This window comes from Dendrobates tinctorius, unplaced genomic scaffold (genome assembly GCF_039654945.1).
Source record: "Dendrobates tinctorius isolate UK_male_01 unplaced genomic scaffold, ASM3965494v1 ptg000015l, whole genome shotgun sequence".
Lineage (NCBI taxonomy): Eukaryota > Metazoa > Chordata > Amphibia > Anura > Dendrobatidae > Dendrobates > Dendrobates tinctorius.
Genome location: NW_027361683.1, coordinates 32,776,743 through 33,065,100, shown reverse-complemented (window position 1 = coordinate 33,065,100; position 288,358 = coordinate 32,776,743). Strand labels below are relative to the sequence as shown.

Below are 288,358 nucleotides of genomic sequence, written 5' to 3'. Positions count from 1 at the left end.
GGAGAGGAGGGACAGAGTCCGGAGGCAGTCAGAAGGTGAGAATATGTAAAAAATAGAATTAAAATAAAAAATAGTGATATACTCACTGTCCAACGGCCCCCGGACTCTTTCATTCCTCTCACCACTCGCCCGACACCTTCCGGTCCCAGTAATGTTTTGCGCCAAAGACCGCTGATGATGTCACGCTCTCGCGAGAGTGACGTCATCTCCGGTCCTTCGTGCTAAGCCTTACTGGGACTGGTAAATGCCGGGAGCATGGTGAGAGGAGGGAAAGAGTCCTGGGGCGGTCGGAAGGTGAGTATATAATTTTTTTTAATTTTAATCTCCCGCTGGCCATATTCTAGAGTACACGATGCTTTAGAATCGGGCCACTATCTAGTCATATAATAGTTGTCATTGATGTGATAATTTCATTCTATCAGATTGGACCGAGTTATCTCTATATATCACTTTCCTAATTATTTTTATGCTTATACAGTTTTCATAAAAAAACTAAAACACTTGATTTCTTCCTCCATGCTGTTTGTAAGGTCTTGGCAGAAAACAAATAAAACACTGCTTTTGCACGTTATTTTGAAGTAAAAGTTGTTCTAACAGTGCCGTTTTTGACCAATATATGTTATTTTCTGTGCACTTTTTATGCAAATGTACTTGGTTTCGCTTCTGGTGATTTTTTAGGTATGGTTGGGGTTTTGGTTATCTTGATGTTTTAGCCTAATTCATCCTTTGTGACTTTTCCAAATGTTGCAATATTTTGACACTCATGTACTCTAGTACCCAAGTGAAGTACAAAATCTTTCTATTTTTTTTTTATTTATTTTTATGCAAAGTTCAAAAGCGCAAACACAACAAAAGAGCACAGAAAAGGCATTTTTCAATTTGTGCAAAATTTATTAGACATTATGTAACATTTTGATTAATTTGACTCAAAATTAGCCAGCAGAAAGAGAATGATAAAACAGAGAAGTGGTATAAAAACCCTGCAAATGATGCCCCATAGTTCATTTGCCTTTGAACACATTGTGATCCTTTGTTAAGGCAATAAGCAATTGGTTATTTTGGTGACATGAGCATTAAATTGAGAAATCCTAGAAACAGGCACGGAAGAGATCATTTTCATATTTTCCTACGTAGAGCAATATAGTACAAAGAATTGAAATAATACCTCTCAGCAAGTAATAATATCTGAACATTATGGCACCCTAGCATTTGTTTTCATGCCATCAAGTACATAGAGAACCTCGCAATGGGTCTTGGGATACCCCTTCTCTACCAATGAGAGTTTCATGCTGGGAATTACAATTAAACACTATAGGCTCCTGCCTCACAGATTTCTTAAAATTACAGCCCCCACTTCCAGCTGACAGTGTAGAATAAACACTAGTTCTCCTTCACTGTGTGCAGAGTAATTAGAGAGCCATTAAGATCTAATTAAATATTCCCCTGCTCTTTTCCAGACTCTGTTTTCTATTCCTCCAGAATGTATTTAGCTGTAGAGCATAAATATTGTTCCGCCCTCAAGGCATTGGAAATGTGAATGATAGCGTTATGTTCCGCAGGAGTCTGACAGTGATCACTTTACACTGACATGTTCTCAGAGCTTACATGGCAGGTAAGGGTTACCTTCGACATTTCCTAAAGTGCCATGGCTCGCTTACATTACCAATTTATTCTTGATAGCAAAAGTAATGGGTGAAGTTTTCTTTACCTTGAATAGTATGTTTGTTAAGTGATCAAATTGGTCAAATGAACTGATATAAGAATTTTGACCCAATCTGGATTTATGGCTCAAATTTTGTGATTCTTCAATAAATTTACCGGCCTGTTAATTACCTCTGTGTTATTGGGAATGTAATGCTGTTGTTCTTTGAAACAACATTTTTAGCTTGATATGTGAAAAATGTTTTTTTTTCTGAATCATAAATACATCTGTAGTTTACAGTTCTTCCATAGCTGCAAGGAGATAAAGCACATTTTTGTCTTAGCTAGACTTTTGTCTTAAGGTACTGTCACACTTAGCGATGTACCAGCGATCCCGACCAGCGATATGACGCTGTCAGGATCACTGGTGCATCGCTAAGTGGTCGTTAGTGAACTGCCACACAGGCAGATCTCACCAGCGACATCGCAGGGGTCGGGGGTTGCTACTTACCTGTCAGACGAGGCGATCCTGACATCCTCCCGCCCGCGTCCATGCGTCGCTCGTCATCACAGCAGGAAGCCCAGCAGGAAGCTGACGATGAGAAACGGTCCAGGACGTTCTTGCGCGATCAGCGATAACCAGCGGGGGAGCCGGTCGGAGGTAAGTATCAGACATAGCGATATTGCTAGCGATATCGCTATAACGTCACAAAAACCAGTGACGTTATAGCGATATTGCTAGCGATATCGCTTAGTGTGACAGGCCCTTTAGATAGACAATAGACTTTCAAAATGCTGAAGCTATCTCATAGGTCAAACTGCAGCAAGTTGCATAAGTAGCACTGTTTAATCTGTGACTGAAGCATCTGATGCCAGGGCCACAATTAGGGCATTACTGCACTTACTAGCTTATGGGGCCCGGTGAACAGAGGGGGACTCGGACCTCTTTTTTGCTTCTGCTCACATGATCCTGCAGGTTCACTAACTGAACGTGCATCCTCGTCATTGTCATGCGCCGGTGTTTTTTTACTTCAAATTATTATTATTTATTTATATAGCACCATTGATTCCATTGGTTGAGCTGATATCTCCAGTAGTGGTGAGGAGGTAGCGGGGTCATTGCAGGCTGTAGGCTTTCTTGAAGCGTTGGGTTTTCAGGTTCCGTCTGAAGGATCCGAATGTGGTTGATAGTCGGACATGTTGGGGCAAAGAATTCCAGAGGATGGGGGCTATTCGGGAGAAGTCTTGGAGGCAGTTGGGTGAGGAGTGAATAAGTGTGGAGGAGAGAAGGAGGTCTTGGGATGACCGTAGATTACGTGAGGGAAGGTATCGGGAGATTAGTTCAGAGACATATGGAGGAGACAGGTTATAGATGGCCTTGTAGGTCAGTATTAGCAATTTGAACTGGATATGCTGAGGGAATGGAAGCCAGTGAAGAGATTTACAGAGGGGAGAAGCAGAGGAGTAGCGAGGAGAGAGATGATTTAGTCGGGCAGCAGAGTTAAGGATGGACTGGAGAGATGCGAGGGTGTTAGCAGGGAGACCACAGAAAAGGATGTTGCAGTAGTCGAGGCAGGAGATGATGAGAACGTGCACAAGCATTTTAGTAGATTGAGGGCTGAGGAAAGGACAGATTCTGGAAATATTTTTGAGCTTGACCCAACCGCTATATCCAGCTATCACCCCATATAGCTGCTCCCATTTGCTTCCAATCTGTCCATGCCGCACTTTCCTTCCACCTCTCATCTAACTTAGTCTCCGACAACCTATAATCTGGCTTCCATCCCCAACATTCCACTGAAACTTCCCTGACCGAAATTACCAACAACATACAGCCAAAGCTAACAGATATTTCTCTATACTCCTCCTTCTAGACCTGTCCTCTGCCTTTGACACAGTTGACCACTTCCTCCTACAACAGATCCTCTCTCCGTTTGGCGTCAAGGATGTTGCCCTATCCTGAATCTCTTCAAACCTTTTCCAACCGCACATTTAGCATCTCCCACTCCCACACTACCCCTTCACCCCATCCTCTCACTGATGGGGTTTCTCAAGGCTCTGTCCTAGGACTCCTACTCTTCTACATCTATACCCTTGGCCTGCGATGACTCATGGCTTCCAGTATCACTTATACACTGACACTCCTATTTACCTCTCTCACTCAGACCTCACCTCTGTGTTGTCCAGAATCCCAGCATGTATATTAGCCATATCCTCCTTATTCCCCTCTGGCATCCTCAAGCTCAATGTGAACAAGTCTGAACTCTTTATTTTTCCTCCATGTCACGCATCTTCCCTACCTGATCAGTCTATCACAATAAATGACACCACTGTACAGAAAATCTGAGCCTCGGAGTAACCCTTGATTCTGCCCTGTCCTTCAAACTGTAAATCCAAGTTCTCTCCACCTCCTGTTGCCTCCAACTGAAAAAGTGTAGATCTGCTGTCAAAACCTTTAAAACAGGATGAAAGAGACATTGGTACATGCTTCATTACAACTTACAACAATGGAGCTATAGGTGTAAGATCTATTCTGGAAAAACACTGGAAAGTGTTAAAAATGAACAATAATATCAGTGAATTATTAACATCATACCCACAAATCACCTACAAGGAAAGCAGGTCACTGAAGGACCATTTCGTCCACAGTCATTTTTCCAATCCACACGAATCCACATGGCTAAGGCTGGGGTCACATAGCGCTTGGCAGGTCTGTTTAACGGATAGCGTTACACCGAGGCAACATGATGTAACGCATCCGTTAATGCTGCCATTCACTCCCATTACCAAGCGCATCGCTAACGCATGTCCTAAGCGGCATGCGTAAGCGATGTGTCGTCATTCTGTGACGGACCCTCGGACGCGGTCTGCAGCGTTCGGGGGTCCGTCACAGCTAGCGCAGATAGAGAAGCTGCGCTAGCATGATCGGTAAACGCGATCACAATATGACAGTAGCGTTAATGCAGTCCGTCAACGCTATGCATTGAACGGACTGTATTAACGCTATGTGAACCTGGCCTAACTTCTAGAACCACTGGCTGCTACAGATGTAGCGATTGCATTGTATGTACTACCCTCAAGGTGGGCAAAGTTTTTCAGAGCCAAGTCACCAAAAAAAGAGTATAAAATCATATCCTTCTTAAACTGCAGAAGTGAAGGCATAATCTATAAAGCAACCTGCACCTGTAAACTTGAATACATTGGAGAGACAAAAAGAGAGTTGAGGAGGCGAATAGGAGAACATCTCAGGGACAATAATAAAAAAAGAGATACCCTCCTAGCAAGACATGTGCATCAAGTACATGGTGAAATCGCTTCTGTGGTTAAGTTTATGGGGATGGAAATAATCGAGAAGTCTTCACAGGGAGGTGATTGGGATAAATGCATTTTGTAACATGAAGCAAGATGGATCTATTGGCAGAAAACCGTGTCTCTGCTGGGTCTAAACGAACAGTTTACATTTGCCTATTTCCTCTAAATTTCTAATGTAGGGTATACTAGGGAGGGATAGATGACTTGGAGTGGGGGTGCCTTTGCACAGTAATTAGGGTGCCGACCTCCACTGTCAGGTAGGGCCTTTTTTCTCCCTATATCCCTCCATGCTCCACTAACTTGGGACAGTATAGTATTTTCCTCTGATTCTTAATCTCTCCCCCTGGATGACTCAGATTAGGCTTTCTGGGGGGCTAGTGTGTGTGGCCTATCCTAACCATTTCTCAAACAATCATTATTCTAACATATACAGTATTTACTAATGTATCCCCATTCGGGTAATGCTGTCACCCCTGTGGGAAAAAATCTCTTCTTTATTTACTACTTACCAGCTCAATTGAGCTTATTGGATACCATGATATTGTACCATCTCATAATTTAATAATATGATTTGGGATACCTATATATTTTGGTAATATATGACACACTGTGTTACCTTTATCCAAGACTAATGTTTTATTTGTTATGGATTTAGACTCTCTGGGTAACATTTATACTGATCTTCTCCCCTTGATATATAATCACGCTGTAGTGGCGCACCCCCGTTATTATGGAAATATCATCATTGCGGCTCAACAGCGTTCCATGAGGTGTAAACGACATACACTCTACTAATAGTCCTGGGTGTATACACCCAGAGAGGATCTTATCATTGGCTGCAGCTATCGGAAATTAAGTGTAATGACGTACATTAGGTTAGTGCTCTGGAGTTGTAATCCTGCAGTCCAATAGGAGGAAGTGACGTCGACACTTCTGGTGGCAGGAGCGAGAATACTGGAAGTGGATTCTCTGAGCTTCAAAGGGAGGAAGTATTGTGCAGAACACACCTCCCGGAGACAAGGGATGGGCGCAGACCACTGTCAGTCGCCTCTCCGAACATGCACAGTGATTGACGGAAGTGACGTCTTCAGTGTCTGGGAGCCGAGCACTCTATTATTATTTAAAATGGAGGTTGGGAACTGTCCTTTACAGCAAGGTGAGATTACGGACCTACCAATCAGATTATTGGATCCCCTGATGAATCCTTGAGCGGGAAGAAATTCTTTGGGAGATTGCGTCTTCTGTCCTACTAGTATCCCTCTAGTTGCCCTTTTTTTCACGTTTTTTAAGCGTTTTTACAGGCAAAAATGCTTAAAAAAAGCTTACAAGAAGCTTCCCATTCATTTTAATGAATTCTGCACTTTTTATGCATATTAATGCTTTTTTTCCACGAAAAAATGTATCGCGGTAAAAATGCAGCATGCTCATTAATTTCATGGAAAAATCCACATTTCTAACTATATTCTATGAGACTGGGGATGCTCTGGAAAAAAACGCGCAAAAATCGTGCAAAAAAAGGTGTGGAAAAAACGCACGTTTCCTGGGAAGGAGTCCGGTTTTTAGTCAGGAATTTTCTGCACACGTGGGTACATAAAAAATGGACGTGTAATGGAGATAATATATTTGCCTCTACGTCCTGATGGGCGAAATATAGGGGTGATATCCACCAGTCTGGACTTCTGTCAACCTTTGGGCGAGAGAGTTCCGTTCCAGTTATTTAAAATGGTCATGTATATGACAAGGTAACATTTACTCATCAGTAGCTGTATACCACAATAATGTTTGTATTATTTAGGCTATGGTCCTACCTTCATTATTTTTGTACACTTTAATGTGGTTGTAGATGACTTATGCATGCTGGAAGCTTGAGCCATGCCAATTTACTATATCACAAATACTTAAGCAATAGTGTCAGAGGCATATTGCCCTCCTGGTACCATTATTGGATAATAGCTTCTTTTATGGTGCATATTTTTCACCTGTTGTGTCATTAAACCTAATTTGCTGCATAAAAGGAGATAATCTGTTCTATCTTCCTTATCTTGCTTTCAAGGTAAACAAACAGTTACCTGACCCTGTACATTGGGTTGTGTTGTATGTTTTGTGTGTCTTAAGCCCCTTTCTCACATAGCGAGATCGCTGAAGCGTCACCGATTTTGTGACGCAACAGTGACCTCGCCAGTGATCTCGCTACATGTGACACGCAGCGGCAACCAGCCCCCCCCGCTGGATATCGCTGATCGTGCTCAAATGTCCTGGGCCATTTTTTCGCCGTCGGCGTCCCGCTATGTTTGACGCCGACGAGTGACCTTGTTGGCAACGCTGAACTCAGGGACGCAGGCGGGAATCATCTGAAAAGCTCCTGTGTGATAAGGTATCAATGACCAGCGAGGTCGTTACAGGGATCAACCAGATCGTTGCTGTGTCGCTGAAGAGATCTGCCTGTTAGGTCGTATCATTGTCGGAATCGCTGATGCATCTCTAAAGGTACTGTCACACTTAGCGATGTACCAGCTGGTACATCGCTAAGTGGTCGCTAGTGAGCTGCCACACAGGCAGATCTCACCAGCGACATCGCTGGGGACGGGGATCGCTACTTACCTGTCACACCAGGCGAACCTGCGTCCTCCCGCCCGGCTCCACGCGTCGCTCGTCCTCACAGCAGGAAGCGCCACAGGAAGCTGACGACGAGAAACAGTCCTGAACGTTCTCGCGCGATCAGCGATAACCAGCGGGGGAGCCGGTCGTAGGTAAGTATCACACACAGATATCGCTAGCAATATCGCTATAACGTCACTAGTTATAGCGATATTGCTAGCGATATCTCTTAGTGTGACAGGCCCTTAAGTGAAACGGAACCCTAATTGTGTGTTGTTTTTTTTATCTATTTTAATTTACGTAATAAAAGTTATATGCTAAAAATCCTTTTACTGTTTTAGCTATTGTTTACTATTAGGATTCCGTCCTTATTGTCCGGTTTTTGGCCTTTTCAAGAAAGAATAACTTGCCGACTTATCACATGCAAACTTCTCGCAAATGATGTCCCTTATGCAATTTCAACCCAGGGCTCCAATGCTATAAAGCAGCAATGCTATAAAGCAGCAATGCTAACCACTGAGCCACAATGCAGCTTATCCTGCAGTATATCACACTCCTCATCTATATACTGCCATATCCTTGAGTACATCACTCCTCCCAACAATATTCTGCTTCATCCTAAAGTACATAATTCCTGACTTCTACATGTTGCTCAATTCTGTACAATATCACTGCTTTCATCTGATAAGAACGGGAGGTTTTTCTATACTTGAATCTGCATTGCAGGCTCAGAACACAGAGGCAGATTATACTGATCTAAAAAGACACCTTGGTACAGTACATTGCAGGGTATTTCTCTGTACCTGTATTCCAATGGGAAAATAAAAATCAGATTTTTATCATCCTGTAAGATTACTACAAATTAATGGAAAACAATCACAAAAATGATTATTTTTATATGTTTCTTGAGATCTGGTGTCAACAGAAATCAAACCCACAACTTAGATCATTGCAGGTAGCAGGTAAAGCTGTGTGCCACAGCCTGAACTGAGCAGGTTAGGAAGCTTTTGTATATTTGGAGCTGCCTTGCAGGCTGTGAACTACCAGGTAAATTATACAGCTACACCGTATTTTCATGGACCTGGTTTGTGGAACCACTTTGCCACAGACTGCGGAGAGCCTGGAGTGGCATGACTAAGCATGCACTGGACTGTTCACTAGAGCATCTGATGGTGAGGATAGACTTGGCTCCCGATAAATGCCAGGTGCCACTCCAGGACAGACAAACTGTCGCGCAGCAGCTGGGTCCAGAAGGACAGACTGGATGGAGCAGCAGGTATAGTTTGTATCAGAGTACAGTAGGCAGAGTTCATATCATAGTGCAGCAGACAGAGATTGTATCAGAGTGCAGTAGGCAGAGTTCGCATCAGAGTGCAGCAGACATATTTTGTATTAGAGTGCAGCAGGCAGGGTCTGAACCAAAGTGCAGCAGGCATGATCTGCACCAAAGTGTAGCAGGCAGGATCTGCAACAGGATGCAGCAAGGACTGTTATGCAATCTTACGCAACTTAGACTGCAAAAGAGGAAGGTACTCAGGCACTTCCAATGTTGGGAGAAAGCAATATATACTTAATGCCACTCAGTCAATGGCTGGGGAGGAAATAACAAGTGCACATGCTAGCCCTTTAAGGAAGCAGATGTGCGCGTGCATGCCCTAAGGACATGGCTGAAAGTCCAGCTGGGAGCATGCAAAGCATGGGGAAAGGAAGAACCGACCACAGCGCGAGTGAGTGAAGTGACACACTGGAGACCCTACCTGTCAGAGCAGGACTCTGGTGTAGTGCTAACAGTACCCCCTTCACGCCCCTCCTCTTCAGGCCATCGAGGAAGTTCTGGAGGAGAATCGGAGCATGAATGTTCTCCCTAAGCTCCCAGGATCTCTCTTCGGGGCCAAACCCTTTTCCTATCAACCAGGAAAAAGGTCTTGCCTCTCACCTTCTTCATGGCCAGTATGTTCTCCACTTCAAAAACATCATCAAAGGTGGTTAGCATGGGCGTGGTACTGGGATCCTTGAAGAAGAGACTCAGGATGACCGGCTTCAGCAGAGATATATGGAAAGAATTCGGAATCCGCAATGAAGGCGGCAACTTCAGTTTATAGGAGACCCCGTTGATCAGCTTCAGCACTTTGAAAGGCCTGATAAAACGAGGACCCAACTTGTAAGAGGGAACCTTCAGCCGGATGTACCTGGACGAGAGCCATACCTTGTCGACGGGGCGGAAGCACGGAAGATCCAGATGCCTTTTGAGGGCAAGTCTCTTCATACAGGCGGAGGATGCTTCTAATGTGGCTTTGGTATTCTCCCACAACTTTACGAAATCCTTGGAGAAGACATCTGCCCCAGGAACATCAGAAGGAATCATCACTGGGAGGGGAGCCTCAGGTTGCTGACCGAACACAATGTAGAAAGTAGACTCTCCCGAGGCTTCTCCAACGTGATTGTTGTACGAAAACTGAGCCCAGGGAAGTAATTTCACCCAATCATTGTGGTAGGCATTGACGAAGTGTCGCAGGTAGTTGCCCAGGACCTGGTTTACATGCTCCACTTGCCCATTGGACTGAGGGTGATAGGCAGAGGAGAAATACAAGACGATATCCAGATGTTTAGAGAGAGCTCGCCGGAATCTGGAAGTGAACTGCGAACCTCGATCGAACGAAACGTGACAAGGAAATCTGTGCAGGCGGAAAATATGTTTGATGAAGCTGTCAGCCAGTTCAGGAGCAGATGGAAGAGCAGCCAATGAGGTAAAATGCGCCATTTTGGAGAAGCAATCCACAACTACCCAGATGATGGTGCAATCCTCAGATACTGGCAAATCGGCAATAAAGTCAATTGTTATGTGCTGCCATGGACCAGATGGCACGGAGAGAACCGGTAGGAAGTCGTCCAGGGACTTTATTGCGGGCACAATTCGAAGAGGCAGCCACATACACATAAATCTCCATCCTCATGGATGGCCACCAGACGTAGCGAGAGATCAATTGTAGTGTATTCCTTTGTCTCGCATGACCAGCCACCTTGGACGAGTGGCCCCATGACAAAACTCGCTCCTTTTCGGAGTCAGGCACAAGGATTTTTCCTGGGGCTATTCGCGACAGGCTGACTGGAGTGACAGCAACCATCTTGGATGGTTCCATGATAAATTGAGGATCCTCCTCTTGGTCCCCGGAGAGAAATGAGCAAGAGAGGGCATCAGCTCTGACATTCTTGTCACCGGACCTGAAATGTAATAAAAAGTTAAAATGGGCAAAAAACAAAGACCGCCTGGCTTGGTGTGGATTAAAGGGCCCTTTACACATAGCGATATCGCTAGCGATATCGTTAAAGCGTCACCGATTTTGTGACGCTAGCGATATCGCTACATGTTATACTCACCTCCGACCGGCTCCCCCGCTGGCTATCGCTGATCGCGCGACATCGGCCTGGTCCATTTCTCGCCATCGGCTTCCTGCTGGCACCGACGAGCGAGACATGGACGCGGGCGGAAGAAGACATCATCGCTGCGTCTGAAAGGTAAGTACGACCGCCGAGCATCGCTGCATCGCTAGTGAGATCTGCCTGTTTGGCAGCTCACTAGTGACCATTTAGCGATGCACCAGTGATCCTGACCGGGTCGTATCGTGGTCGGGATCGTTGGTGCATTGCTAAATGTAAAGGGGCCTTAAGTCTCTGGGCAGACTGGTGGTACACCAGGTTTTCATGGTCCATGTAGATTACCACTGGATAGACTGCACCCTCCAGCAGGCATCACCACTCCTCCAAAGCCATCTTAATGGTGAGTAATTTCCCGGTCACGAATGGAGTATTTGAGCTCTGTAGCAGAGAAGGCCTTAGAGAAGAAACTGCAGGACATGCGGTGATCCAAAATAGATTTCTGAGCGAGCACAGCTCCAGTCCCTAACAAGGATGCGTCTACCTCTAGGAAGAACTGTTTGTTCAAATCCAGATGATGCAGAATGGGGGTGTTGTAGAAGGATCGTTTAAGAGAGTGGAAGGCTTCCTCAGCCACGGAGGACCAGTTCTTTGGATCGACTCCTTTTCGGGTCCTAGCAGAGATGGGGCGGTCAGAGTGGAGAAGTGAGAAATGAATTGTCGATAATAGTTAGCAAAGCCAAGGAATCTCTGTATTGATTTGATTCTAACGGGCTGCAACCATTTAAGGTTGGAAGAGACTTTCTCAGGATCCATCCTGAGTCAGGTATCTGAGATAATGTAACTCAAGAAGGGAAGGGTGGACTGATCAAAAATGCATTTCTCATACTTGGCGTAGAGTCGATTCTCCCTAAGATGCTGAACATGCCAAACTGCTCGTCTATGGGAGGCCAGATCCGGGAAAAATATCAAAATATTGTCCTGATGCACAACAACGCAGGAATAAAGAAGGTCCCGGAAGATATCATTGATGAACTCTTGAAATACTGCGGGTGCATTACTGGGACCGAAGGGCATCACTCAGTATTAATAATGTCCATTCCTGGTGTTGAAAGCCATATTCCATTCGTCTACAAGGCGAATGTGGATTAGATTGTAGGCGCCTCTTAAATCTAATTTGTGCAGATCCTGGCACCTCTTAATCGGTCAAACAACTCAGGCATCAGTGGGATAGGGTATTTATTTTTCACCGTGATCTGGTTGAGACCCCGATAATCTATACAGGGTCAGAGTGATCTAGCTTTCTTTTTAATAAAGAAAATCCTGGCCCCAGCAAGGGAGGAGGACTTCTGAATGAACCCCCTAGCCAAATTTTCCTGAATGTAGTCCAACATGGCTTGAGTCTCAGCTGGGGACAGAGGGTAAATTCGGCCTCTAGGGGGTGTAGGTCCGGGAATCAAGTTGATAGGGCAGTCATACGGCCTGTGGGGCTGCAAAGTCTCTGCTTCCTTTTTGTCAAATATATCAACAAAGGACCAATAGGCAGATGGCAATCCGGGTAGCGATGCTGGAGAAGACTGAGCCTTAGCTGGATGTACTGGAGCCAGACACTTCACATGACAGGAATGTCCCCAGTGGAGCACCTCTCCAGTAGTCCAGTCCGACACAGGTTCATGCTGTCGAAGCCATGGTAGCCCTCAAAGAAATGCATGAGACATGTGGGAAAGAGCATAGAAGACTGTTCTGTCAGTATGAAGCATCCCAATACGGACCTCAAGCAGCTCAGTAGCCAGACGAACTGTTTCCTGAAGTGTTCTCCCATCGATGGATGTTATTGCTAGAGGGTTTTGGAGCGGACCAACTGGGATCTGGAACAGATCCACTACAGCCTGGAGGTTAAAATTTCCTGCTGCCCCGGAATCCAAATACGCTGACTCAATAAACTGGGATTCATTGGTTGTCACGGCCACAGTAAGGGTCAAATATAGAGATGTCTTTTCCATCTAGGGAGGCCTCTCCTACCGACCCTAGATGCTGAAGTTTCTTCGGCTTCACCGGACAGGCTCGAAAGGAGTGACCCATGTCTCCACAATACAGGCACTTGCCTTTAGTGCAACAATCCCTCTATTGCTGACTGGCAAGGGCAAAGCAGTGAACCTGCATGGGTTCAGGTGAGGCCTCGACAGGAGAGTGCGAAGGAACCAGCAGACTTAGAAAAGATAGAGCCAGGTGCCGCGGTCCTCTTTCATGTGCCACCTCACAGTCACGCTCTCGGAAACAAAGGTCTATACGGATGGCGAAGGAGATCAGGTCGTCGAAAGTAGTTGGTCTCGACCAGCTAGCTCATCCTTAATGTCTCCGGAAAGTCCCTCCTAAATGTTGCCACGAAAGCCTCGTTACTCCATCCGAGTTCGAACACCAGAGTGTGGAAGCGTACCGCATATTGTCTTACAGATGAATTGGACTGATGCAAAACGGAGAAGAGCGGAAGGTGAAGAATTGGTTCGCCTGAGTTCATCAAATGCTTTGCGAAAAGCCTCCAAGAATGCAGGCAAATTGGAGATAATCGGGTCCTCCCTCTTCCATAATGGGTTCAACCACACCAGGACCTCACCTCCAAGGTGCGACATAAGGAATGCCACCTTTGCCCGGTCCAATGGGAAGTGGTGAGCAAGGAGTTCAAAATGTAGCCCGCACTGATTGATGAACCCGCGGCAGAGCTTTGGATTGCCTTCAAAGCGTGGTGGAGCTGCGAGTCGGGGACCTGGATCTTGAACTTAGCAGGCAGTCTGAGAAGTCTCCGGGGAAGACATGGCTGCTTCAATATGCGGGAACTCTGGAGAGATGTTTAAGGCCTCCAACTTGGTAGTCAAAGGCTGCAAGTGCAAGGACATCTCCTGTGTGTCTTTCCGTTGGCAGACCTCCTCGTACAAGGTCCAAACAGGCAGGATCCGGGGTCCAACGGGGTCCATGGCGTGAGCAAACTTTCACGGACGTGGTTTGTGGAACCACTGTCTAATGGACAGCGGAGAGCCTGGAGGGGCGTGACTAAGTGAGCACCGGACTGTTCACTAGAGCCTCTGATGGTGAGGTTAGACTTGGCTCCCGATGAATGCCAGGTGCCACTCCAGGACAGACCAACGGTAGTGCAGCAGCTGGACAGAGAAGGACAGACTGAATGGAGCAGCAGGCAGAGTTTGTATCAGAGTGCAGAAGGCAGAGTTCATATCAGAGTGCAGCAGACATAGTTTGTATTAGAGTGCAGCAGGCAGGGTCTGAACCAGAGTGCAGCAGGCATGATCTGCACCAGAGTGTAGCAGGCAGGATCTGCAACAGGGTGCAGCAGGGACTGGTATGCAATCTTACACAACTTAGACTGCAAAAGAGGAAGGTACTCAGGCACTTCTCCTGTGGGGAGGAAGCAATTTATACATAATGCCTCTCAGCCATTGGCTGGGGAGGAAATAGCAAGTGCATACGTTGGCCCTTTAGGAGGGCGGAAGCGCGCACATGCCCTAAGGACATAGCTGGAAGCTCTGCTGGGAGCATCCAACCATGGTGAAGGGAAGAACCAAATTCGTATCAGAATTCAGCAGACAGAGTTTTTATCAGAGTGCAGCAGGCAGGGTCTGCACCAGAGTGCAGCAGGCAGAATTTGCACCAGAGTGCAGCAGGCAGGATCTGCACCAGAGTGCAGCAGGCAGGATTTGCACCAGGGTGCAGCAGACTGGATCTGCACCAGGGTGTAGCAGGCAGAGTCTGCACCAGAGTGTAGCAGGGACTGGTAAGCAACCTTACACAACATAGACTGTGTGAAGGAATACCGGTTCCTCCCATGTCACCAATGTGACATAACTACACAGGCACAGCTCTCTGGCGCCCCCTTTGTCTCTCAGGTCAGTAAGGGAACTGCACCTAGAGCAAATGGCCACTGGGGAGGATGTCCTGTTACCCGCTGGGTATTCTTAGATCTGTAATCAGAGTAAAAGCATCAGCCCAAGATTACTTTTATGGTTTAATAGCCTTAAGGGCGCACTAGATAATTACAGAAATATACAGTAAGCTATACAACGGAATTACAGTGGATTTACAGTCAAAGTAAAAATATAACAATAATGGTACAAGACTAAGAGATATTAAGCTGGAGGTCATTTTACCAGGTTGTAGATTGCATGTGGATGCCGGGAGCTCTGCAGTCCACAGGTACAAGAATCTCAGTTGCCGGACAGACCCCAAAGCGCATGCCGCTGCTCCCTTGGCAGATCTGTCCCCAATTCCTTCTTAGATCATCATCATCTGGTTCTTCTGTGAGAGAGAGAGTCTCTGCCATGTGCTCCCAGTTCTTAAGCATGCTGGGTTCCTCCCCCCTGTGTCAGAGGGTGGGCTAATAATCTCCACCCTTTAGATCCCTGCAGAACTTACTCCCAATATCTAAGAAAGGGGGTAAATTTCTGCAGGATGATCAGATCTGGACACGAGAGGAACCAGTGAATGCGGTTTGTTTTGCCTGTCGTGTGGAGAGCAAACATGGCCCCATTGGGTCACTGTGGATGGCCAAACTCTATATCTCAGGTCCCAGAGCCCTCACCGACTCAGGAGTCGCACCTGCCAGATGTGCAATTTCCTCAGGGTCACGCGGATATTTTTTATGAGTCTGTAACTCTAAAGATGTGGTCATAATCCATGATAGTAGGATGGAGTCGGAGTGGCTGGGAGAGACAATGGATGTGTATTTCTGTGTCCAGCTGGCAGGTATATTTTAATTGAAGCCCCCAGGCACCTTCATGCCCCATGCTGGCGTGGCTCCTACTCAAGCTTTGAAGTTCTGTTTTGGCCTTATCTCATTATCATACTAAAACACCTTGCTATTCAACATTGGAGCACTAAATCCTGCTTTCTTTAATATGCTTACAGGCCAAGGGGGGGAGCAGTTAGCTGTCAGACAAACTGGCATCACTGGGGCAGGCCAAGCTCAGACATGAGGCGAGCATTACGCCCCATATCCAAGATGGCGGCTGCTCCTTCATCACAGATTGCAAAACAGGAGCAATTTATACATAATGCCTCTCAGCCTTTGACTGGGGAGGAAATAGCAAGTGCATACGTTGGCCTTTTAAGAGGGCGGAAGCACGCGCGCATGCCCTAAGGACATAGCTGGAAGCCCTACTGGGAGCATGCAAGCATGGGGAAGGGAAGAGCCAACTGCAGCGTGGGTGAGTGAAGTGACACGCCAGAGACTCTGACTGTCAAAGCAGGACTCCGGCATGGTGCTAACATATATAGAGATACATCTGTATATAGCAGTGTATTTCTATGTCCCTGTATTCTAGATAAAAAATAAAAATCAGATTTTTTTTCTTTCTATAAAATTGCTAAAAAAATGCAAAAATATTACATAAATGTCATTAGTGATTAGCTTTTTAAATAAATAAAATAAATAATATAATAAAATAATAAACATCACAAATCAGCAAATAACAGATATATGAAACCAAAAAAGTTTCTTGAAGGCTACCTTTGGTGCAGATATGAAGCAGTGTTTTTAATGCTTTCATAATAGTACAGCTTTGATTCTGCACTAAAAAATGTAACTGCAATTATTTATTTTTTACTTGCGTTTTTTTTTTGGCTCCACAAAAAAGCCTATTGAAAAAAATGCACCAAAACTGTACATTGAGTCACCAAGCTACCCGCACTGCCCCTGTTAAAGAACCTGCCAGCATGAATCTAGTGACAGATTCCTTTTAATGCATACCTTTGATTAGTGGTCAATAGGTTAAAACCATAGCATTAAAGTTACCTGCCTCATACTGTGTAGGACCATCCTTTGCCAGCAAATTCTATTATCCCTTCTGCCTCAGACTTGTGACCTATAACAATATCTTGCCATATAAAGCCTTTCAGAATAAAAACTAATTTGTATAAAGTCTTGTAATGTATGAACAATATAAATGAAAACCTTAGGCTAACTGCACCTAAGGAATATGCTGCTGTGCCCATTGTCCATGCTTTTTCATTTCTCTAATGTCAATTACAGCTGGACCAAATGTAATGCTAATTGCCAACATGATCAGTCAGAAAATATAGTGTGGCTTAATATAGTATGCAATTATCTGTCTACCTTTAGTATTATACTAAATAGAATTGCAATGAGCTTACCACCGTGTTTAACAATATATTTCTGTCCGAGACATAATTAAATTCCCTCTTACACTGAGTGCTTGTAACTGTCCCTGTCCGTACTCTACAGCTACATGTGTGCCCTCATCTATGACATTGTGCAAGAGCTGTGACTATTTGATTAAGACAAGCACAGTGTACTCCAGCTGCAGGGTTTGTGTGTTTTGGGTTTAATTAGGGCCTTAATCTGCACATCAATCATCAAAGAAATGTTCCTGCCTTATACTCTAGACATCTACATATTTTACTATGTATTAATCATGATTACTTAGTTTACATGTTACACAGTTTCATCTGAACAGCTAGGCGCAGTGTATTAATTGTACAAACGATACCAAATTAGGAATCCATAATAGTAGCACATTAGATATGCAGTATTCTGTAATAAGTAAGATGTACCTTGACACTCCAAGCGGACAGCTTTCAACTGTGGTGCCATACAATGCTGATTCAGTGTGGCTAATTTACGGGTGTCACATTACCGCATGGAAGAAAGGCCTGAGAATTTACTTTTGTATTATGCCAGGAAAACTTGATGGAGAGTGCAACTAATGAAATTCAATATAGTTTGGGAAGATGCACCCATATGTCGGGATGCACTCGGCAATCTAATAGGGAAGAGAGGATGGTCGACCCTAGTATGATCAATGTGTGAGGAGACTGCAGGCATGTAGGATACAGTAACGGACTGTACACAGAGCAAGGGTGAAAGGGGTTTATTATACAGTAGAAACTCCATGCAGGGAGAAAACGGAGGGATAATATTCCCTAATACAGCAAAAGGCTAATGGGGATAACAGGGACACGTAAAGCCGACAATACAATAAAATATAACTTATCACTCAGGCGCCAGTCACGGTTGAACTTCCGTCTGTGACTGGTGCTGCCTAGATTGCATCGCAGTGGGGGTTTGTCACAATCTTGAAGTAAATTATGTAGTATCTTTTGATGTTGCGGTGTCCTCCTGTGGTCCTGAAGATGGCGAAAACTTCTCAGGATCCTGATGCGGGTCTTGGGTCCAGCAGATGAGGTGATGAAGAGGGATACGTCTTTATCCTCAGCGTTGAGTGTCCCAACACTACCGAGATTTGCAGCACTGCCCAAACACAGTTTACAATGGGCAGCCCGGTTTGCTGTGCCAAATTGACACACGCCTTAGGGTACCGTTACACATAGCGATGCACCAGCGATCCCGACAACGATATGGATCGCTGGTGCATCGCTAAGTGGTCGCTAGTGAGCTGCCACACAGGCAGATCTCACCAGTGACATCGCTGGGGTCGGGGGTCGCTACTTACCTGTCAGATGCGGCGATCCTGATGTCCTCCCGCCTGCGTCCACACGTCGCTCGTCGGCGCCACAGGAAGCCCAGCAGGAAGCGCCCGACGAGAAATGATCCAGGAGCTTCTCGCGCGACCAACGATGAGCAGCGGGGGAGCTGGTCAGAGGTAAGTATCACATGCAGCGATATCGCTAGCAATATCGCTTCAACGTCACAAAATCGGTGACTTTACAGCGATATTGCTAGCGATATCGCAGTGTGTAACGGGGGCTTAAGTCCCGTTCACAGACCTTGTCTCTCAAGGTCAGTACTGTCAGCAAAGGCGGCTGTGGCAGCGTTGGCGGCTGTGGCAGTGGTCTCAACGAGGGCAGTGATGTCGGCTGGGACAGCGGTATCTGAGCAGTACTCAGTCGACGGTCTCCTGTCAAAGTGCTCTGAAGTCCCAGGCTCTGCTCTGTGCAGATGCTTCTCAGCTAATTTTACCTCATAGGCGTCCCGCGCGCCTGAAGTTCCCGCCCAAACTGGTCACTCACGCTCTGCAGCTCTGTCCACTTAGCCATGCCCCCTTTTCTCAAACACAGAGTATGGTCGAGTCTTAAGTTTTCTACCCTGCAATATAGGTGACAGCCCTAACGGTTCCGGACCCTTCATGGATGAGACATGCCTAGTTAGTTCCTTCCCCTTACAAATGCTCATGAGGCGCCAGGATTAAAATCGCAAGGAAGTCTTTGTGCTGATAATGCTTGGTCGAAAGAGAAGGTTAAAAGCACAGAGAACTCATGAAGTTAGAAACTTGTAATATGTAAACCATGAACCAAGGCAAGCTCAACATTGTGAAATGAACAGAAAAGTACTACACTTGGAATTAGTGAATGAAGATGATGTCAATCTAGACATTTCCAGTCAAACGTACATTGGGTCTGGCAACGATAACAGAAGGAGAATTGGTGTTGCTTTTATCCTCGACCAAAGATTGGCTGCAACTGTCCTGAAGTACAATGCAGTTAGCGATAGAATCATCTTGATATGAGTACAAGGAGCATCAATCTATGTCACAGTTATACACATCTACTCACCAACAACAGATGCCGAGGAAGAGGACATAGAATTATTCTATGATCAAGTACAAAAGGAAACTGACAAGTTGTCAAAACAAAACTTATTCTTAATCATGGGAGACCAGAGCTCCAAATTTGGCCACAGCAAACATGGAAACAGTGTTGGAATATTTTGGCTTGGTGAACAAAACAAGACTGGAGGAAGATTCATTGACTTTTGTATGACAAATCAACTACCCATCATGAACACCTTCCAACATCACAAGCGGAGACTCTACCCATGGAAATCACCGAATGGGGCCTATAAGAATCAGATTTAGTACATATGTAAAGATGGAAGTCGTCTATCATTACCGTGAAATGTAGGCCAGGAACTGATTTTGGAACTGATCATGAACTTTTGACAAGAAAGATTAGAGTTAAGCTGCTCAAACAGATTAGGCAACAGGCTCTTTACAACTTCAATATGACCAACATACCTGAAGTTTTTTGGAACCGTCTGCACAACCAAAAACATCACTGGACACGGATGAAAGAAAGTCTGAGGAATTATGGACACATATAAAGACTATTATTACTGAAGAAACCAGTAAGACAATAAACAAGGGAAAAAAGAGACCCCCGCAACATTGCTTAACAGAAGATACCCTAAAGATCTTTGAAGAAAGACAAATGGCAAAAGGTGACAACCAGAAAGCAGACATCAGTAAAAGACTAAAGAAAGTCATTCGAGCAGATAAAGAATTTTATTATCAAATAATATTTACACAGATAGAAAGGAAACATCTGAAGTGCAAGACTAGGAAGGCATACGTAAAGATCAAAGAGATACAATGAAAGTTTCAACCTAGAGTGGGCATGCTGATAGATGCCAACAGAAAAAATGTAAATGAGCCACAACAGATCAAGGAAAGATGGAAATACTGCATGGAGCACCTCTACAAGAACAACTCAGTAATGTGGGAAGTAACAGAGACTGTAAATTATAGAGAGCGGAACATCCTGAAAGGTGAAGTCATTGTTGTGATAAAGCTTCTGTTAAACAACAAAGTTCCTGAATGTAATGATATTCCAATGGAGCTAATAAAGTCTTCTGAAACAGCAGTTGATGTCATCACACGCCTGGGTCAACAGATATGGACAAATGGTAAAGGCCCAATGACTGGACATGATGTGTGTTTATACCTATTATGCTCATACCTCATGCCAGCAAAATACTATGAATATCCTACAAAGACACTTAGGGCCCCGTCAGGATCGCTGGTGTATCGCTACATGATCGCTGGTGAGCTGCCAAACAGGCAGATCTCAGCAGCGATCAGGACAGCGATGGCACGGGTACCAAGCGTGCACGTCGCTTAGCTACCCGCTGTGTACCTTAGATACCAGCGTGCTGGTGCAGGGAGCTGGTATCCAAGGTAAACAGCGGGTTACTAAGCGCCGTGCGGTGCTTAGAAACCCTCTGTTTACATTAGATACCAGCTCCCAGAACGCTGGTATCTATGGTACACAGCGGGTAACTAAGTGACGCGCGCCCTTAGTTACCCGCGGTTTACCTTGGATTCCAGCTCGCTGATCGCTGGTCTCCCACCTGCCACACGCAGCGATGCATGCTGGCCAGCGGGAGACCGACGATCAAAAAAATGTCCATGGATTTCGAGCACGATCAGCGATACCCGGCGGGGGGGGGGGCTGTCGCTAATACGTGTCACACACAGCGATGTCGCTGGTGAGTTCGCTGTTGCGTCACAAAACTTGTGACTTAGCAGTGATCTCGCTAGCAATCTCACTGTGTGTGACGGGGGCATTACAGTACTACATTGACAAAGAACTGCCAGAGGAATAAGCATGATTCAGAAAAAGACAGAGGAATAAGAGATGAGATTGCTAACATTAGATGGATAATGGAAAAGGCCAAAGAATACAACAACGAGATCTATTTTTGCTTATTTGACTACAGCAAAATCTTCAACTGTGTTAATCACCAGAAACCTTGGAATGCCATAAAGGATATAGGTGTGCTGAACCATCTGATCAGTCTCATAAGAAACCTTTACACTGACCAAGAAGCAACAGTCTGAACGAAACACATGGGCACTGCATGGTTTAAAGTAAAGTGAGACGTCAGACAAGGAGGATGCATCCTGTCACCGTTTCTCTTCAATTTATATGCAGAAGCTATTTTCAGGAAGGCTGGACTTGCCATAAAAGAAGAAAGAATAAAAATTGTTGGACGAATCATCAACAATCTTAAATACACAGAAGATAGAGAAGCTCGTACATGGGACTGTTACTCAACATAAAGAAGACAACGATATTGACTACTGCCAGGTATGACAGAGACACATTTAAGATGGACAGACAGAAAATGGAAGATGTAAAGGACATCAACCTACTCGGATCAATCTTAACTCAAGATGCAGCAACAACATCAGAAGTCTGTAGAAGAATAGCCTGTTGTTCAAAAGTAGGGGCTCCTGTAGCATCCATGATTTTATAAAGGCTCTAGCTGAAGAGCTCGGCATTGCCCGTTCATAGTAACTAACTGAGGTTAGCTATAACAAATTATGATGATTATATCTATATTTAAACTGAGTGCATAGCCCCGCCCACTCCGCATAGCCACACTCATTCTAATATCCCACATCATTCCATCAGCCAGACCCATTGGAATGCTACCCTTAATATTCCACATCTTCCCCTCAGAGCCACTGGACTACTATCACTAATATCCCACATCATCCCGTCAGCCAGAGCCACCGGACTACTACCACTAATATCCCACATCATCCCGTCAGAGCCACCGGACTACTATACCCAAATATCCCACATCATCCGGTGTGCCAGAGCCACTGGAGTACTATCCTTAATATCCCACATCATCCCGTCAGCCAGAGCCACTGGACTGCTACCACTCATATCCCACATCATCCCATCAGAGCCACCAGACTACTACCACTAATATCTCACATCATCCCGTCAGAGCCACCGGACTACTACCTCTAATAATAGACCCATCGGAATGCTACCCCTAATATTCCACATCATCCCCTCAGAGCCACTGGACTACTATCACTAATATCCCACATCATCCCGTCAGCCAGAGCCACCCGACTACTACCCCTAATATCCCACATCATCCTGTCAGCCAGAGCCACTGGACTACTACTCTTATTATCCCACATCATCCCATCAGCCAGATCCACTGGACTACTACCCTTAATATCCCACATCATCCCGCCAGCCAGAGCCACCAGACTACTACCACTAATATCCCACATCATCCTGTCTGCCAGAGCCACCAGACTACTACCCCTAATATCCCACATCATCCCGTCATCAAGAGCCACCGGACTACTACCACTAATATCCCACATCATCCTGTCAGCCAGAGCCACCGGACTACTGCCCCTAATATCCCACATCATCCCGTCAGCCAGAGCCACCGGACTACTACCACTAATATCCCTTATCATTCCATCAGCCAGACCCATCGGAATGCTATCCTTAATATTCCACATCATCCCTTCAGAGCCACCAGACTACTATCACTAATATCCCACATCATCCCATCAGCCAGAGCCACCAGACTACTACCCCTAATATCCCACATCATCCCATCAGAGCCACCGGACTATTACCCCTAATATCCCACATCATCCCATCAGCCAGAGCCACTGGACTACTACCCTTATTATCCCACATCATCCCATCAGCCAGAGCCACTGGACTAATACTCCTAATATTGCACATCATCCCGTCAGCCAGAACCACTGGACTACTACCCTTATTATCCCACATCATCCCGTCAGTCAGAGCCACCGGACTATTACCCCTAATATTGCACATCATCCCATCAGCTAGAGCCACCGGACTACTACCACTAATATCTCACATCATCCCATCAGAGCCACCGGACTACTACCCCTAATATCCCACATCATCCCGTCAGCCAGAGCCACCGAATTTCTACCACTAATATTCCACATCATCCCGCCAGAGATGGTGATCAAGAAGATGTGCTTATGAAATATATTATATATATATACACTGTATTTATTAGATTAGATATTATATGCTGTATATCTATATTAGATATTATACGGGTATTTACGTGTGGAGTGATTGTGGCTATGTGGAGTGGGCGGGGCTAAGTGGAGTGGGCATGGATTGATACACATACACACATACATTCATACATTCTGTACATACAAACACTCAGTTTTATATATATAGATAAGTGTTAGTAAAGGGTAGTAAGTAGTGATGAGGGAATGTGCTCGCCACTACTCGTTACTCGCCCGAGTATCACTGTGCTCGGTGTACTCGGCGAGCACCGAGCATATCCGGGATTACTTGACGGAAACTCGGGTCTCCACCCAGCATTTTTGGCGGACGTTAGAGACTCAATCATGCTGCAGGGATTGTCTGCCAGGCTATGAAACATCGCAGCCATCTTTGTTGTGGTCATGCACTGATTGGCTGGCCGCACAAAATCATCAGGGGTATAAGAGAATGGATGCTGCCCTGCTCAGCGCATTCAGCTCTGGATTGAGAGAGTGTAGAGAGAGTGGCTGCCTTGATAGGGTCAGAATTGGGGATTTATTAGTTAGTGTGGGGTCTACCATCCTAAATACTCACATCCAGCTAAACCAACTGTCCTTCTAAGGACTAATTCCGGAGTATATAGGTTCCGGTGTTAGGCAGGCAGGGTAGTGTACGTCTCTCAATACACATCAGTGCAAGGCCTGCAGGCACTGTATGTGTGTATATAGATCATTTCATACATCGAGAGGGTCATTCCCTTCCTGTGTTCTGGTGGTGCTGCTGCTACCTGTGGGATATATTAGCCGTATATAGCTAGCGCCAGGTGTAATTGGAATACAGGCCACACATTCTTCGGTGTGGTATCTGCTGCCAGCTAATATCTGTGTGTGCTCAAAGTTTGGCCAGTTTACGGCTGTTTTCTTTTTTTTGCCTGGCTGTCACTTTTGGTTAAGTACAGCAGTATTTAGCAAAAAAAAAATACAGGCCACACATTTGTCGTAGTGGTATCACCATTGTAGCTCATATCTGTGTGTGCTCAAAGTTTGGCCAGTTTACGGCTGTTTTCTTTTTTTTGCCTGGCTGTCACTTTTGGTTAAATACAGCCGTATTTAGCCCCCCCAAAATATAGGCCACACATTTGTTGTAGTGGTATCTCCATGGCCGCTCATATCTGTGTGTGCTCAAAGTTTGGCCAGTTTATGGTGGTTTTCTTTTTTTGTCCTGGGTGAAACTGTACTTATCTACAGCACTAGTTACCCAAAAAAAAAAATTAATACTGTCTGTTATCTCAGGCTGAGGCCTGGTGTAAAAATCTTTGCTTCGCAGGCATATGTTGCATAGTTATGTCTGCTAGCCTTGTTCTACTCTTTATTTTGTGTTTTCAAAAGTTAACACAAATCCTAAAAAAAAATTAATACAGTCTGTTATCTTTGGCTGAGGCCTGTTGTATCTGTGGTGGAAAAATCTTTGCTTTGCAGGCATACTGAGTGGGAGAAGAGGGTTGCATTGACAATCCAACACAATGGGCAGCACTTTGAACACATTTTATAAGTGGTCATAAACTTGTAAATAACTCATGAAAGAATAAATTTACGTTAAAACCAAGCACACCATTGTTTTTCTTGTGAAATTCTCAATAAGTTTGATGTCACATGACCCTCTTCACACTGAAAAAAATATAGTTAGATCCAAAATGACCGACTTCAAAATGGCCGCCATGGTCACCACCCATCTTGAAACGTTACTAATGTGCCACAAACAGGAAGTTGATATCACCAACCATTCCCATTTTATTTAGGTGTATCCATATAAATGGCCCACCCTGTATATTGCCTCCCAGTTCTTTTACTTAACACTATTCTTTAATAAATTAAAATTCAGATACAAGGATAAAGGGTTAAAAAGAGAGCATTAACATGTTTACAATGATAAAACTACAGAACAGCAAGGTAAGAACAGATGTTTTAATTTAAGGTTTTTTTGGCAGTGAAATCAGTTTAACATTTTAAATAATTAAAATTTGACAAGCAGAATTCATGATTCATGAGGACAGAAAAGTGAATGTTTAATATAAAAAAATCAAATATTTATATATTATATATACATTATATATATTATTTTTTTTTTAAACAAGGAAAAGCAAATATTCCTTCCAAAACGAATACATACATATAACAATGTATGTACAGAGATTATTATAAATATGCAAATGTAAGAATTGCGTCATCGCGTGAAAATTGGTAATGTGATGTCATAAATCACTGTGCGATATTTCATAATTCTGCTAAAAAGCCTGTTGAGAGAGAGAACGTATATTAATGTGTGTCAGAATATAATGCACTATGGAAGCGTGCAATGCGTATTGTGGAGACAAGGAAAGTGCTACTGTGTGTGCTTGCCATTATTTGACCTATTCGGGTAGCTCGCCTCTGGGTATAGAAAGGTTTTCTGAAGCTAGTTTATTTCCCATGCAAGCAATACACCAAAAGTTAGACCTAGAGTTTTGGCTGGTGTAATGTTTGAGTTATACTTGATACATAGAAGTGTGTAGAAGAGTTAATTTGCTTATTTATATATACACAAAGTTTAATGTATTACTTATTTTTGGATAGCTATGTATAAATGTGAAATTATTTGACATACATGTATATAAATATAACATATATAGAGACATATATCTGTATACGTGCAGCACATATAGATATATATATCTATCTTTTTATATATAGTGAAGTGTATATACATGTGTCTAGGCACTTTTTACATCTAATCCGGAATAGGTGGTATCTGTTCGCCAACGGTCACAGGATGCAGTATGATCATCATCAGTGTGACAATACAGTTGGTCTAATGTCGCCAGCAACCCATGGTCTTTCATCATCCATGTGACAGTTTAGGGATAGAAGTTCTTTTCACATAGGCAAGAAGTAGGGAATGATCTTTACCCTCAAGAAATTAAGGGGGTTTGAAGCCCTGGGATGAGTCCTGAACATTAATGGAGCAAAGGGACCTCTTTTCTTCAAACAGTGATTTTATTCTCCAGAGCGGTGATTCTCTTGGACACAGCATCGAGTGAGAAAGGAGTTAAAGAAATACAGACTCAAAATAGATTTCCGTACAACTAATTGCAATCAAACATTCATACATGCAAACAGTTTTAGGATTTACCTGGTTGAAGGTACCTTCATAGTCATAACCAAGTCTAGAACAACTATCACAACTATCCATACTTGTATCATTATACTACTGCGCTATTCCGATGCTGGTGGATTACTGCTCAATAGACTATCCTTTTAATGTGATGTCACTGTCTTTATTTGTCCTCCGATATTCCTATTTACATTATTTTTTCACTCTGGTATCACTGTGTGCAATAGAATTGTACGGTAACATCTTTATTATTACATGTGTCCAGTGAAATTTCTCAGTAATATCATCATCTCTGAGGAAAGAAGCTGTACTCTATCACTTTCTGGAGGCATTAAGAGTCTTTAAAGACTAATAAAATAAAATTGTATAGAATGTGTAAGAAGATGGACATACTGCTCACATTTCCCCTTGAAGACATATATATTGTTGCAGTGTGTTTTAAGGTGTATGTGAATTCTGATGTGTTCTTAGTGTTGGTGTTGTATTAATTACAGATAATGTTTGGGACTAGCTCAGAGTAGGAGGGGCTAAAGTGTAGGGAGAGAGACAGATTCCTGTCAGGATGTTAGATAGGGCCCAGGGTGCCACAGAAGCAGACGTAAGGTCTGACTAGTCAGCAGAGCCGAGTGACGTGGGTGTTCGTGACGTGAGTGGTGTCCTAGCCAGTGAATAGCGTGATCCTGAGTAGAGAGAGAGAAGTGATCAACTGGAGTAGGTTCATGGAACAAGATGGTTAACAGTACGGCCCTGAATTTATAACTCGGAGAGGTAATGGGCCAGGATTATACAGAGCACGTGATATGAAGAGTGCCCCAGTAAGGAGTTCCAAGGCATCAGAAGCAGAGAAGCTAAGTACTAGCCATATTGGCAAACTAGTTCCCTTAAGAGACAAGAGGATGCAGAACCGTGAATTGAGAATAGGACTCTCACTTACTGGACTGTATGACTGTACTGGGTAGTGGTGAAGATATAGGATGGAGTGAGGTAGAACCGAGTCATTCTGAGAAGGACAAGAAGAATGTATGTGAAGATACTGAAGGTGCGCCTAGTATTAAAGGAAACATTTGTGAAGTATCTACTGTACATAGTTCCCACCAAGTTACTGTTTGTAAAACTCTGTTCATTTTGAGTGGTGGTCTCCCTCATTTAACTGTTCAACATCCGATCCTGGTCAGCCGAAGTTACAGCATCATTCGGCCTGCAAAGATGTAGCATCCCCAAAGCACAAGTCCACACACTCAGCAAGCAATTCCATACACTCACTCCATCTTCATGTAACGCTTTGAGGTGTAAGGGACGAGTACCTCGCTCACAGGTTAAAAAAAAATGACAATTTGCTTACTGAACAAATTATTTGTGAATTATCTGCTCAATTTTGGTCCTCCTCTCTAGCACGTGAGCCACAATCTGACACTCCGAATCATACAGCGTCTTGACTCTGGAATGGTAGTTGGTTGCTTTCTGCTTTCTCTGGAAGCTCTCATAGGAATGCATTCTGAAACTGACTACTTTTCCACACATAAGATGCTATTTGATTTGGAGAGAAATGTAGGTCGCCAAGTAAAGTAGATAACCAAACTGAAGCGGATAGGTCATGAATAGAGACAGTGTCGGAATAGGGTGTCGAGGATCAACAAGTAGCTGTCCACTCTGCAGCTATTTGCAACTATTTAATGACCCTTATTCACAAGTGTAGATATGCTTTCTATATAATAATAAAATCAGTAGCTTGTTATATAAATGATGAGATGCCACCTTTGTCTGTACAAAGAGCATCAAGTGCTCATATAGGTGTGTGGTGGCCCACAGAAGGATTCCACTGTTTCTTTGGGAAGCAATACAAGCCTGTATAATGATCTTGGAATGTACATTAACAACACCACTATTACTATTACAAAAATGGCCTCTACTCATCATTTCTGTTTTTTCAAACTCACTTTTCTTTTTGTCTTGGGGTATTAGTTGTTGGTTCTGGCACCAAACCTTCAAAATGGCACACGTGATTCATGAATTTGCTGCAAAGTCAATATTGGTCTTTTTCGCTCACTTGAATATTTTTTTGTTTTACTTTTAGGGACGAAAAGTTACATGTTTCTCAAAATGGCACACAAATTGTTCCAAAATACTGTCATACTCAAAAAAACACCAGAGGGGAACTGGAGTGGAATTGTTCCAAATTTGCAACTTTTTAAAAAGTCACAATTGATGAGTCAGTCAACAAGATTTGAAATTACTAAACTCAGCTAACAAAACGGGCGAGCACATATAAAATAGACTTAAAAAAGCACAAGTAAAAAAGAAATAGAACACACAAAAATGGACCTTAACAGATGCAAAGGAAATGAACAAAAAATTCCGGAAGTGTTTTTTTAAACTAAAATTAAACAGTCTACCATGGACATGTCCTTGATTTATGGCTCATGATTATAAATTATTTACTACTTTTATATAAAATGGGAACTTTTGAGTTCCCTTTTGTGTAGTGCACAGGGTGGCGATTAGAGCATGGACAGCTGGGTAAATGCCCACAAGTCCCATTTACTTCAGAGTCCCAAGGACAGGATGAAGCCCGCTGGCAGCCACACTACTTTCAACTCCATCACTGCTTTATATCCACAGGGATTTCACAGTAAATCCCTCATCACCCTACAATTGTCCAGTAGTTATCTTCTGAGTATGATGGTATTATTGGGGATTGAATAGCAAATTAATATAATAATAATTTGGGCACTGCATTATTTTTTCACACTATGTAACAGTGTTATATAGGAGATTAATATGAATTTTATTGGCATGCTACATATCAGGAACTATAGTGGTAATTTAGATATTTGAGGGCATTACGTCTGAATTGAATGGTGGCCACTAGAGATGAGTGGATCATTGTGCACAACCCCCGTCCATGGTCTAAGTCAGTGCTTTCTGGCTGTAGACCGTAATTACACGAATTTCCTTACCTCCCGAGATCCTAAGCTTGGTTTATTGTTTGCCGGCTGCCACGCCATTACCTTTGTAATAGATGATGTCATGCCAGGCATTCGAATCAAGTGATGCATCAAAGGACCCGGAATCTGAGGAAACTTTGACAGCTCTTGTCCATGGCCAGAGAGCGCACTGATCTGGACCATGGACAGGGGTAGCACAAGGTTATCCCCTCATCTCGAGTGGCCACTATATGGTAATATTATTTGGATACTGTATAGAGGTATTATTCATTTACTGTCTGTCAGTTTTATCAGGACACTGATTTTCAGTATTGTTTTGCAAATGTAAGGAAGTAAAATTATTATGATATTTTTATATAAATATCTAGGTAACAGATGAAAATATATTCGATTTTATTAAGCATTGCTGTAACATTATAAAAAGGATATTCTTCCTTGTTAGTGCCTGGATGAGCTCTTCCACTTTGGTCTGGAACTTAACAATAGCTTCACATTCACAGGGGTTTTCTTCTGATATTTTGAAAACAAAGACATGTTATTGTTATTTATGCATGAGCCTTAGTACCCACTAAAGTAAAACTGCCTAGCACTTACCAACACAGATTTTCATCTGAAGCTTTTTGCCAATCTCTTTCATGGCTTTGAAGTCAGCTGTGTAAAAATAGTGCTCATTCACAGGTTCAGAGGCAATCATCCGTAACTCATCCTCCACAGCATTGCCCACGCCAACTGCATACATCTTGTAACCTGTATAAGATGTACAACTTTAATTAAACGTAATGTTTAGGAATAGGAGCTTGTGTGAGGACAGACTCATGCAAAAGGCCCAATGATAAATCAAGGCAGTTGATATGTATAAAGACATTCATCTGTGATTGCCTGGTTACTTGTCCAGAGACTGGATAAAAGAAAATAAAAAGCCTGTAAGACTATAGGGAGATTTACTAAATACACATTGGCAGACAACTTTTCCCACTGACCTTGCTTGGTCATCTAGTTTAAGATATGTAATAAAAAACTGCAGGACATAATATTTCCTTACCTAGTTCCTTAGCCTTCAGGGCAGCATCATTGATGTAATCCTGGGAACGACCATCGGTGAAGACAATGCCAACTTTAGATACGCCTGGTCTTCCACCATTGGAGATGGTAAAGGTGTTGTCAATTAGATACGAGAGGGCTTGGCCAGTCATGGTTCCTTTCTCCATGTACGACATCTTTTTTACAGCAGTTTTAATGTCCTTCTTGGTGTTATATCTACCCAGGGGGAACTCCTGCCTTACAGCACTGGAGTACTGGACGAGACCAACATGTGCCTTTCTTTCCCCTACATCCACAGACTCTACAATCTGATTAATGAATTGCTTGACAAGCTCAAAGTTCTCTGGACGAACACTTTTAGAGCCATCAATTAGAAACACCAGGTCAATAGCTGAGGCACCACAGGCTATAATAAAGAAAAAAAAATACATACGATGATCATATACGCTTAGAGAGCAAAACAATTCTGCATCATATGTTTTATTCAAGTCATACCATTGCAGGTCTTTCCATCCTCATTTAATGTATATCCTTCCCTGCAGGCACAGGTGTAGGACCCTGGGGTGCTAACACAAATTTGCTGACAGTCATGATCTCCAGTGGAGCAGAGATCAGCCATTTCTGGGTAAAAGAATTGTAAAAAAAATGTATTAGTACATTCTTAGTTACATATACATGCAACTCTATATTTATTCCATATAAACGTATGGCCTTAGAGGTGACTGTAAAGGGAGAATCTTTTTCCGCTGTGAAGAGCGCGCAAGGCTGCATTTCAGCACAACCATGAGTCAGCAAAATGTTAAAGGGAATCTGTCACCCTTTTTTTGCCCTATTAGCTGCCGACATAGACATCGGGGGCTTGTCTACTGCATTCTGTAGTGCTGTAGATAAGCCCCCGATGTAACCTGAAAGAGAAGAAAAACACGTTATATAATACAAACCCAGGTGGGCAGTCCGGTCCGATGGGTGTTGCGGTCCGGTCCGACGCCTCCCGGACTTCATGCGATGATGTCCTCTTCTCTCGTCCTGTAATGGCTCCGGCGCAGGCGCATTGCTCTGCCCTGTTGAGGGCAGAGCAGAATTCTGCAGTGCGCAGGCGCCAGACCTCTCCCGACGCCTGTGCACTGCAGGACTCTGCTCTGCCCTCAACAGGACAGAGCAGTGCGCTTGCGCTGGAGCCATTACAGGACAGGAGAAGAGGATGTCATCGCATGAAGAAGGGAGGCGCCGGACGGGACGGCGACACCCATTGGACCGGACCGCTCACCTCGGTGAGTATAATATAACATGTTTTTCTTCTCTTTCAGGTTACATCGGGGGCTTATCTACAGCACTACAGAATGCTGTAGATAAGCCCCCGATGTCTATGCCGGCAGCTGATAGGCCAAAAAAAGGGTGACAGATTCCCTTTAAAGGGAACCTGTCAGCAGTTTTGGCCGCTATAAGATGCATGCAGCCACCGCCTTTCAAAGCTTATCTATGGCATTCTATAATGCTGTAGATAAGCCCCCGGTATGACCAGGAAGATTAGAAAAATAAGTATTATTATACACACCCGGGGGCGGTCCGGTGCGATGGGTGTCGCAGGTCCGGGTCCGGCGCCTCCCACCTTCTTGCAATGCCACCCTCCTGCTTGCTTCCTCACTCCCAGCATTGCACTTCTTCGCAGGCGTACCTCTCTGCTCTGTTGAGGGCAGAGCAAAGTACTGCAGTGCGCAGGCGCCGGGAAAGGTCAGAGAGGCCTCAGCGCCTGTGCTGCGCTAACGACTTTCCCTTCTAAAGTGTAGCTCCATGATTTAAAAGAATAAGTAGTGCACTGATTTTCATAAAAAAGCAAACCCATCAATTGAATACCATGGTTCTGGCTACTGAAACCCCCTATTGTTCGGTTATTGTATTGCAATCGTGAGTTGTCAGCAACCATTTTGTATGCGTCGTTGTTTACTATTCTAGCTAATAGAGATAGGTGACACTTCTTTCAAAGCCATACAACTAAACAGGGTATATGGGGTGTGCTACACTTGTGAGACTGTGCTAAAGGGACAATCATGGAAAGAGAAATATTCAACTTTTATGCATTTTAATAGTGGTTCTTTAAACTACGCTTTTCTGCTTTTTGCATTCTATTGGACAGTATTGTTTATTTTTTGTCAAACTTCATAATTAAACAAGATACAGGAGAACACAAATATGATGCAAGCTACTTTTTTCTGTTCTGTTAAAAATAGGTCCCAAATGGATCCTGTTTGCTGACAATATTTTTAAAGGAAACCTGTCAGGAATTCCTCCACACCCAAAACAGGATACATGTGTATGTACTTGTTGAAAATAGAATTGAATCTATAACTATATATGCTCACAGCATTGTTCTCATGTTGAGAAATAGCTTTAGAAGCTAAAGAGGCTGGCATTACATTGGGGTGTAATGCTCTTCCATTGTCTCAACCCCCTATAGTAATCTCTGCTGAACACCACCCTCCACTAGTTGAATAAAACTTAGTTATGAGTGTCTTCATGCAGCAGCTCTGGAAATTATCTAGTGTTTGGCAGAGAATATTCTGAGGACCTGAGGGAATGGAAGAGCTTCACGTCCCAATGCTACTTATATAAAATGATTCTGTGTACAAGTAGTGCCAGTTCTTCACAGATTTCATAATTTCATTATCTCTTTTTGATGTCATTGTTGTTCGCTGTGTATAAACACCTGCCCGTACTGGTGCGCAGCTAGTTACATACGTGACTGTTGTGTCTTGTACCCGGGTAGAGCAGATATAAAGCGGATGCAACTGCACAGTATCTTGAGGGCAATTAGTCCTGTTTCTTGTAGCCTGTGGCTTTGTGGGGTCCATGGCCAGATTACCCTCATCATGTGCGGTGCGGTGCGCAGGGAGCGATCCGCTGCCTTCAAGAGAGAATGGCAGCGGAGCTGCAGGAACACATCCTCAGCTTCCTGCTCAGCGCCCAGTAGGACTGCCCCCAGTTCTTTGTTAGATATAAGCCTAGTCCATTAATGGGATTTTATTGGGCCATAAAACAGCCACAGTAGTATTGAAAGTTAAACCGATAATACGGATGTGTGAATATGTGCATCGAGATAAAAGAGCCGCTGAAGGTTAAATGAAATATTTAAACGCCTTAAGGGCAAACTAGACAATACACTACATACACAATGGTTCATATACAATGGTCAGATATGCAAGGGAGGGGGGTTTTGGTGCCATCCGATTCGGCTGAGCCCCTGCTATGAGTTGAGACCAAACACAGCTTTTCTACCTGGCACCTACTAGCCAGTCTATGTATTTACCCACCCTGTCATGTAAGAATGGATTGAGTCTTTGGGAGACGTTTGGTCCATTCCAAAGATCTTGAAAATGTAACCGGTGTGTGACCAGGATGTATAAGTCCGTAGTCTCCTTATGAAATCATAGCTGACTCAACAAAGCAGTTAGACTGCATAGTATCTACAGAGGGGTCTTCCTGTAGGAGCTTGATACTACAGTAGCTAGCTGGTGGGGGTGTGAATTTCTTCTCCTGAGCCCCCCTGCTGAGTCAGGTGCCCTGTTACCCAATGTAAAATTCATTGGGTGTGGAGGAGGGTTCTAAGTCCCTGATAGCATCATTCTCCCCATCCCACAGTTCATTATGACACTATCAGGGACATCAAAATCATTGAGGAGTGGGAAAGGAGATGGTAAGGTGCATAGGACACTTTATAATGTATTGAAAAGTGCATAATGAATGGGGGGACACAGGACAGGACTAAGGCTATGTGCACACATTCAGAATTTGCCGGAGAAAATTTAGCTGCATGTCCTGGCAGGGACATACAGGTAAAATACATTTTTTGCCACATTTTTTGCAAACTTTTGCTGCATATGTTCCCCCACTCACTAGTAAGGGTGAAATACATATATATATAATCCTCTCTTGTTAGATATAAAATGACTGCTAATGGAGCAGCCGGTAACCAGACCAGTCCATCAGCTCCTCCAATAGAGAAGAAGCTTCCCATGCTCCATCATCAGTCATTACATTATATATCTAACAAGAGAGGACAGTATTTATTAAAGACAGTGGGCGCTATAAATAATCGGATATGTAAGAGACGGAGCTGTACATAACAAGAGAGGACACTGTGTAATAAGGGACAGTAATATACTGTACATAATAAAGGAGACTATGTAAGATATATATGTGTGTTGGGTTATATATATATATATATCTGTAGCTTTGTCGCCGTAAAAGGAGGGGGGCCCAGACACATTTCTTGCACTGGGACCCCAAGCTGTCAGTATACGCCTCTGTACCTGAGTGATTATCACATTGAACAGGGCAGATGTTTATCAGCAATGAAGGAGCCTCTTGACTCCTGGCAAACAGTAAGCTAAAAGCAATTAATTTAGAAATTGTACATGAAATTTAGTTATCTTTTATTCATTACTTTAGGTAACAAATAATAATTATTTTATAAAAGCAAAAGAGCCCTGCATGACCTACCACAGAATGCTTCCTGAAATTTCTTGCTGAGTTTCTCGATCACACTGTAGCTTTCCACATAGTCCACATGTTCATCCAGGGGCTCACTTGCAATCTGACGCAGGGTGGTCATATCAACACGTCCAACTCCGATGGCAAATAGCTCCAGTCCACTTTCTCGAGCCCTAGCAGAAATGTCCTTTACACCGTCCTGAGGCCGACCATCAGTTACTATAATAGCTACCTGAAAATAGTTAAATAGCAAATTTATTTCATTACTTTCAGAATGATGTGTTCTGACCTTACACTTTCTGGTAACATTCCAGTGCATTGATGACATTTATTCTAACCATTATGCATTAATGACAGCTATTGCATGACAAAGATTTGTGTGTTCCCAAATCCAGTTATGCTACACCTCAAGAGGGGCCCAGTGCCATCCGTTCACAGCTCTGGCTGATAACACCTGGGACAAATCTCTGTTTAGCTTTATCAAAGCTGCATTCCTCAACTGACTGTTCTACAGGTAGGGAGATATCACTCTAAGGAAATATAAGAAGTGTACAAGACATTTTACTACCTGGCTCAGGAATGTACAAATGGCATAAAAGTGCATGGGAACGATTTTTGATGTTTGGCATTATTACATGAAAACATTTGCAGCAGTGATTTGAATAATGTCAGACTTCTAGTATTAGTAGTAATCAAGATTTGGCAGGAGCAAGGGGAGAAAGAGGTGATTCATTTCGTCCTGGAAGTTAATCCAACTAGTGAGTGCTTTAGTTTCCTATGACTGACTGCATGTTTATTCAATCAACTGGAAATTTTACGATGAGGCATGAAATGCTCTTAAGGCGACCTCAAAATCTTTCATTACCTTTATTTTAGTATATTAAAAAGGGACTGTAGCTAAGATCATACTACCCTGACCACAGTCTGATATAGTGATAGGTCCCAAATCATAATGAGTTATGCTAAACTCCACTACGAGGTTACATGAAGGGTATTTAGGAGTGTGCGCAAAGTGTTTCCCCTCCAGAGGTCCTTGTCGGACCTATAATATTTGACAGATCTCTCACTATACACAAAAATGAATTCACGGGTAGAAACTTTTCCCTGATTGTTGCACATATGCCGATCACACAATTTCACCCTATACCAAACTACCCATGGTCAAGGCAGCATTATCTTGTCGACTGGCTCCCTTTTAAAAAGGAGCTTGCAAGCATTTGCAATTTGACAGCATCATCAAGTTTTCTCATGCAGTAAATGATTGATTCTATATTGGCAACTAGTAGCATGCTTCATATCTATATTACTCACCTTCTTTACACCGGGAAATTTGAGCCTTGCTCCTTCTCCCTCAGTGAAAGCGTGGTTGATAGCATATTGGATAGCAAGACCGGTCATTGTTCCTGTAGACAGAGGTTGGACCTTTTTGACTGCTTGAAGTAGGGCAGCCTTACTTTTGTGGGTTTTGAGGGAGAACTCATTTTTTACCGAGCTGGCGTAATTCAGGACACCCACTCTTGTGTTATTTACACCAACGTCCAGAGATTCAACCACCTGAGACAAGAAAACCTTGACCTGTTCGAATTCAGAGGGTCGTACACTACGAGAACTGTCTATGATGAATACCAAGTCAGTGGGATGAGTCCTGCAATTGGGGCCTTTTTGGAAAAGAAATAATAGATTAAAAAATCAATCCAAGTCTATGTAAAAGCAGACAGCATATTTACTGTGAGAACATTCTCTATACTCGTGTAGCTGTTAGTAGTTTGCATCAATCCTGCCGTCAACATTCAAGCATTTACTCTCTTGTCTTTTATAAGTGCCAGTTTCTAATTGTATTACTCCCATGATAATAAGTAGCATAATTTTCAGGATGATACATTAGAACAGATGGCTAGAGCGATGATAGTGTATACTATAATCTAATTTTTATGTTCAGACCCTCAAAGCCAACACTATGTGAGTTTTACCTAAACTTCAAACTTATGACATTATTATCCTGATTAGATTTTCTCATCCATACGTTATATACTTGTATGTTCTTTTTATATACTGCATATAAACTTTGCCTTGTTGATGTTCTAGTCGATGGTTATCTGATAAGCATGACATTCAATTTTCATGGGACAGCTTGATCTCCGTAATGGCACCTGGTTCTAGAAATCTGGCAAATGTTAGCAGCCTGTTTGAGTTGGAACCCATTTAAAATTTTTACAGACTACATTTTGCAACAGTTCATTGCTTAAAGTTTTTCCTTAGCTCTATACATGAGTCTCGGCACCTTGACATATTTCATTTAGAATTTTTAGAGCAAAACATATTTAAATTAATCTTAATAATAATAATAATAATAATCTTTATTGATCTTAATGTCAGGGATGGCGAAAGCCTATGCGTTATATTATACTTATTTTCTATATTATCATCAATATTATGACAATTGCAGAAGATGCCTATTTGCGATGACATAAATGACTATTACACATGCTGAAAACTAGAAATAATAGGCAAGCGGAGTTGCTTCAGTGTACTTATATATAGGAAGAAATGATAAATTTCCCACAATATTTTATCATTACTTTTATGATAATATCTGAATAAATACATTATTAATTTCCACTTAACCAAGGGCAGCTAGATTCAGAGAAGAATAAAAGTTTTCAGTTCTGCCCTCATCATTTACTGACTATAATAAATCAACTTTTTCAATAATTCCTAGAAAACCACCTTCATAATAATCTATGATAAGCAATAATTTCCTGTAGCCTAAACTTTTTTTATAAAAAGAAACCACATTAATGAGTTCATTATTAATGTCTTAAATTAAACTTTGCAGAATATATATGGGTGCTAGTTATAGCATAAAGGGTTGAAAAGCCATCGTTGGCTGGTTCTCAAGTAAGCTTTTTTTTGTTTTATCATTTTTCTGTTTTTAGTTATTTCTTCTTGTTAAGGGTATATCTGGAAAAATATATGTCATATGATGTGGTTGGCATTAATGTTGTCTTCTGTTTTGACTAATATACTGTAGTTTCCATTGCTCAATATTATCAACCTTTAAGAGCTGAAAAACGAGTACCGATATTTTCCAAAAAGCGCATTAATATGAAAATGATGAATTTTTTGCTTTATGCAGGAGTTAATAAATTTAATATCAATTATATTATTTCTAAGCCCAAAACACTCACCTCTGAGCTGCTGCGGCACTGCTTCCACTGCAACATAGCTATAGCAGCTGAATAATAGGAAGGTGGAAAGTAGACACAGATAAGTCTTCATGATGTCCGGAGAGGAGTCAGAAAGCAGAGTGAGAAGGATGGAATGGGTAATTTGTGTTCAAGGTATCCTACCTACACACCTCCAGGTGTACCTCCCAGTTAAGTGACTGAAAGAGGGGTGGGATGGGTGGAGATTGGCAACAAATAGGTATATATAAGGGGAAAGGCTCTGTGGAAAGATCGTTGTCCTTTTGAAAAGCCACAACATTCCAGTTAAGTCTGTAAACTTTTTATATAAGAGGGAAAAAGTTTCATATTTACAGGACATTAGGTATACTATGAATTGGCCAAACAGTATTATGTCTAGCATAACGTAGATGTAGACTAATAGAGGTGGCTGTTCATCTGTCTGGTGCTGAAGCTTTGGGCTGAACAGCTGAGCTGGTGAGAACACCCATGGGACCAGCTGTCAAATACACTATTCACAAGTCCAGGATTTGTAAGAGCAGGCGTGAAATGTCTGTAAGTTGTAATCAGTGCTTCTGCTACCATTGGGTTAATCAGGTGAACGTTACCTAAATGAGATCCTTTCAGTGTGACTTATAAAAGAAGGCCTGTATCTGCAGAGAAGACATAAAGGTCTCTGTTCAGCCACAGGGCTAATGCTAGGCTTTCCACACAAAGTATCTGCAGAGCTCGATATGCCACAATTTATTGCTGCTGTGGTGCGGTGTATAATGTCCTACCAGCAATGTAAGATAGGACTGAAGAAAGTATCTGGAGGTACGGCACATATGGAGTTAAAAGGTATTTCGGAAACACTTAATGTTCCTGAATGGATGCAGTGTAGCACGTTACTTTTACTGAACAATCCAAACAAAACAGTAACTGTTCCTATGTTCTGGATATATGTATGGCACAAGTCTTCCTTTCTGCCCCGCAGTCCATTCAGTCCGTTTCTTTAATCAATCTGCAGATTATTAGGTTTACTTCTCATATAAGTGCTCCCTATATAAAACTCAGCCATCTCCAGAGTGTCGTTTTTGTAAGTAAGCAATGCTGTGAAAATAAAGCCTAAAGTGCTGCAGAAATAGAAAAATAAGTGAGCGACACGTGAACACATGAAATGATATACCGTACTGGCCTGAAACTAAACAATATATATAATGCTGTGCCTGGATGATATATATTATACTGAACACACAAAGAGCTGGATCTCATACTGTTCTCTGCATTATAATACTAACTATCCCAACATATACCTTATAACAAATCATTTAATAATCAGATGGCACAAAAAGTCTTACCCATTGGTATTCACATATTGACAAATATATTCTCCCCATGTCAGAACACTGGCCATAAATCATCACTGCGTAGGAAAACTGATCTAATGTGATGAATAGGCAGTAATCTGAATTTTAGTTACAAAATGTGGTGGTCCTACACCTAACAATCACTCTGAGCTGCTGACCACTAGATGGCTCCCTTCTGTCTAACTTGCAGTTGTCAAATCTGACCTCTCTCTAGCCACAAAGACTGTAAGACTGATTGCAGGTATTGGGACCGGTCTGTATCTCTCTGTTACTGATCTCTCACCTATCATACTGCATACAGGCAACATTTCAGCTCCTGGCAGCCCAGTAATTGGAGAATGACACAGTAGCTGTGGCGACTAGTGGACCTCCAAGGGTGGCCCCACTGCACCATGACAGCGAACCTCCCTTGGACGAGCTGACCAGGTGGACCACCCCCTATACAGGGACCGTTTGGGGCAGGCCTGAGGGAGACTATCACCATGGCAGCTGGTACCCGGGGTAGAACAACAGGAGCCTCAGCGAAAGACAAGGCGGACTGGCGGCAGACTGGCACGGCTGCGACACGGGAATACAGACGGGACGGAGACACTGGCAGCTAAGACACGGGAACACAGGCAGGCTGGCGACACTGGCAGGAAGACATGGCTGGGACACAGGAACACTGGCTGGTAGACGTGGCGGAGACATGGGAACATGGGTAGGTCATGGAGACACAGGTGGGCAGGCACTAGGAGAAAGCACATGGAGGGCGTAAGGTCAGAGGCAAGGTGGGAAGGGCTAGCGGCAGAGAAGACAAGGAGCGCCGAAGGACGTGGGGCCAGGATCACTTGTGTAGCAAAAATGACATTCAGGCACAGCCAGGAGGAAGAGGTGGCCTGATAAGCAGAGAGCGCAGAGGACTTCCGGGTCAGGGTCCTCCAGATCATAGAGCAGGCTGGAGAGAGAGGCAAGGTTGCTAGGAATGGTTACTAGGGACGGAGCGCGTACACGCCATTGAACTCAGTGCGCGCACGCCCCCGACGGGAGACAGGAGCTGGAGTAGGGACCAGAGCGGGCACGCGCCAGGACGCCGAGGACTGGTAAGTGCACCGGGGCTCGGAGGGAGGTGGTATGACAGGGAGAGGCAGCAGTGAGACAGGAGCAGGCCGCGGCGGCAGCATCGTGACAGTAGCATTAGCAATGTATGTGGGGAAGTGAGGAAAGAAGGTTCCAGCTCTTTTAGTGCTGGTAACATTCTGCTTGGGAAGGCCCACCCACTAAAAAGAATAGAGTTACAGAACTTGAGATAGGGACTGTAGTTTCAGCTTGTGAAGGATGACATAGCAACACAATGTCTTTCTACTGGTTTATGTAAAAGAGAGTTTTAAGTTTCCCTGATTTTTATATTTAATATATTCTAATCTGGCTAGTCAGCTGATAAAAAATGTACATTATAAAAATAGATTCATCTTGATCCCAACTTTTGTTGAGTTATTAGACTGAGGATACATATGAATATAGTGCTGAGATTGCTGGACACTGACCAACTGCTTAATTCTCAATATCATAAATGCATATAAAAAGTGTCCCTTATTGGCCATTAACAGTATTAGATACCTGTTACAATTGTTTCAACTAGACACACTGGGGGAAATGTATCAAAACCGGTGCAAATGAAAAGCAGAACTGCCAATGACAATGTCCACTTCTCATTATTCCGAGGTCCTTTACATCTTCTCCTTTATATAAGTAATCATGCAATTTAGATTCCTTCATTCTTTCATAAACAAGATCACCTAAGATTCACCATTATATAATAGATAGCAATAATTCAATTCACACCATCAGGACTCTATATGTTTGATGTCTTTTTTTTACTTCATCCACAATACATGGTCATCATTGCTAAAATGTGTGCATTAAAAGGGTTTTCCAGTGAAGATGAGTTATCACTTATCCAAAGGAAGGGTGATGATAACTTATTGATCTGTGGGGGTCTGACGGGTGAGACTCTCACTGTTCGGCAGAGCGGTTTGTTTTTATCCCCATTAGAATGGAGTGGCGATGAGCAAGATCGACTGTTACTCCATTCATTCTCTATCGGGCTGCCAAAAAAAGTCAAAGGCAGCACTCAAAAGCCTTACAAGTAATGAATGGAGCAGCCGTCAAGCATGTGCACTACCTCTACATTCTAACATTGATAAAAGTGACCCGATCTGGTGATTGTTGCAGGTTCCATCTGTTAGAACGCCACCAATCTATAAGTTATCACCTATTAACTATTTTCAGTAACAGAAAGAGGATTCTACAAAATCAAAAAATAGAACTGCGTCAATAGTAAGAAATAAAATTGCCAGTGCTTCTTTAAGCAGTTTGACAGCTTTTTATTAATTACATTATTAGCAATGATTATTGAAGGAAAAATCGGCAATTGTTGGCATGCTAAGGTTACAATTGCTTCAAAAAATCCTATATTTAAGCTTTTCTTATTAGAATCTGTAAAATATTCTTCAGGAGACTGACAAAAATATCTAGACATAATCAGACACTCAAATTGCTTAGAATTGAAAGAGTTTCCTGCTTTTATAAAAAATAGACATAAAGGATTATTCCACCTCAGCTATAAAATTATAATTACCATCTATGGTGGTACAACAACTGCAAACCTGTAGCTTCATTCTTATACCTGTAAAGGAGAAGCTTGGATTTTTTTCCCAGTAAGAAAGATGCTAAATTGATTGGTAACAATGGACACATCACTGGTCAACACAAAAAAATCATCAGCAAAGGTAATATGTCTGTTTTATGGAGATTGATGTGCTGATTCAAAAAAATATGCTTAGTTTTGCTCTATCACATAAAGTTTCAGAGATAGAAGTATTTTTGTTATTACATTATTTCAGTATTTTAAATGTACGTGGTTTTTCTTGGGTTATTCCCATTTCTTTGCTTGTCTTACCTAATTGTGAATTTTCTTACAGAAACAACATCAATAATGGTTTTAGTGAGTTTTATGGGAAGGATTATTGACAGTGCAGTCAACCAATGACTGCTTCTCGGAAAGTCATATTATGAGGAGGAGCTTACTGTTATGAGGCGGTTAGATTTGAGTCAGTCAGAGAAGGATGGTGATGGCAGCAAGGACTGGTATGTGAGACTCTGACAGGAGACAGGTCTCTACAGGGATCTGAGCCCTGCCACATAGAGATAGAAGGGGAGGCAGCGGACAGCCGCCATTGTGAGAGGAATCTCACTGCATTTCTGGGAGGGCAAGTTGCCTCAGAGGGAAGAAAACAGCTTGGCCACTGAGGTGTAACTGAGTGAGGACCTCCACAGAGAGAGAACCTGAAAACTGCCAATATCACACTGAGAAGCTGCCTGTCTGCAAATGTTCATCTGTAAGGAATAGGCTGATCCGTTTACCTCACAACTGTATATAGTTATCTATCAGATTACCTCCAGTAAAATCAGTTCTAAATACAAGCTGCCTCTGTCATCTGTGGGGAAATATCTACATATAGTCGGTTGGCTGATCGCATTTTTTTTTGTCACCACCATTGAACTGAACTTACTCTACTGTTTGATCTGATTTAAAGGAGAAAAATGCCCCAACAGTGCATTCATCATCCAAACAGATTCTGCTATGTGTGTGGTTCTTTTACACCAAAAGGCCAAGTACGTTCAATCACTCATGATATTAAAAATATGTACCAGATGTACATTAAGTGTCCACTTGGTGATCAAGACAAAAGCTGGGCCCCTCATGGGATCTGCTCAAGTTGTTCAAATGGTCTTCGTGACTGGTTGAATATGAGGAAAGTGGCTATGCCATTTGCTGTTCAAATGATTTGGAGACCCAAAAATCATAGTGATGACTGCTACTTTTGTTTGGTCAAAATGAAGGGCTTTTCTACAAAGAACAAAGATTAATTACCCTGAACCTGAATCTGAGATTAGGCCAGTTCATCTACCACTGTTGTCTGGATTGGATGAAAATGAAGTAGAATATGAAGAATATGGAGCTGAAGCTAATGGCAAAGACATGGAGACCTCAAGGCAAGATGAGTGTGTACCTGATGGAGCAGCCAGAACGCTTTACTCAACATGAATTAAATGATCTCATCAGAGACCTTTCATTGTCAAAAGATAAAGCTGAACTTCTTGCATCTAGGTTGAAATAGAAGAATCTTCTTCTTCATGATGATGTCAAAGTGTGTTATTACGGAAACAGAAGTAACACTATAACACAATTTTTCACAGTTGATGGACCAATGATGTACTGTAACATGTAAATGGCCTCTTTGAAAAACTGAATAAAGAGTATTTTGTTGCAGATTGGCAATTATTTATTTGACTCATCCCACAGAAGTTTGAAAGCAGTGTTGCTTCACAATGAAAATATGGAACAATCAATCCCTATTGCTCACTCATGTCATCTAAAGGAAAGTTATGAAAATCTGTCAGCTGTTTTGGTTGCTATACAATATAAACATCATCAATGGAATATCTGTGGAGATTTGAAAGTGATTGGTCTGCTAATGGGAATGCAAGGAGGTTTCATAAAATATTGTTGCTTCTTTTTGTTTATGGGACAGTAGAAATACTGTAGAGCATTATGTTCATCATGATTGGGGACAGAGAAACATCTAAGCTCCAAGTAGAGACAATGTTCAGCGTAATCCTTTAGTTGCCCCGAAAAAATCTTTCTTCCTCCACTACATATAAAGTTTGGATTGATCAAAAACTTTGTGAAAGCCATGTTAAAGACAAATTCACAAGGGTTCCAATACATTTCACAGAAATTCTCCAGCATTTCAATAGCAAAACTGAAGGAAGTGGTATCTGTTGATCATCAGATCAGAGAGCTTATGAGAGATGATGTGTTTGAAGGAACTCTAAGAGTATGTGCTCACGTAGTTTTTAGGTGCTGCGGATTTCTCCCCGTGGATTTTGTAAAATCCGCATGTAAATTTCAGGTCAAAAGACCTGCGGCTTACCTGCAGATTAGGCTGCGGTTTTGCCCTGCGGTTTATCACCTCTACAATGGAGGAGATGGTAAACCGCAGCAGAATCCGCAGAAAAGAAGTGACATGTCATTTCTTTCTGCGGATTTGAAACCGCAGCAAAACCGCAAGGAAAATTCCGCAGCATGTGCACAGCGGTTTCCATTTTACACAGAGTAAAATGGTACTGTACAACGCAGCAGATTCTGCTGCGGACCCGCAGGGCCAGAAACACTGCGGATCGGCAGCAAAATCCGCAGCGTGTGCACACACCCTAAATGATAAGGAATTGAGATTATGGAAAAGCTTCAAGTGGATCTGTGAAAACTCCTTAGGAAAGAAAAAAATCTCCAGAACATGTTGAAGGTGTTGAGGAACTGTTAATTACACACCAGTGTCTTGGATGTCACATGTCTCTGAAAATACACTTTTTGCATTCACAGTTAGTTTTCCTCCCTCAAAATCTTGAGGATGTAAGCGATGAACAAGGTGAGCGGTTTCATCAGGACATTAAAGTAATGAATGGAACACCACTACCAGGGTTTTTGGAATGACTCAATGATGGCAGATTACTGTTGGATGTTCGATAGAGACAACCCTGAAAAATCGTATCAACAACAGTCTAATGTCAAGCACTTTAATTTCTGCTCATATTTTGGTTTCTATTTTGCGTGTGAAATTATTTTGGTTCAATAAAAACATTTTTGTATGGTGAATCATTTTTTTTCCTGTTTTCTTAATGTCGCCAGTATATTTCCTATACCTTATAATAATGATGCTGCTCCATGGAAACTATACGTGCTACAGAAAAACTATATACATTTTTGAAATCAGGACAAAAGGTGATCTAGAAAAGTACAAAGTCACCTGCGATGATTACAAAATATGTTTTTTGTAGACCTGTGAATCCAAAAAGAGTGAGATTCGGACCCAGAACACTGATAATATTAAAAAAAATGGATATCTGAATGGGGTCTTAAAGAAATTTTTAATGTCTCATTATTTAATTATGGGCCTTAACAGTCAATTCAAAATTTATATGCAAATTGTCTTTTTGGAGAGGAAGTGGACTTGAACTCTAGTGCCATCTATTGGAAGTAGCAAATCGAAAAGTCAATATTGACCCTTTAACAAGCCTTCCAATATGACTTGGGATAAAAGCCAAATCAGAATCTCAATTTGCAGACACGGTGTTTCGGGGTATTGTCCCTCGTCAGTGCAAAGTGTGAGATCTGATTTGGCTGGGTGAGAGGCTAAGACTATGATCTAAGGGGTAACGTTTCACCTTGCAGAGAGTGACAAGCCAGGTTTGGCATGTTAGTATGAGGAGACTTAATACTTTGCATGCTTCTCTGGGAAATTAAATTTGCAAATTGTCTCTTCTGAGAGGAAGAGGACTTGAACTATAGCGTCACCTGTTGGAAGTAGTGATCCTGCAAGTCAATATCGACCCTTTAACGAGCCTTGCAATATGACTTAGGATAAAAGCCAAATCAGAATCTCAATTTGCAGACAATGTGTTTCGGGCTATTGGCCCTCATCAGTGCAAAGTGTGACATCTGATTTGGCTAGGTGAGAGATTTAAAATTTATGACACTGATAGAAACAGACTAGTGCAGCTTCATGCAAACTCCTCGTAGCTGCAGCTTTGTATGTGTGGGTATCAGGGTTCCCCTATTAAAGCAACTTCAATTGACATTTCTTTATCAGTCATCCAATAGATAGATGGTAAATGCTTTTAGCTGGAATACTCCTTTATACACTTTATAATGAAAAGTTGTGTAGCTTTCTACTGTACTTTTTTCTATTTCTCATCTTCTTCGTGATCACTGCTTGCAAGTTAGAGAATGGTAACATTTTTATTTTCATCCAGAAACAGAAAACCTTTCCTGATCTTGTGTAACTGACAAAGGGGTCTAGCTTAATATGTTGCAGATAGCACAAAGCTTTTTCTTATGGGGGACTTGCAGAAATCTTTGTGTTTTCTTCAGAGACAACCCCAGCTTAGATGCAAGGAAATACATTTCAGTCAAAGAAATTTCAGCAGAAAATCTACCCTCATAATACGCTATGTCTCCGTGTCTCCTGTATGATCAGAACAGGTTGAAATTAATTTAACAGACATAGTGGTACTGTTCTATATCAGGACGTTGTCTTCAGGTGAAATCCATTTTCTATTTCTTGGTGCTCTTCAATGCTTTTATTTCATTTTTTCTGAAACAGGAACCACATGCCCCTGTTCTCCTTGATGCTTGTTTGCTTTCAGTGGCAGAGGCATTGCAGTGCTCCATTCTCTCAGCAACGCGCACAGGATTATACAAAGCTTTTAAACCAGAAGCAGCTTATTTCTTTTAGTATATTTGTAGTTACACTGTGGAGTATGGAGGGGGTAAATGCTTGGCTTCCATTATTGCCTCCTTGTAGGATGGAAGTGATGCCTGTAAAACACAGCACATGGCTTAAGAGAACATACAATATTAAGAAAATATGAATAACTTGTAAGTGAAATATAATATACATCAACATTATCACAATGAAGAATCATCTTCTTGATGTCTGTGACCGTTTTAATATGACTCTGTAGTATTTTACATATTTATCTTCTACCTTGTTTACAACATAGTTTACATACAGCAATTCCACGGAATGTGTTTAGATATGTTCATGTGGATGAGGTGATAAAGGAGTTTCCCTTTAAGAATGATTACAGAACGTAGTGAACAATTACAGTCTTTATTTTTTAACAAAGTGGCACTCAAATGCCTAAGTGGAACAATGAGCTTGGCTGTGGCAGGACAGACTTACAGGCACAGAACAATAATTTTCAAAACGTAAACCCACATTTATCAAGGGGCTCTTCACGCAGACTGGGTACCAACTCCACCGATCCACTGTGAATCTGGTTGTTCCCGCAATAGTTATATCCTTCATTGACCTTGTGAGTCTTGAGGAATGCTAACTCTGACCTTCACCATGCCCCTCTCAGGTGGTACTCACGGAGTGACTCTAGGCACTATGTATTAGGCAATAGCTCAGGAGGTCTAAATGACCACAGAGTCACTACCTGTGACTGAATTATTAACAGAAACCCACAGTACCGAGTGTGTTAACATGCAGGACACTAAATTTCTTACCACCATATGACTCAGTTCACACATACTTTTACTGTATGCAGGGTTAATTTCTACCTTCCACAAATAGAGAACCCTTCTGTCTTATTGCAGTGTTCTCCATCAGTCCACTAGCCAACTGCACCTGATTAAACTTAGGTTACTTTGCTGGCCCGTGATATGCAGGGACACTTGCACACTTCATGAATGGAAGAGCCCACATAATCCACTTAGTCCTTAATATAGCTTGAAACTGGGTGGAGTTAAAGCGAACCTGACAGCAGGATTTTGCTAAGTACACTACAGGCATTGTCATGTTGCCACTGTTATACTGATTAAAATAATACCTGGGGTAAAGAAATCTGTCTTGTGGTTCTTGTGTAATCAGTGTTAGAAGTTTTCAGTTAATGAGATGCACTTGCTCCGGGGTGGTACTGTAGGCTGAGTCTTATCTTTATCTTAGTGATCTAGAGAAACCAAGAAGAGATCTGCTCACAGGCTGCCCTGAAGCACAGACAGTCTGTCTCGCTCTCTGTCTCAATGATGAAGAACATGTTTGTGCTTTGGGGCAGGCCTGTAGGCAGGTCTTAACTTGTTTTATCTGGCCTAGAGCAGAAAGATAAGACTGTATCTACAGTCCAACCCTGGAACATATATATATCATTAACTGAAAACTTCTAACACTGAATACACAAGAACCACAAGATGGATTTCTTCAACACAGGTATCATTTTAATCAGTGTAGCAACGCTAACATGACAATGCCTGTAGATAACTTAGCAAAATACTTCTGACATGTTCACTATAATTTGCACACCTAGTCTGCACAGTTTCTCAGAACTGGCATCACTTCAGACTGAAGGTTTTATACAGCTCAACACTACACAGGACACTTTTCCTAGCCAGCTTATAAACTGTTTGTGATGGTACTATGTGCCACTTCTCCAACTCTGTGACCATAATTGATCTTCAGCATACACCTTTACTTCACACGGCTTTTATCTCAACAATAGATTTTTTATGGACAAATTCCAACATTGCTGGGTTTTTTTGCAGGCTATAGTACCTCTCAGGCACTTTAGGTAGTTTCATGGCACATTCTTCAGGTTATGACTTTTTCACTACTTGAGCTCTCTCCCTTGGACCAACAGTCAACTAAGCTAGACTCCCAAGAAACTACAAGTAGTATCAGCCGCACACTACCTCTCTTTCCTGTTACAAGACGTATGTATAACCTGACCTTCTTATGGTTCCTGTTACAACAGAACCATTTAGTGGTAACATTCCACATTTTTGCTCCAACTCTTCTACCTTGGACTTCGAACAACAGTGTTGGGCATAGCACAGCAATATCTATATATATAATTGCCTTAAATTGTCTGTCATCCACTTCCGTCGGGATGTCCCTGAATCCCACAATCCACTGCGCCGCACTGGAAGTACGCCAACCGCTATTTTGGAACATCCAACTGATGCCACTCGGATCCAGGACGCAGCTGTTATCCCGAACGCCGCTGCGATCCTGACCGCAGCTCGGATCCAGGACACCGCTGCGATCCCGAACACCGCTGTGATCCCAACCGCTGCTGGGATCCCAGCTGCCGCTCGGATCCAGGCCAACTATGTGATACCAACTGCCGCTGGGATCCCAGCTGCCACTCGGATAGAGGCCACCACTGCGATCACGAGGCTGTGAAAGGGGTGAAACGAGGGGGATATAACAAGAGGGGTGTAATGAGAGGGTGTAATGAGGGGGTGTAATGAGAGGGGAGTAATGAGAGGGATGCTGCCGCTGGACCCCCGCCAGGACCCACCACCTCACTACATGCACTGGATCCCGCCGCTGCCTGCCCACCCACCTCCATGCAGTCACAGCTAGCAGGAAAGACCGCAGCTTGAGGCCTGTGCTGGATATTGGGTGCGGTCACCCTCTGGAGGCACCGCACACCATCTCCAGCACAGGCCGCAAAACACCGTCTTTCCTGCCATTTGTGACTGCACGGAAGTGGGTGGGCTGCCACCCCCAGCGCCACAAAGCTGCCCCCATCGTGATGTTAGTGCCCTCCCGATGCGATAGCATCAGGCATACATCTAGTAATATATAATTCATATATACATGATAATCACAGAAGTACACCATCATCTTAAAATGAAAGTCTTTTTTGTAAGGAAGGAAGCCTGGGTTTACCAAGCTTATTAGAAACATAATAATAATAATAATAATAATAATAATAATAATAATAATCATAGCATCTGATTGTAAAGGTACCTGTTGTTTGCTGAATTATGCTGCCTTTAAATTTTCCCTGATCCATTAAGTAACTGATTTATTACTTATTGTCAATTCAATTAGTGTTTTGGTGGATCAGTTAGAATATAAGCATTTTTGAGAATGAGGGGCGTAAACACTCTATCAATGGCTGGCTTAACCAAGAGCATCAAGAAGAACCATCGATCTCCCTTGTTACAGCAAATAATGTTTTAATTCGGTGCATCATTGAAAACATATTTTGAAAATGGGTTGGGTACAAGCAGAATTGTCCACAGCATTACTCCTGATTTGCTAAGCTTGATTAGCAGTTCCCTAAATAAAAGCAAATATAAAGACACATGTCAATCAAGCCATGGCTGTAGTCAGATTCTGTGTGCTGCCGCACTTACAAGTTACTCTTGCAAAGAGAACAAATAGACAGAAGTAATGTTTGACTACAATCAAGTGGCACAAGACACATGGTTTGTCTGTAATGGAGACAACCATGTCTGCACACGCTAGAGATAAAAAATTATGGGAGATACTTAATACCGACAAACTTCGTTAAATTTTTATTTTAGATCCACTGCATAGTCATAGCAGAGTTTCCTACTTGTATATTAGTAACATCATACTCTCACAACATAAGCTCAACACTGAAATTTCATCATCAGGAGGAAAGGTGATGAAATTATGGAAATCAAACAGCTGCTGCATATGTTAATTATATGCAAATGGTGAAAAAATGGAAACAAAATTTTCAAAACATTTATTCAGTATTGCGCAATAGTGCCATATTACAAAAATACACACACATCTTGATATGCAATCAATGAGGTTATTAACCCCTTAACCCCCAAGGGTGGTTTGCACGTTCATGATCGGGCCAATTTTTACAATTCTGACCACTGTCCCTTTATGAGGTAATAACTCTGTAACGCTTCCATGGATCCCGGTGATTCTGACATTGTTTTCTCGTGACATATTGTACTTCATGTTAGTGGTAAAATTTCATTGATATAACTTGCATTTATTTGTGAAAAAAATGGAAATTTGGCGAAAATTTTGAAAATGTCGCAATTTTCCAAATTTGAATTTTTATGCCCTTAAATCACAGAGATACGGCACACGAAAAAACTTAATAAATAACATTTCCCACATATTTGCTTTACATCAGCACAATTTTGGAACCAAAATGTTACGAAGTTATAAGGGTTAAAAATTGACCAGCGATTTCTCATTTTTGCAACACCATTTTATTTTTACAGACCACATCACATTTGAAGCCACTTTGAGGGGTCTATATGATAGAAAATACCCAAAAGTGACACCATTCTAAAAACTGCACCCATTAAGGTGCTCAAAACCACATTCAAGAAGTTTATTAACCCTTCAGGTGCTTCACAGGAATTTTTGGAATATTTAAAAAAAAATGAACATTTAACTTTTTTTCACAAAAAAAATACTTCAGGTTCATTTTTTTTATTTTACCAAGTGTAAAAGGAGAAATTTGACTGGAAAAGTTATTGTGCAATTTGTCCTGAGTACGCTGATACCTGATATATGGGGGGAACCATTGTTTCGGTGCATGACAGAGCTCGGAAAGGAAGGAGCGCCGTTTGACTTTTTCAATGCAAAATTGGCTGGAATTCAGATCGGATGCCATGTCACGTTTGGAGAGCCCCTGATGTACTTAAACAGTGGAAACCCCCCACAAGTGACCCCATTTTGGAAACTAGACCCCCAAGGAACTTATCTAGATATGTGGCGAGAACTTTGAACCCACAAGGGCTTCACAGAAGTTTATAACGTACAGCGGTACAATTAAAAAATCATATTTTTTCCACAAAAATGATCTTTTCACCCCCAATTTTTATTTTCCCAAGGGTAACAGGACCTTAAAAGTTATTGTGCAATTTGTCTTGAGTACGCTGATACCCCATATGTGGGTGTAAATGACTATTTGGACGCATGGCAGAGCTCGGAAGGGAAGCAGCGCCATTTGACTTTTTTGGCTGGAATTGAGATCAGACACCATGTCGCGTTTGGAAAGCCCCTGATGTACCAAAACAGTGGAAACTCCCCACAAATGACACCATTTTGGAAACTAGACCACCCAAGGAACTTATCTAGATGTGTGGTGAGAACTTTGAACCCCCAAGGGCTTCACAGAAGTTTATAACGTAGAGCCGTACAGTTAAAAAATCATATTTTTTCCACAAAAATTATCTTTTCACCCTCAATTCTTACTTTCCCAAGGGGAACAGGACTCTAAAAGTTATTGTGCAATTTGTCCCGAGTACACTGATACCCCATATGTGGGTGTAAACATCTATTTGAGCGCATGGCAGAGCTCGGAAGGGAAGCAGTGCCATTTGATGTGTTTGGCTGGAATTGAGATCGGACACCATGTCGCATTTGGAAAGCCCCTGATGTACCTAAACAGTGGAATCCCCCCACAAGTGACCCCATTTTGGAAACTAGACCCCCTAAGGAACTTATGTAGATGTGTGGTGAGCACTTTGAACCCCCCAGTGCTTCACGGAAGTTTATAACGCCCGGGCATGAAAATAAAAAATCGTATTTTTTCCACAAACATGATCATTTAGTCCCCACTCCCCAATTTTTTTATTTTCCCAAGGGTACCAGGAGAAACTGGACCCCAAAAGTTGTTGACCAATTTGTCCTGAGTACACTGATAACCCATATGTGGGAGAAAACTACTGTATAGGCACACGTCGCGGCTCAGAAGGGAAGTAGTGATATTTTGGAATGCAGACTTTGATGGAATGGTCTGCGGGTGTCATGTTGCCTTTGGAGAGACCCTGATATACCTAAACAGTGGAAACCCCCCACAAATGACAACATTTTGAAAACTAGACCCCCTAAGGAACTTATCTAGATGTGTGGTGAGCACTTTGAACCCCCAAGTGCTTCACAGAAGTTTATAACGCCCAGGCGTGAAAATAAAAAAATCATATTTTTTTTTCCACAAAAATGATATTTTTGCCCCCAATTTTTTATTTTCCTAAGGGCAACAAGAGAAATAGGACCCCAAAAGTTGTTTTGCAATTTGTCCTGAGTAGGCTGATACCCCATATGTGGGGGTAAAACACTGTTTGGGCGCATGGCAGAGCTCGGAAGGGAAGGAGCACCATTTGACTTATTCAACGCAGAATTGGCTGGAATTGAGACCAGACGCCATGTTGCATTTGGAGACCCCCTGATGTGCCCAAACAGTGGAAACACCCCAATTCTAACTCCAACCCTAACCCCAACACACCCCTAGCCCTAGCCCTAACCCTAGCCCTAGCCCTAGTGGGAAAATGGAAATAAATGCATTTTTTAAATTTTATTATTTTTCCCTAACTAAGGGGGTGATAACGGGGGGTTTGATTTACTATTTATGGCGGTTTTTATATTTGGCAGCTGTCGCACGCAAAAGACGCTTTTTATTGTAAAAATAGTTTTTGCATCACCACATTTTGCGAGCTATAATTTTTCCATATTTTGACCCACTGAGTCATGTGAGGCCTTATTTTTTGCGGGACGAGTTGACACTTTTATTGGTATCATGGTCGGGCACGTGACATTTTTTGATTGCTTTTTATTCCAATTTTTGGGACGCAGAATGAACAAAAACCAGCGTTTCATGAATTTCTTTTGGGGGGGTGTGTTTACACCGTTCCGCGTGTGATAAAATTGATAAAGCGGTTTCATTCTTCGGGTCAGTAAGGTTACAGCGATACCTCATTTATGTCATTTTTTTATGTTTTGGCGCTTTTATGCAATAAAAACCATTTTATATAAAAAATAATTATTTTTGCATCGCTTTATTCTGCGAGCTATAACTTTTTTATTTTTTCTCTGATCATGCTGCGTGGTAGCTCGTTTTTTGCAGGACAAGATGACGTTTTCAGCGGTGCCATGGATATTTGTATGCGTCTTTTTGATCGCGCGTTATTGCACTTTTTGTTCGGCGGTATGATAATAAAACATTATTTTTTGCTTCGTTTTTTACTTTTATTTTTTAAGGGGTTCACTAAAGGGGTTAACTAATGGGAAAATTTTATAGGGCAGGTTGTTACGGACGCGGCGATACCAAATATGTGTACTTTTATTTTTTTTTTATTTTCAAAAAATGTATTTATTAGGGAATAATTTTTTTAAAAAATTTATTTAGCAATTTTTTTAAAATTATTTTTACACTTTTTTTAACTTTATTAGGTTGTCTCAGGGGGGACATCACTGTCCTGTGACATATCGCTGATCTGTCACAGATCAGCGATCTGTCAAAGGCATTGAAGAAGACTTCCTCTTGCCTGCGCTTTGCAGGCACTGAGGAAGCCAGCTCCCTGCAGGCCCCCGAAGGTCCCCGTCGCCATCTTGGATTCGGGGACCTACAGGGATGGAGCCCCCCACAGCAGCGCTGCACATTGCGCTGCTGTGGGGGGCTCAGGGAAGCACGGAGGGAGCACCCTCCCTGCCGATGCTTCCCTTTAACCCCCGGTACACCGCGATCGTGTTTGATCGCGGTGTGCAAGGGGTTAACATGTCGGGGGCGGTCCGTGACTGCCCCTGACACATTGTGCCAGGTGTCAGCTGTGATAATCAGCTGACACCCGGTCACAATCAGCGGCGCTCACCACGTGGGCGCTGCTGATCGCTGTGACGTACTATCCCGTCCCTGGCAATTAAGTCCCAGGGCACATGGACGGGATACTACATCACATGGCAGTAAGGGGTTAATGGTTGTCTGAGAAATGTTCTGACATGCTGAATGTACTTCGGCACACAAATCATTAAGACACACAGCAGTTCCCTTTGCAATTGCTGACCAATGATGTCCCAGATTTGCTCAATGGGAGACAATTGTGGAGATGCTGCAAGTCACAGTAGCTAATTTGCATGTTTAGCACGTTCAGGCTGCTCATAGGAGCACAAACAACAAGCGGCTGGGCCTTCTGGTGTTCAAAAATGACTGCTGGGACTCTTTGGAGAAATAGCAGTACCACTGGTTCCACCACCAAATCAAAGCAATGCTTAGCTGTTAGTGTCCTTGGAAGGAAGACTTAAAGGGGTCTAGCTACCATACATTATTCCATCCAAGACCCTCATCTTTGTAGTAGGACCAGAGTGATGCTTCATCATAAAGGTCTCTACATAGCATTTCGCACATGGTCCCGCCTTTGTCTGCACTTATAAATGGTCTGGAGATCACATCATCAGCACCATGAAGAGGTCTTCCCGTCACACTCCTGATATTATGGTATATTTTAGCATCATTTATTATAGCCGGGCCCCTCTAGTCTTTATTCTAGGTGCACCGTTCAGTGTTACATTGATTTGGTGGGAAAACCAGTGCTACGGCTATTTCTCCAAAGTATCCCAAGAGCCTTTTTTTAACATGACAATGCCAGGCCATATGTGGCTCGTGCTACTGGGAGCAGCCTACATGGTCTAAACATGTTGCCATAGCCTGTAAGAATACTGGACCTGTCTTTCACTGAGCACATTGGTTACACCGTTGGTCGGAAATTTCAAAGGGAGCTGCAAGAGGTGTATCTTGATGATTTGCATATCCAAGTGCATTCAACGTGGCAGAACATTCCTCAGACAACCATTACATTGATTCTGTAACCAGATTTTTGCTACCTAATCTGAGAGTATGAAAACCACAGAATGAGGAAAGAATCCTCCAATATTTGAGAAAAAAAAAACAGGCAGAGATGCTTACTTGTATAAACAGGCCTCAATACAAATGCACTAACAGGGTGCAGCGGACCCAAGTAAAATGACAGCTGCACCGGTGCAATAATACCAAATGAAACAGCCAGCCTACTATCAGGGATTGGCCGTGTGGTACACCAGTGCAGAAGAAATAATCCGCATGTGGCAGTGTTCACACAGGGAATGCAGGGCTTCTGGTTCACAGCCTCTTAGTAACACCATATAGGGTGGCTGCCCAGTGCTAACTAAAATGCATCCCGTGTGAACAGAGGCCACAAGTTTGCAGAACCATTTGGGCCCAACTGCACCCTGAAAGAAATATAAAAACTGCACAAAAAACATATCAGTATATAGGCTGTGAACCATATGCTCTGCATTCCCTGTGTGAACACTGCCACATGCGGATTATTTCTTCTGCACTGGTGTACCACACGGCCAATCCCTGATAGTAGGCTGGCTGTTTCATTACGTATTATTGCACCGGTGCAGCTGCCATTTTACTTGGGTCCGCTGCACCCTGTTAGTGCATTTGTATTGAGGCCTGTTTATACAAGTAAGCATCTCTGCCTGTTTTGTTTTTTTCTCAAATATTGGAGGATTCTTTCCTCTTTCTGTGGTTTTCATGTTAGAGTAGGACTGGCAAGTGTAAGGAACTTTAACGTAGTTTGCCAGCTTACGTATTATGGCCATAATACCAACCAATACCTTACATATATTGATATGTTTTTTGTGCACTTTTTATATTTCTTTCAGGGTGCAGTTGGGCCCAAATGATTCTGCAAACTTGTGGCCTCTGTTCACACGGGATGCATTCTAGTTGGCACTGGGCATCCCCCTATACGGTGTTACTAAGAGGCTGTGAACCAGAAGCCCTGCATTCCCTGTGTGAACACTGCCACATGCGGATTATTTTTTTGCACTGGTGTACCACACAGCCAATCCCTGATAGTAGGCTGGCTGTTTCATTAGGTATTATTGCACCTTGGCAGTTGCCATTTTACTTGGGTCCGCTGCACCCTGTTAGTGCATTTGTATTGAGGCCTGTCTATACAGGTAAGCATCTCTGTGTGTTTTGTTTTTTTCTCTAATCTGAGAGTAGCATAATATAAAACCCTTATATCAGTAATATATGACTTATTGGTCTCCTTAGTGTAGTTTTTCTAAAATCATTGTTTTACCAACAGGATAGTATCACAGAGGCATAGTAAACCTGCTGCCATGTAGTCCAAGCACATCCCCACCAATGATTGCATAAGCGGAAAGCTGCTAAAGTGTACACATAAAGCATTCCATCAGTGGTGTGCGCGGGGTTATACAGAGCTCAGCTTTCAGAGAACTGGCAGTTTTGCAGCATATACAGTATATCAATGTACAACAAGCAACCCAGTAAGTGATATATCACTGGAATCAATGTGTCTGCTCCCACTTCAGGCTGCAGGTGGTGTAGCAAAAGCCTGGTGACAGATTCCTTTTAATAACCACATTAATAGCATGCCAAAGTGTGTAATTGCGGATATTTCCGCAGGTGTTGCTCATACTTGATTGTGACTAAATCAAAATGTTTACTTTTTTAATTCCATTTCTTTTATCATTAAAATGGCAACAGATCCCGTGAATTCCATAATACCACAACATTTCTTTCTTGGAGTTGTAATTTCAAGTTTGAGGAAAGTATTTGTCACGACTATTGTCGGCTGTCCTAGAACCAGGGGCTCCTTCCCTGTCCCTAAAGCTAGGGGCACCCTAGCTCGCCCTGTTCCCCTGATTACGTCTGATGGTGATGATGCCAGGGCCATGTACCTTGCCTTAATTCTTTAATCTGCACACAGTCTGTACCCTTCCCCCACCCAGGGAAGAGGGGAGTAATAATGTACCGTAATACACCAACCAGACTAACAAGTAATAATGTACCGTAATACACCAACCAGACTAACAAGACAGAATCAATGTAATGGTTGTCTGAGGAATGTTCTTCCACATTGAATGCACTTGGATATGCTAATAAAGGAAAATGCCAATCACACAAAAATACTCACACAAACAACAGAGGTAAACACAGGAGAGTAGAGGATGGGATTAAATCAAAGTAAGAGAAGAAAGGGAATTATCACACATTCAAAACCTAGCAATAGTCACAGATAAATCTACTAAAACGACTTCTCCAATAATAACCAACAGCATTATCCAGCCATGCAGCATAAGCTATTCTGACAATGAGTGCTAGCCAGGACACAGTTTATATAGTATATGGGAGTGGCTAAAAGTGCACAGCTGTGAACCTTAATGCAAAAAAGCTTCCAGGAGCTCTCAACTGAGCAGATTAACCCCTGAACTGCTAAAAGAAACTTACACCATTTAATATGGAGGTGAAGTGCTTTTAATCAGTGCAAGAGTAGGAGAAATCAGACTCTGTGGTCTTCTGGCTCCTCTCTGTCACTGTAAACCCGGCCGTGACAGTGTTTACCAATACTAAACAAAGTGGAAAATTGCTCTCTAATATCTGAGCTAGATAGACAAACAGTACTGTACAGTCACACACTACAGATATATGCATTTTTCTTCCTCAAGGGGTTCTTGAAGATGATGTAATGTTAATGTCAACTTCTTAACCATGATCTCTGAGATCTACCTGCTTTGATGTCTGCCAGCGGTTAGAGGGAGCATTTCATTTAAAGACAACTTTTACCAGTTTTATGAAGATCCACTTACTTTATCAGTGTGATATTTTTAACTGTATGACTGCAGTTGTATCTTTAATGAGCTTTCGCTAGGTGAAAATAATAAACAAAGCTGCTACTGCCACAGAATCACCGCTGAGCCCAGTGATTGGCTGCAGCAGTTATATGCTCAGTGTTGGTGATGTTGCTATTGCAACAAAGACAGGAGCAGTGGAAGAGAGGCCTCTATTGAGACATCAAAGGTGAGAAGCAGCTTTGTTTGTTATTTTCCCAGAAGATCAACACAAAATAATTATACATGGAAAACTCTTTCAATCCTGATATGTAGACATTACCTTTGAGACTCCTTTCAGAATATGTTTGTCTTTTGAGGGATTCTTTGTTGAATCATTTGAACCCTTGAAGACTCTCCAGACACATGAAATCATAAGTGCCTATAGATGAAACATTGAGTTATTTCAATCAATTTCAAGTAATTTCAAGTCTAAATTTAGATTTACAATCACTGATCACTGAGAGAGCAGGCAGGGAAAGTAGAGAACAGATGGGTGCAGCAGAGAGCAGGCAGCGGTATCAGCACAGGCAAAGGCAACAGAGAGCAGCCACCGACAGGTGCAGGTGTACCAGAGTGCAGATATAAAGGAATATGCTCTCTATCCTGGTATATGCTCCCCCCATCTGGTATATGCTCCCCCACATCCTGGTATATTTTCCCCCATCCTGGGGTAAGGTCCCCCTATCCTGATATATGCCCCCCATCTTGGTATATGCCACCCATCCTGGTTTATGCCTCTCATTCTATATGCCCCTCATCCAGGTATATGCCCTTAATCCTGGTATATGCACATCCAACCTGGTATATGCCCCTCATCCTGGTATATGCCCCCACACTGGTATATGACTCCCATCCTGGTATATTCCCCTCCCATCTTTGTACATGCCCCCAATCGTGGAATATGCCCCTTCATCCTTGTATATTCCCCCATCCTGGTATATGCCCTTTATCCTTGTATATTCCCCCATCCTGGTATATGCACTTCATCCTTGTATATGTAGGGGGCATATACAAGGATGCAATGCACACACTGTCATGATTCCCCTGTATTTCCCATGTGGGTGGGTGCATATTTGCGGCCATGTGCCAACTATTCTCATCTGTCTTCTTTCAAAAAAAGAGAATTGGAAAAAGCTAGATGAGACTAGTCAGAACATGACTGCAAATACAGTATGTAAATTGCATACATGCAGTTACGCGATAATTCACTCCCACAGGGAATTCAGGGGAATTGTGACAGTGTGTGCATCACATACTTTCACAATGTGTCAGTCTGAAGTGATAGAGTGACTGCAGACTTGTGTGGAGACTGGATGACCCTTTTAAAAAACCTTAAAAATAATTTATTCCAATGATCAATCCATTTGCTCACTCATTGGATGATTGGCAGCCTGAATAGACTTGTTGATATTGGGATTACAGCCAATTCATATTGTCACAGGCTTACCGCAACAGTGTGGAGCCAGAAGACTGATGCGTCTGATTGCTCCTACTCCTGCACTGAAAAGAAGCACTTCTCCTTCATTTTAAATGTCTTTATTTTTTTCTGGCGGAACAGGGGTTAATAGGCCATGTTGGAAATCCCTTTGCTCACAGCTGAGCTCAGTTATTCACTACTTTCTCCTTTATAATCTGGGCTTTGTTACTAATCCTTGTCAGAGCTTGCTTTATTGCTGCATGGCTAATGGAGGGAGAGGAGTTCTTATGAGGAGAGTTGGAGGAGTTATTAGTGAATGTTGCTTGGTTTGAATGTGTGGTAATTCCTTATCCTTGTCTATTTTGGTTTATTCCGCTACCTTGACACCCCGGTGCATTCCTCTTTGATATGTGAGTGAATATTTTGTATGCCTGGAGTTTTCTGTTAACCCTTGCTTGTGTTGCCTTGTTTGTCGGGTTGGTGTACTACTTTGCACAGTAGTGCCCCTCTTCCCCGGGTGGGGGAAGAGAACAGATGGGGGCTAACTCAGGAGGTAAGGCAAGGGTAGAGGACCCAGCATCTTCACCTTCAGAAGTATCCTGAGGAGTAGGGCAAGTGAGGGCGCCACCTAGTGTTAGGGACAGGGAAGGGACCCCTGGTTCCCCTTCACCCTACAGCTATATAGTGACACCTATCTTCCTAACTGGTTATGATAAGCCTAAAATAAAGATGGGGCGGCAATGGAAGTAGCTGCAATGTAAGTGTGGATGTTAGGGCTGGCGTAACACACCAAATTATAAATAATAGTAGGTGCGTTCGCTGCCCGGGGTCCACCGTGCAGAGGTGGTACACTGCTGCTAGGTAATGGCGGAAGAATAGAGCGGCGTGAAAACAGTCACCCTGGGTTACGTCACCCAGTGTGAACAGGAGCGAACTCTGTTGACTCACAGAGCCGCACAGCTGCTGAATGCAAATACCGGAGCCTGTTTAGCTCACAGAGCCCGGCCAAAAAGCTTACAGAAAGCGGCCACAGAACTCTACCCCAAGGACACGGAGTTAGAGTTCCTCTAGGCCCTCTGAGCGCACGGCGTCGCTGCCGCGAAAGCCGCTATAGATGCTGGCTACGGAGTGTGGAGCACATGCACTGTGGTGTGCCGAGTAACTGATGGGGACTAATGCCTGACTCCGACTCTGCCCTACCTACACCTAAGCCTGGGTGCTAGCAGGCTACGCTGCACAACACATGTGTACCAAGGGTAGGGGTTTCTTAATGAGTCAGTCACCAGAGATATTCATACGTGCATACAACACTCACTCCTCATGGTCTAAAAATACAGAGTATCCTAGCGCATGGCCAAGTGGCAATGCGAACCTTTTATAGCCGCGAGCGTCCGGGACCTTCCTGGCTTCTCGGATGGGCCATTCCGAACAGGAGCAGGACCTGAGCACGTGACCTTCGATCTCCAGTGGGAGATCACTCCACGGGCATGCTCAGTGGCCCGACATGAGGACTTAGTCCCTGGAAAATCTCGCTGATGAGCAGCCTGCATTGCCATAGCTGTGCCAGAGGTGGCAGCAGCAAGCAAACCCACGGAGGTGGTTTGGGCAGAGTGCCGGGACCGATGAGTTTGCTGAGCAACCTCCTCTGCGGCTGGGGAGGAATGGGAGACCGCTGGGAGCAGTGCTTGGGATTCCTGCTGTGCAGCAACAGGAACCCGACGCCTAACAGTGGACATGACATTGATTTTGGAAGAAGAAGGCTAGTAAAAGGTTAATATGTAGTTTGGGTAGGAGAGGGTTAATAGCTGATTTTGTATGGCCACAGAATAAAATTAAAGTTAAAGTTAAGTAGGGTTAGAGTTCAGGTCACATGAGTAGGGATTTAATTTAGGATTGAGTAGTAAGTTGTGGGAGGGATTGTAGAAAAGATGATGGTACCTTAAAAAAGAGGAGGAGCCTTTGTAACATTGTCTTACGTGCGGAGCCGGGACCAGTGAACGACTCAGACACCCTCCCTTATGCCCTTTTTTTAATTTTACTAACATAAAATTCTGGCGGTGGGGAGGTCAGGGAGGGTCTTGGTTAATGGGGAATGTTGACCCTTCATTGTTGAGTTATGGTTTAGTTCCTGCTGGGACGGTTCCAGGGAAATAGGTTAAAAATTTGATAGGGTACAGCACCATGACATTTGTACATTTGTCAACCATGAGTTAGAGCATTGCAACTGGGGAGTATTTATTCTGGTGGTGTCCAGTGTTGTTAGGTCATCCATGATCTTCTCAGAGAAAAAAGTATATTATGTTTGATTTGATATATGTAATAATCAATAAAGGCTGCTGTGGCCATGTATTTCCACGTCACTCAGCGTTTGTTTTATTACAATGCCATAGTCAAGGCTTTCTATCCCCTATACAGAAGCTGTGTCTCCGATATCTTTGAGGTTTTGTTTGTAGGCTGTAATCATGCTGATTGCCAGACTAAGGCCTCATACCCATTGGCGATTAAAAAAACGGTCCGATTTCTGGACTGGAAAAAAGGGTGGAGTGTTATGCCAGGGTCATGCGATTTGTATGTGATTTTTTAGTTTTCCATCCGTTTTCCATCCGTTTTTTTTTCCCAGCCACTCTTTTTCTACAGTCATCTACAGCAGTGGTCCCCAACCTTTTTTGCACCAGGGACCGGCTTGAAGCAAGACCATTCTTCCATGGCCAGGCAGGGCGGGGATGGAGGTGTGACAGGGGCGGGGCTTTGGTCATAAGGGGGCGGGGCTATGGACGTGGTTGTAGTTTAGCAGTACATACTTATAATTTAATTATAACATTTTTAATGTGACTCAACTCACTATAGGTTTTGAATGAGTGGGAGCACCTGGCTTGTTTCTCTGTTTCAGTGGGAGCACTGGGCTACTTCTACTGATGATCGTCACTGCTAATGATGATTGGAACCTACAAGGAAATGGAGCATTGAGCACTTAAGAAAAATTGTACTGGAGTTCTGTACATGCTGATTATTTTCTAATCATCAGAAAATGTATGTGTGGTTCCCCCCGTCCTGTCCAGCTCTGTGTGGCTTCCCCTGTTGTATGCATGGCTCCCCTGTCCCATCCTTGTATACATGGCTCTGCTCCCACCCTCCCATCCTGTATACATGGCTCTGCTCCCACTCTTCCATCCTGTATACATGGCTCCCCTGTCCCATCCTGTATACATGGCTCTGCTCCCACCCTCCCATCCTGTATATATGGCTCCGCTCCCACTCTCCATCCCTTGTATACATGGCTCCGCTCCCACTCTCCCTCCCCTGTATATATGGCTCTGCTCCCAGTCTCCCTCTCTTGTATATATGGCTCTGCTCCCACTGTCCCTACCTTGTATTGTATATATGGCTCTGCTCCCACTCTCCCTCCCTTGTATATATGGCTCTGCTTCCACTCTCCCTCCCTTGTATATATGGCTCTTCTTCCACTCTCCCTCCCTTGTATATATGGCTCTGCTTCCACTCTCCCTTCCTTGTATTGTATATATGGCTCTGCTCTCACTCTCCCTGCCTTGTATATATGGCTCTGCTTCCACTCTCCCTCCCTTGTATATATGGCTCTGCTCCCACTGTCCCTCCCTTGTATTGTATATATGGCTCTGCTCCCACTCTCCCTCCCTTGTATATATGGCTCTGCTTCCACTTTCCCTCCCTTGTATATATGGCTCTGCTCCCACTCTCCCTCCCTGGTACATATGGCTCTGCTTCCACTTTCCCTCCCTTGTATATATGGCTCTGCTCCCACTCTCCCTCCCTTGTACATATGGCTCTGCTTCCACTCTCCCTCCCTTGTATATATGGCTCCGCTCCCTCTCCCTCCCTTGTATATATGGCTCCGCTCCCACTCTCCCTCCCTTGTATATATGGCTCTGCTCCCACTCTCCCTCCCTTGTATACATGGCTCCGCTCCCACTCTCCCTCCCCTGTATATATGGCTCCGCTCCCAGTCTCCCAGTCTCCCTTGTATATATGGCTCTGCTCCCACTCTCCCGGTCTCCCTTGTATATATGGCTCCGCTCCCACTCTCCCTCCCCTGTATATATGGCTCCGCTCCCACTCTCCCTTCCTTGTATATATGGCTCCGCTCCCACTCTCCCGGCCTCCCTTGTATATATGGCTCCGCTCCCACCCTCCCGGCCTCCCTTGTATATATGGCTCCGCTCCCACTCTCCCGGCCTCCCTTGTATATATGGCTTCACTCCCACCCTCCCGGCCTCCCTTGTATATATGGCTCCGCTCCCACTCTCCCGGCCTCCCTTGTATATATGGCTCCGCTCCCACCCTCCCGGCCTCCCTTGTATATATGGCTCCGCTCCCACCCTCCCGGCCTCCCTTGTATATATGGCTCTGCTCCCACTCTCCCGGCCTCCCTTGTATATATGGCTCCGCTCCCACCCTCCCGGCCTCCCTTGTATATATGGCTCCGCTCCCACTCTCCCGGCCTCCCTTGTATATATGGCTCCGCTCCCACCCTCCCGGCCTTCCTTGTATATAAGGCTCCGCTCCCACCCTCCCTCCCTTGTATATATGGCTCCGCTCCCACTCTCCCGGCCTCCCTTGTATATTTGGCTCCGCTCCCACTCTCCCGGCCTCCCTTATATATGGCTCCGCTCCCACTCTCCCTCCCTTGTATATAAGGCTCCGTTCCCACTCTCCCTCCCTTGTATATATGGCTCCGCTCGGCTTCCCCATCCTCCCCCATCATACTTACCCTCACATTGCTGACCTTCCTTCTGCTGAACTTCCCTCCCTGCATCTCGCGGCGCTTCAGCTCCTGTGCGGAGCGGTCACGTGCTACCGCTCATTAAGGCCTATGAATATGGACGCCACGCCTATGGGAGATGAGTGGCGTCCATATTCATGACCTTAAATGAGCGGCACACGTGACCGCTCAGCGCTGGATGAAGCCGCCGCGGGATGCAGGGTGAGTATCAGCTGCTGCACCGCCGCCGGCTCCCCTTCTGTCCGCGGACCGGCAAGGGCACTGCAACGGCCCGGAGCTGGGCCGCGGACCAGTGGTTGGGGACCCCTGATCTACAGGACCATTTACAGTGTTCTATACCACAGAATGGTGATGTAGCCATTAAAAACGGATGGAAAGCGGATGGTCCGTTTTTGGTCCTTTTTTTATTCGCACCCATTGACTTCTATTATGCAAAATCACTGCAAATCGCAGCATGCTGCAATTTTTTTCTCAGACCGATTTTGGCTGAGAAAAAAATCGCAAGTGAGATGTCACCCATTCACTAACATGGGTCAGAGTGCAATCCGATTAAAAATCGGATTGCAATCGTCCGATTTTATCGCCAGTGAGTATGAGGCCTAATGTCGCATGTCATATAAGATAAGAAATATTGTAATCAGATTACCTGGCCATTAAGTATGCGTTAATGCACTACATTTTTTATTATTTTTTCTGGGTAGGTCTGAACAGTACAAAACAAAACCATTGTTGTCTTTTTTGCATTTTGTTTTCAAGAAAGCGAGTTGCAAAACTGCAGCATTTCACGGTTAAATGTATGTGCTCTCCTTCACGATCGCACTCCATCGATCTACCTTTACACTCAGCTTTTCAGATTGACAATTGACTGAGTGAATAGAAATTGGTCTGAAATGTGAAAGTGTAAAGGCAGCCTGAGTGTCCTGTTAGAGTTTGTAATAACTTAAAAACAAGATTAATTCAGCAAACTCTAATCCTAGTTATGGACTCCAAGTAGAAGGTAACAAAGACTTCACAAGATTCACTGTTGACAGCAACAGAAATGGAAGATTTGTGCTTCTTTATCCGTAAACAACTTTCTCATCCAATTAAATGTAGATAGTTTATTTGACCCAATAAATAATTTGCTTTTTGGAACAGAAATCTCTATGTGCAGAACACACTGATTTTCTTATGCGGCTAAGTAAATATTTTGCCATTAATGCTGTCATTCATTAAAAAAGGCAAGATCAGCATTTATTTCATCAGCAATCACAGGTCAATTGAATGGAAAGGCTCATTATCTATAACTCACCTAGCCGTTTCGACCCGTTCCTGTATTTACATATTGCTGTTTCTTACGGAACATGTGACATATTTTTTAACAGACCGGTAAATCCTTTTAAAGAGACATAATATAAGGGCTTCTTAGTGTTCCATTTATGAGCCATTGCAGAAAGATCTGGGATATCATTGGCACCCACTCTGGCAGACCTGATCTATATATGAACTTCACTGATGACCGTTTAATTGAATAGCTGCTATGCAATACTACATGTCTCCTATAGTGGCCACTGCACAGAATAAGCATAGCTGGCTGCAAATTCATTGTATCACTGGGGGGAAGTTGAGAAGCTGGATTTGCAGCAGTCACCTGATTGATGCACCCCTTTATATTTCCATTAGGTTTGATCCCAGAAAGTCACTTCCTGTACATTGACTTTGTAATATAGTCTGTACAACCCATTAGCACCCATTACAACTCGAACACAAGGGGCTGAGACATTGCATATGGAAACATATTATTATCCACTTTACACTTACCTCCAAAAGAAAACAGAATTTAAAGGAATTTTGAACTCGGGTTTAAAGATTACAGTGTGAAGTCATCCCAATGAAAGAAAAACACATGCTATACTTATGACAGTAAATTGCCCCTGCTCCTGTGGTCTCCACTAAAGCAGATGAGATGATATTCGACCACCAGTAACCTGACCCTGCAGCTAGTCAGTGGCCTCAGTGATCAAATCACTCATAGTTGTAATGTAATCACTTGTAGTACGTATCTTTTTTTATTAGGATGTCTTCCCATTATGAACTCTAAAAATTGGGAACTTTTAATGGCGGGAAACCCCTTTATTCCTAAAAGCCCACAGGATAACAGGGAATGTACCGTATCTTTCAAACTTCCTCCTATAACATCAGGAAAACATGTCACAGGACACCTGTTTGATGGCTGTACTTTATAGCAATATTATTTGAGTGCTTTTGGGGCCATTATATTTTTTGGAGGGATGTGGGGATCATTATTCTGTGTGTTTGCCTTTATACTGTCTGGAGAGCTGTGTGTGGGGGACCATTATACAGTGAGAAGGTCATTATACTAAGTGGAAGGCTGTATGGTGGCCATTATAGAGTATAATGGTCATCCATACAATATAATGACTGTGTGGATGGTTGCTTGGGGGTCCCATACCTAGTGGAACTGTATGGGGAGCTTCATATTGTTTGTATGGCCATCATACTGTAGGATTGTGGTATCCATCATACTGTGTTGTGGGACTGTGGGGCCCATCTTACTGTGTTGGGGATCACTCAGGGCCTCATAAAATGCGTGGGGGACTGTGTGAACATCACTGTGTTGTGGACACTATAGGGGCATTATACTGTATATGTAGAGGGTAATGTGGAGGAAATATCTGTGGGGGTATCATACTGTGTATTAGGGGGGCTTTTTGTTTGTGTCCTACTTTATGGGGGCAATGAAAGGGGTATCATAGTATCTAAAAAGACCAAAAGATTTCAAATCTGGGCAAAATTAATTTGTAAGTGCTACAATAAATGTCCTTCTCTACAGTTGTGCGCAAAAGTTTACATACCCAGACAGAATTTTTACTTTCTTGGCCTTTTTTCAGAGAACATGAATGATAACACCAAAACTTTTTCTCAACTCATGGTTAGTGGTTGGCTGAAGCCATTTATAGTTAAACTACTGCGTTTGAGGGGCACTTCAATCCTTTATTGGATGCCCCCTGACTGGTGTGCCCCATTTACAAGTGGTTAAAGTTTGTGACCCAATGTCCTTTGCATCTCCTTATCTCCTCCTTTCCTGTTTTTGTTATGGCAACGTCACTCTGTTTCTCCTCCCTTTGTGCCCCTTATAAATGATGTCCCAACATCTTCCTGTCTCTCTCTTCACAGCAGATGTCCTTTGCATCTCCTTATCTCCTCCTTTCCTGTTTGTCGTTATGGCAACGTCCCTCTGTTTCTCCTCCCTTTGTGCCCCTTTATAAATGATGTCAAAACATCTTCCTATCTCTCTCTTCACAGCAGAGGACCCGGAGACTGCGTTGTCCCACACTCCCTCCCTTACCTTTTTTATTTGTTCACGGTGTTTTGATTGATATGTGTAAGTCACAGCAGTGGCCAATTTGTTATACCATAAGAGTTTTGTATGTATGAAGTGTTCAGCTGGGCATATCGATTTGTACCTGTTTCTTATGGCCCATTGTGCCTCATCGGTCATTTTGATATTTAATTTCTGTGCACGCCCCTGTCACTGTGACCAACCTTCACTCATTAAAAGAAAAAAGTGTTTTGGTTAAAAATGTGTATTGTTGTTGTTGTTTACATAGAACACCCCAGGGAGAAAGCATGGTTTTGTGGGTCTCACCAGTCTTCTCTTTTTAAATCATAATGGCAACCCAAAACATCCAAGTGACCTCAAAAGTTAACATACCCTGGTGATTGTGGCATGATGGCATGCACAGAAGTTGATACAAATGGGTTTGAATGGCTACTAAAGGTAACATAACATTCTCACCTGTGACCTGTTTGCTTGTAATCAGTGTGTGCATAAAAGCTGAGTGAGTTTCCGGGATCCAGACAGACTCTTGCATCTTTCATCCAGCCACTGACATTTCTGGATTGTGAGTCATGGAGAAAGCAAAAGAATTGCCAATGGAGCTACGGGAAAAGATAGCTGAACTTTCCCCTTTTCACATGTAAAGGGCCATGGAATAAATGGCACTATATAAATGCATAATAATAATAATAACTGTATAAAACAGGAAAGCGATACCAAAAAACATATAAGGAATTGATAATGCCAGTCAGCAACGTTCAAACTGTGATTAACATGTGGAAAATCAGGGGCTCTGTAAAAATAAAACCATAGTCAGGTAGATCTACAAGAATGTTGTCTACAACTGCCAGGAAAATTGTTAGGGATGCAAAGAAAAATCCACAAATAACATCAACTGAAATACAAGGACTCTCTGAAACCTAGTGGTGTGGCTGTTTCAAGATGCACAATAAGGAGCCACTTGAAAAGAAATGAGCTACATGGTCGAGTCACCAGAAGAAAGTCATTACTACGCAAATGCCACAAAGTATCTTGCCTACAATACGCAAAACAGCACAAAGACAAGCCTCAAAACTTCTAGAACAAGGTAATTTGGAGTGATGAGACCAAAATTGAGCTTTTTGGCCACAACCATAAACGTTACATTTGGAGAGAGGTCACCAAGGCCTATGATGAAAGGAACACCATTCTTACTGTAAAGCATGGAGGTGAGTCGCTGATGTTTTGGAAATGTGTGAGCTACAAAGGCACAGGAAATTTGGACAAAGTTGAAGGAAAGATGAATGCAGCATGTTATCAGAAAATACTGAAGGCTAATTTGCACTCATCAGCCCGGAAGCTGCACATGGGACGTACTTGAACATTCCAACATGACAGCAATCCAAAATACAAGGTCAAGTCGACCTGTCATTGACTACAGCAGAAAAAGTAAAGATTCTGGATTGGCCATCTCAGTATCCTGACCTCAATATCATTGAGCCACTCTGGGGAGATCTCAAGTGCGCAGTTCATGCTAGACAGCCCGGGAATTTACAGGAAATTGAGGCTTTTTGCCAAAAAGAGTGTGCCGCTTTACCATCTGAGAAAATAACAAACCTCATCCACAACTACCACAAAAGACTTCAAGCTGTCATTGATGTTAGAGAGGGCAATACACGGTATTAAGAAATGGGTATGTGAACTTTTGATCAGGGTCACTTGGATGTTTTTGGTTGTCATTATGATTTAAAAGAGAAAGCACAGTAGTTTGACAATAAATGGAGCACTAACCAAAAGTGGAGAAAAAGTTTTGGTGTTATCATTTATATTCTCTGAAAAAAGGCCAAGAAAGCAAAAATTCTGCCAGGGTATGTAAACTTTTGAGCACAACTGTATATTTAAAAGTTGTGAGATACACCCTTCTGTGTCTATACTATGCGACATGTTCCTGCCTAATCTGGCAAAAAAATTTGTTATTGGGTGATCTGGGGGACCCAAATAGGACTTTTTTTTATTGGGCCTATAATTTCTACATACACCCCTATGACAACACCGCGTTTGTTCTTAATTATGCCAGCCATATTATTCAGTATTCCCAGGGACATGAGCTATTGTTCATGTAAGCTTGAACACTGACTCTTGTTGTAGATTGAATTGATGTTTGTTGATTTGTTGAATGGCTGCATTTGTTGTAGATTGAATTGATGTTTGTTGATTTGTTGAATGGCTGCTGATTACCTATTGTATCAGCCCCTACAGCTTATTGGTCTGCTTTCCTTGAGGGACAAAGGCACAGGTTAATTGAACAAGCTTTGTTTGTTAATTTGATGAATGCCTGCTGACTACCTATTGTATCAATCTATGCAGCTTGTTGTTCTGCAAACACTGAAGGACAAATATGCAGGTTAATTGAACACTTGAACAATGAGAGATAACCTCTTCCTACCTTCCCTGAAACCTGTGGATAATGGCCTGAGGCACAGCTTTGGGTATAAAAAGGGTCCTCTCTTCTTCTTCAGAGAGTCTCTAAAAGACAGCAGCCAAGGAACCATGGCTTCAACTGGAACCGGAGGAATACAGATTTCATTCACATATTTCATTCTGAAGCTTGCCGCTACCTCCTCTTTGTGGGTGCCCAGCAAAAGTGAAGTGCTACTGGTTGGGGTAGTTGGCCCTCGAAGTCCAGAAATAGCAGATGTTCCAATTCCCAGCAAGCCAGTGGAAGGGTGAGACTCTGTAATTTGCACCATCTTATGTACTTACTGGGTCTGTACTGTATGTTATTGACTGTTGTTGAGTGAGGGGTGTACTGGGACCATGTAATATCCCACTACTTTCCTTGGTGTTATAACAATGCTGCTATATACATAATGTAATATTTGTTGTTTCTTGTACCTGTTATTAGGGAGAGTATAGTGCCCGTTTCTGGCCACTAGATGGGGCAGTATAGTGAATGTAGTATAGTATAGTGAAAACCAGTTAGCAAATAGTTAAACATAGGAGGGGTCAGCTGCAGCTAAGAGAGGGAGAACTTCCTCAAAGTAGTCAGTCGGGCCACTGTGCCAAACCTCCTGCACAGGCTTAAGTGCCCAGAATGATAGCAGTCACCACACAACATTTGTCAAGGGAGAAACCCAGCCATCCACAGCATCAGGTCAGAACAGCAGCAGTTTGGGAACCAAAGTTTAAGACAGAAACAGTATGGCAGTACGGGGATGCAGGTGGCTCCATAATGTGGTAACTTATTGCAAGGGCTGACGCCCTCAGATCTGGGGAGAAATGGCTGAGGAAACTCCCAGATGCAGTGAGTTTGGACAGGGAAGATGCTGTGTCACCGCAGGAGACAGTACAGATGGTCAGGTCACGCACCATGTGGCAGCTGACTTCAGAGACTGAAACTCTCATGTCTGGGGCAAAACAGACTAGGGAATGTCTAACTGTAACAGAGGTGTACAGGGAGGATGCTGAGGAACCGTATGAGATGGTCCAACCCAGATACGTGCTGTGTGACAGAGAGAGACATACAGGGAAAACGGAAGAAATGTGCAATGCTGTGAAGAATATGGATGTTCTGTGTAAAGAAACCAGTAAAGTTGTTCTTTTGAAAGTTGAAATGGACTGTGTCTCTATTCATGCGGAACCGTCTATAGGGAGCCTTCAGCAGCGCAGAGAGGACCCTGACAGCGCAGAAGATGGAGCCACAGGTATGCAGAGTAATGGTCATGTGATGGGAAGACAGGGCACAGAAACACCGGTGTCCTCGGCCATGACTACGATCCTGTCCCTCTCTCACAGTTGATCCAATAAATTATTACCATAATGTGTTACCCTCACACTTTGTTGTCTGAGCAGTACTCTGCCCACGGGAAAGGAGTACGGGCGTTCAGTGGGATGAGCCCTGGTCCATGTGGTTTTTCTAAAGACAGCCAGGCCAGCTGATAGGAGCACCCATTGACCCTCATGTCATCACAGCCCTTAATTAGAGCATGGCTGAACCAGGTGACCACTTCTCTTTAAATAAATATAATAATGCCTTAGAATAAAATGATAGGCCATTTCCTGTTGTTTCCAAATACGTAGGAATATCTTGTAGCATTCCCTTTGTGTTGCTCCACAGCACTGTATAGAGACATCAGAGCTATTCAACGAGCCTCAATGATGCCCGATATTACATTAGTATGGAAAATATGGAAACAGTGATTTACCGGTGCAATTTGCAGTCCTCTATAGTAAATTCAGTGTGGCAGGAGTTCACAGATAGCGGGAATTATTAGTCTGAGATTTAGTGTCTTCAGAGATCTTTACCCATTGGTCTCTTAATAACGTAGTGCTGGACATTATTCCATGTTTATTTCTACCAGTTCCTTGTGCTCTGCTGGTGCTAAGTAAGGAAGTTTATGGAGCGGACATGGTATATATTCCTCCTGCTAATTGCATTGCACAGAGCTGCTGAATCATCTTTCTCTGGCTTACTCATTTTAATTACACTGCTCACTGTAAAGTTTATAAATGTATAGTCAGAAATGAAAATGTTACCTTATACAAGATCACAGCAGTATGGAGCAATGAGAAGATGATCATTTTCTTGATGTATTTCTCAGAAGACATGCTTGCAGAAGGGTAAGTCTAAGATAAAGAGCTGAGTTTATTACGATTTCACCCTATAAACAGAATTGCTAATGCATTTTATAATCCCATAGATTTAAGATAGATAATAAAGAGCATAAGCTTCACCACATCTTTTAAAGTAGCCGGAATATTGATTTATTCTGCTAGCAATATGGAGTTCAAATCTAGATCATCTTTACTTTTCTATTGCTTTTCACTTAGAGTTATACTATATGAACTGAGAATAATGCTCTTATAGAGGCGACAGAGCTACATTTGTCAGTGTAGCAGGTAAATATGAGCAAATCTATGAGATTGGAATCTAATTAGTTTTGAATTGTAGGAAATTCACTGTACCCTGCAAATCTGAACAATTTTTAATTCAATTTGTGAAAATTGCCAAAAATGCCCTTCACTTTTTTGCACAATGAATAAGATTGCTTGTCAGAGAAGGCACACATGACATGCTCAACAAAACCGCTGTAAAACCGCTTACCTGTCTATACCATGACTAAGGCTTATCACCAAAACGCGTAGGTTTCTCATATGTGCATCATCGGTAAAATTACCCATTTTGGTTGCATACAATTTAAAGTGGTTTAAATAAAAAGTTTTTATCCCATTTTTTCAGCGCTGTAGAACTTTCCTTTATTTTAACCCTAACTTTAGCCCAACCCTAACCCTAACTTTAGCCCAACTCTAACCCTAACTTTAGCCCAACCCTAACCCTAACTTTAGCCCAACTCTAACCCTAATGGAAAAATGGAAATAAATACTTTTTATTTTATTATTTTTACCTATCTAAGGGGGTGATAAAGGGGGGGTTTGATTTACTATATTTTTATTTTGATCACTGTGATAGACCCTATCACAGTGATCAAAATGAACCAATAGAAATAACTCCCTATTGTTGCCGGCTGGCAGATCTCGGTGGGCGCACTGCACATGCACCCACCATTTTCTCCCAGAAGAAGATGCCAGCGACCTGGGGGACATCATGGGGGGGATGCAGGGACTCCGAAGGTACCAGGGGGATCGGGGGAATCCATTTCTCTTTCCACTTATTTCTCAGAGCAGTTAAAAAGCTGCGCTGAGGCATAAGTACCCTTAACTGCAGCTGTTAAAAGGCGCATCGGCGGTTGTTAAGGGGTAAAGGAGCTGTGTGAGGGCATCTATTTTGCGTGTCATTTTTAATGTTAGAATTTTGGGGTACATAAGATGTTTGGTGGGAGATAACAAAAAAATGGCAATTCTGGCATTTTAGTTTATTCATAAGTTACATAATTTTATAGTTTGAAATATTGGACTTCTGTGGATGCTGCTATGCAAGGATTGTGTGTGGATGTATATATAGTGGCATCTCAGGGTATGTGCCACGCTGCGGATTCTGCTGCAGATCCGCAGCGGTTTGGGCCCTGCGGATCTGCAGCAGAATTAGCTGCGTTGTGCAGTACCATTATATCCTATGGAAAATGGAAACCGCAGTGCAGACGGTGCAGAATTTTCCTCGCGGTTTTTGCTGCAGTTTCCAATCCACAGAAAGAATTGACATGTCATTCTCTTCTGCTGATTCAGCAGCGGTTTGCCATCTCCTCCATTGTAGAGATGATAAACCGCAGGCCAATCCGCAGACCAATTTGCAGTGTGTGCACATACCCTAAAAGTTTAGGCACCGCTGGTCAACATTACTGTTATTATGAACATTCAAACAAGTTGAAGATGAAATGATCTCCAAAATGCCTAAAGTTAAAGATGACACTTTTCCTTTATGTTTTAGGCAAAAAAAATATATGTAGTCGTTTCTTACATTTTAAAAATTACAAAAAGGAAAATGGGCCAATGCAAAACTTTGGGCACCCTTGGAGATTTCTGTGCTCAGATAACTTTGACCAAAGTTTCAGATCTTAATCCCTTAACAACCAGAGGTATTTTTGGTTTTGCATTTCCATTTTTTGCTCACCTTTTTCCCAGAACCATAACTTTTTTATTTTTTGGTCAAAATGGCCATGTGGGGGCTTGTTTTTTGCGGGACAAGTTGTACTTTTGAACAACGCCATTGGTTTTACCATGTTGTGTACTCGAAAATGGGAAAAAAATTCCAAGCGCGGTGAAATTGCAAAAAAAAGCGCAATCCCACACTTGTTTTTTGTTTTGCTCTTTTTACTTTTTTTACTAGGTTGACTAAATGCTAAAACTGACCTGCCATTATGATTCCCAAGATCATTACGAGTTCATTGAAACCAGAGATGTCTATTCTCTTTCTTGGTGAAAAAAGTGAAAAAAATTCCAAAATTTGTTAAAAAAATATAAAATTGCACCATTTTCTGATGCTTGTAGCGTCTATATTTTTCGTGATCTCAGGTTGGATGAGGGCTCAGTTTTTGTGCGTCAAGCTGACGTTTTTAAAGATACCATATTGGTCCAGACACAATATTTTGATAGCCCATTATTGCATTTTAATGCAATGTTGCAGAGAACAAAAAAACGTAATTCTGGCATTTTGACTTTTTTTCTCGCTACGCCGTTTAACGATCAGGTTAATCCTTTTTTATTGATAGATCTGATCAATTTGGTTATACCAAATATGTGTATGTATGATTTTTTTATTGTTTTATTTTGAATGGGGCGAAAGGGGGGTGATTTGAATTTTTATATTTTTTAAAATATTTTTTAAAACTTTTTTTTTTACTTTTGGCAAGCTTCAAAAGTCTCCATGGGAGACTAAAAGCTGAATTTGTCTGATCCGCTCTGCTACATACAGGCATACAGGCGCTCATAGCAATCCGGCAGTGACAACTATAGAGGCCTCCAGGATACTTCTGGTTGTCATGCCAACCCATCGGTGACCTGCGATCTTGTGACGGGGTCACCGATGGGTGGATTTCCAGCACGATTGCAGGAAGCACATGTTAAATGCCGCTGTCAGAGTTTGAGAGTTTGACAGTGGCATTTAGCTGGTTAATAGCGTGCAGAGACCGATTCCACCCGTGACTGTTCCGGGCACATGTCAGCTGTTCCAAACCGCTGACATGTGTCTGGAAAGATGTGGGCTCACCGCTGGAGCCCACATCAAAGGGAGGAAGTCCGACATCAGCATAAATTTATGTCCGATGTCGTTAAGGGGTTAATAAGCCTGTGGGGGTTATGGCTTATTGACTATTATCATTAAGAAAGGCCGGATGATGTAAATTTCCCAGATTCATTAAAACCCAGCCTCCTCTAAACTTGTGTCAAAAAATAGCAACCATGGGTTCTTCTAAGACGCTGAATACCACTCTGAAAATGAAAATGGTGGAGGACCAAAAAACAGGAGAAGGCAATAAAAAGATAGTAACATGTTTTCAAGTTGCCCTTTCCTCAGTTTGAAATGCAATTAAGAAATGGCGGTTAACAGGAACAGTGGAGGTCAAGATAAGGTCTAGAAGACCAAGCAACATTTCAGTGAGAGCTGCTCATTGGATTGCTAGAGAGGCAAATCAGAACCCACGCTTTACTGCAAAAGACCTTCAAAAATATTTAGCAGGAGTTGTGGTGCATTATTCTATAGTTCAGAGACACCTGCACAAATAGGACCTTCATGAAAAAGTCATCAGAAGAAAACCTTTCCTGTGTAGTCACCATAATATTCAGCACTATCATATATATACAGTGGGGAAAAAAAGTATTTAGTCAGTCAGCAATAGTGCAAGTTCCACCACTTAAAAAGATGAGAGGCGTCTGTAATTTACATCATAGGTAGACCTCAACTATGGGAGACAAACTGAGAAAAAAAATCCAGAAAATCACAATTTCTGTTTTTTTTTCATTTTATTTGCATATTATGGTGGAAAATAAGTATTTGGTCAGAAACAAAATTTCATCTCAATACTTTGTGATATATCCTTTGTTGGCAATGACAGAGGTCAAACGTTTTCTGTAAGTCTTCACAAGGTTGCCACACACTGTTGTTGGTATGTTGGCCCATTCCTCCATGCAGATCTCCTCTAGGACAGTGATGTTTTTGGCTTTTCGCTTGGCAACATGGACTTTCAACTCCCTCCAAAGGTTTTCTATAGGGTTGAGATCTGGAGACTGGCTAGGCCACTCCAGGACCTTGAAATGCTTCTTACGAAGCCACTCCTTCGTTGCCCTGGCAGTGTGCTTTGGATCACTGTCATGTTGAAAGACCCAGCCACGTTTCATCTTCAATGCCCTTGCTGATGGAAGGAGGTTTGCACTCAAAATCTCACGATACATGGCCCCATTCATTCTTTCATGTACCCGGATCAGTCGTCCTGGCCCCTTTGCAGAGAAACAGCCCCAAAGCATGATGTTTCCACCACCATGCTTTACAGTAGGTATGGTGTTTGATGGATGCAACTCAGTATTCTTTTTCCTCCAAACACGACAAGTTGTGTTTCTACCAAACAGTTCCAGTTTGGTTTCATCAGACCATAGGACATTCTCCCAAAACTCCTCTGGATCATCCAAATGCTCTCTAGCAAACTTCAGACGGGCCCGGACATGTACAGGCTTAAGCAGTGGGACACGTCTGGCACTGCAGGATCTGAGTCTATGGTGGCGTAGTGTGTTACTTATGGTAGGCCTTGTTACATTGGTCCCAGCTCTCTGCAGTTCATTCACTAGGTCCCCCCGCGTGGTTCTGGGATTTTTGCTCACCGTTCTTGTGATCATTCTGACCCCACGGGGTGGGATTTTGCGTGGAGCACCAGATCGAGGGAGATTATCAGTGGTCTTGTATGTCTTCCATTTTCTAATTATTGCTCCCACAGTTGATTTCTTCACTCCAAGCTGGTTGGCTATTGCAGATTCAGTCTTCCCAGCCTGGTGCAGGGCTACAATTTTGTTTCTGGTGTCCTTTGACAGCTCTTTGGTCTTCACCATAGTGGAGTTTGGAGTCAGACTGTTTGAGGGTGTGCACAGGTGTCTTTTTATACTGATAACAAGTTTAAACAGGTGCCATTACTACAGGTAATGAGTGGAGGAAAGAGGAGACTCTTAAAGAAGAAGTTACAGGTCTGTGAGAGCCAGAAATCTTGATTGCTTGTTTCTGACCAAATACTTATTTTCCACCATAATATGCAAATAAAATGAAAAAAAAAACAGACAATGTGATTTTCTGGAATTTTTTTTCTCAGTTTGTCTCCCATAGTTGAGGTCTACCTATGATGTAAATTACAGACGCCTCTCATCTTTTTAAGTGGTGGAACTTGCACTATTGCTGACTGACTAAATACTTTTTTTCCCCACTGTATATATATGTATATATATATATGTCACGGTCCTGTTAGGGTCGGCATGCAGTCACCGCTGAGCAAGGACTCACCCACACTGCAGAGGGGCCCGGGGTCAGATACGGCCAGATAGTTCAGGCAAACAGGACCTGGAGAAGCTGAAGTCAGTGAGCAGTGAAGGACCAACAGTCATGTGACTGCAAGGGGGCGGGGCTTAGCATCCTGCTGCCAGAGATAGGCAAAATACTATACAGGCAAAATACTATACAGGAATGCTCAAAGTCAGACAAACCGGGTCATACACAGAGATAACAGTAAAGTACCAGGGATGAGACAGAACAGATAGTCGGGGACAGGCAGTGGTCAAAGTCAGACATAGAAGGTACCAAGCAGAATCCAACAAGCAGTATCCAGAGAACAGGCCGAGTCGTACACCAAGTTATCAGGCAAACAAGAACACAGCACAAACACACTCATTGGTCAACACACTCTGCCAAGGGCCAAAGTATACCTGAAGGGGATTGAAGCTTCCTGAGACCATAAGAAGCCTTCCCAGAACCAGGGAGAGGCCACAATAATGAGACCCAGGTGTGCAGGTAAGCCTGCACTGGGATCATAACCTTTAACCCCAGAAGTGCCAGTCATCAGCACTGGTTCCAGACATTAACCCCTCATGTGCGAGTCAAACCCACACTGAGATCATGACATATATATATGTCAGAACTCTAATGTCAGGACCCTGTCACCATCGGCAAACTGCCACGCCGAGCAGGGTGACTTACCCACACTATGGGCGAGCACGGGGTCCAATACAGTAGTGACGGTTCAAGCAGACAGGACCTGCGGCACTGAAAATAGTAAGGAGTCCCAGGACCTAGATCATGTGACTGCAGGGGGCGGGGTTTAGCATCCTACTGCTGCAGATCATATAATGTACCTACTGCAGGGAAACTGTAGAGGAGGAGAGGAAAACGCAGGTTAGACAAGCGAGGGTTCGTACACGGAGAGGGCTGTGCGGTACCAGAGGGACGAGCAAAGAATAGTCAAGTCACAGGCAGACAGGCAGAGGGTCATACACAGAGAGGTAGCACAGTACAAGAGGGACAGGCAGAACTTGTAACAGGGACAGAACCGGGTCAAAACCAAACAAGCAAGCAAGATATCAGGCACAAGGCACACGTACGCACGAGGTCAACTAACTCAGCCGAGGGCAGGAGTATAACTGACACTGGACCTAGGTCCAGTGAGCATTAAATAGCCGGCCTCTGCCAGAGAGAGGCAGAAACAATTAACCCCTGTCTGACCAGGATGGGCCAAAGACAAAGCCCATCCAGGATCATGACAGTACCCTCCTCTCAATGGGGGGCCACTGGACTGCGTACGTGTGCCTTGTGCCTGATATCTTGCTTGCTTGTTTTGGTTTTGATCCGGTTCTGTCCCTGTTACGAGTTCTGCCTGGCCCTCTTGTACTGCGCTACCTCTCGTGTATGACTCTCTGCTTGTGACCCGACTTCTCTCTGCACGTCCCCTTGGTACCACGTCACCCTCTTGTGCATGACCTTTGGCTTTGTCTGTTTGTCCCACCTGTGCCTCATTTGCCCGTACTGTTGTGACCTCCGTTTTGCCTGACTCTGAGTTGTTGTATGGTGTCCTGTCATATCTGAAAGCAGGATGCTAAGCCCCGCCCCCTTGCTGTCACCTGACCATAGGTCCTGTGTCAGCTTGCTGATTTCAGTGTCCGCAGGTCCTGTGCCTCTTTACCTTCCGGCGCTGACTGGACCCTGACACTAATAGTTTGAAGCACGCATTGTCACCTCTGCTGACCTGCCCACAGGTATCTTTTAGCACTGTTTCTGTACTCAGGACATGCGCACTGGCTCTGTGAGCGAGTGCAGAGTGGTGTCTCTGACATTATAACTGACCCATACCATTTTTTTTTCTCTGCTCCCATTCTCCTGTGTATGTGATGGATCCTATGCACGCGCTTTCTGAGCAGGTGAGACACCTGACTCAGATTTCTCAGAAACTCCTTGGAGAACAACGAGTCCTGGCTCAGTCTCAGCAGCTGATCGCTGACACTGTGCAGGGGGTATTCTCATCGGGGGCTCGGGATGTTAAATTAGTTTCCCCTGAGTCTCCGGTTAAGTTACCAGATACCTTTTCTGGAGATAAAAGGAAATTCAGAGTTTTCAAGGAGGGCTGTAAGCTTTTTTTTTTCATTGAGACCACACTCTTCTGGGGATGAAGGTCAGAGAGTGGGGGTCATTATGTCCCTGTTAAGGGGAGCCCCCCAAGCTTGGGCTTTCTCCCTTCCGACCACTGCCCCTGAGTGTATGAATGTGGATGCATTTTTTGAAGCCCTGGGGCATATTTATGATGAGCCTGATCAAATGCGTATGGCTGAGGACATGGGGATGAGTTTGTGCCAGGGAAAGCACTCAGCCGAGTGGTTTTGCTCAGAGTTCAGGCGCAGGGCTGCTGAGGTCTGCTGGAATGACGCCGCCCTCTGGGGTTTGTTCCATAGAGGCCTGTCTGAACATCTGAAAGATGCCTTGGCTCTCCACCCTCCGCCTGATTCCCTGGAAGAGGCTATGACACAGGCCGTCCAAATGGATCGCAGGCTATGGGCGAGGGGAGTGGTGCAAATTGAGAGACCGTTATTCTCCCAAGGAAGGGGAGCCAGTCATACATTGGAAGTCATGGAGATAGGAACCTTCGACCTCAAAGAAAATGAAAGGAGACAACGGCGCATGGGAAAATGCTGTTTTCACTGTGGCGATTCTGGACATTGGAAAAAGGATTGCCCCTCCAGTCCACTGACCAACAAGCGACTGAGCCCGGGTGATTGTCATGGAGGTCACCCAGGCTCTCAGGTACCCTTTTCTGCCTTCTCTAAAATGTTGTTACAAGTGGAACTTTGCTGTGGGAGTGTCTCTACATCCACTTCTGCCTTCATGGATTGCGGTTCATCATTGAACATTATTGACTCGGACTTGGTGGCCAGGTGTAAGTTAGGGACAGTTAGGTTGGAGACTCCTATTTACATTGTTGCCATTGACAAAACACCACTGGTTAAGAATAACGTTATGTTTTGCACTGAAGAGTTTCTCCTTAAAGTGAGTTCCTTACACCAGGAACATATTTCATGTTTTGTTATGGACAACCTGCCTGCGGGACTGGTGTTAGGTTTCTGCTGGTTACAATTGCATAATCCTGTAATTAATTGGGAATATCGAGACATTGTTAAATGGGGCCCCTATTGTTCTGAAAAATGTCTTGTTACAGTGTCTGTGTCGTCCGTGGGTCTGGAAGGTATTCCGGAGTGCCTGAAAGACTATACGGATGTTTTCTCCAAAAAAGAGACTGAGGTTTTACCACCACACCGCCCATTTGATTGTGCCATTGACCTGGTTCCAGGTGCTAAATTGCCCAAAGCCCGCTTGTATAACCTTTCGGGTCCAGAACGGGCCGCAATGAAAGAATATATTTCCGAGAGTCTCCATAAGGGACACATTCGTCCTTCTGTTTCTCCCGTAGTGGCGGGGTTCTTTTTGTAAAGAAAAAAGATGGTGGTTTACGCCCATGCCTCGATTTTCGTGAGTTAAATAAGATAACTGTGAGGAATACGTATCCCCTTCCACTTATTCCTGATTTATACAATCAGTTGTCCGGAGCTAAGTGGTTTTCAAAGTTAGATCTACGGGGACCGTATAACCTTATCCGAGTCCGGGACGGAGATGAGTGGAAAAGCGCTTTTCTCACTACTGAAGGGTTGTTTGAAAACTTGGTCATGCCTTTCGGTCTGACCAATGCTCCAGCGGTTTTCCAAAATTTCATTAATCACGTGTTCTCTGATTTCATTGGACGTTTTATGGTTGTATATTTGGATGACATATTAATCTACTCTCCTGATAAACAGGCTCACATTGGTCATGTTCGGGCAGTTCTCCAAAGGCTCCGGGAGAACTGTCTCTTTGCTAAATTAGAAAAATGCTTATTTTTTGTCCAGGAACTGTCTTTTCTGGGGTTCATTGTGTCTGCTGAGGGGTATCGCATGGAACATAATAAGGTGCAGGCCATTGTCGAGTGGGTTCAGCCTTGTGATTTGAAGGCTCTGCAGCGTTTCCTAGGATTCGCCAATTATTACCGTAAATTTTATAAGGGGGCTCTCACAGGTGGTTAAACCCCTCACAGACATGACTCAAAAGGGGGCCGATATCAAGAACTGGTCAACCGCAGTGGTAGCAGCGTTTCAGTTTTTAAAAAAATGTTTCATGTCTGCCCCGGTTCTTATTCAACCGGACCCGTCGGAACCATTTATTGTTGAGGTAGATGCCTCAGAGGTGGGGGCGGTATTGTCCCAGGGACCCGCCACTTTGACCAATTTGAGACCTTGCGCCTTTTTCTCAAAGAAGTTCTCCCCTGCGGAGAGAAACTATGATGTGGGAAATCGAGAACTTCTGGCCGTAAAGTTGGCTTTTGAAGAATGGAGGCATTTTTTGGAGGGGGCTGTCCATCCTATAACAGTAATTATGGACCACAAAAACCTAGCTTACATTGAGTCAGCTAAAAGGTTGACTCCTAGACAGGCTAGATGGTCACTTTTTTTTTCCCGGTTCAATTTCTCAATCACTTTTCAGCCAGGATCTAAAAATGTCAGATCCTTGTCACGCAGTCTAGATCCGGTGTCCCCCCCGGAACCTCTGTCCTCCATTCTTCAGCCTGGGGTAGTGGTGGCAGATATTTCTAATATGTTGGAACGGGAGATTCGGGAGGCTCAGTCTCTGGCACCTCCGACTAAGCCGGTGGATAAGCTTTTCGTGCCAGCTCAGTTTCGCCTCAAGGTCCTCCAGGAGGTCCATGACTCAGTTCTGGCTGGACATCCAGGGATCTCAGCTACCCGGAAGGCCATTACTAGAGTGTTCTGGTGGTCTGCTTTAGCCTCTGATGTTGGGGAATATGTGTCTGCTTGTGATGTTTGTGCCGGAGCAAAAACCCCCCATAACCGGCTGGCCGGGGAATTGGTACCACTGCCAATTCCTGAGAGACCATGGACTAATTTGTCCATGGATTTCATCACCAACCTTCCCCCCTCCAAGGGTAATACCGTCGTTTGGGTTGTGATGGACAGGTTTAGTAAGCAGGCACATTTTGTACCTTTGGCAGCTCTACCTAATGCGGAAACGCTGTCCAGATTGTTCGTTGAGGATGTGGTGCGGTTGCATGGGGTACCCTTGAATGTGGTGTCTGATAGAGGAGTGCAATTTGTTTCCAGATTTTGGAGGGCTTTTTGCAAGAGGTTGGGCATTGGTCTATCCTTTTCATCCGCTTATCATCCTGAGACTAATGGGCAGACCGAGAGGACCAATCCATCTCTGGAGCAAATTTTGCGTTGCTTGACCTCAGCCCGACAGGATAATTGGTGTTCTGTGTTACCGTTGGCCGAGTTTGCATTTAACAACCGCATTAACCAGTCTACGGGTACATCTCCCTTTTTCTGTAATTATGGGTTTCATCCTCATTTTGGAGAATTTTCCCGTTTGAATTCTGTGTGTCCTGGGGCGGATGAGACGATCCAGCGGTTGGGGAAGGTATGGCGGGAGGTCCAGAGTAACATTACGAAGGCCCAGGACAAAATTAAATTTTTTGCGGACAAAAAACGATCCGCGGGACCGGTGTTTCAGATTGGGGATAAGGTATGGTTGCCCACCAAGAATATAAGGCTCAATGTCCCCTCTGCGAAGCTTGGACCCAAGTTTATAGGTCCCTATGTAATTACCGAAGCAGTTAATCCGGTGGCTTTTCGGTTGCGACTCCCGCCATCTCTGCAGATCCCAAATGTTTTCCATAAGGCCCTTTTGAAACCTGTGAGGTCCGGTGGGGAGTGATCATCAGCTTCCCCACCACTGGTTTTGGTAGACGGGCAGTCGGAGTACAAGGTGGAACGAATCGTCGACTCTAGGTTGGTCCATCGTGCCCTTCAATATCTGATACATTGGAAAGGCTACGGTCCTGAAGAACGGTCGTGATTTCCTGCTCGATCGGTCCATGCGGATCTGTTGGTCCGGGCCTTTCACGCCAAGTACCCTGAGAGACCTGGGTGTCCGGTGGCCCCCCATTGAGAGGAGGGTACTGTCATGATCCAGGATGAGGTTTCGCTTTGGCCTGTCCTGATCAGACTGGGGGTTAATTGTTCCGCCTCTCTCTGGCAGAGGCCGGCTATTTAATGCTCACTGGACCTAGGTCCGGTGTCAGTTATACTCCTGCCCTCGGCTGAGTTAGTTGACCTTGTGCGTACGTGTGCCTTGTGCCTGATATCTTGCTTGCTTGCTTTGGTTTTGATCCGGTTCTGTCCCTGTTACGAGTTCTGCCTGGCCCTCTTGTACTGCGCTACCTCTCGTGTATGACTCTCTGCTTGTGACCTGACTTCTCTCTGCTCGTCCCCTTGGTACCACGTCGCCCTCTTGTGTATGACCTTTGGCTTTGTCTGACTACCCGTCTGTTTGTCCCTCCTGTGCCTCGTTTGCCCGTACTGTTGTGACCTCCGTTTTGCCTGACTCTGAGTTGTTGTATGGTTGTCATGGGCGGCATCGTTACCAGCCTCGAGCTGTGCCATAGCCGCTTGGAAAAGGGCCTCCGATCTGGACAGGCTGGGGTGGGCGGTGGTGGGCAGTCCACTGCGGGACTGAGCACGGGGGTCTGGCTCCTTGGGGAGCCCTGGCTGAGCTCCCCCTAGCCTTCATTGGTATTGTCCTCCACCACCTCCTCATAGACCATACATTGGCCTCCCTCTTTGTCCTACTCCTGGTGCCATCCGCCATCTTGGGAACCTCTGGTTACTGACACAGCTGCAACCCTGGCCTCGCACACAACTTATTATATTTGCACTCTGACCATCTAGTGCTGGGCTGACCTTAAGACCCCAGCAGTGAAAGTTACTGCTGGTAGTCTCTAGTGTCTGGGAGTAGGGGTCCCACGCACACTATTACTCTGATCCCACTGCTGCCACCAAGTGTGGAGGAACACACACAGACCCGTTACTCCCACATCACCACCGTGATGTAACTACACAGGCACAGCTCTCCGGTGCCCCACCTTGTCTCTCAGGTCAGTAAGGGAACTGCACCTAGAGCAAATGGTCACCGGGGAGGAGGTCCTGTTACCCGCTGGGGGTTCTAAGATTCGTGATCAAAGTAAAAGCATCAGCCCAAGATTAAGTTTATAGTTTAATTGCCTTAAGGGCGCACTAGATAATTACAGAAATATACAGTAAATTTACAGTCAGAGAAAAGTTATAACAATAAGGGTACAAGACTTAAGATATTAAGCTGGAGGTCAATTTACCAGATTGTAGGGTCATGTGGGTGCTGGGGAGCTCTGCAGTCCACAGGTACAAGAATCTTAGTTGCCAGACAGACCCCCAAAGCATGGGCCGCTGCTCCCCTCGGCAGGTCTATCCCCAGGTCCTTCTTACATAGTCATCGTCCGGATCTTCTGTGTGAAAGAATGAGTATCTGCCAGGGGATGCTAGTCCTCAAACACACTAGGTTCCTCCCCCTGTGTCAGAGGGTGGGCTAATAATCCATGCTCCTAGGATGGAGCCAAAGCGTCTGGGACACACAAAGGACGTATATTCCTGCGTCTGCTAGCAGGTACATTCTAATTGAAGCCCTAGGCTTTTTTCCGGCCCCCTGCTGGCATGGCTCCGTACCTGAGCTTTGAAGCTCTGTTTTGGGCCTATCCTCATTATCACACCAATGGCCCTGGCTAATTAGCACTGGAACACTAAATCCTGCTTGTATTTACTAAGTACACAGCACTTGGGGGTATAGAAGCCTTTAGCTGCCTGTAATTCCTGAACTTAGACCAAAATGGATGCCAAGCTCAAACATGTGGCCTCATATCTAAGATGGCGACTGCTCCTTCATCACAATGGTGTCCTGTCATATCTGAAAGCAGGACGCTAAACCCCGCCCCCTTGCAGTCACCTGACCATAGGTCCTGTGCCAGCTTGCTGATTTCAGTGTCTGCAGGTCCTGTGCCTCTTTACTTTCCGGCGCTGACTGGACCCTGACACTAATAGTTTGAAGCATGCATTGTCACCTCTGCTGCCCTGCTCCACAGGTATCTTTTAGCACTGTTTCTGTACTCAGGACATGCGCACTGGCTCTGTGAGCGAGTGTAGTGCGGTGTCTCTGACACTAGGTTCTTGTGGTCTATAATTATGGCTATAGGATGGACAGCCCCCTCCAAAAAATGCCTCCATTCTTCAAAGGCCAACTTCACGGCCAGAAGTTCTCGATTCCCAACATCATAGTTTCTCTCCGCAGGGGAGAATTTCTTCGAGAAAAAGGCGCAAGGTCTCAAATTAGTCAAAGTGGCAGGTCCCTGGGACAATACCGCCCCCCCACCTCTGAGGTGTCCACCTCAACAATAAATCGTTCAGACGGGTCCGGTTGAATAAGAACCGGAGCAGACATGAAACATTTTTTTAAAAACTGAAATGCCGCTATCTCTGCGGCTGACCAATTCTTGATATCGGCCCCATTTTGAGTCATGTCTGTGAGGGGTTTAACCACCTGTGAGAACCCCCTTATAAATTTGCGATAATAATTGGCGAATCCTAGGAAACGCTGCAGAGCTTTTAAATCACAAGGTTGGACCCAATCGACAATGGCCTGCACCTTATTAGGATCCATGCGATACCCCTCAGTAGACACAATGAAACCCAGAAAAGACAGTTCCTGTACAAAAAATAAACATTTCTCTAGTTTAGCAAAGAGACAGTTCTCCCGAAGCCTTTGGAGGACTGCTCGATGACCAATGTGAGCCTGTTTATCAGGAGAGTAGATCAGTATGTCATCCAAATACACCACCGTAAAACGTCCAATAAAATCAGAGAACACGTGATTTATGAAATTTTGGAAGACCACTGGAGCATTGGTCAGACCAAAAGGCATGACCAAATTTTGAAACAAACCTTCAGTAGTGAGAAAAGCAGTTTTCCACTCATCTCCTTCCCGGACTCGGATAAGGTTATACGCTCCCCGTAGATCTAATTTCGAAAACCCCATAGCTCCGGACAACTGGTTGTACAAATCAGGAATAAGTGGGAGGGGATAAGTATTTCTCACAGTTATCTTATTTAACTCTAGAAAATCGAGGCTTGGGCGTAAACCACCATCTTTTTTCTTTATGAAAAAGAACCCCGCCACCACGGGAGAGACAGAAGGACGAATGTGTCCCTTACGGAGACTCTTGGAAATGTATTCCTTCATAGCAGCCCGTTCGGGACCCAAAAGGTTATACAAGTGGGCCTTGGGCAATTTAGCACCTGGAACCAGGTCAATGGCACAATCAAATGGGCGGTGTGGTGGTAAAAACTCAGCCTCTTTTCGGAGAAAACATCCGTATAGTCTTTTAGGTATTCTGGAATACCTTCCAGACCCACGGATGACACAGACACAGTAGCAAGACATTTTTCAGAACAATAGGGACCCCATTTAACAATGTCCCGAGATTCCCAATTAATCACTGGATTATGTAATTGTAACCAGGGGAACCCCAACACCAGTCCCGCAGGCAGGTTGTCCATAACAAAGCATGAAATATGTTCCTGGTGCAAGGAACTCACTTTAAGGAGAAACTCCTCTGTAAGAAATACGACGTCATTCTTAGCCAGTGGTGTTTTGTCAATGGCAACAACATGGATAGGAGTCTCCAACCTAACTGTCCCTAACTTACACCTGGACACCAAGTTAGAGTCAATAAAGTTCAACGACGATCCGCGATCCACGAAAGCAGAAGTGGGTGTGGAGACCCTCCCACAACAAAGTTCCACTTGCAACAACATTTTTGAAAATGGAGAAAAAGGTACCTGAGAGCCTGGGTGACCTCCATGACAATCACCCAGGCTCAGTCTCTTGCAGGTCAGTGGACAGGAGGGGCAATCCTTTTTCCAATGTCTGGAATCACCACAGTGAAAACAGCATTTTCCCAAGTGCCGTTGTCTCTTTTCTTTCTCCTTGACGTCGATGGCTCCCATCGCCATGGTTTCCAATGTAGGACTGGCTCCCCTTCTTTGGGAAAATAACGGGGTTTCAATCTGCATCACTCCCCTGGCCTGTAGCCTGCGATCCATTCGGACGGCCTGTGTCATAGCGTCCTCCAGGGAATCAGGCGGAGGGTGGAGAGCCAAGGCATCCTTCAGACGTTCAGACAGGCCTCTACGGATCAAACCCCAGAGGGCGGCATCATTCCAGCAGACCTCAGCAGCCCAGCATCTGAACTCTGAGCAAAACCACTCAGCTGAGTGCTTCCCCTGGCATACACTCATCACCCTATCCTCAGCCATACGCATCCGATCAGGCTCATCATAAATATGCCCCAGGGCCTCAAAAAATGCATCCACAGTCATACGCTCAGGGGCAGTGGTCAGAAGGGAGAAAGCCCAAGACTGGAGAGCTCCCCTTAACAGAGACATAATGACCCCCACTCTCTGACTTTCATCCCCAGAAGAGTGTGGTCTCAATGAAAAAAAAAGCTTACAGCCCTCCTTGAACACTTTGAATTCCCTTTTATCTCCAGAAAAGGTATCTGGTAACTTAACCGGAGACTCAGGGGAAATTAATGTAACATCCCGAGCCCCCGATGATAAAACCCCCTGCACAGTGTCAGCGATCAACTGCTGTTGTTCCCCCAGGAGTCTCTGAGACATCTGAGTCAGGTGCTTTACCTGCTCAGAAAGAGCGTGCATAGGATCCATCACACACACAGGAGAAAGGGAGCAGAGAAAAAAAATGGTAACGGTCAGTTATAATGTCAGGACTCTAATGTCAGGACCCTGTCGGCATCGGCAAACTGCCACGCCGAGCAGGGTGACTTTCCCACACTATGGGAGAGCGCGGGGTCCAATACAGTAGTGACGGTTCAAGCAGACAGGACCTGCGGCACTGAAAATAGTAAGGAGTCCCAGGACCTAGATCATGTGACTGCAGGGGGCGGGGCTTAGCGTCCTACTGCTGCAGATGATATAATGTACCTACTGCAGGGAAACTGTAGAGGAGGAGAGGAAAACGCAGGTCAGACAAGCGAGAGTTCGCACACGGAGAGGGCTGTGCGGTACGAGAGGGACGATCAAAGAATAGTCAAGTCACAGGTAGAGGGTCATACACAGAGAGGTAGCACAGTACAAGAGGGACAGGCAGAACTCGTAACAGGGACACAACCAGGTCAAAACCAAACAAGCAAGCAAGATATCAGGCACAAGGCACACGTACGCACGAGGTCAACTAACTCAGCCGAGGGCAGGAGTATAACTGACAATAATTGACCTAGGTCAGGTGAGCATTAAATAGCCGCCCTCTGCCAGAGAGAGGCAGAAACAATTAATCCCTGTCTGACCAGGACAGGCCAAGACAAAGCCCATCCTGGATCATGACATATATATATATGGTGAAGTAAAATATAACTTTTATTTTTCCATTAAAAAAGGGACCTGGAAGAAGACACATTTAGTGTCGAAACATGTCGTCCAAAAGAGATTGACTATTTGCAAAATTGTTACTGAAGAAACATGGAACTTTTTTAATGGAAAAATAAAAGTTATATTTTACCCCACCATTGGACTGATCGCTGGAGAAACCATACTATTTCCTTTACATGCAAGGATTTATCCCTATCTGTTTTCCGTGTGAACTGCTACCACAGACTGGACTTATTTCTGGTTTTCTTCAAAGCGGTGAGCTGGCTGTACCCCAAAACATTTTTTTCACATATATATTTATATATAGTCTTAAAAGTGGACCCACTGGATCGCGGTACTTACTCACACTTGGTGAGCTGGCCAGGTGGAAATTACCCCTATACAGGGACCATTAGGGGGCAGGCCCAGGAGGAAGGTATACCGCAATAGCTAGTGCCAGAGGATCGGCTCAAAGGCAAGGAGAAGAATCAGGGTACTCACCGTGAATGAGACAAAGCTGAGCAGCTGCAGAGAGACTCGGTATCCAGTACAAGGCAGAGTTCACAAAGGGTGTGAGATCCTGGCCAGAGAAGAGCACGCCCTGGCAGGTGTACAGGAACAGAGCAGAGCAGAGCACACACTGGAAAGTGTACTGGGAAAAATCAGAGCAGAGCACGCACTGGAAGCATACAGGGACAGAGCAGAGCACCTACACAGGCAAGTGCAGGAAATAATAATCAGGCGCCAAGGAACGGCTGAAGCCGTCTGATATACCTGACACTGGGCGCCCAGCGAGATCACCTCCGGGTCAAGACTCTGGCAACAGCCTAGTGCACCCGGCAAGCGCGCTGCTGAGGCCTAAGAGTGCGCATGTGCAAATAGCGAGGAACCTGGGCAGGCTGCAAGGCCGATGGCACAGTGACAGCACGGCATGCTCCAATCCCAGCAGCCCATCGGGAGACCGGAGCGCCGGGAGCGCGAGCGTACATGGCGGTAATAGTACCCCCCCCTTGCACCCGTCCTTCTTACGTCTGGAGAGGAACCTCTAGAGAATAAGGGGGGAATGAATGTTCTCTCGGGGCTCCCAAGATCTCTCCTCAGGACAGAAACCCCTCCAGTCAATCAAAAAGAAGGCTCTCCCTCTAACCCTTTTTGAGGCCAGTATATCTTTTACCTCAAAGACATCCCTGGTGTTAATGGATGGAGGAGAGTGACTGGATGTGGCATGGAAGCGATTGAGAACCATGGGCTTAAGGAGTGATACATGGAAGGCGTTGGGAATATGAAACGAGGCAGGCAACCTCAGTTTGTAGGCAATATCATTGACTCGCTTCAGGACTTCAAAAGGGCCGATGCAGCGAGGACCCAATTTGTATGACGGAATCTTGAGCCTGATATACTTGGATGCAAACCAAACCCTCTCACCTCATACATAGGGGAAACCAAGCGTCTCTTATCTGCGTATCTCTTCATCTTGCCGGAAGCCCTCTCAAGCACATCCTTAGTCTCCCCCCAGATCAGAGAAAACTCCTTTGACATGGAGTCAGCTGTTGGCACGCCTGAGACAAGGGAAACGGGAGTGGCATGTTGGGGTGTTGACCAAAAACGATGTAGAACGGAGACTAGGTAGAAGATAAGCTGGGATGATTGTTATATGCAAACTTTGCCCAGGGAAGAAGGCTAACCCAGTCGTCCTGATGGACATTAGTAAAGTGCCGAAGGTAAGACTCTGGACCTGGTTGACTCATTCTACCTGGCCATTAGTCTGAGGGTGATAGGCCGAGGAAAAATCCAGTGTTACCTTCATGAGTTTGCAGAGAGCTCTCCAAAAGCGAGAATTAAATTGTGCACCTCTATTTGATACTATATGTAGAGGGAAACCATGAAACTTGAAAATGTGACTAACGAAGATCTTCGTCAATTCTGAAGCAGATGGTAAGCCAGGTAGGGGAACAAAATGAGCCATTTTCGAAAAACGGTCCACCACCACCAAAATAACCATACGTACAATCAGAGGAACGAGGCAGGTCAGTAATAAAATCAATGGCAATGTGTTGCCATGGAGCCGAAGGTACCAGAAGGGGATGCAGGAGCCTGGAGGGAAGTTGCCTTGGAGTCTTGTTCTTGGTGCAGGACGGGCAAGAGGTCGTAAAATCCTCCACATCTTGAAGGAGGAAAAGCCACCAGTAGTAGCAAGAGAACATGGCCAGCCAATTTAGAGCAATGATCCCAGCAAAGTACCCTGACCCTTTCTTTCTCTGTCATGAAAGTCTTACCCAGTGGTGGTGTGGTAACCCTGAGTGGAGCCACGGTGATTACCCTAGAAGGGTCGATGATGTGATAGAGATCCTCCTCATTGTCCTCCGACTGGAAGGACCTGGAGAGAGCATCTGCCCTAGCGTTCTTGATGCCTGGCCGAAAGTGGAGTTCGAAATCAAACCGAACGATGAACAGGAACCATCTGGCTTGTCAAGGTTTAAGCTTTTGGGTGGACTGAATGTATGACAGATTCTTGTGGTCGTTGTAGACAATAAAAGGATGTATGTTTCCTTCTAGAAGATACCGTCACTCCTCCAATGCCAACTTAATGGCCAATAACTCTTTGTCCCCGATGGAATAGTTGTGTTCTGAAGTAGAGAGTCCTTTGGAGAAGAAACCACAGGTGACTAATCGACCGTAAGAAGACTTCTGGGAGAGAACAGCACGGACACCCATGGATGAAGCATCCACCTCGAGAATGAATGGCTTTCTAGCCACAGGACGATGCAATATAGGAACCTCTGCAAACCTCCGCTTCAAGGTAAAGAAAGCCTCTTCCGCCTCAGATGACCAGACTTTGGGATCGGATACATTGCAGGTGAGATATGAGATCGGCTTAGTCAGTGACGAGAAATGAGAAATAAATTGTTGGTAATAGTTCACGAAGCCAATAAAGCGTTGAATGGCCTTAATCTCCTGAGGATGTGGCCAGTTGAGAATGGCAGACACCTTTTCAGGATCCATTGTGAGACCAGAATCGGAGATAATATAACCTAGAAAAGGTAGGTAAGTCTGTTAGAAAATGCACTTCTCGAATTTGTTGTAAAGCTGATTCTCTCATAGTCGCAGCAAAGCCTGGCGAACATTTCTTCTGTGGGTGGGCAAATCCAGAGAAAAAAAACAGGATGTCATCCAGGTAAACCACCATGTAGGAGTATAACAGATCATGGAAGATGTCATTCACCAACTCTTGAAAAACCGCGGGAGCATTCCAAAGACCGAAGGGTATAACTAAATGCTCGTAATGGCCATCCCGGTTGTTAAGTGCGGTTTCCACTCATCCCCAGAGAGAATTCGGACTACAGTAAGTTATAGGCCCTGCAGAGGTCAAGCTTAGTGAAGATCCTAGCTCTTCGCAGATGATCAAAGAGCTCAGGGATAAGCGGTAGTGGGTAGTTCTTGATGGTAATTTCATTGAGACCTGTAGTCAATACAAGGACGAAGTGAGCTGTCTTTCTTTTTCACAAAGAAGAATCCAGCGCCTGCGGGTGAAGAGGACTTTTGGATAAAACCTTTGGCCAGATTCTCCTGAATATACTCCGACGTGGCTTGCGTCTCCGCTGGGGACAGAGGATACATTCTACCCCTGGGGCATGTAGAGCCAGGAATGAGTTCAATCGGGCAGTCATATGGCCGTTGCGGAGGAAGACTCTCCGCCTCTCTCTTGCAGAAGACTTTTGCAAAGGGCTAATAAGCCGCTGGAATCCGACAGGAGCGGAGACGGGTCGAGACACTCCGAATGGATGAACCGATAACAGGCAACAATCATGGCAGTGCGGACCCCAACGTAGAATGTCCCCTGAGCGCCAGTCAAGGATAGGTTCATGCGCCCTCAGCAAGGGTAGCCCAAGGCGAATTGCAGGGGACAAATTGGGCAGGACGTAGAACGTGATTCTCAATGCACAGCTCCCACTTGCAACTCCACCTCCTCCATAACCTTCGTGACGGTCTCACGCAATGGTCTTCCATCTACTGAGGAAATCAGCCGTGGTTCCTCCAGAACCCTGACTGGAATCTGATGCTTTCTGACCTCTTCAAGACTTATGAGTTTGCCTGCTGCGCTCAAATCCACATACACCAAATAAGAGTAGCGCCTATTCTCAAAAATTATTTGGACAGACATGGTTAAGCGTAGAGGAGTCACACACACCTAGGGAGGCCTCTCCTACCTGACCTATGCAGAGGAGTTTCCCGGCCGCTCGGGGCAAGAATGGAGGAAATGCGAGGCACTACCACACTAAAAACTAAGGCCTTGCGCGACCCTCTCTTTCTGAGATCCACCATTTTGACTCGATCCACCTGCATAGGTTCAGGTGTGGAAACGGAAGGAGATGCCGACGACTGTGGACTGGGAGCCCTATGGGTGACAGGGACTGGACGATGGTACCTTCTCTCTGGAGCGGACTACCGTGAACGCTCCTGGAAGCGTAGATCAATACGTGTGGCCAGGGAAATTATATCCTCTAGGGAGGTAAAAGTATCCCGACCCACAAGTTTGTCCTTAATTCGACCCAACAAACCCCGCCAGAATGCGCTGACCAGCGCCTTGTTATTCCACCCCAGTTCCAAGGACAGAGTACGAAAACGAATGGCATATTGCCTGACGGTGAGGAAGCTTTGGTGGAGGTTAAAGAGAGACTGGTTCGTCAAACACTCTGCGGAAGGTCTCCAAAAAGGTTGACAGCTGAGAGGCTATGGGATCATCCCGCTCCCACAGAGGATTAACCCAAGCCAGATTCTCCCCCTCTAAATAAGAAACCACAGACGCCACCATAGCCTGATCGGTGCAGCATTGATGCGGAGATAATTCAAAATGTAGGCGGCATTGATTCAAAAAACACCGGCACAGCTTGGGATTGCCATTATACCAGGGTGGTTTACCTAGGCAGGTGCTGGATGGAATCGGGATTACGAGACAGAGCTTGTTCAGAAGCCGAGGTGGCAGACTGAAGGGATAACAGATGGTCATCCACAGACGCCATATAGCTTAAAATGTGAGTCTGGGTGTCATGCTTCTGAACAAGCTCCTGTTGGAGACTGGCGAGCTGGGAAACATTTCTTGGGTCAGAGGCCTGTGAGGCGGACAACCGGGATTCCATGGACTTCATAAAAGACACTAATATATACACATCTGATTTGACCACCAATTCCATTTGAGCAGCAGTCGAGGCACTGGCAGGGTCCATGGCCTGATTATTCTATAATGAAACCTAGAGTGGACCCACTGGATCACAGTACCAACCGACCGACATTGGGCGAGCTGGCCAGGTGGGACCGACCCCTATACAGGGACGGTTAGGGCAGGCCCAGGAGGAAGGTATACAGCAATAGCTAGTGCCAGAGGATCGGCTCAAAGACAAGGAGAAGAATTAGGGTACTAACCGAGAATGAGACGGAGCTGAGCAGCCACAGAGAGACACGGGAAACAGTACAAGGCAGAGTTCACAGAGGGTGCAAGATCCTGGGCAGAGCAGAGTATGCCCTGGCAGGTGTACAGGAACAGAGCAGAGCATACACTGGAAAGCATACTGGCAAAAGCAGAGCAGAGCACGCAATGGAAGCGTACATTGACCTGGGAGAGCACCCACACAAGCAAGTGCAGGAAATAATAATCAGGCGCCGAGGAGCGGCCGAAGCCGTCTGATATACCTGACACTGGGCACCCAGTGAGATCACTTCTGGCTCAAGTCTCTGGCAGAAGCCTATTGCACCCGGCAAGCATGCGGCCGAGGCCTAAGAGTGTGTATGTGCGGACAGCGAGGAACCTGGGGAGGCAGAAAGGCCGGGGGGCACAGTAACAGCGTGGCGCATCCCTATCCCAGCAGCCCGAAGGGTGACCGAAGCGCGGGGAGTGTGAGCGGACATGGCAGTAATATATATATACTAGATGGTGGCCCGATTCTAATGCATCGGGTATTCTAGAATATGTATGTAGTATATTTATGAAGATTTAAGAATAATGCAATGAATACACAGGATTTTCCAGGTAAAACATGTTCAGCTAACGTGACTGAACTACGTGCCACTAGAGTTGAGCGAAACGGGTTGGCCAAATTCAGAATTCACTGACTTTTGCTAAAGTCGGGTTTCGACGATCAAAACCCAACCATAGCGTGAGGTCGGCCATGAGGTCGCCGACTTGAGCGCCAAAGTCACGTTTCCCACAATGCTTCCTGTACCTTTTCTCAGCCAATCATCAAGGATGCACACTGTGGGCAACGCGATTACATAGGCAGTGGCCCCCACCATCTTAGAGAATGGCATCCAAAGTGATTGGCTGGCTTTGAGTAACGTCACAGTGGCTATAAAAGGCTGTGACCGCCGACCACCATCTTACTTCTGCCGATCTTAGCATAGGGAGAGGTTGCTTCTGCTCGTTCTCAATAGGGAGAGTGTTTAGGCAGGCAAAAAAAAAATTGCTTCTGCTGATAGCGAGTTTCACTGTACAACACAACTGAATAGTGTGCAGTGACAGGGGAGGCTATATTTGTGTGTAGCAGCTCTGTTGGTTATTAGGCTGCCTTATAAGGCTCCCTGATAGCTGCATTGCTGTTTGCACAGTGCTGTGCAGAGTGCTTTTTTAAAAGCAAAAAAACTTTTATTCCTTTTCTCTGCACAGCAGTTACTGAGCGTAAATTTTTGCACACACCGTATAGAGGTGTACGCTCCTCACATACTACCGTGTACCGGCTGGTATCATGGACAAAAACATGCTATATGTATGTAACTCTGTAAAAAAATACACGGAGATTAACATTTTTTCATACATACACCATATAGAGGTGTCCGATTCTCAAACAGTATCGGATATCTGCTGTTCTTATTACGGTCACATCTACACAGAGTCAGCATGTGTGTGACATTCCCTAAATACATATATGGACATTTCCATTTCTCCATACACTGTATTGATCTGTCCAATTCTCAAACAGTATTGTATATCTGCTGTTCTTATTACGATCACATCTACACAGAGTCAGCGTGTGTGTGTGACAGTCCGTAAATACAAATACGGACATTTCCATTTCTCCATACACCATATTGATCTGTCCGATTCTCAAACAGTATTGTACATCTGCTGTTCTTATTATGGTCACATCTACACAGAGTCAGCGTGTGTGTGTGACATTCCCTAAATACATATACGGACATTTCCATTTCTCCATACACTATATTGAGCTGTCCAATTCTCAAACAGTATCGGATATCTGCTGTTGTTATTACAGTCACATCTACACAGAGTCAGCGTGTGTGTGTGACAGTCCGTAAATACAAATACGGACATTTCCATTTCTCCATACACCGTATTGATCTGTCCGATTCTCAAACAGAATTGAATATCTGCTGTTCTTATTACGGTCACATCTACACAGAGTCAGCGTGTGTGTGGGACATTCCGTAAATTCATATACCGACATTTCCATTTCTCCATACACCGTATTGATCTGTCCGATTCTCAAACAGAATTGAATATCTGCTGTTCTTATTACGGTCACATCTACACAGAGTCAGCGTGTGTGTGACATTCTGCAAGTTCATATACGGACATTTCCATTTCTCCATACACCATATTGAGCTGTCCGATTCTCAAACAGTATAGGATATCTGCTGTTCTTATTACGGTCACATCTACACAGAGTCAGCGTGTGTGTGGGACATTCCGTAAATTCATATACCGACATTTCCATTTCTCCATACACCGTATTGATCTGTCCGATTCTCAAACAGTATCGGATATCTGCTGTTCTTATTACGGTCACATCTACACAGAGTCAGCATGTGTGTGTCACATTCACTAAATACATACAGTATATGGACATTTCCATTTCTCAATACACTGTATTGATCTGTCCGATTCTCAAACAGTATAGGATATCTGCTGTTCTTATTACGGTCACATCTACACAGAGTCAGCGTGTGTGTGGGACATTCCGTAAATTCATATACCGACATTTCCATTTCTCCATACACCGTATTGATCTGTCCGATTCTCAAACAGTATCGGATATCTGCTGTTCTTATTACGGTCACATCTACACAGAGTCAGCATGTGTGTGTCACATTCACTAAATACATACAGTATATGGACATTTCCATTTCTCAATACACTGTATTGATCTGTCCGATTCTCAAACAGAATTGTATATCTGCTGTTCTTATTACGGTCACATCTACACAGAGTCAGCGTGTGTGTGTGACATTCCCTAAATACATATACGGACATTTCCATTTCTCCAAACACCGTATTGATCTGTTCGATTCTCAAACAGTATCGGATGTCTGCTGTGCTTATTACGGTCACATCTACACAGAGTCAGCGTGTGTGTGTGACATTCTATAAATTCATATATGGACATTTCCATTTCTCCATACACCGTATTGAGCTGTCCGATTCTCAAACAGTATCGGATGTCTGCTGTGCTTATTATGGTCACATCTACACAGAGTCAGCGTGTGTGTGACATTCCGTAAATTCATATATGGACATTTCCATTTCTCTATACACCGTACTGAGCTGTCCGATTCTCAAACAGTATCGGATATGTGCTGTTCATATTACGGTCACATCTACACAGAGTCAGCGTGTGTGTGTGACATTCCCTAAATACATATATGGACATTTCCATTTCTCCATATACTGTATTGATCTGTCCGATTCTCAGTGTTGTATATCTAATGTTCATATTACGGTCACATCTACACAGAGTCAGCGTGTGTGTGTGACATTACCTAAATACATATACGAACATTTCCATTTCTCCATACACCGTATTGATCTGTCTGATTCTCAAATAGTATCGTATATCTGCTGTTCTTATTACGTTCACATCTACACAGAGTCAGCGTGTGTGTGGGACATTCCATAAATTCATATACTGACATTTCCATTTCTCCATACACCGTATTGATCTGTCTGTCCGTTTCTCAAACAGTATCGGATATCTGCTGTTCTTATTACAGTCATATCTACACAGAGTCAGCGTGTGTGTGTGACATTCCCTAAATACATATACGGACATTTCCATTTCTCCATACACCATATTGATCTGTCCGATTCTCAAACAGAATTGTATATCTGCTGTTCTTATTACGGTCAAATCTACACAGAGTCAGCATGTGTGTGTGACAATCCCTAAATACATATACGGACATTTCCATTTATTCATACACCGTATTGATCTGTCCGATTCTCAAGCAATATCGGATATCTGCTGTTCTTATTACGGTCACATCTACACAGAGTCAGCGTGTGTGTGTGACATTCCGTAAATTCATATACGGACATTTCCATTTCTCCATACACCGTATTGAGCTGTTCGATTCTCAAACAGTATCAGATATCTGCTGTTCTTATTACGGTCACATCTACTCAGAGTCAGCGTGTGTGTGTGACATTCCGTAAATTCATATATGGACATTTCCATTTCTCCATACACCGTATTGAGCTGTTCGATTCTCAAACAGTATCAGATATCTGCTGTTCTTATTACGGTCACATCTACACAGAGTCAACGTGTGTGTGTGACGTTCCCTAAATACATATACGGACATTTCCATTTCTCCATACACCGTATTGATCTGTCTGATTCTCAAACAGTATCGGATATCTGCTGTTCTTATTACGGTCACATCTACACAGAGTCAGCGTGTGTGTGACATTCCGTAAATTCATATATGGACATTTCCATTTCTCCATACACCGTATTGAGCTGTCCTATTCTCAAACATTATCGGATATCTGCTGTTGTTATTACGGTCACATCTACACAGAGTCAGGGTGTGTGTGTGTGTGATATTCCCTAAATACATATATGGACATTTCCATTTCTCCATACACCGTATTGATCTTTCCGATTCTCAAATAGTATTGTATATCTGCTGTTCTTATTACGGTCACATCTACACAGAGTCAGCGCGTGTGTGTGACATTCTGTAAATTCACATACGGACATTTCCTTTTCTCCATACACCGTATTGATCTGTCCGATTCTCAAACAGTATTGTATATCTGCTGTTCTTATTACGGTCATATCTACACAGAGTCAGCGTGTGTGTGTGACATTCCCTAAATTCATATACGGACATTTACATTTCTCCATACACCGTGCTGAGCTCTCCGATTCTCAAACAGTGTTGTATATCTGCTGTTCTTATTATGGTAACATCTACACAGAGTCAGCGTGTGTGTGTGTGACACTCCGTAAATACATATACGGAGATTGACATTTTTACCTACAACGTATACAGCTGTACACCTCTGATACAGTACCGTATATCTGCTTGTTGGATTACGGTGAAATACATGCTGTGTGAGCGTCTGTGACTCACAAAATATATACGGAGATTTCACTTCTTACATACACCTTACACAGCTGTACGCTACTCATATAGTACCATTTCTCTGCTGCTTTTTTTGGTACATTTTCCCAAACATGAGGAAGTCTGGTGGAAGAGGCCACGGATGTGGGCGGGGGGCGCAGCTGGTACTGATGGTGGTGGTGGTGGTGGTGCATAGGCTGGTTCTGACAAAAGCACAATAGCAGCTAAGGCAGGAGGTGTTGAGCCTGCGTCATCGTCTGGCACAAGAAGGCCTTTAAGGTTCCCTTTTCTGGGAGTAGGTAAATCGCTTTTACATCCGGAGCATCAGGAACAGGTTTTGGCTTACATTGCCGAAACAGCCTCAAGCTCTATTGCCTCCTCTTTTGAAGTTACAAAAACTGCAAGCACAGAGTCATCAGTGCAGGCTTCTGGTCAGGAACAACACCTTTCCTTGTGTCCATCACCCACACAAAAAGTGAAGGATGCCGCAGCACACACTTCAGATTATTCCATGGCGCTCTTTTCACGTACCATTCCTGGGTTATCAAGTCAAATCCTGAATTCCCCAGTCCAAGATGAATCTGACATGGAGTGCACTGATGCACAGCCACTGCTAGATGATTCTGCTGGTACATTCACGCACAGCACTACATTGCCCTCGCAGTCTACTGAGCCCGAATCAGACCCTGAAGAAACTCAGGTGCCCCTTCTCGCATACTATACCACCTTACACGGTGACACAGAGGAAGGTGCAGATGACATTGAAGACGAGGTCATGGATGACCCAGTTGTTGACCCGGATTGGCATCCATTGGGGGAAGAGGGTGCCAGTGACAATAGGTCAGAGCAGGAGAAGGATCCGCAGCAGGCATCGTCATCGCAGCAGCGGTTATCCGGCAGGCCCGTAGCTGTCAAAAAATTTGGTAAGAAAACTAAAAGAGTTGCAGGACAGCTTGGCCAGATGGTCAAATTAGCACAGCGTGCAAGCCCTGAAAATTTGTACCATAGTAGGAAGAGTACAGTGTGGCACTTTTTTTAGCAAAATCCTACAGATGACGCAAAGGTTATCTGTAAGAAGTGCCATAGCCATAGGACCTTTAGCAGAGGGAAAAATCTACGAAATTTGAATACCAGTTGCATGCTTAGACATTTAACCAACATGCACTTGCAAGCGTGGACGGACTACAAAACCTCAGGTAGCACATGTGCACCTGCTCCGACTGAATTTAGCTGGCAACGCTCCATCGCTTCCCCCACTGTAAGGCCAACGCTAAGCACACCATCATCAAGAAATGTTGAGGTGTCGTCGCTAGGCCAAAGCAGTCAGGCAATCACTATATTTTCGCGAGGAAACACTGAATCTATGCCATCAACACCCTCACCATCACCAACCCCTTCTCAGTCCATCATGTCCAATGCTAGTTCTCCCATATGCAGCTCTCAAGTCCAGCTCACCCTACCAGACACTCTGAGTAGGACAAGAAAGTACTCATCCTCTCATTCGCATACACTGGCTTTGAACACCTACATTGCCAAACTGATCTCATTAGAGATGATGCCCTTCCGTTTGGTAGAAAGCGAAGCTTTCTGAGAGCTCATGGCCTATGCTGTCCCACGCTATGACCTACCCAGTTGGCACTTCTTTTCTCGAAAAGGCATCCCTGCCCTCCACCGGCATGTGAAAGACCGCATTGTCCATGCACTAAAACAATTAGTGAGTGGAAAGGTGCACCTCACAACAGATGCATGGCCAGTAAGCATGGCCAGGGCCGTTACGTGTCCATCACTGTCCTTCAACTGAACAGATATACTTTTCTAAATTATTATTATGCGGCTAAATTACAATATACAAAAGAGATGTGCTATTCTAAAAATGTAGTATAGTACTGTGTGACAAAAAAATCAGAATTAGGCTGGAGTCAGAATAGTGTACAGCATCGGAAGCGAGCGGGAGCCGAGTGTCATGCTACTGTGCTCCGAGCCTCTCACCCAGAGAGGATCGGCGCACTGCTGCAGAGGAGGCGGAGAAAGTAATTTCTCCATCTTCCCTGCTGTTGGTGTATATCGCTCCACAATTGGATGAAATCAAAGTGCTGTGCATTGTGTCATTCGCGTCCATAGACTTATATTGGTGCAAGTGAGCCAAGACTCGGCCGAGTCTCGGTGCCAATTGCAGCATGTTGCAATTGTTCTCTCATGCCGATTCGGTATGAGAAAATAATCGCAGATCCGAGCTGGTCCATAGAGTAACACTGGGCCAAGTGATATGCAATGTTTTATAGCAGAGCACTTGGCACTGGGTTAATGTGGTGGATGCAGGCTCCACAGGGGTGCTGCCTAGCCCACGGTATAGGAAACAGTTGGCTGTAGGCGTTCGACCCTCCTCCTCCAGAAGCGAACACTCGTCGACAGAGCGCAGTCGTACGATCACTCCATCCACATCTGTCAGTGTTGCACACGAGGTGTCCCACTATCGAACAGCTAGTGGTAAGCGGCAGCAGGCTGTTTTAAAAATGATGTCTTTGGGTGACAGCAGACACACCGCGGAGGTACTGGCCGACTACTTGCATTGACAAACTGAGTCATGGCTGGGCAGTCTACATCTTGAGCCAGGCAAGGTAGTCAGTGATAATGGGTGGAATTTTGTGGCAGCCATAGCCCTTTCAAAACTCACACGCATACCTTGCCTGGCTAACACCTTGAACCTGGTGGTGCAGTGCTTCCTAAATAATTATCCGGAGTTAACAGCCCTGCTCTATAAGGTGCGAAGACTGTTGTGAGTTCATTTTCCCCTTCACTACTGAGGCCCGAGGAACTCCCTCTTCTGGTGAAGAAAGGTAGTGAGCCTGATTGTCAAACACCTGGGGCTGATGATGATGACTGGCTGAGTGGCGTTAATGACTGGATATAAGGCTGCCGACACCCTTCTGGCCTGCGGGTGATTTCTCTGTGGACTTCTAGGAAACCAGTCTGATTCCTGCTCATCTAAAGCTAAGTTTTCTGCTTTGCCTTTTGGCATTAGTGTTTTGTTTTCCTTGCTTTTCTGAATTCTGCCATTCCCTGCTGGGGTGAGCTGAATCTCCTTTTGCCTGGGGCTCTGTCTTCAGAATATTCCTGAGTACTGACATAGCCTTTTTTGAAGCCTAGCGTCTTCAGGGCCTTTTTACTGTCAGTTTGTTGGCTCTTATTTTCATAGGGTTTTTCACGGATTGCAGACAGCAGCCTTCCTGTCCTTTCCTATCTAAGCTAGCTTGGGCCCCATCTTTGCTCAGTCTATCTTTCTGTCTGTGTTTTGTTCTTTCTTCTTGCTTCACCGTCATTATATGTGGGGGGCTGCCTTTTGCTTTGGGCTCTGCTCTGGGGCAGTTTAGATTTCCCTTTCTGTCTTTAGGCTATGTAGTCCTCCGGCTGTGATCGAGGGGCCTAGGGCATCGTAGGAGCCCCCCACGGCTACTGCTAGTTGTGTTGATAGGTTCAGGGGTCTGCAATCCGATAGCTGCCAACTTCTCTGGTTTTCTGGACTTAGCTAGCATTTCTATTTTTGCCTCCTACGGTGACTCAATCACAACAGAATCACCCGCCATACCGCATATCCTAGGGTACTCAATTGCAGGAAAGAATTGTATAAAAAAAAAAAAAAAAGTGTGTATATTTTTTCCTCTATATCTCTGAGGCCGTAGGGGGAATTTTTTTTTCTCTCAATGGAGATAAAGCAATTGTCTGATCGTGTGGAGCAGCTCGCTGCGGAAGTGCGGGGAATTTCCGCCTACCTTGCTCATTCACATGCTGCTGAACCAAAGATTCCTACACCTGATGTATTTTTTGGGGATCGGTCTAAATTTTTGAATTTCAAAAATAATTGTAAATTATTTTTTGCCTTGAAGCCTAACTCGTCAGGGAGCTCCGCGCAGCAGGTTTAAATTGTCATCTCTTTGCTGCGTGGTGATCCCCAGGATTGGGCGTTTTCTTTGAAACCAGATGATCCTATTCTGACTAATGTGAATGCATTTTTTCAGGCCTTGGGGTTGTTGTATGATGAACCTAATGCCATTGATCAGGCTGAAAGGACCCTGCTGGCATTGAACCAGGGTCGTGATTCTGCAGAATTGTACGGTCAAAAATTCCGAAAGTGGGCAGTACTTACTACCTGGAATGATAATGCCTTGGCTGCTCTCTTTCGGAAGGGGTTGTCAGAAGCCGTAAAAGATACTACGGTGGGATTTTCTGTTCCCTCTGGTCTTGATGATTCTATGTCTTTAGCCATTCAGGTTGATCGGCGTTTGCGCGAACGCAGAGCTGCATGAGAGGTGTTGCCACCTGTTGAACAGATGTCTGAACCTATGCAATGTGATAGAGTTTTTTCCAGAGAGCAGCGTCAGGAGTTCAGAAGGCGTAATAAGTTGTGTTTTTTCTGTGGAGATGCCTCGCATATTATTTCTGTCTGTCCTAAACGCGAGAAACGCCTTGCACACACGTTTTCTGTTGGTGGTGTTCAACCTAAGTTTCTTCTGGCTATTACTCTGATCTGCTCCCTGTCCACATTTTCCGCCAAGGCTTTTGTGGATTCGGGAGCAGCTCTAAACCTAATGGACTTGGATTTTGCTAAACGTTGTGGATTTCCGATGACACCTCTGCAGACGCCTATCCCTTTGAGGGGGATTAATGCTACTCCTTTGGCTAAAAATAAACCTCAGTTTTGGACCCAGGTGGTAATGCGGGTCGCCCCAGTCCATCAAGAAAATTGCAGGTTTTTGGTGTTACATAATCTGCATGATACTATTGTTCTGGGGTTTCCCTGGTTACAAATTCATAATCCAGTTTTGGATTGGAAATCTGTGTCTGTGGTGAGTTGGGGTTGTCGGTGTGCCTTTAGTGAGGCTCCGGTGTTTTCCACCTCTCCTCAGTCGCATGATGTTCCTGATTATTTGGCGGACTTTTATAATGTATTTAGTGAGAATGAGTCTGCATCTCTGCCTCCTCATAGGAGTTATGACTGTGCAATTGAACTGAGCCCGGGGTGTAAATTTCCCAAGGGTCGGCTCTTCATTTATCTGTACTCGAGCACGAGGCTATGCGATCCTATATTAAGGAGGCGTTGGAGAAGGGTCATATTAGACCATCCTCGTCACCCTTAGGTGCCGTTTTTTTTTTTTGTAGCCAAAAAGGATGGATCATTAAGACCTTGTATTGATTATCGTGCTCTCAACAAAATTACTGTTAAATATCAGTATCCGTTACCCCTGATTTCTGATCTATTCACCAGAGCTAAAAGGTGCTTGCTGGTTTACCAAGCTTGACCTCAGGGGGGCGTATAATCTTATTTGCATTAGGCATGGGGATGAATGGAAGACGGCGTTTAATACTCCGGAGGGACATTTTGAGTACCTGGTGATGCCTTTTGGGCTCACTAATGCCCCTACTGTCTTCCAGTGCTTCATGAACGATATTTTCCGAGATTTTGTCGATAAATTTTTGATTATCTGTCTGGATGATATTTTGATCTTCTCCAAGGATTGAGATTCTCATGTGGAACATATTCGGACTGTGTTCCGGATCTTGAGGGAGAATTCCCTGTATGTCAAAGGATCTAAATGCCTTTTTGGTGTACAGAGGATTTCTTTTTTGGGATTTATTTTGTCCCCGTCAACTATTGAAATGGACCCGGCCAAGGTACAGGCCATTTACGATTGGGTTCAGCCCACTTCTTTGAAGGCCCTCCAGAATTTTTTGGGTTTTGCTAATTTTTATCGGAAATTTATAGCAAAATTTTCTAGTATTGCCAAGCCATTGACTGATTTGACTAAGAAGGGTGCTGATGTGTTAAATTGGTCTCCGGAGGCTGTTTATTCCTTTCAGGAGCTGAAGCGAAGATTCACCTCCGCCCCGGTTTTGCCGCAACCTGATGTCTCACTTCCGTTCCAGGTAGAGGTGGATGCTTCTGAGATTGGTGCAGGAGCTGTTTTGTCCCAAAAGGATCCTGTAACATCTAAAATGAATCCCTGTGCTTTCTTTTCCCAAAAGTTCTCTCCATCTGAACGTAACTATGATGTGGGGAATCGGGAACTGTTAGCCATGAAATGGGCATTTGAGGAGTGGAGACATTGGTTGGAGGGAGCTAAGCATCAAGTCGTGGTCCTCACTGACCACAAGAATTTGATTTACCTAGAGTCGGCTAAGCGCTTGAACCCTAGACAGGCTAGGTGGGCCTTGTTTTTTACACGTTTTGATTTTGTGGTTTCTTTTCTTCCTGGAACTAAGAATGTCAAGGCTGACGCCCTCTCTAGGAGCTTCTTTGCTGATTCTCCTGTGGTGACCAAGCCTGCTACCATCTTAGGCGAAGGGGTAGTTCTTTCTGCCATCTCGCCCGATTTGAGACGTGCTCTGGAAGAGTTCCAGGAGGACAAACCTGAGCGTTGTCCCAGTGTAAAGTTGTATGTTCCTGACCTGTGGAAGAAGAGAGTGATGTCTGAAGTTCATTGCTCTGCTTTGGCTCGTCATCCAGGTATTTTTGGTACTAGAGATCTGGTGAGTCAGTCTTTTTGGTGGCCCTCCTTGTCTCGTGATGTCAGGAATTTTGTGCAGTCCTGTGGGACGTGCTCCCGGTCTAAACCTTGTTCTCGCTCTAGTGGGTTGTTGATGCCTTTGCCTGTCCCCAAGAGGCCATGGACCCATATTTCAATGGATTTCATCTCTGATATGCCTGTCTCTCAAAGGATGACTGTTATTTGGGTGATTTGTGATAGGTTCTCTAAGATGGTTCATCTTGTACCACTCCCTAAGTTGCCGTCTTCCTCTGAATTGGTGCCCCTGTTTTTACAACAGGTGGTTCGCTTGCACGGGATTCCTGAGAACATTGTATCTGACAGAGGAGTCCAGTTTGTGTCTAGATTTTGGAGAACTTTCTGTTCCAAGCTGGAAATTCAGTTGTCCTTCTCCTCTGCTTTTCACCCTCAGACCAATGGGCAGACAGAGAGAACAAACCAGACCTTGGAGTCATATTTGAGATGTTTTATTTCTGCTGATCAGGATGATTGGGTTTCATTTTTGCCCTTGTCCGAATTTGCTTTAAATAATAGAGCTAGTTCTGCCACTTTGATGTCACCTTTTTTTTGTAACTTTGGGTTTCATCCTCGATTTTCTTCAGGGCAGGTGGAGCCCTCTGCCTGCCCAGGTGTTGACACTGTGGTGGAGAGAATGCACCAGATCTGGGACCAAGTGGTGGATAAGTTATCTCTCTCCCAGGAAAAGGCCCAGCGGTTTTCCAACCGACATAGGACCATTGGTCCCCAGTTTAAGGTTGGTGATATGGTGTGGTTATCATCAAAAAATATTGCTATGAAGGTGGCTTCTCCTAATTTTAAGCCTAGATTTATTGGACCTTACAAGATTTTGGAGATTATTAATCCGGTCTCTTTTCGTTTGGTTCTTCCTGTCACATTTAAAATCCATAATGTGTTCCATAAATCTTTGTTGAAGAGGTTTGTTGAACCTGTTGTTCCGGGGGTTGCACCTCCAGACCCTGTATTGGTTGAAGGTAACATGGAATATGAGGTAGAGAAAGTACTGGATTCCCATCTGGCTAGACGGAGACTCCAGTATTTGGTTAAGTGGAAGGGTTATGGTCAGGAGAATAATTCCTGGGTCTCTGCCTCTGATATTCATGCCAAAAGATTGGTGCGTGCCTTTCATCGGGCTCACCCTGATTGCCCTGGTGGCGTGGTTGAGGGTTCGGTGACCCCTCCTCAAGGGGGAGGTACTGTTGTGAGTTCATTTTCCCCTTCACTACTGAGGCCCGAGGAACTCCCTCTTCTGGTGAAGAAAGGTAGTGAGCCTGATTGTCAAACACCTGGGGCTGATGATGATGACTGGCTGAGTGGAGTTAATGACTGGATATAAGGCTGCCGACGCCCTTCTGGCCTGCGGGTGATTTCTCTGTGGACTTCTAGGAAACCAGTCTGATTCCTGCTCATCTAAAGCTAAGATTTCTGCTTTGCCTTTTGGCATTAGTGTTTTGTTTTCCTTGTTTTTCTGAATTCTGCCATTCCCTGCTGGGGTGAGCTGAATCTCCTTTTGCCTGGGGTTCTGTCTTCAGAATATTCCTGAGTACTGACATAGCCTTTTTTGAAGCCTAGCGTCTTCAGGGCCTTTTTACTGTCAGTTTGTTGGCTCTTATTTTCATAGGGTTTTTCACGGATTGCAGACAGCAGCCTTCCTGTCCTTTCCTATCTAAGCTAGCTTGGGCCCCATCTTTGCTCAGTCTATCTTTCTGTCTGTGTTTTGTTCTTTCTTCTTGCTTCACCGTCATTATATGTGGGGGGCTGCCTTTTGCTTTGGGCTCTGCTCTGGGGCAGTTTAGATTTCCCTTTCTGTCTTTAGGCTATGTAGTCCTCCGGCTGTGATCGAGGGGCCTAGGGCATCGTAGGAGCCCCCCACGGCTACTGCTAGTTGTGTTGATAGGTTCAGGGGTCTGCAATCCGATAGCTGCCAACTTCTCTGGTTTTCTGGACTTAGCTAGCATTTCTATTTTTGCCTCCTACAGTTACTCAATCATAACAGAAGACTGTGTTCGCACATCCGTCGCTCAACCGTCCACTCCAGTCGTATGCAGAAGCTGCAGCGATCACTCAACCTCCCCAAGCACCGCCTAATCATAGACGTTGCTACAAGATGGAACCCTACCATGCACATGGTTGAGAGGCTGTGCGAACAGAGGCAGGCTGTAATGCATTTGTGGGAGGATACACGGGCAGGCAGTTTGAGGGCAGACATGGAATTGTCGGATGTGCAGTGGTCAAAGTTGAAAGACCTCTGTAAAGTCCTTCAGTGTTTTGAGGAATGCACACGGCTGGTAAGCTCAGACAACGCCATCATAAGCATGAGCATACCACTTATGTGTCTGCTCATGCAAACTTTGATGCACATTAAGGATCAGGCATCTGCAGCTGAGGAGCAACAGGAGGAGGAGGAGGGAAGACTTGATGACAGTCAGCCATTGTCTGGTCAGGGAACTGGCGTGGACGAGGTGGAAGAAGAAGAAGATGAGGAGGAGGAGGGGGATGATTATTTTGGGGAGGAGGATGTTTCTCAGGGGGCAAGAGAAAATGTGGGCGTGCCAAGGTCAGGTACAGGGTTTGTGCGTGACTGGAGGGATGTGGATTTGCCAGAAAGTGCTCCTCCACACACCACTGGCAGTGCAGCATTGACACCTGGAACATTGGCCCACATGTGTGGCTATGCCTTGCGGATCCTAAAAAGGGACCCACGCATTGCCAAAATGATGAGGGATGATGACTACTGGTTGCCTAGCATCCTCGATCCACGCTATAAAGGCAAATTACACAACATTATGCTACAGGAGAACCTAGAGCTAATATTGGCTAACAAACAAGCAACTCTGGTAAACCGGTTGTTTGAGGCATTCCCAGCACACAGCAGCGGAGCTAGTTCTCACGAGCCGTAGTGGGCAAAATGGAAGAGGTGTTCGTGGTGCACACACGCTGAACTGGCGTTGGAGACAGGGGTTTCCTGACCATGTTGTGGTCTGATTTCTCAAGTCCCACGCACATGACAGCTAATACAGAATCGATTGCAAGTGACAGGAGACAGCAGTTTTCAACTATGTTACAAACTCCTTCTCCCATATCGAGGTTCTCAAAACTGGACACATGGCCTGAATTGGCACAATATGCCTTACAGGAGCTCGCTTGCCCTGCTGGTAGTGTGCTATCTGAAAGAGTCTTCAGTGCTGCTGGATCAATCCTGACAGAAAAAAGAACCCGTCTGTCGACCCAAAATGTTGATGATCTAAACTTCATTAAAATGAACCATGCATGGGTTTCCAAAGATTTTGCCCCACCCTCCCCTGATAACACATAGGTTGCCAGAAAAAAGGCTCGCTTTTGTCCTTCTCTTCCTCTGACTTCTCCAATTCCTCCATTTGCAGCAGCTGAAAGTACAGCCTACACATCAACATATGCCATTTTTTAACCTCCCTAAATGAGCTGCCCCCCCACCCCAGGACCGGGGTCACCACCTGCCACACCCGGGCAAGTGCTGTTGCCCTGAACAGGTGTGTGGCCCCACCCTTGGGACAGCACTGGCACAGGGCCTCTCATAGTACAATAAAGTGTCTCTGACAGTGGAGGGGGCCCACTCGCCATCAGACAAACTGGCGTACTATGAGGGGCCCTGTGCCAGTACCGGCGCCCACGAGTGGGTCCCCCCTGCTTGCTCAGGGACACAGCACTTGCAATACTTACCTCTCCCTGCTCCACCACTGTGTAGTCTGGTCAGTTAAATTCATCACAGGGATGGCCACTACAAATTTGGTGTACTGATCGATGATGGTTAAGATGTAGCTATGTCCTGTCCTGCTGGCCTCTACCTTCAGATTACCAATGGCTAACATTTCTAATGGACATCAACTCCCATTCGGATGCAGTGTTGCTTTTTGATTACCTTTCACATTTTTCATAGTCACAGATGTGTGACATTCCTGCCACCATTTTTCAATGTATCCCCTCATGGCAATCCAATAGAATCCCCTACGGCCTGTGGCTTCTGTGTTTTGCACTCAAAAGTGACCAGACAGATCATGATAGGCTGTGAGGACCATGTCTACAGCTCTCCCTGTGATCACAATTTGATGGAGACGAGTAACGGTGATGGGATCGACGCTACTGCGATACAGCAACCCTTTCATCACTAATTTGCATTTTAGCTGTATCCACAGTAAAAGTTATTGAGGGTCAGCATCGCCTCTGTGAATTCTCCCGGGAGGTTTTCCCGTGATTAGTCATTCCAACACTTCTGAAATCACCGACTTTACGTCTGTACTTTAATCCATCTAGCTTCCTTTAGCGGAGAGACTGGACTGGCTGACTGACACTGAAATATAAAAGAAGATTTCAAAGTACTCCAACACTGTATACTGGTGTAAGTTTCAAATACATTTCCCTTTTTCTCATTTTTATATTCTGGTGTAACCAATACTGAGCCTGTGAGAGTTTGTGTCTTACTCTAGTAAAATATAAGGAGATTTAAAAGGACACCAACACTGTATGCAGCTGAACGCTTGTAAAACATTACCCTTTTTCAAGTTTTTATATTCTTGTGTAATCCATACTGAGCCTGTGATTGTCTTTGTCTGAAGCCTGAAGTATAGCTGGATATTTACAATTACCCCTAGACTGGAAACACTTGGGATCTGCTGACAGTACCTTTTTCCAACATTTTGTATCATAGTTAAATCCACACTGACTGATAGATCGACCAAGGAATAGAAGACAGAGATGCCCGTATCTGAGACCCCTGAGACCACCTTCCAAAGCCTGGATGGACTCAACGAATCACGCTTCTTCCGCATCCAGGCACAATTACCGAAAACGCTACCACTGTGAACGAGATCAAGAATCAGCAATGGAATTCCTAATACCTGGCCACCTGAGAAGCCGTCACATGAGCATTAAGCGTTAAACAAGTCAAAATTAAGTGCCACAGGACTCGATTCACTGGAGGAGAGGACGCCGTCAAACTGTTAATGGAACACACAACTCCCATGTTGTTACAATTAAAACAGATCCTTCTGTCCCAAAACTCCTCCTTCTATAGGTTCACAGCCACCAGTATAGGCAAAATATCCAACCAAGCAATATTCCTAACAAGGCCCAGCTGAAACCACTCCTCAGGTCACGCAGCCGCGCACCACAGGCCCCTAAAATATGACCAAAAACACACTCCATCATACGCATCTGTGAACAACTACAAGTCATCATTTACAACTGCCTCCTCCATGAGCCAAAAATGTCCGTTGTATTGCTCCAAAAATTGTCCCACAAGTCCAAATCAGCCTTATGTTCACTGTAAAACCGAACAAAATGATGCGGAGTCCGCACTCCCGCCGTAGCGCTCGCCCACCGCCGAGAAAAGACCTGACCCATTGTAATAATGCGACAACCAAAAGTCAAATTCACAAGTAGTGACCGCATCTATGTCAACGACAATGTCTTCAACCGCCTTGCCTGAGACACCTCATCCTGCAACGCCTTCACCTTATCCTCTGTCAAACGGAACTCACATTTTAATGAATCAATCACGATTCACAAAAACGATAGGCACGTACAAGGCCCCTCTGTTTTACCGGGAGCAAGTGGTACAACAAAACGCTCCACCACCCATTCCGTCGCTCTAAGTAACCTCCCCCAACAACCAGAATTAGCCCGACCGATACACAAACAATCATCCAGGTAATGAATCAAGGAATCAAAAGCCGATACCTCACGGACAACCCATTCGAGAAAATAACTGAATGCCTCAAAAAATGCACAAGACACCGATCCACCCATTGTCAAACACCTATCAACCCAAAAAGCACCACCCCAGTAACACACCAACAACTTAACACTATCCGGATGAACAGGAATCAACATAAACGCCGACTCAATATACGTTTTAGGCAAAAGTGCCCCCTTCCAACATTTTCGCACAAACTTTGCCACCTCCTCAAATGAGTTATAAAACAAAGAGCACAGCTCCGAGTCAATTCCATCAGTCACCGGCCTACCAAGAGGGAAATACAGATGATGAATGAGCCTGAACTTATGCTGCTGTTTCTTAGGCTCTACACCCAGGGGCGAGATTACCAAATCATCAAATGGAGGATCCCTAAACGGCACAGACACCCTTCCCAACATAACCTCCTTCCCCAACTGTTACGACACCACCTCAGCATATTGGTCAGCTGACCTCAGATTGTTAATCACCCGTGGTATCTCAAAAGGAGGCGTGGGAATTTTAAACCCGTCACTGAAAACGTACAACAACAGTTCCGACTTAACCCCATCTGGAAACCTACTTACATAAGGGACCGTCGCGTCCAGGTTCAATGGCGTATACCCCTTTTGAATTAGCACTCTCACTCTGCTTCTCCTTTCTGCTTCCTAAAGCATCTGGAAGCACCATGCGAGGTTCCTTTGCAATGGGATGAAAGGTGCTTGAATTTGCAGCAATGTAGCCCCAAATTTACACTGGCCATCATTCAATTGCCAGCAGAGACCCTGCTTCTGGCTGACCGATTGCCCTGACTGACCCCCTTGCCCCTTGTCCACTGCTTTGTGCATTTCACGAACCGGCACCCCCGGCACCCCCAGGAAAGGAATGGCTGAACTTAGTCGGCGTCATAACCTTCAACCACAGATGTATGTCTTTCTTTTCCCACCGAATTGCCAGACGAAACGCCTTCCTATGCCTAAACTTTTTGTCTTAACGGAGCCAAGCCTGAACCCCCTACACCCTATAAGCCTCCCCAATCAAATCCAAAAAAAAAAAAAGAGGAGAACAATTCTCAGGCGCCTTCTCTCCAAACACGCTAGCCAAAATATCGAATGCCTGTAGCCAATTAGATAATCTGTGCGGAATCAATCGCCATCTCCGTTTTTCCTCCTCTTTTTGGCTATCATCCTTCTTCCCTTTGTCCAAGTTCAACTTTTCCAAAGGAAGCAGTGACAAAATCGCAACATATTCGTCCTTCTATATCTTTTCCCACACCTCCTTCTTACGATGAGCGCCCAGTGGACCCTCAAAGCATACATATACCTCCCCATGTGCCCTGTCATCTACATTGATCTGACATTCCTGTTCCTTCTCGGTCTGAACCGAAACAGACACAGGGTCAGCTCGGCCAACTGACACCCCGGTAACCGCCCCTGACAAACTGGTCCCTAGCTCCTGCGACCCCACCCAAGCGGCTAAATGCGCCGGGTGCCCTCCAAATCCCTCTATCCGCGACAACAAATCCCACATGGAAGTCAACATTTCCCCCAGCCCCCCAATCCATGAAGGAACTTGGCCACAACTCCCTGACCTAACACCACCGGCCAGCACCCCAACCCACTCCAGACCACAGGGGACCTCAGTAGAGATGAGGACAAACAAGACATGGAGCCATACTCACTGGGCTGCGATGATGCTGTGACTCCTCCAGCTGCCAATCCCATATCCCGCTGGGCATCGACTATGGAGCTTCCCCTCATACCCTCTGTCCCCAGAGGTCTGCCACCTTGTGAAACAGGCTTTCTTGATGCCACCACCCTCACAGGGAACTCCGTTCAGGGTTGTTTGGTTTTCCGGCCCCCGCTGAGGCAAGCGGGCTGCACAGCCACGGGGGCTTCCGCCTGCGGACACCCACCCCCCCGCAAGCTCCACTGACTGTCTGATGCACCATCCATGCTGATCCACCACCGTTGTTCCGGTCAGGGTGCCAGAGGTACTGGGCATAGCTGACAGCCTCGGGCGAAGGGGGCTGCTGCCCGACAACCCCGCCCTCTGGGAAACTCCCACCGCCGCCCAAAGAAGAGGAGGCAGACCGCCCGGCTCCAAGACAGCCTGCCATGACATCATTGTTCATCGCCGACCCAGTGAGTGCAGGCCCCGCCTCCCGCTCTGCTCTAGGAGAAGGACTTGCAACCGCCACTGGACCCCGCCCGGCTCGTGGATTCCTCCCAGACTGGAGCCTGCCTGCATGCTTACCAGCAGGCACCCGACCCGGAGGGTCCCTGGAAGGGGCTCCTTCGCCAGCGCTGGGTCCTGGGATCTGCATCGGGGGATAAACGCTCCGTGGCCCTTGACCGCCACCTCACATGGGAAGAGACACCAGCGGCCAACCCACTGCTTCCACCGATGATCCCCGTGACCTGCTCCTCGATCCACACTGGCAGGCTGCAACTACGCTGCAGCGCGCAGCCTCTCCAATCCAGCTGATATGGACTGCATGCCATCTGGGCATGGGACAATCTCTGCGGCTCTGTAGCGGGAACAGAGGTAACTGCCCCATAAGCCGACTTCAAATAACCCCCCTTATTTCCATACTCCACCCCTCAGGGACAGTTAACCCCCTCTCTCCAACCCACTGTCATGTGGGCCTCCAATTACGCCTCTGGGGGGGGTTGGCTCGCTCTGGACCCTGTCTTTAGGGAGACACTTAGGCCTGTAAACAGAAGTTATTATGTGCTTGTGCTGAACACAATTGTTGGGTACAGCAAGGGTGCAGTCACAGGGGAGGATTTTCTTGTGTGCAGCAGCGCCGATTATTAGCCTGCCTTATAGAGAGTATTGCTGTGTGTACACTGCTGTGCAGACAGCTTTTTACACAGCACTAAGGCCTCTTTCACACATCAGGTTTTCGCCGTCAGGCGCGATCCGGCGCTTTTGACAGAAACCGGATCCGGCGAAATGCAATGCCGGATCCGGTTTCCCCCCCATTGACTTGCATTTGCGCCGGATCGCGCCGGATGGCCATGCGTTTCATCCGGTTTTCGCCAGATCCGGCAATGTGTCGCAATGTGTCACGATCCGGCGTCTGGAAAAACGTCTACTGTAACGTTTTTTGTCTCCGGCGAAAAAGCCGTACCCGCCGGATCCGGCGCGTCCGGCTTTTTCACACAATGAAAGCCTATGAGCGCCGCAATGCGCCGGATCCGGCGAAAGCCGGATCCGGTGGCCGGATCCGTTTTTTTTGGTCTGAGCATGCTCAGTAGCTCTGCCCACAGGAGATATATAAAAGCAAGACAATGGGACCCTCAGCCACACCCAACATGCCACCCAAGCCAAGAACCAGGAGCAGGAGAAGGCAGCAGACATCTGCAGCAGCAGCACCATCAGCACCACCCCAAATGGAGCAGCATGCTGAACGGGAGGGGAGTCCAGAAGCAGATGAGAGACGGTAATTATCAAATCCCCCATTCCTCCAAACTAGGGCCATGGAATATCAAGATATTCATTGGCCCTTTGTTTCTCTTTATTCAACAGCCACCAAAGAGATGCAGCAGCAGCAGCAGCAGAAATGGCATCACTGGCAGCAGCAATACCCACAGCCATGGAGTCTGGCCATCAACAGGACAGCACATCTTCTTCTGGGAGCCCTCCCTCGCATCGTCAGCGTTTGACGGTAAGTTTTTATTTCCAAAATCCATCATCTCTGTAATATATGTCTATTCATTGCCTTTTATTTCAAAACAGGAATCACAAGATGAAGAGGAGCTCCCAGAAGAAGAAGGAAGGGGTGGACAGACACCTGGAGTGGGCTCACAATTCGTAAGTTTTTTGCATCAAACGCAGAAACACAACATCACACTACACACAACACATAGAAAACAATGTTCTGCAGACCACACACAGCAAACAAATGCCTACATCCAAAGACATAACATTTTTTGTTTTCTTCTCTAGTCTTCCCAATCTGGTGCTCGGCCAAGAGGTCCTCGCAGTGCCTCCCAGGGTCGTCGGCGACAGCAACGCGGCGGTCACCAGCGTGTAAGTATAAATATTTTTGCTTTGTTTTTTTGCACTTTTTATTTCATTTCTTTTGTGGAGACTAATTATGTTATTTTTGTCTTTTTCTTTAACAGCCTTCACAGCGTGCTCCCGACTCTGACGGTGAGGATGGAGGGATTGATGTGGACCGCCTCATCGATCTCGTCAGAGAAAGGAAGCCGCTCTGGAATATGGCTGACCGCTGCCACGCTGACCTGATCATTACCCGACGACTCTGGGAGGAAATCTGTTCTCTCCTTGTGGGCCGCTGGGAGGACCTCGAAGCTCGGGCCCAGATTAAAGAGCGTAAGTATATACATTAACGGTTGCTTGATGTAAACCAGTGTTTCCCGAACTCCAGTCCTCGTGGTCTCCACGGATCATGTGTTCAGGATTTCTATTTACTATGGAAATCCTGAAAACATGACCCCTGGGGACCATGAGGACTGGAGTTTGTGAAACACTGATGTTGTATACTAACCACTCCTTTCTCGTTTCAGGGAACAGAATTGTGAATCGGTGGCGGTCTGTGAGGGATCGTTTCAAGAAGGAGTTCAATAAAGAGATGCGGGCCCCGAGTGGATCTGGAGGACGCAGGAGCAAGTACAAGTACGCACAAGCCCTGTCGTTCCTCCGGGAAACAATGCTCACCAGAAGGTAAATATTACACACCACATGTGAAAAAAAATGTTAGATGTAACTTTTTTTTTCCAGCCAGGGCCATACCATGTCAGTATTTTAATTGTTTTTTTTTCTCTTTATTCCACAGCACGGTGAGCAGCACTCGGGAGCCTGCACGATTGGACCCTTCTGAGGCGATCCCTGAGGAGACCGGCACCGAGGGACACTTCGACCGCCCCGGTACATCTGCACCTTCCCAGCCTTCCCACACATTCGACCCATCTGTCCCATCCACCAGCACAGGAGCATCGTGGCCGCCTACATTACATGAAGCTGCTGGTGAGGAGATCGCTTTCCCTTTACCCCACCCTTCTGCCCCTGCCGCCTCTAGTACACCTGCGGGTACTGGGCGGCAGCGGCAGAGGGGTCAGGAAAAGAGTTATGCGCAAGAGTTATTGCATCTGAATGCATCTTTCCAGAACTGTCTCAAAGTCTTGTCAGAGCAAATCTCCGCAGGCTTTCAGCAGATCAACTCCAGCATTCTGGAGGTGAAGACACTTCTGCAAACCATGCATTCAGAAGCAAGATCTTCGCCAAACCACACCTTTTTCAGGTCTGTTGTGGAGCGCATGGAAACACTATCTCCTACCCAGCAGATGCATGTAATGCATTCGTGCCACGGTGCTCTACAGCAGGTTACCTCCCAACCTCCACCTCACACCACTGTAGTTCCTCCACCTGCACCCCCTCCAGCCACTTTCCATCCTCCCCCTCCTATTACATCTGCACCCCCTCCAGCCACTTTCCATCCTCCCCCTCCTACTACATACCAGCAACCTGCCCAGTACCAGCAACCTCCCCAGTACCAGTCATCTCCCCACTTCCAGCAACCTGCCCCGTACCAAACTCCTTCCCCGTACCAAACTCCTTCCCCGTACCAAACTCCTTCCCTATACAACTTTCCATCAACATCATCTGCTCCTACAGTCCCTGCCCAACCCTCCACTCCACCACCCACCACCTCTTCTGCTTCCCACATGTCCACCCATTCTGTAGTTTTTTCCACACCTTCACCTCTAACTGTTCCTTCCCCACCATGATCCCAGTCCTCTCTCCACACACCCAGTGTCGAAGTGTCCCGCAGCCCCTCCAGCAGTATTTCCACCCCACAGTACACAGAATTGTAATGTGTGTTTTTTGTAATAAAAATGCCCATTGGGTTTAAAACCTTTATTAAAAAAGTTTTTTGCACTTTAAAAACATTTTACAAAAAAAAAAAAATTTAAATAAAAGTTAAATTATCGTTTCACAATGGTTGTCTGTCATTTCTTTCTGCGGCGAACTATGTTTTAAAAAAAGGTTAAATACAGGGTATTTCAAAGGTAAAAAGGTATTCAAAACCAGGTATAACTGTGGGTAAATTTTAGCTTTTTGCCACAGTTGTGTTCCTGGTTGTGTTTGAAGCAAAGTATTTCACCGAAAAAGTTGTGTTTATTGTTGGTGATTTCTTACCAATGTACACAACTTTTGTTAAAAGGTGAAATACTTTGCATAAAACACAACCAGGTACACACCTGTGGCCTAAAGGTAAAAATAGTAAGACCATGACAAGATAGCCAACTTTGGTTGGCAAAGGTATATACTGTTGGTCCAGAAGGTACACAAGTTTAGGGCAAAAATCTCTCACACTCTGTCATCCCAGTGTACTCTGCCTTGAGGTGACATAAAGTATAGTGGAAAATTGTCCCTGAAACCGTCACAGAACTTCTAGTGGTAATATTTCCAATGACAACATCCATCTTCGCCAGTAACTTGCTCTTCTCTCCAACCTGCACTTTCTTCTCTACAACCTGTCAAAGAAGGGCTGTAGGAACATGCTATATCTAGTTTTCCAGTAGCCAATCCCGTTCGGAAGGTCACAAGGGTCAATTTTAAAAACCGGATCAGGCGTAATCCGTCGAAAAACGGATAGAAAAACGGATAGAAAAACGGATGAACCGGATGAGACGGATCCGGTTTTGTCTGTCAAGAACAAGACGGATCCGGCAGAAAACCGGATCCGGCACTTCCGGTTTTACAAAACATTTGCCGGATCCGGCATTCCGGCACGACGCCGGATCGCGCCTGACGCCGAAAACCTGATGTGTGAAAGTAGCCTAATACTTTAATTCTTTTTTTCTGCACAGTGAACGAACGTTCACTATTTCCCACACCGTATACAGTTGTACGCTCCTCACACAGTACCGTGTCCCAACTGGTATCACGGAGAAATACATGTTGCCTATCTGTATGTGACTCCGGAAATATATAGGGCGATTTACATTTTCACTTATACTATATACACCTGGTATCTGATGATACTGTACCTTTGTTCTAAATTTTTTAGTATGGTATAATCCATAGTGAGTGAGCATGTGTGGTTTAGTCCTTCAATATATACGTAGATAAAAAGTGTACCCTATACTATATACACCTCCTATCTTGTGATACAGTACCTTTGATCGACATGTTGTATTATGGTCAAATCCATAGTGAGTGAGCATCTGAGGGTGACTACGGAAATAGATCCCAAGATGTAAAATTTGCCCAACACTGGAAAAAGCTGTACGCTAATGATACATTACCCTTTTTTGCTATTTAGATTCTGGTGTAATCCATACTGAGCCTGTGAACGTCTGTCTGAAACTCCAGAAATATATTTGTAGATTTAAGATTACCCCAACGCTGTATACAGCTGTACGCTTGTGATACCTTACCCATTTACTGCTTTTTATATAGTGGTCTAATCCATACTGAGCCAGTGAGAGTCTGTTTCTGACTCTGGAAATATATACTGAGATTTACAATGACCCCTACACTGTATGCAGCTGTTCGCTTCTGATCCATTACCCTTTTACTGCTTTTTATATTGTGCAATCCATACTGACCCTGAGAGCGTCTGTGTCTGCCTCCTGAAAAAATTAAGGAGATTTATAATGTTTAAACAATACTATATGTACTTTGTAACTGGTGATACAGTAACCTTTTTATACTTTTTATATTCTTGGCTAATGCATACTGGGACTGAGCGCGTCTGTGTCTGCCTCATGAAATGTCTATGGAGATTTAGAATGTTTAAACTATACTATATATACCTTGTATCTGGTGATACTGTACCCTTTTCAACTTTTTACATTATTGTCAAATCCATATTGAACGTGTGAGCATATGTGTCTGCCTCCTGAAATACATACGGAGATTTTTGGTATTTTAAGTATACTATATATACCTTGTATCTGTTGATCCAGTACCCTTTGTGCCCGAAATTCATCCTCCACCCACCACTCAAAGTGCATCATTGACACCTGGAACATTGGCCCACATGTGTGATTATTTCTTGCGGATCTTCTTTTTATATTATGGAGTGATCCATACTGAGCCTGTGAGAGGCTGTGTGTTACTCTTGAAATATATATGTAGATCGCCAAATGACCCCAACACTGTATACAGCAGTACGCTTGGGATCCATTCCCCTTTTTTCTGCTTTTTATATTGTTGTGTAATCCATACTGGGCCTCAGAGCATCTGTGTCTGCCTCCTGAAATAAATACGGAGATTTTGAATGTTGAAACTATACTATATATACCTTGTATCTGGTGATACTGTACCCTTTTTCTACTTTTTAGATTACCGAATCCACACTGGCCATGACAGCATCTGTGTCTGTCTCCTCAAATATATACTGTACATAGATTTATAATGTTGAAACTATACAATATATCCCTGTCATCTGGTGTTAAAATTAAATGCCACGCAGGGCCGGGGGTTACTCAGTACCGGGCCTTTCAGGCTCTTTTAAGGGGGAAGTATGTCACGGTGGTGATTGGGACCCGGTCCGTGGCCCTGGGTGTCCAATAAAGAAGATGAGAGTTCAGATGAGGGGGAAGATGGTATGATAATTAATTTGGAAAAGGGGGATCATGACGCCACCCATGGTACTCGGCTAGGGTAGCCGATGCTGCAATGCAGATCCTCTGGGCCGGTGTTAAAGCAACCAAGATGATGAAGCTCTCTACAGCCAGAGCTGTATCCCAGGGCAGATGAGATGGTGTTTGTGAGCTGTTGACGGTGATGGTGAGTGTAGCGTGTGTAGCAGGCGAGTTGTAAAAGACACCAAGGACACATTTGGGTGCATTTTCTGAGATTTTCCTCAAAATTTTTGTGCACAAGATGACCCGATTGGTACTGTGTCATCCGAGGGAGGGGTCCATCAAACTCTAAGGTAGATCAGGAACACCTGTTCAAGACTTCTCCTTGTGTATCCTTTCTAGGCCGTGTCTCTGCGCTGATCTCTCCCTTCCTTCCTGCTGTGCGCCTTCGCAAACAGTGTCCCAAGCCGGCAGCCACGGATCACACAGGGTGGTGTGGGTCAGGCACCTGGGTCCTTTTTTCAAACTGCTGCCTTTTTGAGTATTGAATGCGGCTGCGACTGAAGCACTTAAAGTTACCTCAGCCTCCGTCTTTCTAGTTGAGCCCTGTATTTCTCCACTACCTTCAGGAGCCACCTTCCCCAACGAGGCCTGGTCCTTCCTTCTCCAGAAACGGGCTTCACAGGTGGTTTATTGCACTTCCCGTGCCCCAAAGACCCTTTTCTTCCAGTCTAGGAGCTTGAACAAGATTTTTCTCTCTTCTCTGACCCTCAGCCCTCTCACAGCAATCCTGCTCTTACTCTGTCCTGTCACCGACTGACAACTCTTTAGAAATATCCATTTACCTGAGACTAGCTCCACCCACCAACTGTCACCTCGTTCTCTCTGATTGGATTCCCAAAATCACTCCACTACCTAAGCTCCTCCCACTGTACCTACCTTCCACACTAACCCCCAACACCCTTTCCTAGTCAGTCTGGGATGAGGCCATCCTCCCGCCAGGTACACCCAGAAAGCACTGACTAACTAGTGTGTGTGTTGAGTGCAGGGTTAGGAGTCGTGAGTGGTGATCCCTCCTTACGTGAGGGTGGGACACCACACCTTTGGATGAGGTGCAGTACCTCTGTGGTGACCGTACCCTCAGGAGCACCATAGTACCCTTTCTCAACTTTCCATATTGTTGTCGGATCCATACTAGGCCTGAGATCGTCTGTGTTTGCCTCCTGAAAGGTATACGGAGATTCAATATGTTTTAACTATACTATATATACCTTGTATCCAGTGATACTGTAGCGTTTTGCAAATTTTTATATTATTGTCTAATCCATACTGAGTCTGTGACCGTCTGTGTCTGACTCATATAAAATATATACGGAGATTTACAATTATCCCTAGACTGTATAGAGCTGTCCACTTCTGAAACAGTACCATATATCTGCTGGTATTTTGAGTCCATTTTCACAAAAATTATTAGTATGGTGGAAGAGGCCGCGGACGTGGGTGTGGGGAGGCCAGCTGGTACTGATGGTGGTGCATCTGCTGGTAGTGCCAAAAGCACAATAGTAGCTAAGGCAGGAGGTGTTGAGCCTGCATCATCAACTGGCACAAGAAGACCTTTAAGGCTCCCTTTTCTGGGAGTAGGTAAACTTCTTTTAAAGGCGGAGCCTCAGGATCTGGTTTTGCCTTACATTGCCGAAAAAGCCTCCAGCTCTATCGCCTCCTCTTCTGAAGTTTAAAAAAATGCAAGCACTGAGTTGTCAGTGCAGGCTTCTGGTCAGGAACCACCCCATTCCTTGTCTTCTTCACCCCCACTAAAAGTGAAGGATGCAGCAGCCCACACTTCAGATTACTCCATGGAGCTCTTTTCACATGCCATGCCTGTGTTATCAAGTGAAATTCTGAATTCCCCAGTCCTACATGAATCGGAGATGGAATGCACTGATGCACAGCCACTGCTAGATGATTCTGCTGGTACATTGACCCATAGCACTACATTCCCCTCGCACTCTACAGAGCCAGAATGTGACACTGATGAAACTCAGGTGCCCCTTCCCGCATACTATACCACCTTACACGATGACACAGAGGAAGGTGCAGATGAAAGTGCCGGTTCCCTGAGCAGGTGGGGGTGTCCTACTCGTGGGCGACGGCAGTGGCACAGGGCCCGTCATAGTATGCAAAAGTTTCTCTGATGGTGGGAGGGCCCACTTGCTGTCAGACATACCGTCCTACTATGAGGGGCCATGTGCCAGTGCCGTCGCCCAGAGGCGTATCCAGGGGGGGGCAGCCGGGGCAGTTGCCCCGGGCGCAGGCAGCAGGGGGGTGCAGTCAGGCCGCCCGGCCGCCTAATGCAGCGGTCCGCAGTGTCTCCCCCCAGCGGGTGCGTTCTGCCGCTACCAGTCCTGGGAGTCGGCGGTTCTCTGTGTCGGCTGTCAAGCTGACAGCCGACGCAGAGAAGTAGGCCACGCCGACTCCCAGGCAGCAATTGTGCTGGCGCCAGTACAATTGAAGCCCTGACCGCCGGGTCAGAGCGACGTCAGCAGCGTGATCAGGTCATGTGATCATGCTGCTGACGTCACTCCCGGCGCCCAGAGCGAACGCTGGTGGTAAGTGTGCTCCACTGTGGAGCTGAAGAACCACCAAAGATGGGAGATGGGGGTTAATGAGTGGAGATGGGGTTAATGAGTGGGGGGTTAATGAGTGGATATGGGGGTTAATGTGTGGGGGTTAATGAGTGGGGATGGGGGTTAATGTATGGGGATGGGGTTAATGAGTGGAGATGGGGGTTAATGTGTGGGGGTTAATGAGTGGAGATGGGGTTAATGTGGGGATGGGGGTTAATGAGTGGGGGGTTAATGAGTGGAGATGGAGGTTAATGTGGGGGTTAATGTGGGGATGGGGGTTAATGTGTGGGGTTAATGTGGGGATGGGGGTTAATGAGTGGGGGGGTTAATGAGTGGAGATGGGGTTAATGAGTGTGGGGGGTTAATGTGTGGGGGTTAATGAGTGGAGGTGGGGGATTAATGAGTGGAGATGGGGGATTAATGAGTGGAAATCGGGGTTAATGTGTGGAGGGGTTAATGAGTGGGGATGGGGGTTAATGTTTGTGGGGATTTGGAGTGGGGGTACATAATGTGTGGGGGGATTTGGGAGTAGGGACGAGGGGTTATTGAGTGGGGATGGGGGGTACTTAATGTGTGTGGGGGATTGGGGATGGGGGGATTTGGAGTGGGGATGGTATTTAATGTGTGTGGGGAGATTTGAGGACAAAAAATGAAGAGTATGTATGAGGAAACAGTATGGGGGATGGGTGCAGACAGTATGGGGAGCGAACGGGAACGGGACGGGTATGTGGACACAGTATGGGGAGTCAGGAGTATGTGTGAGCAGACAGTATAGAGAGTGAGGGGGTAAATATATGAGGAGACAGTATGGTGAACAGAGGGATGTTAGAGGAGGGAGGGGAATAGTGTGAGGCCACAGTATATTGCAGATATTTTTATTCAGGAGCATTATAATGACACTTCTATCTTTAAGGGGATCGTGTGGGGATTTGCTGCAGAAGACCGTAGAAGATGGAAGTCTGCAGAGACGACTGTGGATGAGAAAACTCATCATGGGGTCTGGACAAGACGAAGAAAAGGAGAACGAATGCAGAGACGACGTCATCTATAAGGTACCTGGATGTAAATATTATGTGTGATACTGACTAATTCTCATGTTTTTATTTGTTAGGAGTAGAGTTGAGCGATACCGTCCGATACTTCAAAGTATCGTATCGGATGGTATCGGCCGATCTTTAAAAAAAGTATCGGTATCGCCGATTCCGATACCGGAAGTCCCATTCAAGTCTATGGGACTTCCGGTATCGGAATAAGAAAAACCCTTTCCTGCCCTTGTACAGCCTCTCTGGGGTCTGTACGGGCCTTTCGGGGGGCTGTGCCGGCCTGCCAGGGGGTCTGTGCAGGCTCCGGTGGTCTGTGCCGGCCTGCCGGGGGGCTGTGCCGGCCTGCCAGGGGGGCTGTGCAGGCTCCGGTGGGCTGTGCCGGCCTGCCGGGGGGCTGTGCCGGCCTGCCGGTGGGCTGTGCAGGCTCCGGGGGGCTGTGCCGGCCTGCCGGGGGGCTGTGCCGGCCTGCCGGTGGTCTGTGCAGGCTTCGGGGGTCTGTGCAGGCATCGTCCGATGGGACTACAAGTCCCATCGGGCGATGCCTGCTACCATGACAGTGATTGACACATTAGCCAATGATGGGACAGTAATAGTCCTATCATCCGGCTAATGTGTTGAATGTAAAAAAAAAAAAAAATTACATGCTACATACATACAACATGCATACTACATACATGCTACATTCATACTACATGCAACATACATGCTACATATATACTACATACATACTACATATATACTACATGCATGCTACATACATACTGCATGCTACATACATACTACATGCTACATACATACTACATGCTACATACATACCACATATATACTACATACATACTACATACATACTACATGCATGCTACATGCATGCTACATGCTACATACATAACACATATATACTACATGCATGCTACATACATAGTACATGCTACATGCATGCTACATACATACTACATGCTACATACTACATATATACTACATGCATGCTACATACATACTACATGCTACATACATACTACATATATACTACATGCATGCTACATACATACTACATGCTACATACATACTACATATATACTACATGCATGCTACATACATACTACATGCTACATACATACTACATATATACTACATGCATGCTACATACATACTACATGCTACATACATACTACGTATATACTACATACATACTACATACATACTACATACATACTGCATGCTACATACATACTACATGCATGCTACATACATACTACATGCTACATACATACCACATACATACTACATACATGCTACATGCTACATATATACTACATATATACTACATGCATGCTACATACATACTACATGCTACATACATACTACATATATACTACATACATACTACATACATACTACATGCATGCTACATACATACTACATACATACTACATGCTACATACATACCACATACATACTACATACATACTACATGCTACATACATTCATACATATATACTACATGCATGCTACATACATACTACATATATACTACATGCATGCTACATACATACTGCATGCTACATGCATGCTACATACATACTACATACATACTACATGCTACATACATACCACATATATACTACATACATACAATACATTCATACAATACATACATAGACATACAGTACATATAACATAGAGTAACATACTTACCAATACTTGTCACATTGTTCCCCGAAGTCATCTGATGCTGCAGTTCTCTACCCAAGATCGTCGTGGGACACACTCGTGGACTGCTTCGGATCGTGGGTGAGTATTTTTGTGGTTTGTTATGTTAATATTTATTCCGGAAAAGACAATGGCTTCGGGGAACAATGTGACAAGTATTGGTAAGTATGTTACTCTATGTTATATGTACTGTATGTCTATGTATGTATTGTATGAATGTATTGTATGTATGTAGTATATATGTAGTATGTATGTAGTATGTATGTAGCATGCATGTAGCATGCAGTATGTATGTAGCATGCATGTAGTATATATGTAGTATGTATGTAGCATGCATGTAGTATATATGTAGTATGTATGTAGCATGCATGTAGTATATATGTAGTATGTATGTAGTATGTATGTGGTATGTATGTAGCATGTAGTATGTATGTAGCATGTAGTATGTATGTAGTATGTATGTAGTATGTATGTGGTATGTATGTAGCATGTAGTATGTATGTAGCATGTAGTATGTATGTAGCATGCATGTAGTATATATGTAGTATGTAGTATGTATGTAGTATGTATGTGGTATGTATGTAGCATGTAGTATGTATGTAGCATTCATGTAGTATGTATGTAGCATGCATGTAGTATGTATGTAGTATGCATGTAGTATGCATGTAGTATGTATGTAGTATATATGTAGTATGTATGTAGCATGTATGTGGTATGTATGTAGCATGTAGTATGTATGTAGCATGCATGTAGTATATATGTAGTATGTAGTATGTATGTAGTATGTATGTGGTATGTATGTAGCATGTAGTATGTATGTAGCATGCATGTAGTATGTATGTAGCATGCATGTATGTATGTAGCATGCATGTAGTATGTATGTAGTATGTATGTAGTATGTATGTAGCATGCAGCATGTATGTAGCATGTATGTAGTATGTATGTAGTATATATGTAGTATGTATGTAGCATGTAGTATGTATGTAGCATGTAGTATGTATGTAGTATTTTTTTTTTTTAACATTTAACACATTAGCCGGATGATGGGACTACTACTGTCCCATCATTGGCTAATGTGTCAATCACTGTCATGGTAGCAGGCATCGCCCGATGGGACTTGTAGTCCCATCGGACGATGCTTGCACAGACCCCCGGACATCAGCACAGCCCCCCGGCAGGCCGGCACAGCCCCCCGGCAGGCCGGTACAGACCCCCACAGGGTGCACAGACCACCGGCAGGCCGGCACAGCCCCCCGGCAGGCCGGTACAGACCCCCACAGGGTGCACAGACCACCGGCAGGCCGGCACAGCCCCCCGGCAGGCCGGTACCGACCCCGGGCAGTCCACACAGCCCCCCGGCAGGCCGGCACAGCCCCCCGGCAGGCCGGCAGAGACCCCCGGAAGGCCCGAAATGACGGCGCATCATGATGCGCACACACCGCGCATCATGATGACGTCAGGCCGTCAATCAACTGAACTTCCGATTCCGATGCCGAATTCCGATATTGAAAAAATATCGGAAGTCGGTATCGGAATTCCGATACAGCAAGTATCGGCCGATACCCGATACTTGCGGTATCGGAATGCTCAACACTAGTTAGGAGCATTAAAGGGGTTGTCCAGGTTTTTGATGAGTCTGGAGTCATTCCTTGTGACTGCAGACTTCTGAATTCTCACATTGCTCACTGAACGCTGTCAGGATTCTCTCGTGCCGGTAATTTACATACATACGGTCATATGCTGCCTAGACATGTGTGGCCTCACTCAATGAAAATGAACGGAGCGTGGCCAGAAGTATACAAATCACATACTTGTGCTGACATGACTGTATATCGGCAAGGGAGAATCCTAAAAGTGTGCAGTGCATTCGTTGTGAGAATTCAGAAGCTGTAATGTCAGGATTCAGCTCTGCAGGTTCCAGTAGTCATCACATGGACACTTCACTCATATGCGATTTTCTTAGTTATGGTCCTGTAACAACAAGCTTCTCTTCCTGCTTTCAGTTTTTTACTGAACATTGAGAGCGTTAGGGAGAGCAGCTCGTGGGTACATGACTAACTGTGCAAGTCGCATATGTACTTGGGGGGGGAGCCGAACCAAATTCTTGCCCCGGGTGCCAGAAAGCCTAGATACGCCTCTGCCGTCGCCCACAAGTGGGCCCCCCATGCTTGCTAAGGGCCACAGTACTTGCAATACTTACCTCTCCCTGATCCACTGCCATGACGTCTTCCACCTTTCCTGACAGTGACATTCAGGTTACAGAGCGCGATGACATCACGTTTGTATGCCCTCTAACGAAACAGTAAAAGTGCAGAGAGCTTGAAGATGGCAATGCTGAGGAGTCCAGAGTAGAGCAGTGCCCAGTGAGGAGAGGTATTTAATTTTTTTAAATGTTGGGAGCATTTTTGGGGGAGCAATATACACTGGAGAATGATATATGGGGCCCATCTTACACTGGAGCATCATCCATTTGGCCCATCATATACTGGAGCATTCCAAATGGGGGACATCAGACACTGGAGCAGCATTTATGGGGCCCATTATACACTAGAGCATTAGAAATGGGGCCCATTATGTATGGAGCAAAATTTGGGCCCATAACACACTGGAGCATCGTCCATGGGGACAAACATATACTGGAGCATTCCAAATGGGGGACATCAGACACTGGAGCAGCATTTACGGGGCCCATTATACACTGGAGCTTTAGAAATGGGGACCATTATATATGGAGCAAAATTTGGGCCCATAACACACTGGAGCATCGTCCATGGGGACAAACATATACTGGAGCATTCCAAATGGGGGACATCAGACACTGGAGCAGCATTTACGGGGCCCATTATACACTGGAGCATTAGAAATGGGGCCCATTATATATTGAGCAAAATTTGGGCCCATAACACACTGGAGCATCGTCCATGGGGACCAACATATACTGGAGCATTCCAAATGGGGGACATCAGACACTGGAGCAGCATTTATGGGGCCCATTATACACTGGAGCATTAGAAATGGGGCCCATTATATATGGACTCTACGGAGCATTATTTGGTCCCATAAGACAGTGGAGCATCATCCATGGGGACCAACATAGACTGCAGCATTATGTGGAGCTCATCATATACTGTATGGAACATTATATGGGACCAATTATTCTGTATGGAGAAATATATGGGGCTTATTATTCTGTATGGCGCACTAGGTGGTGGCCATAATACTGTATGGAGTAATATACTGTCCGTTTTTTGAGCTATTGTAGACTTTAAAATAGATATCAGTCATGTTATGTAAGCAGTAAAGTATTTTTCATTGTGCTATACCTATATTTCTGTGCCGTATCGAAGCATTAGGAATTGTGGCATGTGTTAAAAGGGTGCACTGACACAGGGCACACGAAAACCTGGTGCCAGCACTACCCCCCCCACAACTTTAGCCAAATAACCCACAGTTTTCAATGCGCAACTATTATTATAAAGTAAATTAAGGTTGACAAGCTTAAGTAATAAGAATTGATGTCGTTAGCATTGAAATGGGCACAGTAGGTGTGTTTACTGTCCTCCACTCCCTGCCGACTTTGCTTCCCCATTGACTTGCATTGGTTTTGCGTTTCAGTTGGACCCTGACTTTTCCCTATAGTCGGGCCGATTTCGTTCGACCCGACTTTTAAGAAAGTCGGTTTTCATGAAACCCGACTCGACCAGAAAAAAAGGCAAAGTCGCTCATCTCTACGTGCCACTATGACTGACAGAACATCTTCAGTAAACTTGGCTGAACTATGTGGCACTGTGGCTAACAGAACGTCTTCAGTAAACATGACTGAACTACGTGGCACTATGGCTGACAGAACTTGTTCAGTAAACGTGACTGAACTACGTGGCACTATGACTGACTGAACTTGTTCAGTAAACGTGACTGATCTATATGGCACTGTAGCTAACAGAACTTGTTCAGTAAACGTGACTGAACTACGTGGCACTATGATTGACAGAACTTGTTCAGTAAACGTGACTGAACTACGTGGCACTATAACTGACAGAACTTGTTCAGTAAACGCGACTAAACTATGTGGCACTGTGGCCTGTCGTTGATTGGTCGCGGCCGGCCGGGCGCGACCAATCAGCGACGCAGGATTTCCGTTACAGATAGACATAATTAGATGATTATATAGTAGATATATATATATACATATATGTATAGACCAAAATATATATACATATGATGTCAATGGAAATAGCATGTAAGTACATCTTGCTGAGGGACAGAGCGTTTGGAAGTTGTTATTTCCATTGACATCATATGTCTTGGCATTCACAGGGTGCTGCTGTGCCTTTTTCATATATGTTTTGCAGTCACTGCAGCTTGCACCTATTCACACTTAGGAGGTGCTGGTCAGGTTTTTTGTGAAGCTATTTTGGGGGGTGACTCCCTCTGCTCTGACACTTGCACTCCTCCCATTAACCTGCTGGTGTTCTCAACCAGTTCTACTTGCCCATTCAAATTGTAGGCTTGCAGCCCAGGAGAGACATGTTTGTCCATTATAGTAGGTTTTTTAACCAGAAAGTGGCATATACAGTAGGATATGGAAGGGTTTAGACAGGACCCGTCAGAGAAGTGTCACCTTGCCGCGGTTGACGGGCACACACGAATTGGCCAAATCATGCACTAAGATCCCTTGCTTTTGTAAGTACATCTTGCTGAGGGACAGAGCTTTTGGAAGTTGTTATTTCCATTGACATCATATGTCTTGGCATTCATAGGGTGCTGCTGTGCCTTTTTCATATATGTTTTGCAGTCACTGCAGCTTGCACCTATTCACACTTAGGAAGTGCTGGTCAGGTTTTTTTGTGTAGCTTTTTTGGGGGGGACTCCCTCTGCTCTGACTCTTGCTCTCCTCCCATTAACCTGCAGGTGTTCTCAACCAGTTCTACTTGCCCATTCAAATTGTAGGCTTGCAGCCCAGGAGAGACATGTTTGTCCATTATAGTAGGTTTTTTAACCAGAAAGTGGCATATACAGTAGGATATGGAAGGGTATAGGCAGGACCCTGTTATGATTGGGTCACCGAGGAGGAAAGCAAGACCAAGCTAAGCCACAGAAAACCAGAGAGGTTGGTAACTAAGCGGATTGCAGACGCCTGATCCTATCCACACAACTAGCAGTAGCCGTGGAGCGTACCTACAATGATTCTAGACACCTCGACACAGCCGGAGAACTAAATAAGCCTAAAGCAAGAAAGGGGAAATCTAAACTGCCCCAGAGCAGACCCCAAAGGAATAGACAGCCCCCAAACATATATTGTTGGTGAGACAAGAAGAAAACACAAACGCAGGTAGGAAAATAGACTGAGCAAACGATGGGGCCCACACTAACTAGACAGGACAGGAAAGGAAAGACACTGTCTGCAATCAAGCAAAAAACCCTGCAAAAAATATCCAACGCGTCTGATAGAAAAATACTGAAGTCACTCGACTTCACCCACTATATCAGCACTCTGGCATATTCTGAGAGCAGAGCAAAAAGAGGCCAATCTAATAAGGGACAAAAACAAACTGGCACAAGCAGTAACATAAGGATGGAAATTCAGCACAGCCCCAACTGGGACTGGCTGACCACAGTGATATCAACTTCCTGTTTGTGGCACATTAGTATAGGGGAGGGGTAAAACTTTTCAAGATGAGTGGTGACCATGGTGGCCATTTTGAAGTCGGCCATTTTGGATCCAACTTTATTTTTTTCAATGGGAAGAGGATCATGTGACATATCAAACTTATTGAGAATTTCACAAGAAAAACAATGGTGTGCTTGTTTTTAACTTTATTCTTTCATGAGTTATTAACAAGTTTATCACCACTTATAAAATGTGTTCAAAGTGCTGCCTATTGTGTTGGATTGTCAATGCAACCCTCTTTTCCCACTCTTGACACACTGATAGCAACACCACAGAAGAAATGCTATCACTGGCTTCCAGTATCCGTTGTTTCAGATGCTGCACATCTCGTATCTTCACAGCACTGACAATTGCCTTCAGATGGCCCCAAAGATAAAAGTCTAAAGGGGTCAGATCAGGAGACCTTGGTGGCCATTCAACTGGCCATGATGACCAATCCACTTTCCAGGAAACTGTTCATGTAGGAATGCTCGGCAAGATGGTGCACCACCACATTATGGGTGTCAGGTCTGAACATTTCTACATGAAGTTTCCTGGAAAGTGGATTGGTCGTCGTGATATAACACACTAGATGCTACAAACTATTTGAAAGTCATGTCTCCTACTGTATGACACTAGGAACAGAAGAAATTTTTGTGGCCTCTGTATCAGGCCTCTATAACACCCTAGGTCAGTGATGGCAAACCTTTTTGAGACCGAGTGCCCAAAATGCAACCTAAAACCCAATTATTTATGACGAAGTGCCAACACGTGCCAAATGCCCCATCATGATCCCTTTCTTGAAGTAATATGCCCGATCATGATCCCCTTCATGCAGAAATATGCCCCATCATGATCCCCTTCATGCTGAAATATGCCCCATCATGATCCTCTTTTTTTCCCCTGATGCCCGGGGCAACGCATGACGCTCTCTCTACACTGTCTGCCCTTCGGGTGGTCAATGCGCATGCGCCGCGCCAAACCGCTCTGATTGGCAGATTGGAAACCATGTGATTTGTCACATGGGTCTAAGCAGGTCCTGTGCGCACTCCTTTGGGTAGATAGTGCGCATGTGCCGCTCCAAACCGCTCTGATTGGCCGATTGGAAACCATGTGACTTGTCACATGGGCTTAAGAAGGTCCTGTGTGCACCTCCCGGTATACTGCCCTTGAGAAAGCGTGCTTGTAGTCACGCGAAACGCGCATCGGGCGCTTGTTCTACCTGGTCCTGGGCTCACTCAGCCTCCATGTATATCTGGTAAGATATCTCCTTAAACTGGCCACTTTTAAATTTACCTATGCACACTAGGTGGTCACAATGGACTGATAATGTGGCGCAGTGACCCCCAATTGGGGGGATGGGGAACTAGCAGACATTTGCTATCCACATAGATGTGGTTATTCTCTATATATATTGTTATATTACTTGATATCCTGTGGCTGGGTGCTTTTCCCGGGTATTCTGTTCTTTCATCTTGTGGTGTCATTTTAATCTTTGTATTTTTGTATTGAATGATATACATGTTAACTAATAAAGACGTATTTTTATTATATTCACCTAGTTACTCAATCTTTCTCTTTGCATGCATACTTATTGGAGTGGGTGTTTCAGGTGTTTTTCCTGATTTAGGGTGGCTATTTATAGCCTTAAAACCCTATTCTTTGACATAGTGATAATGTCACTGAGGTTTTTGCATTTAATGATCCTCTTCATGTAGAAATGCCCCATCATGATCCTCTTCATGCAGAAATATTCCTTATCATGATCCCCTTCATGCAGAAATATTCCCCATCTTGATCCCCTACATGCAGAAATATGCCCCATCATGATCCAATTCATGCAGAAATTCCCCATTCCATCACCTCCATCATTTCCTCCTCCCCATCACCCCATCATTGCTCTCTCTCCATCATTCCCATCATTGCCTTCTCCCCATCACTGGCCCTCTCCCCATCACTCTCATCATTGCCTTCTCCATCACCCCCATCATTCCCCTCTCCCCATCACTTCCCTCTCCCCATCACTCCAATCATTGGCCCTCTCCCCATCACTCCCATCATTAGCCCTCTCCTGATCACTCCCATCGTTCCCCTCTCTCCATCACTTCCATCATTCTCCTTTCCCCATCTCTCCCATCATTAGCTCTCTCCCCATCACTCCCATCATTGGCCCTCTCCCCATCACTCCCATCATTCCCCTCTCCCCATCACTCCCATCATTCCCTTCTCCCCATCACTCCCACCATTCCTCTCTCCCCATCACTCCCATCATTGGCCCTCTCCCCATCACACACACACCAGCAGCCACACTCACACCCACACACACACACAACAGTGGCCCCACACACACACACACACACACCAGCGGCCACACACACACCAGTGCCACACTCACCTCTCCGCGCGGCGGCAGCTTCCTTCCTCTCACTTCCTCTCACACACTGAGCTGCGTGGCCACGGCTGGATGACATTATCATTCAGCTCTGTGGCCGCACCGCTCAATAAGTGAGAGGAAGTGAGAGGAAGGAAGCTGCAGCTCCGGAGCAGTGAAGCGAGGCCGCGTGCCAGCTGAGAGGACTCTGCGTGCCCTCTCTGGCACGCATGCCATAGGTTCGCCATCACTGCCCTAGATGCTAGAAACTATTTGAAAGTCATGTCCTCTACTGTGTGACACTAGGAACAGAAGAACTTTTGTGGCCTATGGATCAGGCCTCTATAACACACTAGATGCTACAAACTATTTGAATGTGAGATGTCCCTTACTGTATGACACTAGGAACAAAATAATTTTTTGGTGGCCTCTGTATCTGGTCTCTATAACACACTAGATGCTGCAAACTATTTGAAAGTCAGGTCTCCTACTGTATGACACTAAGAACAGAGATTTTTTTTGGTGGCCTATGGGTCAGGCCTCTGTAACACATAACACACTAGATGCTACAAACTATTTGAATGTGAGATGTCCCCTACTGTATGACACTAGGAACAGAAGAATTTTTGGTGGCCTCTGTAAAAAGCCTCTATGACACACTAGATGCTATGAACAATTTGAAAGTCAGGTCTCCTACTGTATGACATTAGTAACACAGAAAAAGATTTTTTATGTCCTCTGGATCAGGCCTCTATAATACACTAGATGTTACACGCTATTTGGATGTGAGATGTCCCCTACTGTATGACGCCAGGAACAGAATAATTTTTGGTGGCCTCTGTAACAGGCCTCTATAACACACTAGATGCTACAAACTATTTGAAAGTCAGGTCTCCTACTGTATAACACTAGGAACAGAAAAAAATTTTGGTGGCCTCTCTATCAGGCCTCTATAACACACTAGATGCTACAAACTATTTGAAAGTCATGTCCCCTACTGTATAACACTAGGAACAGAAGAATTTTTTGTGGCCTATGGATCAGGCCTCTATAACACACTAGATGCTGCAAACTATTTGAATGTGAGATGTCTCCTACTGTATGACACTAGGAACAGAAGTTTTTGATGCCTTCTGTATCTGACATCTATATCACACTAGATGCTACAAACTATTTGACAGTCAGGTCCCCTACTGTATGACACTAGGAACAGAAGAAATTTTTGTGGCCTCTGTATCAGGCCTCTATAACACCCTAGGTCAGTGATGGCAAACCTTTTTGAGACCGAGTGCCCAAAATGCAACCTAATCAGGCCTCTATAACACAAGATGTTACAAACTAATTGAAAGTCAGGTCTCCCACTGTATGACATTAGTAACACAATAATTTTTTGTGGTCTCTGGATCATGCCTCTATAACACACTAGATGCTACAAGCTATTTGAATGTGAGATGTCCCCTACTGTTTGACACTAGGAATAGAAGAGTTTTTGATTGCCTATGGATGAGGTCTCTATAACACACTAGATGCTACAAACTATTTAAAAGTCAGGTCTCCTACTGTATAACGTTAGTAACACAAGAATTTTCTGTGGCCTCTGGATCGGGCCTGTATAAAACACTAGATGCTACAAACTATTTGAATGTGAGATGTCCCCCACTTTATGACACTAGGAACAGAAGAATTAATTGATGGCCTCTGTATCAGGCCTCTATAACACACTAGATGCTACAAACGAGAGAGAGAGAGAGAGAGAGAATTTTTTTTTTTTGTCCGGCACTCAAAAAGAATTTCGGGTTAAATGAGTGTCTGGATTTTTTTCAAAACCTGGCGGATTGTGACTGATTGTAAAAAACTGAAGTGTGAAAGAGGCCTAACTAGTGTAAAAATATTATTTAGAATGCTATACTCATGCATAGAGCACAATAGAAGCATTGCACAACACACTTGTAGGACATGTGCCCTGCTGGCTTTATATGTGGACCTCAGTAATGGCAAAAAAAGTGCTTAAAGGTAAATTTAGCAGCCGCACTGGACTGAAGCTAGCTACACTATGTGACTGATATACAACAGTCTAGCTAACTAGGTAAAATCTTGCTGCTAACAGTTCCAGCACCAGGAGCAGCCTCTCTGCACTGTTACAGTGTCAAAATGGCATTAAAACAAGATATCCGCTATTTATATGAAGGACTTGTGATTTCAGCAGCCAATGACACAAGCCGTTGTGGGTGTTTACTGCATCCTGATTGGCTAGCTGCAATGTGCACACATAAAGTTAGGGGGAAAAAAATGACTGTGTACAAGAACGCAGCTCTGCAAACCCCCTCCCCTAATCAAACACGTGCCAAACACTCATGATACACCACCATTATAGTTGCTAAAGTGCTGAAAATACTTTTGTGGCAATGTAAATATTATCATGCACTTTTACCAAATATTACTGATTTTTCCCGATTTTATAAAATTTTGCTCGTGTTTCCGAATAAATCTGAATGTGCCATATTCATGCCGAATTTATACTTGGCGATCATTTTCCGAACAATTTTCCTCATCACTAATCGTAATGTCCGCTGACATCAAGCCTAGGCAGTTAGAATAGGGACCCATTCGATTATGAGATTACCTTGACGTTGGTGAATGGGTTAACATCTTTTGGCCAAACTTTGTGCTAAGTATCTCATATGTTTTTTCTAAATTTCAAAAGCCATTATGCTATTCACACTTCATATATTTCATATTGACATGTCTTAATGCAATTGAGTGCAACCATTTCCTCATTTTTATATGTAAGCTGTTTTTTGGTATGCACTTATTCAGACTAGTTCTAGATGTACCGTCAGTTTTTCTGTCATTTGTATGTTAGCTTTCTGACTGAGCACTCTGCCCTTCATCAAGCTGTAATTTTAATTACATCCAATCACATTTTGGTTCCTATCTTCCTATAAATACAGGCTTTACCATGTTATTAGCCAGAGGTTAGTTCACACTAGGCAGTTAGAATAGGGACCTGTTCAATGAGATCACCTTGACGTTAGTGAATGGGCTCACATCTTTTGGCAAAATTTTGTGCTAAGTATCTCATATGTTTTTTCTAAATTTGAAAAGCCAATATGCTATTCACACTTCATATATTTCATATTGACATGTCTTAATGCAATTGAGTGCAACCATTTCCTCATTTTGATATGTCCCATAATATTACTACAATCCATGGTTCTATGTTGCTTTGTTAATTATGTTAATATCTATTTAATAAATTGGAATTTTTATTAAGATTTATGATCAGTGCTCCTTCTTCTTTCTTTGTATTTTTGTAACTAAATTTTTTTGAGGGGATCATATTATTGTAGATGAGGAACTCTATTGGCTTGAGGGCAGATAAGTACGCCTGCACAGGAGCGTGATGCCTGGGAGCCTGCAGCAAGCAGGAACGCGGCATCGCAAGAAGATGGGAGGTGCCGGACCTGGACCTGCGACACCCATTGGACCGGACTACCCTGCAGGTGAGTATAATAAAAGTTTTTTTTTTTCTTTTTAGGTTGGTTCAGGGGGCTTATCTACAGCAGTATAGAATGCTGCAGATAAGTCCTGAAAGGCAGTGGCCGTTTCTTATATTGGCCAAACCTGGTGACAGGTTCCCTGTAATAATAAAGACCTTCATTTAAGAACTGCATGTTGTGATTACTTGTGTTATCTTTGTCTAATATTTAAATTTGTTTGGTGATCCGAAATATTTAACTGTGACAAACATGCAAAATAATAGGAAATCAGGAAGGGGGCAAACACTTTTTCACAGAACTTTATATAATAATAAGCATTATTCCAATAGTTTTACCTCAGCATTTGTAAGCCAAAACCAGTAGTGGGTAACAAAATGCCAAAGTGGTTTACATGTTTCTATTATACTTTTCTTATGATTTTTCCACTCCTGGCTTTGGCTTACAAAAACAGAGGTAAAAAACTTACCGTACCCAATATTCAAGGTGTGCATGCCATACAAATTAACAAAGCCGCCAGCTAAAATGTATGGCATGGTATCAGCTCCGAAGACAGCTTGATAGATGTGCACCCCATGTTTGCCCCTGATGCTAAATGTAATTTCAGTCTTATCTGTGCTGATCCAGCAAAAATTATTTATGACCTTGCCATAGTTTTAACAACTGAGCAGAAGATTTTAGGTGACTTCTCATATGAAATGGTGGATAGTATAATTTATATAAAGCATAACACTGTATAAATATCCATTACATACATTGTAATTTGTACGACTTAGGTTTATGAAGGTGGGAACTTCAACATAACAGCTACAGGTAATCATCAATCTAAGGCACATCTGAAAAGAACTCCAATGCGTTGACTCAGTCTCCAGCTTGGATATTGCCTACAAAAAAACAACAAATATCATAGGTATTCACATTTAGGCATTCTACACACACTCACACATAGACAAGCTCCAGTTTGAATTATATCAGGGACGACATTTTATCTTTTTCTAAAAGAACCCCTTTAAAGATGCCTCTTATAAGACGAAGAGGTTCTGAAATCTACTGCCAGCTTTTGAATGTAGCAGTTCTAAAAGTTAATATCGATCCTTTAACACCTTCACCCAGAAGCCTGTTTTCTCTTTCCCGGCCAGGCCAAATTTTGCAATTCTGACCAATATCACTTTATATGGTAATAACTCTGGAACACTTCAACATATCACAGTGATTCTGAGATTGTTTCTTTGTGACACATAGTACTATGTTAGTGGTAAATTTATGTTTGTGAAAATATTTTTATTTTATTGCAAGTTTTTAAAATTTAGCAATTTTCTAACTTTCAAGTGTTATATTCTTAAACTAGTTAGTCATGCTGTATAAAATAATTTATAACTAACATTTCCCATATAGCTACTTTACATTGGCATCATTTTTCAAACCCAATTTTTTTGTTAGAAAGTTAGAAGGTTTAAAAGTTTATCTGCAATTTCTCATTTTACTTAAAAAAACTTTTTTTTACAGGCCACATCACGTTTGATATGACTTTGAGGGGCCTAGATGACAGAAAATACCCAAAAGTGACACCATTTTAAAAACTGCACCCCTCAAAGTACTCTAGATCACATTTAAAAAGTTTATTAACCCTGTCACATGGGTAACAGGAGATGCCTAAACAGTGGAAAACCTCCACAAGTGAGTCCATTTTGGAAACCACATCCTTTAAGGAATTCATCTAGATGTGTGGTGAGTACCTTGAATGCTTGAGGTGCTTCACAGAATTTTATAATGTTTAGCTGTTAAAATTAAAAAATACATTTTCCCAAAAAACATGTTAATTTAGCCCCACATTTTTCATTCTCAGAAGGGTAAAAGGATTTGTTGTGCATTGTATCTTGAGTACTTTATATGTGGTGTAAAACTACTGTTTGGGCATACGGCAGGACTGGGAAGGAAGGAGCACCAATTGAATTCTGGAGCGGAATTTTGGCTGGAATAGATAGCTGATGTTAGAGGTATGGTGAGCACCTTGAGCCAACAGGTACTTCACAGAATTTTATAACGGAAAATGAAAAAATACATATTTCCAGCAAAAATGTTGCTTCAGCCCCAAATTTTACATTTTCACAAGAGTAACAGGAGAAAATGGATGATACAATTTGTTGTGCAATTTATCCTGAGTACACCGATACACCACATGTGGTGGAAAACTACTCTTTGAGCACACAACAGGGTTAATAAGGGAAGGTGCGGCAAGTAAATTCTGGAGTGCAATTTTGTCTGGATCAGATTGCGGATACCATGTCACATTTGAAGAGCCTCTGACATGCCAAAACAGCAGAAACCCCCACAAGTATAACCATTTTTTGAAAATATAACTCTTGAGGAAGTTATCTAGAGAATTATTGAGCCTTTTTAATACTCAGAGGATTCACATAATTATTTAACATTGGGCTAAGTCAATGGAAAATTACAATTTTTGCCACTAAAATGTTACTTTGGCCTCAAGTAGTCATTTTTCAAATGGACCACAAAATATGTTATGCAATTTCTCATGAATGAGCAATGTGGTCAAAAAACTACTTTTGAGGCACAGTACAAAGCTCAGAAGGGACTGAGCACCATATTGCAGTGCACATTTGGCTGAAATGGTTTGAGGATGTCATGTCACACTGACAATGCCCTTGAAGTGCCAAAACAGCAGAAACCCCTCCAATTAAGTGACCTCATTTTACAAACTACACCTATCTGTAAATTTATATAGGGTTGCAGTGATCATATTGACACCATGTGTGTCACAGAATTTCTTACCATTGGGCGGTGTCGAAAAAAAATACATTTTTACTACAAAAATTTTGTTTTATCCCTAGATTCAACTGCACATTGTGACGCATGGAAATGGGTAAAAAGGACACCAAAATTTGTCATAATTTCTGAATGTGGCAATGTATAGCATCTGTTTTTACATGTACTGAAGACACATATCCAAACATACCCATTACAACGTGCGGGGCTAGGAAGTGGGAACCTTTTTTTAATAAAGTGGTGAATAGAGTTGAGCGACTTTGGTCGGATCGGGTTTCATGAAACCCGACTGAAACAAAATTTGTTTCAGATGAAACTGGTCCGACTAGGGCAAAAAAAGTCGGAGTTTCGTCCGAAACCCGACCCCAATGCAAGTCAATGGGATATAAAAGTTGGCATTGAGCGGATGACATTCATCCACTTGGCTCCTTTTCCTTTCCGAATCCAAGAAGGCGACGGGGGCCTTTGGGGGCCTGCAGGAAGCTGGCTTCCTCAGTGCCTGCAAAGCGCAGGCATGAGGAAGCCTTCTGCACTGCCTGTGACAGATCGCTGATCTGTCACAGTGATCTGTGATGTGACAGATCAGCGATCTGTCACAGAACAGTGATGTCCCACCTGGGACTATTTAATAAAGTAAAAAAAAATAAAAATAAAGTGTTAAAATAATTTAAAAAAAATCGCCAAATAAATTACAAAAAAAAAAAAAAATATTCCCCCAAATAAATCCATTTTTTGAAAATAAAAACAAAACAAAACAATAAAAGTACACATATTAGGTATCGCCGCGTCCGTAACAACCCGCCCTATAAAACTGTCCCATTAGTTAACCCCTTCAGCGAACCCCTTAAAAAATAAAAATAAAAAACGAAGCAAAAAATAATGATTTATTATCATACCGCCAAACAAAATGTGTAATAACGCGCGATCAAAAAGACGCATATAAATATCCATGGTACCGCTGAAAACGTCATCTTGTCCTGCAAAAAACGAGCTGCCACACAGCATCATCAGCAAAAAATTAAAAAAGTTATAGCTCGCAGAATAAAGTGATGCAAAAATAATTATTTTTTATATAAAATAGTTTTCATTGCATAAAACCGACAAAACATAAAAAAACGACCTAAATGAGGTATCGCTGTAACCGAACTGACCCGATGAATAAAACCGCTTTATCAATTTTACCGCACGCGGAACGGTGTAAACGCACCCCCCCAAAAGAAATTCATCAAACGATGGTTTTTGTTCATTCTGCGTCCCAAAAATCAGAATAAAAAGCGATAAAAAAAATGTCACATGCCCGAAAATGGTACCAATAAAAACGTCAACTTGTCCCGCAAAAAATAAGACCTCACATGACTCAGTGGGTCAAAATATGGAAAAATTATAGCTCTCAATATGTGGTGATGCAAAAACTATTTTTACAATAAAAAGCGTCTTTTAGCATGCGACAGCCGCCAAACATAAAAACCGCCATAAATATTAAATCAAACCCCCCGTTATCACCCAGTTAGTTAGGGAAAAATAATAAAATTAAAAAAATGTATTTATTTCCATTTTTCCATTACGGTTAGGGTTAGGGTTAGGGTAGGGTTAGGGTTAGGGTTAGGGCTAGGGCTAGGGTTAGGGCTGAGATTAGGGTTAGGGGTGTGTTGGGGTTCGTGTTGGAGTTAGAATTGGGGGTTTCCACTGTTTGGGCACATCAGGGGATCTCCAAATGCAACATGGAGTCTGATTTCAAATCCAGCCAATTCTGAGTTGAAAAAGTCAAATGGTGCTCCTTTCCTTCCAAGCTCTGACATGCGCCCAAACAGTGTCTTACCCCCACATGTAGGGTATCAGCCTACTCAGGACAAATTGCAAAACAATTTTTGGGGTCCAATTTCTCTTGTTACCCTTAGGAAAATAAAAAATTGGGGGCAAAAATATCATTTTTGTGGAAAAAAATTATTTTTTTATTTTCACGTCCGAGCGTTATAAAATTCTGTGAAGCACTTGGGGGTTCAAAGTGCTCACCACACACCTAGATAAGTTCTGTGGGGGGTCTAGTGTCCAAAATGGGGCCACTTGTGGGGAGTTTCAATAGTTTAGGTACATCAGGGGCTCTCCAAACGCACATGACACCCGCAGACCATTCCATCAAAGTCTGCATTCCAAAACGTCACTACTTCCCTTCCGAGCCCCGACGTGTGTCCATACAGTAGTTTTCTCCCACATATGGGGTGTCAGCGTACTCATGACAAATTGGACAACAACTGTTGGGGTCCAATTTCTCCTGTTACCCTTGGGAAAATGAAAAAATTGGGGACTAATTGATCATGTTTGTGGAAAAAATACGATTTTTTATTTTCATGCCCGGGCATTATAAACTTCTGTGAAGCACTTGGGGGTTCAAAGTGCTCACCACACATCTAGATAAGTTTCTTAGGGGGTCTCATTTCCAAAATGGGGTCATTTGTGGGGGGTTTCCACTGTTTAGGTACATTAGGGGCTCTCCAAATGCAACATGACACCCGCAGAACATTCCCTCAAAGTCTGCATTCCAAAACGTCACTTCTTCCCTTCCGAGCCCCGACGTGTCCCCATACAGTAGTTTTCTCCCACATATGGGGCGTCACCGTACTCAGGACAAATTGGACAACAACTTTTGGGGTTCAATTTCTCCTGTTACCCTTGGGAAAATAAAAAAATTGGGGACTAATTGATCATGTTTGTGGAAAAAATACAATTTTTTTATTTTCATGCCCGGGCATTATAAACTTCTGTGAAGCCCTTGGGGGTTCAAAGTGCTCACCTCACATCTATATAAGTTCCTTAGGGGGTCTAGTTTTCAAAATGGGGTCACTTGTGGGGGGTTTCCACTGTTTAGGTACATTAGGGGCTCTCCAAAAGCAACATGACACCCGCAGACCATTCCATCAAAGTCTGCATTCCAAAACGTCACTACTTCCCTTCCGAGCCCCGACGTGTGTCCATACAGTAGTTTTCTCCCACATATTGGGTATCAGCATATTCAGGACAAATTGGGCAACAACTTTTGGGGTCCAATTTCTCCTGGTACCCTTGGGAAAATAAAAAAAGATCATGCTTGTGGAAAAAATACGAATTTTTTATTTTCACGCCCGGGCGTTATAAACTTCTGTGAAGCCCTTGGGGGTTCAAAGTTCTCACCACACATCTAGATAAGTTCCTTAGGGGGTCTAGTTTCCAAAATGGTGTCATTTGTGGGGGGTTTCCACTGTTTTGGTACATCAGGGGTTTTCCAATCGCGACATGGTGTCCGATCTCAATTCCAGCCAAAAACGTCAAATGGCGCTGCTTCTCTTCCGAGCTCTGCCATGCGCCCAAATAGTGGTTTACCCCCACATGTGGGGTATCAGCGTACTCAGGACAAATTGCACAATAACTTTTACGGTCCTGTTACCCTTGGAAAAATAAGAATTGAGGGTGAAATTATCATTTTTGTGGAAAAAATATGATTTTTTAATTGTACGGCTTTATTTTATAAACTTCTGTGAAGCCCTTGGGGGTTCAAAGTTCTCACCACACATCTAGATAAGTTCCTTAGGGGGTCTAGTTTCCAAAATAGTGTCATTTGTGGGGGGTTTCCACTGTTTTGGTACATCAGGGGTTTTCCAATCGCGACATGATGTCCGATCTCAATTCCAGCCAAAAACGTCAAATGGCGCTGCTTCCCTTCCGAGCTCTGCCATGCGCCCAAATAGTGGTTTACCCCCACATGTGGGGTATCAGCGTACTCAGGACAAATTGCACAATAACTTTTGCAGTCCAATTTCTCCTGTTACCCTTGGTAAAATAAAAAAAATTGAACCTGAAGTACTTTTTTTGTGAAAAAAAGTTAGATGTTCATTTTTTTTTAAATATTCAAAAAAATTCCTGTGACGCACCTAAAGGGTTAATAAACTTCTTGAATGTGGTTTTAAGCACCTTAAGGGGTGCAGTTTTTAGAATGGTGTCACTTTTGGGTATTTTCTATCATATAGACCCCTCAAAGTGGCTTCAAATGTGATGTGGTCCGTAAAAATAAAATGGTGTTGTAAAAATGAGAAATCGCTGGTCAACTTTTAACCCTTATAACTTCCTAACAAAAAAAAATTTTGGTTCCAAAATTGTGCTGATGTAAAGTAAACATGTGGGAAATGTTAGCTATCAAGTTTTTTGGGTGCCATATCTCTGAGATTTAAGGGCATAAAAATTCAAAGTTGGAAAACTGCGAAATTTTCAAAATTTTCGCCAAATTTCCGTTTTTCTCACAAATAAACGCAAGTTATTTGAATGAAATTTTACCACTAACATGAAGTACAATATGTCACGAGAAAACAATGTCAGAATCACCGGGATCCATGGAAGCGTTCCAGAGTTATGACCTCATAAAGGTACAGTGGTCAGAATTGTAAAAATTGGCCCGGTCATGAACGTGCAAACCACCCTTGGGGGTGAAGGGGTTAAAAAATCGCTAAATAAATTAAGAAAAAAAAAATATTCCCTAATAAATTCATTTCTTGGAAATAAAAAAAAAAAAAAAAATTAAAGTACCCATATTTGGTATCGCCGCATCCGTAACGACCGGCCCTATAAAACTGTCCCATTAGTTAACCCTTTTAGCAAACCCCTTAAAAAATAAATAAAAACGAAGCAAAAAATAATGATTTATTATCATACCGCCAAACAAAAAGTGCAATAACGCGCGATAAAAAAGACGCATATAAATATCCATGGTACCGCTGAAAACGTCATCTTGTCCCGCAAAAAGCGAGCCGTCATCACCAAAAAAATAAAACAGTTATAGCTCGCAGAATAAAACGATGCAAAAATAATTATTTTTTATATAAAATTGTTTTCATTGTATAAAAGCGCCAAAACATAAAAAAGACATAAATGAGGTATTGCTTTAATCGTAATTACACGAAGAATAAAACAGCCTTATCAATTTTACCACAAGCGGAACGGTGTAAACGCACCCCCCAAAAGAAATTCATGAAACGCTGTTTTTTGTTCATTCTGCGTCCCAAAAATCGGAATAAAAAGTGATCAAAAGATGTCACATGCCCGAAAATGGAACCAATAAAAACATCAACTTGTCCCGCAAAAAATAAGACCTCACATGATTCGGTGGATTGAAATACGGAAAAATTATAGGTCTCAATATGTGGTGATGCAAAAACTATTTTTACAATAAAAAGCATCTTTGAGCATGTGACAGCTGCCAAACATAAAAACCGCCATAAATAGTAAATCAACCCCCCAGTTATCACCCCCATAGTTAGGGAAAAATAGTAAAATTAAAAAAATGTTTTTATTTCCATTTTCCCATTAGGGTTAGGGATAGGGTTAGGGCTAACCAACTTCTGCACCATTACAGAAGATCGACTCTCCACTCTACTCTCAAGATCACATCTCACCACCTGTGCACTTGACCCGATCCCATCCCACTTCATACCAAACCTCACCACAGTCTTCATCCCAACCCTAACCCATCTCTTCAAACTATCACTAACAACTGGTGTTTTCCCCTCAAGCTTTAAACATGCCTCCATCACACCTATCCTCAAAAAGCCCTCTCTTGACCCATCCTCTGTATCTAGCTATCGCCCTATATCACTTCTGTCCTACGCCTCCAAGCTCCTGGAACAACACGTCTACCTTGAACTGTCCTCCCATCTCTCTTCTTGCTCCCTCTTCGACCGCTTACAATCTGGCTTCCGGTCACACCACTCCACTGAAACTGCCCTTACTAAGGTCACCATTGACCTCTTAACCGCCAAGAGCAAGCGACACTACTCTGTCCTCCTCCTCCTGGACCTGTCGGCTGCCTTTGACACACTGGACCATTCCCTATTATTACAGACTCTCTCATCCCTCGGCATCACAGACTTGGCCCTATCCTGGATCTCATCATACCTAACAGACTGGACATTCAGCGTCTCCCACTCACACACCACCTCCTCACCTCGCCCCCTATCTGTCGGAGTCCCACAAGGTTCAGTCCTTGGGCCCCTGCTGTTCTCTATTTACACCTTTGGCCTGGGACAGCTCATAGAATCTCATGGCTTTCAGTATCATCTCTACGCTGATGACACACAGATCTACATCTCTGGACCAGATATCACCTCCCTACTAACCAGAATCCCTCAATGTCTGTCCACTATTTCATCCTTCTTCTCCGCTAGATTTCTGAAACTCAACATGGACAAAACAGAATTCATCATCTTTCCCCCATCTCACGTGACCCCCCCCTACGAACCTTATCAATTACAGTAAATGACTGCCCACTCTCCCCAGTCCCACAAGCTCGCTGCCTCGGAGTAATCCTTGATGCTGATCTCTCCTTCAAACCACATATCCAAGCCCTTTCCACTTCCTGCCGACTTCAACTCAAAAATATTTCACGAATCCGTTCATTCCTCACCCAAGAATCTGCAAAAACCCTAGTCCATACCCTCATAATCTCTCGCCTTGACTACTGCAACCTCCTGCTCTGTGGCCTCCCCTCAAACACTCTCGCACCCCTCGAATCTATTCTAAACTCTGCTGCCCGACTAATCCACCTGTCCCCCCGCTATTCCCCAGCTTCTCCCCTCTGTAAATCCCTTCACTGGCTCCCTATTGCCCAGAGACTCCATTACAAAACCCTAACCATGACATACAAAGCCATCCACAACCTGTCTCCTCCATACATCTGTGACCTCGTCTCCAGGTACTTTCCCGCACGCAACCTCCAATCCTCACAAGATCTCCTTCTCTACTCCCCTCTTATCTTCTCTTCCCACAATCGCATACAAGATTTCTCTCGCGCATCACCCCTACTCTGAAACTCTCTACCACAACATATCAGACTCTCACCTACCATCGAAACCTTCAAAAAGAGCCTGAAGACCCACCTCTTCCGACAAGTCTATAACCTGCAGTAACCACCGATCGACCAAACCGCTGCATGACCAGCTCTACCCTCGCCTACTGTATCATCACCCATCCCTTTTAGATTGTGAGCCCTCGTGGGCAGGGTCCTCTCTCCTCCTGTACCAGTTATGACTTGTATTGTTTAAGATTATTGTACTTGTTTTTATTATGTATCCCCCTCCTTACATGTAAAGCGCCATGGAATAAATGGCGCTATAACAATAAATAATAATAATAATGCTAGGGTTAGGGCTAGGGTTAGGGCTAGGGCTAGAGTTAGGGCTGAGATTAGGGTTAGGGGTGTGTTGGGGTTATGTTGGAGTTAGAATTGCGGGGTTTCCACTGTTTGGGCACATCAGGTGCTCTCCAAACACAACATGGCGTCTGATCTCAATTCCAGCCAATTCTGCGTTGAAAAAGTCAAATGGTGCTCCTTCCCTTCCAAGCTCTGCCATGCGCCCAAACAGTGTTTTACCCCCACATATGGGGTATCAGCCTACTCAGGACAAATTCCAAAACAACTTTTGGGGTCCAATTTCTCCTGTTACCCTTAGGAATATAAAAAATTGGGGTCAAAAATATAATTTTTGTCGAAAAAAATATGATTTTTTTATTTTCACGCCCGGGCGTTATAAACTTTTGTGAAGCACTTGGGGGTTCAAAGTGCTCACCACACATCTAGATAAGTTCCGTGGGGGGTCTATTTTCCAAAATGGGGTCACTTGTGGGAAGTTTCAATAGTTTAGGCACATCAGAGGTTCTCCAAACGCACATGACACCCGCAGACCATTCCATCAAAGTCTGCATTCCAAAATGTCACTACTTCCCTTCCGAGCCCCGACGTGTCCCCATACAGTAGTTTTCTCCCACATATGAGGTATCAGCGTACTCAGGACAAATTGGACAACAACTTTTGGGGTCCAATTTCTCCTGGTAGCCTTGGAAAGATAAAAAAATTGGGGACTAAATGATCATGTTTGTGGAAAAAATGCGATTTTTTTATTTTCATGCCCGGGCATTATAAACTTCTGTGAAGCCCTTGGGGGTTCAAAGTGCTCACCACACATCTAGATAAGTTCCTTAGGGGGTCTAGTTTCAAAAATGGGGTCACTTGTGGGGGGTTTCCACTGTTTAGGTACATTAGGGGCTCTCCAAAAGCAACATGACACCCGCAGACCATTCCATCAAAGTCTGCATTCCAAAACATCACTACTTCCCTTCCAAGTCCTGACGTGTGCCCACACAGTAGTATTCTCCCACATATGGGGTATCAGCGTACTCAGAACAAATTGGACAACTTTTGGGGTCCAATTTCTCCTGGTGCCCTTGGGAAAATAAAAAAATTGGGGATTAAAAGATCATGTTTGTGGAAAAAATACGATTTTTTTATTTTCACGCCCAAACATTATAAACTTCTGTGAAGCACTGGGGGGTTCAAAGTGCTCGCCACACATCAAAATAAGTTCCTTGGGGGGTCTAGTTTCCAAAATGGTGTCATTTGTGGGGGGTTTCCACTGTTTTGGTACATCAGGGGCTTTCCAAACGCGACATGGTGTCCGATCTCAATTCCAGCCAAAAACGTCAAATGGCGCTGCTTCCCTTCCGAGCTCTGCCATGCGCCCAAATAGTCGTCTACACCCACATATGGGGTATCAGCGTACTCATGACAAATTGCACAATAACTTTTAGGGTCCTGTTACCCTTGGAAAATAAGAATTGAGGGTGAAAAGATCATTTTTTTGGAAAAAATATGATTTTTTTAATTGTACGGCTGTACGTTATAAACTTCTGTGAAGCCCATGTGGGTTCAAAGTTCTCACCACATATCTAGATAAGTTCCATGGGGGGTCTAGTTTCCAAAATGGGGTCAATTGTGGGGGGTTTCCACTGTTTAGGTACATCAGGGGCTCTCCAAACGTGACATAGCGTCCGATCTGAATTCCAGCCAATTTTGCATTGAAAGAGTCAAACGGCGCTCCTTCCCTTCTGAGCTCTGCCATGCGCCGAAACAGTGGTTTCCCCCCACATATCAGGTATCAGCGTATGGACAAATTGCACAATAACTTTTGCAGTCCAATTTCTCCTGTTACCCTTGGTAAAATAAAAAAAATTTAACCTGAAGTATTTTTTTTGTGAAAAAAGTTAAATGTTCATTTTTTTAAATATTCAAAAAATTCCTGTGAAGCACCTGAAGGGTTAATAAACTTCTTGAATGTGGTTTTGAGCACCTTAAGGGGTTCAGTTTTTAGAATGGTGTAACTTTTGAGTATTTTCTATCATATTTCCCCCTCAAAGTGGCTTCATATGTGATGTGGTCCGTAAAAATTAAATGGTGTGGCAAAAATGATCAACTTTTAACCCTTATAACTTCCTAACAAAAAAAATTTTTGTTCCAAAATTGTGCTGATGTAAAGTAAACATGTGGAAAATGTTACTTATTAAGTTTTTTTGTGTGCCGTATCTCTGTGATTTAAGGGCATAAAAATTCAAAGTTGGAAAATTGCGAAATTTTCAAAAATTTCGTCAAATTTCAATTTTTTTCACAAATAAACGCAAGTTATTTGAATGAAATGTTACCACTATCATGAAGTACAATATGTCACAAGAAAACAATGTCAGAATCAACGGGATCTATGGAAGCGTTTCAGAGTTATTACCTCATAAAGGGACAGTGGTCAGAATTGTAAAAATTGGAGTATAGCATGTGATGCTCCACCTATGGGGTGCCTGTGGGAAGGTATTTTCAGGCTGGGAAGGGACGAATATATAGGAACACTGAGGGGATCCCACGTCATTTTTTTCATTTATTTATCTGGTTAATACATGTACAGTAAAAAAACACACGGCTAGTAAAAACATATCGTCTCACATGAACGTTTTTTTAAGCGGACTCATGAAGGGGGACTTAGTTACATGTTTGGCACTGGTGACGCTTTCTTTCACTTTAAACAAGCTCTAGCAGATTTTCTTGCAGCTCTATGTCTGGCCCATAGATTTACACAACTCATTTACATACAAAGAAAAATGTAGATTTCGCTGGAATAAAATTTCTCATTGCAGATATCAAGATATCATTTTATACAGCTACCTATGACCTACATGCCCACTTAGATGGCTTAGGAGGGGTTTATCCTACTGACAGATTCCCTTTCAAGAGGTATATAATATCTTAATAGCTTTGTTAACTCACCATATTGTTTTGTATGAAAGTTTCTTGGCTAAAGGGTATATTACTATAATTGGTAAAGAACATTAGAAAACTCAGTAGGAAATCCATTGACTGTAAAGCCAAAAATGGCATAACAAGAGTTCCTCGATTCTAGAATATAAAAGAAGACCTAAATTATAAATTGAACAAAACATTACAATGATGTAGCCACGTGTGTTTTATTATTTCACTACTATTTACTATTGTAATATTTTGTAATCTTTATACCTAAAGATAAAGAATTCAAATTTATAAAATTCTTAAATGGGGTGTTTCATGATGAAAGTTCATTTTAATCAATAGATCTTAGAATAATAACAAGTTCTACAATTGGATTTGTTAAAAATGTTCCTGTGCTGAAATAATCAGAGGCTCACAGCTGCTGCTTTCTAAGGTAACACATTTACTTGTCTGAGGTAACCCATTTTCATGCCGGTTGTATCACAGAAGTGAGTGTTTCTGCCACGTCTTCATCCCTTTTAGCTCATCATACAGTAAATCAAGTCAGTGATATTGGAGCTCCAGAGACTGAGCTTTTATATCACTGACATAATTTATGATGAGCTCACAGGACTGGGGACAGGTCAGAAACACTCGCTTTTAAGATAAAACAGACAGGGAAATGTGTTAACTCAGAAAACAACTGTTGCAAGTCCCTGTTGTTTCATGTATATGCTCACTTATCATAAGAGACTTATGCTTTCTCCTTAGCTTATTATCATTCTAAGAACTATTATTTGTACTTCATTCATGGGACAACCCCTTTAAGCAATTTTTAATATATTTGTATACCATCGAAATTCCAAAACCAAGAAGGAAAAATCATGTATATGTGAAATCAGGGAATCAATACACGTTATTGATATGCAAATTATGGAAAAATAGAAAGAAACATTTTGAAAATTTCACAATTTATTCTCCACACAGTCTCTCATTATTCCCCATTCCCCACACAGTCCGTCATCAATCCCCCATTCCCCACACAGCCCTTCATCATCCCCCCATTCCCCACACAGCCTGTCATCACCCCCCTTTCCCCACACAGCCCCTCATCATTCCACCATTCCCCACACAGCCCTTCATCATCCCCCCATTCCCCACACAGCCTGTCATCACCCCCCTTTCCCCACACAGCCCCTCATCATTCCACCATTCCCCACACAGCCCGTCATCATCCCCCCATTCGCAACATATCCCCTCTTCATCCCCCCATTCCCCACATATCCGCTTGTCATAATCTTCCCTTTGCATGCCCACTCAAGTAACATCAACCCCTTTCCAAAATCCATCCTCAAAATACTCACTCTGAGTCCTGGGTCCTCATACCCATTTGTACAAGGGTCCATGGTGCAGCCCCTCAGTCCTATCCTCACACAGCTCCATGGTGTGCAGCCTGTCATTCCCTGCTTCTCTGTTCCAGCAGCCTAAGCAAAATGCAGTTTCCTGCTATGAGGGCCTCACTGGACAGAAGGAGGCCCCGCCCTTTCCGTTGACATCATCACCTCAAAAAATCACCTCCATTCTAGTCCCTGCCATCATAGCTTCAATTGTACTCGCATCTGTAAGATGCGAGTACAATTGATAACTGGGAGCCGGCGTGCTGCATCTTCTGTGTGTCGGCTGTCAATTTGACAGTCAACACAGAGAACAGCCGACTCCCAGTCCGGGGGGCAGCAGAATGCAGCTGCTGGGGGAGACACTGTGGACCACCGCATTAGGTGGCCTGACTGTGCCCCCCCTGCTGACTGTGCCTCGGACACATGCCCCAGCTGTCCGCCCCTAGATACGCCTCTCACTTTATAGCATTTTTTCTACACCAACCTAAAACTCTTTCAGTGTATACTATGTGTATATAAATAAATATATACACTCTATCTATCTATCTATCCATCTATCTATCTATCTATATTACAATATATACAGTGCCATTTTAAAAAATATATATATAGATATACAGTATACATAAATATATTGTATAATATATAGTCTGGAAAATAAATGAGTTATTAATGCAGTTTAACCTAAATAGGTTTCACTCTATGATTTGCAGTTATAATTCATTGGATTTGGATGAAAAAAAGACATTTGTGAACTGTGGTACAATGTACATTTGGAACTCATTCACATCACACACATGGCAAAAACAAAAAGTGTTCCTTATAGAACTAAGCAAGGAATGAAAATGTAAAATGACTAAAACCAGACAACAAATTTCAGCCTTGATATTACATTTATTCATTTAGAAAGCCCTATTAGTGAAATCACCTAAGTTGTAATATTTTCTATATTTTATACAGGTTGGAATAAATTGGTCTCAGTATGCATTGCAATATTTTTTATATTTTATATAGGTTGGAATAAATTGGTCTCAGTATGCATTGCAATATTTTCTATATTTTATATAGGTTGGAATAAATTGGTCTCAGTATGCATATGCATCATTTAAATATAAGAAATACATTACATAAGAGGAGCAGTGAAAACTTCCAACCTTCCTGACAAGTATATGTATATTTATATTACCGATACTTAAAAAGTTGTCATTGACCCAACACAGAATGCTGGGAGATTACATCTCAGAAGCCTGCAAAACTGAAAATGCAATTGAACCTCTGAGATCATAACCTTTTCATAAAATCTGCAACCGGATCAAGCATCTGAACTAGCTTTAACAGAAATCAGACAGACACCTGTTGTGAATTCTCTTACTTATGAGTCAGGGCTCCCTCTGGTGGTTACTGTGGGTAGTGGAGCTGGCCGGATTGACAGAGGTCTGCCACCTGATGATGATGATTGGAAATCTGGGGTTACTGATTGGGAGTATTTAAGTGAGCAGGCTTCCCTCAATTGTTGCTGGTGATTAGTTCTTCCTGTGCAAATTGAGGTCTGCTGTCTCCTGCCTGAACCTGCATTTTTCAGTTAAGTTGTCTATTTGCTAATCCTTTGCATCTGATCTGGTTTTGCCTCTTTTTGCTTTTCTGTGCGGGTTCAGCATGCTCCCTGCTGGGGCTGTGCTGGACCCCGCTCCATAAGTTACAGCTTGTGTCAGTGTGATCAGTCCCCTGATATATTAGTCTCTTTTGCTTTGCTGCCAGTTTACACCAGAATGCTGATATAGTGGGAGAGAGGTCATGAGACCTCAGTGTTTTTTGTACATCAGATATGTTGGATTTTTTAGGATTTTTGCGTAATTGCAGACAGTGTCTTTCCTTTCCTATCACATCTAGACAGTTTGGGCCCCATCATTTGCTCAGTCTATTTTCTGCCTGTGCTTGTCCCTCATCTGGTCTCACCGACAATATATGTTTGGGGGCTATCTATTTCTTTTGGGGTTCTACTCCGGGGCAGTTCAGATTTCACCTTTCTTGCTTTAGGCCTAATTAGTTCTCCGGCTGTGTCGAGGTGTCAAGGGCATCGCAGGTACGCTCCACGGCTACTGTTATTTGTGTTGTTAGGATTAGGGGTCTGCAATTCACTAATTGACCAACCTTTCTGGTTTCCTGGTGGCCTAGCCTATTCCTGCCATCCTCCTTGGTGACCTGTTCACAACAGAATCTCCAGCCATAATGTAGACTCTAGGGTACTCTAAAGAAAGAAAGAATTGTAAAAAAAAAAAAAAAAAAAAGTGTCTGAAATTTTTTAATATATTTTTTCCTCTTTTTCTCTGGGGCCGTAGGAGGATTTTTTCTCTAATGGAGACTCAGCAATTGTCCAATCATGTTGAGCAGTTTACTGCTGAAGTGTGGGGAATTTCTGCCCATCTTGCTCAATCATCTGCTGTAGAGCCAAAGATCCCTACTCCTGATGTGTTTTCTGGGGATCGGTCTAAATTTTTGAATTTTAAGAATAATTGTAAACTGTTTTTTGCTTTGAAACCTAACTCATCGGGGAGCTCTGTGCAGTAGGTTAAAATTGTTATCTCCCTGCTGCATGGCGATCCCCAGGATTGGGCTTTTTCTTTGACACCTGAAGATTCTATTCTGGCTAATGTGGATGCGCTTTTTCAAGCCCTGGGGTTGTTGTATGATGAACCTAATACTATTGATCAAGTTGAGAAAAGCTTATTGGCATTAGGATTGGCGTCAGGATTCTGCAGAGTTATATTGTAAAAAATTCCGAAAGTGGGCGGTCCTTACTAAATGGAATGATGATGCCCTAGCAGCTCTCTTTCGGAAGGGTCTGGCAGAAACCGTAAAAGATGTTATGGTGGGATTTCCTGTCCCCTCTGGTCTTGACGACTCAATGTCATTGGCCATTCAAATTGATCGACGTTTATGTGAACGTAAAGCTACATGAGAGGCGGTACCGCCTTTCGAACGAACTTCTGAACCCATGCAATGTGATAGGGTTTTGTCTAGGGTGCAACGTCAAGAGTTTAGAAGGCGTAATAAGTTGTGTTTTTTTTTGTGGGGTTGTCTCTCATACTATTTCAGTCTGCCCTAAATGAGAAAAGCGTTTTGCTCATGAATTTGCGGTGGGCAGTGTACAGCCTAAGTTCCTTTTGGCGGTTACCTTGATCAGCTCCTTGTCTACATTTTCCGCTAAGGCTTTTGTTGATTCAGATGCAGCTTTGAATCTGATGGATTTTGACTTTGCCAAACGTTGTGGTTTTCCCATGGTACCCCTGCGGACTCCTATCCCTTTAAGGGGTATTGATGCTACTCCTTTGGCAGAGAATAAACCCTAGTTTTGGACCCAGGTGATAATGCGGGTCGCCCCAGACCACCAAGAGAATTGTAAATTTTTGGTGTTGCACAATTTGCATGATATTATTGTACTGGGTTTTCCTTGGTTGCAAACCCATAATCCTGTCTTGGATTGGAAATCTGTGTCTGTGGTGAGATGGGGTTGTCAATGTGTTCTTAGTGACACTCCTGTTTTCTCCACCTCTCCCCAGTCTCATGATGTTCCTGACTATTTGGCTGATTTTTCTGTTGTATTTAGTGAGAGTAAGTCTGCATCTTTGCCTCCTCATAGGAGTTATGACTGTGCAATTGAGTTAATGCCGGTTGTAAATTTCCCAAGGGTCAGCTTTTCAATTTATTGGTACCTGAACAAGATGCTATGCGATCTTATATCAAGGAGTCATTGGAGAGGGGTCATATCAGACCATCCTCTTCACCTTTAGGTGCTGTTTTTTTGTGGCCAAGAAAGATGGCTCATTAAGGCCATGTATTGACTACCGTTCCCTTAACAAAATCACTGTTAAATATCAGTACCCGTTACCCCTGATTTCTGATTTATTTTCCAGAGTTAAAAGTGCTTGTTGGTTTAACAAACTTGACCTCAGTTGGGCGTATAATCTTATTCACATCAAGCATGGGGATGAATGGAAGACGGTGTTTAATACTCCAGAGGGACATTTTGGGTACCTGGTGATGCCTTTTGCGCTCACTAATGCCCCTTCCGTCTTCCAATCTTTTATGAACGATATTTTCCGGGACTTTGTGGATAAGTTTTTGATCATTTATCTGGATGATATTTTGATCTTTTCCAGTGATTGGGATTCTCATGTGGAACATGTCTGGACTGTGTTCTGGATTTTGAGGGAAAATACTCTGTATGTTAAGGGATCAAAATGTCTCTTTGGTGTACAGAGGATTTCGTTTTTGGGATTCATTTAGTCCCCGTCTGCTATTGAAATGGACCCGGCAAAGGTACAGGCCATTTATGATTGGGTTAAGCCCACTTCTCTGAAGGCTCTCCAGAAGTTTTTGGGTTTTGCTAACTTCTACCTTAAATTTATAAGTATTTTTTCTTGTATTGTTAAACCACTGACAGATTTGACCAAAAAGGGCGCTGATGTATTGAATTGGTCTCCAGAGGCAGTCTCGGCATTTCAGGAGCTTAAGCGGAGATTCACTTCTGCTCCGGTTCTATGGCAACCTGATGTTTCACTCCCATTTCAGGTGGAAATAGATGCTTCTGAGATTGGTGCAGGAGCCATTTTGTCCCAAAGAGATCTAGTAACCTCTAAGATGAATCCCTGTGCCTTCTTTTCTCGAAAATTCTCCCCATCTGAACGTAACTATGACGTGGGGAATTGGGAATTGTTGGCCATGAAGTGGGCATTTGAAGAGTGGAGACAATGGTTGGAGGGAGCTAGACATCAAGTTGTGGTCCTCACTGACCACAAGAATTTGATTTATCTTGAATCAGCCAAGCGCTTGAATCCAAGACAGGCTAGGTGGGCCTTGAATTTCACGCGTTTTATTTTTGTGTTCTCCTTTCTTCCCGGCACTAAGAATGTTAAGGCGGACGCCCTTTCTAGGAGTTTCTTTGCGGATTCTCTTGATGTGACCGAGCCTACTTCCATTCTAAGAATCATAGAAACATAGAGTTGGAAGGGACCTCCTGGGCCATCTGGTCCAACCCCCTGCTCAAAGCAGGATTCGCTAAATCATCCCAGTCAGATGTCCGTCCAGCCTCTGTTCGAAGACTTCCATTGAAGGAGAACTCACCACTTCTCGTGGCAGCCTGTTCCACTCATTGATCACTCTAACTGTCAAAAAGTTTTTTCTAATATCTAATCTGTGTCTCCTCCCATTCAGTTTCATCCCATTGCTTCTAGTCTTTCCTTGTGCAAATGAGAATAAAGTTGATCCTTCTACAATGTGACAGCCCTTTAGATATTTGTAGACAGCTATTAAGTCTCCTCTCAGTCTTCTCTTTTGCAAACTAAACATTCCCAAATCCTGCAACCTTTCCTCATAAGACAGGGTTTGCAGACCGGTCACCATTCTGGTCGCTTTTTTCTGAACTTGCTCCAGTTTGTTGATGTCTTTTTCAAAATGTGGTGCCCAAAACTGGACACAATATTCCAGAAGAGGTCTGACCAAAGAGGAGTAGAGGGAAATAATGACTTCACGTGATCTAGACTGTATGCTTCTGTTAATACATCCTAGAATTGCATTTGCCTTTTTTGCTGCTGCATCACACTGTTGACTCATATTCAGTCTGTGATCTATTAGTATACCCAAGTCTTTTTCACATGTGCTGTCACGTAGCCCTATTCCTCCCATTCTGTATATGCTTTTTTCATTTTTAATGCCCAGATGTAGTAATTTGCATTTCTCCCTGTTAAAAACCATTCTGTTAGTTGCTGCCCACTTCTCCAGTTTATTTATATCTTTTTGAATCCTCTCTCTCTTCTCTAGTATTAGCTATCCCTCCTAGCTTTGTGTCATCAGCAAATTTAATCAGTTTACCCTCAATTCCTTCATCTAAATCGTTGATAAAGATGTTGAACAATACAGGGCCCAGCTAAGATCCCTGTGGTACCCCACTTGAGACATTCCTCCAACTGGATGTGCAGCCATTTACGACCACTCTTTGGGTCCGATCACTAAGCCAGTTATGAATCCACCTAACAGTTGCCTTGTCCATTCCATACTTAGTCATTTTTGCAATAAGGATTGTATGAGAGACTTTGTCAAATGCTTTGCTGAAGTCAAGATATACTATATCTACAGCATTTCCTTGATCCACCCAATCAGTGATTCCGTCATAGAAGGAAATTAAGTTAGTCTGACATGACTTATTAGTTACAAACCCATGCTGACTCTGTATAATCACTTCATTCTTATCCAGGTACTGACATACATGTTGTTTAATAATTTGTTCAAAGATCTTTCCTGGTATAGAAGTCAGACTCACCGGCCTATAGTTGCCTGGGTCCACCTTCTTCCCCTTTCTGAAGATAGGAACAACATTTGCTCTTCTCCAGTCTTCTGGCACTTCTCCTGTTCTCCAAGAATTTTCAAAGATTATGGAGAGGGGTTCAAAAATTTCTTCTGCTATCTCCTTCAGTACTCTGGGGTGTAATTCATCTGGACCTGGAGACTTGAATTAATTTAGGTTAGCTAAGTGTTTCCTCACTATCTTTCTGTTTATAGATATCCTGGATTCTTCTATTCCCTTAATAGGACAGTGAAGAACAGTTGATGTTACATTTCCTTTCTGAGAGAAAACAGATGCAAAATAGGAATTTAAAAGTTCGGCCTTCTCAACATCCTGTCTTACCATTTCATCATTTTCATCCTGTAAAAATCCTATAGCATCTTTGACTTTTCTTTTACTTTTGACATATCCCCAAAATCCTTTATTATTTCTTTTGACATCTCTTGCAAGCCTCAATTCATTTTCAGCTTTAGTAATCTGATTTGTGCCCTGCAGCTTCTGCAGACAGCATTATATTCTTCTTTAGATATGCCTCCCTCTTTCCATTTTATAAACATTTTTTTCTTCCTTTTTAGCATGTGCTTAAGTTCTGTGTTCATCCATCCTGGTTTCCTTAAATGCTTCCTACTCTTCCCTCTTTTCGGAATTGTTAACAACTGTGCTTTGAGAATTTCATTTTTCAAGATTTCCCATCCTTCCTGGACATTTTTGTCTTTAAGGATATCCATCCATTGGATCCCTCCAATTCTCTTTCTGAATCCCTTAAAATCTGCCTTTCTGAAATCTAACCTTGACGTCTGAGTCTTCACAGGTCTTCCGCCTCTAGTTATCCAAAATTCTAAAATAGCATGGTTGCTACCTCCTAGGGTCCCAGCCACTTTTACCTCCACAACCATTTCCTCCCTGTTTATAAGGATTAGATCCAAGGTAGCAGTTCCCCTTGTTTTCTCCCCTACCTTTTGGAAGATAAAGTTGTCAGCAAGAGAGGATAAGAATTTCCTTGACCTGTTAGTTTTGCCTGAGAGAGATTCCCAACAAATGTCTGGATAGTTGAAATCTCCCATGACAACTATGTCATATTTTTTGGAGAACTTGGCCATTTGATGCATAAAGAGTTCATCCATATCTTCAGCTTGCCCAGGCGGCCTGTAGTAAATGCCTACAATGGTGTCCTTTCCATTGTTCTGTCCTTGTATTCTTACCCAAACAGTTTCCACAGAACTCCCAGTCTCTGAAGCTTCAATCTCTGTGCACATATACGCGTTTCTAACATACAATGCGACACCTCCTCGTTTATCAAGTCTGTTTCTTGCAAATAAGTTGTATCCTTCTAGTCTTGTATTCCAATCATGTGTATTGTCCCACCAAGTTTCAGTGATTCCAATGACATCATATTACTTTTCCTGTGTTAGTAGTTCCAATTCTCCTTGTTTGTTGCCCATGCTTTGTGCATTAGTATAGAAACATTTTAGTTTGTGATAGGTTTCTCTTTCTAAATGAGGGTGTAGTTCTTTCTGCCATCTCACCCGATTTGAGACTTGCCCTGGAGGAATTTCAGGAGGACAAACCTGAACGATGCCCTATGGGAAAATTGTATGTCCCTGACCAGTGGAGTAGAAGAGTAATGTCTGAAATTCATTGCTCTGCGCTAGCTGGTCATCCAGGTATTTTTGGTACCAGAGATTTGGTGAGTCGGTCTTTTTGGTGGCCTGCCTTATCTTGTGATGTCAGCAATTTTGTGCAGTTCTGTGGGACTTGTTCTCGGTCCAAGCACTGTTCTCGTTCTAGTGGTTTGTTGATGCCCCTGCCGGTGCCCAGGAGGCCATGGACCCATATCTCAATGGATTTTATTTCTGATCTCACTGTCTCTCAGAGAATGACTGTTATTTGGGTAATCTGTGATAGATTTTCTAATATGGTCCATCTTGTACCACTCCCAAAGTTGCCATCTTCTTCTGAGTTGGTGCCCTTGTTTTTACAGCAGGTGGTTCGTTTGCACCAGATTCCTGAGAACATTGTGTCGGACAAAGGAGTCCAATTTGTTTCCAGATTTTGGAGAGCTTTTTGTTCCAAACTGGAAATTCATTTATCTCTCTCCTATGCATTTCATCCTCAGACCAATGGGCAGACTGAGAGAACAAACCAGACATTGGAATCCTATCTGAGATGTTTCATATCTGCTGATCAAGATGACTGGGTCTCATTTTTGCCCTTGGCCGAATTCGCGCTAAACAATAGGGCTAGTTCTGTCACTTTGATGTCTCCTTTTTCCTGTAACTTTGGGTTTCATCCTCGATTTCCTTCAGGGCAGGTGGAAGCTTCAGCCTGCCCAAGTGTGGATTCTGTGGTAGAGAGAAAGCAGCAGATTTGGGACCAAGTAGTGGTAAAGTTGTCCCACTCTCAGGAAAAGGCCCCACGGTTTTCCAATCGGCATAGGACCATTGGTCCCCGGTTTAAAGTGGGTGATATGGTTTGGTTGTCTTCAAAAAATATTCCTATGAATGTTGTGTCTCCAAAATTCAAGCCAAGGTTCATTGGACCTTATAAGATTTTGGAAATCCTTAACCCCATTTCCTTCCGTTTGGCTCTTCCAGTTACGTTTAAGATTCATAACGTTTTTCACATATCTTTGTTGAAAAGGTTTGTGGAGCCAGTAGTTCCCATGGCGGCCCCCCTGACCCTGTTTTGGTTAAGGGTAATTTGAAGTATGAGGTAGAGAAGATATTGGATTCTTGTCTGGCTAGACGGAGACTCCAATACTTGGTCAAGTGGAAAGGAAAGGTTATGGCCAGGAGGATAATTCTTGGGTCTCTGCTTCTGACATTCATGCCGAGAGATTGGTTCGTGCTTTTCACCGGGCCCATCCTGATTGGCCTGGTGGCATGGATGAGGGTTCAGTGACCCCTCCTCAAGTGGGATACTGTTGTGAATTCTCTTACTTCTGAATCGGGGCTCCCTTTGGCGGTTACTGTGGGTAGTGGAGCTGGCCGGATTGACAGAGGTCTGCCATCTGACGATGATGATTGGAAATCTGGGGTTACTGATTGGGAGTATTTAAGTGAGCAGGCTTCCCTCAATTGTTGCGGGTGATTAGTTCTTCCTGTGCAACTTGAGGTCTGCTGTCTCCTGCCTGATCCTGCATTTTTCAGCTAAGTTGTCTATTTGCTAATCCTTTGCATCTGATCTGGTTTTGCCTCTTTCTGCTTTGCTGTGCGGGTTCAGCGTGCTCCCTGCTGGGGCTGTGCTGGACCTCGCTCCATATGTTACAGCTTGTGTCAGTTTGTTCAGTCCCCTGTTATATTAGTCTCTTTTGCTTTGCTGCCAGAATGCTGATATAGTGGGGGAGAGGTCGTGAGACCTCAGTGTTTTTTTTGTACATCAGATGTGTTGGATTTTTTAGGGTTTTTGCGTAATTGCAGACAGTGTCTTTCCTTTCCTATCCTATCTAGACAGTTTGGGCCCCATCACTTGCTCAGTCTATTTTCTGCTTGTGTTTGTCGCTCATCTGGTCTCACCGACAATATATGCTTGGGGGCTATCTATTTCTTTGAGGTTCTACTCCGGGGAAGTTTAGATTTCACCTTTCTTGCTTTAGGCCTAATTAGTTCTCCGGCTGTGTCGAGGCGTCTAGGGCATCATAGGTACTCTCCACGGCTACTGTTAGTTGTGTTGTTAGGATTAGGGGTCTGCAATTCACTAATTGACCAACCTTTCTGATTTCCTGGTGGCCTAGCCTATTCTTGCCATCCTCCTTGGTGACCTGTTCATAACAGACACCATTATAAGTCAAAGAGGTTTGGCTCATGCCGACAAAGTTTATCATGTAATAAATCTATTGCTGCCATTAGCTGAGCTATTCTATTCTGAATAAAGCACAGAATAATAACAATCTGAACCATGGTGTAAAAACAGCCAAAAGAAGTTTTATAATTAATTAAAATTGTGTATCGATAATTTAAATGCCGTAAGACTTATTAAAGTTTTGTCTCAAGCTGAGTAGTCGATTTAAGCTAATGTGATGAGCAGTCACTAGAATTGTCTGAAAGAATAGATGGATGAGCAAATCAATTCAAGTGTCATCCCTTTAACTTGATCCTCCTAAATACTTTCATCACTCATCTAATTGTCATGCAGTAGCATATGCACCTTATGCATTTCATGCATTGCAGTTTACTTTGTATAAGCGATACATGCATTCCACATGATTTTGTTTGCATATATGCTCCATTCCTATATATTGCATTATGATTAATTATTACAACATTGTTATTCTCTCAATTTTTTTTTATTTTTTTGTGTCTATGGCTATGTTATTAATTATCCTGTCCTCAGTTTAATCATGTTTTTAATACTTAAGTTATGCTAGCGAATTCCATTCTTTATGTAGGTTATAATCCTCAGCTGTGCTATCCATGCAGGAGAAAGCATAATCATGCTCTGAAGACCCTCATGAAGTGGAGTTTGTTAACAGAAATGAGTATTGGTCAAATAGTGGGTCACAGTCACTACATTTAAAACTATCAATGGTCACCCCATCCATGTAGATACAAGTTGTCCATGTTGAGATATCTATCTCTATAAGAAAGCATACAGGACAGCTTTGGGTGGGCCTGCAGCACTTAGAGGAAGCAGTCTGCTGCTGTGAAATGTAGCTTTAACAGACTAGAATCAGACCAATCATTCAGCAACAGCAATAACAAAGTAATGAGATAGAAACTTTATGTTAGACTTGAACTGTGCATTTCCAATACTTTTTCACATACTGACGATTGCAAAATAAATGCAGTCATTGTGTTTTTCAAAAGCTAAAAAAATACTTTTTTAATCTTTGAACCTCATTCTAAAATGTCTTTAATTCAAATATTTTCTGCATTTTTTAGATTGGTGTTATAACCAATGATAAGAACGCCTCAGAGAAAGTAGTACCCATGGCCCCTCGCGTGTCTATGTGCTGACTTGCTTTCATTTCTATGTTAAAGATTTCTAACATGGCTCAGACTAAGCATGTCACTTACAATTATCACACCAGTCAGTAATGAGAGGCTGATCAGAAGCAGGGCTAGAAGAAGAAGGTAACTTGAAACTGTATCTGTTGAAAAATAGGAAAAAAAGTCATATTTCATTCTACTGATCTATCTTTAGAAATACCTAGTCCATTTGTCATACTTATAGTCGTCAACATAATTGTGTTAGTAAGATGGAGTTAATTAAAAATGTAAAGAAATTGAATAATAGTTTAATACAATTTAAAAGGAAATGAGTGAGTGAATGTGGCTAAACATACTTTGATTTTTTCTTGTATTTGCTCGTTATTTATTTTCAAACCAAATATTATAGATTTGGTAAAATCAGTTATTTCCATAGAATTTGCAGTAAGTATAGTTATTAGTATTAAGCACGTAAGGGAATAACGGATGAGTTATGGCTTGTAATGTGCATTCCAGTAATCATAATATGTATGCCAATTCATTCCCCAATTACAGCTCTTCAATTATGGTGTTCATGTACTCTTCCCACTGTCTTCACTGCCTTTCATTTACTGTCTTTCTCATTTAAATTCTTTTAACAGTAGAACCGTAAAAACTGAAAATACTGCAATAATTGAAAGATTGTCCAAAAATATCTGTGGCCATCATCGTTCTCTCTGTCTCTCATTCTTTATTTAAAGGGATTGTCCAGGACTTTAACATTGATAGCCTATCCTTAGCATAGGTCATCAATGTCTGATCTGTTGGGATGCGACAGCCGCCACACCTGTCAATCAGCTGTTCTCAGTGTCAGCGTCAGCAGGAACTGCTCAGAGTAGTGGCTGTGGCCAGATACTTAACATCACCCCGCTACTGATTTGAATATGGGGCGGCTATGCAGTTTGCACAGCTGGGCTGTGCAGCTCTAGAAATGGGAGAATTCTGGTCAAAAGTGTGAAAAGTCAATACATCATGATTCATAACAATGTATCGTGCGCTGTGACCTTGTGCCCACATGTGCAGAAGCTTGGGATTTCAGCACAAGCGGCATCAGTCTAAAAACAAGTCAAGGACCAAACAGTTGACAGTGAGCATCAGAGAAAGCGAAAAAGTGAACAGTGAAGTGCCCATAAGCATTTATTTATGGTTTTACATCTTTCCTTTAAAAAGCTCTGGGATTTGTTGGAGAATGACTTTTCTGATAATTGCATTTCCCAGAAAAGTCCATGAGAACAGACAAATTTGAATTTTGACTGATCCACTGATCCTAAGTGGTGAGATTGTAGTACATGTTTTGGATCCCGGTAGAGACTGAGTTAAAGTGGCATCTTTTTTTTGTTGAAATCCATTAAATTACTTTATAAATTATTAAGCGATGACTCCTGAAAACCTTATTTTATTATTAAATGGGCCGAAGAACTTAATACAACAGTTAATGAATCATACATCTTAAAATGATCAATAATCTATTGATCAGTATCTCAATCAAAAGACAGAGGCATGAATGCTATCCTTCAACAAGACGTTGGTGCGTTATCTCTATGTCTAAATACCCTTGTTATAGTAGTCAATATGGGTAGCGGTCAAAAGGGAGCGCCAAGAGGGCGGTGAATGAAGATGATTAGAAATAAGTGATCCACTGCAGCTCTATCCATAGGCCTCCAATGGAGGATAGTATGCTAGGACAATGTGAGTAAACAGTCACAGGAGCGCTAGGAACACAAGGACAAAGTAATAGTTTCTTTAGCCCACAATGCATTGTAGGCTAAAGAAACTATTACTTTGTCCTTGTGTTCCTAGCGCTCATGTGACCGTTTACTCACATCATCCTAAACACCCTTGTTAGGCACAGTGCCCTCCCATCGTAGAAGGAACATTTTCACTACCAGCCTCTCTAACAATGAGGTTATATCATATTTAATATATTAATTCTGGAGCTGCCTAAGTAGATTACAAACATATCTTTGGTGACCTTGATTGCTATAGCTACCCTTATGATATATAGTGAGTAATCATACATTATGGAATATGAGGCTGATGAATCTACACATTGTGTAATGAGCCCGATTCTCTTCTTACATTGTTTTTATCTCTATTTTTACTGGGTTTTATTGTTTTAATGCAGTATAGAACATTTTGTATGAAAAGCAGTATAATCACTCAACGACTGAATTCACGAGTTTGGGTAAAAGCTTGCAATTCCCCACTTCTTGGCCTGCATATGCGCTATTTATTATGTGCTGTTTCATTGTTTGTCTTTAATAGGGATGTGGTAATTGTAACACCAACTGTCTATGCATGTTACATAATTATCGCTGTAAACAGTTATTACAATAATGATAATCTGGCAAGAAAGATTGTGTCTGGAATGGAAAGTATTCTCTACATATGACAAGTTTTCATTGATTTTAGAAAATAAAGATGTGTGTTATTGATTTATAGAAGGGATTCTGTGTTCAGTAATGATAAAAACATTTTGTTTTATGTCATAAAAAATTAGTCTTGATTTTGTTTATTTAGTCGTATTCATTCTGTAATTGTTTTTCAATTAAGTTTCTAGAAATTGCTTTAAACTGCCATCAAAAACAAATGGGTATTTTGTAGCTACATCTATTCATCATGGGCAAGAGGAATAGTGGAATTTCAGGCATTGTAAGTTGAAAAAATGCTTGTATACATGGAAAGATTGATCTTATAAAATGATTATTTTATGAGTTCAAAGCAAGTTGAATCCATAAAATGTCTAAAAATTTATAGTTCATGACTATCTATAGATCTATCTATCTACAGTATCTATCTACCATGTATTATCTATCTATCTATCTATCTACCTATCTATCTAACTATCTCATATCTATATCTCTAGAAAAACAAACAGCACTTCTAATGATGTGAAAAAGTGAAGGACTCGCAATTGGCCCATGCATCAACATTTCAGTTTCATAATTAAACCGATCTATCTTTTCTATTTATCACATATTTACAGTATAAAGATAAATGGTTAAGAGTTGTGTCCAATACTTTTGTCTATATTGTGTGTATATATATATATATATATATATATATATATACGATAGAGACAAAAGTATTGGACAAAACTCTTAACCATTTATTTCTATTTTTTCATTCAGTCCCATGATCACAAGTGTATAAAATCCAGCTCCTGTCTATTATGAACTCAGATGGGTAACGGTAGAAGGAAAGAACTTACAAATAGAGTTAACTTGTCCCTGAACAGACTTAATCACAACACTAAAAAACACCTCCTCAGGCCTGTCTCCTTAGAAGGCCGACGAGGGTTTTCTCATTCCTCCTGAGGGACCAAATGGGAGTCGACAACACAAGTCCTACAAAGAGAAGGGAGAGTGTGCAGGGAGACATGAGAACCCAGGATAAAAATCTAAACATGTTCACACAGGGTAGACAGAGGAAATACAAAGAACAAAAAAATAAATGGATAAATGAAAAACCTCCCAGACCCTCTAACATAAAAGAAACAGAAGGGTGCTGGGAAGAAGAACTCACAGTGCGACCTCAGGAACAGCAACTTGGGAACATCATGCAAGATAATCTCTAGTTAAAGGGAACCTGTTACCCTCCCCAGGCGTTTTTAACTAAAAGAGCCACCTTGTGCAGCACTAATGCTGCATTCTGTCAAGGTGGCTCTTCTATTTGTTGTCCTTTCCACCCCTGAAATTATCGTTTTTATAATTTGTCCGTCATACCTGTAGTTTGTCCGGGGGGCAGGTCTTTCCCCCCGGACACAGACGCTTCACATCCATCAGTCATTTCCTCCTTTCTTGTGGGCAATGCCTCCTCAGCGTTCATTTATTTTCCTGGCACCTGCGCTGTAATCTTTTTTCTTGGGCATGCGCAGTTAGCGCTGCCCGTCCACTGACATCACATGATGTCTTCCTTATACCAAGATCCCGCCCTGCAGTCTCTTCTGATTTAGTCACACTGCGGTGCTGGGAATCTTGGGCATGCGCAGTAGTTCTCTGCGGCTCTTCCTCAAATCTCACAGCAATTAGTGATGAGCTGACGATTCCTATGATGCTGCACAGTAGGAAAGAGGCGGAGGGATTTGAGGGAGAGCCACAGAGAACTACTGCGCACGCCCAAGATTCCCAGACCTGCAGTGTGAATAAATCAGAAGAGACTGCGGGGCGGGATCTCAGGCCGCGCGTCCACACAAGCGCTATAATGAAGGCACATTATGTGTTACCATGATGTATTATATTATGTTGTATGCCATATTATGCCTTTGTATTGCTGTATAGATTAGGGAGTTTGTGTATCCTTTGGGAACATTAGAGGAGGGCACTTGTAGTATATAGTATTCATAGATGGGGTAGTGTAGTTTTGCAAAGGGCAACTAGATGGGGGTACGCTAGTGGGCCTTTTTAGGTACAGTTGATAGATAGTTCATATACGGGTTAACTGTAGGAGGAGCTGTTGTGGATTAAGTTAGTGTAGGTTATAGGAATAGTTCAGAGGGGCGAGCCCACCCGACAAGTCCACAAGGACTCTAGGCCCAGGACTCCACAGCAGGTGTGTAACATTGTGGCAAAGCAGAAAAGCACGGGCACAGGCAGTCGGGTGCTGTATAAGAGCGGAGCACCAGTGGAAATTACAGTTTGAGACAGCAGCGGAGACAGAAAGGAAAGAGTGGTCTAAGAGTCATGCAGGGCGCAGAGGATTCACTATGTGGAAGATCTTAAATAGGGCTGAGACCTGCAAGTCTGAGGCGAAGCAGATGAACGAGTTCCCCTATGGATTGAGGTCTCACTGGAGTGATGCTGTGGTACTGCCTGGGGCCGTACTACCCTGGACTGTGCATGAGGATGTAGAAACTAAGCAAGGAAAAGTGCAGGAGGAAGGCTGTGTGAACTGTAATGTAACTGATGTGTCCGAGACCGTTGAAGAAGAAAGTAAACTCGTTGGTTTGGCATCAGAACCGGTATCTGTGTCTATTATTTCAACCCATAGCACTGGAGTTAAGAGTGCAGGAGCTGTGCAACACCACTGTGGAATCCCTGATGATGGACCAGCATCTCGAACAGGTACGCTGGTAGAAGCTGCTGTTTTTTTTGTGGGAGGAGGTCAGGACACCAGAGCCCCGGTGTCCTCGGCTAAGACTACCATCCTGTCCCCTTCTTACAATTACATAAAAAGAAAAGCGAGTGCAGCAGCAGAGAGCTTGGCGCCAACCCGAAACAGTGCGTGATCAGTTGAGCAGCGCGCTTTGTCCCCCAGTACTGGCACTGCGACAGGCCGCATTGGTTGGGCCCCGCCGTCTGCAGAGGGATCGCTGCGCTGAGAGGTGCCATGCACTCAGTGACTGCTGGAGATAGAGGTGCCTTGCGCTCCGTGACTGTGCTTACTGCGCACGTGCAGAGGAGGGGAAGCCAAGTACCGGATGGACTTCTGCAGCTTTCCCTGCCACTTGCTCCACAACCATTCCTGTTGGACTCCAAAGGTGCTGTGGCCTTGTTTGCTCTGACCGCATGTGTTTATGGACTAGGGGCTCAGTGGAAGGTACTGGAGACCGACCGCTGCCGCCAGAAGATGGACCACCGTGTAAAGAATCTCCCATCTGAGGACATCACCCCCTGGACTCTGCCAGAGTTATAAGCCCTGCGGGATCATCTCCTACAGAGAATCATACAGGACACGATAAGTTCTTTCTTTGGACTACCCTTGTTTTACAGTTATTATTCCTACCATTCACCCTTTAACCGTTTACCTCCCTGCGAGGAGTGAAAACTCTGTTCTATTAAATTGTTACCTTTCGTTAAACCTTGCTCTGCCTCCTGCCTGACACTTCATCCCGCAACATGCTTACATAATGATCAGAGGAGCTTACATAGACTATAATGGGAATGGACCTAGTACTGAAAGTGATATCTGTGAATTTCAGACATAAAGGCACTAACAGTCTTTTAAGTGCTAGATAACAAGAACAATATATCATATATACTCGAGTATAAGCAAATTTTTCCGAACTTTATTTGTGCTGAAACCGCCCTCCTCGGCTTAGACTTGAGTAAAGGCCCCGTCACACTAAGCGACTTACCAGCGATCCCGACACCGATATCAAGGTGTCAGGATCGCTAGTAAGTCGCTATGTGATCGCTGGTGAGCTGTCACACAGACAGCTTCACCAGTGATCAGCACAGCGATGCCGAGCGCGCGGCATCGCTGGCCATCGCTGTAAAAAATAGAATCAAAATAAAAAATATAGTTATTCTCACCTTCCGACGTCGCGTTCAGCCATCCTGCCCCTCTCCACGCTCCGGTCCCAGTGATCCTTTGCACGAATGACCGCGAGATGTCACGGTCTCGAGGGATAACAAAGTCTCGCGGTCATTCGTGCAAAGGATCACTGGGACCGGAGGGTGGAGAGAGGCGGGATGGCTGAACGGGACGTCGGAAGGTGAGAATAACTATATTTTTTATTTCTTTTATTATTTTTTACACCTGATCGCTGGTCTCCCGCCTGTCACACACAGCGATGCGTGCTGGCCAGCGGGAGACCAGCGACCAAAGAAATGTCCAGAGGTTTCTTCCAGCGATCAGCTATACCAGCAGGGGGGCCGCTCGCTGATCGCTGTCACACACAGCGATCTCGCTGGTGAGATCGCTGTTACGTCACAAAAGTTGTGACTCAGCAGCGATCTCGCTACCGAGATCGCTTAGTGAGACGGGGCCTTAAGGGTCTCAGAAGATGAAGGGAGAGTGGCAGCAGCAGAGCAGCGGGTCACAGGAGGCAGGAGCCGTCTGCTGCAGAAAAATGGGCCCTCTCCTATAGGCGTGGAGAGAGGTGAATATTCATTTCTCTTAAGAAGAGGCACATGTGACAGCCCGGTGGCTGACACTCTGCACACTACTTAACACTCACTGCCCTCCATGCACATGGTTCCAGCGTGGGAAGTGATGAGTATTCCGGCAGCTGTACACTGCTTGTGAGCAGCGCATGATGTCCCTGCTCACAAAGCAACTGCTGGCAACGGAAGAAGACGCTCGAGAGCACAGGAAGGTACTGTAAGTATGTTTTTTTAATGTTTTTTTGATGAAGGCCTATCATACCAGTATAAGTATGGGGTCATGCATACACCGATAGGGATGGAGCCATGCATACATGGATAGGGATGCTGCCATGCATACAAGGATAGGGATGGAGCCATGCATTAAAGGATAGGGATGGGGCCATGCATTCAAGGATAGGGATGGGGCCATATATACAACAGGGATGGGACCATGTATACAAGGATAGGGATGGGGCCAATCATACCAGGATAGGGATGGGGCCCATGCATACAAGGATCGGGATGGGGCCCATGTATACAAGGATAGGGATGGAGCCATGCATACAAGGATAAGGATGGAACAGTGCATGCAAGGATAGGGATGGAGCCATGCATACAAGGATAGGGATGGGGCCATGCATACAAGGATAGGGATGGAGCCATGCATACAAGGATAGGGATGGAGCCATGCATACAAGGATAGGGATGGAGCCATGCATACCAGGATAGGGATGGGGTCCAATCATGCTAGGATAGGGATGAGGAGTCATGCAGACAAGGATAGAGTTTAGGAGCCATGCATACCAGGATAAGAATGAGAATACATGCATACCAAGATGGGGATGAGGGGACAATGCATACCAGGCTTATACTCAAGTCAATAAGTTTTCCCAATTTTTTGTGGTAAAATTAGGTGCCTCGGCTTATACTCGGGTCTGCTTATACTCGAGTATATACAGTATATAATAAAATATTGAATAGATAGAATATTAAAGTTGGAAGTTAACTCAAGGGTCACCGCATCCAACCCCTTGCTCAATGCAGTATGTTGTATTTAGTCACTTCTCTGTGTCATGATATACTGTTTTGACCCTGTTATCGCCATATAGTGCTTACCTGTATAAATACACTGCTCAAAAAAATAAAGGGAACAATTAAATAACACATCCTAGATCTGAATGAATGAAATATTCTGATTGAAAACTTTGTTCTGTACAAAGTTGAATGTGCTGAAAACAAAATAACACAAAAATCATCAATGGAAATCAAATTTATTAACCAATGGAGGCCTGATTTGGAGTCACACACAAAATTAAAGTGGAATGTAATGTCCTTAAAACAAGTCAAAATGAGGCTCAGTATTGTGTGTGGCCTCCACGTGCCTGTATGACCTCCCTACTGTACAATGCCTGGGCATGCTCCTGATAAGTCGACGGATGGTCTCCTGAGGGATCTCCTCCCAGACCTGGACTAAAGCATCTGCCAACTCCTGGACAGTCTGTGGTGCAACATGATGGTGGATGGAGCGAGACATGATGTCCCAGATGTGCTCATTCGGATTCAGGTCTCGGGAACGGGTGGGCCAGTCCATAGCTTCAATGCCTTCATCTTGCAGGAACTGCTGACACACTCCAGCCACATGAGGTCTGGCATTGTCTTGCATTAGGAGGAACCCAGGGCCAACAGCACCAGCATATAGTCTCACAAGGTGTCTGAGGATCTCATCTCGGTACCTAATGGCAGTCAGGCTAACTCTGACGAGCACATGGAGGGCTGTGCGGCCCTCCAAAGAAATGCCACCCCACACCATTACTGACCCACTGCCAAACCGGTCATGCTGAAGGATGTTGCAGGCAGCAGATCGCTCTCCACGGCATCTCCAGACTATGTCACGTCTGTCACATGTGCTCAGTGTGAACCTGCTTTCATCTGTGAATAGCACAGGGCACCAGTGGCGAATTTTCCAATCCTGTGTTCTGTGGCAAATGCCAAGCGTCCTGTTGGACTGTGAGCACAACCCCCATCTGTGGACATTGGGTCCTCAGACCATCCTCATGGAGTTAGTTTCTAACTGTGCAGACACATGCACATTTGTGGCCTGCTGGAGGTCATTTTGCAGGGCTCTTGCAGTGCTCCTCCTGTTCCTCCTTGCACAAAGGCGGAGGTAGGGGTAATTGTCTACTCCATTTGCACAACAGCATGTGAAATTGATTGTCAATCAGTGTTGCTTCCTAAGTGGACAGTTTGATTTCACAGAAGTTTGATTTACTTGGAGTTATATTCTGTTGTTTAAGTGTTCCCTTTATTTTTTGAGTAGTGTATATATACTTGTAAATAGATTTTCCTTTTTGTGTCAGTTAAATAAATAGTGTTGGTTAAGTACCACTATCTCCTCAGTGTCTTTTGCATCCAGAAAGCTGCTTACAATAGCGTAGGCGCGCTATACTAATAGCTTGTGCGCCATGGCTGTTACTTTGAGGATTGCTATATGACTATATGTCAATCTAGTTTATTGTGATCTCATATGTATATTATATGAATATTACATAGAAAAGTCAAACAGTTTGCTAAACATTCTTACATACACTGCATAGAAAAGTGGTTCCAGTGCAAAAAAATAAGTGTCCGCATTATACGGTTTGCACAGGCTATGGCGACACCATTGGTGCTTAATATGACAGTGTCAATATGTTGGCAGTGGATTATTCTGGATACATAAGAAGTGTTATGCTTCGAAACGCGTAGGGATTAAAGGGTTAACTTTTTAACCTTGTGTGGCTATGGAATTTGTCTGGCAGCGCACCTAAAAGTCCAAGAATTTATTCCTAAGAAATCTTGGTTCAGCTAATGGCTTACCGAAATCTTCCAAAAGTTGTTTCAACCACATTACTACTTGACTTGCATAAGCTGCAGATCAATATTCTGCTTCTGTAGAAGGTAATGCGACTGACACTTGTTTTCTGCTGGACCAAGAAATTGAATTTTCTCCTAACTTGAACAATTAACCACTTGTTGATTTCTGATCACTTGAATCTCCAGCCCAATCTGCATCGACATAACCTCTGAGAGTGAGATCTCCTGATGCAGATATCTTAAGATTTAGCCTTTGAGTTTCTTTAAGATATTAATGAATTCTCTTAATTGTATTCCAGTCTTTTTGGCATGGCTTGCTTACACATCTGCAGAGAATTCCAACTGTGGTTGTGATATCCGGACGAGTTGTGCTTGCTATGTACAGAAGCATCCCCACTGCTTGTCTGTAACTCTCATTGCTGGGTAGCAGATCTTCTCCTTCCAACTGTAAGTAGGACGGATCCATTGGTGTTGACGCACCTTTGGCTTCTGACATTCCAAATTGGTTTAGTATTGCAGAAATTTTAGAACTTTGGTTGAGAAGAAAACTCCCATCTTCCTCTCTCTGGATTTGGATTCCCAAATTATTTGTCACATTTCCAAGGTCCTTAATCTCAGTGATGGTTGAGAATTTAACTTAGCTTTGAAATTTCCTTTTCATTGTGGTAGCTCAGCAAGCTCCCATGTCTGAAGTGGGTGAACGGACTCCATCTCCTTAGCCTCAAAGTGCTTATTGAGAATTTCACCTAGCTTTGCAATTTCTTTTGCATCTTGATGAGACATGATTACATCGTCTACATATAGGAGAACATACATCCACTCCTTCGCTACATTTTTGTATACAAACATGGATCAGCTTGAGATCTTTTAAATCCTTCATCCATCAAAACTTCATTCATTTCCAAGTTCCAAGCTCTTGCTGATTGCTTAAGTCCATAGAGAGATTTTTGCATTTTACAAACAAGGTGCTCTTCACCCTTTTTAATACAGTATGTCCCTCGGGTTGGCTCATGTACAAATCTTCTTCAAGGTCACCATGTAGGAAGGCTGTTTTGATGTCAAAATATCTCACTGTCAACTGTTGAACTGCAGATACAGACATTAAAGTTCTGAATGTGGTTTGCTTCACAACTGGAGAAAAGTAGCATCATAATCTTCACCGTACTTGTGCGAGTACCCTTTTGTGACCAATCTTGCCTTAAACCAGTGAACTTTACCTTCTGAGTCATATTTGTGTTTGAAGACCCACTTACATCCGATAGCTCTTTTTCCTTGTGGTAGCTCAGTAAGATGCCATGTCTGGACTTGGTGAAGGGACTCCATCTCTTAATTAGCAGCATTTATCCACTTCTGCTTCTCGTGGATAGGCAGTTTTTGCATCTCTTGCCATGACTGTGGCTCTGGTTCAGTAAGTGTTCTGACCATATAAGAAAGGCATCTAGCTGAGACACCTTTGTTTGACCTTTCTGATCTCCTGACTGGAGGTTGACTTGATTCTTCTGTGTCTTCCTTGGTGGCTTCAGAGCTTATCCACACTTCAGTGCTTTCCTTTTCGGTGTCTGGGTTTGATGATTGAGATTCTTGTTCTTGCTTCTTAGGTTGAATTACTGGTGTAACGTCAAGGAATTTGAGCGATACAGAGTTTTCATCAATCACTACTTTTCTGCTGATTGTTACTATATTGGTCTCTCGGTGTAGGATTCTGAATCCCTTTTGAGTTTTGCTACAGCCCACCAGGACTCCTTGCTTTGCGTGTGAGTCCCACTTGGAACATTTTTCTTTGGTAACATACATAAATGATTTGCTTCCAAATATCCTGAGGTGCTTCAGGTTAGGCAGCACGGTGGCTCAGTGGATAGCACTGCAGCCTTGCAGCGCTGGAGTCCTGGGTTCGAATCCCACCAAGGACAACATCTGCAAGGAGTTTGTATGTTACCCCTGTAGGTTTCATCCGGGTACTCCGGTTTCCTCCCACATTTCCAAGACATACTGATTGGGAATTTAGATTGTTAGCCCCATCAGGGACAGTGATGATAATGAGTGTAAAGTGCTGTGGAATATGTTAGCGCTATATAAAGATTATTATAATAGCTCATATGGAGTTTTATTGGTGGCTTTACCTGGCACTCTGTTTTGAAGAAAACAAGCTGTCATGATGGCTTCTCCCCAATATATTGTAGGTAGATTTGCATCAAACAACATACTTCTCCCACTTTCACAGAGAGTATGCTTCTTCCTCTGTGCAATGCCATTTTGTTCTGGGTTGCATGGAATGGTAGTCTGGAACACGATTCCATCCTTTTTTAAAATAGTTTGCACCTCACCACTTGTATATTCGGTTCCATTATCTGCACGCAGGGCTTTTGACATTCTTCCAAACTTGTTAAACACTACAGCAAGATATTCTTCAAGTTTCTGTGGAACTTCATCCTTACTGTGAAGCAAGCTGGGGACTGTATATCTGGAGTAGTCATTAATAAAAGTGAGCAAATATCTCTTCTTGCTAGGAGTTTGAACACTCATTGGACCACACACATCTGTATGTATCAGATGCCGAGGCTGTGCAGATCTAGTGGTGCTTATTTTAGGAAAGGATTTTCTGGACATTTTCCCTTTAAGACAGCTAGTGTACTTCATCATTTGACTACACTGGTTGATTTTAATACCATTTGCAAGTTGAGCTAGCTTCCTTACTGCTTCTGGGTCTCTGTGCCCAAGACGTCTGTGCCATACATGGATACAGCTCTTGTGTAGATCTTGTCTAGCACTGTACATTCTTTCCTTGCATTTTAGGTGATCCATCTTGGATTTTTCCATCTGCAAGAGCGTGACCCTTCTTTGAGATGATGCAGCTGTTATCTTTAAAAGTAACTACATTCCCTTTTTCATGAGCTTCTTTACTGACAGAAGATTGCTTTCAAGATTTGGAACATAGAGAACATCTTTATTGGGATCTTTCTGCTTTGTGCTGAGGAAACTGGACAGTGGAGGTAGCTGTCTCCTACTCCATCTGAAGTCATATAATGACCATTAGCTAAGATGACCTTTTCTGACTTGCTTTCATTAAGGTCAGTGAAGAAATCCTTATTATTTGTCATATGGCTGCTTGCACCAGAATGTACACACAATATATGCTTTGCAGATGGGCCTGCACTGGCATTAGATGCAGTTTCAACACATGCAGAATCTTCCTTTACAGCTGTTTTAACCCTTTGATGACTGTTATGCTTTTTTAAGCTGACTCATTCTTAGGTTCCAAATTCTGCAGTCTTCTTTAAGCTAGCTGGGCTTTTTACAGACAAAACATTCACAAGTTTCTCGTAGATTGCCCTTATATTTAGAGAAATCATGTGTCTTTAATGCTGTTTCTGCTCTGGATTCATTACTTATGCTTACATGCTACATTTTTCTCTTGAATTCAGCCACATGTTTGCCTTTAACATACTCTAGTGTCAGCTCATCATCTGGCTGTGCATCTATTGCAGTCATGAGTGTGTCATAACTTTCTGGAAGACCACTTAATAGAAGTGCAGCAACATGAAAATCTTTAATTTCTTCTCCAATACCCTTGAGATGCGCCACAATCTTTAGGGTGTTTCTCATATAGCCATGCATGTTCTGTCTATCACTTAGCTTACTCTGATACAGCTTTCTCATGAGATAAAGCTTATTGCTGAGATTTGATCTTTCATGCATTTACATTAGCTCATCCCACATGTCCTTTGCAGATGCACACTTGAATATATGCACAATCTGATTATCATCTACACTGAGGGAGATCATGCTTTGTGCTTTCTGATCCTTCTCTAGCCAATCATCTGGTAATGGAAGAGGCACTTGTTCCTGACTATATTTCCATGTACCTTCTTTTATGAGCAGCATCTTCACCTTGAATTTCCAGGACTGGTAGTTCTTGTTAGTGAGCCTTGGCACTAAGAACTTGACAAGATTGCTGCTGGACATCTCTGTTGCTCTGTGCTGCTTTTGCTTTGGGATTCTGTTGCTTTGTTTCTCTGGGGTTCTGTGTCACTCTGGGCCCTTAACCTGCTGGCAGTGGATTATTCAGGATACTCTCCAAGCATGTGACAACAGAGCTTCTTTATTTAGGAACAATCAGGAACAATATATGATAATCTTAATAGATCTGGAATAAATCATTTGTGTGTTTCTATCTGTGCTGCATCTACAACAGGCCTCTTCTCTCATACACAGTGTGGTGTAGTAACCACTGTGTCTGCTAGGGGGCGCTGTGTGCAGGTCCCAGGAGAAAGGATGAATGGCAGAATGTTGAATGGCCGCTAGGTATCTCAAAGTGGGTGGCTTTGAGATGGAGACTTATGTATGTGTGATCAGCAAGGTCTTTGCTGAGATGCTGATTTAATATGAGAGGGAGAAGTCTCCAGGTAGCTAGAGAGTTGGGGGGGCCTGGTTACCTCCAAACCCACTCAGGGGGTGTGTTTAGAGCACGGTTGTAAAGAGTGTGAAAATGCCTGAAGGACCTGTGATGAGGTCAGAGTCATGTGACCCAGTGGGCGTGGCTATGAACAATATAATGTGGCCAGGGTGAGTCACAAAGGGTGAATGCAGGGACCTGGTTGGTCCAGAGCGGAAGGTCCCGTGCGCAGGATTGTCTCCTGGCTAACAGCCGGTGTGTGGCTGTGTGTAATGGCTGCCATAGCCTGAAAGTTCCCTGGAGGGATATGGACGTCTGCAGCATGAGTGACGGAACCATGTGGAGACCCTGACGTGGGTGAGATAAATGAGGCTAAGAGAGCCTGTATGCTGGACATTGAGCAACCTGTGTGAACACTGGGTTTATAGAGGGAAGCTATAATGGATGCTCTGCTGTTTATGTGAAGTTTTGTTGATTGCTTCTATCGGTTTATGCTGTATAATAAACCGCATGGACTGCTATGTTTGATGGAAAACCCATGCCGGAAGTGTTTTGTTCACTGCCAAGCGAGAATTCCCCAAGTAAATGACAGCGCTACCTCACAACAGACACAGGAAAAACAGCAAATACAGTCACATGCTATCCCTGTGTGAGCCTCTGGGAGATTTTTTCTTGTTCTAACTTTATAAAAAAGCATACAAATCTAGCAGCTAAACTCTCATAGAAAGGAATGGAGTTATTGCACCAAACATATTCCAACCATGGAACCATGAGTAAGACCTTCTAGGTCGAAACGCGTTGGTTGGAGACCACCAGAGACCCCATCTGCCTGTATGTCCTTATTCATACTTTTTTCTTGTCCGATTTTAAGAATTTATAATAAATGATGAATTTTTAACTGAAGTCCAGCGCTGGAGATTCTATCCTTTATTTTGCTTCAGTCAACGCCCCTGATCAAGGTGACTCCGTGCGCAGGAGGATTATGGATCACAACTGAGACTGGTGAGCTGACCTCCCCTTATTTTCCCTATCCTTCTACAACCATAGAAAGGAATGGAGTTATTGCACCAAACATATTCCAACACAATACATCTACAGTATATATTGTAAGTCTTGCTGTGCATCTAATCATCTATTAGTTAAATAAATAAATTTCTTAACCCTATATCAACAATTATCAGTTTTCTGCTTTATTTTTTCATCACATTCTGCAAAGAGACACTGGCATAACCACTTAAGGGCTTATTCGATGCAGGATGAGTTGTAGCTTTGATTAACACCATTCATTTTAAGAAATAATGTGCTGGCAAAAAGTAAAAAAAATTCAAGTGTGATTAAATTGAAGAAAACGCAATTAGGCCATTGTTTTTGGATTTTATTTTTACAGCAGTTATTGTGCATATACATATATATGCTCTTTTTTATTTACGTGGCTGAAAAAAGAACTCAGAAATTTGTAAAAAGAAAAGGTTTCTGCCTCCATTTTCTGAGTCAAGTAATTATTATTATTTTCTATAAATTGATCTGTGTGAAATCTTGTTTTTTGTGCACCAAGTTGATATTTTTATAAGTACTATTTTGGAATTGATTGGACACGTTGATACCAACTTTAATTTTTCAACTTGGGAAAAGGGCATTGATTAGAATTTTTAGTTTTTTTTTCAATAAATTTAAAAAGTTTTTTTTGCTTTCTTTCAGTCTGATGAGAGGATATGAACCTATTATCATTTGATCACCTGTTCTAGATACTACAATAAATAGGTTGAAACGATATCATCAGAACAGAATACATAATAGATTCAAAATGTAGAGAAAGTCCTATGCTTCATAGTAGGAGGGTGGACACTCCAAATAATGAATTCAACACTAATGACATAGAGTCAAAAGTTCAAAAATAAAATGTAAAAAATTGTATTCCTTTATAGTGACACAAAAGCATAAACACATACAAACATGTACAAACATCGTCACTACATACTTGCTCATATTTAACATAGAAATCTCTCTTATTGACCATATAAATCACACATATATTTATATTTGTTTTTGATGAACTTGTTTTATTCACATACACAGTTGTAGGGTTTGCATTTAAATATGTTCATTGCACTGTCATTTTATTTTTTATTGTGTTTTGCTGATGTTATTCACGTAAGATATATTTCTTGCATATGTCACTTTAATACTAAGCTACTTAGTGTTGCAAGGAACAGCTTTCTTACCATTATACTTACCATCTAATAATATCTATGATCAGATTTGAAATGTGCTATAACACAGCCACCACATATTCCCTTTTATCAGTCTCTATCTATAAGAGAGTCTGGCTAACGCGTATGCCTGTGACGTGATGCACGCCAAAGTATTATCAAAGTTGCCTTTTCACTGCGTGTGAGTCAGTGATATCATTGGGAATTTCTTTTTGTCCCGCCGCATCACACTGGCTGCCGGAAGTAATGTAGTCACCAGTGAACACAACACTATGCATGCACCACAAATCATGCCGGAAGGATTTACACCTGTGATGGTATCTATAGAAGGTTAGTTTTAACGCACTGTACTTCACAGACCCCTGATGAAGCCCATGGAAAATGCTCATTGGGGATGCTGGTGTGATACTACATATGGGGAAACATGGGTTAGAGCTCTTTATGAATGTCTTTGTAGCTGGATGCACTCTTATATTTAACATCTCTATTTATTCAGGGCAGGTTTTAGCCAAAGTGGGACCCTAGGCAAAGTTTAAAATGGGGCCCCAAATGCTAACATATTGCACATCACACAGAAGCATTTCGATTGTATTTACATGAGCTGAGTTCAGGCCACTAAATTAGTGTGATCGACAATATTTATGTCGTTCAACACTGGTTTCCCGGCCTCTTTCTACCCTCTGAGAAGGAATGATAGGGACAGAACAATCACTAAAGGATCATTCTGTCCCTATACAGTATCATGTTATCAGCAGCACATCTACAGTTTACACCCCATAGTCCTCCATATAATATAATGTGCCCCATATTCCTCCATATAGTATAATACACTCCTCAGTCCTCCATATAGTATAATACACTCCTCATAGTGCTCCATATAGTATAATACACCGCCAATCATCCATGTAGTACAATTCATTTCCCATAGTATAATGCACCCCATAGTTCTTCACATAGTATAATGTATTCCCCATAGTCCTTGATACAGTATAATGCAGCCCACATAAAGTATAATGCAGCCACCCCATAGAGCATAATGCAGCCACCCCACAGAGTATAATGCAGCCCCGCCATACAATATAATGTAACCATCCATACAGTAGAATATAATGCAGCCCCCCTTTTACAGTATAAAACAGCCACCCCTTAGAGCATAATGCAGCCACCCTACAGAATCTAATGTAACCCCCCATAGAATATAATGTAGCCCCTCCATAGAATATATGGCATCCCCCTCATAGAGTATAATGCAGCCCCCCATAGAATATAATGCAGCCCCCCATAGAATATAATGCAGCCCCTTATATAGTATAATGTAGCCCCTCCATAGAATACAATGTAGCCCTCCTCATTTAGTACTGTATAATGCAGCCCTAATAGAATATAATGTAGCCCCTCATAAAGTATAATGAAGCCCCCATACAATATAATCTAGCCCCCCATAGAATATAATGTAGCCCCCCATAGAATACAAGGTAGCCTCTTCATATAGTATAATGTAGCCCCTTTATATTATATAACACAGCCCCATAGAATTTAATGTATAATGTACCCCCATGGTATATAACACAGCCACATAGTATATAGCACAGCTGCATAGTATATAACACAGCCCCACATGGTATATAGCACAGCCCACATGGTATACAGCACAGCCCCACATGGTATACAGCACAGCACCACATGGTATATAGCACAGTACCTCATGGTATATAGCACAGCCCCACCTGGTATACAGCACAGCCCTCCTCCCCCAGAACAGCACCATGGTATACAGCACAGCCCCACATGGTATACAGCAAAGCCCCACATGGTATACAGCACTGCCAACCTCCCCCAGCACAGCACCATGGTATACAGCACAGCCCCCCAGCACAGCCCCATGGTATACAGCACAACCCCCCCAGCACAGACCCATGGTATACAGCACAACCGCCCCAGCACAGCCCCATGGTATACAGCACATCCCCCAGCACAGCACTATGGTATACAGCACATACCCCCAGTACAGCACCATGGTATACAGCACAATCCCCCCAGCACAGCACCATGGTATACAGCACAGCCCCCAGCACAGCACCATGGTACACAGCACAGCACCATGGTATGCAGCACAACCCCCCAGCACAGCCCCATGGTATACAGCACCCCCTAGCACAGCACAATGATATACAGCACAGCTTCCCCCAGCAGAACCCCCCAGCACAGCCCCATGGTATACAGCACAGCCCCCTCAGCACAGCACCATGGTATACAGCACAGCCCCCCAGCACAGCACCATGGTATACAGCACACCCCCCCTGCACAGCATGATGGTATACAGCACAATACCCCCAGCACAGCCCCATGGTATACAACACAGCCCCCAGCACAGCCCCACATCGTATACAGCACAGCACCACATGGTATATAGCACAGTACCTCATGGTATATAGCACAGCCCCACATGGTATACAGCACAGCCCCCCTCCCCCAGAACAGCACCATGGTATACAGCACAGCCCCACATGGTATACAGCACAGCCCCACATGGTATACAACACTGCCAACCTCCCCCAGCACAGCACCATGGTATACAGCACAGCCCCCCAGCACAGCACCATGGTACACAGTACAGCCCCCCCAGCACAGCACCATGGTATACAGCACAGCCCCCCAGCACAGCACCATGGTATACAGCACAGCCTCATGGTATACCGCACCCCCCAGCACAGCAGCATGATATACAGCACAGCTTCCCCCAGCAGAGCTATAATTTAATAAAATGCATTACATTTTATTTTTGGACTTTTGACTCCATGTCTTTAGTGTTGAATACTATAAATATGTATTGCAGTACAAAGAGAAAATCACAGTCTCCAATGAACCCTAGTCTGTGGCTGGACGTCACAGGAGAATCCACAAATCTTTAAAATGCAATGGAGAAAAAAAAACATTCTTAGTGATATATACAGTTTAAAACAAAGAATAATGTTAATGCATATCTGCCACTTGAGATAACTTTTCTGCATAGGCTGCTATGGGTTCACATAAGGAATGCCACTACTTCTGGCCATTATTACAGAATCATAGAATGATAGAGTTGGAAGGGAGCTCCTGGGTCATCTGGTCCAACCCCCTGCTCAAAGCAGGATTCACTAAATCATCCCAGACAGATGTCTAGCCAGCCTCTGTTTGAAGACTTCTATTGAAGGAGAACTATAATAATAATATAATAATAATACATTTTATTTCTATAGCGCCGACATATTCCGCAGCACTTTACATTTCAGAGGGGATTTGTACAGACAATAGACATTACAGCATAACAATAATCACGTAGATTATAACAAATACCAAGAGGAATGAGGGCCCTACTCGCAAGCTTACAGTCTATGAGGAAAGAGGTAGACACGAAAGGTGGGTGGTAACAATTGCCCTGATTGTTTGGACCAGCCATAATGTTAAGTGTGTAACAGTACAGACACAGAGGGCTAACGGATGCATAAAGCATGTGGGAACATGATGCGTGGAACCTGGTTATGGTAAAACTTTTGACTGTGCCACCCAGGGATAGATTAGGTTAATGTGTTGAGGTGGTAGGCCAGTCTGAATAAATGCATTTTCAGGGCACGCTTAAAATTGTGGGGATTGGGGACTAATCGTATTGACCTGGGAAGTGCATTCCAAAGAATTGGCGCAGCACGTGTAAAGTCTTGGAGACGGGAGTGGGAGGTTCTGATTATTGAGGATGCTAACCTCAGGTCATCAGCAGAACGGAGGGCGCAGGTAGGGTGGTATACTGAAACAAGGGAGGAGATGTAGGGTGGTGCTGAGCCATGGAGGGCTTTGTGGGTGAGGGTAATAAGTTTATACTGAATTCTGGAATGGATGGGTAGCCAGTGTAATGACTGGCACAAGGTAGAGGCATCGGTGTAACGATTGGTGAGGAATATGATCCTGGCTGCAGCATTCAAGACAGATTGGAGAGGGGAGACTTTGGTAAGAGGGAGACCGATTAGAAGAGAGTTACAATAGTCGAGACGAGAATGAATAAGAGAAACAGTAAGAGTTTTTGCGGAGTCAAAAGTAAGAAAAGGTCGAATTCTAGAAATGTTTTTGAGGTGCAGATGACAAGAGCGAGCCAGTGATCCAATGTAGGGGGCAAAGGAAAGCTCGGAGTCAAGTATGACCCCAAGACAGCGGGCATGTTGCTGGGGAGTAATAGTGGAACCACACACAGAAATGGCAATGTTGGGTATAGGTACATTAGTAGAGGGAGGAAACACAAGGAGTTCAGTCTTTGACAGGTTCAGTTTCAGATATAGTGAGGACATGATGTTAGACACAGCGTTTAGACAATCGCCGGTGTTTTCTAGAAAGGCTGGCGTGATGTCAGGAGAAGCGTATAATTGGGTGTCATCAGCATAGAGATGGTACTGGAAACCAAATCTACTGATTGTTTGACCAATAGGGGCAGTGTACAAGGAGAAGAGGAGGGGGCCTAGAACCGATCCTTGAGGAACCCCAACAGTAAGGGGAAGGTGAGAGGAGGAGGAACCAGCAAAAGATACAGTAAAGGAGTGGTCAGAGAGATAGGAGGAGAACCAGGAGAGAACGGTGTCCTTGAGGCCAATGGAACGGAGCATAGTGAGGAACTCACCACCTCTCGTGGCAGCCTGTTCCACTCATTGATCACCCTGTCAAAAAGTGTTTTTCTAATATCTAATCTGTGTCTCCTCCCATTATGTGACTTACAGTATGTCACACTATTTCTAATTTTCAGTCCTCTCCAAACTATGGAGTGGAGACTAACTGCTAAATTGTTTTCCATGAATAGCACATAAGAGCGAGTGGATTCCTGCCCTTTATTCTCTTTAACACATGAAAAAGATCCAGCAGCAGAAGCAGAATGCCTGACATTATACAATAGTACTGAGCTGTGTGGCTGTGAATGCAGCACTGGAGACAAAACTATTACTTGCATCTGCATCTCTATCTAGCTGTGTTTGCCCATTTCTGCTGGTCTCAGTCCATAGAGTACAATAGGCAGTGTAACCTGTCCGTCTCGCTTTGACCAACACAAATTTGACTTATATTTAAGAGTGGGTAATGGTTTTAGGAGACAGAAGGGAGGGAATGACATGGTTCAAAAGTGGCCAAAGAAGCATATTTCTATGATAAGATAAATGACAAAGTTTCTTGCAAAGCCTTTTATATTGATTTATGCAAAGTTTTTATTTAAGTGACAATGACCATTTAAAAGAACATAAAGTACCTTTTTAAGATTCAACTCAATTCTCTTTGCTATTTATAATGAGCAGAACAAATTATACAATGTGATCCAAAGTTTGCCTCAGTGACTTATTCCGAGGACATTACAGTACGGCATTTAATGCTATTTCATACTGTGAAATGCACAGGAATGCATTCGGCCATGCCATCCACTGCACTCAGAAGCAAATAGCTGCCAAATAACGGTGGCGTACAAGATACATGAACTCACCAATGGGGTTCACATTGCTCAGCTCAATGGAGCAGTTCTTCCTTTTGTCCAACTGAACTGAATATTCGATAAAGAGCATAACATTGACTCCCTGCAAGAGAAAAATAAAGGCTCAGTATAAATACATTTAGCATTGAGTGACATGGAATAAAGAATATTGTGCGGTATACAGATTCGGCAATCAAGGTTACACCGTATTAGTGCATTATTGGGGACAATAAGAAGAACGGTATGATGGCTTTCTGGGAGAGGTGCAGTCTTGTCACTGGGACGTATGTGGTGACACAGCCCTATTTTACTTTAGCTTGACTGAACAGCAATACGTAGCACAACCGAAGGACAAAAACCAACCATTTACACTCTAGCCCTTTCCTGCTGCTTCCAGTAATTGGTTTTTGGCCTTTTGTTTTTACTTTTCTTCTGCCAAAAAGATCATTTTTTTTATTTTTCTATCAACAGCCAAGTGAGGGCTTGTTTTTTGTGGAATGAGTTGTAGTCTTGACTAGCGTCTGTCACTTTACCATACCATGTACCGAATAAAGGGAAAATCATTCCAAATGCAGTGAAATGGTCAAATAAATACATTAAATTCAGAAATTGCTATTTGAGTTTCCTTTTTAGGTTGTTTATTGCACAGTAAAATTGATTTGGCAATATGATTATCGGTATAAACCTGCAGTAATGATTGACAGTTTTCTATCTTCACTGCGCATAGGCAGAAAGTTGCCACTCAGTGGGGAAGCAGGGATGAATATCAAAGACTTAAGTGTTGCAGGTTTACTAGTCCTCTAGTGATAATCTCCTTTTGTTCAATCAGTGATTTTTTCAAAGCTAAAGCATGCAGTCTAATTAGCAACATACAATTGGGACAAGGGTCTCTGCAGGTTACTAGCATTTTTTCTGGTGACAGGTTCAATTTAAAGACATCTGTTACCTCATTTAAGAGCAGCATAATGTAGGGGCAGAGACCTTTATTTCAATTGTACATCTGCAGCCATGGCTCTTTCGACATGAGTGTGACAGACTCAGAAATATATGAAGCTTTGACACTCAGGTCGGGAGAGCTGCGACCAGTCCGTGCGTTATGCTCTGAGATCGGACTGGAAGCCCCGGACGTCTGCATGAGTTCTTTAGATTAGTATATGTAGCTGCACAACAGATGTTCTCAACATCGTGCTACAACGTCGCCACTAACGTTACTCCTGTGGTTGCTTTGCAGAGAGCCAACCTGGTCGACAGAAATGCAATCCCGACTACGTTTCCTAGCAAAGTGTTTTTTCTATGCAAGACTTTTAATAAAAACTAATTTTCAGTTCTGCCCCTCTCAATGACATTTGGCATATTGTACTCCAGCACACTTCAGATTAAGATTGGCATATGAAATGCCAGTCTCAATAAATTTCCTCTTAAGAATTAGTTCATTATAATTAGGGAGCCAGACCATATTTCATGCTGTCCATGGTTAGGACAGCATGAAACTGCTGACAGGTTTACTTAAATTATAATCTGTCTTCCGAAACTACTAAGCTTCCTTAGTGAAAAGGAAAGCCTTTATCATTAAAAGCGGTATCTCCAGAAGTTAGCATTATAGAGCAGGGCATGTCGAAGGAAAGTTGCAAGATAACTTATTTTATAAAAGTCCTGACATTATTAGATTTTATCATTTTACTCACTTATATAGGACCATAAATTCCGCAGCACTTTACAGACATTATCAGTATTGTCCCCATTGAGTATGGGAGGAAACCCACGCAAACACGGGGAGAACATACAAACTCCTTGCATATGTTGTCCTTGGTGGGATTAGAACCCAGACAGAGCTACCACTAGGAATTTTGGGGCCCCATACTGGAAACATTTTTGGGGCCCCCTTGAGACTCTGCCCAGGTTCGACCCCACCCCTCGAACTGTCCACAGACCCACTTGGAAAAACTCCACTTCTCACCAATCACACATTAACAGTTCCCATCTCCAGATCACACACATAGCCAGCAGCTCTTGTTTTGGCCAAAAGATTTTTTAAATCTGCCATCACGACAAGGTAGACTCTTTTGGCCAGGCCCTACTCTACTCTAACCTGTTAAACATTTGGTAAAATATCCAATACAATTTAGGTATATTTTTTATTTATTTTTCAATTTTTAAAATGACCAATAATATCACATCCAAAGGGACAAATACCACCGCACGCCGACCGCCATCTTACTTCTGCCGATCTTAGTATAGGGAGAGGTTGCTGCTGATTCTGTAGGGAGAGCGTTAGGCAGGGAAGAAGACAAAAAAACTGCTTCTGCTGCTAGCGATTTGGCCTGCACAACACACAAGTCACTGTGTGTGCAGTGCAAGGGGAGGCTATATTGTGGTGTATCAGTGGTGTTGGTTGTTGGGCTGCCTTTTAAGGCTTCCTGACACGCTGGCATTGCTGTTTACCCACTGCTCCGCAAACTGCTTTTTTAAAAGCAATCCAATCTCCCTTATCCTCTAGTCACTTTTGTCACAGCTGTGCCATCGAGCCTGTCACATAGCGCTCAGATATCAGTGGGCCTCACACAATCCACAAGTGTCCAGTGTCCAAAAGTGTGCGCAGAGATTCAAAATCTCCATTATCCTCTCGTCACTTTGGTCACAGGCAGCTGTGCCATCGAGCGTGTCACATAGCGCTCAGATATCAGTGGGCCTCACACAATCCACAAGTGTCCAGTGTCCAAAAGTGTGCGCAGAGATTCAAAATCTCCATTATCCTCTCGTCACTTTGGTCACAGGCAGCTGTGCCATCGAGTGTGTCACATAGCGCTCAGATATCAGTGGGCCTCACACAATCCACAAATGTCCAGTGTCCAAAAGTGTGCGCAGAGATTCAAAATCTCCATTATCCTCTCGTCACTTTGGTCACAGGCAGCTGTGCCATCGAGCCTGTCACATAGCGCTCAGATATCAGTGGGCCTCACACAATCCACAAGTGTCCAGTGTCCAAAAGTGTGCGCAGAGATTCAAAATCTCCATTATCCTCTCGTCACTTTGGTCACAGCTGTGCCATCGAGCCTGTCACATAGCGCTCAGATATCAGTGGGCCTCACACAATCCACAAGTGTCCAGTGTCCAAAAGTTTGCGCAGAGATTCAAAATCTCCATTATCCTCTCGTCACTTTTGTCACAGGCAGCTGTGCCATCGAGCCTGTCACATAGCGCTCAGATATCAGTGGGCCTCACACAATCCACAAGTGTCCAGTGTCCAAAAGTGTGCGCAGAGATTCAAAATCTCCATTATCCTCTCGTCACTTTGGTCACAGGCAGCTGTGCCATCGAGCGTGTCACATAGCGCTCAGATATCAGTGGGCCTCACACAATCCACAAGTGTCCAGTGTCCAAAAGTGTGCGCAGAGATTCAAAATCTCCATTATCCTCTCGTCACTTTGGTCACAGGCAGCTGTGCCATCGAGCGTGTCACATAGCGCTCAGATATCAGTGGGCCTCACACAATCCACAAGTGTCCAGTGTCCAAAAGTGTGCGCAGAGATTCAAAATCTCCATTATCCTCTCGTCACTTTGGTCACAGGCAGCTGTGCCATCGAGCGTGTCACATAGCGCTCAGATATCAGTGGGCCTCACACAATCCACAATTGTCCAGTGTCCAAAAGTGTGCGCAGAGATTCAAAATCTCCATTATCCTCTCGTCACTTTGGTCACAGGCAGCTGTGCCATCGAGCGTGTCACATAGCGCTCAGATATCAGTGGGCCTCACACAATCCACAAGTGTCCAGTGTCCAAAAGTGTGCGCAGAGATTCAAAATCTCCATTATCCTCTCGTCACTTTGGTCACAGGCAGCTGTGCCATCGAGCGTGTCACATAGCGCTCAGATATCAGTGGGCCTCACACAATCCACAAATGTCCAGTGTCCAAAAGTGTGCGCAGAGATTCAAAATCTCCATTATCCTCTCGTCACTTTGGTCACAGGCAGCTGTGCCATCGAGCCTGTCACATAGCGCTCAGATATCAGTGGGCCTCACACAATCCACAAGTGTCCAGTGTCCAAAAGTGTGCGCAGAGATTCAAAATCTCCATTATCCTCTCGTCACTTTGGTCACAGCTGTGCCATCGAGCCTGTCACATAGCGCTCAGATATCAGTGGGCCTCACACAATCCACAAGTGTCCAGTGTCCAAAAGTGTGCGCAGAGATTCAAAATCTCCATTATCCTCTCGTCACTTTTGTCACAGGCAGCTGTGCCATCGAGCCTGTCACATAGCGCTCAGATATCAGTGGGCCTCACACAATCCACAAGTGTCCAGTGTCCAAAAGTGTGCGCAGAGATTCAAAATCTCCATTATCCTCTCGTCACTTTGGTCACAGGCAGCTGTGCCATCGAGCGTGTCACATAGCGCTCAGATATCAGTGGGCCTCACACAATCCACAAGTGTCCAGTGTCCAAAAGTGTGCGCAGAGATTCAAAATCTCCATTATCCTCTCGTCACTTTGGTCACAGGCAGCTGTGCCATCGAGCGTGTCACATAGCGCTCAGATATCAGTGGGCCTCACACAATCCACAAGTGTCCAGTGTCCAAAAGTGTGCGCAGAGATTCAAAATCTCCATTATCCTCTCGTCACTTTGGTCACAGGCAGCTGTGCCATCGAGCGTGTCACATAGCGCTCAGATATCAGTGGGCCTCACACAATCCACAATTGTCCAGTGTCCAAAAGTGTGCGCAGAGATTCAAAATCTCCATTATCCTCTCGTCACTTTGGTCACAGGCAGCTGTGCCATCGAGCGTGTCACATAGCGCTCAGATATCAGTGGGCCTCACACAATCCACAAGTGTCCAGTGTCCAAAAGTGTGCGCAGAGATTCAAAATCTCCATTATCCTCTCGTCACTTTGGTCACAGGCAGCTGTGCCATCGAGCGTGTCACATAGCGCTCAGATATCAGTGGGCCTCACACAATCCACAAGTGTCCAGTGTCCAAAAGTGTGTGCAGAGATTCAAAATCTCCATTATCCTCTCGTCACTTTGGTCACAGGCAGCTGTGCCATCGAGCGTGTCACATAGCGCTCAGATATCAGTGGGCCTCACACAATCCACAAGTGTCCAAAAGTGTGCGCAGAGATTCAAAATCTCCATTATCCTCTCGTCACTTTGGTCACAGGCAGCTGTGCCATCGAGCGTGTCACATAGCGCTCAGATATCAGTGGGCCTCACACAATCCACAAGTGTCCAGTGTCCAAAAGTGTGCGCAGAGATTCAAAATCTCCATTATCCTCTCGTCACTTTGGTCACAGGCAGCTGTGCCATCGAGCCTGTCACATAGTGCTCAGATATCAGTGGGCCTCACACAATCCAAAAGTGTCCACTGTCCACAAGTGTGTGCAGAAATTCTAAATCTCCCCTGTCCTATAGACACCTTGTACCTTGTTTTACATTACTATATCGTTTGTTGGATTTTGTCTACATTTCTACCAAAAATGAGGAAGGCTGGTGGAAGAGGCCGTGGAATTGGGCGGGGGTTGGCAGCTGGTAATGATGGTGTTGGTGGTGGATCTGATGGTAGTGGCAAGAGCAAAATAGGACCGAATGCAGGAGGTGCTGACCCTGCGTCATCATCTGGCTACATAAGGCCTCGAACGCTTAGTTTTCTAGGAGTTGGCAAACCGCTTTTAAAGGCAGAGCATCAGGAAAAAGTTTTGTCTTACATTGCTGACTCAGCCTCCAGCTCTATCGCCTCCTCTTCTTCAGTTGTAAAAAGTAAAAGCACTGAGTCGTCATTGGAGGCTCATGTTCATGAACCACACCTTTCCTTGTGTCCTTCACCACAGCCAAGATTGAAGGATGACGCAGGCCATACTACTGATTACTCCATGGAGCTGTTTTCACATACCATGCCTGGATTATCAAGTGAAATGGTGAATTACCCAGGCAAAGATGAATCTGACATGGAGTGCACTGATGCACAGCCGCTGATGGATGATTCTGCTGGTACATTCACTCAGAGCACTACATTGTCCTCGCAGTGTAAAGAGCCAGATTTTGACCCTGATGAGACTCAGGTGCCCCTTCCCGCACACTATACCACCATACACGGTGACACAGAGAAAGGTGCACATGACATAGAAGAGGAGGTGATGGATGACCCAGTTGTTGACCCAGATTGGCATCCATTGGGGGAAGAGGGTGCTGCTTCCAATAGCTCAGATGAGGAGCATCCACAGCAGACATCGACATCGCAACAGCTGTTATCTGGCAGGCCCGGAGCACTCCAAAGACAGGTTCCAAACATCAAAAGAGTTGCTGGACAGCTTGTCCAGAGGGTCAAAAGATCACAGCGTGCTAGGCCGCAAAATGTCTGCCAAAGTAGGAAGAGTGCAGTGTGGCACTTTTTTGAACAAAATCCTCATGATCAGGCCAAGGTTATCTGTAAGAAGTGCGCAAAGACCTTTAGCCGAGGGAAAAATCTGAAAAATTTGAATACCAGTTGCATGCTTAGACATTTAACCAGCATGCACTTGCAAGCGTGGACACAACACCAAACCTCAAGTGCCACATGTGCAACTGATCACAACGAAGGTAGTCAGCAACGCTACATTGTTTCCCCCACTGTAAGCCCACAGGTTAGCACAGCAGCAAATGTTGAGGTGTCGTTGCAAGACCACAGCAGTCAGGGAATCCCACTGTTATATCAACGAAATACTGATTCTAGGCCATCAGAAAGAACACCAACTCCATCACCATCATCAACCCTCTCTCAGTCCGCCCTGTCCACCGCTACTTCCACCATATGCAGCTCTCAAGTCCAGCTCACCCTCCCAGACACTATGAGTAGGTCAAGAAAGTACTCAGTCTCTCATCCGCGTACACTGGGTTTGAACGCCCACATTGCCAAACTAATCTCGTTTGAGATGATGCCCTTTCGGTTGGTGGAAAGCACAGCTTTCCGCGAACTCATGGCCTATGCAGTACCACGCTATGACCTACCCAGTCGCCACTTCTTCTCTCGCAAAGCCATCCCAGCCCTCCACCATCATGTGAAAGACCGCATTGTCCATGCACTCAAGCAGTCAGTGAGCGGAAAGGTGCACCTCACAACTGATGCATGGTCCAGTCGGCATGGCCAGGGCCGTTACGTGTCCATCACTGCGCACTGGGTTAATGTGGTGGATGCAGGGTCCACAGGGGACAGCGGTGGTGGGACAGTGCTGCCTAGCCCACGGTATAGGAAACAGTTGGCTGTAGGCGTTCGACCCTCCTCCTCCTCCTCCTCCAGAAGCGAAAGCTCGTCCACAGAGCGCAGTCGTACGAGCACTCCATCTGCAGCTGCCACTGTTGCACACGAGGTGTCCCCCTATCGAGCAGCTAGTGGAAAGCGTCAGCAGGCTGTGTTGCAGATGATGTGTTTGGGCGACAGACACACCGCCGAGGTGCTGGCCGAGTACTTGAAGCGACAAACTGAGTCATGGCTGGGCAGTGTACATCTTGAGGCAGGCAAGGTAGTTAGTGATAACGGCCGTAATTTTGTGGCAGCCATAGCCCTTTCAAAACTCAGCCACATACCTTGCTTGGCTCACACCTTGAACCTGGTGGTGCAGTGCTTCCTCAAAAATTATCCGGAGTTAACAGCCCTGCTCCAGAAGGTGCGAAGACTGTGCGCGCACATCCGCCAGTCGCCTGTACACTCCGTTCGTATGCAGAAGCTGCAGCAATTGCTCCACCTTCCCAACCACCGCCTCATTATCGACATTGCAACAAGGTGGAACTCCACCCTGCACATGGTGGAGCGGCTGTGCGAGCAGAGGCAGGCCATAATGCATTTGTGGGAGGATACACGGCCAGGCACTTTGAGAGCAGACATGGAGTTGACAGGCGTGCAGTGGTCGAAGCTGAAAGACCTTTGTAAAGTCCTTCAGTGTTTTGAGGAATGCACACGGCTGGTAAGCGCAGACGACGCCATCCTAAGCATGAGCATCCCACTTATGCGTCTGCTCATGCAAACTTTGACGCACCTTAAGGAGCAGGCGTCTGCAGCCAATGTTGATGAGGAGGAAGAGGAGGAGGGAATCCTTGATGACATTCAGCCATTGTCTGCTCAGGGACCTCTCCTGGACGAGGTGGAGGAAGAAGAGGAGGAGGAGGAGGATGATGGGGATGATTACTTAGGGGAGGAGGATGCATCTCGTGGGGCAAGTGAAAATGTTGGCGTGGCAAGGTCTGGTACAGGGTTTGTGCGTGACTGGAGGGATGTGGATTTGCCAGAAAGTGCTCCTCCAACCAGCACTCGCAGTGCATCATTGACACCGGGAACATTGGCCCACATGTCAGATTATGCCTTGCGGATCCTAAAAAGGGACCCCCGCATTGCCAAAATGATGAACGATGACGACTACTGGTTGGCCAGCATCCTGGATCCACGCTATAAAGGCAAATTACAAAACATCATGCCACAGGAGAACCTTGACCTAATATTGGCTAATAAACAAGCAACTCTGGTAAATCGGTTGCTTGAGGCATTTACAGCACACAGCAGCGGTGATGGTTCTCACACGAGCCGTACGGGCCGGGGGCAGCTTGGCAGAGGTGTTCGTGGTGCACACAGCAGAAGTGGCGTTGGAGACAGGGGTTTCATGACAATGTTGTGGACTGATTTTTCAAATACCGCTCACACAACTGGTAATACTGCATCGATGGAAAGTGACAGGAGACAGCAGTTGTCAACTATGGTTACAAACTACTTTTCCTCCCATATCGATGTTCTCCCACACAGGTCATTCCCCTTTGACTATTGGGCCGCTAAACTGGACACCTGGCCTGAATTGGCCCAATATGCCTTACAGGAGCTCGCTTGCCCAGCTGCAAGTGTGCTATCGGAAAGAGTCTTCAGTGCAGCTGGATCAATCCTGACAGAAAAAAGGACCCGTCTGTCAACCCAAAATGTGGATGATCTAACCTTCATTAAAATGAACCACGCATGGGTTTCCAAGGATTTTGTCCCACCTTCCCCTGATGACACATAGGGTGACAGAAAAATGGCTTGCTTTGGTCCACCTCTTCCTGGTACTTCACCTATTTCGCCTTTTGCATCAGCTGAATGTCCAACATCAACATATGCCACTTTCTAAAACTCCCTAACTGTGCTGCCTCCCCCCCATGGCCGGGGTCACCACCTAGCGCACGACACCGTGCAAGTGCCGTTGCCCTGGACAGGTGGGTAGGCCGACTCTTGGGCGCGGGCACTGGCACAGGGTCCCTCATAGTGCAATCAAGTGTCTCTGACGGCGGTGGTGTACACCCACCGTCAGACACACCGCTGTACTATGAGGGGCCCAGTGCCAGTACCGACGCCCACGAGTGGGCCCCCCTTGCTTGGGCCGGGCCCCAGCATTTGCAATCTTTACCTCTCCCTGCTCCTCCGCTGTGTAATCTGGGCCGTCAAATCCATACTGTGCCTGACACCGTCTGAGCCTGCCTCCTGAGTAGTGTTGAGCATTCCGATACCGCAAGTATCGGGTATCGGCCGATACTTGCTGTATCGGAATTCCGATACCGACTTCCGATATTTTTTCAATATCGGAATTCGGCATCGGAATTGGAATTCAAAGTTGATTGACAGACTGACGTCATCATGATGCGCGGTGTGTGCGCATCATGATGCGCCGTCATTTCGGGCCTTCCGGGGGTCTCTGCCGGCCTGCCGGGGGGCTGTGCCGGCCTGCCGGTGGTCTGTGCACCCTGTGGGGGTCTGTACCGGCCTGCCGGGGGGCTGTGCCGGCCTGCCGGGGGGCTGTGCTGATGTCCGGGGGTCTGTGCAAGCATGGTCCGATGGGACTACAAGTCCCATCGGGCGATGCCTGCTACCATGACAGTGATTGACACATTAGCCAATGATGGGACAGTAGTAGTCCCATCATCCGGCTAATGTGTTAAATGTTAAAAAAAAAAAAAAAAAAAATACTACATACATACTACATGCATGCTACATACATACTACATGCTACATACATACTACATGTATACTACATACATACTACATATATGCTACATACATACTACATACATGCTACATACATACTACATGCATGCTACATACATACTACATGCATGCTACATACATACTACATGCTACATACAAACTACATGTATACTACATACATACTACATACATGCTACATACATACTACATACATACTACATGCATGCTACATACATACTACATGCTACATACATACTACATGCATGCTACATACATACTACATGCTACATACATACTACATACATGCTACATACATGCTACATACATGCTACATGCATGCTACATGCATGCTACATGCTACATACATACCACATACATACTACATACATACTACATACTACATATATACTACATGCATGCTACATACATACTACATGCTACATACATACCACATACATACTACATACATGCTACATACTACATACATACTACATACATACTACATGCATGCTACATACATACTACATGCATGCTACATACATACAACATGCCACGTACATACCACATACATACTACATACATACTACATACATACTACATGCTACATACATACTACATATATACTACATGCATGCTACATACATACTACATGCTACATACATACCACATACATACTACATACATACTACATACATACTACATGCATGCTACATACATACTACATATATACTACATGCATGCTACATACATACTACATGCTACATGCATGCTACATACATACTACATACATACTACATGCTACATACATACCACATATATACTACATACATACAATACATTCATACAATACATACATAGACATACAGTACATATAACATAGAGTAACATACTTACCAATACTTGTCACATTGTTCCCCGAAGCCATTGTCTTTTCCGGAATAAATATTAACATAACAAACCACAAAAATACTCACCCACGATCCGAAGCAGTCCACGAGTGTGTCCCACGACGATCTTGGGTAGAGAACTGCAGCATCAGCTGTTGCTGCCGTTCTCTACGGGCTGCAGGAATCCAATGACGGAAGGTAGGTATCCTTCCGCACTGTATTCCTCCGCCACTTAAAAAAAAAAAAGTCCCTAGTCTCACTTTATGCCATTGCTGCGTGGGAAATTCCCACACAGCAATGGCATAAAGTGAGACTAGGGACTTTTTTTTTTTTTTAAGTGGCGGAGGAATACAGTGCGGAAGGATACCTACCTTCCATCATTGGATTCCTGCAGCCCGTAGAGAACGGCAGCAACAGCTGATGCTGCAGTTCTCTACCCAAGATCGTCGTGGGACACACTCGTGGACTGCTTCGGATCGTGGGTGAGTATTTTTGTGGTTTGTTATGTTAATATTTATTCCGGAAAAGACAATGGCTTCGGGGAACAATGTGACAAGTATTGGTAAGTATGTTACTCTATGTTATATGTACTGTATGTCTATGTATGTATTGTATGAATGTATTGTATGTATGTAGTATATATATGGTATGTATGTAGCATGTAGTATGTATGTAGTATGTATGTAGCATGCATGTAGCATGCAGTATGTATGTAGCATGCATGTAGTATATATGTAGTATGTATGTGGTATGTATGTAGCATGTAGTATGTATGTAGCATGCATGTAGTATGTATGTAGCATGCATGTAGTATATATGTAGTATGTATGTAGCATGTAGTATGTAGCATGCATGTAGTATATATGTAGTATGTATGTAGCATGTAGTATGTATGTAGCATGCATGTAGTATATATGTAGTATGTATGTAGCATGTAGTATGTATGTAGCATGCATGTAGTATGTATGTAGCATGCATGTAGTATGTATATGGTATGTATGTAGCATGTAGTATGTATGTAGCATGCATGTAGTATATATGTGGTATGTATGTAGCATGCATGTAGCATGCATGTAGTATGTATGTAGTATATATGTAGTATGTATGTAGCATGTAGTATGTATGTAGCATGCATGTAGTATATATGTAGTATGTATGTAGCATGCATGTAGTATATATGTAGTATGTAGCATGTAGTATGTATGTAGCATGCATGTAGTATATATGTAGTATGTAGCATGTAGTATGTATGTAGCATGCATGTAGTATATATGTGTTATGTATGTAGCATGTAGCATGCATGTAGTATGTATGTAGTATATATGTGGTATGTATGTAGCATGCAGTATGTATGTAGCATGCATGTAGTATATATGTAGTATGTATGTTGCATGTAGTATTTATGTAGTATGAATGTAGCATGTATGTAGTATGAATGTAGCATGTATGTAGTATGCATGTTGTATGTATGTAGCATGTAATTTTTTTTTTTTTTTTTACATTTAACACATTAGCCGGATGATGGGACTACTACTGTCCCATCATTGGCTAATGTGTCAATCACTGTCATGGTAGCAGGCATCGCCCGATGGGACTTGTAGTCCCATCGGACGATGCCTGCACAGACCCCCGGAGCCTGCACAGACCACCGGCAGGCCGGCACAGCCCCCCGGCAGGCCGGCACAGCCCCCCGGCAGGCCGGCACAGCCCCCCGGCAGGCCGGCACAGCCCCCCGGAGCCTGCACAGACCACCGGCAGGCCGGCACAGCCCCCCGGCAGGCCGGCACAGCCCCCCGGCAGGCCGGCACAGACCACCGGAGCCTGCACAGACCCCCTGGCAGGCCGGCACAGCCCCCCGAAAGGCCCGTACAGACCCCAGAGAGGCTGTACAAGGGCAGGAAAGGGTTTTTCTTATTCCGATACCGGAAGTCCCATAGACTTGAATGGGACTTCCGGTATCGGAATCGGCGATACCGATACTTTTTTTAAAGATCGGCCGATACCATCCGATACGATACTTTGAAGTATCGGACGGTATCGCTCAACTCTACTCCTGAGACATATATTTTGAATTTGTACGCTATCCATACATGTTATCCGGGGATACGGTACCCTTTCTAACCTTTGTGCAATCATGGGCAATCCATACTGGGCCTAACACCGTCTGAGCCTGCCTCCTGAGACATATATTTTGAATGTGTACGCTATCCATACATGTTATCCAGGGATACGGTACCCTTTCTAACCTTTGTGCAATCACGTGCAATCCATACTGGGCCTGACACCGTCTGAGCCTGCCTCCTGAGACATATATTTTGAATGTGTACGCTATCCATACATGTTATCCGGGGATACGGTACCCTTTCTAACCTTTGTGCAATCACGTGCAATCCATACTGGGCCTAACACCGTATGAGCCTGCCTCCTGAGACATATATTTTGAATGTGTACGCTATCCATACATGTTATCCGGGGATACGGTACCCTTTCTAACCTTTGTGCAATCACGTGCAATCCATACTGGGCCTGACACCGTCTGAGCCTGCCTCCTGAGACATATATTTTGAATGTGTACGCTATCCATACATGTTATCCAGGGATACGGTACCCTTTCTAACCTTTGTGCAATCACGTGCAATCCATACTGGGCCTAACACCGTCTGAGCCTGCCTCCTGAGACATATATTTTGAATGTGTACGCTATCCATACATGTTATCCAGGGATACGGTACCCTTTCTAACCTTTGTGCAATCACGTGCAATCCATACTGGGCGTGAGAACGGCTGGCGAGCTGTTAAACAAGCTACAGCACCTGTCCAGACAAGTACAGGGATTCCCTAGCGAGGAGACTTATTTGATTGTTTTCAATGTTGGGACAGCAATTTTTGGGGAGCACTATACTCTGGAGAATGATAGATGGGGCCCACCATACACTGGAACATTCCAAAGGTGGACATCAGACACTGGAGCAGCATTTACAGGGCCCATTATACACTAGAGCATTAGAAATGGGGCCCATTATGTTTGGAGCATTATTTGGGCCCATAAGACAGTGGAGCTTCATCCATGGGGACCAACATATACTGTAGCATTATGTGGAGCTCATCATATACTGTTTCAAACATTATATGGGACCAATGATTCTGTATGGAGAAATAGATGGGCCTCGTCATGAGATGTAAAAAGTGAGGTATTTTTCATTGTACTATACCGCTATTTATCTGCCGTATCGGAGCATGATGAGTTGTGGTATGTGTTAAAGGGGTGGTATGTGTTAAAGGGGCGCTCTTTCGCCCAGGGCACATGAAAACCTGCAGCCAGCCCTCCCCCCCCCCCAACTTTAGCCAAATAACCCCCATTTTTCAGTGCGTAACTTGTATTATGAAGTTAATTAAGGTTGACAAGCTTAAGTAAGAAGAATTGATGCTTTTGGCATTCAAATGGGCACTGTAGGTGTGTTTCCTGTCCGCCTCTCACTGCCAACTTTTATTCCCCATTGACTTACATTGGGTTTCGTGTTTCGGGACGACCCCGACTTTTCCCTATAATCGGACGATCTTGCTCGACCCGACTTTTGGAAAAGTCGGGTTTCACGAAACGAAACGCGACCCTAAAAAACCAAAAGTCGCTCAACTCTAATTACCACCACAGTGACAGAATAATAGCACATACAAGGGACAAATACCACTACACCATGTCCAGACCACATATTACCACCACATGGTGACTGACTACTACAATACTGATCATTAATAAAAAAAACCATAATACTATCACCATAAGTTCCATTACAGACAGGAGATCTGTATTTAGTATTCAGTGTCTGTGTACAGGTAATACAGTGATCACCAGTGACATTATACACAGGAGCTCTGTATATATTGCCAGTGTACAGGTAATACAGTGATCACTGGTGACATTATACACAGGAGCTCTGTATATAGTGTTGATGTACAGATAATACAGTGATCACCAGTGACATTATACACAGGAGCTCTGTATATAATGCCAGTGTACAGTTAATACAGTGATCACTGGTGACATTGCACACAGGAATTCTGTATATAGTGTATAGTGTCAGTGTACAGGTAACACAATGACTCACCAGTGACATCTCTAGGTGAAGTCCTTCAGCTTCACTTTTTATTTTTCTTCCAGCACAGACCACAATCACGTCTTCCAGATAGGGCTCGTCCCTGCAGGAAATAACACAGTTACCTAGAGCTCCACTTGCAGAACACATTACTTAATTTTTTCCCAACTTCTACACTACATCAGATGAAGAAAAAAAGGCGACATAGTGTCGCTCTGCACAGTAACAGGACCTCCCCCTATTTAAAACAGTATCCTCAAAAAAATAAAATAAATACATCACTGCAGTAATAATATCCCTTAATTAACCCCTATGGTAATAATATCTCCCATCCTGGCCCCCGTGTGTATCATTTCTGGCTCCAGCCATATGTTCTCTCATTCTGCCCTCATGAGTATCCATTTTACCCCATATGATCTCCCGATCCTGCCTCATCTGTCCCATGATCCTGCCTCCCCATCTGTCTCCATCGTATCCATCGTGCCCCATGATCCTGCACCCTGTGTCTCCCATCCTGCCCCCTGTGTCTCCCATCCTGCCTCCTGTGTCACACATTCTGCCCCCTCCTGTGTCTCACATTCTGCCCCGTGTCCATTCTGCCCCCTCCTGTGTCTTACTGTCACATTCTGCCCCGTGTCCATTCTGCCCCCTACTGTGTCTCACATTCTGCCCCCTACTGTGTCTCACAGTCTGCCCCCTCCTGTGTCTCACATTTTGCCCCCTCCTGTTCTCACATTCTGCCCCATGTCCATTTTTCCCCCTCCTGTGTCTCACTGTCACATTCTGCCCCCTCCTGTGTCTCACTGTCACATTCTACCCCATGTCCATTCTGCCCCCTCCTGTGTCTCACATTCTGCCTCCATGTCCATTCTGCCCCTCCTGTGTCTCACTGTCACATTCTGCTCCGTGTCCATTCTGCCCCTTCCTGTGTTTCACTTTCCACCCTGTGTCCATTCTGTCTCCTCCTGAGAATCTGCAAAGATACTCCTAGAGAGGGCATCCGCCTTAATATTCTTAGTGCCCGGAAGAAAGGAGAGCACAAAATTAAAATGCATGAAAAACAAGGCCCACCTAGCCTGTCTAGGATTCAATCGCTTGGCTGATTCGAGATAGATCAAGTTCTTGTGGTCGGTGAGGACCACAACTTGATGTCTGGCCCCCCCCCAACTAATGTCTCCACTCTTCAAACTCCCACTTCATGGCCACCAATTCCTGATTCCCCACATCATAATTACGTTCAGATGGGGAAAATTTTTGGGAAAAGAAGGCACAAGGATTCATCTTACCAGATCTCTTTGAGACAAAACGGCTCCTGCACCAATCTCAGAAGCATCTATCTCCACCTGAAATGGAAGTGAAACATCAGGTTGCCATAGAACAGGAGCAGAAGTGAATCTCCGCTTAAGCTCCTGAAACGCCGAGACTGCCTCTGGAAACCAATTCACCACATCAGCGCCCTTTTTGGTCAAATCTGTCAGTGATTTAACAATACCAGAAAAATTAGTTATGAATTTACGGTAGAAATTAGCAAAACCCATACATTTCTGGAGAGCCTTCAAGGAAGTGGGCTGAACCCAATCATAAATGGCCTGGACCTTGACCGGGTCCATTTCAATAGTGGATGGGGACAAAATGAATCCCAAAAACAAAATTTTTTGTACGCCAAAGAGACATTTCGATCCCTTAACATACTGAGCATTTTCTCTCAAAATCCAGAATACAATCCGAACATGTTCCACATGAGAATCCCAATCATTGGAAAAAAGTCAAAATATTGTCCAAATAAACAATCAAAAACTTGTCCTCAAAATCCCGGAAAATATCGTTCATGAAAGATTGGAAGACGGAAGGGGCATTAGCGAGCCCAAAAGGCATCACTAGGTACTCAAAATGCCCCTCGGAAGTATTAAACGCCGACTTCCATTCATCACCGTGCTTGATGCAAATAAGATTATACACCCCCTAAGGTCAAGCTTGGTAAACCAACTAGCAAATTTCACTCTAGAGAATAAATCGGAAATCAGGGGTAACGGATACTGATATTTAACAGTGATTTTATTAAGAAGACGATAGTCAATACATGGCCTCAATGAGCCATATTTCTTGTCCACAAAGAAAAAGCTGGCACCTAAGGGGGAAGAGGACGGACTGATATGACCCTTCTCCAATGACTCTTTGATATAAGATCGGATAGCATCATGTTCCGGTACAGATAAATTGAAGAGCCGACCCTTGGGAAATTTACAACCGGGCACTAACTCGATCGCGCAATCATAACTCCTAAGAGGAGGCAATGACGCAGACTTACTCTCACTAAATACATCAGCGAAATCAGCCAAATAGTCAGGAACATCATGAGACTGGGGAGAGGTAGAGAAAATAGGAGTGTCACTAAGAACACATTGACAACCCCAACTAACCACAAACACAGATTTCCAATCCAGAACAGGATTATGGGTCTGCAAGCAATGAAAACCCAATACAATGTCATGCAAATTATGCAACACCAAAAATTTAAAATTCTCTTGGTGGTCCGGGACTACCTGCATTATCACCTGGGTCCAAAACTGGGGTTCATTCTCCGCCAAAGGGGTAACATCAATACCCCTTAAAGGAATAGAAGTCCGCAGGGGTACCATGGGAAAAACCACAACGTTTGGCAAAGTCAACATCCATCAGGTTCAGGGCTGCTCCAGAATCAACAAAAGCCTTAGCAGAAAATGAAGATAAGGAGCAGATCAAGGAAACCGACAAAAGGAATTTAGGCTGCACATTGCCCAAAACAAATGAGTGAGCAAAACGTTTTTCCCGCTTAGGGCAGATGGAAATAGCATGAGAGGCATCCCCACAAAAGAAGCACAACTTATTACGCCTTCTAAATTCTTGATGTTGAGCCCTAGAAATCTCTATCACACTACATGGGCTCAGAAGCTGGTTCAAAAGGCAACACCGCCTCTAGCATAGTTCACATAAACGTCTGTCAATTTGAATGGCTAATGACATAGAGTCGTTGAGACCAGAGGGGACAGGAAATCCCACCATTACATCTTTTACAGTCTCTGCCAGACCTTTCTGAAAAAGAGCCGCTAGGGCATCATCGTTCCATTTAGTAAGGACCACCCACTTTCAGAATTTCTGCCAATATAACTGCCACTTCCTGACGCTGGTTCAATTCCAATAAAGTTTTCTCAACTTGATCAATAACATTAGGTTCACCATACAACAACCCCAGGGCTTGAAAAAACGCATCCACATTAGCCAGAGTAGGATCCCCAGGTGTCAGAGAAAAAGCCCAGTCCTGAGGGTCACCGCGCAGCAGGGAGATGACAATTTTAACCTGCTGCACTGAGTTCCCAGAGAAATTAGGCTTCAAAGCAAAAAACAGTTTACAATTATTCTTAAAGTTCATAAATTTAGACCGATCCCCAGAAAATAAATCAGGAATAGGGATTTTAGGTTCTACAACAGTCAACTGCGCGAGATAGGCTGAAATTCTCCAAAATTCAGCAGCGAGCTGCTCAGACAATTGCTTAGTATCCATTAAAGAAAAAAATCCTACTACAACCCCCAGAGAAAAAGAGGAAAAAATATATAAAAAATTCTGACACTCCTTTTTTTTAACTATTCTTTCCTTCTTTAGAGTACCCTAGAATTTACAGTTTGGCCGGTGATTCTGTTATGATTAGGTAACCGAGGAGGATAGCAGGGGAATAGACTAGGCAACCAGATAACAAGAGAGGTTGGTAACTTAGCGGATTGCAGACCCCTAAACTGACAACACAACTAGAATTAGCCATGGGACGTATCTACGATGCCCTAAATGCTTCGGCACAGCCAAAGAATTATCTAAGCCTAAAGAGAGAAAAGGGAAAGCTAAACTGCCCCAGAGTAGAACCCCAAAGGAATAGCTAACCCCCGAACATATATTGCCAGTGAGACAAGATGAAGCACAAAACACAGGCAGAAAATAGAGTAAGCAAATGATGGGGCCCAAACTGTCTAGATAGAACAGGACAGGAAAGGATACTGTCTGCAATCATGCAAAAAACCCTAAGAAAAAATCCAACACGTCTGATATGCAAAAATACTGAGGCCACACGACCTCTCCCCCACTAAATCAGAACTCTGGTGTGAACTGGATGCAAAATAAAAGATACTGATATAACAGGGGATTAGAAATACTGAAAAGACTGACATGAGCTGTGGCATATGGAACAGAGTCCAGCACAGGTCCAAGCAGGGAACAAGGCTGAACTCACACCAGGAAAGCAGAAATCAGAGGAAAGCAAAAAAATGGATCAACTGCAAAAAGATTCAAGCAGACAAATAACTTATCTGCAGGACAAAGCAGGAGGCAAGCAGACTTCCAAAATGCTCAGGAAGAAAACCAAATCACTGGCAACAACTGAGGGAAGGTTGCTCACTTATATCTCTCCAGTCTGTAACACCTGACCTCCAATCATCCTCCTCAGGTGATTGACTTCTGTCAGCCAGACCAGCTCCATTACCAGCAGCAACCACCAGAAGGAGCCCAAACTCAGAAGCCAGGTCAAAAGTGTTCACAACACCCATCACTTTTGGTGTCCCAATTTGGCGGTCGGTGAACTTCTTCCGCTTAGAATTCTGGGATACGGTGACATTTGGACAGTCAAGGAAATGAAAACATTACAAGGAAATTATATAAATAGATGCCATGATTCTAGAAGGACTATACAGTTCACTTTTGCTACAGAGTCCCCTGACTTCTATGTATGGGTATGGACAGTTATACTGGACCCTAAACGCAGAGCTGTGTCTACAATGATTGGAGTGAATGCAAAATAAGAGCATGTTACCATTGACCATTAAATGGACAAAACCTAAGACAGAAACAAAGTGAACAGATAAAATACCCTGCTGATAATAAATAAGTAAAAGCAATAGTGCATATAAATAACATAGGGAACTTAGTAAACACCGTTTTTAATTTAAAAAAGCATAAAAGCCATCCCACCAGCATAAAAGGTGAACCCAAATCTGGGATAGTCCTAAGCTTTAATACTTTTAATACTAGAGGTTAGGACCATTCTGAATTTGGGTACACCTTGATGCTGGTGGGATGGCTTTTATGATTTTTTAAAATCAAAAATGGTGTTTACTAAGCGCCCTATGTTATTTATAAGCACAATTGCTTTTACGTATTTGCTTAAAGCAGGGTATATGTTCATTTTGTTTCCGCCTTACGTTTTATCTGCTTAATGGCCATTGTGAACATGCTCCTATTTTGCATTCAGACCAACTTAATACTTCAGTTAACTTTATACAGTTAAGTTTCAGGTTTCTGCATTTAGTGCGGCCTCCCTTTCTTTGATCTGAACATTACATTTATATAGCTTCCCATTTTGCTGACCACTCATGTTCAGGACCTGGTCCTGCTCGGCTTTTACATTGACGTCACTTTGACACATGGTATGGTTTTAATACTAGCGGTGGGATGGCTTTTACACATTTTTTAATCTAACAATATTTGCTAAGCACTCTATGTTATTTCTATGCACTATTGCTTTTACTTTCTTACAGCAGGGTATATGTTCATTTTGTTTCTGTCTTATGTTTTGTGCTTACAATGATGTTAAAGCATCACATGATTATATAGCTCTTTTGTACTTTACTATCTTTTATCTTCATACAGTGGGGCAAAAAAGTATTTAGTCAGTCAGCAATAGTGCAAGTTCCACCACTTAAAAAGATGAGAGGCGTCTGTAATTTACATCACAGGTAGACCTCAACTATGGGAGACAAACTGAGAAAAAAAAATCCAGAAAATCACATTGTCTGTTTTTTTTTCATTTTATTTGCATATTATGGTGGAAAATAAGTATTTGGTCAGAAACAAGCAATCAAGATTTCTGGCTCTCACAGACCTGTAACTTCTTCTTTAAGAGTCTCCTCTTTCCTCCACTCATTACCTGTAGTAATGGCACCTGTTTAAACTTGTTATCAGTATAAAAAGACACCTGTGCACACCCTCAAACAGTCTGACTCCAAACTCCACTATGGTGAAGACCAAAGAGCTGTCAAAGGACACCAGAAACAAAATTGTAGCCCTGCACCAGGCTGGGAAGACTGAATCTGCAATAGCCAACCAGCTTGGAGTGAAGAAATCAACTGTGGGAGCAATAATTAGAAAATGGAAGACATACAAGACCACTGATAATCTCCCTCGATCTGGTGCTCCACGCAAAATCCCACCCCGTGGGGTCAGAATGATCACAAGAACGGTGAGCAAAAATCCCAGAACCACATGGGGGGACCTAGTGAATGAACTGCAGAGAGCTGGGACCAATGTAACAAGGCCTACCATAAGTAACACACTACGCCACCATGGACTCAGATCCTGCAGTGCCAGACGTGTCCCACTGCTTAAGCCTGTACATGTCCGGGCCCATCTGAAGTTTGCTAGAGAGCATTTGGATGATCCAGAGGAGTTTTGGGAGAATGTCCTATGGTCTGATGAAACCAAAATGGAACTGTTTGGTAGAAACACAACTTGTCGTGTTTGGAGGAAAAAGAATACTGAGTTGCATCCATCAAACACCATACCTACTGTAAAGCATGGTGGTGGAAACATCATGCTTTGGGGCTGTTTCTCTGCAAAGGGGCCAGGACGACTGATCCGGGTACATGAAAGAATTAATGGGGCCATGTATCGTGAGATTTTGAGTGCAAACCTCCTTCCATCAGCAAGGGCATTGATGATGAAACGTGGCTGGGTCTTTCAACATGACAATGATCCAAAGCACACCGCCAGGGCAATGAAGGAGTGGCTTCGTAAGAAGCATTTCAAGGTCTTGGAGTGGCCTAGCCAGTCTCCAGATCTCAACCCTATAGAAAACATTTGGAGGGAGTTGAAAGTCCGTGTTGCCAAGCGAAAAGCCAAAAACATCACTGCTCTAGAGGAGATCTGCATGGAGGAATGGGCCAACATACCAACAACAGTGTGTGGCAACCTTGTGAAGACTTACAGAAAACGTTTGACCTCTGTCATTGCCAACAATGGATATATCACAAAGTATTGAGATGAAATTTTGTTTCTGACCAAATACTTATTTTCCACCATAATATGCAAATAAAATGAAAAAAAAACAGACAATGTGATTTTCTGGATTTTTTTTTCTCAGTTTGTCTCCCATAGTTGAGGTCTACCTATGATGTAAATTACAGATGCCTCTCATCTTTTTAAGTGGTGGAACTTGCACTATTGCTGACTGACTAAATACTTTTTTGCCCCACTGTATATGCCCTAGTGTATGAGACCCTCACTATGAGCCAGACAAGAGAACTACTGTGTAAGAGTGACTCCCTTACTTATAGATGGATCCCATCCATGCACTACATTGTTGACTGTTCAGTCATGAAATGTATAGTTGTTTTCAAGAACGTGAAAAAAACATGACCTTCAATAAGTTGTTTCTTTATGAAGTCTTTCCAGGGGAATACGTCAGCCTCTCTTATCAAGATCAGTCTTATTGTTTACTTGCAATGTTTTTTTTAGCATCAGTAGCTTATTGCTCTGGCACAAAAGCTTGGTCCCTTTTTGTGATAAGCAGCTCACTGTCTATAGACAACGTACATAGAGGACTGTGATGTGGGTGGAGTTAGCTGTGGTGTGAGTGGAGTCAGCTTTCTCAGCTTTGTTGCATTGCTAAATCTAAAAACCCGGATTGTGTCAGAATGGCTGCACACAGTAATCTAAATGATACATTTTTGATTTCAGGGTCTACTGGCCTACATTATGCTGATCTCAGATGAGGTAGCAAAAACCTGGTGACAGATTCCCTTTAAATAGTCCATAAGTCAACAGTATGACTAAGTACAGTGGGGAAAAAAAAGTATTTAGTCAGCCACCAATTGTGCAAGTTCTCCCACTTGAAAAAATGAGAGAGACCTGTAATTGACATCATAGGTAGACCACAACTATGAGAGTCAAAATGAGAAAACAAATCCAGAGAATCACCTTGTCTGATTTGGCAAGATTTATTTTGCAAATTATGGTGGAAAATAAGTATTTGGTCATTAACAACAGTTCATCTCAATAATTTGTTATATATCATTTGTTAGCAATAACAGAGGTCAAACGTTTTCTGTAAGTCTTCACAAGCTTGGCACACACTGTTGGTGGCATGTTGGCCCATTCCTCCATGCAGATCTCCTCTACAGCAGTGATATTTTGGGCCTGTCACTGGTCAACACGGACTTTTAAATCCCTCCAAAGGTTTTCTATGGGATTGAGATCTGGAAACTGGTTAGGCCCCTCCAGAACCTTCATATGCTTCTTACGAAGCCACACCTTCGTTGCCCTAGTGGTGTGCTTGGGATCATTATCATGCTGAAAGACTCATCCACATTTCATCTTCAATGCCCTAGCTTATGGAAGGAGATTTGGCTCCATTTATTCTTTCATGTACACGGATCAGTCATCCTGGTCCCTTTGCAGAGAAACAGCCCCAAAGCATGATGTTGCCAAACCCATGCTTCACAGTAGGTATGGTATTCTTAGGATGCAACTCAGCATTCTGTCTCCTCTAAACATGACGAGTTTTGTTTTTATCAAACAGTTCTACTTTGGTTTCATCAGACCATATGACATTCTCTCAATACTATTCTGGATAGTCCAAATGCTGTCTAGCAAACCTTAGATGGGCCTAGACATGTACTGGCTTAAACAGGGGGACATGTCTGGCACTGCAGGATCTGAGTCCCTGGCGGCGCAGTGTGTTACTGATGGTAGCCTTTGTTGCGGTGGTCCCAGCTATATGCAGGTCATTCACTAGATCCCCTCGTGTGGTTCTGGGATTTTTGCTCACCGTTCTTGTGATCATTTTGACCCCACTGGGTGAGATCTTGCGTGGAGCCCCAGATAGAGGGAGATTATCATTGGTCTTGTATGTCTTCCACTTTATTATTATTGCTCCCACAGTTGATTTCATCACACCAAGCTGCTTGCCTATTGCAGATTCAGTCTTCCCAGCCTGGTTCAGTGCTACAATTTTTTTTTTGTTGTCCTTCGACAGCTCTTTGGTCTTCACCATAGTGGAGTTTAGAGTCAGACTGTTTGAGGTGGTGGACAGGTGTCTTTTATACTGATTAAGTTTAAACAGGTGCCATTACTACAGGTAATGAGTGGAGGACAGACGAGCCTCTTAAATAAGAAGTTACAGGTCTGTGAGAGCCAGAAATCTTGCGTGTTTTCAGGTGACAAAATACTTATTTTCCACCATAGTTTGCAAAATAAATCTTGCCAAATCAGACAAGGTGATTCTCTGGATTTGTTTTCTCATTTTGACTCTCATAGTTGTGGTCTACCTATGATGTCAATTACAGGCCTCTCTCATCTTTTTAAGTGGGAGAACTTGCACAATTGGTGGCAGACTAAATACTTTTTTTCTCCACTGTATAAGGATCTTTATAACATTGTTTCTAGATCCAAAAAAACCCTCTTTCTCCACTAATCAGTCTCTTTTTCTCTTCTCCACTGATTCACTTTCAATAACAGCTGAGTTCTGAAATCTGTCTACAAATTTGTTTCAGTCAGGTATCACTTTACATTTGACGCACTAAAACTATATGGTGAGTATATGGGGAAGATGCTGGAGGTAGAAAAAGGTAGAGCAGGCAAAGAGAAAATGCTGAAGCTATTATTACAGAGGTGGAAAAAATACTAGAAATGCAGGATAAATGTCATTTAGTGTCCAGAAATACTACTACAAGTATTAATCATATATGAATGACAGCTTATTTTGAAGAGTTAACACTTTAAGATTGATTCTAAGCACTAATTCTTTAGAGTCTTTAGAGTTCTTTATACCGCTGCCTATATAGTGCCTTACCCCATTTATAGCTTACACTGATTTATCAGAATTTCTACCAACCTAAAACAAGGGCAAATTATTGTGCCTTTTATGATTATTATCAGCGTTTTACTTTGTTCTGTACGTAACTCCCTGGCAGCTGCCTATTTTCTGCACCCATGCACATAGCTCACCACTAACTGGAAACGTTTTCGTCCTCCATTTTACTGGTAAGACAAATTTCCATTCTCAGTTAAACTTGGACTCCCTTGAGAAATAAATACATAATCTCTGAGCCAAGATAGTCATCTCAGGATGGCACCTGCCATCACTAATGCAACCACAGACAGCAGCTGCCGCAAGATGCCAGCTATGCCTATTTATTGCACGGACAGCTACGTCTATATTTATGACTTTCGCAGCAATATCAGTATTTACAGCTTCTGCTACTACTGTAATTCACAGCAACTGCGGTTCTCTCTGCTTTCCACAATTGTGTGGCAACGCACATCTTAGTATTCCGCAGATACCCCAGTGACTATAAAATACAAAGTCCTTTTGTAACTATATTCTTTATGGGACTGGCACACAGTATTCAAGAAGTATACTGTATATTTCAAAGCCGTGAAGTCATTTTATTGTGCACGGTGTTTTGTTATCATGAAACTTAGAGGAAATCTGCCAGCTGAATATACTATACCTTGTAGGCATAGTATTGGGAAAGATCTACTCCTCTATTAACCTGATCATCAAAAAATACTGAGCCATTTGGCTAATAAGAGCTATCAATGAATACAGCGGACTCATAGGAATATCTTGTAATTTTAATGGCAGCTTTCAACCTTTCTCTCAGCTGTGAAGGCGGCAAGAAGAGCGATCCCCTATAATCTGTTCTGTCCTGTCTAATAATGCCAAATGTATATACTTTACTTTCACATGTCAATATTTGGTATCATGGAAAAAAAATGTTCCAAGCAACTATATTTAAACATTTCCATACTGCTGTCCGACAAACGTTTAAAAATTGTACAATTTTCATGCAGAAATTTCATATTGTCATCCATGTGCCATCCATGTGATTGGATTTTACCTTTGTGTGACATCCTGTACCATCTCTTTTTGCATCAACATCATCATCATTTTCAATGTTATAAAAGGTACATGATCAAATAAAGTTTCCTACATTAATAATGACAATGCATCAGTGAAAATCGGATGCAATACATTTTGCACACCTCATAGACTTGAGTATCTTGTCCAATATTTCTGAAAAGAATAGTGCATGTTGCAATTTTTTTCTCACACACACATCATCCCATGTGAAAAACTGTCATTTGATCAGCCCTATTGGTCAGTGAGATGTCAGATTGTTACTTTGACAGCACATGTCCATATAATATGCTCATCTGAATGAGTCCTAAGGGTCCAAGAGCAGCTGGAAACCAGGCTGAGTTGACAACATCTTTGGCAAGGGTTTTTTAAATTTACATTTGGGACACAGTATTAAATGAAAATGTCCAAGGTGCTATAACAGAACTGATAAATTGACATTTCATAAAAAAACGTGTTAAGAAAGCAACCAATTTTTCATAGCTAATATGAAAAATATCACTAAGTCTATAAGAAAGACCATGGACAAAATTTACTCAAATGTCTGATTTTTTTAATTTTATTTCTGTTTGGAAATCCTCAAAAAACATTCAATAAGTTCGCATAAGGGGTTATATTCACTGGGGATGTAACTAGAGAAGGAAAAGAATGAACCACATGTATATTTGTTCTGTATTTTGCTGTACATTCAGTGCAGATGTAGGGAAGGTGACCTGACAGACGGACTGACTAGTCAGAGTGAAGAAGGAAAGGTTTGCACAGTGTAGGTAGGTGTCAGGTATTACAGTGGGGAAACAGCTAGGAAAGTGTAGTGGACGTGCAGTACCTTGGGTTGACCATTAGATGGCAGGGAGGAGTGTGAGCAAAGGACTTGACAACAGCTTAGGGCTTTAGAAACCGTTGGTCATGGGGGGCATGGTTACAGTGACAGGGGACCGGGAAAGCTATAAATACTGAGGGAGGGTTCCAGAAGGTTCCAGTCCCCAGGGGGAGCTCCAGTAACAGGAGGACTGCGACAGTCTGTGCGCTGTGAGGAGAATCTAAACCAGGTGGACTGAGGAGAACGTCAGGGGGGTGGTCCTGACAGGAAGAACCGCAGAAGGGACGAGGCACTGGGTGTGAGACACCGTAGTTGACACGACGACTGATCAGTGGAAGCGCTGTTGGTTTACGGGCCTAAGGCGGCCACAGTGACGGACCTGTCAGGAGCGTCGACAGTAAGAAGAGGGGACGGTGTACGCATACACGTCCCCAGCATAGAGTACGGTGTTTGAGAAGCGGCCCTGGAAACGGAGGGCCGTGAGATAAAGAAAGTGCGGTGTGCTTTGAGGCCGTCAGACGGACGGCGGGTGAAATAAACTTGGACCTGTTGCACCCAGAATCTGCCTCCATCGTGTCTCTGTTTTCGTCTCTGCACTGTAAGAAGAGGGACCACCCCCCAGCTCGGCCCACCGACCCTACATTGATTTCAAGATATGCATTGTAAAGGTAAAGCCAAAAATTGACAAGCTACAAAATACAACTTTGCATCACAGATCCATTTCTTAGTAGATTTTGCACTGATTTTTATCCAACAAGTGGATGAAATTTGCTTGATAAGTTCTCATCCTTTTAGCTAGAATTATGATACATTATTGACTTCTGCCCATAAAATCTATAAGTAAAATTTGCAGCAAATCCTCTCCAGTAGATCATACCATTTTGAGTTACTATAGCTCAACTGGTGTTTCCTAAGTGTCCATTCTTCAAAAATTATATGGACCATATATTGTAAGTTTAAAGTAAATGGTCATCAAGTTCTTTAGTTACTTCTAGCTTTAGATAATCCAAGGCTGAATTTTGCTAGTGAGCTGTTCATTAAAAGGATATGGTATCTGATGACAAATAGACTGTGACATAATATCTAAGATACAGCACATACACACTCCTCAAAATTGAAATTGCAACACCAAGAAGGTAAATGTGTGAAATTATTGAAATCAAAGGGTGGAAACAACATTTTAAAAATATCTCAATTTATTCAGTAAAAAATATGAGTGCCACAAGAAGAAATACACGCATCATGCTAGTAATGAGGTCATTAATATTTGCCTGAACAATATTTTGCTCAAACTTACACACCAACTTATTATGCAAGGAATTTATCAAAATCTATTGTTGGCAGCTCTGTTTGCAATTGTCGACTAATGACATCCCAAATGAGCTCGATGAGCATCAAGACCGGAGACGCTGCAGGTCATGGTAGCATGCTTAGGCCGCAAAGGCTGCACACAATAAAACCAGCCACATGCAGCCTGTCTTTGTTGTGTTGATATCCAGCTCCTTTGTATAAATGGCCATTGTCAAATCAATGTAACGCGGAGCCAATTGTGTACCTGGAATAAAGAGTAGAGGGGATCGGACAGGTGTTATGTTCCTTCATCAAGGGCTCTTCATGATGTTGCCCATGTGAGTAAATCTTTAGAATTTACAAGATTCATCAAATTTTTCAAGAATATCTGATTTGTCGTGAATTGAGTTGCTATAAATTATTTGTTCTCACTGTTCTCTTTTCCTTATATACTAATATTCTTCATTGACATGCTGTCACATATACTATCTGTACAGCTTCTTCAATGTCTAAGGCTATGATGTGAGCTGTGAAGTTTCAAGTTTCATGACAAAATGGCTGCTGCATTTTTGGCTTCTTCTTTTACACAGGCTATGATAGTCCCTCCTGATTGGCTGTGCTATACCATGTGATGTCATATCTGCAAGGAAGGATAAACCTGCCTGAGGTCATGCTAGCCTTCACTTTGTGATAGATGATATGATCTTCTGCAATGTGTAAAATAGCGGTGTCCATGTTATTCAAATTGTTTGAAGCAAAATTGCAAATTGTTTGCGTTTACCGGCTTACTGTTGACTTTATAACATTTCAGTATGAATTTGCTTTGCATCTTATGGATTAATTATTCTCTTCTGATTAATTATCATGATGGAAATTTCAGGGCACTGAACTGGTTCCTTTTTACATATGTAATACTTTTAACAGCCATAGGAAAGGAAAAATACGATTTGTGAAAAATAAATTTGAGGAGAGAGAGTCTGCTAAACATGGGCAATTTTCATTATATCAGAATATTCATTTGTTTTCTTTCCTTTCCATTTTACTTCTGACTTTTCAAGCACTAACCTTGAATAAATGCATTATTAGTGTCAATTATCTAATTTTACTTTGGTAATTGCTATGGAAAATGTAGTAAATTAAGAAATCACGAGCAAAGCTTTTATATGTTGCTGAATGAGGTAATAAAAGCAGATGAGTTGTTATGGAAAATTGATTGAATTTAATCATCCCTTATGTCAGTACATTCAGACTGGAGAGAAGGAAAAGCATAAACTGATCTGTGCTATTGACATCAGGATAGCAAAGCTTTCGATATACGAAATATCTGCCGAATACAGAGTAGAATATTCCTTCTTCACATGGACACTGGGCAAAGGTGGCTCTCGGAGTTTAGGCATGGGTACGGGGAAGAGGCAGTAGACTTGGTGATGTGGCTATGGGATATTATTGGGCAATCCTTCATTTTTTATCAGTTTTTGTATAGTTATTTGAATAGCCACCATTTAATTGTATACTGCGTCCCACAGTTCCCATATGCCTGCTTCAAGCATCTGTTTGCCAGGGAGGCTTCCTTTAGAGAAAAGGTTGTCTAGCTGAAATAATCCGTTTAACTGGATTAAATAAGAAAATGTAAGGTTCAATAATGCCCCCTATATTGAATATCTATACTTAATATTTCTCTGTATGTTTCACACAAATAAGAATCCAATAAGTATTTTCCCTTCATGTGTTTTTATAATCTCCAGGCTTTGAAGATGCACTTTTATATGTAAGTCCAATCATTCTTGTGAATTACTAATGGCTCTGTATTGCTGTTTCATCAATCGTCTATTAACGGTAACAAAGTTTAGTGCCTGTTTAGCACATTTCTGTGTTTGTTTTTTTGTTTTAATTTAAACTGCTCATCTGCGGCTGAAATTTCCCCAGTACTTCTGTTCCTAGAAAGTAGATATCTCAGTAGGTTTTCCTTCCACTTTGTATGCAGGCTAATACTCATAGGCAGAGCAGAGATCTACACTTATTTCCCTAGTGTCCTTTTATCATGAGCTTTTCATCAGATATTTTTTATTACAATAAGTGTGGCTAAATTATTAAATAAATACAGTGAATAGATCTAATAATATATGCAGCTGTGCGGAATAACTACCGGGAAACTTGAGCATTCTGATAATATTAGACATATGGTAGTGCAGAAACTGCGTTCTACATCCATCTTCCTGCAAATTGTACTGAGACTCATTATTGTTTCCGTTTTTTATCGCATGTTATATACTTATGTCACATACAGTACCCTGTACTCGGTTTGCACCTTTTTCATAAATGTAGCCCGTACAATTAAGATCACTTAAAGATAAATAAAAATCATCTTAAATATTATTGTAACAACTATCTACATTTCTTATCTAACTTTGACTTTACATAGCAAGTGTTAACATAATGTTTTATTATTGGCATTGTCAAGAAAGACAACCACAAAGAGCAATTCACTTTATGATGCGTAACAGCAAACCACACATGTAGTACTTAATGCTAACCCGTTATGCTCCACATGCTATTATCCTGCAGATATGGGGCTGGTCTTCAGGTTAATAGTGTTCTAAAGCTACCTGGCCCCACACTGAAAGCCGGCTTTACACCTCCTGGGAGCCTCAGGCTTTCAGTCATAGAGGTGCGGCCGACTCACCTTCAGTCACTGCTTAGTTCATAGTAAGCAGCGGATTTGAGTATGACCCGACACTGGCTGACAGTCGGCTCAGAACTGATGAGCGCGCAGTCCGTTATTGCCATCATGGCGTACTATGCACTGAGTGGTGTATGAATCCCTGCTGGCCGTGCCTCTATGCCTGAGAGCTGGAATAAAGTTCATTTCCTCATGTTGCTGCACTTTCAGTACAGTGGCCGGGCAGCTCTGGAATACTACTAACCCTATATCTGCGGGTTAATAGCATTTGGGGATGTGACAGATTCCCTTTAAGAAGCATCTGTCACAAGACTTTACAATAAAACTGTATACATTTTTAAATAGATATTTTAAAGAGATTTTTAGACCTGATGATTCTGCTATACTTTATTAAGATACAAGTAAGATGAAATGTGTAATCCTTTGTGAAATTTCGCTCTGTCTAATATTAGAACAAGCAATCTAACTAGACTAATAAAATTGTCATTTTAATTTAAAAAGGGTAACGCCTGCCTGACGTGGATTTTCCAAATAATTAAGCCTGCCTCATCAGGTCTAAGACATCTATTTAATAAATGAACAACTTAAAGAATTTCATATCTGTTTGTCATTTCCTTGCAGCTAATTTCTGAATGGATTACCAATTTATACTTTTTTTTTTAAATTGTAATTTTTATTACAATTTTTCAAATTTTGCAGGAAAAGAAAAAATTATTAGGCATTTTAGGTTTTTCACTATCATTTATAGGTTAGCAACCAATCTTAACCAATCTTATTCTATAGTAATAGCTAAACATTTTCAAGTGGATAAAGAGTAAAATTTTACAAACAAACTCACAGACTCAGACAAAAGGAAAGGGGGGGAAATGATGTGGAATGTTCCAACCTAGTTATAGCCATCTCATAGAGGTCATATATTTAACATGGCCCAAAAGGAATCCCAAGGAACGAATTCTAATTTTTTTAAGATAAAATGCAATTTTATATACTATAATACAGTATTATTCAGTACTAATTGGATCATGAAATAATACTATGCTATACCAGTGTCTACAGCAATTTAAGTTTCAGGATAAAATGGACAATAATGACTGAAATATTAATGGAAGGCCGAATAAAAATTCTGAAGAAAAAAACGCTTAGTGTAAAGACGCAAATTATGTGACACGTTCCAAAATATTTCCAATGAGATCAATTAATTAATTCTCCACAATCTATATGTGTTTTGATGCAAACGTGGCCAACCCTGGTTGTTTACATTGCTAAAATGTATAGTAAAGGCTCAAATCGAAAATCACTCACCAAATGATATATTGCCAAAATATAAGCCACATGTTGGACCTTTGAGCATCCGGGTTTGCCAATTCCTTTGATTTGTTCTGGTGTCATGTTTGTTGCTTGTACTTTCTGCTGGGTCACAGTTTTGAGACAGAAATTAATTTAAAGTGAAGACTTAACCCAACTTCCTTCCTGTGCTCACACTCCTTTACGCATGAGTCAAAATGTGTGAGATTGTACAGATATGACTAGTATAGCGCCCAGTTTCATGTTTTATAAATTAGCATGCACAGACATGTGGTTTACCCTACAATATTCATATATGAGCCCCCTGATATTTATATGTAACTGGTCGGCTGCGTTAAACAAGCAGGACTATAATGTTTCTTAGCCCTTACTGCTCTTTTTACTGTAATCTACTACTAAAGGTTTATTATTAGCAGAAGATTTTTGCAAAATTGACTACATAGTTTTACTATATTTCATATCTATTTTTGTAGTTCGCACTTGGCAATTTATTTTTCTAAAGCTCAATAGAATAAGTTAGTACTATATTGAAGTAATCAGTCATTAGATTTATGCTGCCCAAACCACAAGCAGCATGAATCAGAACCTGGAGCCAGATCTGTTTGACTCTATACATACAGTTTGATAAGCCATCCAGTGACTATAGAGACCTGATTAGCCATCTTCTTCCTGCACAGCTCCAGGGAAGAAGATGATTGATTGACAGGTGTCTCCTGTTGTGGTTTGGGTAGCATAAATCTAATGAGAGGTTCTCTTTAATAAGATACATATTTGTTTCAACTTTTTGTGGTTCATATTGTTTTTCTATATTTTAGAGTTAATAAAAATAATACTAAGCAGATCAATAATTGTATTCTATCCAGACCACTTTTTAGTCCTAAAATAGTCTAGAGATTTTATAGATTCTGCTATTTTATTAAATAACATTAACAATAATCAGATATTTTTCAAAAGTATGCTCACAAAATGGGTAACAACCCTGGCCTTCTGTACAAAATATTTTATAGATTCTTATTGATGTATTGTGAAACACATTTGTGTCAAAATTATGAAATTATGATTATAGTTCTTCTAATCTTATTAGTTATTATTGAGATTCCTATTATTATTTTATAGGTTATGATTGGACAACGATCTACAAAATGTTCCAACTCAGACTACTTTAACGCATTGTTGACGCAAACAATATTTTTTCCTCCTCGCTTTCCAAGAGCCATGACTTTTCTGTTTTTCAGAAGACATTGCATATTTTTTTCAATATGAGTTGTATTTTTAGTGGATCTATTTAGTTCACTGTAAAATGCACTGTAAAATGTGTATAATGTAAAAATAAAAGTTTGGGGTGGAATTGAAGGAAGGAAACCACGGCACAAAGAATATGCAGCCTAGGTTTGTACAAAGAATTATGTCTGTGTTTGTTTAATTATTATCTACCGTATTTTTTTGACAATGAGACGCACCGGACCATAAGACTCACTAGGTTTTAGAGGAGGAAATTAGGAAAAAAAATTGAAGCAAAAAATGTGATCAATTCTGACCTTAATATCCCCTATGCTGGTATATATGGTTGACTCATCACCATCCTGATACACATGGCCCCCTCATCCCTACCCTGATATGCATCAATTCCTCATCCCTATCCCGGTATGCATAGCCCCTTCATTCCTATCCTGGCATGCATAGCCCCTTTATCCCTATCCTGGTGTGCATGGCCCCCTCAACTCTATTATGGTAGGAATGGCCCCCTCATCCCTATTCTGGCAGGAATGATCATCCTCATCTCTATCCTAGTATGCAGAGCAACCCATCTCATCCTAGAATGCATGGACCCATCCCTATCCTGGTATGCAGGGTCCCCATCTCATCCTGGTATGCATAGCCCCATCCCTGTTCTGGTATGCACGGCCCCATCCTGATAATTGGCCCCCATCCTAATATGCATGGTCCCATCAGAAAACATTAAAAAAAAACCATTGCGCTTACCTTTTTGGTTCTCCCTTGCAGCATCTTGTTTCGTTGCTAGCAGCTGCTTTATGCTTGTAAGCAGTGCATGGCAGGGACGTCATGCGCTTGCAAGCCGAAGGGCAGCTGCTTGAATACTCAGTGCTCTGCACGCTGGGACTGTGTGCGCAGAGAGCGGTGAGTATTCATTCAGTAGCGCGTACAATTTCAGCCGGAGCCTTCCGGCAGCTGCCAGGCGGTCACGTGTGCCGCTACTTAAGAGAAAAGATTATTCACCGCTCTCCACGCCCAGAGAGTTGAATATTCTTTTCTCTTAAGTAGAGGCACACGTGATTGCTAGGCAGCTGCCGGAAGACTCCGGCTGACACTATGGACACTACTGAAGAACAACGAATATTCACTGTTCTCTGCGCACACGTTCAGAGCAGTGAGTGTTCCGGAAGCTGCCCTTCGACTTGCAAGAAGCTCATGACGTCCCTGTCAAGCGCTTCTTACAAGCATATAGCAGCTGCTGGCAACGGATCAGCGTGCTGCAAGACAGCGCCAGGAATGTAAGTGTAATGGCTTTTTTAATGTTTTCTGATGGAGCCATGCATACCAGGATGGGGCTTGGGGCAAACCATAAGGATGGGGCCATGTATACCAGGGCCAGGGTTGTGGGCAATCATACCAAGATGCTATTACAAAGAAATAAATATTCATTGCTCTCCATGCCCATGGGCATGGAAGGCAGTGAATATTCATTTCTCTTTAGCAACAGGCACAGGAGTTAGCTGCAGCTGCCGGCTCCTGCCTCTGTGACCCTGTGATCTGTTGTTGCACTCCTCCACCTCACCACCACAGCCAGAGCCAGTATATCTGGACTGTAAGATGCATCCCCCATTTTCCTCCACAGAAGGAAAAAAGTGCATCTATAGTCTGAAAAAATACAGTATTTTTAGAGCTCCATTGATTCCATGGTGCAGTACATGCAAAATACAAATATAAATTACAGTGAACAAACGAACAATGAAAGACTGGTACAGAGGGAAGAGGACCCTGTCCTTTCGGGCTTACAGGCTACTGGATAATGTGGAAGGAGACACTAGGTTGGAGGGGGTTGCAGTAGGTCTGATGGTGGCGAGGTGGCATCAGGGTTAAAGAGCAGAGACATACCGATTAATAACTTTGCAAGTAGTAGGGCATGAGAAAGGCACAGCAGAAGATGCCTGCATCATAAATACTAACAAGTAGGTCAAACACTAAACAATTATTGTACCATCCCAGGAAACTAGTTAAGGCCTAAAAGGGAGCTTGAAAAAACCTCCAGTTCATCCTGCACTGCAATCAGTGTAGTTTGTTCCTGGTGGCTGAGACAAGCTTGCCTGCATGAGAGTACGTATGGCTTGCCAAACAAGGGATTGTTAGAGACTAAAGTCTGTGTGTGACAAAGTATGCCTTGGTAACTGAGTAAGTTGCAAAGGTGCACATATAGTTAGACAAAAGCTACTGAAGAACTCTCCTGCAGCGCTAGCACTGGTTCAGTCACCATTCTGAGTACAGAGAGTGGCAACCGTAACTGTGCCCCCGGCCCTGACTGACACTCTGCCCTAACACTGAGTGAATGTCAGTCAGGGTCATGGGCATGGTTACAGCCGCTGCGCTCTATACTTAGAGCTATGACTGAACTAGTGCCCCGTGCCTGAAACTGGAAAGTTTTGGGGGGAATTTTCTCTCTGCAGCATTCTACTAAGTGCAGGTGCCAGGCAGGCTAATAACTATTAACCTGCAGATTATCCCCATATCTGCAGGTTAACAGCATTTTTTCTGGTGACAGGTTCCCTTTAAGGGTTATGAGACTGTAGGGAAGGTGACCTGACGGACGGATGGACTAGTCAGAGTGAAGAAGGAAAGGTTTGCACAGTGTAGGTAGGTGTACAGTGGGGAAACAGCTAGGAAAGTGTAGTGGACGTGCAGTACCTTGGGTTGACCATTAGATGGCAGGGAGGAGTGTGATCAAATGACTTGACAACAGCTTAGGGCTTTAGAAACCGTTGGTCATGGGGGGCGGGGTTACAGTGACAGGGGACCGGGAGAGCTATAAATACTGATACTGAGGGAGGGTTCTAGAAGGTTCCAGTCCCCAGGGGGAGCTCCAGTGACAGGAGGACTGCTACAGTCTGTGCGCTGTGAGGTGAATCCAGACCAGGGGGACTGAGGAGAGAGAACGTCAGGGGGGTGGTCCTGACAGAAAGAACCGCAGAAGGGACGAGGCACTGGATGTGAGACACCGTATTTGACACGACGACTGATCAGAGGAAGCGCTGTTGGTTTAAGGGCCTAAGGCGGCCACAGTGATGGACCTGTCAGGAGCGTCGACGAGTGTGCATACACGTCCCCCAGTGTACGGTGTGTAAGAAGCGGCCCTGGCAACGGAGGGCCTTGAGGTAAAGGAAGTGCGGTGTGCTTCTGAGGCCGTCAGGCGGACGGCAAGTGAGAAATAAACTTGGACTTGTTGCACCCAGAATCTGCCTCCATCGTGTCTCTGTTTATATCTCTGTGCGGTAAGAAGAGGGACCACCCCCCAGCTCGGCCCACCAACCCTACATTTGGCGTAGTCAGCAGGATCGCCGCCGCTAATACATCATCTTCTGCCTCAAAGAATGGAAAAGGACTTGGACTACTCTGTTTGGATTACAATTACCTGTGGATTACAAATGACCTACCTGTGGAATACAAATGGGAAGCGCTGTGGCGGATCTGTGTGGCCAGCAGAGGATCCGGGGCGGTACCAGGTACTGTGCAGTATGGCGGAGTTGCTTCAGCGCAGAGGAGAGGTCCGGGTGTTTGCAGTCGTGTTGAATGGACTGGGACCCCCTCCAACGTACCCCAAAAGGAAGCAGTATGTGCCTGGAGATCGACGCCTCCATATATTGGACCCTGACAGGAGGGTGGAGAGGCCTGCCGACACCTCACCTCACAGAGGGAGTGGCACAGAAGAAAAACTTGACTGCGGCTGTCTGATGCCATTCGAGTGCTGCCCAACGGACGGTATGAGACTCTGCAGGTGTCGGGGCATCGGCCGCCTAGAGTGGCAGTGGCGGCAGGGGATGGAGCTGTGCCAGAAGTCGCCCTCAGAGCCACGGGAGAGCAGCGGGATGCTGAGCTGCGGAGAAGAGCCTGAGCGGAGTTAGCGAGAACGGCCGCCACCAATCCCAGCAGAGGACTTCTCAGCGGAGCCCCCGAGTTTGGGGGAAAGACCCGCGGGACAGTGGAGCGAGGGACGGAGGCTGCGGGTGAAGCCGCGTATTGATGTGATGGAGGCCGCAGCGCCGGGGAAGGTGAGAGTACCCCCGGAACCATCAGTGCCTCCGCCAGCGGCCCTCATCATTCCGCCGCAGCACGCTGCCCCCAGCGCACCGGAAGGCCTTGGTACATCGGGCCCGGTGGTGTATGCAGAGTTGAGCGAGGCCCCTGCTCAAGTCCCTGAGGTACCCCGCCTGGAGCCGCCAGTGTGGAAGTCATCCAAAGAAGATGCTGCTGCGTTCCCCCTGCTGATAGCAGCTGCGTCGTTGGAACCGGCCGTTACTCCGGCTCCATTGGAAGTAGTGGATGCGGCCTGTCCTGTGGCCGCGGTTATGCCGCTGCTGTAGTCGACTGCAGCCGACTTAGTGGGCCTTGTGATTCCAGCCTCCTAGGACCCGGATGTCCCCATTTGCCACCTGACCCCAGCGGCTGCTGGGCCGCAGAAATCTTCGGCCGTTTCTGTCTTGCAGTCTTTTTCAGTGGAGTCCCGCCCACCGGACTCCAGGGCCCGTGCTGTTCCCTCCGTGTGGGTAGCGGAGGTGATCAGGAAGAAGAAGGCCCGGGAGCAGGAAGTGTGGAACCTGCTCCACACTCAAGGAGAGGCCGGCATGGAAAAGAAGAGGACTTGAATGGACACCCTCAGTATCCCCGGGGGGGCTCCATGGCTGTGGGGTCCCTCACTACTAGCCACTGCGTAGTGAAGTAGACTGTCGAGAGTTCGGTGCACTGTAGTGCAGGTTCTGGAGAACAGTTCTTGTTTAAAAAAAAAAAAATGTTTGATGTGCTGAGTTTGTTTTTAGTATGTTCCTCTTACAGGATGTTATTTGCTGATTTGAAACTTGACAGAACGGGGATACGGAGAAGTGGAGGAGTGTTCAGGTCCAAGGAAGGGCGGAGAAAGAAGACATGCAATGTTTTTTGTTATATGTTGGTTTTAAAATGAGCAAAAGAAAACGAAAAAAATATATAAAAATGGGTACTTGTGCTATTATAAAGTTGTTTAATGTATAATATGCCAAAGTAAAATGCAACAGGTCCGTGTAAGGGAAGGTCTGCGGGACCAAAGGAAAGTGTGAGATCCGGTAGGGATCTAAGAGTTGAGGAGGTCTGGGAGACCGGGACGCCGACCATGACATGTTATTGAAAGAAAGGAAAATGAGTTGGAAGACGTGAGAGAGACAGCCATCCTAGGTGAGGTCCCCAACATCACGGACACCCCTGAAGGAGGAAAGCGGGCGCTGGTAATGATCTGGAAGGTAAGAGACCTCGATCATGGCGTACCGAATAGTGGAAGGTGACAGTAGGGGAGAGTAGGGGAAGGTACATGCCATAGAGAGAATATGGGTGTACCTAGCCCAATTTGAAAGACGTTGTCATGTGGCGTGCGCGCTGGTGAGTAACAGTAGGCTGCTCAGAGCATAGTGCTCCCAGTATGGTTTGGCCCCCGCAGATAGTGGGTTTGGCTCAACAGCTGGTCCGACAACAGAATGTAGGTGTAGCTTCAGAACGACGAAGGCAGGGATGACGATTGTTGAGGACGACAATGGACAAAGGAAGGGGGAGTGTAGGGAAGGTGACCTGACGGACGGACGGACTAGTCAGAGTGAAGAAGGAAAGGTTTGCACAGTGTAGGTAGGTGTAGAGTGGGGAAACAGCTAGGAAAGTGTAGTGGACGTGCAGTACCTTGGGTTGACCATTAGATGGCAGGGAGGAGTGTGAGCAAAGGACTTGACAACAGCTTAGGGCTTTAGAAACCGTTGGTCATGGGGGGGCGGGGTTACAGTGACAGGGGACCAGGAGAGCTATAAATACTGAGGGAGGGTTCCAGAAGGTTCCAGTCCCCAGGGGAAGCTCCAGTGACAGGAGGACTGCTACAGTCTGTGCGCTGTGAGGTGAATCCAGACCAGGGGGACTGAGGAGAGGGAACGTCAGGGGGGTGGTCCTGACAGGAAGAACCGCAGAAGGGATGAGGCACTGGGTGTGAGACACCGTATTTGACACGACGACTGATCAGAGGAAGCGCTGTTGGTTTAAGGGCCTAAGGCGGCCACAGTGACGGACCTGTCAGGAGCGTCGACGAGTGAAGAGGGGACGGTGTGTGCATACACGTCCCCCAGTGTACGGTGTGTAAGAAGCGGCCCTTGCAACGGAGGGCCGTGAGGTAAAGGAAGTGCGGTGTGCTTCTGAGGCCGTCAGGCGGACGGCAAGTGAGAAATAAACTTGGACTTGTTGCACCCAGAATCTGCCTCCATCGTGTCTCTGTTTATATCTCTGCGCGGTAAGAAGAGGGACCACCCCCCAGCTCGGCCCACCGACCCTACAAGACCATTGTGATATCATCATGTTAACATTTTTTTCCATTGTATGCCCCTTCATTCAACTGTTGGGGATTGGTTTTGGGGATTGGGCCCAAATATATCATAAAATGATGGACCATGCTATTAGTTTTTAAGTCCTGGAATGTGCATACATTATGCGGTAAATTATTACTATATTTAAATTATTGCTGTGTAAGCATTTACTGTTAAAGTTTCTTGTACTGAGTTAGCTAAAAAAAAGAACTTAGAAGAAAAAGTTAGATAATTATAACTTGATTGCTTTGAAAGTTTTCTGTAATTTGCTGTTTTGCAGTATATTCCAGTAAAACGTATAACGTAAGTATGTGCTCCAAGATATGTCACAAATTAGCCTCTCCATATCTACAGTCTATAGACAAAAAGTGCCAGTCTTCATTAATATCATGTAAGTGCATTTGCCTATGTGAACTTGTCTCGGTATATTGTAAGTTTATGCTCATTTTCATTTAATATAATATTTGGGTTTTATTTCTGTCACACTGCACAAGCCGAAATCACATTGATCTGCAGTTATATAATAGAAGAGAATTATCTTGTACAAAGTTAGATATCTTTTATTCTACCCATTTAAATTTGTTTATGAGTACAAATATTTTCCGCAAGTTCTGGCATCAGTTGCATCATTGGATACATGTGCATGAAGGTTATATTCTCCAGTTATTGATGGATATCGATATTGCAAATATAGATACAGTGCTCAGCATAATGAGTACACCCCCTTTTTGGAAAGTTTTTAATGAATCATTTGCAGAAATTTGCAAATCCTATAAAATGCTGAACCTCTTTTAAATTTCTTTGGGTAGGCCAGTCAGCTACTGTTCTGATTTTACTGGGATCCATGTTTTGATAAGAATATAATCAATATCTCACTGAATACAAGAACAATTTCCAAAATGTTGACAAGACCTGATTCATAGAACATTTTTCTAACCCATAACATAAAAGTAAGGTTACTAATATAACTTTCATTACAAAATCTTCAGTTTTACTCAAATTAGGCTAGTTTCACACTAGCATTCTAGGGTGCAGCGCAGGGCCACCGCTAAGCCCCGCCCCAGCCGCGCCCCCTCCAGTCAGTTCCTCCTGTGATCGCATGACATTGCATGCGATCAGTGTACCCTATATTTAGTGTTGTGTACGCTGGTGCGCTGGTATGATTTTGCTGGCGCTGTACCCAGCGCACAAAAACGCTCTGTGCTGCATTTTTGTGCCATGGGCGCAGCGCCAAAGGGGCTCAGCGCCAGCAAAATCATACCAGCGCACGGTCAGCGCACGACCAGTGTACCCAATGCTAAATATAGGGTACACTGATCGCATGCAGCATCATGCGATCAGAGGAGGAACTGACCGGATGGGGCACAGCCGGGGACGGGGCTTAGCGGCAGCCCTGCGCTGTGCCCGAGAACCCTAGTGTGAAACTAGCCTTAGTTGGTACAAAAATGAATACACTTCACATCAAACACTACTACATCTAGTATTTTGTATGACCTCCATGATTTTTAAGGGCAGCACCAAGTCTTCCAGGAGTGGAATGAACAAGGTGGTGACATATTGCAAAAACTATCTTTTTCCATTCTTTAAGAACAACCACTTTTAACTCGTTCACGCCGCAACCCTTTTTCGTTTATGCGCTTTCTTTTTTTGCTTCCCTTCTTCCCAGAGCCATAACTTTTTTATTTTTCTGTCCATATGGCCATCTTAGGGCTTGTTTTTTACGGGACGAGTTGTACTTTTGAACGACACCATTGGATTTACCATATTGAATACTCGAAAATGAGAAAAAAATTACAAGTACGGTGAAATTGCAAAAAAAGTGCAATTCCACAATTATATTTTGGATTTTTTTTTACCATGTTCACCAAATGCTAAAACTGACCTGCAATTGTGATTCTCCAGGTCATTATGAGTTTGTTGACACCAAACATGTATAGGTTGTTTTTTATTTAAATGGTGAAAAAAATCCAAGATTCTTAAAAAAAAGAATAAAAATTGTGTCATTTTCCGAGACCCATAGCGTCTCCATTTTTTGTGGTCTTGGGATAGGTGAGGGCTTAATTTTTGCATGCGAACTAACGTTTTTAATGCTACCATTTTGATGTGGATACGATCTCTCTTGATTGCCCGTTATTGCATTTCAATGCAATCTTGCGCCGACCAAAAAAACGTAATTCTGGCTTTTTAAATTTTTTTCGCTAAGCCAATTCTTTTCATAGCTTGATAGATTAGCAAATCTGAATGCTGCGATACCAAATATGTGTATTTTTTATTGTTTTATTTTGATTGGGTCAAATGGGAGGTGATTTGGACTTTAATATATTTTTAATTTTGTTATATTTTTAAAAACCTTTTTTTTTTACTTTTTGCATGCTTCAATAGTCTCCATGGGAGACTAGAAGCTGTAGTACTTCAATCGCCTCTGCTACCCACAGACGATGATCAGATCACCTGTGTGTAGCAGAAATGAAATAAAACATAGTGGTAGCAGTGTCCTTATGTGGGGCTGCATTAGTGCAGCTGTGTCAGGCAGGGAGCTACCTTGCATTTATGGTATTATGAATTCACAGATGTCCTGCTCTATATTGAGAGAGAAGATGTTGCCATCACTCCATGCCCTTGGTAGATGTGGAACAAATCAAGCCAGACATGTCACTCGATGCAAGGAACATCAAACTAGTACTTGCCTACTTTGGACACATCATAGGAAGAGAGCAGTCACTAGAGAAGGACATCATGGTTGGAAGAAGGGAAGGAACAAGGCAAAGAGTAATACCAGCAATCTGATAGCTTGATGCTATCAAGATAATGGCAGAGAAGACCTTGGTGGACCTATCAAGGCTTGCAAAAATTGATCTTCCTACAGAGCATTCATCCATCAAGTTGCCGAAGGCTGTTTAAAAACAGATGTGGCCGGCATCATGGGTAGTCCTGTGCTGATGTTTTATCTGTGCTAGTGCCACTTTCTAACCTGAGGATAGAAATGCAAGTTACAGCAACTGTTAGTAACTATGTGGAATTTCTTTTGGAAAGTCTATGTGAATCAATTCAGGTTTACTGATTTACATTTTGCAATAGTCACAAATAGGTATCTTTTTCAATCAAGTCTTTTGAATGGCAAATTCCAAAAGACAGTTACATTACCTCTGATATACACCAATGATGTGTGTGGCAAATTAATAAAAGTAATGAACAAAAGTTTTCAGCAAAAACAATTCTCACAGAGAAGTTGACATGTATGGGAAAGATAGCAGGGTCATGCCTACGGCCAAATAAAGTAGCATCAACCACTGTAAGGCTTGTCACTTTCTACCATTGATCACAATTAATGCGGCAGTTGATTGTCAGTATCTTTAAATGATTAGGAAAGGGTACAAGAGAAATGACTTTCCATGTTTCCAGGAACAGTATGGACTTTATAGGGAATTGACGTTATGGATGATTTATGCATACATAATGACATGGGAATAGCAGTGAGTAAATGATGCTGCACACTGCAGCTAAATTGAATAATATCAGCTTCGGGTAGAGAGTTTGTGTATCTTGACATTCTGAGTGGCCACCTATTTTACTGTCACAGCTGCACACAGAGGCTTCTTGTGCTGAAGCCACATACTTCGGGCTGTAATATGTCTTCTGTAGATGAGTGAAGTCTCTGTGTAAGTAGAATTTGCACATTCCATTGCTCCTGAGGTGGGTAAGGACTGATCAGTGTGGTAGGAAATGGCTGGACCCAAGAGATCAGCTCAGTTGTTTGTTTAGGAAAAAACATCCATCAGACCTTAGAAGACTCTCTCAATCAGAGACTTGTCCTCCAAATCGGAATGAAGCAAGCTGGATTACAGGTAGCATACCTACCTTCTTTATGAAGCAAGGGCATGAGAACATCTTGGGTGTGACAGCTTGCGCTCTGTACATCTGCACATCCAGGGCTCTATGCAGTTACGCAACATTTATACACAGAATCCCCTTGTTTCTTCATTATGATATTACAGCCTAATGAGTTCCTATGTTGAGGCTAAAGCGTCTAAAATCAGAGCATCATTGTACATGAAGGAAATTCCAGTAAAATGAGACATGACATACAAGCGTGTAGGTGAAAGCATAACGTTATTCCATTAGCATGTTCTTGCTGTTAGGTGTAATAAAGAAATAAATAGATTTCCATTGATCTCATCTACGTTAATACAGCACGGCTTGTTCATCTCTTTTTTTTATTATTATACTGAGAATTCTTACAGTTGGGGCATTAACGTCAGCTTTAAACATGAAAAAGAAAAGTTTTTGAGCATACAACCGCAACCAAATATTTTACACATTATTACTGATGTAGCCACAACTTCCTCAATGTGGCATCGTTCATATCTTTTTACTGGTAGCTGAATCTGACATTATGAGGCACAGTATGAAATGTGTTCATACTATAAATATCAGATGGTGTCTTGACATGTCAGATTTTCCATCCACAAAGTGACCAAAAACACATACACTACACAGTAAACATGCTGATGTAGATACGATATATTCATCCACACATATTAATGAATTTCATTGCATTGCTCCTAAAGGAGAGTGAACATTTTAGAAGAAAGCTGAACTAAAAGTTCAAAACAATAATGTAAAGTATCAACCTTAAACCAAAGCGAGGAAGACTAATTATTTGCCCATAGCAAAGGTTCAGTGGTTTTGATGATCTAGACTAGTTTCAAATTAACCTGACCAGGACAAAGTGGCATGTTGAAATAAATCCTTGAGACCTGTAACCTGGTCACAGTCCCTTGCCCCCCTGACCTTCCCCAGAACTGGTATTAACACCCTAGAAAATGCCAAGGCCCACTAAATCAGCACTTGGTCCAGATTTCCATTTAAGGCCTCTTTCACACATCAGTTTTTTGCCATCAGTCACAATATATTGTTTTGTGAAAACAACGGATCCAGCAAATGATACTGCTGGATCCGTTTTTTTTCTCATAGACTTGTATTAGTGATGGATTGTGACGGATGGCTGTGTCCGTCGGCTGGAAACAACGGACATAGTAACGTTTTTTGTGTACGTCGAAAAGTCAGACAGTGACGGATCCAGTGCCATCCGTCGTTGGCTATAATGAAAGCCTATGGACACAGGATCCATCGCTGTCCGTCAAAAGACGGATCTGTCGCTGGATTCCGTTTTTTGAAACTAAGCATGCCCGGAATCATTTCTCTTCCTTTAATTTAACCCCAAAAGCCTTTCTGGCACATAAAATTATTTCTCTCTCTCTCCAGAATTCTGTTCCTTTAACCCCTTTACCCCCAAGGGTGGTTTGCACGTTCATAACAGGGCCAATTTTTACAATTCTGACCACTGTCCCTTTATGAGGTAATAACTCTAAAACGCTTCCATGGATCCTGTGATTCTGACATTGTTTTCTCATGACATATTGTACTTCATGTTAGTGCTAAAATTTCAAGATATAACTAGAGTTTATTTGTGAAAAAAATGGAAATTTGGCTAAAATTTTTAAAATTTCGCAATTTTCCAGCTTTGAATTTTTATACAGTACCCTTAAATCACAGAGATATGGCACACAAAAAAACTTAATAAGTAACATTTCCCACATGTTTACTTTCCATCAGCACAATTTTGGAACCAAAATTTTTTTTTGTTAGAAAGTTATAAGGGTTAAAAATTGACCAGAGATTTCGCATTTTTGCAACACCATTTTATTTTTACGGACCACATCACATTTGAAATCACTTTGAGGAGTCTATATGATAGAAAATACCTAAAAGTGACAACATTCTAAAAATTGCACCCCTCAAGGTACTCAAAACCACATTCAAGAAGTTTATTAACCCTTCAGGTGCTTCACAGAAATGTTTTGAATGTTTAAAAAAAAATGAACATTTAACTTGTTTACACAAAACATTTTTTTCAGGTCCAATTTTTTTTATTTTACCAAGGGTAACAGGAAAAATTGGACTGCAAAAGTTATTGTGCAATTTGTCCTGAGTACGCTGATACCTGATATGTGGGGGGAACCACTGTTTCGGCGCATGGCAGAGCTCAGAATGGAAGGAGCGCCGTTTGACTTTTTCAATGCAAAATTGGCTGGAATTCAGATCGGACGCCATGTCACGTTTGGAGAGCCCCTGATGTGCCTAAACAGTGGAAACCCCCCACAAGTGATCCCATTTTGGAAACTAGGAACTTAACTAGATATGTGGTGATAACTTTGAACCCACAAGGGCTTCACAGAAGTTTATAACGTACAGCCGTACAATTAAAACATCATACTTTTTCCACAAAAATGATCTTTTCACCCCCAACTTTTATTTTCCCAAGGGTAACAGGACCCAAAAGTTATTGTGCAATTTGTCCTGAGTACGATGATACCCCACATGTGGGGGTAAACCACTATTTGGGTGCATGGCAGAGTTCGGAAGGGAAGCAGTGCCATTTGACTTTTTTGGCTGGAATTGAGATTGGATGTCATGTCGCGTTTGGAAAAGCCCCTGATGTGCCAAAACAGTCGAAACCCCCCCACAATGACATCATTTTGGAAATTAGACCCCCCAAGGAACTTATCTAGATGTGTGGTGAGAATTTTGAACCCCCAAGGGCTTCACAGAAGTTTATAACGTACAGCCGTACAATTAAAAAATCATATTTTTTCCACAAAAATGATCCTTTCACCCTCAATTTTTAACAAGACTCCAAAAGTTATTGTGCAATTTGTCCTGAGCAAGCTGATACCCCATATGTAGGGGTAAACCACTTTTTGGGCTCATGGCAGAGCTTGGAAAAGAAGCAGCGCCATTTGACTTTTATGGCTGGAATTGAGATTGGACGCCACGTCACGTTTGAAAGGCCAAACAGTAAAAAAACCCACAAATGACACCATTTTGGAAACTAGACCCCCCAAGGAACTTATCTAGATGTGTGGTGAGCACTTTGAACCCCGCAGTGCTTCACAGATATTTTTAACGCCTGGGCGTGAAAATAAAAAAATCATATTTTTTCCACAAACATGATCTTTTAGTCCCAAATTTTTTTATTTTCCCAAGGGTAACAGGAGAAATTGGACCCCAAAAGTGGTTGTCTGATTTGTTCTGAGTGCGCTGATACCCCATATGTGGGAGAAAACTACTGTATGGGCACATGTCGGGTCTCGGAAGGGAAGGAGTGTTTTTTTTGGAATGCAGACTTTGATGGATTGGTCTGCGGGTGTCATGTTGCCTTTGGAGAGCCCCTGATGTACCTAAACAGTGGAAACCCGCCATAAGTGACCCCATTTTGGAAAATCATATTTTTTTCCACAAAAATGATATTTTTGCCCCCAATATTTTATTTTCCTAAGGGTAACAGGAGAAATTGGACCCCAAAAGTTGTTTTGCAATTTGTGCTGAGTAGACTGATACCTGATATGTGGGAGTAAAACACTTTGGGCGCATGGCAGAGCTTGGAAGGGAAGGAGCACCATTTGACTTTTTCAACACAGAATTGGCTGGAATTGAGATCAGACACCATATTGCGTTTGGAGAGCACCTGATGTGCCCAAACAGTGGAAACCCCCCAATTCTAACTCCAACCCTAACCCCAACACACCCCTAACCCTAATCTCAGCCCTATCCCTAACCCTATCCCTAACCCTAGCCCTAATCCTAGCTCTAACCCTAGCCCTAACCCTAACCCTAATGGGAAAATGGAAATACATACATTTTTTTTTAATTTTATTATTTTTACCTAACTTAGGAGGTGATAAAGGGGGGTTTGATTTACTATTTATGGCGAGCTTTTTATGTTTGGCAGCTGTCATACGCTAAAAAACGCTTTTTATTGTAAAAATAGTTTTTGCATCATCACATTTTGAGAGCTATAATTTTTCCATATTTTGACTCACCGAGTCATGTGAGGTCTTATTTTTTGCAGGACGAGTTGACGTTTTTATTGGTACCATTTTGGGGCATGTGACATTTTTTGATCGCTTTTTATTCCGATTTTTGGGACGCAGAATGAACAAAATACAGCATTTCAAGAATTTCTTTTGGGGGGTGTGTTTACACCGTTGCGCGTGTGGTAAAATTGATAAAGCGGTTTTATTCTTCGGGTCAGTATGATTACAGCGGTACATCATTTATGTAGTTTTTTATGTTTTGGCACTTTTATGCAATGAAAACAATTTTATATAAAAAAATAATTATTTTTGCATCGCTATATTCTGCAAGCTATAACTTTTTTATTTTTTTGCTGATGATGCTGTTTGGCAGCTTGTTTTTTGCAGGACAAGATTATGTTTTCAGCGGTACCATGGTTAGTTATATCCGCTTTTTTGATCACTCGTTATTGCACTTTTTGTTCGGTTGTATGGTAATAAAGCATTCTTTTTTGCTTTGTCTTTTATTTTTATTTTTTAAGGGGTTAACTAATAGGACAGTTTTATAGGGAAGGTCGTTACGGATGCGGCAATACTAAATATGTGAATTTTTATTGTTGTTTTATTTCCGAAAAAGGAATTTATTAGAGAATATTTTTTTTTTATTTATTTAGCGATTTTTTATAAATTATTTTTAGACTTTTTTTTTTTTTACTTTATTACATTGTCCCAGGGGGGGCATCACTGTAATATGTCACATTGCTGATCTGACAGGCGCTGCTGCAGGCTTTCTCAGAGCCTGCTCTCAGCAGGCACTGAGAAAGATGCCTCCCTGAAGGCCCCCGAAGGTCCCCGCCGCCATATTGGATCCGGGGACCTGCAGGGAAGGAGACCCCAGCAGCAGCACAGCACATCGCGCTGCTGATGGGGTCTCAGGGAAGCACAGAGGGAGCCCCCTCCCTGTCAATGCTTCCCTAAACCCCAGTGCACTGCAATCGTGCTTGATCGCCTACCGTGGCTTTCTCAAGGAGTTTCCTCCTTTTCTCTTTCCATCATTCTGGTAGAGGTTGATCTTGGTTTCATCTGTCCAAAGAATGTTCTTCCAGAACTGTGCTGGCTTTTTTAGATGTTTTTTAGCAAAGTCCAGTCTAGCCTTTTGATGCATATGAGTGGCTTGCACTGTGCAGTGAACCCTCTGTATTTACTTTCATGCAGTCTTCTCTTTATGGTAGATTTGGATATTGATACGCCTACCTCCTGGAGAGTGTTGTTCACTTGGTTGGCTGTTGTGAAGGGGTTTCTCTTCACCATGGAGATTATTCTGCGATCATCCACCAATGTTGTCTTCCGTGGGCGCCCAGATCTTTTTGCATTGATGAGTTCACCAGTGCTTTCTTTCTCAGGATGTACTAAACTGTAGATTTTGCCACTCCTAATGTTGTAGCAATTTCTCGGATGGGTTTTTTCTGTTTTTGCAGCTTAACGATGGCTTGTTTCACCTGCATGGAGAGCTCCTTTGACTGCTTGTTTCCTTCACAGCAAAACCTTCCAAATGCAAGCACCACTCCTCAAATCATCTCCAGGCCTTTTATCTGCTTAAGGGTACCGTTACACCTAGCGACTCACCAGCGATCCCAACGAGCGATATGACGCGGTCAGGATCACTGCTGAATCGCTGGGTGGTCGCTAGTGAGCTGCCACTCAGGCAGATCTCACCAGCGACATCGCAGGGGACGGGGATCGCTACTTACCTGTCAGACGCGGCGATCCTGCGTCCTCCCGCCCGCCTCCACGCGTCGCTCGTCGTCACAGCAGGAAGTGCAGCAGGAAGTGGCCGACGAGAAATGATCCAGCAGCTTCTCGCGCGATCAGCGATAACCAGCGGGGGAGCGGGTCGGAGGTAAGTATCACATGCAGCGATATCGCTAGTAATATCGCTGTAACGTCACAAAATCGGTGACTTTACAGCGATATTGCTAGCGATATCGCAGTGTGTAACGGGGGCTTGTCCATGAAATAGCCTTGGAGTCAATTGTCCAATTACTTTTGATCCCTTTAAAAACAGGGTGGTACATGTTAAGGAGCTGAAACTCCTAAACCCTTCATCCAAATTTAATGTGGATACCCTCAAATGAAAGTTGAAAGTCTGAACTTCAACTGCATCTGAATTGTATTGTTTAAAATTCATTGTGGTAATGTCTAGAACCAAAATTAGAAAAATGTCTCTGTCCAAATATATATATGGACCTACCTGTATATCAGCATGTGTTCCAGCTCATTTATTTGGTTTTGCTTTAGTTTTTTGTACTTTGTACATACATGGAATGGCTTCCCCTTTTGTGCTGTATGCAGGGAGGGAGTCAACTTTAGTAAGGCTGTGTTCATACCATGCTTAGGCTGCCATTTAATGCATACACTGTTACATATATATTAATAGGAATCCTCTAATGGATGCCATTCAGTGGTACCTGTCACACATTCTGTGTCAGCAGTTCTTGAAACTCCTGTTAGCCCCCCCCCCGTTGGCCAAAAGAAAATAAAGGAGGGGACTCATGGCCGCATAGACCCCTCGTTTTATGTATAACCTTCTGTTTTGATGGGGTTAATATTGGGTCAATTGAAGGTCATTAAGGCTCAGTCAGGTGAAGCTATGTAAATATAAACAAGCTAGAACTGGTTTGACCGGTTCTTGGCGCCCAATTCTATTTGAATATTGATTGGTTGTGGCATTTTGGTGGGCTTATTGTGTTTTCTATAAATAGCCCGTGCTTATCTCTGTGTGGCATTACGTCAGCATCTGAAGAAAGAAGATTCATTACCTGATGGATGACATGCTTCAGCAACTCATCGCTAGGGCTGGCAGTGAGGATGGAGAGGATTGGCTAAGGAGCTGCTTAGCTATAAAACCTGTCGTGTCGGCTCCGGTGGTCGTCCCTCCTCCTCATGAGCCATGTTCTCAGGCACAGCCCCCGTCTACAAGCACTGCACCCTCTCCGGTTCACGGTGGTTCCTCCCGGGTCAGGAGACCCCCGAGCTCCTACTCCCCGGCAGCATCGCCTCCGAGATCCAGACGCGCACAGGAAGTACGTTCTTCAGCCAGAGGGCGGCCGGCGAGGAAGTCCCGGAGCCCAACGCGAGACCTTCCCCGAGATCAGCAGTCCTTGTCGGCTACGGCGGCCGGGTCTTCTTCCGGGACAGGTGCCCGCCGCGGCCGTAAAATCGCCCCTGCGGAGGGTTCCTATAGTACCGCAGCGGCTCCGGTTGAAGTCTCCAGCGGGTGTTCGCCTCCCCGTGGGTCTCAGCACCGGGGAACGGAGGATGAAGTCCTTTCAACCGGCAACTGGCAGCGGCACTCCCCTGTTCCACAGGGTTCGAGGGCTGGCTCCTCTCCTGCGCAGACCGTGGAGGACATCGCTTCCAGAAGGGGTGAGAACATCAGTGTCCCCCTGTCTGTCCCACAGGATATTGATTTTAAAACGCTATTTAAAAACCTTTTATCTGAGGTTTTTGGGGAATCTACTAAAGCTAATGCTTCCTCTGTAGACACCCCAGTTATTATTGAACAGCGCAGTGTCAGCACAGCTGCAACCCCCCAGAACCCATTTAAAGAGGCTCTTACATGCGAGCTATCTCCATTGGGTTTCCACTTAAGCACCTCCACAAAAGAGCAGATTTGGGAACATAAATACGTAGATTTATTTTCCCTTCTCCCTCGCAGGGACCAGCCGAGCAGGGTTGAGAGGGACAAACCTGAACAGGATGACATTAGGCGTGTTTCCTTGAGGTCGTTCAACAATTGGGTTCAGGCCTTTTCAATATACTCGGCTGTTCTCGGAGAAAAGTTTCCTCATCTCTGTAGTATGCTGTTTCAACATTTGGATATAATATTGGAGGCTTATAGGAATTTTGGAGGCTTCGCTTGGTTAAACTACGACGAAGCTTTCCGCCAAAAATTGGCTGTACACCCTGAAGTTAAATGGGGTGTGAAAGATGTAGGTTTGTGGTTGAATGTAATGCTTCCACAAAGGCAATATGTTAATAGGCAATCCCCTAATACGACCGTGAGGAAAGGTTTTTGCTTTGCCTTTAATGATTCTGTATGTAAGTGGAGTAGTAGTTGTAGAATGCTCCTTCTGCGGTAACGGTCACCCCGTGTTCAAATGTTTTAAGAAGCAGTCCTCTCAACAACCACCCAGAGACTTTAATTCAAAGGGCTCAGACCCCAGTGAGACTGGAAAAAATGCTCCCATGGTTAGGCAGATACCCAAATCAGGAGACCAGTAACCTTTTATTCCGTGGTTTCGCCTTTGGGTTCCTTATTCCTACTTTTCAAGGTTCCGGCTGTGTAATATCCAAAAATTTGGTTTCTTTATCTACATATCCTGAGGTGGCGAGAGAAAAGATTTTTCACGAGGTATCGTTAGGCAGAGTTGCTGGCCCCTTTTTGTCCCCTCCTTTTGTTAACTTTCGTATTTCTCCCCTTGGTGTAGTCCCTAAGAAAGAGGTTGGGTCATTTCGCTTAATTCATCACTTGTCATATCCAAAAGGATTATCTTTAAATGATGAGGTGGACAAATCTGTATGTTCTTTTTAATTATTCCTCCTTTGATTTAGCTCTGGATTTGTTGAGGAAATTTGGTCGTCTTGCTTTGTTATCAAAGTCTGATATAAAATCAGCTTTCAGGCTTCTTCCAGTCCATCCAGATGGTTTTAATTCTCTGGGTTTTTTCTTCGATAACAAATATTTTTTTGATAGATGTCTCCCCATGGGATTCTCCCTTTCGTGTTTTTATTTCGAGAGCTTCTCAACCTTTCTACACTGGGTATTGGAATCCAGCTGCAGTGAGTCTGGTATATTGCACTACCTAGATGATTTTTTATTTATTGGTCCTCCTGATTCTGATTCCTGCTTAATTGCACTTCGTAAATTCATTGATATGTGTAGCTATTTTGGGGTTCCAATTGCTCACGATAAAACAGTCCTTCCTTCTCATTCTATCGAATTTTTAGGTATTACATTGGATACCGTAAAAATGGAGTGTAGCCTCCCAATTGAAAAAGTGTTGAAGATTCAGTTTTCTCTCACAACGATTTTGTCTCAGGAAAAAACTACTTTGAAAGAATTACAATCGGTGCTAGGTTTGTTAACTTTTGCTCTGCGGATTATACCTATTGGTCGAGTTTTCTCCAGGCGTCTTTATGATGCCACTAAGGGCCTTTCCTTCCCTCACTCTCACGTTAGAATTGGTTCTGAATTGAAGGAAGACATAAAAATTTGGCTTTCTTTTTTGTCAAATTTCAATGGCAGATCTTGCCTACAATCTAATTTCGTTATGGCTACTTCTCTTCCTCTGTTAACCGCTAGCGATGAGCTATCTGGCTGCGCAGTCTTATTTCTTTCTCACTGGTCGATTCAGCATTGGCCCAAGGCTTGGTTGGATTCGAAGCTATCCAGTAACGCACTTGTGACTGATCTTTTTTCAATATTTTTAGCTATCCTTCTTTGGGGCTCTGACTTACAGAATAGTAGATTACTTTTTCTTTCTTCTAATCAAGGTGTGGTTTTCGCAATTAACACTTTATCTTCAAAGAACATCTGGGCGTCAAGAATTCTGAGACAATTGGTTTTACTTTGCCTGAAGTTCAATATTTGGTTAAAAGCGAGGTTAGGTTGTATTGAGAAGGAATTGTCGGTTAAATCTTTACTCTCTGGTGAACGGTCATATTTTTATCAGCAGGTTCCCAACGCGGACCCAGAAGCGACTCCTTGTCCACCATCGGTTTGGGGCTTATTGGAAAGTTAATTCCTCAATTTATTGAGCAGTCCGTCTCTAAGAGAACATGGGCCGATTATTCGGCTGCATGGCAGGTTTGGATTGAATTTTGCCAATGGCATAATATTGATTTTATGGTATCCAGTCCTAATGCAGGTTTACTATTTGCAGAGATGTTAGTCGCAAAAGGTCTTTCCGTCGCAGCGGTGGCAAAATACTTTGCTGGAATTTCATTTTTCTTAAAATTATCAGGTAATCCACCTTTAACAGGCTTATTTCCCATCAAACAATTTTTAAAAGGTTTCAAAAGGAGTAATTTTACCCCAGATTCCAGACGTCCTATCTCCATCTGCTTATTGCAGGATCTTTGCTTATCGTTGGCTAATGTTTGTAGAAACTCTTATGAAGCGGCTCTTTTTCGCTCTGCTTTTTCCCTTTCCTTTTTTGGAGCTCTCCGCATAAGCGAATTAGTCTCTGGTAAGAAGTCTGATCCTTCCGGCTTAATGCTTTCGGATGTTAGCCTGCATGATTCTTTCATTTTTCTTTTTATACGAAAATCAAAAACGGATCAATTGGGTAGGGGTTGCAGGTTGCAACTAAATAGTTTTCCAGATTCAATCATCTGTCCGATATCGAACGTCAGGGCTTGGCTTGGTATTCGGATTACCTCTTCTGGTTCATTCCTGATTCACGAGGATAAATCCCCCGCCACGATTTTCCAATTCAACTGCATTCTTAAGAAATGTTTGCGTTTTTTGGGTAAAGACCATCTCAATATAACATCACATTCTTTTCGAATAGGAGCGGCTACAGAAGCAGCGAGATCTGGTCTTTGTCAATCTGACATCATGAAGCTGGGAAGATGGGAGTCTGGGAGATATAAAATTTACGTCAGACATGAATTATATGATTCTTAATTTTATTTTATTTCAGGTCCAGTGATTGTCTGGATTATCGGACATTCTTATGTGCATTGGGCTAGGAAGAGAGCCTATCAGAGATCCTATACCGAGAACTTGTCTTTTAACCATAGTGAAGTTCAAATTTTCTGGCATAGTGTTCGTGGTTTGAGGTGGTCGAATTTTGTTTTTGAATTTATGAAATGCTATTCTCACCTCCCTCATCCTAATTTGGTGATTTTCCATCTGGCTGGTAATGATCTCGGAAAAGTCAAAACTCTTGATCTTTTGGCCTTCTTGTGTTCTGATATTACGGGCCTGAAGCAGTCTTTTCCAGACATTTTCTTTGTATTTTCCGAAATCATCCCCAGATTAGTGTGGTCTCAGCGTGAATACTTATTTATGGAAAAAATTCGTAAGAGAGTCAATAGAGGGATGTTTAAATTTTTACCTCTCGTTGGCGGTTTTTCATTCAGGCACGAGGACTTGGAGGGTTTCTTGCCCGGCTTTTATCGAAGCGATTCGATTCATCTTTCAGACATAGGTTTGGACATTTTTAATTTGAACCTCCAATCAATTGTGGAGAGATGGCTGTGTTGTTTTGGGGGGCCATGACCCTTCGTGTCGTGGCGTTTGGGAAATCGCCCAGGTATTGGGTGTATTGGTGTTGTTATTTGGAGTATGGTGATTTTATGGTGGTATATATTTATGGAGTTAATTTATTAAAAGTTATTTTTGAAACCCTAATAAACAGCACGGCCATTTTCTGCCAAGTTTTTCTGTGTCAAGTCTTTTATTGTATGAGTGGGTTTTGTGCGGCCATGTTATCCCCCCCGTTGGCCAAAAGAAAATAAAGGGGGGGACTCATGGCCGCATAGACCCCTCGTTTTATGTATAACCTTCTGTTTTGATGGGGTTAATATTGGGTCAATTGAAGGTCATTAAGGCTCAGTCAGGTGAAGCTATGTAAATATAAACAAGCTAGAACTGGTTTGACCGGTTCTTGGCGCCAAATTCTATTTGAATATTGATTGGTTGTGGCATTTTGGTGGGCTTATTGTGTTTTCTATAAATAGCCCGTGCTTATCTCTGTGTGGCATTACGTCAGCATCTGAAGAAAGAAGATCCCTCCCACCCTCCCGTTAATTTGACGTTTTTTATTTTTAGTCGTGTTGTTTCTTGTGGGGAAATCGCCCAGGTATTGGGTGGATTGGTGTTGTTATTTGGAGTATGGTAATTTTATGGTGTTATATATTTATGGAGTTAATTTATTAAAAGTTATTTTTGTAACCCTAATAAACAGCACGGCCATTTTCTGCCAAGTTTTTCTGTGTCAAGTCTTTTATTGTATGAGTGGGTTTTGTGCGGCCATGTAAATATTCTGCAGAGTGGAACCCACAAGCACTATGTCACTAAATGGCCCACATAAACCTGGAGCCAGCCCTGGCTGTGCACCTGCTTTAACCTTCATGACTCCAATCTTTAGAGCTGTCATCTTCCTCTCTGAAATCCTAGGTATGAAAGTGTGTCATAAAATTACTCCAATAGAGAGTCTGAGTAGTCCAACTCCCCCCCCCACCAAAAAAGACACCAAATAAATCTTAAAAACCCTGAGTTTAAGAGCAAACTTAGACAATTACTATGTATTCTTTCATAGCAAGCCAGATTTATTGCAATTGACTTCTTAAGACTGCTGAACATGACTTCTTTAGTCTTGCCAGGATAGTTTTTAAATGTATGTTTGAAAACATTGAAAAAATAATCCCATCTGGTTAGGATGGTGAGGCACTGACAGGAACTGGTTGTTTTTGCTCGCGGCAACCAGTAGCTAATTTTTCCTTGAGCTCGTGTCGCTGTTCCTGTATCTGTGGGAGAGATGTTGTCCAGGCACCTTACATAAATAAATTAGCCACTCCTGATGCAGCATGGGAGCTGAAAAATAAGTAAAACTCACTGGCTCTAGTCTTAACGTATTTCCCATGTGTGGATAGTCTAGTTCCAGCTTTGATTATCCTTGTCGGAAAAGCAGAAGAAATCTATAATTTATATAATCTTACATTTAATTTAATTATTTTACATTAATAATTTGTTTTCCCACTGTATACCTTTTAACTCTGCATGACGTTTGCTATTTTATGGCTGCTCACAAGTTCAGAGTTGTTCAAAGTGTTAACATTACAGTATTGCACAAAGGCTGTTGTGGTGTGTGGTGTAGATATGGGGGTCACAGCAGCTGCAATTCCATCTGGGCACACTATTCCACATCTGCTTGAATTGTCTCATGTAAAGATGTTGCACAAGCAGCATGAAAGCAGCAGCACCATGCTAGATAGAACACTTGCCCGCCAGTCAGGTTCTTCTGCAGAGCCAGCTGGACCCTGCAGATGGGTGAGTGCTCTCTCCCTCCTATTGCAGCAGTCCTTCATATCAGTGCAACGTTCATAATCATGGCTAAATTGTGAGATAGCAGATATATCGTGTGACAGAGTATTTCAAAATCATTTTCAAAGTTGGTTATTAGGGATGAGCGAATGTGCTTGGTGATACTCGGTTATCACTTGAGTTTCACGATGCTCGGATGTTCTCATTACTCGGCGAATATTGGGCGGTGCGCGATGTTAGGCCGGGGTCACACTAACAGACGCAAAATACGGTCCGTAGTTTACATGCGTAATACGGATGAATGACCCCTAAATAGTGCTCCGTATGTCATCAGTAAGCAAGGTGTGGTCGCGTATTTTACGCATGTCAGCATCCGTATGTAATCCGTATGGAATCCGTATGGAATCTGTATTGCGAGATTTTCTCGCAGGCTTGCAAAATGGACATTTAACGGTTTTGAGGCCTGCTAACTATTTAAATCTTTAGCCTGCACCCTATTTATTGCCTCAGGAACAGGTGGCTGCCTCCATTCTGTCCATTTGTGACCTTGCCTTCACTAGGTGTGTTGGTGTTGTATGTGCAACATGGCAGACAGTCTGAGTTTCAACACAACTGAGCAGGTTCTCTTCAACTGGCTTTTGTCACGCCGCTTTGGTCAACCATACCCAGTGATAGTGGATCCGTGGAGGAGGAGACGCATGTGGGTACATCCACTTTTGAGGCAATGACTCACAAGAGGTCATTTTCTCCGCCTCTATTCTTCTCTGCGGGAGCATCCTGCAAAATTCTACCAATACTGTCGCATGAGCCTTGCAACATTTGATCGACTCTTGGAAACAATGCGCCCTGGGATAACCTTTCAGGACACAAGGATGCGCAAAGCTATATCTGCAGAGGAGCGACTTCTACTCACATTACGGTATGTACTACACAACCACATTCTCTATGTTCATGATGTGTTGGCCAAAGTATGTATTAATTGCTTCATGGACTAATTGTAATGCCCTCATCTTATTCCAGATATGTTGAAACTTACAGACCAGAATGTTATGTGTAATATGTACTGAATATCACTTAGTCATTGAGCGAACAAATATGTGTGTTATTAGATATGAAATCCTAACAAGTTTGGTATGTATGTACCTGTTTTTTGGATAATTTGTGCATTCTAAAATGTTCCTTTTCTGTTTTTCTTCAGATTCCTGTCCACTGGCCTGTCTTATGCTGCCCTCCACCATGAGTTTCTGATTGGAAGATCTACCATTTCTGGCATAGTCAGGTCGACATGTAGTGAAATATGGTCAAGACTACATCAACTCGTCATGCCCGACCCCAGGATGGAACACTGGTTGAGGATATCAAGGGAATTTGAGAAGGACTGCCAGTTTCCTAATTGTATTGGGGCCCTTGATGGCAAACATATCCGGGTGCGTAAGCCGCCGAACTCTGGCTCCCAATTCTTCAATTATAAACAATACTTTTCTGTTGTATTGTTGGCTCTGGTCGACCCTCAATACAAGTTTATAATTGTTGACATTGGGGGCCTATGGAAGGACGGGAGACTCTAGAGTCTTCAATACTTCCAATATGGCTCAGCGGCTACGCACCAACCAGTTGGATCTACCACCACCACGCCAGCTACCAGACTCCACTCAAGAATCTGTCCCTTATGTGCTTGTGACAGATGAGGCGTTTCAGTTAACACGCAATGTCATGAGGCCATATCCCCGGCGCAACCTTGACCACAGGCGCAGAATTTTTAACTTGCGCCTATCACGTGCTCGGCGAGTGGTGGAGTGTTCCTTTGGCATTCTTTGTGCAAAATGGCGGGTACTCCAGTCTGCCATTCAGCTGAGTGAACAAAATGTTAATGAAGTAGTTAAAGCCTGTGTGGTTCTTCATATCTTCACCAGGATACATGATTGTTCCTCCTCTGCTGGTGTTGTGTGTGGTTTGGACAATGTGCATAGTGCGAGACCACCTATCAACCCTCAACATAGACCGCTCTCTGGACTCAAAGTGCGGGATATTTTCACAAATTACTTTATGTCACCTGAGGGGGAAACTTCTTGGCAAGAGCATGCTGTGTCTATATTATAATATTTTAGTTTCTGTGTGTCTAAATATATATATGTCTTCCCCTTCTGATTCTATGACTGTTGAATTGCATTGGTAAGCGTATGTTATTATGTTGACACTTTTTTTAGAATTGAGACAGAGACGTATAATGTAGTAGACAAATGTTTACTTTTGCCTTTTTTTTTTTTTTTTTAAAGCAAAACATATTCTTGCCATATCAGAAATGTGGCAATGGGCCAAATTGGCCTTTTTGCAGATGACAACATTGTGTGACAATAACATTTTCACACATAGAAAAGAACAAAAATAACATTAGGCAATAAAAAATGGAAAGATTATAAATGTTGGTATGTTGGGGGAGGAGAAGGCGGAAGACCAGCCTGTGTTTGCTGCTGGCTACTTTGCCCAACTTGCCCATAGCCCTGTGAGGGGGCATACTGTTGCCCATGATGTGGGTAGTGTACTGCCTCCTGGGATTGGGCTTGGTACTGGCCAGAGTGATAATGAACAGGGGCATCTTGTTGGGTCGGGTAGGCCCGTGTCTCATACCCACCAATATAGCCATGTCGTCCTCAACCAGGTTGGAACAGCCTCACACACTGGGTGGGAAAAAGTGGTCATGCTGGTGAGGTTGGCTAGAGGCAGACATATGTGGCTGCTGTTGGAAAGGTTGGGTAGGGGGAGGAAGGGGGTGAGGTGTAGGCCCACGTATTTGAGGATCCTCAGAGCCTGCTTGAGCAAGCATGGGTGTGGCTGGTCTAAGGCGCATTAGATTTCTTGGTGAAAGCTGCCACCTCTCCAGGTATTCAAATAACTCATATGGGGTATTTGGGTGTGTGCTTGCATCAAGCAGGATCTGAAAACATCCTCTAATACGGAGCCTCACCTCACGGGAAAGGGCACGAAGATAAAGGGCCAGGCTGCGTGAGTATGCCTCCTCGCCATCATCATTATTCACTCTAGCCAGATAGTTGAGGACCCCTGTGTCCACATTGGTACGGGTATCTTGGGCATGGATATGGCGCCTTCTTCTTCCTCGCCGGGATGGTCCAGCAGGCTGTGGGGAGCCCCGGATCTGGGCAGTGGGGCTGCTGCTCATGTTGCCCTGCTCCTCCTGTATAGCTGATGGGGCAGCAGCAAACGGTCCTGGTTGTGAATGTGGTCCTGGTGGTGGGGTTTGTGGCGCAGGCAATGGGTTTTCCTGAGAGGATTCTTCACCCATGTTTCCTGTAGGGGGAGAAGATGGGCCAGCCACCTCATCCCCTACAGGATCAATGATGGGCTCTGTATCTGAGCCAGTTCCTCTCTTCGTAAGGTTGGATTGAGTTCTGTTATGAAATAGAACAGAGCCAAAAATAAATCAATATTTTTGACCCTGTAAAATATCTGTGTAATGTGGTGTGAGGTATCTACTTACGGTCTCAGATCCAGAATAGGGGCGAGGAAAGAGAGGCGGTCATAATATAGGTATTTCCTCTTTAGGTGGCCCGCATCACCACTCCTGGACCGCTGCTGATGTTCCCGCCTGTATTGGTCACGGATGCTGCGCCAGCGTCTCATCAGATCTTCCACTGCAATGTGACAGGAAATATTCTCAATTTCACATATTTGATTGGTCAAATTTGCTACCAGTAGCCTAGGCATGTGGCCTTCTGGGGTGTGCTTTCTACCCAGGGAGGCATATCTAATTGGGCCATCCAGGCCAGATACACAGGGTCACAATAGTTCAGGTATGAAGTAACTACACTTAATAACTTGGTTGGCTAGGAGGATGAGGAGCTTGTGGCCTGTGCCAAATGATTGCAGTGTAAAACCATGGGTCACATCAAAATCTACCCACCTCGTGAGGAAAAAAGTACAAGCACAGGAATGGGGGGGGGGGCTGATTCTATATGCATTTTTTGATGTGAGGTATTTTTAAACAGTTTTTGGGTTGTACTCCTCACGTGGGCGATCACCAAAATCATGGAACATCTGGCGATATATGCGCCTCCATGACACCTCCTTTCTTGCCTGGTTGGCATCACGTTGGTCCCAGAGTTCTGGCCGCTCCTGCACTAACACAATCAACATCTCCACATTCAGAAAATATGGCGCCATGACGCTGATGTACTCCGTGGAGGCGTACTTCCTTGGTGTCTGGAGCGCTTTTTGAGCTCATTTGCATGTCTAAGCTTCCTGATGATGGATTGGCCCATTTCCTGTCACCAGTCAAAAGACCTGCGTATTTCTTGCAAGTCACACGTGTGGTCCATGTGTAATCCGTATTTTTTGCACACCCATAGACTTGAATTGGCGTACTACAGGCGTAGTACGCTGACAATCGCAGCATGCAGCGATTGGCACGGTCCGTAGAGTACGGGCGAGAATTATACCGCTGTGGGGAGCTGACCCATAGAGAATAATTTGTCCGTGTGTAATGCGTGCTTTTAACGCCTCACACTTGTCAGTATTCCGCTCTAGTGTGACCCCGGCCTTATACTCAAATCTTTGTCCCACATATTTCATGCCTGTTATGCATCCAATAAGCATGCCGGGAATGCCTGCGAGTCACTGTAATGCCGTCACCATCTTGGTTGAGGCATTACTGTGATTGGCTGATCGTCTAACATCATGAAGGATTTTAAAAGAACAGGCTCCGCCTGGCTCATTACATTAATGCAATTGCACAGGTCTGTGACACTTTGTATTGGAGGGAGAGAGTGCTTGTCTGGGACTGTGTGTGCACAGTATAACCAATCAGAAACCTGTAGTGTTGATACCGGTGCTGAAGCTGAGCAATCATACTAACAGCCCTTCTAAGGGCTAATTGTTTGTATCACATAAATCTGAATTTAGCCTAGAGAGGGAAAAAGAGTCACAGGAGCAGGGCGAGAGAAAAAAATCCAGTCTGTAGACAGGGATTAGGCCTGTGCAATCCATTGACAAAAATATAGCTGCAGTTTTTTTGTGGGGGCTGAAAAATGTAATATATTTTGATCCATCAAGTATTACGTTCTTTGAGGTCCTTTTTTGTGTTATAACAAACCCAAAAATAGTTTAAACATTTTCCTGCATTTCATGTCTCAGCCATACACTATTCTGTAGTGTGGAGTGCATTTCTGTCGTCTCTAAAACTGAAAAACTTTTGTATGCTATCATTTCTCAGCAATACTTTGTTTTGTGGTCTGTGAACATTTCTGTGATCTCTAAACCTACTAAAAGGCTTTAAAATGTTTTGTAGACTTCCATTTCTCAGGCACACTGTGTTACATAGTCTGGGAACATTTCTGTAATCTCTAAAAAGGAACAAAAGCTTTTAAAAATTTCATAGGCTTGCATTTTTCAGCCATACAATGTTTTGTGGTCTGTAATCATTTCTGTGATCTCTAAAACTGCTAGAATGCTGTCAAATTTTTTTAGGCTTCCGTTTCTCAGCTATACAGTGCTACGTGGTCTGTGAACATCTCTGTGATCTCTAAAACTGATAAAAAGCTTTTAAAAAATTTTCAGTTCTCAGCCATATTGTTACAACAGAGCTGTTGGGTGACCCGTGACCAGGGGCTCCTTCCCTGTCCCTAACACTAAGGGGCACCCTAGCTCACCCTACACCCCGGGATACTTCTGAAGGTGAAGATGCCGGGGGGGCCTCCACCCTTGCCTTTTCTCCTAAGTTAGCTCTCTGCTTGTTCTCTTCCCCCATCTAGGGAAGAGAGGCGCTACTGTGCACCGCAGTACACCAACCTGACAAACAATGCAACACAAACAAGGGTTAACAGAAAACTCCAGGCATACAAAATATTCACTCACATATAGCAGAGAAATGCACCTGGGTGTGGAGATCGGGGAATAAATCAAAATAGAAAAGGATAGGGAATTATCACTCATACAATCCAAGTAACAGTCACAGATGACTCCTCCATCTCTCCTCATATGAACTCCTCTCACTCCATTAGCCATGCAGCAAATGCTTGCTCTGACAAGGATTTGTAACAGAACCTAGATTATAAAGGGGAAAGGAGTGACTAACCAAGCTCAGCAGTGAGCACTGGGATTTCCAACATGGCCAATTAACCCCTGTTCTGCCAGATGAAATAAACACATTTAAAATGAAAGAGAAGTGCTTCTCAGTGCTGGAGTGGGAGCAATCAGACACTACAGTCTTCTGGCTCCACACTGTCGTGGTAACCCAGTTACACATATAGTGTTATGTGGTCTGTGAACATTTCTGTGATCTCTAAAACTGCTAGAAAGCTTTTAAAAAAATTTAGGCTTCCATTTCTCAGCTATACAGTGTTACGTGGACTGTGAACATTTCTATGATCTCTAACATTGCTAAAAAGCTTTTAAAAATTTTGTAGGCTTTCAGTTCTCAGCCATATAGTATTACCTGGTCTGTGAACATTTCTGTGATCTTTAAAACTGCTAAAAAGCTTTTAAAAATTTTGTAGACTTCAATTTCTCAGTCATGCAGTGTTATGTGGTTTGTAAACATTTCTGTGATTTCTAAAAGTAAACAAAAGCTTTTAAAAATTTTGTAGGATTCCATTTCTCTGCCATACAGTATAACATGGTTTGTGAATATTGCTGTGATCTGTAAAAGTGATAGAAAGCTTATAAAAAATGTTTAGAATTCCATTTCTCAACCAAATAGTGTTATGTGGTTTGTAAACATTTCTGTGATTTCTAAAACTGAGAAAAAGCATTGAAACATTTTTCAGGATTGAATTTGATTGTAATTCATATACTTTTTTTTTTTTGTTACATTACAGTGGAGTAAATTCACAAAAACTACTTTTATTTCTTCAGGTGAACAATTTTTTTTCCTTTTATTAAGAATAAACTTGGTTTAAAGAGACTTAGCAATTCCAAAACGCGTGCATTAAGGGAAATGGAAGTGGAAGTGCTGATGATGGTTCATGCGGATGCCAAGGACGTGGAGCAGGCATGCCTACATCTGTTGCTGGAGCACAAGAAACATGCCCATCCACGATACATAGGTTCCTGTCACACTTTGCAGGGAGGCATGGTACACCACTTCTGAAGACAGAGCAGGTGGTCAGCTGAATAGCAGAAAATGCTTCAAGCAGGCTCGGCAGCACCACACACTTTTCCACACCGTTTAGTCTCACCAGCCTAAAGTCTGGATCACTGAATTCTCACCCTGATCTTCCTTTCTCCCACCATGTTGAGTCCCAGAAGACTAGTGATCCCACACTAGGCCACTCCGAGGAGCTTTTCATAACATAATGTCTTGATTGTGGATTCTCAACCTGCATGCTACGAGACTGGAGGACATGCTATTTAGTGATGCACAAACCTTAGAGCAGCCACAGTTACAAGAACATGATGGTGGGGAACTTCTAATTTGCGATAAGGAGGAAGATGATGCTGAGACACAGTTTCCGCTAAGTCTTGTTGTTGCTAAGTCGCAAAGTGAGGATGACTAGGGTGCGGGGGTGGATGACAAAGTCACCAACCCAACCTAGGAAGCTGGCATGCAGAGCAAGACCAGAACTGCTGAAGGGGAGAGATTGGCAGCACCAAAACAGACAGAAAGAGGCAGTGGGGAAGAAGGTGGGCAACTGTTCCGCAGAGCACAGACACTCCTGAATTTCTGTGTCAAAGAGTTACATTAGGTGTTTCCTAGTCTGGAACTTTTTTAAAGAGAGTTCTGAGACAAACAAAAAGTCCATTTGCAACCTGTACAATGAAAAGATCAGAAGGGGCCTGACCACTAAGAATCTAACCACCACCAGCATGATCATGCACAATTCATCTAAGCACCTGACTCAGTGGCCCGAATGCCTGGTCCAAGATTGGTATTACTGGGTGACACCACTGTCTTTTCCCATGTGCTAGATGCTTTCCAATACCCTGTCCAAAACACTGGTGCAGATGACTCTTGCCCTGTACCTATCCTTGGACATTTTGGCTTAACATTATCAGGCACTTCCAATTCCTTGTCCCAGCAAAGCATTCAGCTGTTCCTACCCCAGGCTTTAGAATGAAACAGAAACTTCCCAGACACCCACCCACAGGCACAAATGCTAAACAGGCACATTTTCAGGCTGCCATTAAGGCAGGTAGACACTGAGGATTTACGCTGACTCATGGTAGCAGCCACCCCTCAGTGCTTGGTTCCCAGCCACCACTTTTTCTCCTAGTGTGGCATCCTCACCTTGTACGCCATGTGTCATGTGTCCAGGAAGATCACCCATGCCCTTACCAATGCACATACTGGCATTGTACACTTAACAAACAACACTGGTAACAAGCTGTCGGTACACTGGGTGAAGATTGTGGAGGCTGGAGCATGTGCTCCCAACATTGAGGATTGCTGGCACCACTTCTATCAGAGTTTACTCCACTTCCTACAGCAGTTCTTGAACCCACTCCAGCTCCTCCTCATCTTCCATCTCTGTTTTGGAATCTCAGAGCATGTTGCTCACATCAGCTGGAAGCTAGAAGCTGTGCATCACTGCCTCAGCGATGCGGCAACAGGCTTTGCTGAAACTAATTTGTCTAGGAGACAAACAGAACACTTCATCAGAGTAACTTAAAGGATAAACGGACCAGACAGATCAGTGTTTTTTGCCGCTGAACCTCCAACCAGGCATGGTCGTACATGATAATGGGCGTAACCTGGTGGCAGCTGTGAAGCTTTTCTGAAAACATTCCCAGATTTGCCAAAAGCTTCTGGTCAAGGTAAGCCACGACAGACTCAGATCCCATTAACGCAAAATAGCTACAGCCGCAATTGCCAACATGTAGATGCCAGCTCACCAACTGGTGTATGACATCACCACACGCTGGAACTGTGCACTGCACATGCTGAGAAGGCTTTGTGAGCAGAAGTATTCTTGTCAGCCTCTGCACAAAGTGACTGAAGTGTGTGTGGCGCCCCTGAGGCTTCAATCGCCACAGAGGTAGTGCACCTTCTCCTAAGGTGTAGTGCCCCACCATCCAGGTAAGGTGGGAACTCCTGACCACGCTCCACACCTGCATTCCACACACAGGATAGTTCAGTGGGGCCACCTAACAGCTTCAGGTTGGGGGTTAGCAGAGCACCCCTCGTGGAACCCTGCTTCGTAACACGAGATGTGCTGGGAGGCGGGTGGCGTGAGATGATACAAGAGTGGGAAGAGTGAGAGATAGTTGGTTAGTTGGATAGAGAGAGAGAAGAGTGAAGACGGGTGTCTGAAGGATGTGCTGCAGCAGGTCCCAGTGATCTGGGCTGCTGGCACGAGAAAGACCAGAGAAAGAGACTGATAAGATGGATAACCTAACCTTCCATAAGAGAGATAGAACAGATCGGAATGAAGGAGAATAGAAGGATGGTGGGAAGCTGGTTGAAAAAAGATATAGAACCCTTCCAGTCCAGAGTGCAAAGGCCGGGGCCCGGTCCCCGAGGTTGATTGGATCTTTATGTCCGGCAACAGACACCGGAGGAGTAGTGAGCCACTAAAGCCTTGCTCCCATCATAGACTTGGGACACAACAGCAACTGAATAGAGAGCCGGGACACAGTGAGGAGTCCGCGAAGCAGGCTACAGCTGTCTGTCATACAAGTAGAGACTAGGAACACCTAGAGAGAGGCATTCCAGGGTAATTAAGTACTGGAGTGCTTCGCACCTAAAGGCGCATTAGAGGAGTCATTCAGTGAAGGTACATATTGGCGGAGTGTGGAAGGGAGAACCCTATCTGGCCTGGAGGTTGGCTGGAGCCCTGACCTGGAGAACACAGTACGGAGGCAGGCGTGTGTGTAAACTGCAAGCAGTGAGTAAAGCCTTGGAACCGCATACCCTGGTGTCCTCCAGTTATTCCAGCACTGCTACACCTGGGTAACAACATCTATACCATTCTGCGCCTCTCCTCATCCATTGCACCTACACTGCCCTGGGACTACAGCTCAACCTGTGGAGAGCTACACCATCTTTGCTGCACCACACCAAAAGTCCCAGCGGACCTGCATGCAGCGTTGGCTCAACATCTTACTTGCCAAACACCATGGGTGGCGTCACAAACTATTCTAATAAATTTTAACACCATTAACATCACCGCCATTGATATTGGGCGCCCAGGGCCACGGACCGGGTCACTGCTGCTGTGACACATTCCCACCTTGACACCGGCCCGGTACAGAGTACCCCGCTGCCCTGGGTGTGAGAGGGCGACCTATGTGGGCATGGATATATTACATTTGTTTGATTCTACAAGACTTTGAGGACTCCACAAAGATGGTGAGCAGCAGTGACCCCGTAGTCAGGGCAACTATCCTGCTTCTGTACCTACTTAACCGGTTCCTGACCTGTGACACAGCATATGCGTCATGAAAGTCTGTGTCAATCCGACCTGTGATGCATACCCTGTGTCACAGAATGATCGCCCTCCTGCGGGCCGGGTGACTGGGGTGAATGAAAGGTCACCTAGCCCGCAGGTACAGGGGGACCTATACTTGACCCCAGGGGGGTGGCTTAGCCCCCCCGGGTCTACGATCACTCCTGGTGACCTTATTGTCACCCCCCTCAGATCTGATTGGAGCTAGCGTCCATGTGACGCTAGCCCTCCAATCAGATGTGGTGGGGCGGAGAAAAACAATGTCCGCCTCGCTCCTCAGCTTCATCTCATCTGAGGAGCGAGGTGCCCGACCACTGACCTGCCCCACAGAGCCCGTGATCGCCGCCGCTGCCCACCGCCACCGCTGCTGCCACCACCGCCGCCACCCGCCGCCGCTGCTAGCACCACCGCTGCTTGTGCTGAGGACAGGTACTCCCTCCTCCTGTCCTCCACTCCCCCTGACCTCTGCTCCCTCCCCCCTGCTCCCCCTGATCACCACCTGAATGGGTGATCACCCCTGCCCCCCCTAATCACCTGCTGCATTTTCTCACCTCCTCCTGCAGGCTCCATTTGCTCCCCTCCTCCCTCCTGCCCCCCCGGCGCCTGACAGCTACATTTTCTCCATTTCTCTCCTTCTCCCCTTGTGATCACCCCCTGATCACCCCCTGCCCCCCAATCACCTGCTGTTGCCATCTACATTTTCTGCTGGTCCTCTGCTCCCCTCCTGCCCCCAACCACACCTGACAGCCCCATCCTCCCCTGGTGATCACTCCAATCACCCCGTGCCCCCCTGATCACCCCGTGCCCCCCTGATCACCCCCTGCTCCCCTGATCACCCCCTGATCATCTGCTGCCGGCTTCATCTACAGCTGGTCTTCTGCTACCCTACTGCCCCCCGCACCTGACAGCCCCATCCTCCTCTGGTGATCACCCCCCCATTGATCACCCCAATCATCCCGTGCCCCCCTGATCACCCTGTGCCCCCCTGATCACTCCCTGATCACCCCCTGATCATTTACTGCTGCTGCTGGCTCCATAAACAGCTCGTCCTCTGCTCCCCTCCTGCCCCCCCAGCGCCTGACAGCTCCATCCTCCCCTGGTGATCACCCCCCCAGTGATCACCCCAATCACCCCGTGCCCCCCCTGATCACCCCGTGCCCCTCTGATCACCCCCCTGATCACCTGCTGCTGCCAGCTCCATCTGTAGCTGGTCCTCGGCTCCCCTTCGGCCCCCCCAGCAACTGATAGCCCCATCCTCCCCTGGTGATCACCCCCCCAGTGATCACCCCAATCACCCCCAGCCCCCCTGATCACCCCCTGCCCCCTTGATCACCCCCTGCCCCGCTGATCACCCCCTGATCACCTGCTGCTACTGCCGGCTCCATCTGCTGCTGCATCTTCTCAGCCCCTTCCTGCCCCGCTCGCGCCTGACTACCCCCGCCCGTGCCTGACAGCCCTCGCCCATGCCTGACAGCTCTCGCCCACGCCTGACAGCCCTCTCCCGTGCCTGACAGCCCCCGCCTGACAACCCGCACCTGACAGCCCCGTCCTGCAGTAAAAAGTTTTTCACCAAACACTCGCACATACACACGCACACTATAATAAAGCTTTTTTACACACGCACACACCACACACACAATGTCTCGCTCTTCCCAGTCATCCCAATCACAAAGGGTCTACTCAGTTGAGGAGGCATATGAAATTATTGCCTCCGAAACTGATAGTGAGGAGGACCCCACCTTTCTCTATACCTCCCACTCTTCCTCTTCCAGCGACATAGACTTGCCACCACCAAGATGTCACAGGACGAGAAATCGTCCGGAGCCCAGGGAGGAAGAGTCGGAGGCCTTAGAGGAAGAGTCGGGTACCTTGGAGGAAGTCCCACAGTCAAGTGTGAGTTTCCCCCAACCTAGTGCTAGTCATGCCCAACCTAGCACTAGTGCTCCCTCCTGGACCCCCGTCCCTGAAAATTTTGCTCCACGGATTCCTGATTTTGTTCCCCAATCAGGAATCCAGTTTGAGACTGCCAACTTCAACCATCAATCGTCAGTCTCATGGTGAAGCAAACAAACTTGTATGCCCAACAATTTTTAGCAGAACACCCAATTTCTTCATTCTCTACTTGGAGTCCCATGGACTCTGTAGAAATGATTAAATATTGGGGACTGGTCCTTCACATGGGGATTGTGAAGAAACTAGAAATTCGCCAATACTGGAGTACCGATATTTTATATCAAACTCCAGTATTTGGCATGGTTATGTTTCGCAAACGTTTTGAGGCGATTCATAAATTTCTCCATTTCAGGGACAACACTGAAAGCCTTCCTCACGATGACCCGGATTTTGATAGACTGTTCAAAATTTGGCCGCTCGTCGAACACTTCATCAACAAGTTTGCTGAAGTGTACATTCCCGAAAGAAGAGATTTGTGTGGATGAATCCCTCGTCCACTACAAAGGGAGGCTTCAGATCCGTCAGTACCTGCCCAGCAAAAGGGCGAGGTTCGGGATAAAACTCTACAAGCTGTGTGAGAGTTCCTCAGGGTACACTCTCAGCTTTATAGTTTACCAAGGAAAGGACAGTGGGATCCAGCCCCCAGAATGTCCACTTGTTTTGGGGTTGAGTGGGAAAATAGTGTGGGATTTGGTCCACCCAATGCTTGATAAAGGTTACCATCTGTACGTTGATAACTTTTATACAAGCATCACAGTATTTCAATCCCTCTCTGCAAGAGCTACCGTCGCTTGCGGTACCGTGCGCAGAAACCAGAGGGGTCTCCCTTTGGCGCTAATTGAGCAGCCTCTCCGAAAGGGTGAGAGCCGAGCCCAATGTAGCGGCCACATGCTTGTGGTCAAGTTCAAAGACAAAAGAGAAGTCTTTGTCTTGACCACAATCCATGGTCCCGGCACCACAGCCACCATCGTTCGAGGTACCCCAGCACCGGTCCACAAACCGGACTGTGTCCTGGCGTACAACCATCACATGGGGGGAGTTGATCTTTCTGATCAAGTCCTCAAGCCCTATAATGCCATGCGGAAGGCGAAGGTGTGGTCCAAAAAACCGGCTGTGTACCTCGTACAAATGGCACTGTATAATGCATGCGTGCTATCACAATGTGCAGGCCAGAACCACTCCTTCCTTGAGTTCCAGGAGGCGGTGAAAAAGGCCATGATTTTTGGAGAGGAGGACGAGCGCGCCCAAGCACCCCTGGAACTCAAGTTTCCCTTATGGTACCAGGGCAACATTTTCCCAGTGAGGGGATAACAAGAAAAAGGTGCCGGGTGTGCTATAAAAGGGGGACAAGAAAAACGACTCATTTCCAATGTGAAACGTGTCCTGATAAACCTGGACTGTGTTTGAATGAATGCTTCAGAATTCATCACACGTCCATGGACTAAACACATCAAGACATTCCACGGCAGAACTCACCCACACTAGGCTGACATACACAACACCACACACACCAACCTGACGTACACTACACCACACACGCCAACCTGACATACACTACACCAGACACACCAACCTGACGTAGTGTGTCAGGTTGGTGTGTGTGGTGTAGTGTACATCAGGTTAGTGTGTGTGGCCTAGTGTACGTCAGGTTGGTGAGTATGTGTGCTGTACACTACACCACACACACTAAACTGACGTACACTACACCACACACGCCAACCTGACATACACTACACCACACACACCAACCTGACGTAGTGTGTCAGGTTGGTGTGTGTGGTGTAGTGTACATCAGGTTGGTGTGTGTGGCCTAGTGTACGTCAGGTTGGTGAGTATGTGTGCTGTACACTACACTACACCACACACCAACCTGATGTACACTACATCACACACCCCAACCTGATGTAGTGTGTCAGGTTGGTATGTGTGGTGTAGTGTACATCAGGTTGGTGTGTGGGGTCTAGTGTACATCAGGTTGGTGAGTATGTGTGCTGTACTCTACACCACACACTCCAACCTGTCGTACACTACACCACACACACTAACCTGATGTACACTACAACACACACGCCAACCTGACATACACTACACCACACACACCAACCTGACGTAGTGTGTCAGGTTGGTGTGTGTGGTGTAGTGTACATCAGGTTGGTGTGTGTGGCCTAGTGTACATCAGGTTGGTGAGTATGTGTGCTGTACACTACACTACACCACACACCAACCTGATGTACACTACACCACACACACCAACCTGATGTAGTGTGTCAGGTTGGTGTGTGTGGTGTAGTGTACATCAGGTTGGTGTGTGGGGCCTAGTGTACATCAGGTTGGTGAGTATGTGTGCTGTACTCTACACCACACAATCCAACCTGTCGTACACTACACCACACACACCAACCTGACGTACACTACACCACACACACCAGCCTGATGTACACTACACCACACACACCAACCTGACACACTACGTCAGGTTGGTGTGTGTGGTGTAGTGTACATCAGGTTGGTGTGTGTGGCCTAGTTTACGTCAGGTTGGTGAGTATGTGTGCTGTACATTACACCACACACACCAACCTGACGTACACTACACCACACACACCAACCTGATGTACACTACACCACACACACCAACCTGACGTAGTGTGTCAGGTTGGTGTGTGTGGTGTAGTGTACATCAGGTTGGTGTGTGGCCTAGTGTACGTCAGGTTGGTGAGTATGTGTGCTGCACACTACACCACACACACCAACCTGACGTACACTACACCACACACCAACCTGATGTACACTACACCACACACACTAACCTGACGTAGTGTGTCAGGTTGGTGTGTGTGGTGTAGTGTACATCAGGTTAGTGTGTGTGGCCTAGTGTACGTCAGGTTGGTGTGTGTGGCCTAGTGTACTTCAGGTTGGTGAGTACACACACACTAACCTGACGTAGTGTGTCACTACCTGATGTAGTGTACATCAGGTTGGTGTGTGTGGCCTAGTGTACGTCAGGTTGGTGAGTATGTGTGCTGTACACTACACTACACCACACACCAACCTGATGTACACTACACCACACACACCAACCTGATGTAGTGTGTCAGGTTGGTATGTGTGGTGTAGTGTACATCAGGTTGGTGTGTGGGGCCTAGTGTACATCAGGTTGGTGAGTATGTGTGCTGTACTCTACACCACACACTCCAACCTGTCGTACACTACACCACACACACCAACCTGATGTACACTACACCACACACCAACCTGATGTACACTACACCACACACACCAACCTGATGTAGTGTGTCAGGTTGGTGTGTGTGGTGTAGTGTACATCAGGTTGGTGTGTGTGGCCTAGTGTACGTCAGGTTGGTGAGTATGTGTGCTGTACACTACACCACACACCAACCTGATGTACACTACACCACACACACTAACCTGACGTACACTACACCACACACCAACCTGATGTACACTACACCACACACACTAACCTGACGTACACTACACCACACACCAACCTGATGTACACTACACCACACACACCAACCTGACGTAGTGTGTCAGGTTGGTGTGTGTGGTGTAGTGTACATCAGGTTGGTGTGTGTGGCCTAGTGTACATCAGGTTGGTGAGTATGTGTGCTGTACACTACACCACACACACTAACCTGACGTACACTACACCACACACGCCAACCTGACATACACTACACCACACACACCAACCTGACGTAGTGTGTCAGGTTGGTGTGTGTGGTGTAGTGTACATCAGGTTAGTGTGTGTGGCCTATTGTACGTCAGGTTGGTGAGTATGTGTTGTGTACACTACAACACACACACCAACCTGACGTACACTACACCACACACCAACCTGACGTACACTACACCACACACACCAACCTGACCTAGTGTCAGGTTGGTGTGTGGTGTAGTGTACGTCAGGTTGGTGTGTGGTGTAATATAGTGTACATCATGTTGTTGTCATGTGTGTGGGTGGTGTATACTACACCACACACCAACCTGACATACACTACATACTTTCCATAAGCGACATGGTGTCCGCTAACGATTGGAGCTAATTTTCCATTTAAAAAGTCAAATGGCACTCCTTCCCTTCTGAGCCCTGCCGTGCACCCAAACAGTGGTTCCCCCCCACATATGAGGTATCGGTGTACTCAGGAGAAATCTCCCAGCAAATTTTAGGATCCACTTTATCCTGTTGTAAAAATGAAAAAATTGAGGCTAAAATAAAATTTTTGTGAAAAAAAAGGACTTTTTCATATTTACGGCTCAATTTGTGAAGCACCTGGGGGTTCGGAGTGCTCACTATGCATCTAGATAAGTTCCTTGGGGGTCTAGGTTCCAAAATGGGGTAACTTGTGGGGGTGCTCCAATGTTTCAGCACACTGGGACTCTCCAAACGCGACATGGCAACCACTAAATATTGCAGCATATTTTCCATTCAAAAAGTCAATTAGCGTTCCTTACCTTCTGAACCCTGCCGTGTGCCCAAACAGTGGTTTATGACCACCTATGAGGTATCGGTGTACTCAGGAGAAATTTCCCAACAAATTTTAGGATCCATTCTATCCTGTTGCCCATGTGAAAATGAAAAAATTGAGGCTAAAAGAAAATTTTTGTGAAAAAAAAGTACTTTTTCATATTTACGGCTCAATTTGTGAAGCACCTGGGGGTTCGGAGTGCTCACTATGCATCTAGATAAGTTCCTTGGAGGGTCTAGTTTCCAAAATGGGGTCACTTGTGGGGGTGCTCCAATCTTTAGACACACAGGGGCTCTCCAAACACGACATGGTGTACGCTGAGGATTGGAGCTAATTTTCCAGTCAAAAAGTCAAATGGCGCTCCTTCATTTCTGAGCCCTGCTGTGCGCCCAAACAGTGGTTTATGACCACATATGAGGTATCGGTGTACTCAGGAGAAATTTCCCAACAAATTTTAGAATCCACTTTATCCTGTTGCCCATGTGAAAATGAAAAAATTGAGGCTAAAAGAAAATTTTTGTGAAAAAAAAGTACTTTTTTATATTTACGGCTCAATTTGTGAAGTACCTGAGGGTTCGGAGTGCACACAATGCATCTAGATAAGTTCCTTGGGGGGTCTAGTATCCAAAATGGGGTCATTTGTGGGGGTGCTCCAATGTTTCAGCACACAGGGACTATCCAAACGCGACATGGCAACCACTAAATATTGCAGCATATTTTCCATTCAAAAAGTCAAATGGCGCTCCTTCCCTTCTGAGCCCTGCCGTGTGCCCAAACAGTGGTTAATGACCACATATGAGGTATCGGTGTACTCAGGAGAAATTTCCCAACAAATTGTAGGATCCATTTTATCCTGTTGCCCATGTGAAAATGAAAAAATTGAGGCTAAAATAAAATTTTTGTGAAAAAAAGGTGCTTTTTCATATTTACGGCTCAATTTGTGAAGCACCTGGGGGTTCGGAGTGCTCACTATGCATCTAGATAAGTTCCTTGGGGGGGTCTAGTTTCTAAAATGGGGTCATTTGTGGGGGTGCTCCAATGTTTAGGCACACAGGGGCTCTCCAAACGCGACATGGTGTACGCTGAGGATTGGAGCTAATTTTCCAGTCAAAAAGTCAAATGGCGCTCCTTCCCTTCTGAGCCCTGCTGTGCACCCAAACAGTGGTTTATGACCACATATGAGGTATTGGTGTACTCAGAAGAAATTCCTCAACAAATTTTAGGAACCATTTTATCCTGTTACCCATGTGAAAATGAAAATATTGATGATAAAACAAAATTTTTGTTGGAAAAATTAAAATGTCCATTTTTTTCTTCCATGTTGCTTTAGCTCCTGTGAAGCACCTGAAGGGTTAGTGAACTTCTTGAATGTGGTTTTGAGTACCTTGAGGGGTGCAATTTTTAGAATGGTGTCACTTTTGGGTATTTTCTGCCATATAGACCCCTCAGAATGACTTCAAATGTAAGGTGGTCCCTAAAAAAAATGGTTTTGTAAATTTTGTTGTAAAAGTGAGAAATCGCTGGTTAAATTTTAACCCTTATAACTTCCTAACAAAACAAAATTTTGATTCCAAAATTGTGCTGATATAAAGTAGACATGTGGGAAATGTTATTTATTAACGATTTTGTGTCAAATAACTCTCTGGTTTAACAGAATAAAAATTCAAATTTTGAAAATTGTGAAATTTTCAAAATTTTCACTAAATTTCCATTTTTTTCACAAATAAACGCAAAAATTATCGACCTAAATTTACCACCAACATGAAGCCCAATATGTCACGAAAAAACAATCTGAGAATCGTTAGGATCCGTTGAAGCGTTCCTGAGTTATTACCTAATAAAGGGACACTGGTCAGAATTGCAAAAAATGGCCAGGTCACTAAGGTCAAAATAGGCTGGGTCATGAAGGGGTTAAAGAGTCGCTACTCACAATTAAACATGAACCTTTTCATGCGTAAAAGGTGGGAATGGAGGAAGACATAACACAAAGAGATTGTAGCCAGCCCAGCCTCGTCTCATCTGCTCATTGAGTATTGGGTTACAATGAGGAGGTGGACGCTGAGGAAGAGGAAGAACTGGAACTGGTGGCTATCACAACAGAGGATAGTGGCCACGCAACCTTTGTCCCATCTCTCTTACATGGATTTAGTATCATGCAGCTCTCGGATTTATATTAATAAGCTGTTTCCTTTGGAACAGATTACCCAGAAGGGTTAATTTGATAATAGGGGTCCTTTAGTTATGTTGATAATCACTCAATAGTCCTTGTAATATTTGTCTTTATATGTAAGATTATTGTTCCCGCTGCAGCGGTGAAATATGTGTGTTTTTTATATGTTTGCACTGAGCACCTGTCTGTTTTACTTGTTAGCTATACAGCGGCTGAGGTAGGAGGAGTGTCTGGATGACATGATTTGCTTAAGAATCCGTCATTTCCCCCTGCACTTTGACCCGTGGAAGCGCTCGAGTAGCGCGAAACGGCCGTTGTCAGCCATTTGACACTCTTGTTATCACATCCCCGACGTGACATGTAATTATGTGTCAATAAATCTTCACTATTATCTCACAGAGTGCGACCTTCTTTCTTTGGAAACCACAAGTGATTTGTTATGAGTTCAAGCACCCGGGAATCCTCCATGTGAGTTCACCGCCTGCTGCAAGCCACGGATCCTAGCACGGTAACAGCGGTGCCGCCCGCTTCTTCTTTTTCATTACTATAGCACTGGTTTCTGGACTGAGCACGCTTTGTTACTGGATCTAAAGAGTGGATTATATAGTCGTTGCATATATAGCAGTTTGACCATGTCGATAGACATGGAAGCGGACACAGCCACATTGGGAATGAGCTTACAGGCTGGTCGGGAGGATGTTGATAAATATTTTAAAGAGTGTGAGACATGTGACGAAGTGCAGACATTAAGCACTAAAGCTTTGGAATTTAAATTGATGAATCTGGCTGAAAGAGAGACAAAATTATTTTGGACTAACAATTCATTGAAGTCCTACATTGATTGTGGACGTGTACCCCGTGGATTGAGAGTGTGGAAGGAAATTTCCGAGTTTAGGAGTGATGCTTCCTTTCGTATGGAATGGGAAAACATCCTACTAAAATGTTCACAAGATTTATTGCAATTAGTCCTGGCCACCAATTTGCGCAATTATGATACAGTTAAAGAGGAATTAACAAAATCACAAGAAGAGTTAAAATCAAGACTGACGGATAATCAGTGGCTTACATTGAATAAAAAAATGGACAGTAAATTGTTACCGATGCAGACAGAGATTAAATTAAGGAAACGAGACAAATTTTTACGTGATAAAAATGATTTTTTGAATGGTCAGATATTCAGCTGGAATAAGCAACGAATGAATGCACATACTGGACAATCAGGAAAAGGGAAATATAAGCGCCATTTCCACAAACAGAATCATGCACCAATTAGGAGAGATTATTTGACAACGGATTCTGATTCAAGCATGGGAGAAGGTGTTAGTTTATCCATGATTCCATCTGATCAGCAAGCATCAGCAGAGGCAGGTGCGTCTGGATCACACATCCCTTTAGGCGGAGGATCAGAAGAGGAAGGAGGAAGACCTTATGGACAAAATCGCAAGAGAAAACAGGTCTCATGGAGACCAAGACGTTAAGGGACACATCATTGCATGCAGTAATTAATCTAACCGATCATGTGTTACAAGATTCTCATTATTCATTACTAGCTAAGGGTCTTAATTTTTGTATACCAGGTAATTTTGATTTGACAGAATTTAAGATTGATTTGTTTAAATCTATTAGGAAGATGCACCTACATAAGCATTTTTTATTCAAATCACCTACTGACACTCCATTATCAGGGGAGGTACAATGTGAAGTGGGTCCTTTGGGATTTATGGCAGGAGTAGGTACTTTGGCAGAAGTGCATGAAGACGCTGCATTATTGTTGAGCATTACTGAACCTGAGGGTGATTTTCCACAAATGATTAAAACCCCATTCTTAGGGGGTGTAACATCCCAATATATGCCCCCTGTCTCCCCAGGAAACCTAATCGATTTATTTGAGATGTTAGTCATTAAAGATGTAGAGGCATTAGTATATCCTATAGCACCTTCGAATTTAACAGTGGCAGAGAAGCAAGCAATGAGAGAAATCAGAGATTGGACGGACACAGTAGTGAGACCATCAGATAAAGGAGGGAATACTGTTTTTTTGCCCAGAGAAATGTATTTAGCAGAAGCCCATCGACAATTATCAGATACAGTAACATACACTAAATTGGTGGGAGATCCTACCCCTAAATATATAAGAGACTTGAGGTCTTTACTTAGGCAGTATGTTATAAAAAATACTATTTCTGAAAAAAAGGCAGAAAAATTATTACCCGAATTTCCCACACGTCCTCACTGGTACCACGTACCAAAATTACATAAATCCCTCTCTTGTCCTCCAAGTCGCCCCATTATTTCTGGGATAGGATCAGTGACGGAGGCACTTTCACAATATGTAGATTGGTTACTACGACCACTGCTCACTCAGATCCCGTCTTACATAAGAGACACGAAAGCTTTTTTAGAAGTAATACATGAGTTTGGTTGGCAACCTGGCTTTTTCCTAACATCAATAGATGTAGAGAGTCTGTATACAAGGATTCCTCAACAATTGGGAGTTGACACTATTAGAGAGATATTAGGTACCATAGGGAAAGAACAAGGTTTTATTGATTTTGTCTGTGATGCATTGAGTTTTATTTTAACACACAATGCCTTCACTTTTGATTCAAAATGGTATTGTCAAAATGTGGGAACAGCGATGGGTACACCAGTATCTTGTACGTTTGCGAATCTGTTTTTGGGAGCTTTTGAGGAGAAATATATTTACAACATGCAAAAATATTTTAGATATATTAGACTATACCTCAGATATGTGGACGATGTGTTCATAATTTGGGACGGTACAGAAGATATATTTGTGGAATTTGTTAATTATCTCAATGATGTGAACCAAATGAATATGGTATTCACCCATAAATTTGGAGGTGTTAAATTAGAGTTTTTAGATGTCCTGTTGGAGATCAAAGATGATACTATTTGTACTTCGGTTTTTAGGAAACCTATAGCCACCAATTCCATATTGCGGTTTGATAGCTATCATCCCACACATACCGTTAATTCAGTACCATATAGTCAATTTTTGCGAATATTTCGTTTGAATAATACAGTGGAGGGTCGGGAACGACAATCCAGAGAACTATATGAGAGATTGAGGCAACGAGGATATCCTGACCATTTATTGGACACCACACTTCAACAAGTGAGATCACATTGGGATGACAGTAGGAGATGTGTAGTTTATCAACAGAGTAAAGAGAGTAAGAAGGAAAAGAGATTCACCTTTTGTTTCCGTTATGGTCCGATGGATAGGCAGATTAGATCGGTAATTAGGAAACACTGGCACATTTTGGAACAAGATAGAGAGCTGTTTGATATAGTGTCAAGAGGACCACTTATTTCTAATAAACGTAGTACAAGGATTAGGGATGTTCTAGTGCAGAACCGATTAATAACTCCACGTGATACATGGTTGAATCAAGGAATACCTAAGGGAAATTATAAATGTGGACAATGTCCTTATTGTAGATATCATTGCACTGACCATATACTACAAATAGGTGCGGTTAGACATACAGTGTCCAGTCTAATTACATGTAAGACCGATCATGTGGTTTATGTCATCTTCTGGTCATGTCGATTTTTTTACATAGGAAAGACAATACGTCCACTCTATGTTCGATTTCGGGAACACTTCAAGTCGATAACAACGGGAAAAGGAGTGCCACGTCTTATTGATCATGTTTGGACTGTACATGGGATGGATCCAGGTGTCCTTTCTTTTGCTGGTATTGAAAAAGTCATGTTACCCCCACAAGGAGGGAATTTGAATAAATTATTATTGAAGCGGGAATCCAAATGGATTATGGATACACGGGCAACTGGTCCCATAGGTTTCAATGATAAAATAGATATGGCCATTTTTTTGTGATAACTGATTTAAATAATGCATTTCTTTTTCCGTAAATACTGGCAGGTTATAAATTAAGGACAAATAGACAAATATCTAGGGGATAATGTAAATTATTGGTGTTAAGTAATACATATCTCATAAAAAAATATAAAAAAATATAATTAAAAAAATATATAGGTATTTCCTTAATTGGTTAGTTCTGAATCATGCGGTATAATTTGCCCTAAAATCGTTTTAACAAGGACAATACAATGGGCTTAGATCATCATTGTGACATAAATGGCCAAAAGATAGGTGTCAGTAATTTTTTATTTTAATTGCTGGAGCCATGGTAAAATTGCATATATATATCTTGATTAGATCATAATGTATGGAAGCACACACTTCCTATGGATTTAGTATCATGCAGCTCTCGGATTTATATTAATAAGCTGTTTCCTTTGGAACAGATTACCCAGAAGGGTTAATTTGATAATAGGGGTCCTTTAGTTATGTTGATAATCACTCAATAGTCCTTGTAATATTTGTCTTTATATGTAAGATTATTGTTCCCGCTGCAGCGGTGAAATATGTGTGTTTTTTATATGTTTGCACTGAGCACCTGTCTGTTTTACTTGTTAGTTATACAGCGGCTGAGGTAGGAGGAGTGACTGGATGACATGATTTGCTTAAGAATCCGTCATTTCCCCCTGCACTTTGACCCGTGGAAGCGCTCGAGTAGCACGAAACGGCCGTTGTCAGCCATTTGACACTCTTGTTATCACATCCCCGACGTGACATGTAATTATGTGTCAATAAATCTTCACTATTATCTCGCAGAGTGCGACCTTCTTTCTTTGGAAACCACAAGTGATTTGTTATGAGGTCAAGCACCCGGGAATCCTCCATGTGAGCTCACCGCCTGCTGCAAGCCACGGATCCTAGCACGGTAACAGCGGTGCCGCCCACTTCTTCTTTTTCATTACTCTTACATGGATGGGCTGAGGATGGAAATGAGGAAGAAGAGAGGGAGGGGGAGGAGATGGAGAATTGGCATCATGGTAGAGACAGGAAAGTGGTGGCACATATGGCTGACTTTATGAACCGCTGCCTTTCCTGTGACCCTTGTGTTACATTCATTTTGGCCAAAAAAGAGTACTGGTTGTTCACCCTGTTAGACCCAAGGTACAAGGAGAACCTTGCATTGCTTCTTCCTGAGATGGAGAGGTCTTCTAAAATGGTGCTATACCAGAAGACCATTAAGGAAAATATGTTGAAAAAATTCCAATCAGACAACAGAGGATATAGACAGGCTTATTCTCATAAAAATGAACAACAAAGCCTGCATTAGATCATACTTTTCTACATCATCAGATGACAGCAGCACATAAAGTGTAATATTCAATATTTTAATCAGGCTTGCCAGTTATTGCCTTTCAGTGATCTATGGATGACCCTCCTCATAATTTCTGCCTGGCTTTGCACAAAGCCTCTATTACTGTATAGGTACATCAACTACACTTTCAAAATATTTTGGTCAACATTTTTTTGTGGATTCAATGACTCATCCATACAGTAATACGGTTATTGTTGCATTATGATGATATGTAAAACTTAAATAAAGACAAGGAAAATATTTCAGGATTAGATTACTCTTCCATACAGTATTATTTTCTTTCTGTCAAATTTTGGTGGCATATAACCTTAGCATGTTTCAGCCTTGCACAGAATAATAATATAAATAATGAAACATGCCCTATGTATATGCTGCCAGTTCAAAAATCTTACACATCCCTTTATAAAGGAAAATTTGACATAATAACTCTGTTAGCATATTCCATATACTGATTATATACGCAGCACCCCAGTAGGTGGGCGGAACGCCTGAGTTCAAAATCTGTGTCTAACGGTGAAACCACTTGTCCTTCCTCTGTGTTACGTCATTCCCACTCTGCTGTCCAGTAAGGAGGTGCTCATGGCTCTTGCCCATAGCATGCAGTTGCACAGACATAACAGTCAAAAATCACGAGCAGTTTGTTGTCCCAGCACAACGTTCCGTTCTCCCTTGTTAGCATATATGTCTGTTCATAAATTGTTAGTTAGATAGGGCATACATATTCGTTAGCACTTTACACTGTTGCGTGCTGGACAAAGACCATTGCTGAGTTTTCCAGGCTTCTAAAAGAGACTTTTGTCTTTTTATTAAACTGTCGCTCACCTTCCATTTTCTAAATTTGAGTACTTACAAAAAACATGGTGGTAGGGTATTGGTCAGTTTCTGTGCATTTTAAGCACATCTAAGAGACTGGGGTAATACGCTTCACTGACCTATTCAGGCCGCAGCTTTACACATATTGGAACATGGTCATTGCCACGCTTAGGCTTTTACTTGAGCTCTGTAGCACTTTCTGTCATCTGAGGAATACACTCCACACACCTTGTCAATCTCTGGGATACACTCTGTAATTACTCTACTGTTGCTCAAAATCATGCAAAAGATACATTCTGCCTGCTTGGGTAGTTTCCAGAAGTAAAGATTGGTCAATGGCACGCCTTTCTCTTTCCCTTGATGAGACTGCTTCCAAGTAAAATGAGGCTTTTACATGTTCCTGACATGGGTTTCAGGCCTGACAGACTGACCACAATACAGGCCCTCGCTTGCATACACCATATTCATAATTTAATTCTAATGCTTTTGGTGTTTGGTAGAATCAAATTTACTGACATTGATCATACAACTTCCCCAACTCCTGTGTTATATTCACCTTACAGCAGTTTCACCCGCTATGACAGTTGTTCCATTGGAATCTGGTGGCAAAAATGAACTGTGGAGCTCACAAAACGCATGTTTCACAGCACATGGTAGCTCTCTAAAAATTAAAAGCGAGGGCCTCATAATGACATGGCGGTGGACATGTTGATGGTGGCAGGCAAAGCCCAAAATTCAAATTGGCATGTTTGAAATGGCATGGTAAAGGGATGGTGAATATGTATTTCAATATGTTGATAACTATTTGGAATGAGGGAGGGACCTTTCACATGTAGGAGTGAGAGCTCTCACAAATGTAAAAAGAAGAACTAAAGCTAAAACGCTCCATGTGAACATATGCTAAAGGGGAGGTATAATTTTTTTATTTTTTTATTTTTATTTTGCATTCTATACATGTAATTATGAAGAAAATAATGTTTCTTAGCATTTTTTGCTTTAAAAAAAATATTTGCTTGGTTTGGTAGGTCTTTTTAAAAATCTCTGTAAAACCGGGCCAATAGTCTGACAATATTATTTCCAGATACAGTACGTGAGTCAGAAAGTAGTGATGGGCGAGCACTAAAATGCTCGGGTGCTCGTTGCTTGGGTTGAGCAAATTGGAATGCTCAGGTGCTCAACCTGAGCAATGAGCTCAATGTAAGTCTATGGGAAACCTGGGGTCTTTTTAGGCTCTAAAAACATCAGAAATCGATGGGAAAAGTGCTCAAATGACATGGCAACATCATGGGGAAGACCCTGTAAGCATTTCTGACTGCAGGTCACTGCTGTGAACAATGTTGTCAGAGTCGTACGCCACTTTTCCGGGTGCGAAATAAAACGTGCAAAAATGAAACCAAAATTGATTTTCCTGAGAAATATGTTAAGGAGCATCTTTTCCAGGGTAATGATTTGTATGTAAGGCAAAACAAATAACGCAAAGCAAAAATGTTCCTCCACCACTTGGGCTATGTTCACACGCAGCATTTTTGATGCGTTTTTCAACTTTAGCATTGCTTTCAACCAAGACAAATGCATTCACTGGGAAATGTCATTTTAACACTTTGCTACCTTAGCTGGCCATGTGGTGTGTGACACATCACCAGACACATCCTGTTTCCTTTATGAAGGAGGGAATATTAAAGGAGGAGGGCCATAAGGCGGACTTTAATGTTCTTAAATGGACAGCAGTTAGTCCTCACTATTACTAGAGAGCCATTAGCCAGCTATGCTTTGTTGTACCCATTATTAAACAGTGGGTCTGCTATATTGTTATTGCTTATGCATTGAATGCAAGGCATGCCCCAAATTTGGATGCACCCCAATAACCCATTGAACCAACGTACTGGATGGACACATGAAACCAAATTTCCCATTATTATTCATTTGATACTCCCATAATATTTGCCCATGAAGTGAATGAAAGGTCTGCTCCAAATTGGATGCACCCCAATAACCCATTGAACAGACGTCCTGGATGGCCACATGAAACCAAAGTTTCCATTATTATTCATTTGGTACTACCATAATGATTGTCTAGTCAATGAATGCATGGCCTGCCCTGCCCCAAAGTTAAGCGCACCCCAATATCCCTTTGTACCAACGTACTGGAAGGCCACATGAAACCAAAGTTCCCATTTTTCTTAATTAGCTACTCCCATATTGTTAGCCTAGGCATTGAATGCAAGGCTTGCCCTGCCCCAAAGTTAAACACACCCAAATAACCCTTTGAACCAACGTACTGGATGGCCACATTACACCAAAGCTTCCATTTTTCTTAATTTGCTACTTCCATAATGTTAGTCTATGCATTGAATGCAAGGCCTGCCCTGCCTCAAAGTTACACGCACCCCAATAACCCTTTAAAACAACGTACTGGATGGCCACATGAAACCAATGTTTCCATTTTTCTTAATTTGCTGCTCCCGTAATGTTTGCCCATGAAGTGAATGGAAGGCCTGCTCCAAATTTGGAGGCACTCCAATAACCCAATAAACAGACGTCCTGGGTGGCCACGTAAACACAAAATTCACATTGTTATTCATTTGGTACTCCCAAACTGTTTGCCTATTCATTGAATGCCAGGACTACCCTGCCCCAAAGTTACACGCACCTCAATAACTCTTTGAACCAACGTACTGGATGTTAGGCGTCGGGTTCATGCAGCGGCCATGCGCTAGTATAGACTCTAATTGCTATCTGTGTGAAAGATGATGGATGCATGTACCTGCGAATGACTCATTAAGATCCCCTCCCTCTGATACTACGTGTGTGGATAGGGACTTAGTCATAGAGTCTGCGTCAGTCAGTGGCACGCTACAGGCCACAGTGCAGATCTCAAAGAACTAGCGTCCGACAGTGCGCCCCCTCCTGGGCATTGTCGTATTGCGGCTGGATCAGTCACAGCGCTGCAGTCAGCAGCACTCTTTGTAGCCCGCGGTAGTGACGCCGCACGCATGGTAGGTCTAGAAGGACTTTTGACCTTGTGTCTTGGGCCTAGTCCTGTGACCATATACCGTGCGTGCACACCGCTGAGACCTGTGAGGTCAACAGGCTCGGCATTTATGTTTATGTCTTAGGCGCCTCTGTGATAATAACAGAGCTCGCCAGCGCACGCCGGGTGACGTTCAACCCGCGTGTGTCATACCGCCATATTGTGCGTCTTCCATTATATAGCAGCAGTTTAACACCTCTGCACGGTGGACCCCGGGTGGCGAACACACTTTCTGTTTTTTAATATTTAGTGCGTTCCGCCGTCCCTAACACTGGATGGCCACATGAAACCAAAGTTGCCATTTTTCTTAATTTGCTACTCCCTTAATATTAGTCTATGCATTGAATGTAAGGCCTTCCCTGCCCCAAAGTTAAATGCACCCCAATAACCCTTTGTACCACCGCACTGGATGACCACATGACACCAAAGTTCCAATTTTTTTAATTTGCTACACCCATAATGTTAGCCTACGCATTGAATGCAAGGCCTCCCCTGCCCCGATAACCCTTTGAACCAATGTACTGGATGGCCCCATGAAGCCAAAGTTCCCATTTTTCTTAATTAGCTACTCCCATAATGTGAGCCTATGCATTGAATGCAAGGTCTGCACTTCTCCAAAGTTACATGCACCCCAATAACCCTTAGCACCAACTTACTGGATGGCCACATGAAACCAAAGTTCCCATTTTTCTTATTTTGCTACTCCCATAATGTTAGCCTATGCATTGAATGCAAGGCCTGATCCAAATTTGGAGGCACCCCAGTAACCCATTGAACAGACGTCCTGGATGGCCACATGAAATCGAAATTTACATTGTTATTCATTTGGTACTCCCATATTGCTTGCCTATTCATTGAATGCAAGTCCTGTCCTGCCCCAAAGTTACACGCAACCCAATAACCCTTTGAACCAACGTATTGGATGGCCACGTGAAACCAAAGTTCTCATTTTTCTTAGTTAGATACTCCCATAATGTTAGTGTATGCATTGAATGCAAGGCCTACCCTGCCCCAAAGTTACATGCATCCCAATTGCACTTTGAGCCAACGTACTGGATGGCCACATGAAACCAATGTTCCCATTATTATTCATTTGGTACTCCCATACTGTTTGCCTATTCATTGAATGCAAGGCCTGGCCTGCCCCAAAGTTACACGCACTCAAATAACCCTTTGAACCAACGTACTGGATGGCCACATGAAACCAAAGTTCCCATTTTTCTTAATTAGCTACTCCCATAATGGTAGCGTATACATTGAATGCAAGGCTACAGTGCCCCAAAGTTACACGCACCTCAATAACCCTTTGAACCAACTTACTGGATGGCCACCACATGGAACCAATGTTCCCATTTTTCCTAATTTGCTACTCCCATAATGTTTGCCCATGAGGTGAATGCAAGGCTTGCTCCAAATTTGGATGCACCCCAATAACACATTGAACAGACGTCCTGGATGGCCACATGAAGCCAAAGTTCCCATTATTATTCACTTGGTACTCCCATACTGTTTGCCTATTCATTGAATGCAAGGCCTGACCAGCCCCAAATTTACACACACCCCAATAACTAGAGTTGAGCGAAACAGGTCGGCCCGATTCATAAGTCACCGACTTATGGCAAAGTTGGGTTTCGCCGACCGAAACCCAACCACAGCGTGAAGTCGGCCATATGGTCGGCAAAACGATCGCCAAAGTCGGATTTCCCAGAAATGCTTGCACGTCACTTTTTTCAGCCACTGAGCAAGGACGTACACTGTGGGCAACGAGATGACATGTGCAGCGTCCGGGGAGAGAGAGAGTTCGGCATGTAGGTATGTTTACTGTCCTCCACTCCCTGCCGACTTTGCTTCCCCTTTGACTTGCATTGGGTTTTGTGTTTCAGTCGGACCTTCGACTTTTCACGATAGTCGGCCGATTTTGTTCGACTCGACTTTTGAGAAAGTCGGGTTTCATGAAACCCGACTCAACCCTAAAAAAGGAAAAGTCGCTCATCTCTACCGATAACCCTTTGAACCAACATACTGGATGGCCACATAAAGCCAAAGTTCCAATTTTTCTTAATTAGCTCCTCCCATAATGTTAGCGTATGCATTGAATGCAAGGCCTGCCCTGCCCTAAAGTTACATGGACCCCAATAACCTATTGAACCAATGTACTGGATGGCCATATGAAACCAAAGTTCCCATTTTTCCCTAATTAGCTACTCCCATAATGTTAGTTTATGCATTGAATGCAAGGTCTGCCCTGCCCCAAAGTTACCCGCACCCCAATATCCCTTTGAACCAATGTACTGGATGGTCACATGAAACCAAAGTTCTCATTTTTCTTAATTTGCTACTCCCATAAAGTTTGCCCATGAAGTGAATGCAAGGCCTGCTCCAAATTTGGATGCACCCCAATAACCTATTGAACAGATGTCCAGGATGGCCAAATGAAACCAAAGTTCCCATTATTATACTTGTGGTAATTCCATACTGTTTTCTTACTCATTGAATGCAAGGTCTGGCTTGCCCCACGGTTACATGCACCCAAATAACCCTTTGAACCAACGTACTGGATGGCCACATGAAACCAAAGTTCCCATTTTTCTTAATTAGCTACTTCGATAATGTTAGAGTATGCATTGAATGCAAGGCCTGCAGTGCCCCAAAGTTACACGCACCTCAATAACCCTTTGAACCAACTTACTGGATGGCCACATGAAACCAATGTTCCCATTTCTCTTAATTAGCTACTCCCATAATGTTAGAGTATGCATTGAATGCAAGGCCTGCAGTGCCCCAAAGGTACACGCACCACAATAACCCTTTGAACCAACTTACTGGATGGCCACAGGAAACCAATGTTCCCATTTTTCTTAATTTGCTACTCCCATAATGTTTGCCCATGAAGTGAATGCAAGACGCAGGACGTGGAGGATGGCCTACTAAGAATCTTTTCCCAATTAAAGGAGCAGGTCTCCTATGGTTGTGGTGCCCGGGCTGACAAATATTTCCCCCTTGGGGTACACATCAACATAATGTGTAAAAAAATTTTTTGGCGGGCATCAAAAACACCCTTTAACACAATAACGTGACTGTTGCATCACAGCCCACGGTCACCTTGGTGATCTAGTGGTGGTGGCTGATGAGGATGAGGAGAAGGAGGAGAATAACAGCAAATAGGCAAAATCAGTAAGCGTATACCCATGTGTGAATGTGAAGAGGTTCATGGGAATATACCTCCCAAAAAATGACACTGGATTTGAGGTTATGTTTCACTATTATCATTCTGTGGTGTAGAGAAGTCTGGCCCAATTCAGCCCTTGTTCATTTTTATAAGAGTCAGCATGTCAATATTTTCAGCTGTCAGACGGATGCGCTTACCAGTTATAATTCCACCAGGGGCACTAAATACCCTCTCTGACAAAACACTAGCGGCAGGGCAGGCCAGGACCTCCAAGACGTAGAGAGCCAGTTCATGCCACGTGTCTAGCTTGGATACCCAATAATTATAAGGCACAGAGGAATCATGGATGACATTGGTACTATCAGCAAGTTACTCCCTCAGCATCATCCAAAACGTTGTACTCCTTGTGAGCGTACCCCAAGCCTCAGGGCCAGTGCGATAGGAGGGTCTGAGAAAACTCTCTGAGCACTTTGTCAGTGTTCCCCTGCCTCTGCTGGATTGGAGTTCTGTCTCTCTCACCTGTACTCCTTGGTTGTCCAACAAACTGTGACCTCTGCCACCAGCACTTTCAGATGGGAATTTTTTTTAATAATTCCGCAACAAGAGCCCTCTTGTACTGCCCCATTTTGGTAGACCTGTCTGCCTCTGGAATATGAGATTGAAAGTTCTCCTTGTAGCATGAGTCTAGAAGTGTCACCAACCAGTAATGAGTGCCATCCAAAATTTTGAGAATGCGAGCGTCATGGGAAAGGCAGCGCAAGATACAGTCAGCCATGCATGCCAGACTGTTAACAGGCAAGACTTCTGTGTCCTCACCAAGAGGACAACTGACAATGCTGTCCTCCTCCTCCTCCCTGTACTCATGGAGGACATTGGTACAGTCATCAAGTTACTCCCTTAGCATATTCCAAAACTTTGCACTTCTTGTGAGAGTACTCCACACCTCAGGGCCAGTGCAATGGGAGGGGCTGAGAAAACTCTTTGAGAACTTTACCAGTGTTCCACGGCCTCTGCTGGATTGGAGTTGTGTCTCTCTCGCCTGTACTCCTGGGTTTTCCAATGAACTGTGACCTCTGCTACCAGCGTTTTCAGATGGGAATTTTTTTTAATAATTCCGCAACAAGGGCCCTCTGGTACAGCCCCATTTTAGTAGACCTGTCTGCCTCTGGAATAAGAGATTGAAAGTTCTCCTTGTAGCATGGGTCTAAAAGTCTCACCAACCAGTAATGAGTGTCACCCAAAATTTTGAGAATGCGAGGGTCATGGGAAAGGCAGCATAACATAAAGTCAGCCATGCATGCCAGACTGCTAACAGGCAAGACTTCCGTGTCCTCACCAAGAGGACAACTGGCCATGCTGTCCTCCTCCTCCTCCCTGTCCTCAGGCCATCCACACTGATGGTATGACAGTTGTGCTTGTAGTACCGTCTTTAGTGCATGAAACTAGCTCCTGTTCTTCCTCCTCCTCCTCTTCCTCATTACCAACCAATCCACACTGGGATTACATGAGGCTGGGCTGCGTGTAATCACCCTGTATGGTTCCTTGCTCCATCTCATCGTGCTCCACCTGCAATGCATCCTCTTTTATTGTGAGCAGAGAGCTTTTCAGAATACAGAGAAGTGAGATGGTGACGCTACTTATGGCGTCATCACCGCTCACCATCTTGGTGAACCCCTCAAAGTTTTGTAGGATGGTACATATGTCTGACATCCTTGTCCACTCTTGAGTACTTATGTGTGGAGTCTGAACTGGACACTGACGGCCTTGTTGATGCTGGTAGTCAACAACTGCCCTCTTCTGCTCACAAATCCTTTGCAACAACTGAAGTGTAGAGTTCCAATGCGTGGGGACATATGGGGACATCACACACCAGTCGGTGAGCCGGAAGCTGGAATTGCTGCTGAAGCAAGGCAAGGGCGGCGGAAGCTGTAGCTGACTTTCTAAAATTGGTTACATAGGCGGCGTACTTTCACAAGCAGATCTGGCAGCTCTGAGTAGCTTTTGAGAAACCATTGAACAACAAGGTTAAGCACATGGGCCAGGCATGGTACGTGTGTGAGCTTGCCTTGCCTCAGAGCTGCCACCATGTTCCAGCCATTGTCACACATGCCTGGCTGTAGGTTCAGCTGTGTCAGCCACAGATCTGCCTGCTCTTTCAGAGCTGTCCACAACTCTTTAGCATTGTGCGGTTTCTTACCTAAGCATAATAGCTTCAGCACAGCCTGTTGCTGCTTGTCTGAGGCAGTGCTGCAGTGCTTCCAGTTTGTGACTGATGTGGTCATTTTGGAGATGGAGACTGAAAAGGAGGAGGAGGTGCAGGAGTTGTAGCATGTGGGGGCAACCCTGATTGATGTAGGGCCCGCAATCCTCGGTGTTGGGAGGACGTGTTCCATCCCAAGGTCTGGCTGGGTCCCAGCCTCCATTATGTTAACCCAGTATGCCGTCAGCGAGTTGTACCGTCCCTGCCCGCAAGCACTTGTCCACATGTCCGTGGTTAGGTGGACTTTCCCAGTAGTTGAGGGCACAGGTAATGTTGCAGGACATGTGTTTGTGTATTGCTGGGACACAACACCGGGAGAAATAGTGGCGGTTGGGGACTGAGTACCTTGGGACGGCCGCCACCATCAGATTGCGGAAAGCTTCCGTCTCCATGAGCCTAAATGGCAACATTTCGAGTGCAAGCAGAATTTAATACCGTGGCCTGTGTGGCATTGTCTGAGTATTTCCGCTTGCATTCCAATGACTAGGTTATGGACAGCTGAAGGCTGCACTGGGATAAGGACGTGGATGTGCTTGATGATGGTGCTAGTTGAGTGTGGGCAACGACAGGTGCAGGGCAGGAGGCATCTTTGCATGCACCATGGACAGTGGATTGGCTTGCATGCACAACATTGGAAGAAGGAATGGTGTCAAACACTTTTCCTTTAGCCTGGGATTCAGCCCACAAAGTCGGGTGCTTTGCTGCCATGTGCCTGATCATGCTGGTAAGGGTTAGCTTGGTAGTTTTGCTACCTCTTCTGATGCAGACATGGCAGGTGGTGCAAATGTCTTGTTTGGGGTTATCAGCAGAATCTTTAAAAAACAACCAGACTCGGGAAGACCTAACAGTTGTACTGCCAACTTCCGTCGTGTTGATGTTACTAGGAACGGTTGCCTGCCTTCTGTCTGCGGCCACCACACTGCTTCTTCCTGCCTGTTGGGGTGCTACACCTCTGCCCCCCTGTGTGCTGCTGTTCTCGCTCTGCATGTCCTCCTGCCAGGTTGGGTTAGTTACTACATCATCCAAAACCTAGTCTCCCCATTCCGCACCTTGGTCCTCCTCCTGACTTTCTTGCAATTGTGTCTCATCATCGTCTACCTCTTGTGACACGTTCCCACCATTGCCTTTGTGTGATGGTGGCTGCTCAAATATTTGGGCAATCTCCTCTTGCCCCGTTTCAAGTGGACCAGGCTAGAGGCCTGAATCTATAAATTTAAAAATGAACAGCTCTTAGGAGTGTCCAAGTATAGAATCAGTTGTCTCTGGGCACTCGGCATGGTGGGACGAAGGAGGATATGCGGTCCAGACTCACGGCTACTCAGACTTGACCATGTGGAAGACAGGGTGGGGGCAAAATAACTGGAAGCATTATCCGCTATCCAACCAACAATCTTTTGACACTGCTCTGGGTTCAATAGTGGTGTTCTGCGGTTCCCTAGTAATTCAGACAGGAAGGTCGGTCGAGAAGATGTGGGTGTTTGTTGTGGCATAATTTCAGCTTGCCCACTGTCTCGGCCTCTGTATACACCATCACTATCATGTCCACTTCTCCGTCCCTTGCCACGCGCCTTGCCCATTTAAAATGGACTACAATATTTTATATGTGATCCCTGTGCCGGAAAACCACAGTTTAAAATATCTGGCCTGTAGGTAACAATTTTTTTCCAGCAAACTGGTGCCAATAACTAGACTAAGACACAGGAAATAAAGTTGAATGGAGACCTCAAATGTCACAATTTGCAGCCCACAGATAGATGAGGCATGTGTCGGAGATACTACACTGTAAAATATGACAAAATGAGCAAAAACCCTGCTGTAACTTTATAAGTAAAAGCAAAAGTGCATCTAAATAATACAGAGTTTTTAGTAATACTGTTTTTGATCAAAAGTAGCGTGAAAGCCATCCCACCACGACACGGTAACTGTTCGGGATAGTCCTACACTGTCTAATATTAAAAACCTTGCCTTGTGTCAAAGTTGACTTCAATGTGTGAACAAGGGCAGACAAAAGGACTGGGTTCCAAACAGTAGACACCAGTCTGTGGAAGCCTTATATACAATTTCCAGCTCAGGTTTTATGTTTTATGGCCAATGTCAACATGCATTTATATGCTGCATGTGCATCATCTCAAACCAAGCTCAATTTTTGTGTTTTTTCACTGTAAAATATGAGGCCTGTATTTTTATTTTTTTACAGGAAAATATATTCAAAAACTAGGGTAACACACAGCAAAAACAGTTGAATGGAGGCCTCAAATGCCACAATTTGTAGCCCACAGATAGATGCGTTGTGTGTAGTGTTGAGCGATACCTTCTGATATCGGGAAATATCCGATCGGATTGGATCGGACCGATACCCAAAAAATATCGGATATCGCCGATTCCGATACCGGAAACCAATGCAAGTCAATGGGACACAAATATCGGAATGAAAATAAACCCTTACTTTCCTTGTAGGTTAATTCTACATGAAGGAAAACAACTAAGAATAATATAGAATGTATTGGGGGAGGTGGAGGAGACATTAAAGGCATAGAGGTTTAGCCCAATCAAGTGGAATAGCAGGAATTAATTTTTTTTTAAGATGTTCGGAGTTGCAAAGATATTGACTATGTTAAGCTTTTTTATATTTTGTCAGATATTTATGTTTCACTACTTCCATGCTCTTCACCTTCTATTTTACTTCTCCCACACTTACTCCTTCATCATCCTCTTCAGGGTCATCTTCTTGGTCTTCTTCGGGGTGTTCTTCAGGGTCGTCGTCTCCAGGGTCGTCGTTTTCGGGGTCGTCGTCTTCTTCAGGGTGGTCTTCAGGGTCGTCGTCTTTAGGGTCGTCGTCAGGGAGATCCAGAGTGATTACCAAAAACCATTTCAAAAAGCTTGAACTTGGAAATGTAGCAGAAGGTACAAGAAGGCTGAGGAACTGCTGAGAACCAGCTGACGGTACTGGAACCTGGATGGGTAGCCGAAGGTACAAGAGCCAATGGAACTACCGAGGACCAGCTGATGGTACTGGAACCTGGTTACTAAGCAGGAGGTACCTGTGCCAGAAAGCACTACCAAGGACCAGCAGACGTTGGTGGAACTCGGATACCGAGAAGGAGGCACCTAAGCCAAAGGCTCTGCCTGCAACCAGCTGACGTTACTGGAACCCAGGGGGACATATTCAAGATTGACTTCCAAAGAACCAGCTAATGGTACTGGAACTCAGATAGGCAGCAGAAGATACACATGAAAAAAAAAAGTTGCAAGGTCGCGAGCTGGCCGGAGTTACCGAAACCCACAGTCCTACAGGGGGAGCTTGTCCTATTGGCACTACGGAACCAGCCTTCATTGCCAGATCCCGCAGCCCACATAGGAAGCACCTAAACTGCAGGCACCATAGAGTCGGCTAACCCGACCGCAACACGACAGTACAATGTATTGGAGGCAAAGTGACGTTGGCACTACCCGGAAACAGCTGGCGTGCTGGAACCAGGATGGGCAGGAGGGAGTACCCGTGCCAAAGACACTTCTGAGCAGCAACTGGCGGTGTTCGAGCCCAGGGATTACAGTAGAAACAGAATGTAGCCAGAGGCCTAACTGGAGTAAGTTTAATATCTGTAGTAGTGTGAATGTGGACAGAGCAGGAGAAATTGCCGGACACACAGCAGGGGATCAGCTGACGTTACTGAACCCCAATGACACTGGAGCATGTGTTGACTGTGCAGACGGCACTTCTGAGCAGCAACTGGCGGTGTTGGAGCCCAGGGATTACAGTTCAGGTGGTAGAAACATGAACACAACAGGAGACCTGGATACTGTTGTCAACCAATTATTTAATCTGGAAGAGGACTGGTAAATTCCTGTGAGATCCAGGCCTTGTTCATTTTCAGAAAAGTAAGCCGGTCAACGTTATCGGAGGATAGTTGCATGCAACGGTCTGTTAGTACACCACCTGCGGCACTAAAGACGCGTTCCGATAATACACTAGCAGCAGGGCAAGCCAGCACCTCCAATGCATACTGGCTAAGCTCTGGCCATGTATCCAGCTTAGAGACCCAAAACTTGAAGAGGGAAGAGACATGTGGGAGAACACTGAGAGGGCAAGACATGTAGTCTGTCACCATCTGACGGAAACGTTGCCTCCTGCTGACTGGAGCTGTTTGTGATGGTGTAGACATTTGTGGCAGGGACACAAAACTTTGCCACATTTGGGCCATACTGGTCTTGCCTTGTGCTGAGGCGCTGCTTCTGCTCCCTCTTTGTGCAGAGCTTCCTCCACTGCCTCAACACTGAGCTGCTTTGTAAAGCACTAGCAGTACTACTCTCAGGTGGATTAGAGAACATGATGGAATGCACCAGTGTGTCTTGGTACTCCCGCTTATTACGATCCTGATTCAACGGTGTTATGAGGCTTTGTAAGTTGTCCCGGTAGCGAGGATCTAGGCGGGTGTACACCCAATAATCAGCCGTGTTGAGAAGTTGAGAATGTGGGCGATGCGGCGGTCGTTTCTCAGGCACTGCAGCATGAAATCAACCATGTACTGCAGACTGCCAACTGACCAAGAAATGCTGTCCCCTGCTTGAGGCGTCATCTCTGTCTGCTCTGCATCACCCCACCCTCGCTCTACATACTGACTACTAGAGCACTGTGTACCTCCCTCCTCTGGACAGATGTCTTCCTCCTCCATTGACTCCTCCTCATCCTCCTCACAAAGTGTCCCCTGCCTAGGCCTTTGTGAGGAACCACGTTGCGCAGACTGTCCAGAAGCAGATGGCATTTGTGACTTCTCACTCTCCACCTCTTCCACAACCTCCTCCCTTAGTGCTTGCAGTGTTTTTTCAAGCAGGCAGATAAGGGGGATAGTCATGCTGACTAGTGCATCATCTGTACTCGCCATCCACATGGAATCATCGAAGGCATGCAAAACGAGGCCCACTCATAGAGGCCCACTTCATAGGGGCCCACTCAGTGGTGGTGAAGTGTGAACGGCGCGCAGTGCGACTTGTTTGCGCCTGATGCAGCTGGTACTCCATTACTGCTGCCTGCTGCTCACACAACCTCTCCAACATATGAAACTTTGAATTCCACCTGGTGGGTAGGTCACATATGATGCGATGTTCCGGAAGGCGGAATTGGCGCTGCAGAGCTGCAATGCGCGATCTTGCCATGCTGGAACGCCGCAAGTGAGAGCACTATATGCGGACCTTGTGCAGCAGTGCATCAAGATCCGGATAGTCCCTCAAAAAACTCTGCATGACCAAGTTTAGCTCATGTGCCAGACATGGGATGTGAGTGAGGTTGCCTAGGCCTAGAGCTGCCACCAGATTTCGGCCATTGTCATACTCGACCATGCCTGGCTCGAGATTCGCTGGCACAAACCACACATCACTCTCCTGCTTGATGGCATTCCAGAGCTCCTGCGCTGTGTGGCTTCGATTCACCAAATAAATTAATTTCACTACGGCCTGTTGACGTTTGGCTATGGCTGTTCTCATATCGGTCGTAACAGGTAAGCGTTCACAGGTCCATGTGGAGGTAGACTGTGACAGCTCCTGCAGCGCTGATTCAGAGGAACTGGAGTATGAGGAGGAGTCAATGTGTACAGACTGGATTCCTGCAATCCTTGGAGTTGGCAGAACATGTTCAGCGTCACTCTCAAGATCTGTACCCGGCTCCACAACATTTACCCAATGGACAGTGAGGGAAAGATATCGTCCCTGTCCATGGTTACTGGTCCACGCATCGGTGGTCAGGTGGACCTTGCTACTGATGGTATTTAGTAGCGCATGTTTAATTTTTCCCTCCATATGCTTTTGCAGGGCAGGGACGGCTTGCCTGCTGAAATAAAAGCGGCTGGGCACGTTGTATTGTGGGACTGCCAATGCCATGAAGTTACGGAAGGTGTCAGTCTCCACCAGCCTGAATGAGAGCATTTCAAGGGACAGTAGTTTTGCAATGCCAGCATTCAGAGCCTGTGCTCGGGGGTGGATTGCCGAGTATGGGTGCCTTTTCTCCCATGCCTGTGCTACCAATGGCTGTAGACTGGCCTGGGAGTGTGAAGATGACAGGGAATGTGGTGCTGTTGGCGGAATGACACTGTGTCTCTGTACAACAGTGCCAGAGGTTCCTCCATGGGGATCCTGTGAGGAAGCCGAACCAGCTGTGTGTGAGCTAGAGGAAGAGGCTACAACACGAGCTGAAGAGGTGGTAGGTGGCATTGTAGGTTGGCCTAGGTCTTCAGTGTGTCTTTGTAACTCCACCACGTGCTTGGTCCGCACATGTTTCCACATATTTGTGGTACTGAGGTTGCTGACACTTTTCCCTCTTTTCACTTTCTGATTACACAGCTTGCATTTGACAAAGCAAATGTCATCTGCAACTGTGTCAAAAAAGGACCAGGCACTGCAAGCCTTGGGAGCACCCATTTTGGGTTTTGGAAGAGGCATGTCCCACAAGGGTTGTCTCGATGTGGCGGGATGGCTTGTACATTCTTTTGATCAAAATTATGTTTACTAAATACCCTTATTATTATTACTACCTTTATGTAATTTTTGCAATTTATTTTTTACTTTTTTATTTTAGGATATTTGTTTTTTGTTTTTGGCTTTCTCTGTGTAAAGGTCATGTGTTTATATGCATTTACATTTTGCATACACATTAATTTACTTTTTCAGCTCAGATCTAGTTTCTCATTTAGTTCAATGTGCATTCTGTGCATATAAGGGTGTGACCGCCCTGTTTCTGAGTTGGAAAATCCATCCTGTCTGGCCTATGCTATTACTGGTGGTTCAGTCCCTCAGTTCTTGTTCACATTTACGTCACTTGACAAGTGGAAAGGTTTTAAATGTAAGAGTTAGGACTGTCCCACAAGGGTTACCTTGAGATGGCGGGATGGCTTGTACATTCTTTTGATCAAAATTATGTTTACTAAATACCCTTATTATTATTACTACCTTCATGTAATTTTTGCAATTTATTTTTTACTTTAGGATATTTGTTTTTTGTTTTTGTTTTTTTCAATATATGTATTAGGCAGCAGCAGCAGACAGTGATGGAATGGATCCTCTTGATGTATGCAATGAAATATGCCACATACAATGCCTGCATGACTAGTAGTGATATCTAAATACCCACATACAGTGCCTGCATGCCTTGCACTGATATGTATATACTCACACATACTCCCTGCCTACCTATCGCTGCAATCTATCTACCCCGTAACTAGTCCATAGAAGGACTGTTGATTTAGCTGGATTTGTGGATTCAACAATGGTATACCCACACTGATACCCCACCTATTCTGTCCCTATCGCTAATGCAACTCTCCCTACACTGATGATTCCGGAGCTGACTGGGATGAGCAGGGCGGTGCTAGGTCTGAAGTAGACCTGATGACGCTGCACAGCCAGCCAATCACTGTAATGCCACAACCAACATGGCTGCATTACAGTGTGTGGCAGAAAATCATTACATGTTGATTGGCGCTCTAAAGAGGGCCAAACATGCAGGGCGGGGACCCGAGGACCCGCCGAGCAAACCTGGAAATGCTCGGTGCTCGCCGAGCACCTCGAGTACATCGATGCTCGGGCGAGTACCAAGCAATACCGAATATGCTCATGCATCACTACCAGAACGGCATGCAGGCATCTTCTCCATGCTGTTCCCATTTAGTTTTAGCTCTTTCCCATCAATTTCAGCTTTTTTGTCATGCCCCAGACCTATTTATTGGGTCCATCAGAAAAATATTCAGCTTTCCCATTGACTTGCATTGGATTCGTTATTTTGTACTACTACACGGATATTAGAAATTATTTGTGCCGATTTTCCTGAATATTTCACTATTCGATCATCACTAGCGCTGACCAAATTTTGACACTAACCTAGAGCAAGATACAGTCACCTTTAGATCTGTCACACGGCCTTGGCGGGCACCACCACATCCATGTCGCTTAATGTCACCCTTTCTCATTTTGAATGCATTATGCTTATGAAACAAACAAATACTGGCTTTATTTTTCACAAGTATCCTTACAAAGGTCTTAGGCTGGTTTCACATTTGCGCTTTTGTGCGCAGCGCATCGTGCGCACCAGTGCGCATGCGCACTGCGCACCTATATTTAACATGACGTGCGCATGGTCTTGCGTTTTCGTGCGCATGCGTTTTTTTGTCTTTCGCGCCAGGCGCGCCAGACGCAGCATGTTGCATTTTTTGGTGCGCCCTGTCTCGGCAAAAAAACACATGCGCACGCTTGCGCACGGAATGTGCAAAAACAACACACTGAAGTCTATGGGAACGCATGCGTGCGCATGGTCTTGCGCACGCTTGCGTTTTTTTGCGCATGCGTTTTTGAGTTAAACAAGTCTAGAATGTTCTCTAGACAATGGAAAAAATGTCACACCTAAAAAACGCATGTGCATAAAAAACGCAAACGCATGCAAAAACGCATGTAAAATGCAAGCAACGCTGCGTTTTTTTGACGCATCAGCGTGCGCATGGCGTTAAAAAAACGCGCGTTTGTTTTGCGTTTTTCTTTGCGTTTTTTATGCGCCCGATGCGCTGCGCAAAAAAACGCTAATGTGAAACTAGCCTTATGTACAAATTCACTGTATCTAGCAATGCGAGGCTATTTTTTTGGAGATCGCAGCTTGATTATACTCAACAACAGCAGACGCAAATTACAGGTAAATAGTGATGTTTGGGTATCTCTGCAGGCTTTGCGCCAGTCTCACAACTGCTAAAGATACGCTATTTTTTTAAACCTATAGAAAATTATGATTTTTCTTTAGAACGCCTTGCTGACACACTCCAAATGTGGAGTAATGAAGATTTTTACCACTGCTAAATTGTCACTTAAGATTATCTCGACCTGAATTGCGCCAGTCACACAACTGCTAGATAAAGATACGTTTTTTTTTTAACAAATACAGTGGATGTGAAAAGTATTCAGACCCTTTAAATTTTTCATTCTTTGTTTCCTTGCAGCCATTTGGTAAATTCAAAAAAGTCATTTTTTTTCTCATTAATGGACGCTCTGCACCCCATAATGACTGAAAAAAAACAGAAATGTAGAAATTTTTGCAAGTTTATTAAATAAGAAAAACTGAAATATCACATGGTAATAAGTATTCAGACCCTTTGCTCAGACACTCATATTTAAGTCATATGCTGTCCATTGCCTTGTGATCCTTCTTGAGATGGTTCTACTTCATTGGAGTCCAGCTGTGTTTAATTAAACTGATAGGACTTGATTTGTAAAGGCACACATCTATCTATATAAGACCTCACAGCTCACAGTGCATGTCAGATCAAATGAGAATCATGAGGTCAAAGGAACTGGCCAAGGAGCTCAGAGACAGAAATATGGCAAGGCACACATCTGGCCAAGGCCACAAAAGAGTTTCTGCAATACTCAAAGTTTCTAAAATCACAGTGGCCTCCAAAATCCTTAAATGTTAGAAGTTTGGGACCACCAGAAGTCTTCCTAAACCTGACCATCCAGCCAAACTGAGCAATTGTGGGAGAAGAGCTTTGCTGAGAGAGGTAAAGAAAAAAACCAAGTTCACTGTGGCTGAGGTCCACAGATGCAGTAGAGAGATGCGAGAAAGTTCAACAAAGTCAACTATCTCTGTAGTCCTTCACCAGTCAGTTCTTTATGGCAGAGTGGCCCAATGGAAGCCTCTCCTCAGTGCAAGACATATGAAAGCCCACATAGAGTTTGCTAAAAAAGCACATGATGGACTTCCAGACTTTGAGAAAAAAGATTTTCTGGTCTGATGAGATGAAGATAGAACTTTTTTGGTCATAATTCTAAGCGGTATGTGTGGAGAAAACCAGGCACTGCTCATCACCTGCCCAATACAATCCCAATAGTGAAACATAGTGGTGGCAGCATCATGCTATGGGGGTGTTTTTCAATTGCAGGGACAGGACGACTGGTTGCAATTGAAGGAAACATGAATGGAGCCAAGTACAGAGATATCCTGGATGAAAACCTCTTCCAGAGTGCTCTGGACCTCAGACTTGGCTGAAGGTTCACCTTCCAACAAGTCAGTGACCCTAAGCACACAGGTAAAATAACAAAGGAGTGGCTTCAGAACAACTCTGACCATTCTTGACTGGCCCAGCCAGAGCCCTGACATAAACTCAATTGAGCATCTCTGGAGAGACCTGAAAATGGCCGTCCACCAACGTTCACCATCCAACCTGATGGAATTGGAGAGGATCTGCAAGGAAGAATGGCAAAGAATCCCCAAATCCAGGTGTGAAAAACTTGTTGCATCATTCCCAAGAAGACTCATGGCTGTACTAGCTCAAAATGGTGCTTCTACTCAATACTGAGAAAAGGGTATGAATACTTATGACCATGTGATATTTCAATTTTTCTTTTTTAATAAATTTGCAAAAAAATTCTACATTTCTGTTTTTTTCAGTCAAGATTTTTTACTTTTTTATTTTAGGATATTTGTTTTTTGTTTTTGGCTTTCTCTGTGTAAAGGTCATGTGTTTATATGCATTTACATTTTGCATACACATTAATTTACTTTTTCAGCTCAGATCTAGTTTCTCATTTAGTTCAATGTGCATTCTGTGCATATAAGGGTGTGACCGCCCTGTTTCTGAGTTGGAAAATCCATCCTGTCTGGCCTATGCTATTACTGGTGGTTCAGTCCCTCTGTCCTTGTTCACATTTACGTCACTTGACAAGTGGAAAGGTTTTAAATGTAAGAGTTAGGACTGTCCCACAAGGGTTACCTTGAGATGGCGGGATGGCTTGTACATTCTTTTGATCAAAATTATGTTTACTAAATACCCTTATTATTATTACTACCTTCATGTAATTTTTGCAATTTATTTTTTACTTTAGGATATTTGTTTTTTGTTTTTGTTTTTTTCAATATATGTATTAGGCAGCAGCAGCAGACAGTGATGGAATGGATCCTCTTGATGTATGCAATGAAATATGCCACATACAATGCCTGCATGACTAGTAGTGATATCTAAATACCCACATACAGTGCCTGCATGCCTTGCACTGATATGTATATACTCACACATACTCCCTGCCTACCTATCGCTGCAATCTATCTACCCCGTAACTAGTCCATAGAAGGACTGTTGATTTAGCTGGATTTGTGGATTCAACAATGGTATACCCACACTGATACCCCACCTATTCTGTCCCTATCGCTAATGCAACTCTCCCTACACTGATGATTCCGGAGCTGACTGGGATGAGCAGGGCGGTGCTAGGTCTGAAGTAGACCTGATGACGCTGCACAGCCAGCCAATCACTGTAATGCCACAACCAACATGGCTGCATTACAGTGTGTGGCAGAAAATCATTACATGTTGATTGGCGCTCTAAAGAGGGCCAAACATGCAGGGCGGGGACCCGAGGACCCGCCGAGCAAACCTGGAAATGCTCGGTGCTCGCCGAGCACCTCGAGTACATCGATGCTCGGGCGAGTACCAAGCATTACCGAATATGCTCATGCATCACTACCAGAACGGCATGCAGGCATCTTCTCCATGCTGTTCCCATTTAGTTTTAGCTCTTTCCCATCAATTTCAGCTTTTTTGTCATGCCCCAGACCTATTTATTGGGTCCATCAGAAAAATATTCAGCTTTCCCATTGACTTGCATTGGATTCGTTATTTTGTACTACTACACGGATATTAGAAATTATTTGTGCCGATTTTCCTGAATATTTCACTATTCGATCATCACTAGCGCTGACCAAATTTTGACACTAACCTAGAGCAAGATACAGTCACCTTTAGATCTGTCACACGGCCTTGGCGGGCACCACCACATCCATGTCGCTTAATGTCACCCTTTCTCATTTTGAATGCATTATGCTTATGAAACAAACAAATACTGGCTTTATTTTTCACAAGTATCCTTACAAAGGTCTTAGGCTGGTTTCACATTTGCGCTTTTGTGCGCAGCGCATCGTGCGCACCAGTGCGCATGCGCACTGCGCACCTATATTTAACATGACGTGCGCATGGTCTTGCGTTTTCGTGCGCATGCGTTTTTTTGTCTTTCGCGCCAGGCGCGCCAGACGCAGCATGTTGCATTTTTTGGTGCGCCCTGTCTCGGCAAAAAAACACATGCGCACGCTTGCGCACGGAATGCGCAAAAACAACACACTGAAGTCTATGGGAACGCATGCGTGCGCATGGTCTTGCGCACGCTTGCGTTTTTTGCGCATGCGTTTTTGAGTTAAACAAGTCTAGAATGTTCTCTAGACAATGGAAAAAATGTCACACCTAAAAAACGCATGTGCATAAAAAACGCAAACGCATGCAAAAACGCATGTAAAATGCAAGCAACGCTGCGTTTTTTTGACGCATCAGCGTGCGCATGGCGTTAAAAAAACGCGCGTTTGTTTTGCGTTTTTCTTTGCGTTTTTTATGCGCCCGATGCGCTGCGCAAAAAACCGCTAATGTGAAACTAGCCTTATGTACAAATTCACTGTATCTAGCAATGCGAGGCTATTTTTTTGGAGATCGCAGCTTGATTATACTCAACAACAGCAGACGCAAATTACAGGTAAATAGTGATGTTTGGGTATCTCTGCAGGCTTTGCGCCAGTCTCACAACTGCTAAAGATACGCTATTTTTTTAAACCTATAGAAAATTATGATTTTTCTTTAGAACGCCTTGCTGACACACTCCAAATGTGGAGTAATGAAGATTTTTACCACTGCTAAATTGTCACTTAAGATTATCTCGACCTGAATTGCGCCAGTCACACAACTGCTAGATAAAGATACGTTTTTTTTTTAACAAATACAGTGGATGTGAAAAGTATTCAGACCCTTTAAATTTTTCATTCTTTGTTTCCTTGCAGCCATTTGGTAAATTCAAAAAAGTCATTTTTTTTCTCATTAATGGACGCTCTGCACCCCATAATGACTGAAAAAAAACAGAAATGTAGAAATTTTTGCAAGTTTATTAAATAAGAAAAACTGAAATATCACATGGTAATAAGTATTCAGACCCTTTGCTCAGACACTCATATTTAAGTCATATGCTGTCCATTGCCTTGTGATCCTTCTTGAGATGGTTCTACTTCATTGGAGTCCAGCTGTGTTTAATTAAACTGATAGGACTTGATTTGTAAAGGCACACATCTATCTATATAAGACCTCACAGCTCACAGTGCATGTCAGATCAAATGAGAATCATGAGGTCAAAGGAACTGGCCAAGGAGCTCAGAGACAGAAATATGGCAAGGCACACATCTGGCCAAGGCCACAAAAGAGTTTCTGCAATACTCAAAGTTTCTAAAATCACAGTGGCCTCCAAAATCCTTAAATGTTAGAAGTTTGGGACCACCAGAAGTCTTCCTAAACCTGACCATCCAGCCAAACTGAGCAATTGTGGGAGAAGAGCTTTGCTGAGAGAGGTAAAGAAAAAAACCAAGTTCACTGTGGCTGAGGTCCACAGATGCAGTAGAGAGATGCGAGAAAGTTCAACAAAGTCAACTATCTCTGCAGTCCTTCACCAGTCAGTTCTTTATGGCAGAGTGGCCCAATGGAAGCCTCTTCTCAGTGCAAGACATATGAAAGCCCACATAGAGTTTGCTAAAAAAGCACATGATGGACTTCCAGACTTTGAGAAAAAAGATTTTCTGGTCTGATGAGATGAAGATAGAACTTTTTTGGTCATAATTCTAAGCGGTATGTGTGGAGAAAACCAGGCACTGCTCATCAC

General features: G+C 43.8%; 2 protein-coding genes across 2 annotated transcripts; both read right to left on the bottom strand.

Moving 5' to 3' along the window:
* Positions 1 to 29,952: 29,952 nt before the first annotated feature.
* MATN1 (matrilin 1) lies at positions 29,953 to 38,396 on the bottom strand. Its single transcript, XM_073562271.1, has 7 exons — positions 38,306 to 38,396; positions 36,429 to 36,775; positions 35,127 to 35,349; positions 31,125 to 31,250; positions 30,631 to 31,035; positions 30,183 to 30,335; positions 29,953 to 30,098 (listed from the first exon to the last, which is right to left on the bottom strand). The coding sequence occupies exons 1-7, from the start codon at positions 38,394 to 38,396 to the stop codon at positions 29,953 to 29,955; spliced, it is 1,491 nt and encodes a 496-aa protein (XP_073418372.1).
* An 8,080-nt stretch (positions 38,397 to 46,476) lies between these two features.
* On the bottom strand, positions 46,477 to 216,768 carry LAPTM5 (lysosomal protein transmembrane 5). The gene is made up of 8 exons (XM_073563328.1): positions 216,629 to 216,768; positions 184,663 to 184,753; positions 162,961 to 163,034; positions 150,248 to 150,376; positions 138,108 to 138,236; positions 72,492 to 72,581; positions 58,741 to 58,839; positions 46,477 to 47,074 (listed from the first exon to the last, which is right to left on the bottom strand). The coding sequence occupies exons 1-8, from the start codon at positions 216,713 to 216,715 to the stop codon at positions 47,003 to 47,005; spliced, it is 771 nt and encodes a 256-aa protein (XP_073419429.1). The 5' UTR covers positions 216,716 to 216,768; the 3' UTR covers positions 46,477 to 47,002.
* Between the last annotated feature and the right edge of the window lie 71,590 nt (positions 216,769 to 288,358).

Bases quoted from the DNA above. Each gene is read 5' to 3' on its own strand.
- MATN1 (XM_073562271.1), bottom strand. From the start codon at position 38,396: ATGAAGACTTATCTGTGTCTACTTTCCACCTTCCTATTATTCAGCTGC. The intron at 31,036-31,124 runs GTATGACTTGAA...TCTTTATTATAG, and splicing joins GGATGGAAAGACCTGCAATG to CCTGTGGTGCCTCAGCTATT. The intron at 30,099-30,182 runs GTAAGTGCTAGG...TCAAAATATCAG, and splicing joins TCAGATGAAAATCTGTGTTG to AAGAAAACCCCTGTGAATGT.
- LAPTM5 (XM_073563328.1), bottom strand. From the start codon at position 216,715: ATGACACCAGAACAAATCAAAGGAATTGGCAAACCCGGATGCTCAAAG. The intron at 150,377-162,960 runs GTAAGTGACATG...TTTATATTCTAG, and splicing joins TACTGACTGGTGTGATAATT to AATCGAGGAACTCTTGTTAT. The intron at 47,075-58,740 runs GTAATGTCTACA...TGTGTTTTACAG, and splicing joins TTCTGAAAGGAGTCTCAAAG to GCATCACTTCCATCCTACAA.